General features: G+C 40.5%; 5 protein-coding genes across 7 annotated transcripts; 1 reads left to right on the top strand and 4 right to left on the bottom strand.

Moving 5' to 3' along the window:
- Positions 1 to 54,191: 54,191 nt before the first annotated feature.
- LOC121176927 (inactive ubiquitin carboxyl-terminal hydrolase 53-like) lies at positions 54,192 to 84,652 on the bottom strand. The gene is made up of 17 exons (XM_041031071.1): positions 84,301 to 84,652; positions 76,846 to 77,536; positions 75,968 to 76,060; positions 75,635 to 75,769; positions 74,171 to 74,281; positions 73,087 to 73,169; positions 72,801 to 72,885; positions 72,397 to 72,543; positions 70,664 to 70,813; positions 68,175 to 68,319; positions 67,111 to 67,257; positions 65,650 to 65,796; positions 62,810 to 63,599; positions 61,778 to 61,845; positions 56,592 to 56,658; positions 55,762 to 56,498; positions 54,192 to 55,666 (listed from the first exon to the last, which is right to left on the bottom strand). The coding sequence occupies exons 2-17, from the start codon at positions 76,987 to 76,989 to the stop codon at positions 55,590 to 55,592; spliced, it is 3,126 nt and encodes a 1,041-aa protein (XP_040887005.1). The 5' UTR covers positions 76,990 to 77,536; positions 84,301 to 84,652; the 3' UTR covers positions 54,192 to 55,589.
- A 7,963-nt stretch (positions 84,653 to 92,615) lies between these two features.
- Positions 92,616 to 100,559, bottom strand: LOC121177529 (myozenin-2-like). Its single transcript, XM_041031859.1, has 6 exons — positions 100,368 to 100,559; positions 99,333 to 99,443; positions 98,311 to 98,477; positions 96,860 to 97,004; positions 94,071 to 94,254; positions 92,616 to 93,181 (listed from the first exon to the last, which is right to left on the bottom strand). The coding sequence occupies exons 2-6, from the start codon at positions 99,412 to 99,414 to the stop codon at positions 92,956 to 92,958; spliced, it is 804 nt and encodes a 267-aa protein (XP_040887793.1). The 5' UTR covers positions 99,415 to 99,443; positions 100,368 to 100,559; the 3' UTR covers positions 92,616 to 92,955.
- A 1,451-nt stretch (positions 100,560 to 102,010) lies between these two features.
- On the bottom strand, positions 102,011 to 122,299 carry LOC121176830 (synaptopodin-2). Of its 2 annotated transcripts, XM_041030921.1 has the most exons (5): positions 122,161 to 122,299; positions 114,946 to 115,097; positions 112,918 to 113,708; positions 108,051 to 111,058; positions 102,011 to 104,234 (listed from the first exon to the last, which is right to left on the bottom strand). In XM_041030921.1, exons 1-5 carry the CDS (start codon positions 122,266 to 122,268, stop codon positions 103,641 to 103,643), a joined length of 4,653 nt encoding a protein of 1,550 aa, XP_040886855.1. In that variant the 5' UTR covers positions 122,269 to 122,299; the 3' UTR covers positions 102,011 to 103,640. The 2 variants fall into 2 exon arrangements, with proteins under 2 accessions (XP_040886855.1, XP_040886854.1); XM_041030920.1 differs by lacking the exon at positions 102,011 to 104,234 and having other exon boundaries at positions 105,927 to 111,058; positions 122,161 to 122,296.
- A 1,892-nt stretch (positions 122,300 to 124,191) lies between these two features.
- Positions 124,192 to 141,166, top strand: sec24d (SEC24 homolog D, COPII coat complex component). Its single transcript, XM_041031386.1, has 23 exons — positions 124,192 to 124,268; positions 125,324 to 125,538; positions 126,265 to 126,370; positions 126,617 to 126,753; positions 126,981 to 127,331; positions 127,497 to 127,618; positions 127,887 to 127,998; positions 128,192 to 128,319; positions 130,160 to 130,298; positions 130,486 to 130,601; positions 131,545 to 131,669; positions 133,395 to 133,586; positions 133,873 to 133,966; positions 134,705 to 134,821; positions 134,999 to 135,169; positions 135,787 to 135,883; positions 135,995 to 136,140; positions 136,255 to 136,393; positions 137,040 to 137,158; positions 137,298 to 137,477; positions 137,798 to 137,989; positions 138,543 to 138,632; positions 139,201 to 141,166. The coding sequence occupies exons 2-23, from the start codon at positions 125,388 to 125,390 to the stop codon at positions 139,339 to 139,341; spliced, it is 3,165 nt and encodes a 1,054-aa protein (XP_040887320.1). The 5' UTR covers positions 124,192 to 124,268; positions 125,324 to 125,387; the 3' UTR covers positions 139,342 to 141,166.
- A 2,667-nt stretch (positions 141,167 to 143,833) lies between these two features.
- On the bottom strand, positions 143,834 to 179,769 carry kcnip4a (potassium voltage-gated channel interacting protein 4a). Of its 2 annotated transcripts, none has more exons than XM_041031164.1 (8): positions 179,670 to 179,769; positions 151,200 to 151,324; positions 146,157 to 146,226; positions 145,545 to 145,615; positions 144,705 to 144,812; positions 144,142 to 144,246; positions 143,967 to 144,029; positions 143,834 to 143,881 (listed from the first exon to the last, which is right to left on the bottom strand). In XM_041031164.1, the coding sequence occupies exons 1-8, from the start codon at positions 179,767 to 179,769 to the stop codon at positions 143,834 to 143,836; spliced, it is 690 nt and encodes a 229-aa protein (XP_040887098.1). The 2 variants fall into 2 exon arrangements, with proteins under 2 accessions (XP_040887098.1, XP_040887097.1); XM_041031163.1 differs by lacking the exon at positions 179,670 to 179,769 and adding an exon at positions 166,689 to 166,815.
- Between the last annotated feature and the right edge of the window lie 76,788 nt (positions 179,770 to 256,557).

A 256,557-nucleotide genomic window follows, 5' to 3' on the forward strand; every position in this document is an offset into this window, starting at 1 on the left:
ATTAGAAACTTAATACTCTAATATTTCTGTGCTTAAACTGAATCATAAAATCTACTCTGTTTGCCCTTTTAAGACTGATCCATGAGCTTCAACACCTCATCAGAGGATTTAAATTAGAGTACTACAGTATGTACTTGTGGTACTTAGGTGCATAATAAAAGGTCTTTATGTAATTTGCTTTAATTTACTTCACACAATACATTTGCATAGTAACTTACTGTCGACTTGCACAAGAGAACTTTTGCCTTGCAGTAGTAATGAGTACTATAGATTTTTAAACAGCTGATAATGTGTTCTATTAGTCCTTGGTTTTTATCTTTTTCCTCTACTCCCACCTTGTTAACTTGACTTTTGTTCTCTTGACTGATCCCTCTTTTATTCCTCAGCTGCAGTTCATATGTTGCTCCTCGACCTCATTTAATTCCCTCTTTTTCCTCTGTCTTACCCTCTCCTCCTGTCCCTTTTTTCTTCGCACATTCACTATCTCGCTTCCACAGAGGGCACATAAGCACAATGTTCTCGGTGTTTGCAAAGCATCTGGCTTCCAAGCCCATACATCCAGCCGGCCAACAGTTTGCTCCTACAATGTCTGTACACAGAGTACACTTGTGACTGCTTGCTTGAGTTGTCAAATACAAATTACTGGCCAGCGGGAGTCTGAGCTTCACTGCAGTTCTAAAAACCTCATTTCCCTGGTTTTATTTCGTTTACAAGAACAGTAGGAAAGAATACAACACGTTCAATAGTTTGAGCTGACAACATTGAAAATGGTGACGATTTTTAAGGAATTGAAGGCTAAAGAAATGGTGCCTTAAACTACTAAAAAAAATACCTCCTGAAACATCATGTAAATATGTGCATCTATAAAATTGTGGGACCTGGTCTGAAGGGAAGTATTCAAATAAAAATTTTGCTAAATCTCAAGTAGTGACTATGCTGACTTTGTGTTGGTGAGAATATCCTGTGAAAAAACACAGAAAATGCTTTGCATCTTTGCCAATACAGTCACATCAGCAGTCCCTAAACAGGTAGAGAATTTATATGACAATTTAAAAACTGCATTATTGCATGTATGTATTATATATACTGGACTTGTGCCAGAGTAAAAGGTGCCCTTGAGGAAAAAAAATAGACTACTAAGTGGGAGCTCTCATGGTCAACTACCCTTCATTGAACAGGGTTTTTGAGTCATTTACAGTTGTTTAAGTACACCCTGGATAATTTGGAGCAGTATCTCATATTACGTAAGGCTTTTACTGGGCACAATTCCAGAAGTCCAAAGTTGGTTTCACCTACATTGAAAATATACAGGCCTTCTTTATCAGTGCTATACTTTGTTGTCTTAATATTTCATAGATAACCTGAATGCTTTCAAGCAGTCTCACCTCAAAGGCTATACTTCAGAGTAATATTGGGTAAAAGTTAATATCTTTAGTTGGTTTGATGTGAAAACAATTATGATAGAAATGGTTTGCTCTGTTTGCAATCTTCAATCTTCAGTGTTGTGTATGTGAAAACCGCTCACACATCATCTCATTTGGTCAAAGAGCAGGGAGACATGTGAAAGGCACCTTTCCTTTGTGCTATTCACCCTCTTACTTGTTCATTTCACAGGCTGTTAATCATCACTGTGATTATTTAATTAAATAACTTTGCTTTTGGCCCCAAGTCTACAAAGACTGTGCAGTTGCCATGAGCAACGGTGTATGTGCGAAGGAGGATGTGTGACATAATGACAGGGGAAACGCCTGTAAGAGTGGCACCAGGGACGGCTTGTGTGTCCTTCTGACGAGCCCGCAGTTGGATTCACATGACAGAGACCTGCTGATGTCGACAAAGTTTCCACTCCGTTTCATCGATTAAGCTCACCATGAGGACAACACACCACCCTGCTATATATTACAAGTCCATCTGCAAGACGATTACCGGCTTTATACAGAGCTCACAATTGGTTAGGTCAGGCAGTTCTTATCAAAACCACTTAACACGTGATCAGCTTGTTAATAACTGTTTGTGCTGGTTCTGTTTGTCTGACTGCCAGTGCTCTGTTTCACAAAATTTGGAGGGCTAATAATCTTACCAGCCTCAGACTAAAATGCTATGCATCAATGCACCTACGTTGTTATAAGGATATAAGGGATAAAGCTGAAGAGAACAGGCTATACTTACATGCATTTAGATGCTATTGCTTTTTGGCTGGACCACAACAGCGGGGCCAGCCCTATAAATGTAAATGTCTGTCACGGACTCACTGATGAAACTGCATCGCTGGTCGGCCGGCAGAGTTTTGGAGTTTCCCCAATGGCTATTTTTTTTTAAAGCATTTAGATGTCAGGGACTGTAAGGCCACAGCAGAACTTCTAAAACTCTGAGCACTAACTCATCTTCCAACCCTGTGTCCTCTCTGTGTCTTATTGAGCAGGTATTGGCAGCTGTTCAGAGGAGTTAGGCCCTTCAGGTGCATACACTCCAATAGTGTCCCATTCCTCTCCATTAATTCGTCATCAATATGGATCCATCTTTTGTTGATGGTGGCACACTTGCACTTTCCTTGCCCTGTTGCTCTGCCCTGGACAGCCCTGCTTGAATAAAAATGAAGCCAATTTCTTCCACCTTGGCAGTCATTGTGCCATTTGTTGAGTAAAACACACAGGTCCATTATTGGAGTGTCATGACGCTGTGTGTTTGGAACGCGACAAATCACTGCATGCTGTCACCCAGGCAGTTCTGTGGCATTACTCTCAGCAGAGAGGAACGCTGTTAATGCTGACAAACACTGGAGAACGAGGGTCATTTACTACACATCCATTAAGCAGGTGCCAATACTGCAGCAGAAGCAGAGATGTCTCTCATTCTCACAGGGTCACGTTTACATCCAGCTGAAATCTTACAGTTGGTTGAGTTAGTTCAACTCACATATTGACAAATATTAATAGCCATAACAGTTAATATCATTAACATTTGTTTTTTTTCTAAAGAAAACAGTATCCTGTTTTTTTTTCCTCCATGAATCCAATCATCAATCAATTTACTGTAATTAAAATGACAACTGTCCATCCCAAGGCAACTTACAAGTGGTATTTCCTCCCACATTAGACACTGATAAAACCAACAGGCCACATGTTATTTGCTTTTTGTCAAAATGCCCAGGCTGTTACATTTGCCTCACACAGTGTTTCCTATGGAGGACGCAAGAAAGATCACAGACTTCAAATCCCTTTCAAAGCTCTTGCTCAGGGCTCTAGCTGAAGCTCATTAAAAAGTCTAATCAAAAGACAGCAAAAGCATGATATGTAAAGTTAATTTGCAACTTTTTTTTTCCTTGATGAGCAAGAGACCATAACAATATGAACCCTCATGGCCCCAATAAAATATTAAAGATCTGATCACAGACAACTTCGAAGTAACAGCTCACCTCATTTGAATTCTAAGGAAAATATAATTTATGACTTAACTCAGAACTCATTTTTTCTTTCTAATTGTTGATATTGCCTGAAGGCACTTCTCTTTGTTGGATTACTAATTACATAAATGAGTGAAAATTATTTTCACTTTTGTCCCCACCCCTAGGAAGTCAGGTGTGGAGACACTTATTTCCTTAGACAATTGATGCAACTGATGCCACACTGTGTTTGACACAAATTTAACTGATACAACAGATTTCAATTTTCTGAACAAAACCGTATGTAAGATATATTTTCTCCATGACACTATATTAGAGCTGGTATGATGGATGGCTGAGACATTTCAATTCTGACATGAAATATGAATCACTGGGATTGACATTTGCTGACCTGTTCCCATGTGAAGAGTATTAAAGGTCCTCTTTGAATAGGCAGCTTGAGTCTCATAAATATGACATAGAGGCACCTATGACCAATTTTGAGGGTGGCACAGAGCACTGAAATAAAACTAACACTGCTAATCTGCACATTTCATGCATCATTAAAACATCAGTTCAGAGGACTGAGAGAAGGTCATTTCAAAGTAGCATGCTGTTACAAATAGTGTGTAATCAACCAATGAATGATCTGTTTTGAGTCTAGAAAATTCAAATTTGGGCTAAGCTGTGCTGGCTGCTTTTGTATGTGTGTGTTACTGTATACACTGCAACTGAATATGCGTCTCAGACATGTCACCAGTGACTCATTTTAACATTATGGCCAGTGGTGACAGAGCTGCTATGACTCTTACAAAACTCACCATGAATCAACTCTTATAGACTGTTGTGGTTATTGTGGTAACCACAAACTGCTACAAACCATCCACGACAGCCATTTACAGTAAATTATATATATATAAACACTAAAGTTCAAACATTTTCTCCATAGAAACAGAAATTATAGGTTATAGCTAAAAATCAGTGACTTTCATAACAATAATGAATGAAAACAGGCTGTTTATGTCAGAGAGTGGGAATGGTTTTCTGGCTGTGTGACCATTAAAGGGAAAAAACCACCAATGGAAAAATTGTGTGAACTGCATACAACTGTTTATAATACGGTTAATGTACAAGAGATTTGCAGTCACCACAAACAATGAGTATGTATTCAAAACAAGCAGGTTTAGAGTTTATTGCATGCCATCATACCAACAAGTCCTCCAACCTAAATGGCCATGCAGGTCACTTATCCCTACTCTCAGATATAACCCACAGGAGCGTACCAGCCGCACATGCACTGGACCTTCATCATCATGGTGACAATAATACAACATGTAGGAAAAAAACCAGCTCCAGGTATACCGGACCTCCAGACATTCAAAAACCCAGAACTGTTGACGCCTGGTGAACCGGCAAAATGCAGCTGAAATGAAACTCCTGTCTTCTGTATTTCTTACTCTCTGTCCCTCCATTCATTCATCCTGCAGAACAAACTACTAAAAACTTTTCTAAATTCAGCCAGCAACATGTACAGCTTGTGCATTGTTTTCTTAACTGTGTAACAGTAATCAGTAGGGACTGTTTCAGTGAAAATACACCTTTTTTTTTCGATTGATTAACTTCTAGGAAAACAGTGAAAGCCAAGTGAATGAATGTACGGAGCAAGAGCAGCTAAGGATCAACACATCCGTTCCAAACTAGTGATCAGCAGGAACCAGACTGTGGTATTTTCAGAGAGCCTGATCTATGGGGCGTCAGTGCAGCACAGGTCAGGGAACTGGTCATTTGTCACAGCCTTACAGAACAGGGACGCCAAAATGCAGCATCATTAAGGGACATTTGTATTAGTGGTAAAATGTGTTTACTTATCTATTATTTGCTGGATTGCCAGGTCTCAAATAATCAAGCAACACCCAGCAGGTTCACTTGCAGCTGGACTGAGCCACTGTGCCACCAAAGTGTGCTATAACTATGACTGTAAAGAATACTGGATTTTACCATAACTGTCTCTTACTGTAGAGTTGCAGAATGAAAGAATCATGCAGCTTTTGAAACACGATACATTTCAAAGGGGCCTATGAAGAAAATATCAAGCACGCACTGATATCAACAGCAAAAGAGGTAGCAGAGCCAAGTGCAGACAGACCACAAAAAGTAGAGAGAAAAAAAAAATAGCTATAAAAGTTCCACATCCTGTCAAGTTCTGAAGTAATCGTTTACTCATATGGAAGTAGACATGTTTATTGTACTGGATTTTGAGCTTTTTATAGTTAAGTGGAGGAGGAACATCAGGTGGGCTCTTGCAAACACTACAATTAAAAACAGCGAGGAAGATTTGCATAGCATAAGCATATCATTAACTCTCAGGGAAACAGAAACAATGTAGTCTCCAGGGTGGCTTCCAAAGATAGGTCTCAAAAATCCACCTTATGTAGGTGGTTGCCACAGCAGGTTCCTCAAACTAATAATCCACACAGTATTTACCACATTCTTAATATAGGTATCCAACTCCACATTACTTGCAATTTCAACTAGGGAGCCGACAGCTTACAGGCCTGGGCGATTACCGGTTCCGATATTCTTGATCTGATTGGTTACACGTAATAGTAACAAGTAATAGCCTATCAACTCTAAAGGCTACTGTGCCACAGATGGGCCCAGAGCAATGCATCTGCAGACTGGAGAAGCTATGGTGAGTGAGCGGAGAGTGTTTCGAAGGCAAGGTAGGAGATATTACAATAAACATCACGTTTACTGTAAACTGTGGTAATTTACAGCAGACCACTCAATCCTTCAGGAAAAAACTTAAATGTAGCTCCAGCCCTTATCCTATCATGACTGCCACCCCAAATAAATCATCTGAAATGTTACCTTCTCTTGACATGTGTGGTGGTACAGGCGTGACTGCAGAGAATTTTTACACTGCATTTGCCGAATGCACATCCACTTTTCCTAAATATTGTACTTCCTTTGCAGAACTGAAGGTTTTACTCAGAACCTATCATTTCAGATTGAGGTTGCGTTTACTGATGTAATGTGAAAGGATCACACAGTTGAGCTAGACCAAGAAGGCAGAGAATCCATCATCCTTTTATTACTCTTTTTTATTGAGGCATGTGTAATATCTCATGATGAATCATATTTCTGATTCCTCTACTTTCTCCAAACCAAAAATCCAGAGACAAAAATGTTTGAGAATCGTTTGCAGATTTAGCAAAGCCCACAGCCCAAAGAGTGTAATGAACGGGTTCAGCAAGAAACCAATGAAAGGCAGTTTTTAAAAAATCCAATGTGAACAAGACCTATTCATTAAGGCAAATACCGCCATATGGAACTCCCTGTCCCTTGGCCACTAGGTTCAGATAATATCATGTGAGGCTTGAGTTGGAGAAAAGGGAGAAAGCGAGGAATGCTCACATTATTTATGGTCTACTCCAGGGGTCACAAATTGTCAGTTTTCCTGAAGTCATTGCAAAACCTCTCTCAGCTCACTCACTGAAAGCCTGGCAACCACACAAAATAAGAGTGGAGTCCTAAGAAAGTGGTCAGAGAGTGTGGTATTGGCTATCAATCCTCTGGTAGGACTGGAAGTTTTGATGAGGAAGATTCACCCCAAGGACAGGTGGTTTGGAGGAAAGAGAGGCATAAATATCATGGCAACAAGTGGGTCTTCACATGCTGTGAACTCCACAGTTTCAGTGCGTACGCTTGTATGTTTTGCGAGTATGTGGGAAGTGTGTGTATGGTGCAAAGCTGCAACCAATTTGTGGAAGCTAATGAGGATCCAAATTAGGAATGAATAATAAAGAATTAACTGTAGTCAGCTACAACAAAGCGTTTTTAAAAAAATATTAGCCGAGCAGCAAGCAGCTTCTGATCTACATCAACTGCACTGAGACTTACACAAATCTTAACTATCACCACCATCAAGCCTAACCCCATCTCTAACCAGAACATTACAAAACATTACAACATTAACATTACAAAAAACATATGATTAATCTGATCTCTGCAGGAAATGAGGGGAAGTGAACATTTGCTGTTATCACAGATTCAAGTACACAATCAGTGCACTGAAATACTGTGTCGGTATCCTTTATTAGTCATTACACCTTCATGGGGAATCTGTTTGACAATCTGAAAAGCTCTTCTTAAGTATAATGGTGCCTTAAAGGATAGAAATACAGAATGAATTGTTGCTGTTCAATCCAGCAGAGACAGAGGGAGGAAGATAATTGTGCAAGCTACCACATCCTTAAGCTTTTATAGTGGCCCCTCAGGCCGACTCCACTGCATTTCTTATCAAGCTTCCTTGTTGTCCTCTCAATAATCTCAAGTTTTATCTGACTCTTAAAGTGACAAAAGCCTGAGCTGAAGGAACTGGAAAGAGTAAGCAGTAAAAAAAAAATCCCAGGTCTGACTGGAAAGGCAGTTAGATGCTGATGACACTCTGCCAGAGAAAGGCAAGGGTTTGCAATTAGGGAACAATGGATCACTCTGTTCCAAGGTTTTTCAACCCATCTAAGACCATCTACCCATCTCAGCCCACTATCACACTACACACAACAAGCAGCTTTTGTTGCTCTTCATCGTGGGATGTAGCTTTTTTTGTTGTTTTAAAGCCTCAAAAAAGGAAAAGGACATGGTCATGTAAGCTATGAGTTCAGATGAAGTGTACGTTTGACTAGTGAAAAATATAATTCCAGGGTTTTACTATAAAGTAATGGTGTGAAATCATACCAATTATTTTTTCCAGGATTTTCTAGTCCTTAACGCAAATAAATGTGAGTTCAAGTGTCTGTTGTGTATACTGTCTGACAATGATTGTGTTCCTGGAATCAAATTATAGCCCTGGCATAAGATTAAGAGTGGAGGTCCCAGGTTTCAGTCACCATGCAGGTCTTTTTTGTTCTCTTGTTTTTTGCTTTGCTTTTTCTATGTTCTGTCCTCATTCATGAGCTCCAGGAAGCTCAGATTTCCCTGTATAGTCCAAAGACATGGATGAATGTATTTGGAACAGATGTCATCTGATGGAGGCTGTACAATAGTTGTTGCACTGTACTGATTCTCAAAAAAAAAAAAAAAGCAAAATCAACAAATCTATCAATCTCACAACATGAAACAACATATACCAGATTTTATCCATACAGTCCACTTCCACTGAAGATCTACAATTGACATGTAGACAAGGTAAAATGCAGTATTTAAGTCCCTTCTCTGTTTTTTTTCTAACTAAATACTTGTTTAACAAAAGGACTTCATCTTACACTTCACTAAAAACACACTAATTAATACATTGCTAAAATGCATTTGCACATTCATCCTAATTTGTGAAAAATAAACAATTCCTCAGTCAGGGATTTTCAATTTTCACTGAAGTGTGTGTGGTTTCACTTGTGTGAGTGAAAGATACAGTTTGAGTGAAGTCCTTTAAAGCTACTGTTTTGTGTGTGTGTGTGTGTGTGTGTGTATTTGAAGAGAGATGAAAGGGAAACATAAAGAGGGTAAAACAAAGAGAATGATCTTATGTTTAATTTTGGAGCTCTCTTTTTGAGTGCACGACCTGACTCAGCCATCTGACCTTACTTGTCCTCACCTCAGCTGAACTGTGTGGGAGAAAGAATGAATGACTCATATGTGCATGATAGTTTTGATTGGGGTTGGCTACACTGGGTGGTTTTTCTTCTCTTCATAATGGTTACACATCAACCCAACAAAGCCTTGGAAAATACTTTTCTTGTCTGAAAACAAAGATTTTAAGTGGAACACCGCTCAGATAGTGTTTACGGCATTGACATTAGCTTCGATCTGCCTTTTCCTGACACAGACACTGCACTGGTAAAAACTGAAATAAAGGCTCTCAACTCAAGGCATGCACGAACAAAGTATAATGATATAAAAGCACTGTGATTACTTAGCAATCACATTTCTTTTAGGACAGTCTGCAGAGAGAAACAGTTAAGCTATACTGGCAAAATAAAGCCAATTCAATAGTGAGGGAGGATGTTAAAATATGGCCACCATAAGAGGTATGTATGTGTTTTTACATTGCTGCAGTTGCTGCAGTTTTTAAAAGATGGTGATAAAGTTCACGAGCAAAGGACAGTACGCAGTACACGCGTTTAAACTGTGCTTACAAACACAGGCTGTTGTAGCTTTAGGTTTTAGTCTGCTTTCACAACAAAGTACAGCTAAACTTCACTTGCGGCCCATTACTTTGTTTAGGTAGTGGGGCTGTGTTTTGCCTCTGAAATCAAAAGCGATGGGTATACACACTCACTCCTGTGAAACACAAACAGTGTTGCCTCACTGCTGAACACATTCATCTTGACGAGACAGATGCCTGTTAGCCACAAAAACAAAAAACTGTCCTTACACATTACCATATCAGTTCTTACAGTGTACTGTATTGCAGGGGGGTTATCCAGTATATTGTTTTTAACTAACATAGACCTAATATCACTGGCATACAGTATTTCAAATTTCCCATGTGGGTATCTAAAAACAGTGAATGAATTAACATACTGCCTATCCACTATTATTCATCTGATATGCTATTTACATAAGCCAGAAAAGCCAAATATCTTGAAAAATCACACATTTCAATAAGGAGAGGCACTCATCCTGTCTATCACATTATGCTGACATTTGCACACACTGTGTGCAAATTTTATCTGAGGACTAATCTGGTAGCTTTGATTTGTTTAACTATATCATCCAGTGACATTTTAGGCCTACAGTATGTACTGAGTCTTATTAGTAAGATATGCTCTATCAATTTGTTGCTTTAATAAGTTCTGTTAAAGGTAACTGGTAGCTCATTCAAAAGCAGTGCAAAGAGGGTTAAGTTAACATTCTGTGCACATTCATTTGCATGTTACCCACATTGACTAAGATCCAAAATATTTTTTTTTAGGGCTGAGAGAATCATACAGAAGTGACTATGTGCTATGCTACAAACAAAATACCACAATGCATGACAAGATAAATAAGTCTAATAATGAAAATATTTTAGAGGACTTTTACTGAGATAAAACTTAGGGTAGAGATCAAAGACAGTAAAAATCAAAAGTGCAGAGTCATGGAAAACGTGTGACAAGAGGAAAGTTTTAAAGAGCTGGAGCTGGTGGAGTGGGGTGGGGCTGTGATGTCTGTTTATGTGGGTGGCAGTGGTGGTGGAGTTTCAGCTAGTGAAGAGGCAAAATAGGGAACAACACAGACAAGGCTGTTTGACATAGATAAATTCTGCTTATTCAGAGTAACCGGAGGGTGCACAGCAAAAATAATAGGGCCATTTGTAGGATGGAAGGTTGCCAGATCTTACTCCGCTGATGCGGATGCAAAGCCAAAAATGCATCTGGGAGAGCTGACGCACATATGCCAATATGGCATTTACTTCATTTTTTATTCCTTTTTCTTTTCCCCATTCTGGCTGCCAGTGTTGACACAAAGCATATAACCAAGTTCTTTTATTGTGCATTCAAAGAGCAGTGCTGTCGCAAAGCAATCAATAAATCTTCCCCTCTGTTCGACCCCCATTTATGATTGATTTTCCTAGTGATGTTATTGATTCATGTACACCTCTATACCTACACCTTTTTTCTAATTGCATGTGAATCAAATCATGCATAGATCATTGTTAAGTCAAGCTAGACCTTCATAGATTACTTGCAAAGATATATATGAAATAATATCCTTGTAACAGACCCTGATAAAAATCCATTACACTACAGGGACCAAGAAAAGCCCCTTGAACCACTGCTACCAGACACATGTAATGTTTGAAATCATCTAGGTGTCCCAACCGCACCACAAGCATTTTCTAAAGATTTGCTTTGAAACTGAAGGTAAATGAAGAGCTGGGCTTTTGGTTGACAATTATTAATGACGGATTTTTTGTAGCCAGTAATACAATATTGCTACACTATATAGACCTGGATAACAGTCACAGCTTGAAATAGCCTGAAAAAGGTGATGTACTGCAACTCTGACAAAGATGAAGCAAATTGCAAATAAAAAATGTCAATGTCAATCAATTTTAACTACCAGCAAAGGATCATATTTGCACAGTCTAAGGTCACTGGCAATACTTGCCAGACTGTAGAACATGTCATCCATTTGTCTTTACAAACATGTTTTTTGGTTGTTTGCATGTCAGAGAACTGGAGCTTTATTTATACATCACAGATGGTTGGGGGAATATGAAATAAGCCATGTCTTGTCATGTCTTCTATGCAATATGGTCACACAGCTGTGGATCTTGGTTCCATTGTTGGAAAATCCAAATTTAGCTGTCCAGTTGGCTGCAAACAGCTAGCCTGCAGCATAATTCTTTCACTGAGAAGCCAAAATGCAAAAGAATGTTCTACATAGATTATGTCAGAGCCCTGCTGAATTTCTAACAATAAAATCCACTTTAACGTTGATAAAGGAACAATGAGACAACCCTTCGGTTTCTCAGTCTGCGTCATTACTACATGTAACATCAATTCCTGCTGGCTGTCTGTAACCTACACTCCAGTTAGAATGCAAAGACAATCTTTTTTTTTTCTGTTGTGTTCACAGCTGAAGTTGCTCTAATGCCTTTAGTCTCATCATGAAAATTATATCCTCTTTAATGCACTCTCTGTCTTTTCAGTTTCAGGATTCTTACCAAAGTGTGTCTTTTTAAATGATGCTCATTTTAGGGTTATTGGAAGACTTGTCATGTCTATTGTCAAAAGACTGCTACTGATGGATTTCAATGCTCTGAGCTATGTTTGTCCTGTTTCACTCATTTTAGGATGGTCTATTTACAGTATCATCACCTAAATGCCAAAAAGTTATGAAAACTGACAGCAAGTGAAGTGAAGTGGGCCGCCAGGTCCCAGTGGGAAACATTGGTGTGAGAATAGGAGAAATCAAGAGATACGACACAAGTGGATAAACTCCCCCAACTATAAAGTGAGATACACAAACTGCAGAGGGAAAGAGGGGAAGATCTCTGTCTAAGGCTCATTACTCCCCTCATAGCATGCCAAGTGCTGACCTAGCAGCAGCCCAGCCCCCTATCCTCTTCTTGCCCTTCAATCCCCTCCCCCGGCAGGTGAGGGAGTCACATGCCGTCAGGCGCACAAGCCGTCAGCCTATTTGGTCTGTGACACCCACAGAGAAATGCCGGATGGTAGTGCTCCAAGAGCTTTTAAAGGGGCCAATGGCTACTTTAATGGATGGATACACTATTTAACTTAATTCATGCTCTGTTCAAGCCTTACAGGGAGGATTTGACCTCTCTTAGGTTAAATAATGGTCCCGCCGTAGATGGGTTGGTCGGGGGGCAAGAAGGAGATAAATGCACTGTGACATTCAGCTCACTCCAGCATCCCCCGATGTGTGATTTGAGAGCAGTCTATTAGGCACACGCTTTGCTTAAACATGGGAAGAGTTATTAGACGGGGCAGCAATGACTAGGGGCTGCACATAAGGCATCATCTGAAGAGAGAAACGGGTAGGGGCTGAACTTGACAGCCATTTATCAAGGAAAATCTGAAAAAGGATGTGAGAATCCATTTATTACAAGAGAGCATGGCGAGTTTAAAGGGCCAGCTGGCAGTATTTATTTAGGCTTTGGACTGCTGGTGGGACAAAACCAGCTATTTGAAGACATCAGCTTGGCCTCTGGGAAATTCATTTTTCACTATTACCATTTCAAAGACTGAACAATTTGCTGACTGATTGGAAAACAGATTAATCAATACAGACAATCTATAGTTGCAGTCTTATTTTAATGAAGGTGCAGATTGCTACCCATGACTGAAGCATTACTGGCTTAAGTTTTCTGCCTTCACAACATCTTGGTACACGCACTCAACAAAAATAATATTCCTCTGATGGTTCCCACTCTAGTCTACAAACCACATAAAAAACAAAAACAATAAAAATTGTTTCGGAAAGTGCTGTAATACTAATTTAATTTCAGATATTTAGTACAGTCCTGTCTGAAGCTGGATCTGTACAGAACCACCAACCACAACACAGGATGAACGGGTCAGCAGAGGGACAGTCACTGAATGGGCACAGCATTTATAATAATCACATCAGCTTGATTTTCGTGGATGTTCCTGGTCTTCAGTGACATGAAATGTGCAATGACTTTTTGAGCACCACTGGCATGGAATGACCAGTGATAACTTGACAAATGGACTTTCATATGTCAAGCATTTTCACTTATTAAATTCAAGAGGGTGCCCTAACATACTGGCCTGTAGAGACTGCAGAAACAAGTCATACAGAAGAATAAACTAATGTTAGCTCATGAAAAGAACACCATCACATTTTTGCATGCACCTAAAATAAAATCACTCATTTCACTCATTCCTGCAGCTCATGATAAAAATTAGTATTGTGAACCATCTCCACCTAATCAACAGGTTGCCAGCAGTAATCACTGGGTTATGACTTTGCTTGGGTAAATGACAGAATGAGCCTTCTACTGACAGTACTGTGATTTCAAGGACACATCAAACAGTGTTACTGCTGACAGGACCAGCTCTTCTGTCAGCTACTAGCTGAAAGGAGCAGCTAGCGACAGAAAGCTTGTTAAAGCTGGGTGAATTTTGCTCCCTGATTTTACATAAAATGCAAAAAAGGTGTGTCAACCAGTCCCTCAGTCTAGTAACAGAACTTAGAATTTCCAGAAAATAAGCTTTAAAAAAAAAGACCAAATTGAACAATTTTAGTCTTGATATGATGACACCATTTTGAAACATGCCTCACTGTTTAATATAACTAGTTCCAACTATCAATGAAAAAAAAAAGGCTGATTAAATATTAATGTTTATACTACTTTAAGAGTGCCATCCCTGCTTTGTTTAGAACATGCCCCTGATTTTAACTGGCTTTTCATTACAATTAGTTTGTTACGAATCTGTGGTACAACAAACTGAAATTATAAAGCTCTTGGGCTCATTTTCTGCAAACAATTACCGGCATTTTATGTCACAAACTGTCAAGAACATAGAATTGTAAGATCTTTGAAATTGTGAAAGAGGAGCAATTAAATGACTGACTCATGAGTAGCAAATTATATGTTATCCTTTGCTCTGCCCTTGTTCATCTTTGCAATGTGTTCATCTTCACCCTGAGGGGATCAAGAAGACTCTGTTACTTTAGATGCAGGTTAGAATGGAGATGTGTGTAAAGGGTCAGGCCAAGTTCGGCCATGCTGTCTCTCTCCATCTTTCTCTCTGTGAACACCCTAACATCCGCCCCCATCTGCATATTCCCAGAGTGACAAAACCAGTTAGCTGGGTAATAAATCAAACCTCGGCTGCCAAATTTGGTTTCCTAATGAAATTAATAAGTGCTAAAAGCATTTAACTGGCCATAATTTGTGGATGCCACTTTGAAGTGACTATTTCAGGAAAACTTTGTGTGCATGTGAAAGACAAATATTATGTTGGCACTGATATCTTTGCAAAAAGTTGCATGCAATAGAATGCAATGCCAGCACAACACAAAAATTCTTATCTGTATAATTAAAAGCTTCCAATGGAAACGGAAAACAGTTTTAACTTTATCAAGATTTATCAGCATTTGTTGAATTAATGGGGAGAGAGAACAGATTATCTGATACAACATTTGTAATCCATTAAAGTTAAGTCAAAAAGGGCATTTAGTTTAGTACAAACACATTACCAACATTTATATTTACAACAAGCTTTAACAGCTGCAGATGATTTCCCCGTGATTATCTTGGATTAGATTCTAAGATTTAAAGACAGATACAGTATATAGATAAATAAGTATGTACAGATTTCATTTTTAACCTGATAATCCATAGTCTGTCACAGATTAAACTTGAAAACAACTTTCCTGACAGCAAGGTTTTTTTTTTTTTATAACTGCTTTATTCTTAAGTTACCTTGAATAAATCACTATCGACACATCCTTGCACTCCACCACAGCCTATCAAAAAGATTGACTCTCTCAGAAAGGATCTATCAATTAAATCTCTATTACTTGGGACCCAATCCTTGCAGTCACTTCCAGACTTGCTTAATCCCCTTCTTCACTTTCTCTCTGCAGCAAACCACAGGGAGGCTAGTGCAGACAGAAGTGAGCAGAGGGAAGGCGAGAGCGAGGAAGCAGAGAGGGGTGATTGCCGAAGAGCAGAGCTTGTCATGAGTGGATTTATGGCTAGGGAGACAGCGGCGGGAGGCGGGCGAATTGATGGGTGACACATAATCAGCCTCCTTATCGCAGCCCCGCAAAACTGGATTGCATCCAGAGGCTTGTGATCCGTCCGGATTTGGCTAATGTCTCCCACTCCACTCCTGAGCCCCGACAGCTCTCCGTTATCAGGGTCTGGCCTGGGCTTCCTTTCGTTTCCTCTGACTGCTATCCCTCCACCCCTCCGTCCCTCCATCCACTGCCTCCTCCATGCTGTCTGTATCTTGACACTGTGTCAGGTGAAGAGGCAACTAAGGGTTTGTTGACCAGGTCTGTCCGTCCACCTCTCTTCCTGCCTCATTCTCACTCTCCAGTACTATTTTAGCCTCTCTCTGTCTTCTCTCCCTATCTCAGCAATGCTCCCTTAAATGCCACACTAAAGTTTCCACCAGATAAATCTCTAAATGCCCTCCTCAAATCAGTACCAATTGTTTACAGTATTGTTGGCAGAAATAGAACCAAACCTCTGTCACTGCTGTTGAAAACAACTAAATGAGTCTCTGTAAACTGCTCTTGTTTGCATTTTGTAACCAGAGATGCCAGTTTTTGTCATGGATGTTTATCGTTTCGTGACTGGAGCTACAAAAGCAACAGCTCAGGGAAGGAGTGAATCACAGCTTCCAGAGTGGTTGGGTTCAAAGTTTCACAAAGTGGTTTTGGGGTGAAATGGAGCTATGTTATGACATAATGCTCTGGTTCACTCACACGAGTTCTGCACTGCTCTCAAAAATCTCTCATGAAGTGGATGGCAAAATGCTCTGCTTCTTGTAATACACCAGTGAAAGACCAGGTCAGGTTGGCAGGAATAAAGGGGAAAGATTCCAAGTCAAAAAAAAAAATTCCAAATAACTAGAGATTTTGACAAGACCATCTTTCATCGTTAAGTTTTTTCTTCTATTTCTGCTTAGCCTGCAACGCTAATCTTACACATAAACTATACAGTCACTCTTTTATTCCCACTGGAACCTGCATGTCCCACGTGTAACACAAACAAAGGCAGGCATTTGGTGCAATCAGAGACAGAATTAAAGCAAATTTGAAAAGGCCTACTGCTCTATCCAACAAAACTGTCCTAACTGAATCTGGACCCACTGAGCACAGGCAGCAGAACTCTACATGAGGATTTCAGCAGCATTGCTGTTATTTGTAAAGTTGTTAAATAGTCGGTGTTTAGATGCATTTTGCTGACACTGCCTCCATTTCAACCCTGGTACAAAGTGAGAAAATTACCACATGAAATGACACAGCTCTGTAGCATCTTCTGTGCTTTGTGTGTTGGCAAGCAGCATGCAGACACAGCAATGAGCTTAATTGCTCTGCTTCACAGCTAACATGAAGCTGTGTTACCAGGCTGCTGGATTATAAACATTCCCAGTGTTGCCTGAGTGCACCTCCTCTCAGAAAGACAACAGACCGAGATCAGACTAGTTAACACCAAAATTATATAAATACCTGAGGATACAGTACCTATGGTAACGTAATGTATCACAGGATTTCTGCTGATATCATCTAGTGACTGAATGAATATACAGTATAGTGCTGACACAAGGCTTCAGCACGTATTGTGGACCACGTAGGGATTGTACAATGATATTACAAGTGCGCAAACACACACACCACATAACAGTCTAATTTTAACTGTTGTCATCTACTTCGGCTGACTGTTCAATTAGCTGTATGACAATAACATTCAAAAATAATCAGACCTTTAAACTGCAACATGTAAACACAAATGACTGCATTTTACATCCACTGATGCAGATTCTTATGCAACACTAATGCTAACAAACAGATACCCTGCTTCATGCTCACATATGTTCTGTTGTTCAGCATACTATAGTGCCTGTCACAGATTTAAGACCAACACGGTGTTAATGCAGATCTCGGCCCGTGTTAAAGAAAATGAATACAAGGTAATGATACCGATTGTAGTTGCCACTCTGAATGACACAAAACAAAACCAGCCAATGCTGACACAATACAATAAGCTCATTACACAGGAAATATTACATTTACATATAAATTGAGTTAAGTCACAATTCAGTCTGCTGTTGCTTAAGATTATTCAGTCTTATCAGTAAAGAAGTTGGGTGATTAAAAAAAAACCCACACACACTGTTGACATTGAATTACAATTGGGACAAAAGTGCTATTCTTTCTTTGTAGCGCATCAACAGTAGTGCTAAGCAAGTCAGTTTGCTGAATGCCTTTTAAGTGAAGTTGTTTTGTTGAATAATATTTTCTCTCTGTCAGAGAAGCTACATGTAGATTATTCCATTTATACTTTTACCCAAATCTACTATTCTGGGTAAAGAATCTAAAATAGCTCATCCAACAATAGGTGTTAGTTATTTTAGCTTTTAGTTGGGCTGTGAAAATCTATATGTACACACCATAAAACATCATTACACACCCACCAGGCTGTGAAAGTTCCAGCAGTCTGCCAAACTCAAATGAAACAAGGCTAAGAGAGTCCCAAACCACAAAAGTCAACCTCATTGTGACAGCAGAAAGGTGATCAAATCAGGATTCACCCGCTTGACACCAAGGGCACCAAGGTACATTTTGCACTGTACTCATTTTTGCTCATTTGAACTAGCAGTAGCCAAGGTCAAGCAGCCACAGCTGGCACCAGAGACAATCATTTAAGGTTTTTATTCACACTAATCATTCTTGTGGACCAACGATCATGTCTTTTAATCAAAGAATAATGATGATAACTATATTCTGGGTTAGGTACACCTTAGCCCTCCAGATATCAATAACTTACAGAGATTCCATTGCACAAACAGTGACGATTAGGAAGACAGATGCGTGGGAAGACGTTATGAGTCCTGGACTATTGGATCCTCTTTAATGACTCTGAAAAGTGGCCATTTACAAAAGGTGGCTACGTGACTGTGTTTGCTATCTCTCAGTCATTCTCCACAACCTCCTCCCCCTGTAAGGCTGCAATTTTCCCAAGATGCAACAGCAGGATGACAAATGGTTGCTTAAAATGCAGTTTAAGAGGATTACTGTCTGTGTGAGAGAGTGTGTGTGTGTGTGTGTGTGTGTGAAAAGATGAGAGTGTGTGTGTGTGAATAGATGAGAGTATGAGTGAGAGAAAAGAGAGGGCAAATAACATCAGCCACCACTACTGATTTATTGTTTGTGGAACTACATGAGGAAAACATTTACTTTGGTGAGGTAGCTCAAGGAAGAGAGAACATGAAGATTTACTTCATCACCTAAAATTGATGAAGCTCTCTGTCGGTTTGCTACAAATTTTGTTAGCAGACAAAAGGCCCAAACGTCCACAGACACCTCTGAACTCAGTATGCCCCAGTCATCATCGAAGTACACCCTTTCAACGTTGCCCTACTCAAATATCTACAAGAGGTGCAAACTTTTTTCCCAGCCACCAGTCAATAAGTGTTTTGATACTCAAAGGTATGTCAGGTACAGAGCGCCATGTTTGCCTAGAACAAGAAACTCGGAACTTGATGTAATTCTTTCTAATGTTATTACTCTTTAAAAATAGCGTGGATGTTTGCCCAGGGCTGAAATATGATTGAACTCTGTTGTTGAGTGGGTGGATGGGTTTTCATTTTCTTGAATGAGTACCCTATGACAGTCATTTGTTATCATACAGCACCATCCCATATTGATCACTTGGACTGGTCAGGCTATCTGATACCTCCAGATCAACAGCAAAAAAAAAAGAAGAAAAAAAAATACAAGGAACACACATCATGTGTATAGGCCTGCCATGTCAAAACAGAGCTCAGTATTGATGAGACTGATGGACACATCACCACATTTAACACTTGGCAGCACGGACAAAAAACCCAACTCTTCACATGTGCCCCACACATAGTTAATGCAATTATGAATGTTTGGTCTTGATCGTGGGAACTGCTTGCATGTATGATAAATAACAAGTCCGTCCAGTCATTATAGAGCAGTTGAGCTGTTCCTGTGGTTTGCTTGGCAAGTATGCCCTGAGGTTTGGAAGCAGCCATGGTGTGTGTGGTCAGCAGGTCAGATATATCTGGCAGCTCATAGTTTGACTGTTCCACTACCCGCAGACTCAAAGTGTGTTCTTTAAACAAAAACACTTTTGCAAGACAGCCTTCATATGTCGACTAAGTTAGCAGGGGAGTAAATTTGCACTGACATGATTTCCTGCTGACCACAGATGCTAATCTCTGTGACGGTGGAAAACTACCAACCTTTACCACCTGTTTTCTTTTCTTTTGTTTCTTACTGCATTTTAAGGAAAGGTAAAAATAGGTAAAATCTGAATATATTATATGGTACATATGTTCATAACAGGAATGAACTGTGTGAAAGTCAAAAAGCACCTGCAAGTTTAGATTTAGATTAGTTTAGATTTTTTGTTCATTCTTATTCCTGCTTTACGGCGGTTTTATGACTTAAAGAGTATATTAAATGTTGCATGCATATGAGAGAGTATGAGAGCTTTTGCCCCCTTTTAATATTTTTTTGATATTCTGATATTAAACTGGACAATAAAAGAATTCTTCTGTGGTTTCACATGTGACAATAATGTGATAAATATAAAAAAACATACTATCTCTACACAAACCCAAGCACAAGCTGATTGTTAGGTAAGGAAAAACAAAAAGCTTCTTCAAAGAAATCAGAACACTTAAAAAAACAAACAAAAAAAAAGCAACTACACTGCTACGTTTCAGGACACTTGCTGATAGAAAAACCTGTCCAACAATAATAAATTGAGGTGAAAAGAGGAGGGAGCATGGAAAACGTCCTTTGTGACACTGCCGCTCACTCCGGTGAACACGCATTGAAGTGCTCCCTCCCTCTCTGATCTATGGACTGCCAAGATGGATATTTGCTGAAATACTTTATCCCATTTCTGCCGAACCAATATGAACTGCCTGTGACACTTGCTGGAGGAAAGGGGGAGTTTAGAGAAACCACACAACACCTCTTTTCTACTGTGAATAAATTAAAGCTCTGGTGAGTAAGCTTTGCTCGAAAACACAAGTATGGGGAAAAATATCAGCAGGAGACAACACAGGTGGTGTGTTTCCAATCACATTTGGTTCCCATTACTTTGTATTGGGAATGATGAATCATACTGTAAACTGACCCTTCACCATCATGGTTGAAACCTTGACATTCTGACTCCAATTTAGGCCTGGGATTATTCACAGGATAATCAGGCAGGATACAGTGAAGGCAGCGTGCCCTTTGGAAAGGACATATGTGGGTAACCTCAGAGTACAACATTCTTAAACAACATGTCTCTTGTTTTGTTTTTGTGTTTGTCTGTCTATTTATTCCACTCAGCAAAAATACAGAGATAATTCAGTGGTTAAGCTTCTGCCTCTGCCATTGCATCTGGACCTCTGCTTTCTCCAGACTAAATCACATAATGTGTCTCCCCTTGTCTGTCCCCCTACTTTCCAGAGTAAAGAAAATGAGGTAAGAGCACAATCATCTCTGCCAGAAAAAATAATAATACAGGTCCCATGTATCCCTGTAAAAACAACTGTCAGATGTGGACTTATGCTAATTTGTGTTTTTTGGCAGCCTGACATGGTCATTAAACAGTGGCCACTGTGTTTACCACACTACCCAACCATGGTGGTCGGGGGTAATAATATCTTCCTGATGTATCATGTTTATTTACAGCAAGTACTAACTATTGAGGAACCCAACACTATCTGCCTGAAACAATTTTCATAGAGTTCATTGCACTATAAACAAAAAGTAAAATTCTAAATGCTGAAATACACTGTGTGTCCTTGCAAGCTCAATTAGGAGCTGAAGACAAGGAAAGACGAGACAACTGACCACCAAGAGTAACTTAGTGAAAAAGACTGAGCGGAAGATGTTCTCTCTTCGCTCAGAAATTTCTGAGGTAATGCCCATACCTCAACTCCAGTCAGGTCCAAGCTGTGGGCAGCTGAATATGAAATGGCACTACTGAAAAGGAGCATGTGCACTCACCAAATAAATATTTGAAGTAAATAAAGTTGTTACTCTACACCTGAAGGAACTATTCTATTAGAGCAACCTGTTAAAGCACCATAGGCAAACCTGTAACCTCCAAGTGCAACTTCTGGTGATGATTAAACTTAGTTTTGTAGTTGAACCAATTAAATGTGGGTTGAAATACAGGTATTTTGCCACTAAAGCAATTCACTCTTCCTCCTATGGACTCTTTGTGGGGCGCGTAAGTAAATTGAAGAGGTCTTTGAGAATCCACGACAGCTCCACAAACATTAACATTTTCATTCTCCTCTCATCGCTAACAGCCCCAGGGAGACCCAACCATGCGTATTCTATTAACAAAAGGCACGCCCAGTGCTCCCAAGTCTCAGTCTCGATTCATACACATCCACAAATCCCTTGGCAAAAGCTGTTTGTGTTCACTAGAGCCTGCAAGAGGGACAGAAAGAAAAAAAAAACACTGACACAAAGACAGAGAAAGGAGAGAGAGATGTAAGAGAAGCTCAAGAACAAACCTTATACAAAAAATTGCAATTTTAGCAACAGCATATAGCCCACGGCTGAGCTTCTTTAGGTTCATCTGGGTACAAACTACAGTTTCACCATTAGGGTCTCAAACCTGGCTCCTTCATTAGCCTGTGGATCCATAAAAGCACCACAAAAATCTGACAGCTAAAAACACTGTGGCATCTTTCCTGGGTGTCAGCTGTTCCGACTACCTGCCTGCACAGGGGGATCAAAACCAGCAGTTGCATTAGTTTGAGGTATCTCAGTGCATTTGCAGCCCAAACTCTTAGTGTGCACATAACTATAACGAGATCTGAAAGGATAATAAAATATAGCATTAAAACTGTGTTAAAAATTAAGGCAAAGAAAGGCCAAAGCAGATTAATGCTAAGGTACCTACAGGAAGCACTTCACAGCACAGGCCACTGTGCATTAAAGCAGAAACAGCAAAACAGTGTAAGAATGTTTCAGTTTTTTTTTTTTAAATCACAAGGACAGATCTCACTTTATGTAAAAACTTAGAATGATGCTTAGAATTGGGCACTGAGGCCTCAAGAATCACCTGAGACTATTTTTCAGCCCTACAAGCAGTGAGTGTTCCATGTGCAAGACAGATTTTGGATGGACTATCACGTTAAGGAAAGCCTCCCTTTCTGTGTTGCTTGGTTCCAGTTGACATGTTTCTGACACAACCTTGGGCAAGCACACACCTACACCTGTGCACAATATCTGCAGAGAGGTGATCGTCAATACGTAAAAAGGCTCTGAACCACAAAGAGAGCAGGAGACCTAGTTCACATGGCTGCAGGCAAAGCAAGCCAGGATTAAAAAGCTTGATGCTACCCTGGGGACGTAAAACACAGAGTGGCTGCGAATATTAATTTTCATACAAAGATACGACAACACAAAAAAATCAACACCATGCCTTCAACGCTTTCCACCACTCTCAAATAGTTGACTCTGATGTATTGTGTTCCTCAACCAAAGAATGAATATTATGTTTCAAAGAAAAGCAAATATTCTTTCCAATTTAATAGTCTGCTTCTTTGCACACCTTTGCAAGGTTCTGAGCTCAGGCTGAAAAGAAGATCCTGCACACTGCTCTTGCTCAGCATCACAATTTATTGATACTCTTCATGAAGGAGGAATCAAAATGTTAGTATGATAAATAAATTAGAAAAAGCAGAGAGTGGGATGTTCTCTTTTCCCTGTGACACTTTCCAGCACACCTGCATTTGAGACAGTTGGATACGCACTCAAAAAAACATGTGGACTGCAGGGATCATTTTCTTGTCTGATAGAAATTGAATGCATAGTTAATTTCACAGTAGGTACAAGTAGAGCCACGTAGAATTGCTGATGGTGGAAGTTGTTTGCCCAGCAGGTAAGCAACACATCACTGACATTTGCCTCTATTCATTTGCACAAGGTCTTGAGCCTGCTGTGAGCTAGACCAGTCAGAATAGTAAAATGGCCTCCTTGGTGGGCAAAGCTGAAGAACCAATCACGCTCACGAGCTGGCTTCTCTCAGGGTGTAATGAAATATGCATGATCATGTGAAAGCCATATTTGGATATTACCTGAAACATTTCAGGCCAATAATCTACCGGCTTTTACATGTCGTCCCACTACATTGGCATGATTTGATCATTAGGGCCCTTCTATCAGTAAAATGCACAGCCAGTATCTAGGTTGCAAGATTAATAATTCTAAACTGTGTGATGGGCAGGAAAAGAGTGTAATATGTGTAAGTAAGTGTGATCTCAGCTATGTGTATTTTATTATTTTAAATAAATAAATAAATAAATAAATAAATACAGTCCACATTTCAGTTACAGAATGAGTCCAACAAGTTTACTGTTGCCATTTTCTGAGTCCAACTTTCTTGGACTCAGACTACTGCACTGCGCTGGGCTCTGATAGTGAAAGGTGTTTATCATGTACTGGTATCCACAGTGGAGCCACTGCAGGGTGCAGATAGCAAGCTGCTGTTTTCAGATCAGTTCTGTTCCAGCAGTCATAATGGTTGTTGCTATGATTAAAGATGGAGAGACAGTTCTTGGAACTTCATCTTGGTCTCTCTAGGGCAAGTCAGGACTGAGGCGACTCATTGCTCAAATGACTTGAACACACAAACACAAACAATTGTGTTTTTAGACTTTTCAGGAAGTTGTATAATTATGGCCAGCCCTTATTCCCCAACCTACAAGCTGCAGTTTTCCTTTAGAGGTCTAAAAATCTGTTTTCCAAAGTTTTCATGTTTTTTATGTCAAAAAACACACATTTAAAATAAAAGATGAGCTACAACTACCAGAGGATTATCTCAGCCTTTTAAGAGATTACATCATACCCATGCTTCCTGATAGCAGTACGTAGTGGGTACACATCCACAGCCTTCCTTCTACAGCTTCCAAAAGCTGTTGGGGTACGAGAAGACTCACCGTTTCCCTCACTCTAACACCCTTACTCCAACAGTGAGGGGCAAACTAGGGGCTAGTAACAGGAAAATGAAATACAGTCACAACCATGTACACCACTGCAACAGCAGTTGTGACTTGAGACAAGAAAAGACAACACTGCCCCCCAGGTGTAGAAAATGCAATAACCAGTGAGAATAGAGTGGGGGTGAGGATGAGATGCCATTTCAGCAGGCAAATATCACCTCATACCTGCAAAAGCCTATAATAAGCTACTTCTGTTGCCAAGGCTGTGCAATCAAAGTGTTTAATTAATGCTGATTCATGCTGTGGTATTAACAATAATCTAACCTAACAATAACCTAACTTTCACAGCATAGCACAAACAATGATCTCATAACCTAGATAAGTCAATTATATTATAAGTTCAGACGAAAAAGATCATTTTAGTATGTGTGCAAGAGAAACTGACTGAGGGAAATGGGAAACAAAGACATGAAGCCCAGAGTATTCGTTCATTACAAGAACTTTCTTTTTAGCTGTGTATCTTCATAGTTGCGGCACTCTGTACCTTACATTAATGTAGTCAAGCTCAACAGAATATCATCAGTGCTCGAAATGGAATCTAGTCAACCATCTCCATCAAAGCAAGCAGTGAGCCCATCAACAGCTCTTGAATCCCCTCTCTTCTTTTCACTCTGTCTCTCATATGCAGCTCAACTCGTTGCGCCTGGCTGTAGCTAATCTGCCTCTAAGCAGCGTGGGTGGCAGCGGGCAAGGGCACAAAGGGGCTGCTGGGTAAAAAACTGTGGGGAGACAGCAGTGATTGACGGCTATAATTAGCCTGCTGAAGTTGTGCCGACGGAACGAGGCCGAGGGGAGGAGCCGAGTTGTTTACAGAGCATCTAGTACACTTAGATGCACACAAACTTGCAGGTTTTTATGTATGGGGCATAGAAAAATGCCCTGCTGCAATGCATTTCAATATATAACACCTGTAAAAACGCTATACAAGTAACAGCATGTGGGTGTGTAAGCCAACATGTTTTTGGAGGAAAGAGGGTCCTAACTTTTTTCTACTGGTAAAGAATCAAAATGACTGGAAACAAAGGCAGGAGGTCTTGATATTAAGATCTTAAGATTCATAATATTAAAAAAATACATTTTTAGAGACAAAACCAGGCACACCTCAACATGCACTGAGCACTTAAACACACAATTTCAGTAACGGCATTAGCACAATTTAAAACGGGAGAAACAGACACGCAATAATGGGCAACCCTGTCAAGGCCTTGAGGCAACACAACTTCTGATCACGTTAATGTAAGTTTTGAACTCCGTCTCGCTCCTCTTGGCTTCTTTTATGTGGAATATCATGTCACTGTCAGCGTGGCCATTAAGGCAGAACGAGAGAAAGAGGGGTGCAACTCGCTGCCAAATGGTCCAGAGAAATGAGGATTCCATCAGGCTGACAGACCCCTCACCAGCTTTCTGAAAAGGTGTCATTTGCTTTAATTTGATTGGTTTTTTTTGGGGGGGGGGGGGGGGTTGGTGGACAATAATATGGCTTTGCCCACCTGCGGATCTCAGTCTGCCCTTCGGCAAATGAGCTTATGTGTGCCTGCATACAGATCCTTTAAACCATTCACTATTAGATGTTTGAGAGCTCTATTTATATGCAAGATGCGACATACATATATATTTATATATTTATATATTTATATATATATATATATATATATATATATATATATATATATATATATATATATATATATATATATATATACACACACACACACACACACACACACACACACACACACACACACACACACACACACACAGGTAGCAGGACGGCACGAGGGGGAGGATGGTCCGAAAAGGTAACAGTGAAAGCAATAAAAGCTGTTGCTGCAACAAAGCTTACCAAGTAATCTTTCATTAGGCCAATTGCTAAGATATGGTCACTGAGAAAACATTAAAGGGTAACTCCTGGTGAATTTCCAAAAACTTACTCCCAAGTGCCAAAAAACTAGATATGAGATAGATAAAATCAGGCACGTAAAATCTTTCTACATCAAATCTATTTTATATCAGTACCAGTATCTTCGAATCCAAATTCATTTTTCCGTCCTTCTACTACTGATGACTGGGGTTTATGGGTCCAACAAAGCTGAAAAACTAACGTAGTTCCTGTAAAAATATTCACATCATCCCTTTTTCTGCACCAGTGTCCACCAAACGGCTTGTAGGAGATAGTAAGTTAGCAAATTGTGCCGTGATTTAGGACAGCTTAGCTGTTACAACTGTCTGCACCCCCTTCTGACACATAGAATTCACAGCTACAACCTCTTAGTTTAATAAGGTCTGACTGCTTCTAGCCAGAACTATAATTCTTTTTTAGGGGTAGGGGGAGCAGAGGTTTCCGAGTACTGTCATAATCTAGTGCTGGCCAATTATCACTTCCTGATGTGTCATGCATTACAGGGTAGTTCTTCTAACTCACGTTCGAATTCAAAAGGCTGTGAAAGAGACAGTGGGTGTGTGTGTGCATTCACACTTGAAGACAGGACTGGCCCTTTCCAACATGAGACTGAGCCCGCTATTAGAGTAAGTTTGAAAAACCCGGTGGTGGTGGTGATGTTTCAAGATGCAAGAAAAACATCTTAAATTTAGCAATCATCATCATTAGAGAACTTTACAACACAAGTAAGTTTATATACAACTAGAAACTGCTTAACAACATATTACTCAGGGGTTATATGTTATGGTGTAAATGATCTGGAGTAGCTACTGAAGGGAAAAAAAGAAATGTGGGTTGAAAAAGAGGCTGCAACCCAACAAGAAATTATGGCCACTACAATGATCCAACTAGCAAGTACCGCTCTATATCTGTTGTGCATGGCAATGCATTACAGGATCACTGCAAGACTTTAGTGGAGTACAATATTTCCACACAGTGATTTACAAGTACCAACTCTCTGGACACCTTGTTGGTACACTCAGGAAATTAGAAAATGAAAACGGATAAAAAAAAAAAAAATGCCACAGGACAGCTTCAATCCATGGCAGATAAAATGGCCTCGCAGTGTGCCACTACAGTCACATGTCAACCCTATCTACTTCACACACCTTTCTAAAGCTGCACTGCAATCTCAAAAACACAAACTTTGATTTCCTGCTGCTCTCCAACTGTGATGGTTTAGCTTGGTCTGTCTAGCCTGAGGCTTGAACTACTGTGTTATTTGTCTTACTCTGAAAATGTTCACATAGAAGTTAAGTTATTTGCTGTCAAAAAGGCAGGAGGCATGTCATATACTAAAGATTTGTGGAGCACCTTCAGTGGCTGCACACTTTTGGAGACAGAATATATACCTTCGGGGCCTTTCGCATCTGACAGTTCAGCCTCAGTCTAGGTACAGTCCACATCAAAATCTGACATGATACTTTTTCGATACATAGGTGCAAACCAATGAACTGTGCCTAACCTCACCTGCATGAGATGGTGTGTATACAATTTCAAGCACACAGTCCAAACTGATTTAAGGATGGTTAATAGATAGTTTCTCTGCATTTTTTCTATTGTTTAACAAAACTTTGTGTGTTTTCAGGTGTGACTTTAAGTATAACACAGAGATGCTTTGAGGATAGTGTAGAAAAAGTGCAACAAGGCAACACAAAAGCGAGAATGTGTTGTGCCTTCAGAGCAAAAACACCTGTATTGTGTCACTGCAGACGTGTTTAGTGATAAATCAGGGGAAGGAGACATAAAGAGGTATCTTTTTTGGCATCTTTTGATCATAGCATTAGCTACAACATATCACTGTAGCTAAATTGATGGAAACTAGACACACTGTGGTATTCAAATGAAACAACAAACATGCACAGGTATCCACGAAACGATCAGATATCAGTGCCAGATTTACCACCATGCATTCCAAACTTCTTGACAAATAATTGATGAAACTCAGGTAATATTAATGTACTTCCTCTTTTACAGTGATAATCGGACCCCCTTTCTAAAACTTTCCTTAACTGCTGTATGTGGGAACACTTTCGCTACCTCTGTCAAAATATCTTCTCCCTCATGGATACAGTCTCCTATCTCCCCTTTTCTGCCCTAAAAACAGAAAATAAGTCTAATATTGTGCAGCTCTAAACCCACTGTTTACCAGCAGGTTTAATGCAGCAAGCCCTTAATTGCATTCATTATCTAAAGCTCCAGGTCTGGGCCAAGGTTGCAGAGAGAGATGGGGATTTCAGTTATCTCTTGTTTATTCAAAAATATATACAATAATAACTGCCAGTACTGTAGATAATAAGTAATGAGCACATATTGTGAAAATAAATAATGAAAAAGGAAAGGATTTCCTCTGCACTTTTATCATCCCCATTTTCCATACAGAAAAGAAATAAGGATGTTTAGGCCATCGTAGCTTAAGACGTATTGAAAGTCTGGAGGAAAATGGAAGTTTCTTTGTGTGAGGGGACACATAATGGAGTCCTCCCCATCTCCCGAGGTGAAGTAGAAAATGGGGATATAATTGAAAAGCAGTGCAAGAACATATAAAAAAAAAGGAATATCGGAATTTACCTATAAGGAATGTCATGTCAGTTGAGATTAAGTAAAGTCAAAGTTGGGAGGGCTTTAAATTAAACTGAATAATCAGAAATGTTAACACAGAACATTTAATACTGTGTTTAACCGTTGCCTACTCAGCATGAGAAGTTTGTAATTTGTAACACAACATGATGATGGTTTTCAAAATGTCAGCAAGTGCAGATACCACAAGATAAATGGAATGTCACTGAATTCCTGCTTTCAAAAGATTCATTACCATGTCACAGAACAGTTAAAGTCAAAATCAAGTGTTACTCAAGCCATGATTACTTTGGAATTAATGTAAGCAGCCACTGGAAATTCATCATACCAAAGCCCCTAGTTTCACAGTGATAAACTGGTTTAACGACAGTTGATGCTGCTGCAGTGCACTGGATGTGCTGATTGGATGTGGCCTGCGCATGAATATCTGGCCAAGTCTTATTCTTTATTTGGAGGCGCAGACTGACAATCCCTATAATATTATACTGGTATAAATAAGAAAAATATGATAAAGCCACTGTACAAGAGAACATATGTTACTATACTTTAGCTACTTAAGCCGGATGAAGAGGCACAAATAAAAAGTTAATGGGACAGAAATATAAATTGATGTATCTTAAAATATTCTAGTAACGTTACTACATATAAGAATGTGAAGTGTGGTAAGTTCAGTGTTTTTTTTTTCTTTTTTTAATGGTTTAGGAGAAGTTGATAGTGTTTCCCACCCGCATGCTGCCTACATTTTTCATGAAATGCTACTGAATAATATAAAACTTCCCTTGCAGCTTTTTAAACAGAGAAACATAAGCCATAATTAAGAACATATTTCACTTTAGGCTGCTGTTTCGCACATTGAAATTGACAGCGTACGACAGACATGTCCTCATTTTTTAATGATAATGGATCAAGAGTTTGGCTGGTACTGGAGACAATCCAAACAGCTCATTATTTTTATTCAGTCATGCCTTCCCCATTGCTGATTTTCCACATGCCTCCACTGGCCTTTCCACCAGCACATACCACTAAACCATACAGCCATGACTAGCCTGCAAGTCAACCACACGTCACAAGTAACCTCCAGATATTTACACACTAAGAACAATTCATGGCTACAAGCCGAAGACTAATAACACAAACGCAGACTCTTGTGAATAATCTCAGGGAAATCATTTCAGATGGGACTAGATTTATTTTAACTTAAATACCAGACAGAGCTAAAATTTGGTAAAAGCAAAGAGGGATTTCTGCTATTAAAATTATGATTCTACTATTGTCTAATTTCCCCCACCAAGAACTGGGCATCCTACATTTTTAATCCCATACTCAACTGCGGAAAGCACCATTCACAGAATAAAACTGAAAACACAGTAGCTGTGTGACAGAGGATAGAAGCTTCACGATCCAGGTGCATTTTCTATATATATACTGACATGCAATGAAGAATAAAAATGATTAAGTTTACGAAATTAAATATCTTCTAAGCACACAAAGTAAATATAAATTCAATTAAATCAACCAGGCAGGTCAGTGCATACTTTCACCATTCAACACACTGGAGCTTCGGTTATTTAAAATCTCATATTAATTGGCATTCTCTCTTAATAAAAGGATTCATACATGAGCCTCTGAATGAATGTGTTACAAGCACCTGGCAGCCAAGCATATGCTGATTCTGACTCAGTAAGGTGTAAGCTCCCATCCCAGTGAGTTACATCAGATGACATATGTAGGGGCAGATGGGATGGATAGTTCTTCCAGGTTTATTTATCAGGGATGTCGGCAGCATGTTGTACCAACTGATCAAGCCAGGTGCCAAATCAGATAACAGCCTGATTGATGAAAGCTGCTCTAACAAACACCCACCTGAATACGGAGAACACTGACAACTGCCATGTGTTTGCTTGACCTAAAACATTTCTATAAAATCTTAGTCACGAAAAACTAATTAGAGGCTTACAGCTTATAGCCTTTACAAGTTATTCAACTCATCACAGATGCTCCAAAATTATGAGACACAAAATATAGTAATTACAGACTGGTATGTGGTGGCAACGACTAAATGTGTCCTGCTGGTCAAAGCACACACTTTGAGTCCACTAGGACCCTGCTGGCTTCATGTGGACTCCATGACCATATGCTCTTCTCCACTGCTTGTAATATTCATTCACTTTCCCACCTTCGTCCTCTCAGTCTCCCTCTCTATCAACTGTGAACCTGGCAGTCATCCCAAAGTACACAGTAGCCCTAATAGAATCTATGGAGACTTCTCTCCCTAACTCCCACTGTTTTCCTTTCCATTTTTTCCCTTCGCTTACCATTCTCTGACACACACTCAGTCAAAAAATCCCACACATCTCAGCTGCTCTCAAAATAGAATGACTGTAGGAAGGACCGCAGAAATACAATATGAGTCCTGTGACATGTCACGCTGACCCCTCCACAAGACAACACAAGGGACTCAGGGTGGTTAGCCACCCACACCTCTCACCCTTTAACTCCAATTAGAACTACAATGATGAAGATTATAGAATAGCCCTTCCCACCTACATAATAACCTTCACTGTGGAGCACTTTTATAGAAAACAGTGTCAGTTCCACAAGTCAATCACTCAGGCAATTATAGTAAACTAGGGACATACAAAACCATTGAATTTTAAGGAAACCTCACTTTCACATACCAACACAGACACTGAGAATGCAAATTCAAATTCAGTACTAATTCTGACCTTTTCTACTACATGCTCAACATGCATGGGTTTCACGTGAAGCAGGACTACATGTCACAATACAGAAAAACAAATACAACAGAATTCATTCTTTTTTCAGTTCTTCAGACAGTTGTCTGTTTTTGTCTGCAGGAGCAATAAAAAAAAAAAAAAGAAAGAAACCGTCAAGTTATTTCAGTAATGGTGTCGCCACCTTGCTGAATTTATAACCCTTTTAATATGGGAGAAGATGGCAGGAAGGAAAGAGGAAAGGAGGGAGACAATTTTTATCTCAGCGAGGAAGAATGACAGTTCCATTACCTGAGAGTCGCAGATGCTGCCTGCAATCCAACAAGTAGACCCCCCCCCCCCCCCCCCCTTCCAATAAGAGCTTATCAATACTGAAGGCATGCCATTCGGAACCATCAGCAGTGAGGCCTCTAATCGATCACACCCCGAAAAGTCAATCATGGTTTTCACTAATCAAAGCACACAAAGGTTTCTGAGTCGTCTTTGGACGCTCTGCACTCGCACAGAGCATCATATCAGCCATCATACAGTATCTAATAAAGTGGATCTCCTCCAGGGCTGTGACAATCTTGATAATTACTTACTGTAGCGAGATAACAGTGTACCCCTGTGGTCCAGCAGTGTTCAAACAACCTCACAAGCTGAAATAACTAAATCTAAGAGATTTACAACAAAGTTTGCTTTGCAGTATCAGCAATTTTGAAATGTATTAATGTGACCATTATTAGAATAAAATGTCCACACTGTTAATGTGATATCTGCAATGTAGCCAATGAGTTTGAGGCACATGCTTTTCCACAGAGCACAAACAGCACATTAAAAGTTGTCACTCACCTAGGTCACGTGTTGGACGTTTGGTGTTCACCCAAGCTGTAGCCAGAGCCCGTCGTGTGCAGCTTTTCATCTAATCCGCTCACTGTGGCCATCTCTTCTTTTACCACTCCATCCCTGCAATATTTAAAATGTTTGTTAATTTAGAAAAAGCATATAAATGTCCATATCTTTACACCAGGGGTGTCCAAACTGTTCCACAAAGGGCTGTGTGGCTGCAGGTGTTTGTTCCAACCAATCAAGAGCACACAGTTTGACCAATCAACGGTCTGAAGACTGAGATCAGGTGATTAAATGAGTCAAGTCTGGTGTGCTGCTGCTGCAGCCCTTTGTGGAACAGTTTGGACACCTCTGCTTTACACAGATGTTTATGCAACAAAGAGTTAACTGAGCTGGCTGCCAGTTATATGACATGATTGTTAATGGAGTCCATTAAAGACTATTATTCACCCTACTTTGGACCTTTTTGTTTTGTCAACACTGAATTTAAGTATTTCCTTTTTTTTAAAACACTATAGGAGCTATATGTGTGAACACAAATATCCGAATCATTTCAGCCGGACATTAAATGCACATTATCCTGACCTCTCCCTAGTCTAAAGTCCATGTAACGTCAGATTGGGCCAACTTGTGAATAGAGCTGGTAATTGTCCAGAGAATTCACAGCAAGTAGGCGTGTTGATGATGTTTCTATCCTGCCTCCTGCACATTCTACCAAGGCATAACCCTTGCCCAAACCAAATGGATTATTTCCAGAAGGTGAGAGTGCGCCTGACACAGATAGTCTCGGGTTTTGTGCTGCACATGTGAAAGTTCATGTGTGAAAACAGCTTCATTCTATTTGCACTTTGAGGGATAATGAATGGAATGGAAGAGTTAGGGTGGTGGGATCGGCACTTACAGGGCCTGTTATGTGCCGGCCACTCCCTGATCTTCACACAAATCCACTCAGGCCAAAATGTTTGGACTGCATCTGATCAACAACGACCAATTATTACTGTCAAGACGGCCACTTCAGTTCCCATTGTGTTATGATGTCAAAGAGGCTAATGGTTCTCTAATGGTAATTAAACTTCAAATATGAATCAGTTGAGCACATGTAAGCAATCATCTTAGGGGCATCCGGGGCCCTAATGTAAAATGGCAGCCAAGCATGAATAATCAGTTGGCCAAAAATTCCACAGGAACAATCAGGCATCACACTGACACACATTTTAATTCTCACAACAGTGACCGCCCTTCATTTTGCAACCAGTTTGAATCTGGAGTAGTGTATTTATAATGTACTACCATGTGTGGGGGTTTGTTTTGTGTTTTGTTTTTTTTTGTTTTGTTTTTTTAGAGGATAATAGCTGCTGGTCCAATGTTGCCTGATTTTTATCATTTTCAGACATCCATATAAATAACATCCTTCTTTAATCAGAACTTAGTTTTGAATACTGAACCAACTCTTAATGTTGGATGTCAGATTCCAAACAACACAAACAGGTTTTCATTACCACAAGACAGAGATGAAAAGTATCTCTGAACAGTTAAGCTAATATCATCTAATGTTAATGACCTTTATTTCAAAGCTGTACAACTGCATACCCAAGGGCGAGTGGATTTAAACTTTAATATCTATGAATAATTAAAGCTCTGGGAAAAGACCATTTTGCTGGCCAATAAAGATGAAGGGAACAGCTGTATTAAATGTTGAAATGTTTGAATAGGCCTAGAATAGTCCTCATTTGGAACGTATTACATTACACTGGTTCACTTTTGGTCCATAAGGTTAAAAGCCATCAGACCCACTAAGTAATGGGAAAAGAAGCCCCCTTCCTCACCGCCCAGAGTAGCTAAATGCTACATACCCAACACACTATTCCCAGTGGTAAGCCACCTGCCCTAACTAATAATATTTATTTAACTCATGAGCTTGTTAGGGGTTTGTTTGAGCTTTATAGGGCTTCTGTAATACCAACAAGATTACAGGCTCCAGGATGAGACAGCCTGAAAGGCAATGCCTTTGCTGAGCAAGCTATCTCAGCGACTACAGAACCCAAGCTTGTAAGAAAGTCTGTGTGTGTATGTGTGTGTATTTGTGTGTGTGTGTGTGTGTGTGTGTACACTTCAGTCTGGCTGGAGAAGGATCATTGTGATAACTATAGCCTTGGCAGAGTAGAGCCACACATTTGAACAGACTAAATAGTGAGAGATAAATTAAATTGCCTCGTCATCGAGCATTGATGCCAAGTGCCATTACACACAGCGGGAGAAGAGAATGATAGGTCTTAAGGAAAACAAGAAGCATCCACACTTTTGGCTTAATGTGACTACTCCAAGTCATCATCTTCGCAAGCATTAATGACATTTGCCATCACTACTGGGCAAAAACTTCATTACACAGGAATAAATGCATAAAGACCCAAACTAGGGCCGCTGGGTAAACAAGGCTGGCTGTTTTTCCAATAGGATCCATAATGAGTATTTTCAAAGTCATGTACTTCTGCTTCATACATTTAAAAAAACAGAGAAAAACTTCCTCTTTTACGTTTTGGTTGAGAAAAGAGTTTCAAACTTTGACCTCCAACAGAAACTACATGGTCAGCCTGATGAGCAGAAAAATGGTAATGTTACTGGTCAACATAAATGGAGTAATGACATGTCCCCGACCTACTCCTGTCATGGCAAACACTGTTTCTCTCAGTCTCTCGCTGCCAACTTCAGCCCTGCTCTGTCCTTCAGGCTGACGGAGAGGGCAAACGGGCTAAACTTGGGCAATCAGCTGACCCGTGATGGATGGGTATGGGCATGTCGGGTGTTAGGCGGTAAGATGCCGTGCTCCAGATAAATGCCTGCGCTTAAGGTTTTAAAGCATTCTCTTCTCCTAATAAAGATGTCTATCATGTGTGAATAAGTAACCTTGTCGACCCGCCAAGCCTGCGCTGAGCAAGGGGTGGAGGGCGAGATCAGCAACCCACAAATCAATCATGCATAAACAACACGACAAGATGAGCTCGCCTACGATAACAATTCCAAGAGAATATTACAGCATAAAAATGGATAATGAAAGCCAAGAAGCCACGCCAGTAATAGCATCAAGCTAATAAAAGAGATAAGCAATCAAATGGGAAGCTGACTTGCTGTAAAGGGAACAATATCAGTTCTCATTCTTTCTGATGGCACAAGAGGGAGGGGGCCTTTTCATAGCTGGAATAACCCAGATGAAAAGAAAGTCTTTTGAAAATATCACCAAACTTGAAACTGGAAACTAATTAAAATCAATAACATTAAGACAAAGGAGCCTTGGCTGACAGGCATGACAAACTGGAGCCATCAGAGGTTGCTATGTACATTGTGTTAGTACCAATTACTAATATGTGGGAAGCCTTTTTCATTGTCATATCAATGCCTTTTCAATAATGTGGATTGCATGTGCTTTAAAAGTGGGTTACTACTACATGTGTTCCTGTATAGAGGCCACATGTTAACGCCTTAAGCTGCAAGTACATTAATGTACATGGCTTAAAAGACCAGAGGTATTTTCTGACAAGAAAATCAATTTATGTGTATACATCTAAATACCAAACTCTTACAAATGCGGTATACTTCTCACATCATTTTCACAGTTTTGTACCATTCTGAACAAACACTAAGCACAAACATGCCTCACAACTACAGAAAGGCTAATCTTATATACGAAGGGAACTGTCCAAACAGGGAGGGGTTAGACAAAGGATCAGACAAAGGGGGTATATGCTGACAGAAGAAGAGGGAATAGGCAGAAAGGTACAGGACGGGAGCTATTTGACTGGAATCCGCGTCATCGTCCTCACTCCATCAACTCCACTACACCCAGTCAGATGATGCATGAAAATCCATTTATGCTACAAGCCGGGAGGGAAGATGATGCAGAGAAAGAGGGAAGGAGCTACAAAAGATGGATAGAAAGATAGATGTATGTCTACTGGTGGTGTTATGGCCAAAACCAATGGTACCACCGAGCATGTCAAATTTCACTGTGTTGACGATTGAGTTTTGGGTTCTCACAATATTATTTGAAACGGGACTGTTAATTCTTACAGAGTATGACATATAGTTTTTGTGAATTTGACTGCTCCTGCAGGAAACGTCACTTGGGATGTTCTCGAGTTCCCATCTCAACTGCGGACCCAGGTGTTGGACATCCTCTCTAATTGCCCCCCATGGTTTGCCTGTCTGCAGCACACCTGGACTTCCACAAAGCACACCAACCGTTGCGGCTGTCACAAAACCATGTTTGCACGTCTTGTCAAGGAAAACAGATTTGTTTTTTGACAACTCTCAGAATTCCTTGAACTTTTTCAATTAATGAACTATACAACTGCTTTGAAAACATTATATTTAACACCTCTGTTGAGGTTGAGTGAAGAGAGTGAAATGTATGTTGATATATAAACCGTGCAGCTGAAGCCATACATTTATAACTGTTTTGGAAGTATAGTTTTGTCATTTCTGACCATGGCATTCATGTTTTTCTAAGCTTTACTATGACCCATTTAATAGCTGATGTCTTTAATTGGTTAAGACTCTCACTGATTACCATATGATGTCTTCAGGAGGTGGGAAAGAGCAAACAAGTGTTTGTTTATCAAAGCTTGGCCAGTGTGTGATGTGACTGTGTGTCAAAAGTCCATTTATCTTGCTGAACAAGGTGGCAGAAGCCAGCCAGGATTAAAGAACTGGGTCTCTGGCCGACTCTCACCTTCAGCGCTCTCTCAACTTGGAATGAGAGTACTCCATCATCCAACGCGCTCTGTGACACCGGCTGGGCAACCGGGTGGAAAGAGCAATGGGGTGTCGTGCTCTCCCACAAGCACCTTCCTTGTGGCGCGACCAGGTCTGCTTTGGTTTCACCTCACGCATCACCTGCACATGAACAAAGAGGAAGTACGTTGGTGGCTGCACATGATCAAGGTCATTACCACAGTCGACAAGAAATATAGCATAAAAGAAAAAGTATTTTGCCTTTTTTTTTTTTTGGCCAAGATATTGGGAGGTTTCATAGAAGTGTGAACAAGCATCATCACTATATAGACATTTCTAACATTTCCCTTATATTTCCCTTAAGTGGCATTACTACGAGTGGTTCTGTGCAGAACCTTACAAAAGGCAAGCCTGCTGTTTGACTTTGTCTCCTTCAACTTGTTTTTTAAGAAGAAGATGCTTCCTGTTGTTTGCATCACATTCATTTTAATTAGAGATTGTGGGCATCGCAAGACGACAACATGCATTTTAATTTAATCTAATTACCTGAAAAGCAGGACTCTATCCATAACTGTCACTTTTTAATCACAAGGTTCCTTTACAAGAGCAACAAAATAAGTGAAACTGGAAGAGTTTCTCATCACAGTATCACAACCTCTTGGGCAATAAACGCTGTTTTGGGGATACGTGAAAGAAAAAGTTTGCCTTTAACAGATATGAACCCCATCTTTTCCAGTCAGTAAGAACTTTACAATCCTCATTATTAATTGCCATGCATAGCATGCACGCACACACTTTAAGATAGAGAAAAATATATATCTGGAATGCATGGGGAGTTCTTTCACATTTGCCCTCAAACAGTCATGCTGAAAATCTAAGGCAAATTTTCATTTTACGGCCCGTCAGCTCCCTGATACAGAGCAAATGAATGCAGCAGCAAACAAATCTATCAAATCCTACATCAAAACAACCGTGCTCTCTCTCCCTGTGACTTAAGGACAGACACAGCAGAAGAGAGAACTGAGAGAGGAGAGGAAGAAGTGGTAGTGAAAAGAAGGGGAGGAATTGTGGACAGTACTGAATGTATGACCCAACCTGCTGACTTCAGAAAAGCCCTCAGCAAGGAAGTCCTTTGGCTCCAATACTGGATAACTGCAAACTCTATTTGACCAGAGGGGGGCAAATTATTGTTCCTAGGATCAAGTCTTACACACCAAAACATTCCTCTATAGCGAGGAGAAACAGTCAACATGCAGGGCTTGAAAATGAATGGTTATAATTACACACTGACATTACCAGAAATAAGAAAAGGAAGCACAGTGCCCCTGTCTTGCTAATGTCTCATAATTAGGCTACAAGTTCGGTCAACATTACACTGGACTTGTGTGTTGACTCTATGATCTGCATGTCTGTGCATGATCCTCCAACACAATCAAGAGGAGAAACCTTTATTTTTGATGCAGACTGGGAAAACAAAGGGTCTTTCAGAAGCACTGGAGCGTGAAGACGGCAAATGAAAGTACAGGTTGGAACAGCTACAAGTGCACTGACGTATAGGGCAGTATCAGTTCAGTTCAATGACTCCCGTGAGGCATTATGGTAGGTTGAAAATGTCAATTTCATGCCATATAGACTTTGATTAAAAAGCCTAATGGATACCTGTCTGGAACATGACAGGTTAATCAGTGTCTTTTCATCAAGCTTTTTGTCCATCTCTGCTTGAGCGTTCCTTGCCTTCAACAGGAATGGCAAGATAAGAAATGGAAAAGACATGCACAAGATGAGACATTAGACCTTTAATTAGAGGCACACTTTTGAGCCACTGTGTCTACCTCAGTGGTTCCACTAAATGCATGCTGCATATTGATGTTCTTGAGAATGCTCTGAGGCACTTAGATTGTTCTTGCCCCTGCGAGCATAATGACATAACCGGACCTTTAATTTGAGATGACACTGGTTGATTCAATAATGAGAAAAGCAGTCAGGAGACGTCACACATACTGTAACTATGTTGAGTCTATACAGAGATGAGAGCCTACACACGCTCACACCTCTGCACACTGTCCATCTATACAAAAAGTCATTTTTAAATGTTTGAATTGTGATTTAGGAACATTTTTATCGTCAGCACTGATATGAACTGCTAAAATTAGACTCTCTTCATCTCAGTTTTTATTTTTCCAGCCAGTCACTGCACTTGAAATGATGACTTTGGAGAAATTAATGTGCTGCTGGGTTACTTTCAAAAGGCTCAGAGTACAGTGAGGGAGAGAAATGCAATCAGTCATCAATGGCCATAAATTTCATTGCAGAGTGAAGAGAGACTGCCGCATTTGTGCTGACACTGTGAAATAGTTTGACAGAGCACTGGCTGGTTTTACAGTTATTTTTTTGCAATGAGCTTTTCCATTAGGGAAATATGTACTCTCAGTCTATACCTCCACAGAGGAGCTGCAGTGTATGTGTGTACTCAGTGTGTTTATGTGTACACGTATATGCCAGCATGTACATGTGTAGTCTCCCTATATCACAGCAGCAAAAGAGAGGAAGCAAGCTGATGGTGGGTGAGGTCATTTCCAGTTAGACAAGTGCCACTGAAACCATTTAATTTAATAAGCCATTACTTACTATGTCGTCAGAACCTATTACTTAGTTCCCTGAGCGATGAACTGCACTTAGATACTATCAGAAATCATCTTCTTAGTGAGCATGTGTCCTGAATTCACATTACCTGTCACCTCACAGACAATGATGGAGGTTTGATGCATATGCCAAACCCTTCAGAGTCAACAAAGAGTGGTGGGTCAACAAAACACAGGGCTTTATGTTATTGTGTCATTGTTTTTTTTTTTTTACCATCCCACAACCTTAAGTGCAAGTTAAGGTTGTAATCCTGACGACAAAGATCCTCTAACCTTATCCTAAACCACAATCTTTCCCTGAACCCAGCCAAGTTGCTTTTGTACCTAAACCTAACCACACCACAACCATTCCATAAGGTTAACCATGTGTTTAAACTGTAACCATGACAACAAATGTCTGGTACGCCTGCTGCTGTAGTGAGACACTCCTATGGGTCGCCAGTAGGGACAAACACTCACACTTGCTCACACTTACACTTACCTAATCTTAAGCAAAGCACTTTTGCTGCCTAAGTCTAACTACAGACAGCAGTCTCAGTGACAGTCGTGTGCTTTATACGCCCTCCTTCCATCTCAACCACTCCCTAGTGATTCTGCTGTTGTCCATAAATTCAAAAAATATGTTGCCTCTAAACATAATCCAGCCAGCAATATTTCGTAAAAAACGTATTTGCTGTTGCAGTTTAGTTGTATATTAGCATAGTTCCTTGGAGACAGGGCCACACTTAATAATCTTAATTTTTTTGTTTTGTCTCTACATGAGTTCAACTGTCAACATATTTTACGTTTGCCATTTCCATGTGTTAAAGCTACATTTGCAATTTAAATAGGCACAGTGCATGTTAAGCATGAACTGCCAACAATGACAGTATATAAACTCGACCCCAGAACTGATTTTGCTAGTTTTACACACTATCACACCACCCTAACCCTCCTGGAAGTCCCCACCTCCCTACCCCCACCCCTCGCAAACACACACTTTAATCATTTAGATTTCCATTATCACAGCTTCCTCTTCTCATTACTCAACCTACAGTGGTTCTACTCACTACTGAGCCATGAACCAAAATTAATTCATTACCTTGTCTTCACCACAAGATTGCTATCTTGCTGGATTTGAGTCCTCATTTCAAACTCAAACATTTGACGTTTTCCATATTTTCTCACAAAACCCACCTAGATTCATTAGAAAAACCTAGCTGAAACAGAGAAGAGACAGAGGACAATCTAAATGCTCAAGTGAATACGGCAAGGAAGAAGAAGAGTACACACTGTCTCAATATCACTGAGGCACTTTCACTGAGACAGAAAAGTGTGACTGGGAGGTTCCATCTACAGCAGGTTGTCAGTCACAGAAACCTGTGCCTGGTGGCTTTGAACACTGTGTGCGACCATGCTCAGCTTGTTCTTTTACTATCGCCTTCACTCCACCCCTCCCGTGAGCTATTTCCATCCTGCCTCAGCGCATTTCACATCTAAGGGAAAACAAACAAGCAATGTCATTCCTCTATTATTTGCCAGGAAGCCCACTACTCAAGTCTTGACACTTGCATAATGAGAAGTAGATGTACATGCAGCCCCTTCTCAGATGAGAGCTCTATTAAATGATCTGCAGCAACAGCCCAAGGAGTTTGATGAGTTTGTTGGATATGGAAAAATACACATAAGTAAAATGTATGGACATTTGCTCCAAAACAAAAGCAAATGTGTCCAGTGGCACTTTTTGTGCTTTTAAAATGCTTCTCACATGATGTGATGACAATCCATTCTTAAAAAATGTCTAAGAATTTTGTCAGTATAGCATCAGTCGTACAACATCTGGTAGTTACCTCACTGGCTCCTTGGTTAGAATGATACCCTTTTCTCAAACCTCAAAATTGTGGGAAACAACTTTTCACAAGCAAATTTAAATTCCCTTCACAGACTTTGCTCAAAAAGCAGTCATACCCTAACACTGAAATTGGATTATCTCATTTTTTTTCTTGGGTGAAAAATTCTGCTGCTTTGGCGTATAAATAAACAGTCTCAGGCAGCTCAACATAGATGCTCTCTGGATAGCAAAAAAAAAAAGGAAAATTAATTGGGAAACTCTGGACTAGAGTGTGATTGTGACTTTGATCAATGACTGGGGAAACTCATTACCAGCGTGGGCCAGCGCGTGAGGCGGACCCTAATTGCGTGCCAGTCTGTAATTCTGTTCTGTAATTGACAGCTGGATGAAGCAGGTGTGCCCAGTGACACAGTGGCGCAATGAGACAGACAAAGGAGAAAGGGACAGAGAGATCACAAGATGGCAGAAGGAAAGTGATAGTGGATTAAAAAAAGGCAGAGAGAGAGATTCTTTCCATTCCTTGGCACAGATATCTAAGGTTAGGGAGATGAAAAGAGGAGGGTCCTAACCAGAGTTTATCTGTCCACATTTAAGAAGCAAAAAAACATTGGGGACACTCTGTCCCTTATGAGCTTCACACAGCAAGGAATACAGATTTTAAATGATAGCCTGAACTGAGGCATTAGAAACGGTATCAAGACAAAAAAAATGTAGAATTACTACTTAGTGTCAACCAAACCGTATCAAACAGTTGACTTTAAAAACATATACAGATATAATAAAATGCTGCCATAACACTAATACTCATTATCTGAAGGTGTGGGCAGTATTAAAACTATAGCAACTATTACTTTCCTATTCAGTAGATCTTTAACACTGCCATTCATCTGCACTGCTCATCTGTTGCTGTTAGTCCTACACTTTCCTAAAGGTGGCAAGGGTTAGTATGTGTACAACAGGACTGACAATAACTGAACAGCTCCCACTTGTGGAAAGACCACAGCAGGCTAAACGTGAGTGAGTCAGATTGTGAGTTGCAAGCCAGTTTTCAGAAGGTGTTTCACATCTGATAAAAAGTACACTCCAAACAAAGCCTGTCTGCTTGCTTAAAGTGATGCACCAATACAGAGAGGCTTTTGTAGGGTTTTTTGCCATCTTCTGGCAAGCTCTCATAGACCAGGGGCGAAGAATGTTGAATTCAATCAAGCACACCATAATTCCTTGCAGTGTATGAGTGGGGCTGACTCACAGGCTTCTAATGGCTGCTCATAATCAAGCACCATGATTAAGCACTTGGGGAAGTGGGCACACACTGAAAATCCTTTGGAGATGTCCTCTCCCTTAGAGCTAAGTACACTCATTACCTTGCGACAGCGGGTACGTGGGTGCTTCATTAGCTTTTATGCCGAGTTGCCTGTATTTGCTCATAGTTTTTCTGATTTCCATAGAGTGAAAAGGCGCCCCAAGAGCCCTTGACTGTAACAGTTTGAAGTCTGTATTCTGGCTATGTGGTACCAGAAAGTCTCAAACTGTAGTAATTGCAAGTTTCATGGTTTCACTCCAAGCAAGAAATGGAAGAATGATTTTCTGACCAAAACCACGTACTTCAGCCCTAATAAATGTACATGTTACATTTTTATTGAAAATGACATGACAACTTCAGTAAAACATAAACAACCACCCTGCAGCTCTGACATTACAGACACTTTAATGCACTCATAAAACCATGCATTATCCCACTTTCATGATCCCACCAGAAACTATGCAATGCATTATTTCTTCAATTCCACTACAATAAGGCAGCACAAATCTGACTCATGACCACATCTTTGTTTCTCTTGTAAGTAAAGAGTAACTGCGACTCCCACTGAAATAAAAAGGCCCTTTGATAGGTCATGGTCAGCACAAAGTAAGCCAGACCTCTCAGGATGATTTGACTGTGGACTAATTATAATGTTAACTCTGCCGTAGAGACTTGACTGCAGCTAGAGGCCAGACGGTGGATGACATTCTCCACATGGCAAGCTACATTAGATGTCCAGACAGATGCTCCAGCCACACAGACTCATTAGCGAGGGAAATCAAAGTTCTGAACCAATAACTACAACTCTGACCACAGCCATCTGTATTCTAAAAACATATATCAGTTAAAAGAGCATTCTGAAGACAACATTATTGTTGAATTATAGAAACTGAGTTTTTTTTTTTTTTTTTTTTTTTTAATTTCTTCAAATGTACTACCTGACACATTCCACAAGAAACACCACTGCTGTAGTAATGTATGAGGGTTAGATCACTTACAAAAGCAAGAATTAATTTGACACAGCCATTTGTTCAAGAGTTACACTTCATAACATCTGTGGACATCGCTCAGCTCATCAATAAACACACAGTCTAAAGGAGTTTTCCAAGTATGGCTCTGTAGTTTCTACATAAACAATGGGTGAGCAAATTCAGACCTTGCAAATCTGTGCTTATGCACGCGTACACACAACACACACACACCATTGCCTTGAGGCATAGGGGAAGATGGATTGCCACTAAGTGTTTTCTGAATCATATTACAGTCCATAGATTATAACCATTATAGGTAAACCTCCTGGCAAAAAGATTAGTCTAATTAGTTTTCTCTTCAACTACGCTCATCTTAGGTTGGACACATTCATGATGCATTGCCTCTTTAAAATTTAGGGAAGCAAGTAGAATGCCACTTTAATCGAGTGTTTTACATCTTCCAATCTGTTTACCCTTGTCATCATAATGAGAGCTGAAATGCTTAAATGGCTCTCGAAACGATTTATTGATGACGATTTGCTTAATATTTGTTCGAGAAAGCCAGGCCACAAAAACACAAGACCTACACAACAAACAGTTAAGCTGCTGTGACTCTTCCACATCAAAGACATCTTCCATCAACTCTGAGCCGTTTTTCCTCCTCAAAATATGGATTTGATGATACTCATCTCTCACTCCTAAAATAAGCACAGACAGATGCCTGACAAATGTCCCGATATATATCAAAGTGCTATCTCCTTGTCTTGTTTTTTCCCTATCCATACAGCTGCTGAAAATATATCACTGCCTTTGATCCCAACTGTCTAAATGTCTGCTGAATGTCACGCAAGTTTTCAGACAGGTTGTCAAAGTATGTTGCGTAGACAAACATTGTGAGAAATGTGTGCGATGTATGTGTGGATTTCATGTGTGGCTGCATGACTGTGTACAATACACACAGATGTGCAAGGAGCACTACTGTATTTTGTGTTTGTGAGCGGGAGCATGCCTGCATGTGTGTACACGTCTGAGCACAAGCCTTATCCAGAGAGGGATAAATCCAATCCATTACCTGGCGGGGCTAAGGGCAGCTCAATCGATGGCACTCTCAGTGGCTGCTGATGAACTTCCCTCTCTGACAAGGTGTATCATTCAGACCTGTCGCAGAGCAAGACTGTCTGGCATTTCAAAGCACCAAGGAAACTGAAGGCCAAAAATTTTACTTGAGGGAAACTGAGCACCTTGCAAATCTGTGTCTACACTACTGAAAAAATGTTCACAACACATCGGTGTTTATAAATTACATCTCCCACACCACAGAAGAGCTATGTGTATCCATAATGTACAATTCCAAGACCTTTATGCAGCCCTCAGCACTGCTGAATGCATGCACTGTCAATTCATGCATGGGTTGAACATGAACTGTAATTATATTCAAACATACAAAAACACTGAATAACATTCCTGTGGCATGTCAAATCTGTACTCTTCTACAAGCATGTTTTCTTATCGTCTGGCTGCCACTTCCCTTCAACCTGAAAAAACTAGGGGGATGGAGAGATGGAGGAGCAGTCAGTGTGAAGGAGGAGGAGGAGAAGATCAAATGGCAGGGCGGTTATGAGATGTGTGTCTGATGCCTTTTCAGACTGCGCTGTTTTGGCCGCCGCACCAGTCAATCACGATTACAATGGCGAGGAGAGATGGGAGCAGTGGTGCAGAAAGAGCAGGAGTGATAATTACAATGCAAGGGACAAGATAATGAGAACACGCTGCACTCTCCCAATCATTTCATGTATCAGCTGCCGACTGACCCCCCCCCCCCACCACCACCACCACCACTGACAACCAGCAATCACAGGTCATATTTGTGAAATCCAAAATGAATTAATTTGATGACAGCAGTGGGGGTTGTGATCTGTTTCTGTATATGTACGTGTTTTTCTGTGTGCACGGTTCTGTCAAATGTCAGAATATTTACTTGTACTTTTCCCTATGAAATAAGCACATGAGCATGACATTATCACTGCAGGCTAAAGAACAGAGGGGCCATGAGCACACACCGTGAGCAGCTTGATGCATGTATGATGCAACCCATGCCAATTCCTGATCTCAAAAGGATTACAATTTGGGATTTTACATCTTAAAGCTTACAGCTTTAAATGGACGCATAGTATATTAGCCTCTGTTAGCAATGTACATGTCACTGTCAAATCACACTAATTGCTCATGGTTAACCGCATGGCAAAATACTGACAAATTAATTTTCAACATTTGCATTTAGTGTTTTGATTTAAACCATTATCTATAAGCGTCTAGTTATCTAGTTAATATCCAAACAAAAGCCTCAAAATCTAAAATCACTTTCAAAGAAAAATAGAATTTTTTTTTCCTTTACAACTAAAGTCTCTTTCATCTGTGTTTATCACAACAGCTCTATCTTCTGCATCCCCATTACATGTTATGCATTGCTGCTCAAACCTGCCTCCTAAGCTATGTTTTCCTTCACTGTGCTCAGGGCAGCGTTGTCCCACTGCTCCTCTTGAGTACAGTCAGCTGAGAACATTAATCATAGGATACTCTAAATTAAATTTACCATAAAGCGTAAAAGAGGCTTAATGAAAATGAAGTTGTTTATGCTGTGCATGATTATAAGGGTATCTTCTCTTTACTGAAGTACTTGAGATGAGCAATAGGATTTGAGCCATTTGGAAAGGGACAACTCTGATCACACAATGGATGCCCAGAAAGAACTCAAGCGAAGTATATAGGCACAATCGATCATGGCGCTGTTACTGGGGAAGCACAGTTGTATGTAACTGATTTGTATTTTGTATTTGTATCTGCTGGCTCAACATCAAGTAACAACCTACCACTGAAATCTTCTTTGTGTTTGTGTTATTAAGTCTTTGAAATACTGCACAAGCTAACTCCATTTTAGGATGAAACAATTAATGATCATATCAGATCATTTTGGCCAATATAATCACACTACATAGTACATTCTTTATATTAGCACCTGCCTAACAAGTGAAGTGTTATTCTTAAGTGTTATAAGTGACCACTTCCAGTACTGGCATAAACAATGCTTTGTACTTTGTCTGAGAACACCAGTGCATGCAAAGGAACAACAGAACACAAAACAGCTACTCTGAAAACTAAAAGTCTTTGAGAGCATTAACTGTGTTTGCTTGCACAATGTCAATCAACTGATCCTTGCCACCAAAGCTGTTCACACAAATACATGAGGAGAGGATGATGGAGATTACAAATTATATGCATCCATGGTCTGTTTAAACAAGTGTCAAAGATAAGGTTGCTTTTCCTCCTTGGCATCAAACAAATGACAAAGTCGCAAAATCATTTCATGCTTAGAAAAACTAAGCATTAGGATGGGCGACATGGCCTATAAATAATGTTAAAATTAGGCTAAATTTAACAAAACAGTATTTACTCAAACCAGGCAACTGCACATAGGCTTTTAACAACTATTAAACGAGAAGAAAAATTGGCATCGCGTAGGCCTCACCTCTCTTGCTCTCTCAGAGTCTTTTCCTTTTCCCTCTAGATCCAAAGGTACAAGTCTCACCTATATACGTCACACAAGAACACTTTAAAGGACTGAAGGGTAGATTACCTTGTTGACCTCATATTCAAGGTTCAACTCTTGCACAAGACATTTGCTGTACTGCTTCAAGGTAAACACACTAAAATCAAGCTATTAATTAATCATTCCAAAACAGAGGCCAGCTCCAAATGTTTATCATGCAAGTCCATGAATAAGCAAATCAAAACACCCAGAAAACATCTGAAACAACCTATAAAGACATCAAAACAATTATAAAACTGAATAAAGATCAAAACAAAATTCTCAAATTCTCACAGCTACATTAACCCACATGTTCTTTGTGCACACATGCAATTCTGCATAGTGTATGTACAGACAAAAAGAAGGAAGGTTGAAGAGAAAGAGACCACACAGTTAAAGCTGCTTGAGGGAGAAGGCAGAGCTAATCCATGGTTATCTACACTTTTAAGCCTGCAGACTTCAGAGCCATTTGCAAATGCCCCCCCCCCCCCCCCCCCCCCCCCCCCCAACCATTTCTACTTCGCCTTCCCTTTTCACTGGCACACGAAGATGCTTGTGTTTCCACCTGAATCCGTGACAGACCACATGCAAGTGGCAGCGCAGTAATGGTTTCCAGGGAGACAGCAAAAGCAAGGCTATACAATGTGTTACGCCCCATTTCTGCTCCCAGGCACAAGCCAATGAATCCTCTATCCAGCAAGCTTCTACTTGAACCCATGTTTACCACATCATCTTGGGCAGTAAGAACTGAGGATGATAGTACCACCCCCTGATGTGTGTGTGTGAGTAATTCCACCATATATGGCTATTCTGACCAACAATGATAAAGGCAGTTATTTAAAACTTTCACATTAACAATGCAGAAAATTACTGCGTAGGTGTTCTAAATTTACTTTCTAATATTTATATTTTCTAATATACTTGCTACCCCTGCTTCTGTAATCCCTGGCTCTTTAAAATATCAGATATTTTAAAAGGCATTTGAACTTGTTAGTCCTGCTACTGATATCCAGGAAGTGGGCCAATTTGAAATATTAGTCCACCACTAACCTTAAATGTCAAAGCTTTTATTGACATCAATTATCTGGTGGAAGGTCATGTTTCCTTTTTAAGCACTTATGGACTTTTTTTTTTTTTTTTTTTTTTTTAAGAAATGAATGTATTAAGTCCTTATTGCGTCTTTCACCCACATTTTCATAACTATACTGTATAAGGGGCAGCTCACTTTAAACAATGTAACATAACTCTCATATGCCAATAAACTGCCTTGAAAAACAAACGGAGGACAACATAAAGACAAGGATAATGGACCTATCTGTGGCTGATATTAAAGAAGCTGTTTCAACAGGGTAAGGCAAATGTTTAAATGAGGCATTCATTTCACTTTGTAACATTCAGCTGCTGACACAGATATTTATAGAAACCTAACTGAACCAATAAAAGTAGAAGTCAGTCTCACAGTGTACCTCAGCAAAACAAAATCCTGAAGACAAACACACACAGAACTTTTCCATTCAAAGGCATGACAGCTGACATCATTTTTGTATGAATATTTACAGTTTATGTTAACAACTTAGGGGGCTTAGCGATCAAAGAAAAAAACCCCGATGTGAACAGTTTTCTAAATTAGTTTTCAAACACAATCTGCTGGGGTCAAACCACTAACATGCAATCAGCATGGCCTCTGTGAAAAGCAAGAAGATTAGGAAAGGCACAAAGAAAAAAAATGTTTTCTCAGCTAAAGAAAGGATTACATTTTTTCAAATTGCAATTAAAAACACTCAAAAGTCACAGGCAGAAAAAGTTAACAGCGAGCACTTATTAAAGAAAGACACATTTCAAGTTCAGTGTTGTCTCGCTCTCGTGCTGTACATTTTTCCATCATTCTAATCCTTGTAATAGCTTTGGGCATATTAGAGTCTAAGCTTCCTTCTTGCATGATATTGATTTGTTGCAGGTGAGGAAAGCCGATAGTGGTTTGTAGCAGGTGTAGAGAAACAAACAGCATGTCTGGAGAAGGCAGCAAAAACAAACACAGACAAACAGAGCAGCATCATGTCGTCACAGGAAGCCATCTTGGGTAGAATTTAACATACAGCAGGGGAAAAAATATCAAGGAATTTATTACGTGAACAGAAGGAGAAGATAGAACAGAGAAAGATGGGAAGGCATACAGCAAAAATGTTTACATTATGCTGCAAAGCACGTGGTGCTGAAGCCTCCAAACATCTAAGCCATACCACCTCTGTCACTATAACCTCTCCAAAGCCTTTCACCTAAAACATTATCGAATTACGTCACTAATCTCAGCATGTGTCCTGCTGGTATGGGACACCACCTACACCCCACCACTGCCAGAGAAACAGAACCAAAAAATGTGCTCCTTGAAGGCAGCTCTTCCCTCTCAGTCTCATGTTGCTATTTTTCTGCACCGTGCAGTCATTACAGTGATTTTGTTTCATGCAGGCAAGTGAAAGAGTCTCAAAAGTGGAAGTGGTGGAAACTGGCAGGTAGGCTTAGCCAAACAGCCTCAGGTCAGACTGGAACAAAAACACAATGCTTTAATGCCCCCTAGTGATGAATTGTGATAATGTCACAGGAGACATCCTATGTGTGAAATGTTTAACTTCAAAAATCTTTCTTTTTTCTTTTTTAAATGTTGCAGCATAATATCTGCACTTTCATTTCTAAAACACCAGCAAAATATGTGATGGGCTGTTTCAAAAACCTACCGCTCTATTCTCAAAGTATTTTCCAACCAAAATCTCTTGATATCACAAAAACATTCCTTAGCAAGTTAGCTGTTATGAATTAAGAAAACCAAACTTTTAAAAAAACACCACCAATTACCACCTATGCACCCTGCAGCTTCTTCTCTCTGTCCTCACTTAAGCCACCCTCTCAAGTCTGAAAATTTGGCAAATCCCCGGAACAGACTACACCCTGCTGCTATACTTCTTCAGCCTGCTCATATTTAGGATTCCACCGACCTCACAGGGTCCTATTTTTTAAATCTTCCGAAGCAATCAGATTTCACACTTTCTCCTGCCCCAAGTAAGAGGGCCTCTACCCATAATCCTGTTCCTACCGCTTGTCAGGATGACAACAAGAACAGAAGCCCCGTGGGATGTGTGTGCATGCATGTCTGTTTGTGTACACACATGTACACAACTGGGCACAAGGTGGTTTGCTAAAGAAGAACTACAGACAAGATAGGAAAATCAGAAAAAAAACACTAAATATGAAACTGCCTGGGAAAAGGAAAGAATGTGGAAAAAAGAGTGGAACTACACTGTTAACTGAATTACAGCATCTGCAATGTTTTTTTTAACTTAAAAGTTTGAAAAGATGTTAATCTCATTACCCTCTTCAAGTTCAGTATAAACTTCTATAAAGAAAAAAAGCAACGACCAAATAAATATAAATACAAACTAAAATGGCTGATGTAAAAATTAATCACCTGTCCATGTTGTCAATCCTCCTTCTTATCTGGGACACAGTGAAACCACTTGAGATCCAGTCAGTAATGAAACCATAAGCTTGCAGCCTAAAGAGGAAAACTCATTATTTTCCAAATGTTGTTGCCCCCTACAGCAATAAACCAGAGAAGAAATAGTGCAGCAACAAACACATTATATCCACACATTAGGCAACAAGCTTCACACTTCTGACACAGAAGAACAAATGCTACTGAATTTACATTGCATTAGCACCATGACAGCTTAAACCCCAGTTTTAACAATTCTGTACCGATGTCAAATTTTACCTGAGCAGCAACCACCATCACCAAAAGCCAGTTCAAGTACCTGCAGATAGAGTTCCTCTGATGGCCACTAGATGTTCCCTCTGAAACGTCTACATGTGTCTGGATCTGGACTGAACAAAAAACTCATTTTAATTATCACACTGACTTTCATACAATGTCAACAGAAGGTGTGAAGTGTGTGTTCACCAGCCCAGCAAGACATACACAGATAAAATGTGGTATGTAGCTTAATTAAGGACACTTAACATGAAACAGCAAACAGCTCAGAGTGGCAGGTCTTCGGCCCTTTCTTAGGTGTATTTCTTGAATCCTGGTAATTAAAGGATTTTTTAAGGTATAGTTTGTTTTTTAAAGAAGACCCCTAAATACCTGCAGTTTATTTATTTATTTCTAGATCTAGAAAGTGGTTCAAGCCAGGAATTCTAAGGAGTAGTTATAGGTTCTTACATATATTAATAATAGTTTTCTCTCTTTTTTTTTTTAATTAAAAGTGGTTTGTCTCAGAGGCAAGACAGACAAATAAAATAAATGTTGGCTTACCAATGGAGGACAACGCAGTCTTGGGACTTTCCTTCTGGTAGTCCAAAATGGCTGAATGATTAATTTCTGTGACAAAACAGCTGGTCAAACTCGGTGAATTTTATTACTTGTGACTTATATTAACTTAAAAACACATTTCTGCGGACTCAAAACCATCGGAGATGAAGCTAATTAACCTACTTTTTCTTCTTTTTTTCAGTTTCATAAACAGCAAAGTCTAAAGCACAGTTTTTGGTCACCGCACAGTATCGCCTACCTCACACCTACCAGGTGTGTTCAATTAGCAAGATGGCGACGCCTCTCAGGTGCTCCTCCAATGCTGCGTTCAAGGAATCCTCGAAAAAAATCCTTTTAACAGAGTTGATGTAGGAAAATAAATTCTGCCACAGAAAGTAGTTTCTTAAATACTGTTAGAAACTCAGCAGCGCCCTGTATAACTTTACTTTTGCCATGTAGTCTTGATTCTGACATTTGGTGTTAATAAAGTTTCATATTTGAGGAATAGCGACAATTCAAACGCACCGCGCGGCCTGAACTTCTCAGTGGCATTTCAAAAGGATTAATGAAGCAATACAGTGATTCCAATGAGTTTAATTTCCTATGAGTCTTTTGGAAATACTACATGTACGGTGAATGTACTTTAAAAAAGCATCATTAGTATCTACTGTGCAACAACACCAACTGTGTATATTAGACACATATATTACACAAGGGTTATGCTGATTTAAAGAGGGCACAATAGATGAAAAACCTTGAAAAGAAAAAAAGGACGTCGACTAAAAGGGAGTATGAGGAGAGGAGATGGTACAGAGCAAGGGCAGGGGGACATTTAGCTAGAAGGGAAAGGCTGAGGTAAGTTGACAGTGTGAGAAAAAATATGAGGATGAAGGATGTGAGTGAGCTTGAGGGACAGTTTGCAAGGGGGAGAGAGAGAGAGAGAGAGAGAGAGAGTGCAAGGGGAGGAGAAATGAGAAAACAGAAGTTTGACTCTGACAGTAGAGCACTGAGCTCAGCTGATGGCCACTAATGAAGTACGGCAGCTGCAGAGGAGGAGCCCACACTGACAGGCCGAGTCCCACTCTGATGGATGGTGGAGAAGACATACACACACCAGAAGACAGCTAAGATTTAAGCATACCAAAACTGTGATAGACGTGGCATGCAAGGAGGAGCAAAGTACTGAATGGCAGAACATTGTCAGGATTCTCTGAATATGGTGATTGGTATACATTTATCCTTTTCATCCTCCAACAACATGTGTGACCAGAATTTTTGGGGAATCTTGGGCTGACATTTTAAAATCATTATCTCCTCTTAATTGTATTTATGAGCTGTTATTTGCAAATGAGTGAAGGTGAAAATTCAGGTTAAATTAAAGTCTTGATGATGAAATTAAATGAAATATATAGTGTGAATCCTTACAGATTTGTATATCAGATTGCACCTCTTATCTTGTTTGCAAAGTCCTCTACTTCCCTCTTCAGGATGAAGAAAGGAATGTTCATTTTGTTTTCTATTGTGATTCACCAAGACGTCATCATGTCATCATGTGCCGCTTATCTGGGTCCAGGCCCAGGTTGCGTGGGGAAACTGCCGCCCAGTCCACAATGCAACAAAAGTTCTACAGCACCTCCCACAGGTGGTGGGTCCATGGGAGGTGGTTAGATGTGTGCTGGATGCTACCTTACATTAAAGTCAGAAATATACTATAATATTGCTCTCTGATACTTACTGAGAAGTCGTGCCCTTTCACTGTAATTGAAAACCTGTATTTAGGTGGATGTTGTCCTACTGTAGAGAAGCCCTAAATATTTACATATAACAAAACAACTGCATAAATTACAGCTTGTGGACTTTGAGTTGGGTAGCCAGTGCTTAATATTGGATGATGCATTCATGATATAGGACAGCAGATGGCAGCAAAACACCACATTTCCCAGCATGTACTGAATACAATAAGCTGCATTTCTGTTTCAGTGGGAATTATTTATTTAGTAAACACATTGTTTGTCATCAGGACTCATTCAAGATAAAAATGTCCAAATTAGTATATTGATCATAGACCAAGTCTCATCTTCCTAAATAATAAAGATTCGTGGTTAACATTGCTGTACTTTGTGCTCTTAAATATAACATAGCTTGACACACAGATATGGTTAAATAAAACTGTTTATTTAACAACTGTTAATCAATAAAAATAAAATTAAATGTTACAAAAATTCTTTAAAATCAAAGAATTGTACAAATCATGGCTCCAATTTAATCTTGTCCTGACATAGAAAAATACAAAAGGCACTGTGCATTAGAGTCCGCTGCATATATAAAACATTTTAAAACAAAAACAGTCCACTACTCAGGTTTACAACATGTTATTGATAACAACCCTCAAAAAGCAAGCCCTGTCTATTTCTAAATGAAGCTTTTGAATCCTTGCATGTCCATGTCCTATTAGGAGCTACTTTAAGAAGTGAGACAGAAAACTCAGAAATTAGACAAATAAATGGAAGGATATAACTGTAAGGAGTGTGAAAAGAATAATAATTCATCAGAAATACAGTGCAAAGACATAAAACACACTAAATATGTGCGAATGATGGGACGTATGCAGGAGTGCCTCGTGCTACATAATATTCTTAACCAATATGCAATCAATTTAACATGTTTACCCATTCACCTTATAGCCCCTGGACACCCACACTGCTGGTCAGACTTGGTATATTAGACCCAGACCTGCTCTTGTAAGGAGTTTGACAGAGGGTGAGATAAAAGAAAAACCTTTGCCAGTTATTTGCAGAGGTCATTAAACACCACGTACCAACAAAACTCCAAGTTGTTCAACCTTAACAGAGGTCTTATGGGCCAAAAACCAATGTGGGTATCCTTGAGCTTCATATTCACACGGATCCTTGGGATCCATTTTTAAGTCGTGTCAAGAGAGTGTCCAATATGTAGAATTACTTTCCAAAATCTACCAAAAAACATGGAACCTTATGTTCTTCAAAACCCACTGAAAACTGAAGGGTAATGTCAAAAATAGACAGAACTGGGGCAGGCACCCCATAACACTGAAATGTGAGCCGTTAAACAAATAAAAGCATTTGATAGAGTGTGAGAAAGCAGAACTGCAAGACATTGGTTATCTCTTCATGTAAAATAAATCTTTTAATCTCTTGTGTGGTAAAGTGACGCTTTGTGACACATTCTTTACTCACCTAACCCTTTGCTTCTGAGCTCCAAAAGCTCAAAAATCATCAACGGAAAAATATTTTAGGCATGTTTCTTTATCTGTACCATTCTGGCGCTACCTACTGTGCAAATTCACTATTCATTCAAAGCTTTTATAGTTTAAACCAAAACAGCCAGACAGCTATTAAGGACACCTGTCGCTCTTTTTACAATCTCTTTGGCATCCAGTTCATGTCCAACTTTGTAACTTTTACAACAAGTTCATACGTAAATACACATCCCAGTCAGAAGGAGTCAAACTGTGCAGAAGTCTAGTGCATAACAATTCCTTTGGGCATCCAGTCCAAGTCTTTGATGCTAAAATCATAGGAAACCATGCTCATCAAGTCCTTTTGGAGTAACTGGATTCCACTTTGCAGTAGACTTAGTGGTAGAATAGCCTGCAAGACAAAAGCCACAGCATGAATTAATGCAAACATTCAGTGCCACAAACACATGTATAGTATTAAAGCTAGTGTTCTGTATTGTTGGATACCTGATTCTGATCGGCTTTTGGAAGGCTCTGGTGGCTGAACATCTGGCAGAGGGAGCCCTCTCCCTTCAGCATCACTCTCCCCTGATGACGCATGGTCCTCTGCCTTCATGTATAAGGCAGGCCTCTTATGGTATTTGGCCCGGTAAGTGTCTGTCATACAGTTATCCACAGAAAAGTAAGTGGTGGGAAGAACCATATCTGTCAGAGTAGGGGAGTCTGTACCATCATCGTGGCCAGGCTTTGGACTGGGTAACCTCTCGTCGCTCTCGCTGGCCGACAGATTGTTCCTGTCCTGGTCCGATGACCCCGACTTGGAGCTGGCGTCGGATGAAAGCCTGTGCTCGGCAGGTGTCTCAATCCACCGACGGAGGATGGTGTGCGAGAGGGGCGACGAGCCATTTTTGGGTTCACTGCGGGGGCTCGACCGTGTTGGCACCTCCGGCGGTTGGGAGTGGACGCTAGATGGGTCAGTGTGACTGCTGCCAAAGGGCTTGGGGGGTAAAGGGGGAGGATGGTTGTGCGTGAAAGTGTCTAAGTGGGCAGCGGTGCCAGTCTCTTCTTGTTCAGAGAAGGGTCCAGCAAGGTCATCTGAGCTGTTCCACTCAGAACTGCTGGTCTTTGCTAAGTAAGGAGGCACAGGGCTCACAGGGCTACTACCATCCACATTTTCTTCTTGTTCGCTGTCCAGACCATTGTTCTTTTCCAAGATTCCAGGAGTGTACCGGAAGGCTCTTCGTCTGTTACAGAGCAAAAACACAAACATCAGTATTTTATTTGCCCTTGTGACAGATCAACTGAGAATTTGTGCTTCTAGTATTGAACTGTTTTACCTTTGAACGGGGTGACCAGAGATTATGTTTGCATCTTGCAGATCTGGAGATTTTCTTCCTTGTTCATCTAGATAATAATGAAGGCTCATGAGCATTTTATATCACTAGACACTAATTTGTAAACTCATGGTCATCACTACCAGATGGTCAAAAAAAGTAGAGCTAGGTAACATCTGTCATGGGTTTTTATTTAAACACAGCTACAATATTTTTTTTTTCCTGTGCCTCCACAGCAAAGACATGTTATCTAACAGGGGTCATGGTGAGGCCCTTTGCCTGGTGCTGGGAGAGGAAGTATCAAAGCAGCTAGTCTGGCAGAGCGCCCTCAGGCCCCCTGTGTACCACTCTGACTGTCTGATCCAACCAAAGAACATGGCCCCTCAAAGGGAATTTGGGTTCATAACAGTACTAATGAAACAATAAGGACCCTGAATGAACTCTAGCTGATTTAGAAGTTGGAACATGCACAAACTAATGAAAACAGAGTAAAATTCTATTAACCTCTTAAGGTCAGTCACGTCGTGACGTGATTTCAATGAATTATGCTGCAAAAAAAAAATAGGGATAATAGCTGATTCCACCCATTAGATCAACACATGTTTAAAAACAGGTCCCCGGGTGGGGGCTGGTGTGGAGCTTAGCCAAGTTAGCAGCGTGGGTGTGATTTACAAGGCCTGAGACAGACAACAACTGACTAACAGGACAAGTAAGAGAGTGAGTGGCTGAGGACCATCTGTGATGTGTCAGCATACCCTCTTTTTTCCTGTGCTCTCTCAAAGCATTAGTGGCTAAATCCTTTGTGCTGGCATGCAATTACGCCGGGGTCAGACTCCAGACTCCAGATCCCCTCCACAACACTATTGCATTTTTAAGCCGCTAAGTCCATGTGGCAATTCACAATTTGATGCCGTTGATCTGCAATGTTGGCAAGCAACTGTAACAATATCATTCTCAAAAACAAAAAGGGATGCAGTTTACAATGCTTTCTCCTTAGAAAATCCCTTTGTCTTTATGGTCGTGTGCACAGTTGCCAAGAAAAAGCTTGAAGGAAAAGCAGCTGGATATCAAAAGGGCAAGCTGACTGTTGTGGGGCTGCAAGGCTGACTGTTACTGTTGAAATCAAAACATTCTTTCAGACAGCAGCTAACAAATCATCACTATAACTCTCTCCAATTTAAAGTGAATCAATTCCTCAGGTTCGGGGTTCGGGCTGAATTCCAGACAATACTCATTGCAGTGGATTTTTGTGATCACGGCTGCAGCTGTGAACGCCAGCAAAACAGATGTATTCAAGGTGTCCTGCTGTTTACATGGCCTTCTGCACTTGCCTGGGAAATCGTCCATGTACTGTAATTGCATGGATTAGACTGTGGTTCAGCAGCATTCAATGTATTATCTAAACTGCACCAAGTGGTGTACAATAAAACTTCCCTGTCATTCCCCAAGTGAACTGGAAAGCATCAAGTTGTTAACTAGTATTAAAGAAAGTGAAGCGGTTTCACATGCATACATGCTTTTTTTGCACTTACAAAATGTGTGAGCAATCAGTGGCTTATTTATTAAAACCTATACTGTGTTTGCTACTATATATTCAGCTTTAAAACGCTGATACTCTCCTGATATAAATCCACTAACCGATGTGTCTATGACCCCATTCCAGCATAAAGGATTACTCTGAGAAAGTTCAACAGTGACACCTGTTTGCGGGCTGTTGTTATCCACTAAAAAGTTATTTAGGACTTTTAACTGGAGGGAACAGAGAAGTGATTTGCCATCATTTCAATTATTCCAACTGTCAGAGTGAGAAACTCCCGGAGGCAACAGGAAATGCGCCTCTATACAGACCCATGAAAGCAAACCCGAACAAGGTTTTGAGAAAGTGTACATGCAAAATTTCCTGACAGCCCTTTGAAGTTTTGTTAATGGGACAAAAAAAAAAAAAAAAAACTCCACACATTTCAGTTCTAAGGCTGTCAAGTCGAGATTTGTAGTTGTCTGCGTTCTGCTGTCTGGGGTACTTAAAATTCTTGAACATCAATCAGACTCAGGTGGATATTTGCAGTTCAGCTTTTCATGCGGACCTGAACCCTGGAAAAATGTCAGGTTTTCAACAATTTTATCTGTCGGTGGCCAGAACTCCAAAAAGTCACCTCAAATTCTTAAAAATCATTTGGAGCAGCCTTTGTTTCTGTGTGTGCTGATATGGCTCAGGCATAAGCACGTTGAGCCGTATGCCACAAAATAAAGGTGCACTCATCCCGAGGCATTAACACTTTGGTTTTCACATCCGTCACTGCCGTGTTACGTGGCATCAACAGGCCGACTACACTGAATAGCATTACAGCTCTCAACACACTAACACAACAGATGATGTATGCAAACAAACACAATGAATAATAAATCCATTTGAGGAGAAAATTACCCATGACCCCTTTTATCTTTTTCTCAACTTTGTGTCACAATTGTTTCAGATGGGGAGAAGCATTTGTAAACAAATGGTTAAGTATAGTTTTATCACTATCTTAGGATAATATTTATCTCATACCAACAACACTTCGGGGATTTACACATATATGAGGGCAAAGTTAAGTACACAAGTCTTCTGTTTATGTAATAATAACTTTGTGGATGAATTTGACAAGTGCAAACAGAGCTATAATAGCTTCTGTGGTGGGTCCACAGAGTAAAAGATGCGATCTACTGTTTCAATAGAAGAGCTGAAGTGTCTGGAATTTACACCCCAGCCCCTGACAGCTGTGACCTTTCACACTATTACAGGCAGGATGTTCTGCTACCATTTTCATTTTGGTATGATGTCGCTCAATGAGATTTATTCACAACGAGATCCAACGGCTGTCGTTAAGGTGATCAAAGAGGGCCCCGACCCCGACTTCTCACATCTCTTCTTCTGCTACAAACGATCATTAGGATGAATGCCTGTGGTCAAAATGTCAACTGTGCTCCTCACAACAGCCCCCCCACACGAATGTGTTTTTAGAAAGGATTTTGGACTTTAATGGACTACTGGAATCTGCTCAGGCTTCTCTGAAACTGCAGCTCATGCCAGACTACCACAGCTGAACTCAGGCCAAATTGACTCTGGACACATTTACTGCAGCTTGTCGATACAATTTGCAGACAGCAGGGTGTAACTATGTCATGCTGATTTTAAAATAGCTTCTGAAGAATAGACCTCAAAGGCCCGATGGGACATTTTTAGCCAGGTTTAGGTTAAACTATTTACAATTCAGAATTTCAGGGCATTCATCAAATTAATGAACATTAACACAAAATAGAGCTACAGATACTTTTAAATACAAAAATAAATCTAAAGAGGGGGCAAATGAATGAACCTGGTTAAGTGTGTCACTTTTTTTTCAGAGTTCTGTAGACAGTGTCATATCTCACTAAAGGCACTAGGGGGCAAACAGCCTGAGTGAATAAATGGAAGAATTGATAAATGTTTTTCATACAAAAGCGTAACATATTCTACATACACCATAAAACATAGACTAGTAATAATAATAATTGTAAGAAGAAGAAGCAGAGTAAAAATAATAATTATATGAACTATAAGAAGATGATTTATTATTATTTTTATTAATTCTTATAATTTCAGGGAAAATCTTGAAAAACATATATATTATATAATTTATATATATAAATTATATATATGAAGAATGGATACTGCGGCAGCCACAGAAGTCTTCTTCTTCCCTTTGCCAGACATTGTTCCACATGAATCACTCTGCATGTGCAGATGCTCAGAGGCCAATAACACCACCAGCATTCAACACTATGCATTTCTGCCTCTGTTTCTCAACTCACAACACTTGTGTTAAAGCTATTTTCAACTCCAAAAAGAACTAAAGACAGATAAAATTAGAACTGCTGCTTGCATCTAATGTTTCTGTGCCTTACTTTGAAGCTCTCTGGGACCTTGAAATGACTGCAGTGCTACAAAATGGCATTTTATTTGCCTCATGTTTGAATACCACCTTGTGACAGTCCAAGACGTGGCATTTTCTGCCTGGCTGGGCACAGCTGGGTGGCCCCTACAAGCTCACTCATCTCCCCCTCTTATTCAGGATTAACTCTGTGTATATACCCGTTGAGGGAATTAGTCAGGCGTTTTCAAGACATTTGTTAATCTAAGAGATATTTTCCTTCTTTTTCTCCGTGCAGATAATGTGAATCACAAGCAAGCACGTCCTAGATGAAGAATGTGAAGGGTGTCCAGGCGACAAACCCCCTAGTGCTATTCATGTCATCTAATCTCCCTCCATCCTGTCTTGGAGATAAAAATAACCATTATTGCAACTTCACAACATGACTCATATTTGAGGCTGATTGTTTTTTGTTTTTACATATTTTTTTCTTATTTTTAAACTGATTTTGCATCCCCTTGGATTTAAAAATGATTGTACTGCCTGCTGCAAGAGGACATTATTCACTACAGTTAACACTTAACAAGGTCCTTGAGGTTGTTTTTAACTATATTCTATTTTCTCTTGCATTTAATTTGTAAGGTAGGACAGACACCCTAATACTAAGCCTTGAATGAGACAGTTTTTGAAAACAGTAAAAAATAAGCAAGCTTTACTACATTTTTTTTTTTTTTAGATACAAAGCCTGTTCTCAACTTGGGTTGGTGTTTCCTTTAAGCCCATGTACATTTCTCTGCGTGCTGCATAACATAAACTGTACTCAGGAAAAAAGGTCAAGGCCAGTCAGTAAGGAACCGGAGCACACTTATTTCCATACAGTATCCCTTCAATCAGGCTGTGACCTTAACACTACTGATGGAACAATAAATCAAGGAAATTGCCGAGTACTATCTTAATGTTTCAGATCCTTACAACACACGGAAGTCTATTTGGCAGAGGAAATGTCTTTAATGTCAGGGCCAAGCCTTTGTGAAAGAATGATACTCTAATTTGTGACCTGTTTCCACTACATAAAACAATAGATGCACATTTCTTCTGGATTTATATGTTTTTAAGTTGAAAATAATGACTAAATATTCAAAATGTTTATATTCACAAAATGTTTTAAACGCTAGCTGTATTGGTTGGGGAACACACATGCTACATCAGTTATATGTGATAACAGAATAAGCAGACATTACTACAACAAAGTTATTAGTGCACAGAAATAAGATACAGGTTAAGCTGAGTTTTACTTACCAGTGGAAAACGTAGAGTGAAGCATGTCAGCCTTCAGATCATCACTGCTTCTCGGAGGGAAGTGATCCCTAAAACACAAAATTAATGAAATCCTTCACGCTGTGTGGACATGATAATCCAGAGCATGATCTTTTCCCGACCATTTAAGAGGACTAAGGTGGACCTGTGCTATGAAGGACAAAAAAGAGCCTCAGGCTAAATATATATTTTTATGATGAATGATTTACAGTGGTGTAATCTGATACTAATTCCTGCAACATTCTTTTCTTTAATGTGAAGACAAAACATGTACAAACATCTTACTGTCAAAACAACTGGTGCTTCTTTTTAGTTTTTTTTAATTTGCTATGGATGATTACTATCTTTCACCTGCTGTTACCTTTTTTAAGTGCTAAGGTTTGTATCTCTTGTAAAATTTATAAAGATGTTGTAATAAACCTAATGAAAACAGGTGGAAAAATGCAAAAGGATATACAATACACGCCAAAATAAAATATGAAATTTTTCGCATTTTCAGTGACTTCAGGCCTAAACTCAGTCACAGAACATCGGAACCGTATTTTAAAGAATTAATAATTAAGGAGCTCTTTACCAATACACTGTCAGGAGATCGGTTTGAATAATGCACGAGCGGTTGAGGAAGTCAGCTATCTGCTGGCTCTTCCCTCTGAGTACAGGAGTTGTCAGCTAGTTAGGATCATTATCTCCAAACAAGACCTGTACTACAAAGCCAACAAATGACAGCCCAGCATAATAAGGCTGGCGTATCTGCCTTGTGTGCATTTATGTTAAACGGGTCTTGCTATTCTTAGAACAGTTTGTTTGTAATGTTTAATTATTTAGAAATGGCAGCACTTTTGAGACTCAAATCCTGAAATGAGTAGGCCAGGGGATGACAAAGCAACATTGTGATGCTGGCATCAGAGCAAAATTGTGTCATAGCTATTTTTGCATCATATTTTGCAATTCTAAGATGTTGTGTACTTGGCTTAAAAAAACAAAAAAACCCAAAAACAGATCCAGCAGCCTTACCTTGTCAGATGCAACTCAGGTATGGGCCGCAGGTCCTTGGAAGAAAGGTTCTCTACCACAGGTGAGTCAAGGTTTGCTGAGCCATTGCTCAGTCTGTCACTACTTTCATATCCAGATTCAGTTCGCTGGATCTTCCAGTTGTCATTCCGCATTTTCAGAGTTGCAGAGCCTTTTGACCTGTCCTTGTCGCTGTAGCCGCCCCGGCCATCTGAGTCCAGCGAGCTTCGGCTGCCACCAGTTTCATGCCTCTGCTCATCCTCGTAGATGGTCATCAGGCTCTTGGGTTTACGTTCTTCCCGGCCTCCCCACGTAAACTCTCTGTCTTGCTCTCGGTCACGGGAGGGAGACTGACTGCTGGGTCTTCTCCGGGGACTATGCTGCCTTCGCTGTTGACTTACTGAATTACCATCACCAATGGCACTTATAACACTGTCCACATTTAGTGCCTCCCGCATAGGCTTCCACGGGCGGCTAGACCTGCTGCGACTGTTCCCTCCACTTCCAGGACGCTCTCGGGAGTCTTGGCTGCTGTCAGTATCATATCCATTGGACAGCTCGTCTAGTCTCCGGCTATGATTGCCACTGCTAATAACAGGCACACTGGGTAGCACTTGGACTCTGGAGTGAGAGCGAGCGGGTTCATAGGAGGACCGACCACCAAAGTGGGGTGTTCGCTCAGTCCGAGTGGGACCTTTTCCTTGGCTGCTGTACAGTCGAGTCTCCAGGTGTTGCTTGAAGCCATTCTCTGGAGGGGAGACGGAGCGGGAGTACGTCCTGTCCTGACCCTGATCTGAGGTTAAGTAAAAGAAGTTTTGTGAGGGGTTGAACTATGAGAACTTGAATGGCAAAGTATATTTTGAAAAGATACTTTAAGTCACTGATGACTGAAGAATATAATACTGTAACAACATAAACATTTTTACACGTTTTTAATCTTCTAACCAACAAGACAGTAAATAAATTTGTTAACTTTTAAACCATTAATTTAGCAATACAAATCCAATTTAGGTGGCTTTGTAAACAAACAAAACTAAACCAAACTAAAGCTAATTTTTCACTGCACCTCCTGCAGCACCTGATGCCAAAAGTCAGTGTCATGGACAACATTGCCAAGACCAAAAATTGACTTTCACTGACACCTCGACACCAAGACGCAAAGCTGTGCTAAAGAACACAGCAGGCTGGGCAGAACGTGAGGGAAGGGCATGACGACAACAGGGTTTACTGACATTTTAGTCGGCAGATGACAGGAAGGTGTAAATTACGACCAACAGGAGTCGATTTTCCTCTGTGGTGTGTACTCAGGGGGCAGCCAGCTCGTGCAGAGACATCCATGCACGTACTGATGTTAAAAAGGCTGCACTTTGATATTGTATGTATATGTATATATATGAACACATGGGAGTGTTTCCCAAAAGGAAAAGTGACATGTCTGAACATGATGATCCATGTGGTACGGATGTGTGTCTGCTATTCCAAGGACACTTCGAGCCAGCTTATCTCAAAATACACGACCAGACATCCTTCCTGCAAACTGGTTCACTCTTGCAGCTATAGGTGTTCTCACAACGCCTTGTTTATTTACACACACCATCATAGAGGTTTATGAACAGCACCTAATGATCCACATAAGATAATTAACATTTATTTTGAAAAGAAGGGAAAACTGGTTGAAGATTCCAAATGAAAAAAAAATGGTATGAAAGTGGAAAAAGTGCGTGCACAATACAAGTGCTTTCAACATGGAAGCACTGTAATCATCACCTCAATCATCAGGAAAAGGAATCTGTGGTAACATGTTTTCAGGTGAAAACATAAAAAAAGTGGATTTAGTGCTACACTAAACTGTCAGCCCACAAGATGGAGTTCCTATTGCTGTGGATTTTGCTGACTGTGAGCCAGGGTTAAATCACTTCAAAGATTGCTGTCTATGTTTTTGCTTGTATATATGATACCAGCGTGTTTTAAAGAGTTTCTGCTGTCAGCTCAGTGTTGTCAACCGTATAAAAGGCTGTGGATCATTTTTGGAAGAATGGTAACACATCTGAATCAATACACTCAGAGATCATTTAGAAATTCCCGAGGGTTATTCCACAGCAGTCCAGTATGAGCAGCAAAGTTGCTAAAGCTTTTCTTGAGTGTCTGTACTAGCTTTGGCATGATCCATGTTACATTAACTGCTTACATTAACTGAAGAGTCACCTCCCGCCTCACAATTCATCACAGCAACGGCGCTAGCCTCCCTCAGTCAACTGCATTCAATCATAACCGGAGGTAAGCTCGGTGCCGAAACAGACTACTGCTGTTGACATGGTGGATTTGAGATTTGTGTTACAATTGTGTTCCATAATCCCCTCACTGATACTTAATTGAAAGTACCAATGTACTAAAGGAGTATTAAAGGAGCTGACCAATCAGCCTACTGATTAGAACTGACACACAAACTCAATTTGTGAAGACTTCAGCGAAATACTGGCACAAATATAAACTTCTGGAGTTAAATTCACCCTCTTATTTATTTAAACGGTATTTATCACTACTTGGTTTTGATCTGCTTTAGTTTATACGGTGTGTTTGTTTTACATGTTCATGCAGACCACGGAGAAGGGAACCAATGCTTCTGAATATGAGAGAGTGGGATCAAGGCAGGCTCCAACAGACGTCAGCACTTAATCCCCTTTCTGACACATTGCTCCCGAACCGAGGGTTACATAAGGGCTGGGGAAGTGGAAGGCTAGCCTTTTGTATCATAAAGCCTGGGAATTCTCATGTGTATGTGTTGCACTGCATGTGCAGTCTCCCTCCATAGATCCACATTACTATACAACACTGCAACCAACCTCTGTGACGTAACTCCGGCCTCCGCTGACCGCTCCTGTCAGGCTCTCTTCTGGATGGATGCATCCCACGCACCTCTCCTGCTCTCTGGGCAACTTCTCGAGAAATCTCCCTGAGGCGACTCTTGGGATCAGTGGTGGTAATTTTCACTACGAAACAAAAAAAGATTTCAGGTATTACAATCAGGAAGGACATGGGGGTATGGAGACCGTATACGAATAACGCAACTGCTGCTGAATCAGGTGGGGATTTCCACCACTATAGACCCCTATTAAAAGGTATTTTTATCTCAGTGTACATATAGATATCTATTGTCACTACATCCTTTTCCTTGTCACTGTTTTCCACCTCTTAGTCCCCAGCACCCCCAAGGCACTGAGCAGTTGCTGAGTGTGTAGACAGAGGCCAACTTTACAACACATCACTGTGCTGATGTATAGAGTCTGTTTTGTGCTACATGAGGGGAAAGGCAAAAAGGTGGAAACACGGTCATGCGGAGACTTCTCTCCGCTGTCTCTGGCCGATATTCACTCTGAAACGCAATGATTAGTCATGGCACTGGAAAACATGATCATTCTGCGGTTCTGTTAGCTGTCTGAGATTTCAGCACGAATCACTGTGAAGAGAACATGATGTTTAAAAAATAAATAAATAAAAATGCCAGGTGCTTTTGAGATTTTGTTTTTGGAACTCTGTGTTCTCTTCGGCACCAACAAAACAGAATGTGTAACAGTTCAGAACATGACAAAGCAGGACTTAATCATCTGACTTCAAATTTGACTTCAGTGCCTCAGTTATACTGTAGTGACCGCAACGTTCCTTTTCAGGTGAAGGGACACAATAACTCATAGATCTCAAGGACTTCCACAGCTTTCACAGTCACATAATGACAATGAAACCTGCAATGATATCAAATGAGATGCAATTTCATCAGTTTTATGTCACTTATGTCTTTTCATTAAGGCCTTTTACTTATCTTAACAAATACCTCCTTCTCAATTTAAACTCTTCTCCTACTCTTGCTCAAGTATGTTGAGAATTGGCAGCTCTTTGTGACCTCTCTCTTGATCAAGGGTCCCTAATCCCTTCTGTATAACTAACATAGCCAGATTTAGTTTTACATGGAAGACATTTAATTATCTCTTCTTCATCTAGTTGCTATGCCAGATCTGTGCTTGTCACTGCTCTCTGTGGACAAAAATATTTATAAATTAAGCTGTCTTTCAAGGCTAAAAACTACAACCACCACACAGTGTGACTCATCTCTCTGTTTGTCTGCTTTCATGTTCACTGCAAGACACTCAAGTTTCTACAAGTACAAACTGTATGTTTAAGCCATAGTTTTGTTTAGACTGATACTTGTTTATAATGTTGGCACAATCAAAAACATAGGGATGTTTTCCAGTCCCCCAACACTTAAATAAAATGACATAAAATGGAAACTTTAGCGGCCTGCTCCTTACCTGGTCCCCGGCCTCCGCTGGTCTGAGCGCTGCTCCTGCTGAAGGTTGAAGGGGTCTTCTGTTTGAAGGAGCCTTGGCTCAACAAAGCGTTAAGATTGTCTTTGGTGAGGTCCAGTTTTTTAGTTGCTGACACTGGAGACTCAAAGCCTGCAAAGGGAAAAAATTTTCAAGTTAAGTCCATTTCTTTTTTTAAGAGCAGACCTTATTATTTAAGTTCATTGATAAAACCTAAATTAGATACCAGCAAACACACATACTGCACCTGAAACTAAGAAACAGAATTTAAATTACAAAATCCACACAATGTTCTTCTTGGTTTTTGAAGGATCATCTTGTTTGGTCCGGCGCCCTGTCTGCTCTGATGGGCAGTGAGTGGCTGCCACAGCTTGGACCTGGGGCACGGCCAGGATGGAGAGTTGGAGGAGGATCTTTAAAGGGGATAAAAACCTCCCCAACCAAACAAATCCAGGGATATATAATCCAACCAGCAGAGATGTTCAGCTGTTGTCACCATCAAATTTTCATTACTGATCTGGGATTTTACACTTCCTGTAAAGAGCTGGTTTTTGTTTGGTGGTGTTTCTCTGATTTTGATTTCCATTTGTAATTACTTGTAAATGAAGGGAATTTTTATTTATGGTAAATTATGTGTGCTAAAGGAGCAAAAGCTGTGCTTAAACAAACCACCACCACTGCAAGAATTTTACTTCAAGTAAAAACATCATGTCTCCATTAAAATTTCCATCTAGACATAAGTTTATGTTTGTTCTTAGTCAGACACTTAACTCCAGCTGAGTATATAGAGGAAAACCCCACTTTAACTCATCAGCCAAACATTCAACTCAAGCGTCACACCCTAAATTTGTATTACAAGCCACTTTGAGTTTAAACACCAGAAACTTTTGGCTAAACTCAGACGCTGTGTTCAAACAGCTTCTTCACAGTTTTCCTTTTATTCCTCCACATTCTGCACCACTCTTACAACTATAAAGACTGGAAAAAAGAGGTAGCTGCACACCTCAGCTTCATTGATTCTGAAACAGCCCTGATGGGACACATCATACCTTGCACTTGGGACTGGCTGCTGTTCTGTCTTGAGGCATCATCCGCGATGATAGCACTCCCGTCAGGGTTGGAGTAAAAGAGGAGGAGAGGCTGGAAGTGACCTTTGATGCATTTGGTGACCACATCTTTCCACCTGGAGCCAATCTACAGCAAAACACAAAGACAATCTGATCAGTGCTGATGTAGAGATTTAAGTACATTAGAAAAGGAAAAAGGAATTCTGAAACATTATGTGGTAATACGCAGTGAGACAACAAAAAAGAAAATATTTACAGCATTCTTTGGTGTGAAAATCTTTTTTTGCTTTCTAGGGGATTAGTCAATATGAAGATATTAAAGAGGGTTTAAAATGCTGGATTTCTGTATTGGAAATTCCTAACATCATGGATGGATGTATGTATTGTGCAAATAAAGCGACCGTGGTCCAATTTCATTTCGAAAAGCAGACAGATTGCACACATAACAGGAGAATTTGTTTCCTTGTGACTCCATCTGTTTTCATTTTGCAAAGAGGTATCAAAAAAAGTTTTGTTGTGTAACTGGAGTTTTGATATAAAGCATTTAACTTATTGCAAACTGAACAATTTCCACTAAAATCCAGGTCTACCGACATCACCAGAGGGTGGCAACCCAGGTCAGTGCTAATCAAACGGAAACTGACATGAAAGCTTTAATTTAAAAAAATCACTGCCAACTTTAAAACAAACCTCACCTTTACTGAACATAGTATAGTTTGTGAACGAATATAACATACTGAGGCCAAATCGCACAATCACATTAGCTGAGCTGTGTAAGGTGCGTGTCTCGCCACAAAGGCACCACAAAGGCAGGCTGCAGGCTAACAGATGCTTATGTGCTCCTTAATTAAGCAAATGACGGGGGAAGAGGGGGGAGGAGGAGGTAGGAGGAGGAGAGATAGAAAGATGAAGTAAAGAAGAACCAATGCAAAGCAAAACATGGGGAAGATAAAAGCAGTGCTGCAGAGATGGATAAAAAAAAAAACAAACAGCAAATGGATTGCAGACGAGGGAATGTACGCTAGCACAGCCTCCAGTGTATGCTTAATGTTTTCTATATGCAAATCACTGTAAAAAAAAAAAAAAAAAAAAAAAAACCTCAGTGCTAAGTAGTCTCCTACTCCTGGCATGTACTGTGTGATGTAAACTTAAGGCTAAAAACCAACAGCTGTGCTAAGGGCACATAAGGATCTAATCATCTTTGCACCTGATTGTTTTATTGACAGACTAAATGTACAGCCATGACACAACCTTAAAGCTATTTAACTAAACTTCCGAAGCCTTGCCATTGATGTCTTTACTGGATTGATCTGCACTGACAAATACTGCACTTACTCCTGTGTCAGAGGTTCACAGTTATTCTGTCAGTTAGAAGGAAAACTAAACACCTGCCAGCCACTCAGAATCAGGAATTCTCTATGGCCATGATATTGGTACTAACTCACAATGATAAAATAAAAAATCTTATTATTATTTGCAAAAAAACTGTATTTTGTGAATCTTATATGCAGAGGAGAAGCAGTGATTTGGTTACACTACAGTAGTCATTTAACGGCTGGGACTTGGGTGTCACAGCAATGCTGGCAAGTTTCGATCCAGGTATGGACTTGGCAGGCGCTGAGCACTGTAGCTCCTCCATCGCAGTCGGGGGTGAGGGGGTGGGGGCTGCACACAGCACAAGCTGCTGATGGATTGACACAGAGCCAGCCAGCCGCTGCACCACAGTCTCCACGAAAATTTTCAGAACGTGAGACAAAAAGGTTTGCTCGCATGTGGACGCCGCAGAAAAGAATCCGGTATTAAGAAAAAGGGAAGAACAGATGAAAGGATTCGCAAACTGTATACTCTACATACACATACACAAAACCACTCGTCTGCAAAACGCAGACTCACAAACAAAACCTATTTCTCACACACTCGCAGCACAAACACCTGTATCTTGCAGCTCAGCATTTTCTGTGACTCTTCAACTTTAACCAGCGAAGGAATCTGTAAAAAGATCTTTACTGATTAAGCTACACTTCACTACTGCAGTACTTTGTGATGACAGAGTTGGGGCACTGCAGTAGAAATGGGGGTGGAGGTTGGGGGGGGGGGGGGGGGGGGGGTGGTTAGCTGACTGTTCAATGCCATAAAGGCTCATGAACCCAAAGGCTCATGAAGGGCAATCAATGTGGCCGTTATTGGGCGATAAAGAGACTTGGTGATGGAGATAACAGACTGAACGTCACTACTTTTCGCTGCTGCTTGTAAAACAAACTGTGTTTTATTAACTCATAAAGACACATTTACATTATATAAAAAAGGGTGGTCCATCTGTACAATAATAACCTGATGCCCAAACTGAAAAAAATTTGATGGATAGATGATTTAAACAATCAATAGATCATCATAACGGCTGCTGATTAATTTTCTGTCTATGGACTGATTTAACTGGCCAGCGATTTGAGCACCAGTGTGTATTTTCTCACCTCTTTCACTGTGGCATCATCAAAGAAGACCCACTTGGAGGACTTGGTGTGGAAGGCGAAGGCACAGTAGTGGCGGCTGGAATAGCAGATCATCCCCACGAGCTGCAGCTCTCCCTTTTTGGCATGTTCATCTGTTACCCTGTAGAAAAGCTGTGTCCATTCACATTCACACACACACACACACACACACACACACACACACACACAGAATATATAAATATATACACCAGTTACTTATTGGCATGAACGCTACAGTAAGTGGGCAGGCAAGTGAGTGATGTTGATAGCCAGGGGAATCAGTAACTCAATCTGTTAATAGATTAAGGTCTGAGGGAATGAACTGACAATCAGTATGAATAAGGGCTGGTTTAAATCAGCACTGTCATGGCAACACTTGATATCTACAGTAATACGACAGTGGTCCACAGCATTCTTACTGATGGCCTGAACAGTAACATGAAGTGGTGTTTTCTTCATGTATTTCTTTGCTCAGTAATGTCAAAAATATCAGCAAGAAAATAAAGAATGGATACAAAGATGAAAGTAAAAGGCTGCAGCATTTAGCAGACATATGGATAAAGTGTTGAAACGGTCACTTGTTTCTCCCTCCCATGTATCCTGAACAACCAGCTCTCTGTCTCTCTCCTTTCACTCTCTCGAACAATAGATTTCAAAGCAAACGGTGGGGGTAGAGGGCTCCCTTTAACACCCAATAAAGTCACATGAAACGCTCCCTAATGAATTAAGGCCTTTGTGGCACACTATAGTGGGGGGGGGGGGGGAAGAAGTTATGTAATGTGTGGAGAATATGAGCATGCCCTGATCTGAACTACACTGATTGATTTTTTTTCTGCTTGTGAAGCTCATCCACCAAACACAGTGGACTGATGTGAACAGGCTTCTCAGGAATATATGTGAACACTGCAGACATCCTAACCATGTACATGTACAGGAAGATGCGATTTTGTGAACAGGGAAGGAGTAAACATGGCCACATTTGTGCATACTTACGACCAAGAATGCTTAATATTAACAGTACAACAAAAGCGGTCTTGAACACATGTTGTTTTCTCCCGTATCTCAGTGACGTCTATTCAGCCCACATGTTCCCTCAGACAGGCATGCACACACACACTCAGGAAAACACAGAGATGAGGGGAGGGGCTTTTTGACAAGCTGACCAAGGCCAGCAGGGGCTTTTTGATCAGTGGCGTGGGCCAACTGGGCATTGGGCGTTGACTGCTTATGCAACGGCCCCGACTTACAGAGAAATAAATCCCCACTTTATTTCCCACATATGTTCAACTGTACCAAAATAAACTGACCCTAAAACGGTAAAAAAAAAAAAGAAAAAAAGAAAGAAAACGCTCAACGGCAGCTGTGTGAATGATTCAAAGAAGATACTAACAAACTGAGCCATGCCTGGAGAGAGTTATTTGATATTGTGTTAAATAATTAATTATTTAATCTGAAAAGATCTGACAGGAAATTTTGCTTGGAATTTTTTTTTTTTTAACAACCTTAATCTTTAATCTGCCCTCTTGAAAAAAAAAAAGAAAACAAAGATCCTTGACATTTTTCTTTCTGTAAAAACACCCTGTCCCTCTCAAAAATGTTCATAGTGGAATTCCACACACCACAGATACGGAAATATAAAGGGATATAAAAGTTAAAAACAAAACTACACTATAAAATGGAAAGTGCACATAAATTACTGATTAAATTATAATCACCGCAGAGAGACTGAGATGAGGTCCAAGTGAGCGGATAACATCCTCAGTGAGGTCTGATTGGTCGGAGTCCCAGACGAAGCCTATGGTAACTATTTCTGGGGAGTTCATGAGGACCCGTCTGATCTTTATCCTCTGACCACAGTTGCTCTGGAAAAGAAAAACAAAAACACAGAAAAAAATTATGGTAATACCCAAAAGCAACTTCACCCAGTTACAATGTAGACTACAAAACTGGCTGGTCAGTAACAATAAATATGGAAAATAAAATGTTTGGCATTCAGGGGAGTCCGTGCAGACTGCCCTAGAATTGCTCATCAAATGGTGCAAACATTTAATAGAGAAAATTGTGGCCAAATTTCTAATGAAAGGCTTTTGCAGCAAACTGGTGCACTGTGATAACTCACTGGACAGTTGCGAAGGTCCCCTATCGTACTCGCTGCTTGTAACAGATCCCCAAACGACTCGTCTCTGCGCTGAAGCGACTGTTGACTGCGAGAGAGAAAACAAGCAGAGCAAGAGAGAGAGAGATCAAGGTATGTGGAGAGAAAAAAATGTGTGAAAAGTCCGCTGAAAGTTAAATTACGCCCTCATGACGAATGTGCAGAAAGAAGTGAAAAAAGCAAAAACAGAGTGCAGTGGGACAGACGACGAAGGGGAAGCAAAGAAAGTTTCATATTGCCCGTGCCTTACCAGAGTGCAGTGGTAGAGATATAATGCACCAGCTCAGTGAACGGCAGTGGGTCGGATGATGCCCCACAGCTACGGCACACGGACTGCACAGGGGAGAGAGATGGAGACCAAGAGGGTAAAAAAAACACAAGAAAAAGTAAGAAAAAGGATAAACCGGTGTGATTTCAACATGCACAGCCACTGCCAAGGACTAATTATCAAAACAGCATGTCATTTTCAAAATAATGGGATCAGAAATTTTCAAAACTCTTCTTTATTTGTATAAATTATGGCAAGAGATGGAGACATGTCAGTCTTACTGCTTTCCATTTGTTATGAACTGCGGGCTCTACAGCATCCTTTTCAGTCACCAACTAAACTCTGATTGACATTATCAGGCATCCAATTTAATTTCTCAAGTTATCAATCTCCCTCTGACACAGGAAATCCTCATTTAGGCTCTGATGATATTTGCTGGATTTGGGTGCCCTGAAGTCGAGGTGGAACAAAATCCACTGACTGTGCCCCTAAGGGATTTAGTCCAAAGGCGCATTATCTGTTTGATTCAGAGATAGAACTGGTTTGGGACAGGGACACAGTCAGTGTCTGATGGGCATCAAAGCCACAGGGCAGGGTGGTGTCTGTCTTGTGTTGTGTTGGAATTTATGTGTACACCATCTGTGATTTATCTGGTACTGCTGCTGCAGCACTGTGGAATCTGACCAGAAACACCCTCCTTATTCCACTGGGGCGACCCAGTATCAAAACATGACGGATTGGATTTCTACTGTCTCAGACAGTGATTCATGTACCTGTCTGTGTGCGTGTGCGTGTGTGTGTGCGTGTGTGTCTGCTGCTTAATCCTAACACTGCTGTGTGTTCAGCTTGTCCATTACTGTAGAGGCCGTGCAAAAACAAACGCTGTATGAACTGAAATATCTACAGCAAAAAAAGGAAGTCACAATAAAATTAGAATTAATGTCCTTAGAAAAAATATCAGTCTGAATTAACAGATTTTCAACACCACCTTTTCACAGATACATGCAACAGAAAAAAATACTAAGTAAAATAATATAATATAGATCAATGCCGTCTCTTTACTGACCTGCTCGTAAACTGACATAGCAAACTTCTGATGAGTGATGCAAGACTGTGAAGTGCAGGAATCTGTCTCCTCAGGCACAATGTGCAGGTGGATCCTCTCTAGTATGTTCTCCTATGACAGAACAGGAGATTTATCAGGTGTGGGACAAATATTTCCAACTCTGTTGTTGTAAAACAACATCTTTACAAGTACCACAGGCTATTTATTGTTATTTTTTTTACTCTGATACAGGTATTTCCAAGAGCAAAACTGCAGTGCAAAGGGACACTGCAATTTAAGAGTCATGTTGTAAACCTGACATCAGAAGGAAGCTATGCTTCATTTTGGCTCCCTCCTGTTTCGGTGCAGTACTTGTGAGTTTATAAAATATTAAGGCTGCAAGGTAGGCCTGCAAAGGTTACAGGCACAACTTCACAGCCTGTTAATCTGACACTGGCTAACTCCTCACATAAATTCTACACCAGCTTGCTGCTGCCAGTGCATTACATGGTGAACGCTCAAGGGCAAAGATCTGTGTGGGATTAAGAATTAAGATTGTCTATAAAAGATAACAACTTTGGCACATAAGCTTCAGTCTTTTGAAAAAAGTAAAAAGTTACGGTTGACTTTTTGCATGGGTTTTTTTTTGCGGACAAAGAAAGAAACAAAGCCCCAAAGTTGCTTTCTCTGCATTTAGCTTCATTTTGTGGCAGGTTTGTGGATTTGAGAATCAAAGGGACTTGCTCACACTTGTTACCAAGTGTTCACATTTAGTACAGTTCTTTCTGCTTCTGTTCCAGAGACATTAGATTCTCTCTTTTGTTTATCCATTGCTGTGTAATTGGGCATCCTATGTGGATAAACAATGATTGTGGGATAACATCAGGATACATCTGTGCTGTTTGGGTATACTGTCATTAAGCAGAAGTTATCAACATTGTGAGAAGAAAATAAACTAATTAGGCCTGATGGACAAAAGAAAACGTGGTTGAAAAATAACGGATGAAAAAAATGCTGCAGGATCTGTTTTGCATTTGTTGGTTGGATCAAAATAAAACTGGAACAAAAAAACATGAAAATTACACTGCAGCTACGGAAAAACAAGTTCTGGCTAAACAATGCTTTGCTGTACCAAAAAAACAGCAGAAAAAAATGGAACCAATATGTAAAAACGGTGAAGGATGCATGAAATCGACTTTTAAAAAGCACGGAAATGATGTGACACAATATGGTAGCACAAAACGGAGAGGTTCAAACACAACTCTGGCGCTTATATAACCTGTCATGATGATGTTTAGCGGCAATGTGGCAGGGGTTGATGGGAGGGGAAGGGAGGGACAGAAGCTCTTTCAGTGACCTCGCCAAACAGTTTGTTGCAGTACATTACCCGAACTGTGCGGGAGAGTAACACACAAACATACACACATCCCTCTCCATACACTAGTCTCCCTCCCTCAGGACAGCCGGGTTGCCACAGGAACTTACAAAGCACTCCGCGGCATCATCCATGAAGCCCAGCTGGAAGCGCTGCTCGTCCTTAAAGGTCTCTGCCAAGGCGTGACGCAGGTTGTCAGAGGGCAGGGCTCGCTCCCGACTGTGCTGGAACTGGGAGAAAATGCCCTGAAGAAGACAACAAGAACTTGTTTGCACATGGACTATGGGACATTTTGTTTATTAAAAGCATTTGTGTCAAGCTCACTGCTCAATACACAATCTGAATTTGTGAACCAACGAGTCACCACATCCATAAAACAAACAGGAACTACACAGTTACTTCTCAGTGTTAGCTCCTATAAAAATATACTGACTACACCCTACCTTTAACGCACAAAAGATGCATGACTCTCCTAAACAGAAGTGTCCAGGGAGCTGCCTCAAACTGCGTCTGAAGATGTCCAGCTGCCACAGTACCTACACAAGGAAAAGAGGAAGGCTGTTTATACTAAAAAGCTTAACTCTTACCTTTGTATTTCTAACAAACTCAAAAAATAAAGCAAACAAAGGTATCAAAAGCAAATAGACAAGCGAAACACCAAAGTTCATCTTCTGAAACCAGCTGCCCTTTCAAAATAATGTTAAGAATAAGTACAGAGGTGTCTATTTTTAAGTGGGAGGTATTTCTTTATGTAAGAAACTTTAACATCCTCGGGTCTTTTGTTGTGTATGTCATTTCTGTATTAGTGCAATGTCTGCAAGGTCATGAGGATGAGGAGTGGGCGAGAAGAACAACTCCCTCACAAAAACAAAGCCGAAGGTAATGATAGTCTTCAACCAGCTCATCGGCTGTCTCACCCTCTGAGTCACTGTCTCTAAGAGTGACCTCACTGTGTGGCTGACCACAATAATGAGCCACCCAGTATCCCACTAGCCAAAAGCAACCTTTAAGTACATTAATAAATTGCTAGGAAGCTCTGACAAATTTAGACAGTGACTAAGCTTTGATCATTCTAAATAAATGATGGTCACATGTCAGAGGGTGGAACATGCACAGCTTTCCCTTCCTGAAGGAAGGAAGCAACAAGTGAATAAAATGAAGTTATACAAGCAGTAACAGAAGGTAAGGTAAAGTACTATTTTAGACAATTATCACTACTTTTTGTGCAGCTTTAAATAGTTTATTTTTGCAAAGAAATTCAAAAAAATTTGATTACATTTTTACACAAATAATCAACAAACAGCCAACAGGACAGACCTACCTGCACAGCACTGTTGAGGAAGCAGCTGTTCTGGCCTGGCTCATTCAGCAGTCCTTTGGTGGGGGCCAGAGACAGCATGCTCCCCGGCTGGTAAGATTTCCCCAGATTGCCCCCCGGCTTCCTGAAGAATTTGACCCATGCCATTGGATAGCGGGGTCTGCGTTCAGACAGGTGGGATGGTCAGACGACAGGGCAGGTTGGGGCTGGGAACAGATCCCTCGGCCCCTGAAGGAGGGAGTCCCCAACAGTCTGGGGCTACGTTATTCCACGAGCTGCAGCAGCTGTCCTGCTACACATGGGCTTCTAGTCCATTGCAGCAGCTCATGTAGAAGTCTGTTTTACTATATCTGTAATACAGAAGTCTTTCCAATTAAAAAAAATAAAATAAAAATACAACTCAACACAAAAAATTAAAATCCAACTCTTCGTTTGGGGAAGCCTTTCATTATCAGCGGTCTGATACTTCTGATAAGATGTGTTTTCACCACGGAGGAACACACCTCAGTCATTCTGCCTTGATTGTTCTGCGCAAAGCTTAACAACAGCTTGAGAAGGGATAGTGGACTCCTGTAAGCAAGTTTTTCCACATGGTCCTGATGCTATTTAAGATTTTCAGCTGCAGTCGATCGTCCCTTTCAGGGGTTCATCCATAGTAAAGTCTTATCCAGGCTGGGCAGCAAACACAGCTGGGCTGTGTTAGAGAAAGAGAGAAATGAGATTAAATGAGATTTTAGTTGGCATTATGGGGCTTATTATCAATTACTGTGTTTCCTAGTAAGAATTTACTGTTTTCTAATATGTGTAACTGCTGTTTTCAGCTGGACAACTGAGAAATGCAGTGCATCTCAGACCACAGCTACCTGTCTATGACATATTCTAGGTTAAATCTCAAACTGGACTTTTTAGGCATGTCAACAAAGCTTATACATTAACTTTTACAAACACCCTTTGCACTGGAGGCGTGTCACACTGAAGTTGTCCCTAACCGAAGTTGCACATTAACATTCAGCCAAATTTAATTAAATTTCCTTAACATTATAGTCAATAATAGCAAACAGATATTTAAAGGGAAAAAGATGTTGAATTAGAGCAGAATCTGCATTAATGTGTTGAATATTACGGAGCGTGTGTAGCTGTACATTAGGAATACAAAGAGCAGAAAGATTTATCACTGTGCAGCACCACTCAAACAACAGTTAAGGTGCAGATTGACTTCATTCAGTTCTGGTGCTCAGGAGAAATAAACATTACCTACTGTAAAGATCTGCTGTCACTACTGACAACAATCTTCCCCAGCTCTCACATTGACAACTGCAGACCACAGTCTATGCCAGTTCTAAATATAGATTACTCTACCTACAGTGCTACACTCTCCGATTATTTGTGCTATTGGTTAATTAGATTTTCCTATTCATAGTAGTTAATACATCAAACACAATAACAAACAGATGTCACAAGCCACCAGACTACCTCATTAAGCAGTTAGAAAATAAATGTATTCAGTTTGACAATAATATGAAACAGACAAAAGCAGGAAATTCTCATATATGTCTCATAAACTGTAGCAAAAAAAATATATAATTTTATGGTATTTTTACATCTGCACTTCTGTGTTTTTGTGTGTTGATTTTTTTTTGTAGATTCTAGTCTCGGGTTGAAATCCAAAACTGAAGCTGTTGGTCATCAATTCATGGCCTGAGATTTCAAGACCTCCATGTAAAAAACACTGCTTCAACTTTCCTTGTCCTTCCTGGCACTGTCATTCTTTAATAAAACGCAGCTACAAAGGAGTACCAGACTGACCTATTTCTTTTTTTACACAAGATGAGCAGTAGAGGACATTAAAACAAACAAACTGAAGATGCAGTTCAATTTATGAAACTTGCAGTTTATGCAGCTTCAACACCAGCAAAATTTGCAGTGAATGTGCACCGTGTACCTGTGAGAGCAGCAGTGAACACACTTTGAGAGGTTTGATGGATGAATATGCTTGTGCTGAGTGAGGCAGTGAAAGCTGTGCCTAGGTTATTACATTAGTGAATGCCCCAAGAGGTGCATATAGTCACAGGCTGTAAGTTCTGATATGTTTATGGTGATTTTTTAAAAGGATATTCTTTTATGTCATTCTAAGTGATAACAAAGCTTGCTCTGTAACTTCATGGAAATCTTTCCACACCAAAAAAGTACAAAGAAACAACAATGAGCAATAGTTCCTTGTGTGATACACAGTGATTCATCCTCCTACAGTCCCCTCACACCTAAAAAAAAAAATAACCTCAAAGAATAAACCTCAAACATTTTGTTATTCAGAGCGAGGACAGAAAATATTGCCCTACTTTGTGCAAACAATGAAACTTCCCTCTTGAAACAGTATCCAGAACCACACGAAGTTTCAGCCAAAACCAGCTGGACAACACTGCCATCCTGGTATTTCAAGAATCCTCAATAGAAGATGATGTTGCAACAATGTGAGTTTAAAGCAGGTTAATGGTGCAACATGAAGTTTAGTATTTAGAGTCATCTTCACATGATTTCACTGAACATCCTAACGTCTCTGCCTCTGTACTTTGCTGAGCGCCTCCATAACAACAGCATTCCAAAGCAATCGCTTAAGCTCAGAGTTGCTCAAGAGCTGCTGTTTTCGGATTAGTTTCAGGGGAGGAGGGGCAAGTGGAAACGTATGTGCTCCACCTATACAGCCCACCTTTTCCAGTGAGATCACACACCCTGACATGTTGGTACTATATGTATATATAAGAGAAACTTGTTACAAATAAAAAGCCTGAATACATGTCTTTATTCATTATTCTTATATTTACCCAAGTGGCACCCTGGTCGCTCCAGGCCAAATTAAACACTGATCCATGTTACAATTCATTGATTCTTACAATAAAAGAAGGATATTTCTGAGTATTTTTAAAGATAATAATACCAAACACATCTGGGTAGCTTCTCAGCACACACAATGACACACATCCTCATGTCCACATTATTCAACGTCAGTCTGACGGCAAGGAGAACGAAGCCAATGCATGTTTTGCATTGTGACACTGCTGACAACAGCAGGAATAAATATTTAAAAATGTATACAAATGTCTGGTCCTAGAAATTTTATTGCATTACGGTGGTCAACTTGAAAAACTGCCAATATCACTTAGGCTAAACTATCTGCTGACCACAGTTCAGTGACATGATTTTAAAAGATTATGTTTTGTTGCTTAAAGGCAAAGAGCATAATTTTTTCCACACAGGCAAAAAAAAAAAAATACCAGGTTTCCTTTAAACATGTTTGCTATAAAATTACTTTCACCATCATTTCATTTTCTTTTGTGATATGATGAGGCCAACGCTCAGCAACTATTTCAGCCACACCATGTAGTGTTTGCACTGCAGGACACTGAGCACATTTTTAGCCACGGACCTGCTGGGTTACAATCCAGAGGGGTTAAAGCAGCACATACTGCACCTGACCTGTGAGCAGGGATACAGATGAAAGAGTGATGAGTTGGAAAGAATCGTGCACATTGTCTGCACAGGTGGCTGCGCCAACATGTACATTCTTACAGTATTTCATATACTGATGTTTTATGATATTCTAATTTTAAAAAAAAAAGACTTCATCTCAAAAATTGAAAACATATCCCTCATAATCAATTTCGATTAAATGAAGCCATATGAAATATCTGCCTCTTTGTTCGTAAACCTAGGTGGAGAAAATGACTCAACTGGCTGGTCACAATATTGTCCAGAAGCCAGGTTTTAGTCATTGCATAATGTAAGCCAAGACGGCTGTTGACACCCTTCCGTTTCAAGTCTTAGTGGAGAATGACAACATTTTCTTCAGACTGATTTTACTCTCTTAGAGTTGATCCTTACAAAGTTTGTCCATATTAAAGGGTTTTTTTTCCATAAAACCCTCTGGCTTTATCTCAACAGGTAACCCCAATGAGCTACTGTTAATAAGATTCTCAGTTCTTTGTTCAGCACTGGTCTCTGAAGGCCCATCTCATAAAGCAATTAATTTAGTCTAATCAACCTAACACTGGTGATCCTGGATAACAACTGGCTCAGTTGACCCTGGGTCTTTCAATTCAGCTATGAGTTCACACAAAGAAGCTGGGTTCAATCAAAGACAACACTGACAGATCAAGAGCAGCGTACTTGATATTAGATAAGATGAAATCATAGCAACAAAAAGCAACATCCAGAGAGGTTAAAGATGCATTATCCAAGCACTCCACTTACACAGAGAAAGCACCACTAGAAAAATGGCAAAAAAAAAAATCAAATACCACTCGGAATGCTATACAAAGCATGTGAAAATATTATACATAAATATATTTGTAAAATATATAAAATAAAAACCTACCTCACTCTCACAGCATCGTGGAAGTATGTAGTATAGATTTGACTTGAAGCCAAACAAAAGAAGTCATTTCACTTTTTTTCTCAGGAGCACTAGCACAGGAAGCCCAGTCTTCCTTTGTAAACAAAAGCTTGCTCAGACTTGTCAAGGAAAGTCCAAGATTGACTTTTTCCCCCCCGTCATAGGGAAAACGCTAAGGCTAGCACCTCAAAGCAATCAGCCAAAGACTGTGTTGTGCATCAGCAGCTCTGACAAGCTTTAGGGAGTCAGTTAGATGTGGACACGTTTGGTGTGAAGGCATGGGGATTCTTGATGCTCTAATTTATCAATTAGTGATCTGTTGATGGATAGCCTCATTAGGAATGATTCAATTGATCTTCTTTATATGGTAATGCCAAGAGCAGCTGATGAATCAGTCTGTGGGAAATTGAGTCATGCTAATTCAATGTCTATAAGATGTGGAAATAGAAACACAACGTGGGAAGAGCACAAAGAGAGAAGAGACATTTGATGCATATAAGGACGCCTTTGTTGGATCAATTTAGCTTCCAGGTTTGCTTCTACATCACAGTTCTTTCAAACAGCCTAAACTCATAAAATTTCTCATGGGAGACTTTAAATTAATTTTAATCCAACTTTCCCTTGATAAAACACAATGTGTCCCACAGCACAGCACAACTTCTCGCCGCTCTACAACTTTTTCTCGATGCAGATCAACATATCTTTCCATCAAGCTGGTGCATTATCCACAGGTTACTCCTCAACTCTGACTCGCTGTTGATTAATGGCTTTCATTAAAGGGGATTAGGATCAACAGCAGCTCCAAAACTCATGAAGAGCAAAGTATTGTGAATCTCTTTTTTCTATTTTTAGTCAAATTAATTTTTTTCCCGTGTATTACACATCATCTTACGTCAACCAAGAAACTTCAGTAAATGGGAAAAAATCTATTTCTACCTCTTACACACCTACACTTATGTAGCCCACACACACACACACGCAGAGAGTTTCTTTTGTAAAACACACGTCAACTTCCTCACAACATAATTAGATGGCATTTAAAATTAACAACTGTTGCTAAAGTAACTAAGAAAAACAAATGGGTGAACTTTTATGTAAAACTGATTCTGAGCAACTGTTTCTTTATCAGAAACAATAAATAACAATAAATCTCCATTCCGGGTGGTGCAGTCATGCAAACTTCTCAGAGGTCTGACTCATATGCTAAATGTAGGAATGAAGTCATATTTTACATAAAGAAGTCTCACTGTTGACAGTCTCCCACTTAGATTTGTAATTGCACGTCATATGTGTTTTTGATTAAGTGGTGAACAAAGTGTCTGACACAAGGACAAACATTTCCTCTCCACTGTCGACACCATGTTTTAATTTTCTGTAATTTAGTGCACTGGCTTTCCCCGATTCCTCTGTCAGAATGTTTATCTTAATTAAAAGTTAGGACTGGGCAAACACACACAAGTCTGAAAATATACAAGAGCCTTAGAATATGCAACCACTGCATTTAGAAGAAGAAGCAATAAAACAAGCTGAAGCCCTAAAATAACAGTGAAACTTAACTCTAAAATTCTCTACGGACTGCAGACATGCTTTAAGCCTTCGGGCATCAATGCACCGGTCGTTTCCTGTGTGGGCTTCCTGCTCAAAGGCTTGCGGCTTTCCAGCACACGGTCGCTGCATTCAGCTCTGTGAAACTGAACAGGTCACCTACACTACTGAGTCACCCATTATTCCTCACCGTGTCCAGCAGAGGAAAAGGGAGAACAAAAGCACATGTTCCAGGATCCCATACTGAATAGAATCTGACTGAAATATAACATCCTCCTCTCCGCTCTCAAGATTGCTTCCTTAATGTTCCCCCCACCTGACAAGAACTTGCCAAAAAAATATCCAGTATGATGATTGTGTCCACAAACCTTGTTTCCTTTTATCATTTTCTAACTTAAGATAAAAGTGAATTAATTCAACTTAAAGCGAAATGTAAAGTTGCAAACCCCCGCACTGGGTCTTTTAAACACACACAATGACCATAATCTAGCAAACATGAAAACACTTCATCAGAAGCAGATCACGACACGGGACAATAAGCAAACAATACTTAATAAAAGTACTCTTCTAGACATGCTTGCAAACAAAGAGGTGGCAGAAGGCTTACTGTCAAAACTGGTTCTTCAGCATGCCTCCATATTTACTTCATCATCTTGCTCCTGGAGGAAATGTTCCACAACCGCGAACATAAAGGATGAGTGTGCAAGATGTTTACAGGGCTGGTGATCTCACTGCTTCATCATCACCCGTGCCTATGGGAGGTCTGCCGCTCGGGGGGGGGGGGGGGGGGGGGGGTCGGGGGTGTTGTCTCTTATCACTGGATTGAATTAAAGTAGGAGAAACCAGTTCACAGGGTGCAGTGGATGGGGGTCTGGCAATGAGCTTTGAATGAGCTCCTATAAACTTCAGGCTGTTTTGTTCAAATGTTCAAAGAAAAAAAAAATTACGCAATAACAAACCTCTCAGTCCACACCAAAGCATAACAGGAGACTGTGGCTTGACACAACACTATAAAGAGATGGATATCTTCACTTGATCAAACTACCTAAATAAATAAATATATATTCCAACAAATTAACGAGATACTGTGTGAAAATAAAAACCTGAATACCTGAGGAGCAATCACTTAAACCTCATTTAGGTTAAGATAGCTGCATGTTTTTAATATTTCATGATTTATCCAACACACAGCTAGACACACAGCTAGCTGTCAACAGCAATGCGACTGCGGGCGACTTTCAAAAGAAAATACCAACATTAAGTTTGAGAAATTAAACCCTCAAAACGACAAAACAAGTCCCCCGGCGTTTTTAAACATTTCCACACCACATTTTGTAACTTAACAAGTACGCCAGGTAACGCTACACGACCGACAAGAGGCAGCTAACGCTAGGCCTACCTGGTTTCCGACTTACCTGTGTTCCAGGTAAAGCTACATTTCCGCCCGCACCTACCGCTGCACAAACATAAATTAATAAAGTTTGAGGAGTTAAGTCAAACTAAACACACAAAAAGCCACTCACCTCAGAGAGGACGATAAGTCAAAGTGCGGTAATATCCTCCAGGGTGCACAGGACAAGAGTTGGAGTATTTTGGTTGAGTTTCGGGGGAAGGGGGGAGGAGGAACCGAGAAGCCGAATGAGTCTCTGCTTAAAAATCTACTTCAAGGCAGAGTCGCTGGAAACTACAACACCAACCAGAAAACAAAGTGCTATCCTCACGCCGCTGAAACTTCACTCTCTCCCCAGCTTTTTTCTTCTTCTTTCCTCTCAGAAATTCCACTTCGTACACAGCACCCGTCCCTGTCCACTTGCCATATATTCCGGTTTTTCAGAGGCGTGCGGCGCTGCTGCAGTTTGCTGATGCGCGGCGGTAGTGAGCAATGGTCGCTCGGTCGACTCCGGCACCTGAAATACCGGATTAGAGATGTTTTCGGAGCTGAGATGTCAAACCCCGCCTCTTCAACACTGTATTTACTGCAGTCTGCCATGCTACTGTACACCACTGCCACAGCTACAGCGCATACACACACACACACACACACACGCACATACACACAAAGGCGCGGGCGGACACACACTCTCCAATATTTGCAGAGCGCCAACTCTGCTGGCAGGCTCGTTAATGTTGCTTTATGGTGCAGCGGTTTGCAGTTTGCAGCCCACTACAATGCGTAGTGTTAGTTTACAGTCCCCAGTGCTGCAAACCTGCATCACGTACATACTTCAACAATTTATTTAAAAGTAACTTGTCTCTCTAAAAACAATAAAAATCACTTAAAATGCATTTATATATTAGAAAAACCCTCATTTTTGTTTTTGCTGGGATGCAAAAAAAAAAAATTAAGCCAAGAACATCAGCAGTCACCACACTACTACACTGCGTAGTAGTGTGGTGACTAAGCCTGCTCCCAGAGGCGTTAAGCGTTTACCTGCATGGTTATACCCCAACAATGTGGTGGCAATTTTAAGACTGATGATTATGAACAACAGAGCAGGGGGAAAGTGATGTAAGGCTCTTGTTACCCAAACACCATCTGCCTGATCCCGTTACATAAAGAAAGCAAGTGAAAGGGGTGTACAATTAAAGATTTTCTCCCCTTTTCTTGAAGCAAGAGACCACTGAGCGTAACAGGCCTATCATGTTTCACGCCTCAAGCTGACCACATTTTCAAATTAAATTATTATATTAATTAAAATAAGTAGTTTGGATTGCCTCCACAAGAGGGCACATAATATGGGTTATATAATTAGGGGACCATAAACTGTATCTTTGATGGTCTATTTATTTATTTTCAGAAACATCTCTAGGTAATAACATTAATTTAGCCTATGCCATGACTCTGGGTTTTCCCGATCATTAATGAGAAATTCAGCCAACTGTATATGGCAGAGGTCCAATTTTAGTCCTTAGCCAATGTGACCGATTGCATGCATGTTTTTGGACATTGTTATTTATTTGTTTCATTGCTATGGGGGAGGCATCAGTATACTAATTGTAATTATCTTTCTTGCTGACTTACAAAGGTCAGTCCACTTTCTTGGCTTTCTCTTTTTTTGTGATTCTCAAATTCAGAGGTTCCTTTGAGTCACTTTTTTTTTGCAACGTCCACACTGGCATTTTAAGAAACATTTGACCAATTAATTTGCAATGTCTGCTTAACTGGAACTAGATACTAGATAGGAAGTTCAGCTTGGTAGAGCTTTGTGCCACCTCCTATGAAACCCTTCAGTGTAGATCCTTAATTAGACAGACTAATTATCAGTTGTAAAATCCAGCGTGCCAATTATTGTAACCAGGCCATGTATCCAACAAGCTTTGTGTTTCAAAAAAAAAAAAATCCTCATTAAGGCTGAGGAAACAGTTTGCAATGATCAAGTGTGTGGTGAGGAGTCACAATGTATCAGCGGTGTGCAGCCTTTCCCCAGGAAGTACTTGAAAGGGCGCATTGAGGAGACAATGCCATTTCCCCCTTGCACACATTTCCTCAAGGGACACATAATGCTTCCTCTTAAAATATAAAAACGTTTGAGTGTTGTAATGTGTAATGGGTAATAAGTTTGAGTGATGTGAGCTTTCATGATCTTGGTGTACAAGTGTTTTGCAGCTTCATACTGAACACACTTAAACTATAGGAAGTAAAATAACCCAACAAACCTGTAAGTATTCTTGGAGATTGGAGATTGGAATCTGGAGTATTCTACCTTTGTTTTGTTTTTTTTTTTGCAGATATTTTTAGACAGGATTAATAAGATAAGTATTTTGTTATCAGTGTGGTGCTGTGAGCTCACACAGAGAAGTTACACATCATGATAGTGGAGATTCCCACATTCACCGTCGGCCTCCTTGCTTTGAAGCGCTGCGCTGAATATCTTACACTCCCCATAAATTATGGATCGGACGGCTCTAACGGATCAGGTCTTTAACAAGTTCCACAGATGTAAAGTTTTCCTGACTGACCTTGGTGGACAGTTTGTAGTACAGGCGTTGAATCTGACAATTTGTGCCCTGTCAGCATTTCTGCCCCACTCTGAGCCAAAATTCTAAAAATGGCTGTATCGTTGCACTGACACATCATTGCCTGGCTGGCATGCACTTCGAATGACTTCCTCATTTTTAACCCTTGACATGTCCACTTGTCCCAACTGCTCTCTACTTTGATTGAGATGAAATTATTCTTGCTTTTAAATCTAACAGCCCAGCAGAACCACTGATCATACAGAAGTTTGATTCTGTTGTTGTGAAGGACATTTTAATTTAAGATTAATTAGAGGGACTTTGCCGCCTCTGCAAGGAGACAGTGCACATGGTAAATGTCCCGCTGAGAGCTGGTGCCATGGCCCTGACTTCTCACCTTGAGAAAGCCCCAGTGAACAGCAAGAGATCTGCTGAACACAGTGCTTAAACACAGCTCAAATGACAAACCCCTGTCCTCTCTTTGTCCTTTTTGCAGTTTCACCAGCACCACCACCAACAACACTTCTACTTATCAGTTTTGAGGAATCAAGTGTACTTTTAACGTGACACATCAGATGTGATTTTTGCCTTTTCTCTCACTACACAGCCACCAGGTTGCCAGTGTCTCTGTTTTTTGTCTGATCGATAGATTCATCTAGATGATCTTGGTCGGGTCACCGGGCAACTAAATTCCATTTCACCCCAAATGTGCTGTGCAGTTTGAAGTGGGATATTTTTAGCAATGTTGTCTGGCTTTTCAATCCATACCTACTCTATAGCCCTGAGATAGAGAGGGAAAGTGGGACAACAATTCTGAAATCATGTAACTAAAGTTTGTGCTTTCAGAGTGGTCCCTTTTAGACCAAGACAAATGGAAAATGAAAAAGCAAAAGGTTTAAATGTATGAGAGATTCATCTGATTGATCACAAAGAATCTATTCTTTAAGCATTATTCGATTAAACAGTGGGAACATAATTTCAGTAAATTTAATTTTGAATGAATAAGGCTACATTCTCTTCAACTGCTGGTCTCTTCTGCTGTAGTAACAGCAACTGCAAAACTTAAGAGTCTAATTAAAATGTGAACTTAATCTGCTCCTGTCTGGGTAATAAAAAAATGCCCTAGTTTGTGTGTATGTTTCTGTGCGCGCATGCAAACTTGGATGCACGTGGTATCATGGGAAATGCAAATAATTCAAATGGAACAGCTTGTACTAATGAAGCAATGGTTTTAGTTCTACGAGGACACAAGTTGTCCTGACCATACAAATAAACACAAACAAATATGTGATATTTGTTAAGAATTCATGTTGCATCTAAGATTGTCAATCAAAGCTGATCCCCTTAAATGAAAATGCCCTTTTGTTGCTTTCTGAAACAAAAATGCATAAAGTGTAATGAATGCACAAAGCAAAGCTTGTAATGTTTTCTGTGACACCATTTGTTGTGTTGATATTGAATTACTACTAATGAGGAACCACACAGAAGTGAATGCCCTGTTGTTACGTAAGAGATTAGACATGCTCAAATGCCACAATGGGGGCCACGGGAGGCGACGCCTCTGAAGCAACTCGTGCTATATTTAACCGGGGATTAAACTCCGGTAATGATGAGTTTTTCTTGGAACAAAACCACTCCTCAGGTTTCTAAAGAACAATTAAGTTAATGGTTCTTGGTGAGGACTTTTGTACTTCTTAGTTGTGACATCTGGAAATGCAGTTCAGTCCAGTCAGATTTCAAAATAAGAGCCCGCAGAACACATAGTTCTTTGAATCACTGATAAGATACCAAAAAGCAGCCTTTAGTACATTTTGTCTATAGTGTATGTTATTCACTGAAATGGTATTTGTGTGCTATCATGATGAGTTAGCATTACTACAAACACAGCATGATGTACCAGCATGTGGTGTATTTCATAATACACCAAGGGAGCAGGTGAGAGGGTGTGTCCATCCAAAAAACACTTGTCTGTGTGTGTTTATTTTACTTTTTATTCACTTGTATTAACTTACATTTCCTTTCTAACCCCAGAGTAGAATTGTACCTCTTGTTTTACTGCAGAAAAGTGGATGACATAAGCATAATTTTTTGGCAGTTGACCATGTTACATTAATTCTGGAGCACAGCCAAAGGGGTGACTGTGATATATTTCACTGCTGTGTTTGCCGTATCCGCGGTAGCTGCAGCTCACAGGAAAAGCATGCTATTGCCTCAGTGCTGTCTGTTAGGGAAAGTAATACCCTTCATTGACTAAGATAAGGCACATTAATTATTCTTTCCCCAGCAACATCATCAAAAATGGGCTATTTCCTCCCTAACTCTGCATTAAGGATATTTAAAGCCATTTTCCATTCTTTCCCAGTTACATTAGATAAGAAAAGAGCATTTTACTTGTCACCTGAAGAACTCAGCGCTACAGTTTGTTTATTTAATGATTGTGTTGTTGTTATTGAAGTTAATAATTCTTCACTGACTATTAACCAAACAGAGGAGGTTAACATATATTGACTAGTCAGGAATATAGATGATTCTCTGGAGGTAAAAGTCAAAGGCTGGATTACTGTGAGAGAACAAAGCTCTAATTGGTCTCAAGGGCTTTTCCAAGTAAAGAGGAACACAATCTTGAATGTTCATTTGTCCAAACAGGCTAATTACTAGCCTAGTTGTGTGCATGCTTCCATTAAGTGGTTTCTACAGTGGGGAATTTTTGTGTACTTAACCTCTCTGCACTTGATGAAAATGAGTGCACATTGCTCAACAATCATTTTCCTGATTTATTTTTTACTATAAGAGGCCGCCTGGTTAGCTCAGTTGGTAGAGCATGAGCCTCAACCTCTCAGGGTCGTGGGTTTGAATCCCACTCCGGGTGGCACCACCTCCCATGGGCTTACCACCCGTGGAGGTGCCATAGGCCTTCGGTGCATTGTGAATTGGGTGGGCTGCCCCTGTGACCTGGGCCTGCACCCAGATAAGCAGCAGCAGATGATGACATGACTTTTGTACCAAAAGATCAGGGATTCACTCTGGCATTCGCCAGAGTGAATTGTGTGTGAATTGTGATTCCATCCAATTCAATAATACACACACACACACACACACACACACATATAGAAACAAGCATGTTCATCACTGAGTGCTCACACACCCTTGCTGACAAACTTTTCTCAGAGCGAAACATAGTTCAACCTATTGCGTCATTTCACCTCATTTCGGGAGTGGAATGTGTGCCCCGTCACCTTTCACCTCACCTCACTGGGTAACCCAAAACCACCCTACTGACCCCTGGGATGTTTTATTTTCACTCCTATTTTTAGCTATCCCATTGGACTTTGCACTTTCCTGTGAAAATGACCACCTGCTGCGGACATCCATCAAACTAAGCAAATCTATCATGTCATCAGATAAGAAAGATGTGAACTAAAACATTTACACAGCGTAGATTAGCTGAGCTTTGCAGTTGCATGTGGATTTTTATGTCACGAGGTCACTTTAACACAATTCTGCCAGGTTAATCCTGGATTTCCAACATGTCTGGTGAAGAATTTGAGCATAACTCAACGTACAGTCTGTGAACTCATCAAAAATGTGTCTGCATGCTAAAACCTCTGAGAGAACCATATGCCTCCCTGCCCTTGCAGTTTTTATTTCACAACACATTTGTTTTCTCATTCGACCCATGCATACTTAAAGAAATCCTTCTGGGATATTGGCTGGTCATGTGGCTCAACCTTTAAGCAGTTGTCTGTGTCAGCAGCATACTGCACACTCAGTGCTCGGTGCTGTGTGTGCAGATGGGAACCCGAGGGACTTTATCTTTAAAACATGACAGTGAATGCAACAGCAGCAGAGTCCATTGTTAACTGCTGATAAAGATACTGAAGACCAGCTGCTTAGTTTGAGCCCTGAGCGAGGTCACAGAGTATAAAACAAAAGATGAATGATGAAATTTAGTCGAATTTGACGTCTGTCTCGCTCCTTGCACCTGTTGAACTCAAAAAAAGTGCCATGTTCCCGTCTTATCAGGGTTCTTGTTACATAACAAGTGGCCACTCCAGACTTAGATTCCTATCAGGTGTTTGTATGCTCTTTCTTCCTCTCCAAAAGCACTTTCTAAAAGGACTGCTCTGCATTTGAGCCCTCTGAGGCTCCAATACGCTACTCCTACACTCTCCCTGGTGCATTTATCCAGAGTGATTTAGAAGAACTAAGCACAAGCAGACTCTGATTGCTGCAAATAACTTCAACCCTTCAGTTTAGGTACCGTCTCTCTACCCAACAGGCCCCCCTATTGTCCAGAGAAAGCTCTAGACCTCACAGCTGATAATTGAGTGTCCAGTGTCCTGTGTCCACTGTGCCATCTCATGCCAAGACAAACACGCCTGAGGGGAAACTGGTTGCAGTTAGAGACAAATAATCGAATCGTCTGGCTCCCCGACCCTCAGCCTACGCTGCAGTCCCTGCCAATAATATTTCCGTTGCTGCATTTTGATAATGGCTACAATCAAAGTTCAAAGAGAGGTCATGCCTGCCCTTGATAAACACTGCTCAATATTTACAATGGTTCTTGGCAGAACCACTGGCCCTGTTGGATGCTGGGTGGTGTGCTGTACACACCGTTCTCCTGAAGAGGTTGGCGAGAGGAATTCAATAGGACTCAGAAAGGGAGTGGCACCGGGGGCTGCACATTCCAAAGGGTCTCTGACAGAGGCGAGGAATGCTGATGCTGGACTTGGTCACATGGCTGTAGGAAATCTGAGAGGCATTTCCTAATTCACTTTTGGACACATAGAAGACATCAATTACTTACACAAAATTAAACATGTCGGCATCCCTTCTTCAGCCAAAGAGAAAGTGTGGCAAAGGATCTTACTTCATAAAAGTTTTGGATTAAAAAAAAAATTGTCTGCAAGATCATGTGGCATCTTTGGTGCTCAGCAATCATTGTTTCCCATGTTAGATTTAATTCTATAGCTATGTATATTATTACAAAATGTATTCAGTAGTTTTTTCCTTTGTTTTTTAAATTTGTTTTTAAAATTGCTGCAAAGTGTCCAGAATATGCAGAAAGTGGCTCAGGTACCAAACTGACACCAAAAACACACTGTATTCATCAGCTGGCCTGTAAACCAGACCCATAACTTACTGAGCTGACGTCAGCGCTCAGTCATATGTTACAAATACCATGTTATCCAATATATGACACCTTGTCACAGTGATTGACAGCTTTACCTACAGAGAGATGTGATCCCTCCTAATGGAGACCTGACTCCTCACTGAGATAACACAAGCTCACACATTATTATCTACACTATTACAAATTACTGATATTAAAGTCTGACTGTAGCTCTAGTAAAACCTGCTGGTAACTTTCAGTCAGTCAAGTCTGTTTGCTTCAGCCTGCTATATCTGAGATAGGCTCCCAAATGCTGTGGTAATAAACAGCGAGACAGATAAGGAGTGGGCATAGCTCATCAAGCAGCTCTGCCATCAATCCCACTCCTTCGACTGGGCATAGCCAAAAGGTGAGAGACACATCAGTCAAGCAGCTCATGTCAGTGAAGCAGATTTGATTTGTAAGGCAGTGTAACCTTGAGGCGTGTTACAGTGGCTCACATGTATCTTTGGCCTCTCACACGATGTGATAAGTGATGGGTTTGCATACGACTACTGCACACAGCCGCAGCATCGTTCACTCAAGTGAGCCTTCAGTGTCGCTCTGACCATCTCACTGTGAAATTATCACCGTGGGGCTTGTTGCGGAATATGCTACAGATTTGAATCCATGTCCAAAACGAGAAGCGTCTCGAATGTGTGTGTTAATTCTATCAGCAAGTCCAGAAAATAAACTTCAAGTACAAAAAATAAAAACTGAAAAGTTCTGTAGTTTTTATTGCCTTCCACACCATTTTATTGAGCAAAACTTGTGTCTGTAAGACAAAATACTCTTATGCACATTAATATACAACAAATTCTGTTTGTTGCAGTAGTGTTTCTGCCTACTGTACATTAATTCATGATTAGCTCATTTCTGAGTGCAGTGCAATAGCTAAGATCCCTGGAAAACCAAGGGATGCTGGACACATGGTAACTTTGACCAGCTACGGCCAACAGGACGCTTTCTCTCCCCCTGACTCTGTTCTGACCAAAACATTTCCCTGCCCACCATAACCTCTGGTGCAACAACTAAGTAGACAGCATCTCTGTGTGACTTCATTATGGGTTCAAAGGTCTTCTGACTCAGGGATGAGCAGAGGCTCAAGGGAAACGGTAGGAAGGGCAACTGGACAGCCCGCTGACACCCACCCCAGAGCAGATCTGTTGAAGGAGGGCCGATTTACTGTCGTGTCCCCCTGGAGCTCAGGGAAGTCTGGGAGGGGTTCCACCTGCAGTGCCTTGATGGGAGCAGGTCTAGGTGCCTTGCTAAAGCCTCCGAACGGGGTTGCCACCCTGGGGGAGACGGTACGACAGTGTTAACACTAGCTGCCATGTGCTAATGAGAGGGACTGCAGTGACATTTTAAGTGATGCAACTAATTAGAGCCAAGCAAAGACTTTGACCAGGGGACATTTAATAAGAGATAGCTGGTTAGAGTGAGCAGAATACAATACTTGTGTACATTGTGAGTCAGAGGAAGGACAATACTTGATTTGCTCACTCAGCACTTGCCTGAATTAAAAGAAGACTGTGTAAATTTTGATAGACAAAATAACTCAGTATTTCAGTGACAAAAGAAGAGTTAAATCTGTAAGCAATAAACACAGCTTTGCTCAATTAAGTCGGTTTTGCTTTGAATAACAAATATTCACATATGTTTTAGTGTGTGTACATTTTCCATAAGTTGTTTGTGCAAGCAGTTCATTATGATCCACAGCTATGTTTTATTGTTAAGTGATATCCAGCACTACCCCACAATGACATGTCTACTTTCAAGTGACAGCTCCGTCTAGTGGTTGTAGTAACTATGACAGGAGCAAAGAACGAGGTTAGGTCCTTTAGTCCATTGAGGGACGAGGCTGAGGTTGATGGATCAGTCACCGAAACACTGGATTTTAATACAGGTGACTTCTGTTCAGCTCCCATTTCAAACCAACAGTTAATGTTGTTTCATTTAACCATCACCAGAGTTATTCTATGACTTATGACTTCTATGACCAAACTATGGTCTTTGCCTAAAACCAAACTTCTACAACGTCATAAAAGGGTTAGTTAGTTATGTTTCAACTGTATAGGCACTATTTCTGGAAACGCTTCTTAGGGTAAGGACAGTTGATCTATATGTTTGTTTAGTTTGGAGGTCTTGCTGTGTTTGATGGATAACCTGCGTTGTGGTGGTTACCTGTTGAAACATTTGTACCCTGGTAGTTCTGGTCGGGGCTCTGGCTCAGGCATGCAGGTGATGAGGGTGTCAGCTAAGGCCGGGTCACTGATGATGGCCTGCTCCCAGGGTGAGTGGTAGGACTTTGGCACAGCTGTACAGTTGAACTTCTCTGGAGGGATGTCTTGCAAAGGACCTCCATAACCTGGGTGAGTTATACAACACAGACAGTGATTGAACATAACATACTTCTTTTTTTAAAAAAACGTTTTTTTCAAGTTGACCTTATTTTTCCAAAACAGTTCCGTTGTCATGTTTGGGAATTTCTCCACACATGGTAAGTAATGATGTTAAACTTAAGAGCTAAATTCAAAACTATTTAAACTATTTAAACTATTTAAACTATTTAAACTATTTAAACTTAAACCGCAACAAGAAAACAGGCTGTCCACAGAAAGCTGATCCATCCCTTTGATTTCATTTTGTATAAAAAGATCACAGACCTGTCAGCTGGCCATGAGTGAACTTGAGTGGAAGTGCATGCAGTTTGCTGATGTCTCTTCATATGATTTCTGGGTACTGAAGTTAAAAAAAAAAAAAAGTTCACCTTTTGCTGTCATTTGGAGCTGTCAAAAGGCAAAGTTGCTTTTTTAGCTTTAAAGTACTTAGTGTTAAATTTAAGCAGTCTGGTATTTTTTATAACACTGACTGCAGTTTTCTTTATTTTTGGTCTTTTTTTGCTGTTGTTTTTGCAGAATACAAAGTGTGTATGTGTGTGAGAGAGAGTGAGAGAGAAAACAAAGAGGACAAAGAATTCAATAGTCCGACTACAAATGAAAAAAAAAAGAAAAAACAAAATCTGTAAGAGTAGTATATTTAACCTACACTGTTGAAAAAAAACGAAACTATTATATATTTTTTTCATTAATTTGTAACTCTTTATAGCTCAACATTGTTGTACCCTCCACAGTTTTTTCTTTAGCTCTTTATCCCTCATCAAAGTTCACAGCAAAACAAATCAAGGGGCAAATCAAGGGGCAGCTTCCCTGTGTCTCAGTGTGTGTGTGTGCATGTGCATGCCTGCATGTATGTCTCCCTGCATAGTCAATGTGTGTTGGTGGGAGAAGCCCATCCAAAGCACTATCCTTCAAACCCAGTGCTTCTCTCAGGGGGGGCTCGCAAGCTGAGGCATTACATAACACGAGGCGTCGTGTCACGTCCTAACCTCTCACAATGAACAATCCCCCTTCCTGAGTTTATGTTTTGCCCTGAGGAGGAAGCAGGAGAGACCAAACAGACCTGCGGGGAAGTTTACAGATTTTTGGAGGGAATCTATTACAAAACATTGTGTAAAAGATTTTTCTGAGGCCCTGGATTGTTGTTCTTGTGACTGGACAATTGGCTGATTTGATATTTTTGTGGGAAAGGACTGTCACACACCCAGCTCTAAGTAGAACGAGTGGAAAGAGGGATCCCAAAAAGCCCTGAAAGGACAAGAGAAAAAGACAGCAGGCCAGCTTATTGTCCATAACTGATTTTCTGGTTTTCTATGACAGTGAAGACAGTCTAAGACAGTGGCAACATTTAGAAATATGGTCCAATAACTAAAAACACATTTAATGTTCCTCTATGCTTTGCTTTGAAAATGGCACAAAACAATTCATTACAGTACTTTTTTAGACAGTGGTAGCAGCAACAGTTCTACACATTATAGTAAATTATTATATAATGTTATTACCACTTTCAAGCTAAAATATCCTAAGCATATTTCCTGCCAATTATTGTCTCATTTAAGCTCTATTAGGCTGTAAGTTTTATCTGTATATCAATAGCCTGGTTAAATATTTTGCTAGCAGTACAGGGACATGGAACATGCTCCCCTGTGTGGATGAGTGTGCTATTTTAAGAGTTCTTACCATTTGATACCTAATGCACTTTGGCCTGATTTCGGCTACAGCTGGAGTGACTTCATTCAGACACTGAAGGGTGGTGTCTGGTCCTGACCTCCAGAAATAACACCACACCCCCGTGTAGACATACTCATCCCTAAATCAGCACGGTTTTGTGTCAACTGGCCACAGTTGAGACACAAGGGAGGATGTGAGCGCAAAGCTGATGGTATCAGTGGCACGGGAGGAAAACAGGAAACACTTCCCGTTGGTAAAACTCAACAATTTTTTTTTAAAAGATGGTCAAAGCTGATTGTAACGAGAGTGAGAGAAATAGCTTGAATGTGGAGGAGCAGACATAAAACAAAGAAGTGGGATGAAGACAGAAGGAGAGAAAGGAGACAGGCAGAGAGAGGGAGAATAAAAACATGTAATCATATTCTGCATGAGGCCAGCAGATTCCAGGCAAGAAGAAAATGTTTTCCTACACGATCAAAGCCTGTGTGAGTACAAACAATGAAAAACAGTTGAATCCTTATCAAAATATGAGTGAACGTGTGGAGAGCTCACCCACAGAGGAGCAATGCTATTTCTCCTGAGCCGTACTGTATGTTTAATATATTAGCGTGTGCCGAAAAAAAGCTGCCCACACAAAGTTCTGCATGACAAAATAATGCAATGTATTAGTGAGGCCAAGAAGTCAGTCTTGCTTAAAACACAGTGGTCAGGAAAACTCACTGTCAGTGATGTCATGATAAATGGGAAACAGATTCTCGTGCAATGTGCTGCTCAAACAGGGAGTAAGTAAGGTCAGCTGGTTTGGTCAGCTTAGCTTTAGCTACAGTTTATTACTGCTGCAGTATTCTTGGGTCCTTGAAATGTTTTGGTGTTCCAGTACACTGTGTCACTGGTGTTACCTACCCGGGGCGATACTGTCTGGATTTGCCGCCATTTTTGTTTCTGGTGTGTCGGCTGGCACTTTAGGTGGCTGGTCGACACCCGAGTTGTTCTTGCCACCGTGGCTGCCCATGGTATTACCATTCTCTGTTTGAGAAACCCCTGTGTTCTGAAAGAAAGATCGAAGAAGCGAGTTGAGCTTAAAGCAAAAGTTTCAACATCTACAATTGCATGACAACTGAGCAAACTCCAGTTGTTAATAAGGAAACTTGTGTAATAAGATTGAAAGCTCCAGGAGAGCTATTTAAGTGGACCTCATGATTTTTTGACAGACGGAAAAAAATATCTCAGAGTTTTCTGACATATTTAGATTTATGGAAACACAATGAAAAATGTGATTTGTATGTACTGTAAATCAGTGGCATAGCTGATTCATATTGAAGACAAATGTTCCAATTTTCAATTCATTTTCTCTCAACATTAGAAACATTGTTTTCTGGGCTAGGGCGAAATGTGCTGCAGCCCAAGTATCCAGCTTTCATCCCTCTGAAAGATATTTATGATGATTTACTCCAGGACTTCCTCAGGAAATGTTGACAACTTGAAACAAAATCCCTCCGTTGCCCCAAGCAATAAACAAACCAGAGATATGTGAGTCCTACTCACTTCAAAGATGAGGGGGGAAAACTTCCCTGGAGCATAATAACTATTTTATCTATGGACTTCGAGAAGTCAGTGAAAAGTACACACGGCCATCACCCAACTACATGAAAAAGGATGTAACTAGTGTTGCTAATTAATTAGATATAACAAAGAGAAACATAATTACTTTATCTTGATTCAGTTTAACTGACAGCTTCAGTACAGAAAGTGCTTTATGTGTGACCACATCAGGCTCAGTTAAGTGCTGCTGGGAAAAGAAAACGCTGACTTGGCTCACTGCCCATCCATACACAAAGGGACATTAATAAAGCTATTTATGACCAGCTGGAAGACTTTCACTACTACTATTCTGTGCCGCTCCATGTATGTAGCACGAGTCAGATAAACACTTCAAGTGCCTAATCTTTCTCACATATACTTTGTCAGGATGTAAGGTATTGTGCGACTATTTTTCCTGTGATGGAGAGAGAAGATGTGGTGGGAAGGGATGACTGTGCATGAAGAAAACACAGCGGTATGAAAGGCTTGCAATAACCCTATTCTCAAGTGTGCTGTAATAGCTGGCTACATCCACTTGAAGCTGTGATTTTACTGTGGGTTGTGTGCTGGACAACTACACAGCAAGGACAGTAGTCAAGGAAGTCACTGCTCCAGACCAAGGATTAGGCTTGTCCCTACAGCTCTCTGTAAAACTACAACTTGTCATTTATACACTTTGACTTTTTATGGGTTAAATAATGTGCTAATTAGTGAGCCTTAGAGGTGCTGACTCTGTTCTATCGCATGATTGCTGCATCACAGTTTCTGCTTACATTGAGCTGCTGGTTGTTTTCATTCTGGATGCTCTCAAATGTGTATTTTTCTGAGCGTCTCTGGCGCATTTTGAAGAGACGGGAGCCCCGGTTGGAGGCAAGAGACAGCTCCTCCAGCATGATGTCTTTAGGCACGCTCATTTTCTTCCCAAGATCCATCTCTATATCTGGACAACAAAGAAACAAACAAAAAACTGAAGAGCTTGTGTGTTTGCTACATACTTGTACATTGATCAGACTTCTGACAAGACAAATTTATTTTCCTTTTTCCTCACATTCCCACCTACCAAACCTCATCAAACACAAACTATATTCACACAGGAAAAAACACGGCTGCAAAAAAAAAAGAAGCCCTCTGCATGGATTGCTGACTTGGTGTTCCTGCCAATATGATGAATGGGGAATTATCTTCCCTCGTAATCCACTCATGTCCATTGCTTGTTTTGTGGTTAGCGCTGCGTGCTAGCTACTGCATGCTGATCATGGATATGTCACAGGCCTATATCCGAGAGTGAGGCACATAATTTGCCAGAATATCTTTCAGCTGTCAGTAGCCTTCAGACCCTCCCTATCCCAGTGAGCCACACAGTTGCCCTCACCCTGAAATAGCATGTTCAAAGGACAACGACAAAGGGATTAGTTACTTTGGCCCATAAAAGTATTCATTTGCTTATTTATAGGTCGTAGAAGGGAGGGATGGCAAATGCTGGACTGGCAAATGGTAGGCTCACGCCTTTCACACAGCTGAGTCCAATACGTGTGTGTAGGACAGGGTGTTTACAGTAAAACTAATGTGCCTGGGAATTAAATGTGTACTGTAAGATATGGTGTTAAATCAATCTCTATGTTGTGTGTGATAAAAAGAGAAGGCAGAGGGGTGAAAGGAGCATGAAGTGATGAGAAGAAGAGAAGGTGAGATGGAAGCAGAAGCAAAGAAAAAGGTGTAACAAGAGAAAGCGAGACAAACTGAGGGGGCAAAAGGATGAGAAAACAAGGAAGTGAAGAGGAAATGATATGTCTACCTTCCTGGGCTTGAACCTCCCTGCAGATTGCTGCCGCCTGCATTTTCCTCTCCCTGGTTGTCATGGTGGAGAACTGTGACATGGCTGGCCCTTGGGGGGTCGGGGGTGAGGCTGGAAGTCCCGGGAGACAGTGCACATCAGTACAACCTGTTCAAATGTACAACAAGACACAAAAGCAAGACAACGCGGCTGCATGTTGGCCATCGATTGGCCAACATCAAGCATCCACGACACGCACAAAGACCCACCGAAGCAGATACAATTTATTGGGGCAGTGAAAAGGGCAAAGTTAGCACATCCCTTTAAATAACCTTGGGCTGTTAAACGCCGAGCACATGCTCTTCAGACATGGCAACCAGCTGTGTCAGGGCTCCTGGAATCAATATGTTTGAAATTACCCAAGTGGGCTGAAAGGACACAGACAGAGAGCATGCTGCTGTCACAGCAAACACGTGAGACACAGGATGAAATAGCACAGCGGAAAGTTTACAGCACAGGTGTCAAGTGAGCACAAAACAAATGTTTCATTCCAAACCAAAATACTGTTCACAAAGTTTCTTGATGGAACAAAGGAGCATTTCATGGCAAACCCAAAGTCCATTCCCTGTTTCTGCTCAGTAGATAAAAGGCTGAGGATAAAAGTTTGCAAAGTTTACTTTTAGCTTCCACAAATCAACTTCAGGATCTTGTTGTCAGTTTTATGTTTTTTTTTATCTAAATATATTTAGCAAAAGATAAAAATAAAACATGTTTTGGGATTTACTGTTAAAAGCAGGATATTCCCCACAGAAAAAAAAAACATCAAGCAGTAAGACAAAGAGTAGATGCATTAATCATAAACATATTTATGAGAAATTATTTTAAAATTCAGAAATTACTTTTAACTTTTACTTTTAAGGCAAGTTGTGTGGCTGACAGGAAAATGTGGTGGGAACAACTGTACGTGGGAGAGAGGAATCATGCTTGATTCAAAGTGCAAGCTCCACATTAGAACTGGACAGCACACCTGTGGAGAAGCCCGTCGTGATGGCTTACCTGTCCTGAAGGACCCTCAGGGGGGAGTCTCAGTTTGTGCTTGTCTCCTCAGGGTAGGAAGTCGGTAGGAAGAAAGGTGAGAGGCGAGAGGGTCAGACTGGGTAGTGTGGGTGCTGGTGCTCCCTGTCACTGGGGTTTGTCGAGGGGAGGGTGGGCAGAGGGGGCTGCAGCCTCACCCGACTGACTGAGTGACTGAATGAGTGGGTGGGTGGACACTTTGTTGTCATTGGTATTTAGTTCACAAGCTAAGGGGTGACTAATTTTAGAGCACTGCAGCCACTGCTCTATTGCCCACCATCTATCTCTCTCTGTAGTGTTATTACTCTAGCTGTAGGCTGTGATGAACTAGGGATACTTACACACAGGAGTACGTTACTTCTACAGTTGCCAGTGTATGTGGAAAGGTTGTGAAATAACTCAGCTAATTAAAAAAAAAGTTGTATAGGATGATGGTAGCATGTATGTTATGTTCAGCTGTATAAAAAATACTGTAACACCCATAATTATGTCCACATTTATAGCACTGATAGTTCAATTCAAATGAACCCACTTGGAACATGAGAGATTGGGTCAATGAAGGGTTACTTCAGGGTTGTGTGGGTACGTCTGATGAATAAATCTCGGATCTATATGAATCCTGCTCAGCCCACTATGGTTCACCTATTCTGTATTCACTGTGCCTGCCTGAGCCTGTAGCAGAACAGAGGTTGATATGACTTTGATTTGCTCACAGTACAAAGGGCAATAATCTGTTGCAATCTTGCAACTTTGCAAATACACATGAATTGGAAAGCACTAAAGGGATGGAAACAGTCTTGGAAAACACTGACAAAGCTTTAACATCAACAATAAAGTTGTTTCAGCAACATTTGTATTTATCAGTGCTCCGGACATGCACTACACAGCCAACAATAAATATATTCAGTGACATCCGGCATGGCAACATGGCCCCCTCAGGGCCTGCAGACCAATCAGATACTATTTGTTTTAAAGGCCATCATGCGATATAGCAGAGACCACGGCCTAATAGGGTGCACTCACCTTATAATCCAGTCACTATGTTTTAATTGACCCTGATAAATTTAATTTACCTCCCATATATTCCTATACTTGGCAAAAGAGACAAATAAAGGGAGGCAGGAGGAGTGTCTGCACCCAGCCGGGCAGGAAAGCATGAGATTAGATGTTAAAGACAGCATGTTCTGGCACACTAATGCATGGCATACAGAAAACCATGCCAGGGGCTCCACACACAACATGAAACGTATGCAGCGTTTTGTGAGGTATTGTTCACAATTCAGGCTCCACCCATTTAATAGCATTTGAATTCGGAAAAAAAAGTGTTTTCCAAATCTAAATTATAGGGAAATAATTTCAGTTTATCGTTTCCCCTTGTGTCCTTATCTCTTGTTCTCTAATGGTTCAGCTACAGTAGGTAGCCACTGTTATTATGTAACTGGTGGTCACCATGGGAACAACCCCCCCGCCCCAACCCCTTCCGACCCCCTCTGCTGGATACAGAGCGAGTGACTATTAAAGAAAACACATCATACAAAAAGCTTCATGGGATGGTACAGCAAGCAACAAATGGCCCAGAGCAAAGTATTTCATGCTTGGAATAAAGAGCAAAGAGCACAAACACACAGTGCAATTTGTGAAATAGTGCTATTTAGCTGAATTTATTTTGAAAAATGCTTCATGTGAAACTATATCTGAATGAGGCTGGAACAGATATTGATTACTGGTATTGTATCATATCCATAATAAGTGCTGAATGGAAGCAATAGAGTGAAATTATCACAGATACACTATATGTCAGGATGTTCAGTGAGTCAGTTGAGACACAACACAATGCTGTGTGATAAATCTTATTTATGTTTATGAGACTGCTTGGTGAGAACCACATTTGGACATTATGTACACTCTGTGGAAACACCAACCTACTCTTAATCTTTAGAGATGATTGCAAAGTTACAGCAAAAGCCCAAACTAAACACAAACAACAAAGCCATCACATACCGTAAGCAATTCTCCCACTCTTGTAAACCTATCATAAACCCAAACAAAATCTTTTTTTTAAATTCATAATTAGAATTCATCAACATTCCTTGATTATACGTTCACTCCCAACTAAAATGCCACTGCCCTTCTACAAACTGCAACAACAACAACAAAAAAAAAACAAAAAAAACCAAACACTAACAAACTGAATTGGTAGAAAAGGTGACCCATTTGGGGTTTCTCATCTGCCCTCTCTCCCTCTCTCTGAATAGTTAGTGGCCACATGCTAATGCACTAATTAAAATGCAACTGGTAAATAAGTGAATTAATCTCACTTATTAGAGCTTACATAACAACACGTCCGCCCACAACATTCTGAGTTATAGCTCTAACCTTTGCTCAAGGTTTAAGCCTCACTTCTAATGCATCGCTGATTTCATTCAGTGACAGTGAAATGATTTCCTGATCTGAAAACACCACAAATGCACCCATCCTCAAGTTTCACGGATTGAAAATCAAACAAAACCAGCAAAAAAAAAAAAAAAGTGCACATACACTGCAAGAACCAGCATGCTAAATACATACACCCACAGCAGAAAATTAAACCAGGATGAACAGTAAATCCACAAGCTCAAAACAATTCAAGAGACAATCTTTGCTTGCAACTTACTGTAAGATGGGTGGGTCACTATTTCTTTTTCTCTCTTAGCAGCTTCTCATGTCTCTTTTCTCAGGACACCGTTATTACCTTTCTTGTATATTCTGAAAGGTAAACTGGATAGTCAGCTGGTACCGTTATCTCCAGGTGTACAGTTCTGTTTCTATATAATAACTCAAAACCTTCCACTTATTCAGCACTTAACATTTACTCTCAGTATATTCACTCTTAAAAACATACTCACTGCTTTATATGATGAAGTACAGACCCACTTCAGTGTATTCACCAAGCTAGACAGCTGTAACTTAAATGTAGCTCAAATCCTTTTTGAAGTCTCCATATATTGTTATAGTAATCATCTATTTTCACATTTGATTATGGCATGCAAATATGTCTTCTAAATCCTTTTGTACTGAAGATGTAATAGAAAAAAATTAGAAATGTAGTAGCATTTAAATGTATTAGCATCAAAACCAGGAGAACTCTTTCCAACTTTCCACCTCATTATATATTAACTCACTACTCACTCACAATATGGTTTGTTTAGATGTTGATGAAACTCCTCTAACTGTACTTGAATGAGCTATGGTCACAACAGTTGAGGCAGCTGTATCCTATCGTCTCCAACTCCAAGTGTTGCTGGTGAAAACAGACTTGTAAGTTTGCTTTCCCAAGGGCCTCGTAGATGAAGACACTGAGGGCCCCAAGTTTGCTTCTGTTACAGACCTTTGAGGCTGCCACTGCCTTGGCAGGGACCTGTAACCAGCATGAGCAGTGGGAGTGGAGACAGCACTCTTTGTTGGGGACACAAATGATGGCAGGGGAGCTCGACTCTGACTGCGACTTTGGCTCTGGCTCCAAGTCTGGCTGCCTGTTTTCTGCTGGGACTGGTAAGACACCCTGGCTTTCCACTCTGCTGGCGGCTCGGGCAGTATTTTGCGCTGTGCTGCCAAGCGGATGTTTGAGGCCAGGGTTTGGTGAAGGTTCTGGTAAGTAAAGGCTTCATCCACCAGACCCAGAGGATGCCGGGAGGCAGCCTCCCAGGGTGTAGGGGGTTTGGGGCCCTTTTCCAGCCGGGATGTCTGCCTTGCTGGGGGAGTCGTGGAAGCCCGAGTCAGAGGCTTGGGGGAAGAAGAAGCTGAAGCTGACTTCTGGCCTGTGAATGGCACTCTGGCTGGCGGGGAAAGGGAGTAGCTTCTGCCAAGTGCCTGTAAAGAAAGATCCAGACATGTTTATTTTAGTAAGAGTTCATTTTTGTTTGGCTGACTGGCCCTCCAGCCAAATCAAATCAGCTCGGAAAACGATGGAAAGTGGAACAGCTCTTTGTTAACACATTTCTTTTAAGTGCTATATTATATTATTAATATTATAATATTGAATTTCGTGGTTGAAAATGTTCTTTTTTATTCCTTCTGTATAAATAGGTAAATAAATGTTAAGCTCTGAAATAACCAGCAAAATAAACTAGCTGTTAAAGATGTTAAAAGCTCTATGACACTTATTATTATTACAACTATTGTGGACTTCATCATCTGTTCCACAGTAAGCCTCCTCAACCTAGAGCTTTAGCATTTGTCCAAACAGAGTGGACCATTTCTCAGAACAACTGGCTTATGAGAGTACAGGGGCTTAACAAAGTAAGCTACATCCAGCTTGTCTTCATTGGATCTGATTTGCTAGACAGCAACACTGAAAGTATAACACTGAGATGGTGAAATTGCTAAATGCTTAGTAGTAAAATCTCCACTGGGATGCTTAGACAGCAAAGGGTTATGTGGGGTGAAAAAGCACCTCTGTACTGTTCATCATCACTGTCACTACATTATGTTTGATGATTGTGGACATACAGAAAAGGCAGTGCTGCCATCATCTGGCGAAAGATGTGTAAGATCAGCAGGTGGCAAATGATGACAAAAAATTAAGGAACAGAAAGAAAGAAGAGATCAATCATAAAGAGCAATCATAAAAATAAATAAATACATTAAAAAACAGAGAAATGTGGTTGAATGAGTCGGGGAGGCTGTGGGGGGTAAATTCTACACTGATTTGTGTATCTTGTGACTGCACTGCCTTGTTGAGCTTAAAACAGAACAAACAAGTTAATAGATGAATTTAACTGCAAGTGAAACATATTTTGGTTGTCTCTATTTCCTTTACCATTCATTGCTTTTCTTTATTTATAAATAACACAAACATTTCATTGTAATTGTGTGAGATAAAGATGCATGGCTGTTATGTGTAACCAACCAATAAGGCAGTGGGGGTAAACTCTAGCCATGTGATTGGGAATCAGACTCCTCCAGATATAGCTGCAGAAATCTGCCAACTTAACACACCATTTGATGTGAAAAATTCCACTTAACAGATAATTGCCCTTTCTGAAAATACACGACACAACGAGGATACACATTTCAGCAGGGGCCCACTCACTTGACCTCCAGAATCATCCAGTGAGGTCTTCTGTATTCAGTGAAATCATAAGTCTAATAATATCTTTCATAAACGCATGATCGGATAGTCATTCTGCAGGAATGTGCTTCTCAAGCGTTCACCTTAATTGCTGAATAAGCAGGTAATTCCCATAATGATAATATTAGTGTTTCAGGCTGATATTAAGCTTTTTATAGAGTATAAACTTTATTTTGTTTTACTGTTGAAAACGGATTCATTTTGAAAGAAAGTGGGTGTAAGTGTTAGTCTAATGTAATGGTACTTTAGCTGAAACTGAATGGTTTGTGGCTGGAATTCAATCCATGTGTTTGTCTGAGCAAATTTAGAATGACTTTGTCAGTATTTATAGCACAGGTGGAGAAGTGGTGAAATTCAGCAACATGAAAAGAGACCAGAAATAGAAGAAATCCAAAAAGCATGCTCAAAGGAGAAAAGAAAGGAAAGCCAAACAAGGATAAAAGACATTTTAATGGCACTGCAGTGAATACAGAAAGTGCACTATGAAGAGAAACACACAAAGGGAAAAGAAAAAAAAAAGAAAAGAAAACAACACAAAGAACAAAAGCAGCCCTGTACCAAAAATATATTTGTGAACATTATTGGGCTGGTTATCCTTTCAACAATTCTTCTTTTGTAAATTGTTTATCAACTATTCATATAAAACAAAAGCAGGTGAAGATGCATGGAAGAGTGAGGCTAGGAGAGAGGGCAATACTACATCACACTACATTCTTCTGTTATCAGGAAAAAAAAAATACTACTTGTCTGAGAGATAGTAGCTTTCACTTAAGGCTTAGGTTGAAATCTAAGCCTACTATCTCTGGATCTCAGCACTCCCTCTCATGAGGCAGTTTAAATATAGTACCTAACATGATGCAACAGCTGGTAAAAAAGCTTAAAATAAAACTAACCCACTTAAGTAGGTGCTGTGGAAAAGACATGGAGGGGAAAGAAATGAAGAAAAATGTTTACTAATCAAACTTTTGCAGCTTAAGCAAGCCAGTGTTGGTAGTTACTTTTTGTAAGACGTATGTCGTATTCTCTCTGGCCTTTACCTGAAACTCCACGGAGCCGTTACATAATCTCTGTACTTGGTACTGACATCACTGATATTGCAAATTTAGCCTTCTGCTTGGTGTCATTACACCCCACAGCCCCCACCCTTCCCTCTCACTACTTTATTTTTATTTTCACTTTATTTATATATTGTATTTTAGTTGCTTTTTTTTCCTTTGTTTGTCAAATAATAGCAGACACATTTAGCATTCTATCCTTTTCAAAAATCAACTTCCTGTTGACACTGTCCAGAACCATTCGCTTCTGATTTCATTTTCTTTCAGTTCACACTGAGACTCAAACTTCCCTACATTCTCATACTGCCACCACTTCAAATTCTTTTACATAAAATTACATTCATTATAGTGATTTTCCATACAGAATTTATAGGGTTTATATCAATTTATAGTGAAATATCCATATGCATCATTTTATATAAAAATGAGAAAAATTCATTTTGGCTACTTTGTGTCTGATAAGATACTTACATCCTGTTCTCACTCTTATGTTCTTGTTTTGTTTGTTCTTGTTTACGATTGCCATTTGCATTAGCTCTCAAAACTTTGAAAACCATCAGGCTCTGTCCTATGACAATAACAAGAGCAGGTGGAGCTGAAGATAACTGTTAACAAAAGCAATTTTAGGTGCTCAACATATTCCACTTGGCAGTGGACTGCAAGAGCACCAGCTCTTTGATTCAAGCCAACACCAAGCATGTCGCGATTCTACCAGAATCATTCTTTACCAACTGCTGTAGGCTTCCACACCTGAGCTGAGCTCTTGTTAGCTGTAAATTTAGGCTTAGGGGCAGCTGCAGTGTTGCCACCTGATGTAGATTCAGGTCTTGCAGCCACAGGGAAACTAGGAGCTACATAGCTACTGGGAGGCTGTGGCTGGTAAGGTACTGAGGGAGCTGCCAAGTAAGGAGGGCTGCTAGGTGGTTGGTAAGGAACCTGTGGTGCCTGTTGGTAGAGAGCGTTTGGAGACTGAGGAGTTTGGGGATGATAAGCAGGAGGGGCAGGTTGCTGATATTGCTGGTTATATGCTTGCTGGTATGGACCAGAAGGAGGTTGCTGATAAGTATTGGGAGGAGCATAAACATTAGCTGGGGGTTGCTGGTAATGGCCATCATGCATCATAGGTTGCATGGACATCCCATAGGCCTGCTGGGGGTATGCAGCATTAAATTGTCCAGCTGGCTGGATGGGAGCCATTTGCTCATATATAATTGGCTGGTTTTCAACAGGTGGGTTAGGAGGTGAACAGTCGGGCTTAGGGGCAGGGGGCTTGGGAGCCTCCACTGCTGGGCCAAAGGTAAAGAGTGAGGAATTAAGTTGATAGGGTTGATGCTTCATCACATCTATAACATTGAGAGGTTTAGGGGCAGGCGCTGCTTTCTCTTTGTCTTTTTTCTTGGGTTTGGATGAAGGACTACTGGGAGGAGGCTGCTTTGTTGCTGCTGGGGGATAAAAAGGGGACTGAATGGGATTATATGCCCTTGGAGGTGGAGCACGTACATTGGGAGTATATTTCCACTCATTTGGTAAGGAAGCAGCTGGCGATGTTGATCGGCTTGCCTTGTTTGCTTCCACAGTCTCAGAATCCACAACAAACTTCTCCATACGGGACTGCCTCTTGGCAAACATATCAGCTCCTTTCCCTCTGACAACTGGCATCTCAAAAGCTGAACCTGGGGATACTGGGTTTAAGATGGTGGCCATTGGGTTGATGGGTGATGAAGCTCTTTGACCAATGTTAAAAGAGTGCAATCGCTGTGGTGGAGGTGGTGGGGTGCGGTTTTGTGGGGCATTTTGTGGTGGATGCCAAGGTTTTGGAGAAGGACGAGTGTTGACCATTGATGTGGAAACATTCACAGATGTTTGCTGTGACTGTGATGCCCAGGCATTTACAGGTGCCTGAGGTTGCTGTGTATGAGCAGGAGGCCAGGCTACATTCATTGGTGGCTGTGGTGGAGTCTTTGAAGTGGACGCCTGCCAGTTTGGCTGTGGTGTGGACTGGGGTGAAACTGGTTGAGCCCAAGGTGCTTGATGTTGGGCCTGATTTTGCTCTTGGGCCCAAGAATTCATGGTGTGCTGACCATGTTCTGGAGGCTCCTGTGCCCACGATGGTTGGGACTGAGCCTGGGCAGGCACTGGTGCCCATGGATTCAAATTAGCTTGAGGCTGTGCTTGAGGTTGTGATTGGGCTGCTTGCATCCAAGGTGGCTGAACTTGGGCTTGAGCTTGTGATGGAGGCCATGCATTAACTGAAGGCTGCTGTTGCTGTTGAGGCTGAGCTGAGACCCAAGGTGGTTGAGGTTGACCTGGTGCTTGGGCCTGTGGCCATGCTTGTTGCGGAGCCTGATGCTGTGGTTGCTGAACCCATGGAGGCTGTGGCTGGGATTCTGGTGGAACCTGTCGAACCCAGGGAGGTTGTGCTTGGGATTGTTGCTGGGGTTGCTGCACCCATGGTGGTTGAGGCTGAGAGTCTGTTTGTGATGGCTGTGCCCATGGGGCCTGGGCCTGCTGCTGCATTGGTTCTTGAGGTTGACCCCAAGTTGGTTGCATTTGTTGCAGGTGTGGCTGCTCTTGAGAGTGTGTCCAGGGTGGCTGAACCTGTGGCTGAGCCGATGGTTGCTCTGGAGGCAGGGCCCAGGATGGCTGAGCATGTGTTTGTGCTTGCTCTTGAGGCTGACTCCAAGATGGCTGAATTTGAGGGGTCCAAGTATTTGTGGGGGGTTGAGGTTGTGCCTGGGCCTGAGTATTTTGACGTGTCACCCAAGGTGGTTGTGGTGGGGACTGACTTGGAGGTGGTTCTTGGGGTTGTACTTGAGCTGGATGCCAGGAATTGGTAGATGGCTGTTGTGATTGTGCTGAAGCCCAGGTAGTCACAGGAGCAGGCTCAGGCTGCAGGGTAGAATTCATATGACCACTTTCCTCCTGAGCTGTCACTTGCAGAGGCTGTTGTTGAGATTCAGGCTCTGGGAGAGTCCATGTGTGCTGCTCCTCTGTGGTAGTGCTGGCAGAAGCCTCCTGGGGGGCAGGAGGGGGAGAGGGCTCAGGAGCAGGTGCAGGGTTTGGCTCTAGTTCTGGAGCAGGGGTAGTATCTGTGGTGGGGGCTGCAGCAGGTGTGGATACACTATTTTCAGCATGCTGAGCCATGTCCTGGTTGGTCACTTCTGTCTGTGGGGACCAAGGAGGAGAGTTGGGGTTGATCACAGGCTTTGGAGCCACTGGTGGAGGAATTTTATGTTTAACTCGTTGAGACTGGAGGAAATTACAAGCCTCAGCCCCAAGGCTAAGGTAGTCTTCCTCGGGTCCTGACTCAAAACCCAACTTCTTATCACTCTTGTTGAGGAGGTTCAGTAATGCTGGGTTAGGTGATACTTTTGGTGCTTCCTTAAAGGTGAACATAGGCTTGCCAGTATTTCGTCTCCTTCCATCCATCAAGAGGCCAGTTCTAATTGCAGGGGTAGAAATGCGTTCATCACGGGAAGCTATCTGCTCTCCTTGGCCCACAGAATCTTGATTGGTCCCACTCATTGCAGGAGAATAAGGGGTAGCCGCCATATTTTCTACTGAGAAAGGTTTTGCAGTGCGATTGCTGAAAGAACTCTGCATTTCATTGGTTTGATGTTGTACTGTACCATTGATGTTTGTAGAATAGTGCTGCATTTGCTGTTCCTCTTGATGATATTCTTGCTGCTGCTGATACATTTGCTGTTGTTGATAATGTTGCTGTTCATACTGTTGTTGCTGATACTGTTGCTGGTATTGTTGCTGCTGTTGGTAGTTCTGTTGTTGCTGTTGGTAGCTCTGTTGTTGCTGTTGGTAGCTCTGTTGTTGCTGTTGGTAGTTCTGTTGTTGCTCATAGTACTGTTGCTCTTGGTATTGCTGGTACTGATGTTGGTGTTGGCTTTGCTGATGTATATTTACATCCATGTAAGCATGGCCCTCTGTTGTTGACTGCATGTAGGACTGCTCCATTATCTTCTTTTCCACCTCCTGCACTCCTTCCACGGGAACCCCCTGGCGCCGAAGCTCCTCATGTTCAGCAGAAATCTCATCCATCCTCTGACGCCGTTGAGCAAACATTAGGGCACCCTTGCCCTTGGTTTCAGGCAAACATTCCATCTCTGCTTGGTTGTTCAGGTTCCTTTCGATCTCAAGGAGACCCTTGTCCCAGTTGATAGTTAGCACACCTTTGCTACTATGGGCATTAGTGAGAAAATGCTTATCTATTTCAGAATCGTTAGGAGCCACAAGTGTAAATTTAACAGTGTGAGTTTCTTGTTTGTCGTCTTCGTTGTCCTCGTCCTCTTCGTCACTGCACTCTGGTTCGTCTTCTCCTGTTCCGTAGCTCACAAGTGTGTATTTCTTGGCCCTCTGCCGATGTTTCTTGAACATCAACACCCCCTTGTTGTTGGGGTTGGGCGGAGCAGCCGTAAGAAGGAGAGCAATACGTTTACATTTGGACTTGGCCTCCTTCACCTGCTTCTCAGACAGACTCTCGCTGCGCCTGAGCCCTGTAGAGAGATGGAAAAGAGAGAATTCAGTGTTTAGAAAAAACGGTGCTAGACACAGGAATCAAAACAAATGCTTTACTTGGAAGGATTTCATCTGAAATTATAGGTATTAATAATTTATAGGGGAGCTAAGACCAAAAAACACTATTAAACATTTAATATGTCTGGAGTATGTTTTGGGAAAGAACAGTTTGAAACTGTTTGCTTTTCTGCATTTCTATTAGTAACAATATTGTTTTGTACTTTTCAGTTCTGTGATCACTGACTTAAGAGAAAATTTCAAGGCAGTCCTTGCACATTGTATCTACACCAATCACGTAACGTTGACTAAATCAAATTAAATTATTACTTTACATTATAAAAGTGAAAAGCTACTTTTATAATATAACTCATCCTGAAAATCAGTTACAAAATAAACTTATATTTTAATCATATAAATCCCATTTCCCATTTCAGCACTCATTTGAAGAGTAACAATAGGACTTGCAGGTCCTACAGGTGAAAAAGCGAAGTTTCAAAAGAAAGTTAAGCAAGAAACAAAGCAATTAATTTCAGTGCTGATATAAATCTTCTGTGAAAAATTAGTTTTAAAAATACATCCAATGTGTACAGTAAAAGCAGAAGAAGAAGTGACAGTAGACTAATAAATGATTAATGATATCTGTTCTGTAGTTGAACTGATCCGAACACACAACCAATAAAAACGTTATTGATTACAGGAGAAATAATACATTCCATATATTCTTTGTCTACACATATTATATCCATAGCTATGTACTTTTCCTCATTTGAGATTGCATTACTCCAGATTTGCTCATTCAATTAAACATAAATCATCAACCCATAAAGCAGTTATAAAATTCTCTGACCCATCTCTAATTTCCTCATTTGTACACAGACAATGCACTACATTAAATCAGTTGTTAATCCCCATAAAGTAGCCAGGAATATGATAGGAACTGATAAAGATTAAAGATAGCCTGCATGCAGTAAAGTCACTGGGACCAGAATATCTTTACCAGTCCTTATCTGTAGGTTCACAAACTGTCCACTTAAAACCTTCTGTTCTTCTTAAATCTATCACGTTTGCTGATACTTAGGTCAATTTGATAACACATCACACAATAAACACTCTCTCAAACCATCCAGCAATGTAACTCTGCAATAAAATAACAAGTAGCCTTTTTTATATTCCTGCAAGACTAACCTGAAGGTGGAGGAGACAGCGGGAGTGAGCGACAGACTCACTTTTTTAGCTCAGTTAAAGCACTCAGTTTGAAAGGATCAGGTAACGGGCTAGGGGAGCACATGCTGGTGTCTGTCAAAGGGCCACTTCTGCAGGCATCATCAGCGTGCTGGTGTTATATTTATGTCTTCTACACAGCTCAGAGGAATGCCTCCATATCCATATTCATCATCAAGGCTCTTCAATTTGATAGTTTAAGATGTTAAGAAGTGACACATCTTCTCACATATGATCAATTCAACGTCCTTATATCTCCTTCCCTTTTGAATCTTTGTATTTGCAGGCTTGTTGACTGTCACCATCCTATCTACGATCTACTACTGCTTTGATTCTGTTGTAATTCAGGTTAGACCCGGATGTATCTGCTTCCATTCAAAGGAATGAGCACAGTCTTCAAACTGCAGTGACAGCGACATCCTATTTTGAGGAGTACACACACACTGGACGGTCAGACTTTGGAATGCACACATGCTGTTGACAAATGCAACTTAGCAACCTATTAGCTTGCAGATTCTCCCTTGAAGAATGGATCCTTATTACCAACACACATGAAAAAAAATGCACACCAAGATATGGTACATGATACAAACAGAAATGTTCCAGAGGTACTTACTGGCGTGCCTTGCCCGATGCCTGTTAGGTTTGTCTTGATCCCCCTCAGAATCAGAGTCCTGCTCTTCTGCTGGTGTCGCCTCTTCTGAGGGAATTCCAAATGACACAGTAAAAGAGCCAGGAACTCCCTCGGAGTGCCCTCCTCCTTCTTCTCCTTCACTTTGGGATCCAACACTTCCACTGACCCTGGGGCCACCCACACTCAGGACGCCCCTCCCTGCTTCTGCTGATGCTGAAGGCTGCTGCAGAATGACCTCGACCTGTCCCAGCATCGAAGGGGAGCTGAGCACTACTCCATGCTGGCTGAGAGGCTCTCTGAAAGAGCTTGGTACACAGTGTGATACGGTGGTGGTGTGGATAGTCTCAACAACCTCTCGGTTTGTGAGATCCCCCTCAATTCCACGAGCACTCCCAAGAGAGGTGCAGCCCCCGTCGTCCAGCGTTTGCTCAGACAGGGACAGCTGGAGCTCGACCATCTCCCCAGGGGAGAAGCATCGTTGCACTTCTTTTTCCTTAAAAACAGGCTCCCGGCCTCTCTGATCATCAGATGAAGGAGCATGTAGCTGGGTGCAAAGCAGCTGGGGTCTCTTGGGAAACTCTGTGTCACTGTCCAACTCCCCATAGAAGGCCTCATCCTGGGACTCAGATATGTAGAGTTCCCTCAGGGCTTGGGACCTGTGCTTTGGGGAGAAGATGTGGAGGGTGGTGCTCTCTAAAACATCACTTGAAGAGACCCTCTCACCACAGTGTGTCTCTTCTGATTCATAGTCTTCAGGGGGAACGGAGCAGTATCTACCAGAGAAGAAAGGGAGAAAAGCAATGAGTGATTGGGGAAAGTTTTCTTAGTTCTGTAACTAAAATTGATCATTAAAATTAACAGGAGATAATTCCATTTCTTATTTTATTTGTTCCTTAATATTGGTCAAATTGTTTGAGCCTGTGCATTTAGAACCATATTGCTTTCTATTTTTCCTTCAGTGCAGATGTGCACACAAATCTTTGTCTTGATCATTAAATTAACAACACAATTTAAATAAGCAATACATCATCACCGAGGACTGGAGCCATTAGGTTGGTGAGAAAGTAAAGCCTGTCTTCCACTGCTGAAGCTGTCAAAGTAATGAAGTAGATTTAATTTTCAAGCAGCAAGTTTAATGAAAGGGTCAGGTCTCTGAAGTGGATAGTAATGATGTTTGAACATTGCTCTACCTAATTTCTGTTTCCAAGGTCAGTAAAGAATATCATGAATGCCAGAACGTCATTATCTGTGATTGCTATGATTGAATTTAAATCAATTAGACCTCAGAGACTAATGGGCTTTTTTCCCCAGATGGGAACGAGTGACATATCGTAATATATTTTGACTACTACAAGCTGAGGTCATCTGCTCTCCATTTCTAAAGAGACAAGGTCCAATACAATTCTAATCCGGTCCTGTTATAGCCACAAAGAATACTACTTTAAATCAGAACAGAACTAGATTCAAGAACTTGGTTCGACTTTAATCCCATGCCATCAAAACAACTGTATATCCCTCTGCAGTTATAATGTGGGCAGATTAAGGCACATGCAGCAACATCTGAGGACGTGTCACCCTGATAAACACAGTGGCAGCACCCACTGAGTAATGGCTGAGCAGCTGCATGTCAATCAGACACACAAATCTGTAACACCTTGGCCAAGACAGTTAGAAGGTCAGCATGGCTGACACACATTAAGTCACCAATACACACACACAGACGTCTAAACACATGTGTGCAGAGACAGTCAGTGGTTCAGTGAACTATGCAAAAGGGTGCAGGTCATAAAACAAAACAACATGCTATCTAAATGCTAATACAGTGGTGCTATAATGATTTTGCATCGCTGGTTTGAACACCAAGGGCCTACTGCATGGCTCAGTGGTCATGAGACACAGATATTGTACTGTTAATGCACGTACAGACGTTGTTGTGTTTTCTACAATTCATCGACTTTCTCTGGGTACCGCTTTGCTGTCATTAATTTAATGGGCGGTATGTGGTACTACCGTTTGAGAAGCAGCTGCAGGCAGTCGATCGATGTGTCGATGAGAGCAAAGGCTCGTAGAAGGGTGAGGTCAGCACATGGCTCTCCGTTGACTGACACCACCTCATCCCCTTCCCGCACTCCGGCCAGGAAGGCACGGCCACCTTCTTCTACCTGTGGAAGACACAAATCCCTCCTTTAAATAAGGATAAAGATAAAAATCTTCAGCGGTTGCACAGTGAGAGAATTAACCTCTAGCCTTTATACACAGCCCAGCTGCTTATGCTGCAATTTACAGGAAATCAAAATACATTTTCTTTGAAATGTTGTCAATTAGTACTGAGGTCATTACACAGAAACCTCTCCCTAAAGTCAGCAACACAAATTAATTTTGATCTGGGGCAATTGTGTTTTCGCTGTATTTTAGGGTTATACAATGGAGACAAGATGTTATGCATTCTCATTAGAATAATGTGGGAAAACATAAACAGCGGTTTAGCACTAAGTGCTCACTCAGTGCAGTGTTGGAAGATAAAACAAGGCTTCCTAGGAATGCTAAATGGGCAATGTCTTACGTGTATTACGTTCAAGCCAGACACAGATGATAATGTGTGTAGAGGCCAATAGTTCTCGGTCACGGCCTACGTGATGTACAAAACATCCGCATTGAATCATGTGAAAACATGTTTTTAGACTGGATTATTATTTTAGAGATATTACATGACAATGTGGGAGATGAGGTAGTGGCCTTTCATCCAAATTAATTCAAAACATTTGGAAATTATCTCTAAAATCACATGATCAACAAGTCACAGCAGAGTCAAAGCAACAATTTGTTTTCCCTGTCCCTTTGCAGCACAGTTCACACTAAAATGTACAATGAGTGTCACTGACATGGAAGATATCTGTAAGATGTACAGTAATATAAGTGGCAATTCTACCTTAACCATGCAGCTGCATATTAAAGCTGAAGACCAGTTCTGTTCAGATCCATTTAAAGGGCACCTCTTTACAGAGTTAAACCAATGACTGATGGTTTTGTTCTCTTGTAATTGGTTCCTGAGGCCTATAAAATGGTTCATTAATAAGAGGATTTAATAAGGAGAAATATCCCATAAATTTTGCACAAAGGGCCACTTATACAGGCGAGGGGATAAATGATTACTTCAGTTCCATGCAATTAGAGGGTATGCTCTCAGGAAATGTGCTGAGATATTTTGGAAATACTACAAATAAACAGCTTTAGGTGGGTTTATAAGGTCGGCAATGCTTTGCTGATTTCTTGAGTTTGGTAACCACTTTGAAATGTACCAACACATGTGGGTATCTTAACATGTGCTCTGTGACATCTCCAGGTTAATTCTTGATGTTTCTTGTCTGTCAGCTGTCAAATAAAGACAAAATGCCATAATAATATTGGAAGAGATAATCCACAACTTTACCACTCAATTCGCTCACCATAATGAAGTCATGCATCTTAATCTAGGTCCTGGTTAATTCCCCTAAAGGACTGATATGCACATTAGCAGTAATTTTGTGATACATCAGAGTCAATACAGGTTAACCTTTGATGACACAGAACATGAGTAAGTGATCATGCTGCGATCATCAATCATGCTAATGCCTCCTCTCTACCGTGGCAGCACTCTCTTTAAGCTGAATCACAAACATCACAAAACCAAAACAGTCTCCCTGGTTTCTTATATTAAAGTTACCCAGAAAAACCTCCTGGCAGGCAGCAGTCACATAAATGGTGGAACAGCTCACAGCTCAGGCATCTTAAAACTGAAAACAACCACGGTTATCCATCTTTATTTTTTAACAACACACAGAAGGATTGATATTTTTGCTCTAGACTAGTTTATTGATGGAAAAGCCCAAATCTAATAGCTGTTTTTTAAAGATTAGTGTTCCAGTTAATGAAATCGGGATAAATAACACTTTTATTTTACAACAAAATGTAGATTTTATAATAAATATACCTTACATTTTGGAATTTGACACAAATACTAGTTGCTATCCTCTTGCAAAGGCCGTGGACATGCATCAAACTCTAGAAACCTGCAGTAACACAATCTTGTCACTAGATGGCGATGTACATTCATCTTTTACTGCTGAAGCAGGGAGAGGAGGAGAATCCCTGCATGGGCACAAGCACAATGAATGGGAAAACACTACAGTTTATGTCCAGAAATATAAAATGATTTTGTATTCCAATGACTTTTGATGTTTGCCACTACTTTCACTTATTATTCCAGGAGCAGATACAAAATGAGACTGTTCCTCTTTGCATCCAGCTAAAGCAAACAGCCCAACACTAATACAGTCTACCACAAGAAACCACCAGGGCAATAAAATGAGACGATGTATACAAAAATATTTTATGAGTTACTTTATAGAGCTGGTAATGTTCAGGTAAAACCCCCTCGAACTCCATCCCTGAGTTTTTAAGAGTTAACAGTGTGCAAACAGGCCCTATAAGGCAGCCTGTGAGCCAGTCTATGGGGACTCACACCTCACTGCAGGGATGATGGTTTGTCTGGAACGCCACAGCATCCGCTCGTGCTCCAAAAAAGGAGGGGAAACATTTGTCGTCCTCTCTCCTCGCAACACAAAGATACACAGACAATCATGCAATGTTCAAAGGAGATGAATACCACCTAGTGTCTCAGTCCTGTTGGTCATAAACTGGTTGTAAAGAGAAACCCAGTTTGCAGTAACTAGGCTGGAAAGAATAATAAATGAATGCTGCTGTAGGTGTCAGACGATAAAGAGCATAGATGAAGCTCTTCCAAAAACACCATTGCCCTGATCATCAGAATTTAAATCATGCGAGGCCAAAATTAGACGTTATATGCTTGTTTTGTCCCGGGTTACCCATTTTCAAATTATCTATTTAATAGGCTTAAACACAACGGAAAATCACAGGAAATACAAGACTGCATAATGTGACCATGTAGCTCCCGGCGGTTCCTGCCCTTCACAGCTTTAAGCAATTATGTTTTTACATTTGAGGCAAATATTTTCCAGCTGCTTTACAGGTAGCACTTACTCCATGTGGGGAGGTTCGTTACATTTACTGCCTTCATTAACTCATCAATTTTTTTTTTAGAATATTTTCTACTGGTGGGGCCAGAAATCAAACCTATTGAAAACGTATTGCATTGCAGAATAGATTGTCTATTCAAGCGCACCAGTTCCACTAATTCTTTAATTTAATTTGAGTTAAAACAGCTTTACCCAAATGTTTCTTAATTTTGGTTTTCTAACGTAGATGTATTTTGGAATGTAGCCTACACAGACAATATGTTAATAGTTCTGATAATATTTTATTTAGTTATTTTGATAAAAAATGACTGACAGCGAAATAAACTACAAAACAGTTGCTGTCCAAAGAAAACCATACATCTCTAAATTTGGCAATGTTGAATTTTTAAGATAAATTGAAGGGTAAAATGTTCCTTCAAATGTTTGTGAAAACTCCTCCACAGCGTGTCTTTTAAATAAACCTTTTAAAATATACACTGTCACAAAGCTTATCTATACTTATCCCATGAAAAGTTTACATCTGGGGACATGTGATATACATGTTTAAAAGTGTAAAAAAGAGGACGTACCTCGCTGAACTACAAGTTAAATATTTATTATTTTAACAAAATTAAAAACACTGCACCACTATTATTGGAAACGGTTCATTTGTTTCATAATCTGGCAAGTCTCCCTAAATTCTAACCTGGCCTCACTTTTGCATGGGAATGGCAAAGAGCATTCACAGCCAGGAACATTGCAACTCACTACTATATCAAGCTGTTGGAGCATTGGCCTTAATTTCTTTAGACGATGTGAAATGTAAAAGAGGAAAAACTAGCACAGTAATCATCATCTGAGATCGCTGCTCCCTTCCAGGACCAGGATGGAGATGTTTTGCTGAAAAACACAATGCCAGAACTCCAGTAATGGAAGGAACTGTGGAGCACTTTGTTTACTTCGGGAAAACAGCACTGAATGAATGAGGCAATGACATTTTGCTGATTGCTTGGCAGCTTAATGAGGTTCCTATGGTGCACTATTAGGGCTGAAACATCAGCAACAAGAGCCCTCTTTGCTCTGCAAAGGGCAAGATAATCCAGGCAAAGAGGACTTCTAATTCAAGCTATGAATATAATTTAACGGAATTTAGATATCACTTGGATTAACTCATTTTAGCTGTAATTAATTTCAAAATGCAGGCTCCAGCTAGTCATTAAAGTTAGAAACTTTGCAGATTTACATTAAGATTTCATTTGCTTTGCCATTCAGTGTTCCATAACTGATCTGATGAATGCTGACATTCCACATACCAAGATGACATACCTCAGTAATTAGGAGGCCGAAGTGTCTCCTGTTCAGGTTGGGATGATTTCAGTCATTTCTGTGTCTGAATATCTGTTTGGATTAATGCTCATTACATCACAAAGTCTTTTTACTTTTGCTAAAACATCCAAAAACTGCACAACATTGTTACCATGGATCAGCTGTAAACTGTTTCATGTTTTTTTTTTAAAGATGTGTTGGTGTATTTGTAGATCAGGACTTGTTGAAAAGTTGTACTGTGCCGTTTCTGTTGCTTTAAAAATAAAGTGACCTCATCAACTTTGTACTCAGGCCATGACTCCGACTAAGAAGAAAAATACAGCTTCCCTTATATGGAAAGAACCTTTAAGAGTGGATACCCCGTGCCCTTACACTGTACTGCCTGTCAGTACACTGAACAATCACTTTCTCTCAGGAAACAAAACACAGTTTTCACTACATTCAACAGAAGCTTAAAAAAAACATGTTTTATCAGACACAGGAGAACCTCTAGCTTAAGAGGATTTGTCATCATCTTGGTATGTTTGCTTTTTCAACTTTTAACCAACAGATTTAGCTCTCTGTTCTTCCCACAAGAGGAGTTTGGAGGTATGTTTAGAGTTATGCCTTCCAGATGAGGTGGACTAAAACCCTCAGATGTCCTAGACTGTGGCATATGCATCATATGTAGCTAGTTTAACGGGCAAACACTTAAAATCCAGTGTCTTCACAAGACTCTTATGTAACACATGAGAACACTTTTGAAGCTATAACGCTCTAAACACCACATTTATGTCTAAAGTTAGACAGTAAAGTTTCCAGAGAAAATTAAAGCTTAAACAGGCATTAGAAGGAGGAGGCATTCTCCCCTGTGGGGTAAAGGACAAAGAACTTTTACAGTTGTTTTCTTTACTAGACCTCACTGATGCTGCTACTTTTTGGCAAAGCTTTTTGTACGGGTTATGTTTACTCATGTTCAAAATTGTTTCAGGCTTGTAAGATTTGAGAAAAATATTGGATTGGATCTTGAAATTGTCTGTAGCCTACATGTCCTTTGGTTTATGATTTATAACATAACTTATGGAAACAACTTCAAGAGAGACCCAGAATATAAGAATAAGATTTTTTTTACATTTTGTGCTTTTATTCTGATATAAGCCACTCATTAAATTCTAGATGTTTATGAGCCTATTTGAAGTGGCTACTTCAACCTTTCGTACTGGGGCGTGTGGAAATAATATCTACAATCATCCAAAAATCATAATAAAAGTCCCAAACAAACTTCAGAATTGCAGTTTCAGTTGTTTGCAACACGTTAAGCGTCTGTCATTAAAATGATCTATTGATGCTTTCAGAGTGCTTTCTTCTGCTGGAGCTTTGATGTCACAGGAATGCAGCTTAAGGAAAACATTTACATCTTGACTACACGGAGGACAAGTTGATGAGGGATCTGTGCAGCTTGAGTACTCGTGAACATGTGTATATACCATATATAGAGACTCCACTGCTCTTCAAAATAAAAGCACCTGGCTTTACCTCTCACAGTGCACATATACATTAGTGAAACACCCTGAAACTCTGGTTAACAGTCTGTCTGCATCACATTGTGAGAAAAGTAAAAGAAGGATCATTTTATTTGAGCCTTTTACACATTTAAAGATGACTGGACATGACTGAAATACAATCTACAATCAAGACTGAAATATGAGCATAACAAAAACTCTTTGTTAAATAGAATTAACCATAGCCATAGCTTTTGCAGTACTGGTGATATTATGACATATAAAAATGCAATACTACTGTTGTACAGAGGATGATGTGTTGTATAGTATATGAAATTAATTAATACTGTACATACACTTTTGTCACACACTTTTCTTCTAACAGTTTGTGTGTCAAAAGGTGGATCTGGTCATGATGGCTGATAATGTCATCAAAAGACAACTTGTTACAACCAAAAAGACGTTACACAGCTATAAATAACTGTTATATGTTAATGCTTTTATGGCAAGATGGTCAAAAGTAATAAGAGTTAACATGGTTATTATGTGTAAAAAATAACAGACTAATAGCCTCAACAATATGATCAATGTACAGAACATGTTCCTCTGATATCATGCATGTAAATGCATCATAACAAAGGTGGCTTCATCACCAGAGGGCAGATGAAATCCTCTGCTGTTACCTATAAGTTTTATTACCACACTATCAGATTAAACAAATGCCATGTAGCTGAAGTGTTAAGAGCCTAAATTTGCCTCACCTCTCCCTCCTGTAACTTATCTGCCTGTTCTTTTAAAGTGATATCTGGTTATTTTCTTAGTTTTTGCAGAACCTCCAAGACATTTTACATTTGTTTACATACATAACGCACATACTTTTCACTCCTCAGGTCGGTTACTTGTCTGAAAAATACTTTGCTTTCTTGCTATAATATTTGTGAGTGATAACAGATCACGCTGCCTTCAGCTTCACACTCTCTCTTGGCCTTGACCATATAAGGGTCCTAAGGAATCTCGCACCAAAACACAGCCAACGCACAAAAAAATGCAGTGACTGCTCTGAATAAATTTTCTCCCACCAGGGACTGTTCAACTTAAGAAAAAACTTGTGTTTCTTCAGTGAGTGACTCAACAAAACTGCTAAAATCATAACTGATACCATACAGACATGGCTCTTATAATCCAAACAGGGGAATATATGAGATTCCCAATATCCAACAATAACATTAACAAAACATTCATTAGGCAATCACCTTTGCAAGGAGAGCACAAGATTATTAGATGATTCATCATTAACAAAAGTCCGAGAAAACCCTGCTTTATCTCATTTTAATAACTTGGTTTTAATAAACTGAACACCTAACACAAAGAGAGATAGACTATACAGAGAGGTAGATAAATACCTGGGAAATTAGGAAAGGTCTGTAGGTGTCCCCCTCTCCTTCTCGGAGGGTGAATCCCCACGGTGCACCACCACGCAGCGTTACGCAGATGTAATCCCCGGTGCCCATGCTGCGCACAGCTCTTCAGCCAAACCTCCACAGCGCGATCATCGAGCTGACAGCCAGACCGGCAGCACTTTGCAAAAACCACCTCCACCGCACCGCTGTATAATCCCCATCATCTGAGTTCTCCCTGAGTCCAGCCCGCTGTAGAAACGTCACGGCGCACAGACCCGCCTGCAGGCGTTGCATGCAACTGGTGGCTTGTCCTGGACAGCTCTTGGACCAGTGAGCTGCACTTCTCCAAACTTCCCCGAGGCTATAGCATCCTAATAAATAAAGCATACCACTAAAAGCCACAAAAGCCTGGTTACTAGACATAAAGAAAATATCACAAGTCATGAGAGCAATTGTCTAATTCAGGGGTTTTCAAAGTGTGGGATAGTGAGCCTCCCCTGAGAGAACTCAAAAGCATGGCACCCCCCCTTTTAACATCTGTATGTTTTAAACACATTTTAATACCTTTGTTTTCAACACATTTTTTCAACACATTTTAACACCTATATGTTTTCATATCTTCATATCTTTAGCAGCAGGGAGGAGCAATGTCTCAAACGCCTCGATGACTTTCTTCTGTGACCGCATTTCATTAAGTTTCCGATCAAAAAACTCCCGCGGCTTGGTCGTTAAACTTTGGTGCTTGGTTTCAATATGACGCCGGAGTTTACATGGTCGCATACTGTCGTTAGCTAGCACCTCTTTGCAGATAACACACTGTGACAGCGGAGCATCATCAGGACCAATACACGAAAAGCCAAACTTTAAATAATCAGGGTCATACTTCCTCCGTTTTCTGCTCGCCCCAGACTCTATGCCCTCTCTCACTTTCATTTGACATACTAAAAATCGATCCATTTTGCTCCTCGATGTTTACACTCTTTTTCTGTCTTTTCAGGTTTATTTTTTCTCTCGCCGCGCCTCCCCTGAATCCCTCTGGCGCCCCCCAGGGGAGGCGTGCCTCGCACTTTGAAAACCGCTGGTCTAATTTACTATTATAAACTATCTCAGCAACACGAGAATAGCTTGTTACTGCGTATTAAATGCACAGGTAAATGTGTGATAACGCCCTGCTTTAACGCTAGACTTCTCTACCAAATATATCTCATAAACACACACACACACACACATATATATCACATCCCATTTATTTATTTAACTGTTAAACTATATATCCTGTAAGCTACTACAAAAAAGCTAATGCATTTAAACGTTTAAACAAATATTGAGTGTAACCTATCACAGCTAAAGATTGGAAAAATGTAAATTTAGTATGACCCCCAAAGGTCATACTAAAAAGGGGGAAAAGGGGATATATCTCAGTGTTATCCACATCCCTATTCATTAAATATATGCATTATAGTTTTTGTGGCCCTGTAATTTCAACTATTCATTTCCCAATCAATGCATCTGTGGAAGTCTGTTTGAATTTATTCTGACGTCCTCATCCATAGGTTAAAATTCTGTCTGTATTTCTATGTTAACAGAGAGTGAAGGCTGTTCTCCGTTCAGGTATTGATGAAACGCGTGCTGTAACAGGGAACGCTCAGGTCCACATCCCCTGTGCTGACGTGTATGGGTCCCCTCTATTTCACGCATGCGTACAGCGTCAGACACGACTCAAAGCCCTGTCAAGTCGACTAATAACACGTAGACCAAACCCCGGAACTCAGCTCTTTACTCTTCAAAATATAAGTATAACGTGCCGTTTTGAGAAAAAATACTTTCGCGTACAAAACGTCAACATTTGTCGCCTGAAGCTCCGAAAATATACACTATAGAAACTGACATTGTGTTTGCGTCTCTGAATATCGTTTAAGAAGGTGTATTCATCAATAAGGGGTTTATTTTGAAATATACAACCGGAAACTCTTTGTATATGTCTTCTTCTCGACATGGGTGATTTTCGTCGCGTAACTAACCTAGCGACCGGTGCTTTGGTGGAGTTTGACGTGGCACTCTGCTTTGACTGAGCGCAACAGACAGAGGAGAGGACTCTGCCCAATATCCAGGTAAATACCACTGCGACAGTGTTTACACATGTAGTAAATACAAATATGTAACACAGTCTCCGGGAAATTCTTTATTTTATAGCATTTATGTTTGAAATGAATGTGCTTCTGGTGCGAAGGGAAACTTTGTAGTAATTTCCGCGTAGCTAGCAAGATGTTTTCAGTCAATATGTGAGCTAATCAGCGTTGAACCCTGTGCTGACATGTCAGTGCATTCTTGCGATACGGTATTAAGCTACAAGTCATATGCAAAATATTTTACTACTAAGAGGACAAACGTGTGTGTCCGTTCATATGGATGTGAACTGAAGAGAGGTAGGGATGCTCAGACTTTTAGCCTTCATAACGGTCTTTGACGTGGCAATTCTCGGAAGTGGCAGATCAGGTTAAGTATAGAACTTAACAATTAGCCACGATTATTTATTTTCCTGTATGACTTTTCCTCGGGGTAAAATGTGTTAAATTGCGTTATTATGTAGTACTAAAGGGGTTTCATTGAGCATATTAAGCAGCTGTTGTTTTTGTTGACCCAGCTGGGCCGAAGTTCATCAGCTTGGTATAAAGCATTTCACAAATTGAGAAAGTTTACAGGCTGATAACTTTATTTTTTGTTTTTAATGTAATGTGTCCTAGATGACAGTAAAACCCACAGTCCATTGCGAGTTTGTGGGAAAAACTTAGACAAGTGAAAAGCCACAAGTGGTTTTTTTTTTTTTTTTTTTTTTTTTAATGGCTGACAGCAAAACAGAAACTCGTATTGAAGATAATACTAAAGATAGGCCTGCTTTATCTCTCCATAAGCAACGTCAAAGGTCAGTGTTACACGTGATGATTGTATGAGGGGAAATATCAGTTGTTTTTTGTGTGGTCTGTAAACATACAAACTACATTTATTAAAGAAATACATTTATTAGTAACATAAATAGGGGTTTGTGATACTAACATCAGAAAGACAAGATCCTTATTTAATTTTTCTATTTGTCAAAATTAAGATGACGCACTTAAGTTCCTGTTTTTTTTTTTAATCATGCAAGTTTTAAATTGCATCTTTTCAGCTTCACAGGTTGTCAAAACTCCTTCATCTTGGCATGAGAAGACAGTAACAGTCATCCCATCAAAATGAGTCAACAGGGTTATGTGGCTGCACCCCCCTACTCCCAGGCCCAGCCAGGGATGGGGGGCTACCAAGGTGGATTTGGGAGTGGTCCTACACAGCCCCTCTATGGGCATTATGGGGGACCACCTCAGGCATTCTCCGCTCCACCAACAGGTAAAGTACTTTTGCTCTTGTATTTGGATTGTTTCAGAAACATGGTTGTTAGGCTTTCATTTAACAGGTCTAATCTTGCCACTGGAAACAGAGTGTTTCAGCTCATTCAGTCCTGTGATGCTCTTGCTCCATAACAGCAATAGAAGCTCAAAATTACCAAGCTCTCAGAGGTAAAATCTGATGTTTTGGGTGGACATGAATGTGTTAAAATAACGGCCCTGAAGTGCATGTTTAGCAGAAAAATGGCTCATAACATGTCTTAGTTTGCAGCTGAAGGTTTTTTTGTATGTGCCATTGAGTTAATTTGTGTCTGGCCTTTAAATGATTCATCTACCATGCCACAGTGATAGCACGCATGTTAAGTACCAGTGGCATGAGCAAAGACACAGTAAATTTATTGGCTTTATTTTAAATGTCACTGCACACTGAAGCAAGCTCTATATGCAGTGCACATTTTTGAAGGCTCTAAAAATCCTAGGACAGCACTGCAACCAGGTTTCTTTTTGGATCAACCATTTCAGGCAAAGAGATCTGCTCATGTCCATATCAATGAGCAAAAAGACTCTCTAAGAACCCTGAGCTCACAGACAAAGTCCAGGAACAAAAAAAAGTCATGTTCAGGCCCTTTGGCAAACTTTACTTCATTGGAATATACTGAGGTTTGGAACTAGAATAGATTTACTCCTGGTATAGTGAAGCACACATGGTGTCATTTACTCACTGCAGGTATGATGAAATCACCAGTTTCCTCCTCTGCTGCTGGTATGCCTCCACCTCCAGTGTCCAGTCAGTACAATCCAAGCATCCAGCAGAATGGCGCTCATCCACAAAGGTAACGATTTTGACCAAAAATCAACTGCTTGGAAAGGCTAATCTCTGACACAGATAGGTTATGAATGTGTAAAAGGAGTATTGGGGCTGATTAATGATGATTGGTTAATTTGCTCAGCTGCATAAAGAAAACAATACAGACATTCAGTGATGATATACTACAAAAGGGAAATGAGCGGCAGCTTTAAGCATAAGGCACTTTGTCAAAAATAGACCACACTTTACCTTCTGATCTTGTACTCCTCAGGTACCCTGCTCCACCAGCTGTGTCTGCTGCTTATGGACAACTTCCACAGTCCCCATATAACAGCATGCCCTCACCAGGCCCGCCTGCAGCACAGCAGCTCACCAATCAAATGAATGCTATGAACTTGGGCAGTTATGGTAAGTTTGCTTATAACAAATTTATGCCTACTGCTGATCCTACAGCAGGGTGTGTCATTCATAAAAACAGACATGTGTTCACTGTGTAGTGAAGTATCGCTGGCTTTCAATATTATCTGTCAACAGCCACAGAATCGGTGCCCTAAGGTCTAAATGATAGTGTTGCCTGTGATAGGAAAAACCAGACCTATGATTAATGTACTGTGGCCATGTTCTTCCTCGTGTAGCTCCAGGACCCATGCAGAGCCCTCCTCCACCAACAAGCTCTGTAGCCCAGCAGCCTTTCCAGACACCTCCTCCACCAGCAATGGGCCAGCCACAGATGCCTCCGGCCCCGCAGTCACCCCACATGTCCCAACAAATGAACCCCCAGATGTCTCCGCCACAGTCACCCCCAGCAAGCATGTCAATGGCAGGTCCTCCAATGGCAGGTTCACCAATGGCAGGTCCTCCGATGGCAGGCCCACCAATGGCAGGCATGGGTAGACCTTTCCCTGGGCCACCTCCTCCAGGCCCTGGAGGTTTCCAACAGCCTGGTCCTGGAGCTGCTGGTTCAGTGGGATACCCACAACAAGCAGGTAACTCTAATTCTGTAAACAAAGCATTGAGAGCAGAAAGAAGCATCTTTAAGGGCATATCACTGCTTGTTTTTTTGCAATCAGTTTGTATTAGTAACTTACTCGTAGAGTTGTTGATACATGGTCATTAGTTCAGGGTAAAATATGTCCTGTTTTAATGTATAGGTCAGTTTGGGGGGCACATGACTGGGCCCCAGCCAGGTATGCCAGGGGCCTTCCCCGGAGCGCCAGCTGCACTGGCTGGCCCACCACAGAAGAAACTGGACCCTGACTCTATCCCAAGCATAGTGAGTTGACAACTAATCCTCCTGGGAATGCATACCTTCACATACCAACATACCACATATGTCGCAGAACATTTTCTGTCCTGAACCAGCAGCTTATCAAATCTTCAAAAGGTGTCAGACAAAGGCATGATGAACATTGCATATTTATCTGTCATGTAGTTAGGCTGTCTGTATTAATGAAGTATTCCTTTTAAAACATGGTATTCACCTAACCTAAGTTCTAAGGGATTGTCAGATTGTACTGTAATGCAAAACTTGTCTACTTTAGATCCAAGTCATTGAGGATGACCAAGTGAAACGAGGAGGAAAGGTCTTTAGCACAAACATCAGAGGACAGGTTCCACCTCTGGTCACCTCTGACTTCACAGTGCAGGACCAAGGTAACCCAAAACAACACTTCAAAGTTGAGCACATCAAGTTCAGCAGTTTTTATGTTATTTGTTGTGTATACTTTGTAAGTTAAATGCTTGCAAAAGGTAGATATTTCCTTAAGGACTATTAACACTGATTCACTGGGTCCACACATCTTTCTCTCTATGAAGGTCACTGACCCTTCTTTTTGCTAAATCACAGGCAATGCAAGTCCCAGGTTCATACGCTGCACCACCTACTCCCTACCCTGCACTGCTGATCTGGCCAAACAGTGCCATGTGCCTCTGGCTTCCATCATTAAACCCTTTGCCAGTTTGCCAAAGAATGAGGTAAGTCATGATTTTACATTTAACTAAAAGCCAGTTTCCCCATGTAAAATCACATTTTCTGTTAAATCAACAATACCTAATCACCCGCTTAGATCAGCCAAAAAGAGAGAGATAGACTGGTCAGATTTCTAGCAGCTGAGGAAAAAAAAGGAGTGCTAAAAGTGTAACTCTTGCAGTGGCAAATGCTAATATATGCCAGTGTCACACCCACAGATGGAGGATTCTTTTTGTGTTGGGAAGCATCCATCACTTGAGTGGGCAGGGATGCAGCATTGTGTCCAGAGTTTTGATCATTTTTTTCTCCACTCTATATGTTTATACATCAGTTCATCTTACATCTTGTCAATCAATTTGCACTTTTTGCATCTGATTGCAGACTTTTTTAAGGAAAACAAATCCTACAGAACAGTCATCTTGGCTGTGCCTAATTTCTATAAATGGGAAACAGTGAATGCAAAACCAGGAAGCATTTCTGTCCCCAGAGTGCAATGTGTTCTGGAAATTCTGCACACTGTTATCTCAATAATGACTTAGGAAACTTACTAGAACACTGGTGGTGTGGTGTTTTTCTGCAGTCTAAATTTTGGAGGATTGGTGCATTGTATAGCTTAGCTGTTACGGCAGTTCTTAGGAAGCTCAGGCCTTAATTGAGATGAATTGTTTTGTCTAAAATTTCCTCTTATCTGTATTTTGTTTGCGTTTTAGACTAAAAAAAAATACAATTCACTTTAGTCCATTAGATTTTCCAAAACAGACAAACACCAGATTTATTTCCTCTTTGACAGATGTATTATAGCACTAGAAGTTAATTTGTCCTGTGAATGACCTCCTTTTGGATCATGTGTGGTCCAAGAATCCTGCCTTAGATATTTTCCCCCTGCACTCGCCTTGTCCCAGGCACCAATTGGCCTTTTTAGGCAATGTTAACTTTCTCTCATCTGGCTTTAGGCTAATTAGCTAATGTCAGATCTGCAGGGACCACTGAAGAAGAAAGGACGTTTATACAATAGCAATCAACCCAAAGTGTATTGCACTCTTAGATTTGATTCCACACAGTGCAGCACGGAGCATATTCCCACCAGAAATATATCAGAATGGTACAACTAAATCATTGCTCTAGGTTTATACATAACTCAAAGGAGTATGCTGTTGTGCTTGGATGTTGGATTCATTGTTTTATCATCCAACAGGTTTTGGTCGCTGCACTGGGTAAACAGCCCTAAGTTACTGTAAACACTTTAACTCTCCACCCTTTAAATCCTCAGTCTAATAATAAACCTACTTGCTGCCTTGTCTGGATGTGTTTTGTGGCAGTTGAGGTCATTTGAAGCAAACATTTTCAATTTATGTTGTGTCAAAGCATGCAGAGAGCTTTAAATAAACAGTACTGCATAGAGCTGGGCTATGGTACTCAGTAACAGTGCTGTGGTATATATTAAACAGCTTCACCCTAAGCATCCTTATTCCACAAGAGACAAATGTTCTGTATATGCAGTGTGTATTGTTTGGGTGCCATGGAATAACTGTTGCTTCTGACAAAGCAGAATTTACATAGTTATAAAGCATGTGCAAGAGCATGGTGAATGTTGTATTGCTGAAAGCATGGGAAACATTACAGTGAGTATAGACACCCGAAGCATTCTACAAAAAAGAAATAACCCATGATCCAGACATTGTAAAATAGAAGTGCTTTTCTGTATTCACTGAAGAATTTAGTTTAGTCATCTATTTATTTTTAAGGAACAGTAATTCTTTTTATAAAAATACAAGGGCCTGAATTAATTTGGGAACAGTTGTTAAAAACCTGACCGCAATGTCTTTTGTGTCTGTCTGTGTGTAGACTCCTCTGTATGTTGTGAACCATGGTGAGACAGGCCCCATCCGCTGCAATCGATGCAAGGCCTACATATGTCCCTACATGCAGTTTATCGATGGTGGTCGTCGCTTCCAGTGTGGTTTCTGCAACTGTGTCAATGAAGGTACAGTACTATGCAAAAAAAAAAAAAAAAAAAAAAGTTCTGTCTTCCTAAACATTTTAAGCAGCCAGAAAAAGAAACCTCAACTTTTGAAATCAAAAAGGAAAGTTAAATTTAAATAAGACAATGGGTAAAACAACTCTGAATATATTGTGCACAGTTCTAAATTCAGTTTTATTTCTTACCCCAGTCCCAGTCTTCTATTTCCAACATCTTGACCACATGGGGCGGAGGGTGGACTTCTATGAGAGGCCTGAGCTGTCCTTGGGATCCTATGAGTTTGTAGCCACCCTGGACTACTGCAAGGTACAGGAGGACAACTCAAGATCTGTTGACTGCTATTCAATACACATTGTGCAGATTGCATTAAGCTGAACAGTAGAGATAAGCACTTACATTCAGGAATTGTTTGCTAGGGTAAAGCAGGGTTTATGCAGATTATGTCACCAAAAGTGTCATAAAAGATTTGTCACTTGAAATGGATGGTTCTCACAGTCTGCCTGAAATGATACAAGAGATTAGCATCTACAGGACTGCATTACTCATTTTTCTGAAGGAACTTTTGGCAGTCGCGCTGCATTATTCAGCACGTTGATTATATCAAAGCTGATTGCAGGACAGAAAATGTTCAGCTCAGTTATTTTGAAAACAAAAAAAAAAGACAATTCCAGTCAACGCTGTTTCCCCGTGGAGGCTGTGGCCTGTTGAGAACAGCATTAGAGGGTCAGAGTACGTTGGCAAAGCTGAGTCACTCCACTGGCCTACTTTTCTTCTGTTTATTAAGACTGATAAACACCCTCTGTGGGCCAGCTATTAAACAAAAGCCTGCAAGGTGAGTGTCTTGTCATGGGTTGTAACTGTGGAAACATAACAGTGTCTTCCTGACACCTCTCCTCACAAACAGCATTGCCATTGCCCTCCATTCAGGAATTCATACCTGCCAGTCTCCTCACAGCTACCCCAAGTTATAAGCAAGCCATAGTGGAAACATCTCTGGTATCTGAGAACTAATAACAGAAACTTAAGGTGGAAGACATAACAGTAGATTCCAGGTTCGACTCTCTGTTGATATGCTATGATTAAAACTTAAGTTAAAGTATACAGGACTGAAAAGAAGAATAATTGATAAATGTCATTTTGAAATAAAGCATTTTATGCTGCACGCCCATCAAGCCATGATAGCTTGGAAATATATTTATAATTCATTAATTCATCGAATTCATTACACCTGCTGCTTCTTCTCCCACAGAACAACAAGCCTCCGAATCCTCCTGCCTACATCTTCATGATTGACGTGTCCTATAACAACATTAAAAGTGGCCTGGTCAAACTGATATGTGATGAGCTGAAGACTCTGCTGGAGAAGCTGCCCAGGTACACACACCGTAACTCAGAAAACCACATGCACTCACTCACACTGCACAGAGAGGAATATAATATGTATTATTTGCTACACTAAGTGCATTATATACTTGTAGAGGCCAGGGGGATCACAGCACTTCCGCTATCACCACTTTCCTCATCACATATCCTCAATAAAACTGCATCAGATTCTGTTTAGAACACAAAACTAAATGCTGTTAATTCGGTTCACATCCAACATATGTCTTGCCAAAAAAGGACTTCCCTCAAGTCCTAAACATCAAGCCAACTGGTTGTTCTCATCAGCTGAATATTCTTGCGTGACGTTTTGCAGATGGTGGGTGTGGGTTAAGGCGGGCACCAAGGCTTCCAAAAAGCAGAAATATTATAGTGCATGGATCCAAAACAAACACAAAACAAAACCAAAAAAACAACTTTGTACAGACATCTCTGATATTTGTGGTAACCACTGTTCTGAAAGTGAGCTTTTTGATTTATCGTGAAGGAGAAGATGATTAACTTCACCTGGTTACTCCTAAAATAACTTGGAATCTTTCTTCTCTCTGCTTCATTAGTGCCAGTAACAATATCTCCATATTTGTCTGCTGCCATTACATCATCCTTTAAACACTTAGGAGAAGTGTACTTAAGATAAGCCCCCTCTTCAGCTGCGTTTGAATCTCGGCTTTTGTTTTTACAGGCACTAAATTAAAGACACTGGACATGTGTATTTTTCATGTAACTCTGCAGCATTTGCCAAATTCACTGGAGATACAGCTCGAGTCTGGTTTAAATAAATGCAGATGCAGAACAAGTCTTGCAGTGACATCTTTTAATCACTGTCTGGTGTGAGAAAGAACAAAATAAAATCCATTCTGAATCTGTAATATCCAACAGCACCTGTGGCTAATGTTCATAGAGGAGCCGTGGGATCCCAGTTAACCAGCGGCATATTTTCTGTTCTAAGCCACAGTACACGCTCCATAGTGTGTCTGCGTGATTTAAGAAGAGAGACCTACAAACTGCAGTTGGCAGTGTCAGTAAAGAATGCTTTTAAATTACCATGATGGTGAAGGCTTTTGATGCATGGTTTTGGTTCAGCTTAGCTACTGGTTCCACACCCGAATCCAGAGTCTTCTGGTAAATGTCAGGGAGTTTTTGTGTCTTTATTTCATTAAGTAACACTTAGCTACTAAAGCCAAAAGGTGTTTTTTTTTTTTTTTTTTTAATTTTGTAGTGAGAGAAACAGGAAAAGATAAAAAATGAAAATAGCAGGCATGACTTTTTGTAAACTTATAGCAGTTATTTTCTTCCTTTTTAGTGAATCCACACTTAAGGCACACATCTTTCCATCTTGGAAGGATGTTTATACTTGACTATTTGACATGGATGGGAAATGGACCTTTTAATAGGTGAAAATGGTGCTTGAAAGTCCTGTGCATCTCAAAGATAAACCAGATTCTTGTCCTGTGTTTTCTTTTGCATTAGCGAAGTGCAAGATTCGTTATATTGTTTAAATAACAGCGTCTGTGCTTTACTGTTGTAGAAGAGGGACGTTATTGTGGAGTAGAAATATACATTCTTGTAAACATGACAGGCAGCCACAAACACGGCTCTGACATGTTGGACAAACAGGATTTTATACACAGCACACATCCAGCCATTGTAAATAACATTTGTCCTGACTTACTAGAAACATCCAGTGTTCACAAATGCTTGTTGTCTTGCCCTTACCAGAGAGGAAGGTGTGGAGAGCTCAGCGATTAAGGTCGGATTCGTCACCTACAACAAAGTCCTCCACTTCTACAACGTGAAGAGCGCTTTGGCCCAGCCCCAGATGATGGTGGTTTCAGACACGGCTGAGATGTTCGTCCCGCTGCTTGATGGCTTCCTCGTCAACTACCAGGACTCGAGGGCTGTTATCTACAAGTAAGATCCAGCTCATCATTAGTTTGAGGGAGAACTGTTTATCTTGGAAGCCCCATCGTGTAGGGAAAGAATGAATTAGGCATGTCCTCAAGAGTTCTCTGGAATTTAATCCAGTTTATTTTTATATCACTTGACAGGATACTGTTTCATTTAGCATTGAGGTTAACGTGGCTTCAATTTAACATTTAAAGAACTTAAAGAAGTTAAAAATAATGCATGAGAAAGACAAAATGAATCAATATTGAGGTTTTTACTTGACGTGATAATCCTGTCCCTTTGTCTGCAGCCTCCTGGACCAGATCCCTGACATGTTTGCAGACACCAACGAGAGCGAAACGGTCTTTGCCCCTGTCATCCAGGCCGGCGTGGAGGCATTTAAGGTTAGCCACAGGGTGACATCTGTCAACATGAAGTGGAAGTGTAGGGGCCTACAGCAACCTCCTTGAACCATGCGATTTTTTTTATCTTTATACTCATAAATTCCAATAATGCTGTGTTTGAAAAAGGTCAACTTATTTAAATCTAAACAAAAGACAAATGGCACTGCACCCACCCCCACAAGATTGTTTCAGTTTGTCAAAATATTTCAGATTTATTGCTCACGCCAACTCTGGCATTTACATCTGAACTCATTCAACCTATCAACTCAGTGAAGCAACAAGTTTCTTTTTCCCCCGATATGTTTGTGTTTACTTTGAAGTCCAATAAACTTTCCCAGTGATATGAGGTCAGCGCTTTGGCGCACACTAAAGGAAAAGTTCACACACAGCTTTTAATTGGATGCAGTTGTAATATTACACAATAGCAAATAGCCAGTGACTCCTTGTTTATTTTTTCATGCCTGTTGATGTTCACATTGTTATTATGAATATTTCTTACATCTTTATCTCTTCTGTATCAGTTTATTTGGCAACACAGAGGAGGGCTCTGCAAACAAGTATTATTAAAATAATTTGATCCTATGCAAGATTTGAAGGTTGCACCTCCTGACCTAAGTACTTTTTACTTTAAACAATGCATCAGGATCCTTCCTGATGCAAACACGCTACACACCTTAGTCTGACCTTCTTTTTGAGATGCTTAATCACTTCTGTCTCTCACCGTTTTTTCACCTCCAGGCAGCAGAGTGTAGCGGGAAGCTCTTCATCTTCCACTCCTCCATGCCCACTGCTGAGGCTCCCGGCAAACTGAAAAACAGGGATGACAAAAAGCTGGTCAACACCGAGAAAGAGAAAGTGAGTAGCTTTTTATGTTGAGTGGACTTGAGTGCTGGCAGATGTAGATTGAGTAAACACAGGGGGTAGACCTGGACTCAGTCTGCTTGATGTTATGTTTAAGCTTTGTTTAAAATGTGAGAATGCTACGACAGGGGACTGCTGACTCACCCCTCTGAACTGTCTGTTTTTCCACAGACCCTGTTCCAGCCTCAGAAAGGCGTGTACGAGCAACTGTCGAAGGACTGTGTGGCACAGGGCTGCTGTGTGGATCTCTTCCTCTTTCCCAGCCAGTACGTGGACTTGGCAACCATGGCTGATGTGCCCTCGCACACAGGAGGCTCCGTCTACAAGTACAACAACTTCCAGGTACGCATTCGGCTGTTTGGTTTAGGCCATTCAAAAACACACACTGCACGTTGCAAACCAATGCATACAAGATACAGTAGAAGCCATAATTTAACACAAAGGCAAATGAATTTGCAGCTTAATAAAACCTAGTTGTGTTCACATAATAGCTTTTGCACAGTACCCACAGTCTAATATAGAGCTGTCCCAAAGGAATGGTGCAACAAGCATGGGAAATGGCTCTAAACTGTACAAACACATTACATACTAAGGCAGAGCAGTTCAGTTAAACACACACAGACTAAATCTATACTGAAATACTTCATAAATAACACTGCAATGTGGGTGTTAAACACAAAACACTGTCACTACTACCTATAGTATTTTAACTCTCCACAAAAAAAGAAAACATCTCATTTAATATTCATTTATTTCTTGCTGTTGCTCAAACTGACATTTCAGTAAAACATCTCTCTTGGTTTTAGATGAAATGAATTGCGTTCAGGTGCATTTATAAGCCCCAGTCCTCATGCTTGTCATTGGCATTAGACCAAATAGTGACAATACTGCCATCTGCTGGTTATAGCTTATGCACATACAATACTTGCTTCTCACCCAAATGTACTTTTCCTTGTCAGGTGGAGACAGATGGGGAGCATTTCCTCAGAGACCTAAGGAAAGATGTGCAGAAGAGCATTGGATTTGATGCCATCATGCGCGTTCGTACCAGTACAGGTAAGGAACAATAGCACATTTTAAATTTGCTGTGTAATCACTCAAGATTACCCTTGTACTGTAAGGAGTGGCCTCTCTGTACTTTACACGTTTGTGTCTGTCTGTCTTCAGGCTTCAGAGCCACAGACTTCTTTGGTGCCATCCATATGAACAACACCACAGATATAGAGATGGCAGCTGTGGATTGTGACAAGGCTGTGACTGTTGAGTTCAAGCATGATGACACACTTGGCGAGGAGGCTGGGGCACTCATGCAGGTACGCGTCTTTTAAAAAAGTAAAATGTAAAAATATCTAAATTGCTATCACTGTCCGTCAGGAGTTAAACTCCTGAGGTCTGGCTCTAGCTCACGTTTGCACCTCTTTTCCCAGTGTGCCTTGCTGTACACCACCATCAGCGGCCAGCGACGCCTGCGTATCCACAACCTCAGTCTGAACTGCAGCTCACAGTTGTCAGAGCTGTACATGAGCTGTGAGACCGACTCACTCATCAACTTCTTTGCCAAATCAGGTGACTGCGCTTTTCCATCGAACTGTACTAAAATTCACAGAGATAGTCTCTCCCACACTTGTGGCCTCATTTTGACTTTCACTTAAAGTTTGTACATAAAGCAGAGATTGGTACTCTATAGCCAAACACAGAAATAATGCATTTTTCCTCTCATGGTCGTCAGTGAACAGTCCATTATTTAAGGAGGGAGTCATCCTATGCAGTCAGCTGTCTTAATTTGGAGGTGTAATGCAGTGTCTACATAGCTGCTGCTGATGTGCTGCCGCATCATTTTGACCTTTGGTGAATTCACCCCATGCATCACTTGATGATCTACAAATGCTCACTGACTTATGAGTAAAAGAAGAATGAGTTGTGGAAATAAGGACCACATGTTTCACATAAAGCACAGACGACACTGAGGCGTTCTCTAATCTGCACATAGCAAACCTTAATCACAGTCGTATTACTGACCTTAAGTTGCCTTCTCTCACTGGTCCTGCCACTCTTCAGCTCCTTTGTGTGCTCCTTTCTTCCACTGCCTGATGTCTTCTTTTTTTTTTTTTTTTTAAATCATCCACTCCATCCTTAACTGCCAGTTAGGCCCCTGTGTTCCACTCCTCCCCCTCTCTCGTCTCTTAACTAACCTTTTCTCATGCCCACTCAGCTTACCGTGCCATATTGAATCAGCCTCTAAAGAATGTGAGGGAGATCCTGGTCAACCAGACAGCCCACATGTTGGCCTGCTACAGGAAGAACTGCGCCAGCCCCTCCGCTGCCAGCCAGGTCAGTGCAGGACAGCACCTGCAAAGCACTTTGTTGAATTCAGGATTGTGGATTGATGTGTCTCTAACTAAAGATTTAATAATACTCCAGTCATCTCTTAGAAAGTAAGTAACATTTTTATGCATGTGTCCATATGAAGCTGATCCTGCCTGATGCCATGAAGGTGTTCCCAGTCTACATGAACAGCCTGATGAAAAGTGCTCCCTTGGTGGGCAGCACAGAGCTCTCCACAGACGACAGAGCCCATCAGAGGTTGTCGGTCTTGGCCATGGGGGTGGAGGACACGCAGCTGCTTCTCTACCCGCGCCTCATCCCACTGGTGAGGGTCACTATCACACATACTGCGCTGTAACCTTCTGAGGCGCTCACTTTTCTCTATTCTAGGCATTTTATACATACTTTTTGCAGCTATATTGTTGAGATAAGTTCACTCACACACATTTGCCCCCTGCCGAAGAGTCTCTTAAAATCCAGAGCAGAGATGTTTGGACCTAAAGACGAATCAGAGACATTTTAAGTCAGAATCAGGATCAATTTTGAGTAATATTTTATACATTTGGTGAATAGAGGGTAGTGTGTATTTATATTTTCACAGGTGCTTTGTGAACTCTACCATTTCATTTCATTTTTTTTTTTTAGCACAACATGGATGTTAACAGCGAGGCTCTGCCTTCTCCAGTGCGCTGTTCAGAGGAGCGCCTTGCAGACTCTGGCATGTTCCTGCTGGAGAACGGCCACTCTATGTTTCTGTGGCTGGGCCAAGCAAGCTCACCTGACCTCATCCAAAGCATCTTCAACCTGCCCTCCCTCGCACACCTGCAAGGACAAATGGTCAGAATTCATTAAATAGCACTTCGATCCAAACACATTTATAAACCAAATAAAACAGTATCTGTATTTAGAGATATCAGATGAGAGATTTTCGTACCTCTGTGGTGCCTGGAGGCATTACAGTACGGTGAGAGAATGTCTGGATATTTAGTTGGGCAATATGCCCTGGAGCTAAAAGTCCAGTTTTGAGAAATAGACACTGAATTCATAATAAAATGTCACAATCAGACTATGACTTGATCCATTATGAATCATTTGATCCAAAAAGTAGAACAGCCCCACATGTGTAACCTGTAAAGTGTTCTGCACTGATTGAATCAACAGTAATTTAACATATGTGAAGCTTAAACCAAGTTCAAGGAAAGACATTTATTTTCAAGGCAAAACTCAAACAACACTTCAACATGTGGTTCTGTTACACGCAGGAAGGAGGCAGACAATCAGTACCAGCATTGAAAGGAAAAGTAGAACATTAACAAAAAACTGTTTTTAAGTTGTCGCAGGTTTAGCCTTATACCTGTAGACTAATCAAACTTCTAATTGTGTTTTTCAGGGTGCGCTGCCAGAGCTGGACAACCCATTATCAAAGAAGGTCCGATCCCTCATCAGCGGCCTGCTTGAAAAGAGGCCGAACTCCATGAAGGTAAGAGTGTAAAGCTAGTAACAATCCCCAAATCTATCATGGTTAACAGGTTAAATGCTTGTTGTTTTTTGTGCTGAAAACACAATCAACAAGCAAGACTTAATCAGTCAGTACAAGACAGAACACTTTGGCTGAGGAACAAATTGAAGCCAACTGCCAGCCAGCTTTTAATGACGTCTGCCTCCCCCTAGTGGAGTGAGTATGTAAATACAACAATAGCCCCACAACTGCAACATGAACCTTTTTATTGCCATTTTCCACATAAGGCAGTTGACCAAACCAAAGCACAATTTAAGGATACAGTTTGTGGTACTCAAAATGGATGGATAGGCTACCAAATGTTAGTGAGCTCTGCTGGTACATGTCCTTGCTGCTTGGTGGCCTCAGGCATCATGGCTGGTCAAATATGGAGAAAAATGATTGACCATGCAGTTCAAATCTTTCAATTAAAAAGAAGACATACATACAAAAAATATAATTAGTTAGTTTAGGTAGTTTGTCACCTTAACAATGCATCAAATATTGTGACTGCATTTTAACTGGAACTTTCTTTCCCTGCTCTGCTCAGCTCCTAATCGTGAGGCAGAGGGACAAACCAGAGATTCTGTTCCGTCAGTTCCTAGTGGAGGATAAAGGTCTGCACGGCGGTGCCTCCTACATGGACTTCCTTTGCTACGTTCACCAAGAGATCAGGCAGCTGCTCACTTAACCCCAAACGCTCGTCCTCAGTGTTCCCAACGAGACTGACCTGGGAGAAACATGGCATCTAGTGGACCACACGCAGATCTCACGGGGTCAGTCTCAGTAGGTTCCGTTCGAATCTTAAGGAGGGTCCATAGAAACTTTTTAAGTGTTTTACAGAGACAGAACAGGGAACCAGGGAAAGCCTTTTGAGATTCAACCTCCAGAGTCCACAGCTGCCTTTCCTACATGCCTTTGTCATCTTTTAGTATACACACAGTATGATCTTCAAATAACCACTTGTCACTTGAGGAACTTCCAAGTAAATCTGGAGGAATGAAATGGACAACATATCCAGCCTTTCCCGCACAGATGCTCTGTGTGATGGACTGTGGAGACTGAAATGACATCAGTGCCTGAGGTTGAAATGCATTTTGGCATCAAGCCCTCAGGCTTAAACAATACAACATAGATCTCCACTGCGTGTTCAGTTGATTAAAATGTTTTTTTTTTCCTTTTCACTTTGTAGATTTACAGGGTCTGGATAAGACAAGGGGTTATTTGTGGGCCATACTCTGAAACTCAAATGCCAGTGTTTGTTACTCTCCCAAGAACTATAAGAAATATGTAAAGGAGACTCAGTAACTCAATTTAAAGTCTTAATTTCTTTTTTTAAACAATAAACACAAAGAAATTTCACAGTTTTTAAAATGACTTACAGAGGTTTCTACATTTTAATCACACTTTTGCTGTCCTAGTGGAAAATGAATATTCAAGCTGTGTATCCACAGTACCCGATAATCATCATCATTCATAATTTAGAAGCAGCAGTGCCAAATCAAAAGCCACTGGTTTGCCAGGACTGAAAATTGTTCCTGTCATTCAGTGATTCAGAGCATTTGATTCACAGGTGCCCCCACCAAAAATCAGATTCTTTGACCATTTATGGCTGAGAGTTTATCTTCACAATGTGCAGTGACGCAGAAATGTTCTGTTTTGGTGTTCTGAGAATACAACGAAATGAACACAGCTGCTCTACATAGAGAAAGAGGACCAACGACACGTTTCTCCAGCAGATGAGTCAGATTTGGTGCTAAAGACGGTTGTTTTAGGGATACTTATTTAAATTTACAATGAGGAAGAGGAACGGACTGCTAACGATGCCAAGAGGAATTAAAAAGGGAAGGAGTTACAGGGACCAAATACAAAGCTTTTCTCTCTCACACCAAACAAGTGATTCATTCTGACAAATACTAGCAAACAACCTCCAACAATGTCATATTTTTATGAAAAAGAGTGCCAGCAGATTTTCAGAGAAAAGAGAAAACCTCTGTCAGGACCAACACATCAAACATTGGCTCACTGTTCAACCACCCAAATTCAGTAAAATCTTGTTATGCTAATAATTATAATCTTCATGATAACATGTAACATTTCAGTCATGAGTTCCAGCACAGTTATAGCATCATACTGTATCGCCTTGTGTGTTTTTATAAAGCTTCTGCGTAATTCATGTTCCTCGTTTGATAAATATTGTTCCATCTTGTGTACGTGTGGCCGTCAAAGCTTTTTTGTACATGAAATACACAACTTGTTTTCAACAATCGTACAATCTGCCTTAAGTTGATATAATAGTTGTGAAAAGATATGTTAAAATGTACATGTCCTAGAGGTCTATGGCTGATTTCAATCTATGTGGTTTGTATGCAAACTTATCTCAGGTAATTTGAGTACCTTACTATTTGAAGTTGGAAGCAGTGATTTGAATTGAACTGGAAAGATGGGCTTGGTGTGCCATGTACATTTATTCCAACCCTAAACAAACTTTTGTCTAATTAAATCCTTGACTCTGACTTTTTTTTATTTTTTTGACGCCTATACTTAATTAGCAATTAAGTTAAGCTAGAGGCCGTCAGCCGTCAGACATACACAACACTTATATCATGACCTCTGTGGATGTGGAGTTTAATTTGATCCAGACCAGGTGGCAAAAAGGATTTCGGTCTCAGTGTGTGTTTTATCCTCTTGTCGCCATGAGGGGGCATCAGATGACTGAAAAGAACAATATACTATTGGATTCACTACATGCGCTTTCTTTTCTAGATAATAAACTTGGAGGAACATACAAAAACATCTCTGAATAAATAATCTGGTCTGTCTGAGCAACTGTCCAGACGAATCTCATCATGAAGGATTTCATTTCAATCAAACGGACTAATTTAACGTGCACTATTAGAAGAACTGTACAGCAAAAGAAGAAGAGCTGCCGGATTAGAGTAGTATTGTGATATCTGAAGTAACATTTGGTTAAAACATTTACTTCATTGTATTAAGTTTTTTCAGTGTGAATTGCAGAATTTGCCAGCTTGAAATCGATACTGTGTATGGACCATCACAGCACTATAAGACATCCTCTCTCTAAGATAACACAAATTTAAAAGTTTGCGGTGCATATTTTATTTTCTCATCTGACTCTGAAGCTCTGGATGGTATTTACAGAGGAAATGTAAAAATGCCTTATCATTTTCAGAAAGTAGGAAGTCTCTGCATCCACTGGGATGTTTTCAAAGCGAGTAATGTCATAGGGGTTTTCCCTATTTAATGCAGTTACTTTTTCACAAACATACTGAGAATAATAAAAACGGAATTGCCAACCAAACATACAGTTTTACAAAGTGTAAGGCACACAAACACAAACCAAGGGGGGAAAAATGGCAGGTTTGATGCTTTTCTTGATGGAAATATTATACACATCATCTCCAGTAACATGAATAAAAAGAATACAATTGAGAGAAATGTGCCGTTTTCTTCGCGACATTAACGGATGACCAACATGCGTCACTGGGGAGATTTTTTATGTTTGTGACTGCAGTAGTGACATGCTGTACCAACGCTTTGAATGAAAAACAACATGATAAACTGCCAAATGCTTCAAAATATTCACCACATATCAACCAACTGTCAAGTATAAGTCAGATTTCCAGCTGGTGTGATGGATACTTCCTATATCCAACATCCAAAAAAATAAAAAATAAAAAAAAGAGACTGAAGCACTCTTACTTACATAATGTCCAGACATTGCTCTCAGTGATCCAGTAGTTTCCAATGAGCTAGAGGCCGTCAGTAAGTGAGACTTTTACCCAGCATGCCTTGTGTTTGCTCACATTTGGGGCCAATCAATGCTTTAATCAGAGACAGCAGGAACCAATCAAGGCTGGATCGGTGTGGGCAGCTGGACTTCAGCCCACAGCACGAGGAGGAGGGAAACAGCAGGAAGAGTATTAGCCGACAAATCAAAAATAATGAGTATAATACAAAGTTTGTATCAACAAACAAACCCCACTGCCCTCTCTTAATAAAAACAGTGAATTATATGAACAAATCTAAAGACCTGAAATTCACCCGAGAGCGAATTTTCATTTTAATACTGTACAACTGACAATCTTTTGTACAATGACCATAATATCATATAAATAACCTCAAACACTGTTCTTAGTGTAAACTCCTAAACAGTGCTTCAAAAACTAAATAAAAACATACTGATTGATGGTTTCCTTTACAGGGAATATACATACATAGGGTTAAATGAAATACACTGAAAGCAGCATTTATTTTATGACAAGGATATCGTCTAATGTTATACTCATGGTAAATATAGCTACCTGTGTGCTTCTGTAGACAAACCATCGATATTATGGTCCGATTTTGACATCAATACAATCCTTGTGTTGTCTCATTCTAGTTGGCAAGTAAACATGAACAAAGTTGAAAAGTTTCTCATAGAGTTCTTATCTATCACTTTATCTATAGTATATACAATTTAAAATGGTACATATGTTTTTTTTTCCTCTAAATGCTTCCTTCAAAGAGCAAAAAGACAGACCACAACGGTTAACTAAGCCAGGGGTAAGAACACTCTGGAATCACAAGCCAGTCTGGAACGTAAAAACAGAGATGAATATGAAGTTAACTCAGATATTTTGTTGTTGTTTTTTTTTTTTTGATGCTGTAAAAAGTCACAGTGATTTCACTTCGCAGTAAATAAAACAAGTCGAGGCTGAAACAGAGGCAGGAGAAAGCTGTCTGAACCCTTTCATCAGACATCTTCTATTCCCAGCGTGTTTATAATGTTGGAGGCTAACAAAGTTTGCAGAACCCGGCGTTGAGCAAATAGAAAGCGACTCCACAGACGGATGGTGGAAATAAACCTTGAAATTAATGTTTTCAATTTTAAATTCAACCATAGCTGCAAAAAAAAAAACATTTTTCTCTCCTTTTTATTCATTTTTGTCATAAATTTTTCAAACCTATTCAATACAATGTTCAAACGGCAACTAATTCCAGAGTGTTCGCACCATATTGCCTACTCCTACCTGTGGCCCACAGTAATGAACAATATTTTCTTTTATCTATGGTCAAAAGGCTGCATAGCACACTGTACACAGTATGAGTCCAAGTCAGTTATTGGGCCAAGCTAAAGATGATGTTCTTTTCCAAAAACCTCCACACTCAGCCAAAAGTTAAAGAACATTTTCGAAGAGGTGCATTGATCGCATGATGTTTTCATCCTGCAGACAGAAAGAAACAATGTGATGAGAAAATGCACGAGTGCCAACAGCAGTGGGAGCAGATGTGTCGGGCTATCCGGCTTACATTTTGGCAGCAGTCAATGAACTCGTCTATGGTTACCACTCCGTCTTTATTCTTATCCATCTTCTGTTAGACACAGAGGAAAGAAAGATGAAAGACAAATAAAGCATGTCTGCTAAAGCCTCTTTACTGTGACTGACACACACAGAGCTGTGGATGCTGCCAACCCCACACTTGCCTGAAAGAATACTTCTACATGCTGACGAGGCGTCTCCTCTTTGAGGACGGGGTATGTGCATTTTCCCATCATGTCGTAGATGGCCTTCATGATGTCCAGCATTTCCTGTGATACACAGGAAAGGGTCAGTTCACCCAAATTACAGCAAAAACACCCCTCACTTACCCCATATGTAGATGGCTTTGGCTTTACTATATGTGCTGAGGTTTGAAAAAAAGATTTCTGCTGTAGCCACAATACAAGTGAAGTGAATGGAGTTTTACGTGTGGTGTTCAAAGATCTGAAAAATTACATTTGAAAAACGAAGAGAAACAACAGCTCCGTTACTGTCGGTGATTCACACAGCTCACTGTCAACGGTTTTCACTGAAGCTACTTTCTACTGAAAGAAATAGTCCTTATTAAAACTACTCACGTTGAGGTCTGTGGAACATCTAGATGAACAGGGACATAGCTTCTCTTCATTTTTCAATTTTAAGTTAGTTAAATTAGGAATATAAAAGGTGAACATTTGTGTGCTTGTCTCATGGCCTTCCATTATGGACAGTATTTGAGGGGACATACCTCTTTAGTGATATATCCGTCTTTGTTGATATCATAAAGGTTGAAAGCCCAGTTGAGTTTTTCCTGGACAGTGCCTCGCAAAAGGATCGAAAGGCCCATAACAAAATCCTGTAGGGGAGACAAGAGGCACTAATATTCATCTATATATATATATATAGGTATATATATATAACCTAGCATTTTGTAAACAAACACTTTGAATAATCTCTGGGATAAACAAAAACAATAAGTAACCGTATCCACCATGGATGCTTAATGCATGACGCATTTCAGCTGATTTCATACATCAACATTTTTGCAGGAATATTAAGTCAGGTATTAATTAGAGCCAAATGATGAAACAGCAAGTGCACAGACACTATAAATCAAAAAATACCTCATTATTCAAATTATTAGCCGTCTCATAATCTGCGTCGGCCCTCGGGGAATGCCCGTTCTTTTTAACAGAACGGACTACACATTAGCCTGTGAAGCTTTGGTTTGGAGTAATGACAGCTTTTCTGTCCTAATAAGCAAATATGTGCCCTTCATAAATATTAATCACATGTTGATCGCATCTCAAGTAGACTTGCTCAGGCTAAATTAAAATTATTGGGGTTGCAGGTTACATAATGCTCCAGTGCAATTCCTTTGAGGCTTGTAGTGCTGAAACTTTAAAAATGTTAAGTTTTCTTTTTTAAAGCTGGACAGAGTTTACTTCTTCAGAAACTGTTGAAATTTTCAACAAACACAATAGGGTATCCTAATACTTAATGATATGAGGGGCAGTTTTGTAATTTTGTTGACAGTTTATCAAATCTGACCCTTTTGACAGAAGGAATCTGAAAATACTCAGCTTACCTCAAAACTCACAGAGCCGTTGTGATCTGTGTCAAATGCATTGAACAGGAAATGTGCATATGTTGAAGCATCTATGACGAGAACAAACATAGACATGACATTAAAAAAAAAAAATCTGCCACGATTACAGCTCAATTATTACCTGCAGTTATACCTGCTGCAAACAAGTGAACTGTTCAAAGTTAAGTTGTGTAGCTTTTCTGAACAACCTCGAAGACAAAATAATCCTCGAATTGTTTTTTTTTTTTCCATGAGAGAAGAGAACAATATGCTTAGAGCTAAGGGTTTTATCATTGTTTCGTGCCTTTTTTCTCTCTGATCAGATATATCAAAGCCTCCTAATGTTTTCTCTCTGCTTTCTCGCGTTGAATCTCTGCATAATGATGAGTGAGCAACCCGTGGCTGTGTAAATACAAGCTACTTTCTTTCTCTGTCTCTCACTGTCCCCGCATTTTCTTTGATGGAACTTTTAACTTAAATGACTTTAGACTTTAAGAGAACAGTTTTTCTAAACATGTGAAAGACAATCTGTGTCAGTCCAGCATGCAGGGGAGATAAGAAGCAGCTGTAGGAGGCGACACAAGCTGGGAAAAAAAAACAATGAGGACAAACCTCCTTGTGGGAAGAACTGTGAGTAGATGTCTTTAAAAGTTTCTTCGTTGACGACTCCACTGGGGCATTCCTGCAAGACAAAATGGAATTGCACAGGCAATTCAGCAACTATATTAAAGCCTGTCTCCATATTAAAGTCTTTTATTTAAATTGGAGTTTAAGACGTGCCAATCATGGTCCAATAAAAATGTGCACAAGAGTGACTGAAACTTGAAACCGACAGTGGATGTATTTCACTGAAAAGCAGTTAAACTTTTGAAATGGCCAATATTTTCATATTCATATATTCTGAACTTTTAAATGAGGGGAAAGAAGCAGCCAGTTGAACTTTCCACTTTGCGTGGGTCAAGGACATCACGGATCATGGATTATCCAACTAGTCTCAATCCTATTTTATTCAGTCCATCACTGCTGCTGAGCTCATGCTAACCCGCTGTCTGCAGATATCAGGCTGATGTCTTGTCAACATAAACACTTTTTTTTTTCTAACTCGCACTTGAATTAATTAGTTCCTACTTCATCTCTGGATCCTTTTATTCAAATCTCTGTTGAGGAAAGATGCATTTACAAAGGCCACATTTTATTCTATCATTGATACAACTTCACTGTTTCTAAGACAGTATGGAATAGATAAAGATTCATGCTTAGTTTGTTAGTACTGAAACTGCAAACCATCCCAGCCTTCATAGACGCTGTCTACAGCCATTCAAAGTCACCCACTTGTGGTTGTCTCGTAGCATTCAGTGGAAAAGACTGAACACTCTTAAATACTGTAACACTTCCAAGAAGGCTGCTTTGTGTCCAACGACATGGTGGATGACCTTGCTCAGACAGGCATAAAGGCAGGCAGTTTTGCAGGTCCAATTTCTGGTTGGAGTGAGGCTGTGCACTGCACAGTCGGGCAGAATACTGAATTTAGAGACAGAGGAAATGCTCCACCCACAATTCCCAAAGCAGAAGGCACACGTGTCCCTGAAAATAAATCACTGGTGGAGGTTGCTGCAGGAAATCTGAAAATGAAATGTTTAAAACTTAAAAGAAAAAAAAAAAGACAGTTTGCTGCAGCCAGTTATTTGCCCCATTTCATTTTCTCAATACATTTGTCTTGAATCACAGAGAACACTGGGTTTCCTGTTTCTTATGACCATGTCTGATCTCCCACTTTGGAAAACAGAGCTGAAGGGGTGAGAAAATAAACATAAAACCTTGTTGTCTTGCTTCAAATGGGCGCCTTGTGTTTCAAGCTAAGAGGATGCTGCAAGGTTGTCTGCATGAGTCCCTTGATGCTCTTCTTCTGTTGTCTCACAGACCTAGTTGCATATCTTGTAGGGTGAGATGAGGTCAACAGTTTTGGGGAAGGTAGGGAGACAGAATGAGAACAAGTTTGTCTCAACATAATACTTGTGACCTGATTATGTGAAGTCTGCAGATCTGTGCAGTTTGTGGTGCTGTTCACAATGGACCAGTGTATGGAGCCAAACAATGTAAGTTTAGTGTGTTTGCATGATATCATACAAGCTGAAATTCTGACCTGATGACGGTGATAGAGGAAAGTGAAGGGAATGCTGGGAAGAGATTCACCTCACCACACCTCTTGAGCTCACTAATAAAACAGTATAACTCATTTGTTTCGTCAGTACACTGCACATTTTATGGGGGTTTATGTGCTGGACTGCTTCTTGGCTGGGTGCAGAGACTCCTTTGAATCTCCTCTGCATGCTAAGCTAAGCTAAGCACATCCTGGCTGAAGTTTTATATTTAACAAACAGATGTGAGAATGGTATTCCCCATAAGCTCCAACTCTCAGCTTAGCAAACAAATTCAAATACTATATCAGACTGCAGATATGTTCAGCACTGGGAGAATATCAAATATATCCACTCCAGCAGCACACAGACAGAATTTCTTTGTTGTTTATTAGAGCCTCTGATAATTAGAGCACTGTTTATGTTCTACAACATTGCAGTGAATGTGCTGTCAACAGTCAACCATTTGCTTAAGCAGTGCAAGGAAATGTCATGCAGTTAAGCACTTAAATTGAGGAGAGTTGGATTTTTAAAAGACGTCATTTCACTTTGCTTGTAGAGTCTGTGCACGCCTGTGTGTGTTTGTCTGTACACAGATGGGCAATTACAGCTGTCAACCCTAATAACATACTGATTAAGTGGGACAGTAATATACGAATGGCTGTGTTCTAAGTCAGCTTCTTCTTCTAACCTTGCTTACTCATCCTCACAAATCTGAGGGAAAATTAAAGGTCAGTATAATTTCGTGATTGTTGAACCGGATTGTATTTTATCGTCTCTTTACAGCCTCGCAATGACATTGACGACGGAGGCCGTTTCGCAATTGAGAATGAAGTCACGTACAACGCAGTGCCCCTGCAGTTCAATTTAAAGTTCAGTGAAATAGTTACACTCATTTGATAACTGCCTCAAGGTCCCATCAGGATAAACTAAAAGGTAAAAGTCAGGACCTCAGTCAGACACTGTTCTTTACACAGGTCATTAATATCGAGCTCTTGGGAAAGATTTTTTCTCTGATAGACAAACTGATTGATGAACATATAAAATCATTTACATTTGGATATTTCACATTTGAAACTGAAAGACTTGAGCTGGGCATATTGAGAAAAATGGGGGCTACTGGAATTTGTGCTGATCCAACTTGTTTTCTTTTAATAATAAGTCTCTCATTCCCAACCCCCACCCCCTACAATTTTTTTTGACACACAAGGCTGTGGTCAAGGTGCATATATAGTTATTTACTTTCTATATCTTATCGCCCATTTTGGATTTTTTTTTTCATATGTATATATTGGTTTATCATCCTCTAAATCCAAACTAAAATAATGGAGCAAAGAGCAATTGGAATAATATAAGTGGTATATTGTGTGAAATGACAACAAAGGGATGTTATTCCATTCTGCACATTCAATGCCAATCTCATTAGACAGAGTTAGAGGTCAGGAAATGTATTTGTATTCATTTGATATGCTTGTAAAATTAGCTCATCCATGAAAATAAAATCACAAATACAATCTGTGAAATGCAAAACCGGCCAGGCATGAAATTCCTTTCTGCGATGCAGCAATAAGCAGTGCAGGGAATGAAATAAACTTGTGAAAAGAGGCATCATCGCTGATGGAATAGAAATTGTGAGATCTTAATCTAATGCCTGAGGCAATGCCCCGGACTGCGAACTGTGAAAGCCCAACAGATTTAGCCAGACATGAGGATAATACTGTTATTTCCTGTAGTCTGGGGTCAAGAAATTTATGAAACAATGGATTCTCTCTTACCTTTAGATTGACCTTTGATCAAATTTCACCTTAAGATCAAGACCCAGAGCCAGGAGGTTTTGTTGGACATATTGCTGGATCTACGACAAAACTCCACTTTGTGCACCTGCACTACAAGTGAATGACTCGTGAAGTTTGTTGTCAAGACAAACGAGGGTCATCCTGCCACCTGCACTAGAGGCATTTGATTTGATTCGAAACCCTGGACACCAAGGACGACGGACCAGATTTCTCATCATGGGAACCATGCCAGCTTCAATTAGTCTGGCTGGCCTTAAAAGCTTGCCTTTATTCTGCCAATGTCACCTGGTTGGGGCAAAGCAGAGATGAGCCGTTTGACCCTGGCAGCTAAAAAAAATGAGCTTCAGTATGGACTTAGTGATGGACATAAGCTATTGAGTAGCTGTAATTTAAGTGCCATAACTCTTTCCCTTTGTCCAATTTGGACTTCTGCCTCAACATCTAATTATACAGAAGAGGTGAGTAACTTTGAACAAAAATATAAGGTAAATTTATTCCTATTATTAAATAACAGGAAACTACAGCCATGTTCGACTCTCTGTGAGGAACTACTTGAGATAAATAAAAAAAATCAGACAGATAACCAAAGTTACTATAGTTCATCCTGGGGGCAACTCAAATGCCTGCACAAAATGTCATTGAAATCCATCAAATACTTGTTGAGGCATTTTCAAAATTTTGTGCCAAATATCTTTTAGACATTGAGATATTTCACTGGACAAGTGAAAAATCTGACCAACTGGTGGCACAACAGAAAAAGTCAGAGCATCACCTCAGTCATTAGCCTTCATCCTCCAGACCATAAAGGACTGTAGGGAATTTCATTTCAAGTGGTGGACTGGCTAGCTCATTTAGATTATGATCCCTGGAGCCATGCTGTTAATGTGGCTTAAAAAAAAAATCTATACTGTAAATAAAAAAAAAAAAAAAAAAAAGGAAATGTGTCAATAAACATATGAAATGTCCACTCCCTCTGCGTTACAGGAAGTCAAGTAAAGTGTGTGGCAAAAAATTAAAGGCCTCATTAGTCGACTTCTTACCTCTTACTCTGTCTCAAGTGGAAGCAGACTAATGGGCAGGCTTTGCAGGGACTTGGCTGGAGCATAGTGCAGGCTCAACAGGAAACTGAAGCCTCATGGGAATTTCACTAACACAGGACTCTCGCTATGTTCCTCTCTTTCATCGCCAGACAATTTGGGTTGAGTTAATTCTGGGTCATCTCATTACGCCTCACACTAGAGGTGACAATGAAGTGAGGCGGTTTTATATGGGCTCCTCTCGAGGAGCGTGAACTGCTCATCAGTAATCTTCCTGAATCGGTTCGAGGTATGACCTAATTATCCCTGGCACAGTGAACAGTGTACAGAAATTCCAATTTCCTTGGTAAGCACAATTTGACTTGGTTACATTTATCATGAGATGCAGATGATTCAGCAAAATAACATTTCTTAAATGCTTGATTATCATTTTATTGCTACACAAGCAGAATGGAAGCTAAGCAAAGAGAACTACAAGGTAGTGGAGTTGTTTGAGAAGACTCGAGTAGTAACACCCCTGCCAACTACAGAAGGTTGTAAAAGAATAAATCAAAAAAAAAATCAAAGAAAAACAAGGTTTTTGATGTCCGAGAGAGAGAGAAAGAGGTGTCCAGGGGAGAACAAAGCCCACTGAGCTGTGCATTATATATGGTGCTGAGGCTGCATGGTGGCCTTGTCACTCACATTCTTGAAGCCACGATAGAGGATCTGTAGCTCCTTTCGGGAGAAACGTGTCTGGGCTTCTAGCTGTTCCAGGCCCTCGGGGCGATGGCGGACTGCAGATAGCTCAAGCTCATCTTCAACACTGTCTGGAGAGGGGGAGGAAGAAGGTCAGATGTGAACAGATGCTAAGGCGTCTTTGCAAATTAGCATTTTTGAGGCAAGAATTTGAGACATCCCATTAGACTCCCAAATATCACCAAGAACTAAGCAAACAAACCTGTACATTTGCAACTTCTCTATCCTAAATGCCACATTTAGGCATGACATGGCCACAGATTCTAGGTAACCTTCTCCATAACAAAGAAAATCCATTAAGTGAATCAATTTTGAAGCCCCTTTTCTCCTCATTATGTCGGGTCCTTTTATTTGCAAATGTTACAACACTAAACAAAACAAAAATCTGAATGGCGTCTTCTTTTCTACACCAAATACGACAGCAGAGGTAATTAGTGTTATTGAGACCCCAGAACAAAGTCCTTGTGACAAGAACCTATTCATGAAGGAGGGCAGCTGAACCCTGAGAAACTTTTTAATGGGCCTGTAATGATGGCAGATGCTGTCTAGGCCCTGTCACAGACTGCACTGTCCTCGCAGCACAGCGTTTGACTTGTCTTGTTGGCGCTGGGCCTCTCATATACCTTAAGTGTGACACAGTGTCTAAATGCCTCATTAGCTCCAAGGGTCTTATTGTGGTCCACAGCCAAAAGACCACACTTTCTAACAGACCACAATTAACCTGCTGCTATGGAGCTAATGACTTGCATTCATAGGTGATGTTAGAAGATTTATTATAATAAAATAAAATAGCTGTTTGATCTCATTTATTAGGCTTCATCGTCAAATTAGTCTAGAAGTCGCACACTTACAAATAGGCAAATAGTAAGTTCATGTTTATCTGCCTTGTTTGACATCAAAAATACAATGTGTGTGTTCACCAAATGAATGTGATGAAAATGTTCTGTAACATACAAATGTAGTTGTTTTTATTTAACAGATTCAACAGGCTAGTCTCAAAAATCATCTCTGCACTTCTACAAGAGCAAAATGTTCTAAGTGAAATGTAAAAAAATAAGTAAAAAGGATTTCTAAAAATGAATGTTGTAGTTGAACTTCAGCTCATGCAATCATGTGTGACAAAATCCTGCAGAGCGTATGCCCCCATACCAAGAAAAGCCACAGAAAGGAAAAACATCTTAGACAGCAACCAAAGAAAAATCATCACAGACAGAGACAGAGAGAGTAAAAGAGCCTCGGAAGAGACACTTGCTTTGATTACTGGAGGATGGCTTTTTGGCTGTGGAGCACGGCAAGAGCCTCATGAGTCGAGCTCTCACCCCGCGCTTGTGGATAATCTGAGGGTAACCTGGGAAATACAGCATTAGGTCTTACCCAAGGCAACTAACAGCCTCAGTGCATTCTGGGAAAATTGGACATGCAAGAGGTGAAAGTGTTTTAAGGTTCACTGAGATACATAAAGCTATAGCTTTATACCTGGTTCTTCAGGACAACAACACAGTATTTTGCACTGTAAACTTAAACCAGCACCAGGCAGCAGCTCAAAAAGCCAACAAGAGGAGGACTTCTTCAAATTATCAGACTTAAAAATAACAGAAACTATACTTAACAAGTACAGTAACATGAACACAAACATCTGTTACCTTGCTGTTATTTCTGCATGTATGCTAAGTTACAAAAAGCATTAACATTAGCCTTCTAAAGCAAAAAGCTCACCGTGACAATGTTGTTGTTTAGCAGGTAAAGTTTACAGTGTCCATCATCTTAGTTCTGGATGTTAGCATGCTGCCTGAATATGGGATCACAAGTCAGGAAAAAGTAGTGCACTGGGTTACATGACTTATTAATAAGTCTCCTAGCACACAGTAGGTCATCAGAGCAAAAGACAGGCTCTGAATATGATATGGCACCTGTGACCTCACATCAGGGTGTAATATAATATACCATCAGGTGTCAGATCTTCTTCCCACATAACCCAATGTGCTGCTTGACAAGACTATTGTCTCCTGTCACTGTAACAAAGGTTTGAACTGATGACCACAATGCACAAATAACTCTCTTCTGTTAAATGTAGCACAACTCTTTAGTATGAAAGTCATTAAATAATAAGTTCACAGCCTTGCCTAAAAGCACACAAGTCCATTTCCCCTCCTGCTCCCGGCTTTTCTGAAAAATTTAGTGTGAGGTTTGATGGCAGCAGTGGGCGTTCAGACGAGCCCTCGAGTGCTGAAAACCATTTGTCAATCACACCAGCACTTAATTATTTTCAAGGCTGCGATTGCAGGTGAAAATAATAGCAGAGCTAGAGCTCCCGGCATGTTTATAACTAGTCAACCTAACGTCAAGATGGCCGATGGGAGTTGTAAGAGGCCTCTATAAACACGGGCTATAAAGGGACGAAGTGGTTACAATTACATCATTGAATAGAGGCTGTGAAAAGTGCGTCATAAATCTGCAACCTGGTCTGGCAACATCATGGAGGTCTGGCACAAAATTGGCTGTGAGTAGAAGGATGGCTCAGTGTAAAACCACTGAGCAGAAGAAACATGATACTGGAAAAATGCTCCTATTGTGTGAGTGTGAATCACTTCAATAAGGTGATGAGTGGGAAAGTCTTCAGCCTTCAGTACCACAACTTACTTCATATTGGCTATAGGAATCACAATCAAATTCAGATTCTTTGTTTATATATGTATATACATATAGGACAGACCCCAAAAAAGAGAATCACTTTTCATGTTATTCTTTGGTGTGTTTTAATTATATTTTGATCAGCTGTGTTAAATGTGAAACACTGCTCAGTTTGTAGCAGAAGGCAGCTTGACCATACTTGGCCTAAAGCACGACTTCTTATTTCAAAGTCTTGCCAAATATTTTTTGAGCAAGCTGGCGAAGACCCCTGACAGACAAAGTTTCAAAGTCAAAGTGTATTGCGGCCTCAGCCTTTTTCACCCTCGCAGTGTTTAGAGTTAAATACTGCACAGACAAAGAGCAGATGGTTAAAAGCTCTTGGCTCTGAACTGGCACAGTGTACACAACGACCAACATTATGGTGCACAACAAATTTCCGAGCTATAAAAGACACTGTTGACTCCGTTAGTCTTGCTGTCAGCTTGGGGCCAGTTCTTATCACCCTCTATAATGACACGATAACTTTGAGATTTAGAGGATGAAGAAACTCAGAGAAGCACTCATCTGTTCTTGTTACCTCTCTGACACACACCTTCCTTCCTGAGTGGAGAGGAGACGTCTGAGCGCCCTCACTGAGCTTGAACTAGACAGATGTTGCTTTTGTTACCAAGATATATTAGTCTTGACAGCAAGCTGGCTTTATTTGGAAGCATTACTGTACTACACAGAGACATCCTTTCTAGCCCAAGGACAGTGCGGTGGGCTTCAGTGTATTCTTTAGCACCTGAACAATGAGTTCGGAGATGCAGTGCAAACACTGTGTTTGAAAGAGCGAAACCTGTGCTATCTCTGTCACTAAGAGAACTGAAATGGGTGTTGGTAAAAGTTGAACCAACATGTAGGCAATAATAAATGATCTCCAGAGTGGAATAAAACAGCATGAGTGACACAGCACTTAATCAGGCAGGAAAAGAGCATGCAGTCATGGCTGTCTGATTAATGTTTGCCCTTTTAGTTTATTGACAAAATGGATCTGACGCTTGAGTATGTGTGTGATAATGTGGGGAGCAGCTTGTGCTGTGCCCCTGCACCCTTATCCACAAAGATCAAAGATCACAGTTTTTCTGGTGTTGCAGCACTTGCATCTAGTTTATTAAAAAAAAACAACATACAACAACATACAACAACAAAATGGGTGTTGTTGTCCTGAGGAATCAAGTATATGCAGCAAGAGGAAGTCTAAACATTTTACACATTACTAATTCAGTCATTACGTGCACACGCATACATACTGTCATGCCATACTTTTGCCTTCCTCGAAAGAAAAAAAAAACCTTGTTGAGTGACTGCTTCTATAATGGCAGGTTGTAGCAGATGGAACAGCTCATCAGAAATGTAATTCATTGCCACCTCTGAGTAACAAAGCTCCCTTAGCCATTTTGCCCTGCAGCAATACAAGAGAATGAAACTGAATGCCCTGCGAGGGTTATAAACAAAGAAAAATGTCTCAGCAAAATTTAATTACCACGGGACATAGTGCGACTAGCTTTGTAGACCATAACAATAAAATGGTCTACTTCACAATATCTTCTTTATCAATGAGCTGTCAAAGCCACAAAATACTTAAACCCTGAAAAATGAATGTGAGAATACCCCCTCCCAAAAAAAAAAAAAAAAAGTCTGGCCTGATCAATCATAGTTCAACTGTTACATTCTACCAAGGTCTGTGATTCAGGAGTCATTCATCTCAAAGGTAAAGTCAAGCTAGAGGGTAAAACCTCTCTAGTCCTAAGTCAATTGGATCCATGAACTGAAAATGAGCGGCTAATAAATATTTGATAAATCTATATCATGTACAAACTAAAATGGCTTGAGGTAACCACGGATGGCTGCTTAAAATCAATAAATCTCGGTCAATTCTTGTGCTGAAGTACACAGTTTGATGAACAGCGCTGCTGAGCTTGCTGCTTCTTTGTTGTGTTATGAAGGTGCATGTACAGTGAGTGCTACACAGAGGAAAATGACGGCCTGGGGGACCACATGGGATGGATGAATTTAATAGAGTTAGTGCAAAATGCCTTGTACTTGGTTTAAGATTCAACTGAGAATTATTAAACCGATCTATTATGAGGAAAGTCTAGGTTTAATCCGTGTGGCTGATACAGTTTTTTGGAAAATATATATTTCAGGCATCGATAAATTAATCAAACCCTGTATTATACTTCTTCTCTGTCTTTTACTTTGTTGTTAAAAAACATTTTCCCAGTATTATAAGACTAAAATAGTAGCTACATCTGTGTGCATGACACTAATACCATATGCTTTTTCTCAAGAGCTACTGTTTATATGTGTATGTGTGTGTGTCTGAGATGAGGTCTTATACAGTTTAGCTCCTCTCTGTCCCTTTAGGACCGTGGCGCCAAGGAGGCGGGGCTTACAAAAGTAGGCCATGGCTCCAATGGAGCACAACTTATCTTACAGTTTGCGTGATAGTGTTACAGGCTGCAGCGCCCAGCATGTGAGCCTATACAGCTTCAGTAGTAGTCTGAAGATCTTTGACCACACTGTGTTACACTCAATGGCCAAATTAGCCTAATTGAATGTGGTCTCAGTGGCCTCTCCAGGGTGTTTAGAATAGAAAAGCCTTTTTTCCATACAGGTAATGTGAAAACCCCTTTAAATAATGGAATAGCTAAAGCATTGTCTTTTTGGTTTTGAAAACATTACCCAACCACCCTCCCATCATTCTCCATGTTTTTTTTTAGTGGCAGGTACCAAATAAAAAAAAGCTTCTCATCGAGGCAGTAAATCACTGATGACCTGATAAGAGTGTGTCCCGTCTTTGACAAGGATTTGTAGCTGATTAATAAGAACACTGCTTCCTGCCAAATGACACTGACATGAATCAGATTTCTTCACTTAACCTGATGCAACCACTGCGAGGTTTCCCGTCGATAAGCTCCCACTGTTGACGACACGCCATCCTGACAAACTTAACACCTGAACCAAACTCAACACTGATCTTATCTCAGTCCGAGCTCACTCCTAATATAGGCTGTTCTAAGTCCTGGCAATACAACAGAGAACAATCAAACACCAATCTGAGGGTATCAAGTTCATCACCAGGCTGTACTGTGTCTACTGCTGTCCATGTAAGGGCAAAATATGTAAACACTAGTCAGGTATGGGTGATGGGTGTCATGGCAAGTGAAGGCAGCATTAGTTAGAAATGATCAGTGAGTTACATTCAGGCTTCTAGATAATGTTAGCATTTATTACCTCAGGAAAATTCAAATTGGAATTTAAATTCTCGGGCTCCAGCGTGATGTGCTTTAGGCAAATTATAATCGCTACTCATTTTCTGACACATTTCACATCCCATATGTGAGTGATTTTATCTGGCAGTGGACACCAGCGCTGCCCTCCCATCTTTCTGCATCTTCATGTGTCTCTCTGGTTGTGGCTCAAAGTGGTTCCTACTTCAGAAGTAGTTCATCACTGCAGAGGACTGGAACTCTGGCATTTTGCTGAGTTAGAGATCTGACATCTTCTGTATTTGCATTACTGTAGTCTTAAAATGAATGTGTAGTGGGATGGAATAGCAGGACCATGAACAGCTTATGTTTATGGGTCATTTTGGGAGCTTCTTTGGAGCCTCAAATGGGACATTAGAAAATGTCTTACTCCATGTGGAGTTCCCATCCCACTATACCCACAGGTATTTGCCAGACAAATACAGAAAAAAATGGTTGTTTCAACAAAGATTTAAAAAGCAGTTTTTTATGTAAAGCCTCTGACAGAATTGATTTGTTTAACAGTGAATGCAACAGAGGGGATATTTTGACATGTTTCCTGTCCTCACACTCGGTATCAAAGACAGTGGTTCACAGGTGTTAGTCTCTTAACACCTTAATCTGCCTCCTGTGGATTTTGAGACAGATGGTATCAAAGTCAAAATCAGGGAATTACTGTCTCTTTGACAAGCAAAAGAGTTACACCAAAATGAAAGACAATTTCACTGCACCTGAATGAATACTGAACAACTGAAGATATGGTTTAACCTGAACTTTAATCAAGTCATCTTTTACAATACCTTCACCTGAAACACAGCTATTTGCCCTTGCACATGCAGAAATAATATTCCATCAAAATAAGAACAACACATGTTCATACACAGTACTTTAACTGCCTGATCTTTAAGTCACAGCCAATGATTTACCACATGCTATGCTGACTGGTCAATACCTCTTTCTGATTTGAATTTAAACTCTCCCATCTTTCGAAAGGTCAACTCACTATTAGAAACAGCGTACACATAGAACATTTACAGAAGGTCACACTGTCATATGGTCGGTTATACAAATGCAGAGGCAAAGCCTTTTGGCCAAATGAAATCTAATCCAATCAGCAAAAGAGCCTGGGGGATCGGAGGCTACGCTTAAACCCAATATTTATTGTGTCAGTGTGAGAACAGCAGGTTCACTTTAACGCCTCATTCCAGTGTTTAAGTCCCAAGGCTGTGTTGTTTTTGAGGAAAACAGGGACAAATGTGACAGACACTTGGCAGCTAGCAATTAACTGAAATTACACCCAGCGAGACAGGGGACAAGGACGGCAGATGAGCACTGTCTGGTAGCCTGGCCAGCGGTGGGCTTTATCCATGCAGCCATGATAAAGTAAACTGATGTAATGCATACAATGCACATGTTAAGACTTGGCAGACTTGATGGAAATACCGCAGCTGACTGAAAAGGCAATTCATATATACTCTAGTGCAAAACACCTCGATCAGCTGCAGTTTAATACTGTACAAAAAGCTCAGGAGATTGCTCAATTTGTGCTTCACTGGAAAGGGAAAGTTTGGATATACACAAACTGCTACTCTATCTAAATTGGAAGCCAATGCGTAATACTGTGAGTTCAGCTTCTTTTGCAGTTTAGACATCCTCACTCTACATGGAGAATGAGTCGGATCTGGGCGGTTTCCGTAAACATACATGCATGCGGTGCCACCATGTGCACTGGAGAAGGCACATGGTTGTCTACAGCCTCCTCTGGAACCAAAATCCCTATAGAAATATGCCAACTGATATCAAGTAAGTGAACTGTGAAAAGGTGAGAGGAAGTTCAAACATAATGCCTGCATATCCAGATTCGCCTGAAGACAGGAGATAAAACATCTAGCTCCTTTGCAAAGGCTGACTTTGCCTTTCCTAAGGTGTAATAAATACCCCTTTGTTGCACCAAATATTTTCTAGTGCTCCAAAACAAATTATAGTCGACATCCAGAATACCAGAGCTGCCAACAGTGGACATCTGCTGATTACTATTCTGCTTTTGCAAGTGTTAGATCTGCAGATCCAAGTCAATAAAAGAAAAGTAATTCAAACACAGTCCCCACAGTGTAATGAGAAAGGCTCATTTTATATCAGATAAATCACATGGACGACGAGGGAGGTGGATTCAGATCTGCCATTTCTTCTCATTTGGTGGGCCCAAATACAAATAAGCCCTAAGATTGGAGCTGGGGAGAGCAATATGTCATTCCTGTTATTTAATAAAACAGCCTCCAGTGCCTTATGGCAGGCAGAAAAATGGCAGTGAAATCGACTTAGGAACAGGAAGATAGGAACACCGGGTCAATGCATGGCCTGTCTTAAAACCAAAACCAACTGGGCACATTGTTGAGCCGACAAAGACCAACTATCTGTGCTACAGGCCTGAATAAAAGCACTGATTTGCATCTTAAATCTTTCTGGTGACATATCAATTTATTTATCCCGAGACATGACACCAAGTTTTGTGCTTTAATGCCAATGAGGAAAAGCAGATCCAAATAAAACTGAAGAAGACGGAGCACAGACCTGTGTAAACAGCCAAACAAAAACTGAAGCCTTTAGGATTCCCTTTAGGTTAGCCAGGGCTCCAGACTGAAACCATTAAGTTGGATTTTGCAATCATTTTTTGAGACATATATTGTATGCACTGCTAAATATGTGGCCAAGCATTTACAGGGAAAACTAAGTTTGCGGACTTGACCACAAACATGAAACACTTGATGGAACTGCAGTGCCTCTGTGCACAGCAATTTGAAAGCAGGAATCTACTGGTCTATCTATTGGCCTGAAAGGACAAGATTCAATACAGTCTATCACACTGTGAGAGAAGAGCTGCCAAGTAAGTCCAAGTCTCACAATTCAAGTGCATCTGTCTGACAGCAACAACACAGCATGTGCACAGTTCACTGCAGATTCATTGAAAGTGAGGACCAGTGGAAAGACAAAGGATCCTACCTATCTGTCCTTGGTGCGTTTAATTACAGTATCAGGCCATGAAACATTATGTTTCTACGTTATTATTATACAAAAAAAGAAGAATGTTTTGTGTTGCATGTTGTTGTAAGTGGTGCTCCTAAAATTTTCAGCAGGGAGCACCAGTACTGCTAGTGGAAAACGTTAGTGTGGAGCCCTGGGTTAGCTATCACAAGACAGCAAAGCAGCACAAACTACCACAGCACTTTACTGGCAAACAGAATGCATTAACCATTGCTTTCTGCCATTAGTGTAATTAGCTACAGTTTGTGTGTTGCCTTGTGCACTTTCAGTGGTTCTAATCAGTTTAAATAACCCACTTTAAGTATAACAAATATTAGTGTCTCCACGTCCAGAAACTAATTTTTCAGCCTTAAGATGGACATCAAATAAAAAGCTGTCCTCTGCTGTTCTGAGCTGAGTGTGAATGACTGAACTGACTGGTGCGACAGGGACTGGATGCCAAAGTTCTTTATGAGATGGAGCATGCTCGTACACCGGCCATAATGACACACCATCAGAGGGCTGAGGCATTTATTGGAATCTGGGGAGGAAAAAAGCAGCCTATGCTTTTAATTGCAATCATTTGTCACCGTGAAGTGTTTCAATAATAGTCTGTCTCTAAGAAAACCTTGCTCTGCATTGGAGGGAAAGGTTCTCTGCCCTTTCTACTCCAATCATTTAAAGATTATAAGGTGGAACAAGACGAGAAGGTTTAGCACACTTCAGCCTCAAAATTTAGAGCTTTCAGGGCAAAAAAAAAAAAAAAGATATTTGAAGGAGAGCGAGTCTTTATGACTCACTTCCAAGTGAGTCATCCATATTCCAGTCACTGACAGGAAAGTCACACTAATGCTACCAGTCACTCAGAAAAGTGCATTAGTGTATTTACAGATTTTATTATGACAAGATATTCACTGTTTGTATTTCACATAAACAGTTTGAGATCCCAAAACAACCCTTTTGGATCCAAAGATATCCAAACTGAGGAAATGTGGCATCTGTGTGGAAAAAAATGAATTAGAATTACCAAAAATGAAACACAACTGGCTCAGAGGGCTGCTTACCTTTTTACCTACTTCATTAATTATGAGACAATTAGGCTTTTACTTGCTATTGTAATAAAGAGGACAATTTCACTAAAACAAGCCAAGCGATGTTTATGAAGTTTTTTTTTTTTTTGTGCATCCACTACTTGTTAGTTGATCATCTCTCTTTATATAGAAGGATTATTATTTCATGTGCTGGGACTTTTGTCATTCTTCCTGGCTTCACAGCTGATGATGTATGATTTTATCAGACTCAGTGCAAATTAAAACCTATCCCTGAGCAGCAAATGGTTTCAATATACTAGAGAAGTCAGTGGTAATGAGATTGGTTCACTATAGGAACAAATCAGCACTTTCTGTCCCAGTTCTCCTTACATTTGTGCACCCAGCTGAAGTTCACTGGCTATTCCCACCACTTTCCTTCCAACAGAAATGTTATCTTCAAACAGTAGAAAAAATGAATGCACTCAGAGTTTGGGTAGAGTTAGAGACAAAGGGACCAAAAAAGAAAAAAACAAAAAAACAAAAAGACGGTATGCAGACTTCACAAAAGAAACATTCAAACATTTTTTTTCAGCTGTGGAAATTAGAGGCAACGATAAAGCCTAATCCATTCAGTCCATCTGGAAAAAAAAGGCAATGAATTCATAAATAGCTATACTGTTAGTAAGGAACTAATGCATTATGCATGAGAACCTATGTCCTTGCCTTAATTATGGAAAATATTGTTAGTGGATTCATACAGCAACATGATTATTCATTTTGTTGGCTAATTAAAGTCATGAACATGCTGAATGAGCATACTTGGTGTGTAGCCTTGATTGAAAATAAATACCACATGTGCAGCTTCAAAGCTCTAGAGATAGTTGAAGGTTTATGAAAGACTTTATTTTTTTTCCTTTTATAACAACACTTAAGCTTAACTATGCATTGTTTTATTTCAATAAGACTAACAATGTGCACACTGCTGTGTGACATTTGAATGAATGCATACCACAAAACTCAAAAAGCACATTCACATTTAATACCATATGAGAATATCACAAGCTGGTGCTTCAGAGATACTGTATATTATAATGCATCCCTGCACTGCTATAGAGGAGAGCTCATAATAAAATACATCTTTAAGACCCTCTTCCACAGAGACCCTTTAAGCACTGCAATCATCCGCATCACATCCTTGGCTCAGAAGCATTTGTCATCCTCCTTCTATCAGAATTTATTATCTGTGATGTTTTCATCAAAATTGATTACTTGAGTGATACTTGTCCTTGCTTTCCTGACTCAAATTGACAGACCGAGTCCTCTCACTTTCAATAAGCTCCTCCACTGTGCACTTTTCCCTTAAAAGACGCCAGAGGGACCAATAACTTAGGATGCTCAGGCAAAGGTTAAGTCAATCATGTCACTGCTCTAAATAGACATCATGGAAACTAGCCAAAGGGTAATTGGGCCAGTTGATTGTTGTCCTTTAAAAGGACTGGTAAGTGGATGAACAATTATAGCTTGCAGGGGAGCTCCTTGCAAAAATGTCTCACACTTAACTACCTGTAACCAAGTCATTGTTTCCATGTTTTCATTTTTTAAATCCTACTGCTTGCTAGATTAATAATGAGATTTATTTCCACAGTGGATGTTGACAATTAAATTAAATGGACAGGATCTTAAATGGCATCCTCTCAAATAATGAAAAACTGCGGAACGCTTCCACCGATTCAACTTCGATGATGGATGTATGACCCAACAAAGAAAACAATCCCATAAAGATGCAGTGTAGTTTATACCAAGCCCATAAAACAGTGTGCGTGTGTGTGTTTGTGTGTAACTGGGAAATGTACGCGCTTCTTCTGCTCTGAACAAAATGACTAATACACAGTGTTTTACAGTGTTTCAAACTACTCACTAGTAGCCTGCCTCAAACAATGTGCAGTGAAGACATACAGTAAAGACTGAAACCGCCAACTCTGGACTCCAAAACATAACAGTGATTCTCATACTGTAGGCCAGCTCTGTACACAGTTGATGTGATTTTCAATGACAGGCACGTCAGAACTGATAGATCACAACTAAATGCCACACTACACCAGGAGAAAGGTCATTCATAATTTTGTCTCGGAAAAATTCGACAGCCTCACCTGAAGTTCAAAAGTCTCAGTCTACAAACTCAAAGTTTTGCCACCTGTTTCATTCCATCAAATAGTTATTGGGAAATTTCAGCTTGAACCCAAGTGTTGGTTTGAGCAACTGTGGAACTGTTTCCTACCTAAACCTACTCATCACAAACCTAAAGTCTACACACTGCAGTTCAGCTCAGGCCTTTATGCACCAACTAGCTGGCCCACCACAGCTGTGACCTGTTCATTACTGTAGATGCCACAACACTTTCCAGTAAGTGAAAACAGACAATCGGCAGCAAAACCGGCGCAGGTCAGTGCTGACACTAACTCTCTCCGCTGCCAGGCCATAAATCCCCATCAAGGACACAGAGAACACGAGAACCTTGTTAGATGAATATCAGCACTAAGACACTCTCTGTGCTCCCACACGATAATAGCAAATGGCGGGTCCAAATTGACACAGCGTTCCATCCTGGTTGGGGTAATGGTGTACTTGTGCATGTGTGTGTGTGTGTGTGTGTGATTGAGGGGGTGTGGAGTTGTAGCTGTGTATGGCTGAGGAGAATTATTTATCATTGTGTGATAGATGATTAGTCTGAACCCTATGAGGCTTTGCTCAGCACTTTGCACTAATGACTGCGTTGTATGAGTGTAGAAAGTAGAAAAGTACATATGTGTGGAAAGGATAAGTGTGAGTGTGTGTGTTCCTTGTTATGCTGTAATGCAAGCATATCAGACCAAGCAAATCAGACAAGGAAATGAGGAGATAAATTACTACAGAGTCCAAATTTTTACAAAAGTAATTAAACCGCTAACATGGGGTCTCATTATATCATTTTCCCAGCCAGGTTTAGCCCGCACTTAGCCAGCTACACTGAAATTCTAATTCTAGCTTTGGCATAGTTAGCAGGAATATGTGTAGACATCAGTCCAACTACATTCATAATTAAACTGAAAGTGGCTACTATTACACTGCTTGCCAGGCTTTGCTTATATTCACAGCACAATGCTCTGGTGACTGTGCACGGTCTGATGCAATGATCTTGTTATATTTCTCAAACGTGGAAGCATGCCAGTGGAAGAGAATGGCTGCTAAAAAAACTATCTTTGTGGGTCTGAAGTTCCTACAATCTGTGGGGTAGAATTGATCAGAGAGCATAGCCCCCGCAGGCCAGACAGGAACCTCTCCGCTCGCAATGTGGGGTCTTCTACAACATGATCTTTACAAAGCTCACAGTTTCTTTTTGCTGCCAGCTGACACTACAGTAAAGTGTGGAGCAGTGTACAATACATCCAGAGCACGCTCTCAGCTTGCATTCGCTGCAGCAATTGGAAAGTTGCCAGTTCAAATCTGCAGCCCAGCTGAGAAGCTCCCTCAGCTTTTACCACACAGAGGCTTTTAAAGTAAGACCTTTTTCCCCCCAGATGCCCCAGTGGAGCTGCTCAGGTGGCCAGCAGAGGAGGGATGTGATCGTACTGGGCAGCTCCCAGCTGTGAACATGTCTGACTGTATGAATGTTAAGCAGAGCATGCACGCTCACTGAAACACTCTCCCGAGAGGTTTCATAAAAATAAAAAGGTAAAAAAAAAAACAAAAAAAACATTTTTCGTTATTGCAGAAGGTGACAGCTGCAAAAAGAGATTTGTGCTCCAAAAGTGTAAACAGAGGTAATTCTATATGACTGCTGGGTTTGTATAAAAAAGAAGCAGTGGCTCAGCGGTCAAGATGCAAGAAGGTTCTGGATTCTGTTCTCAGCTTTGGCCCTTTGCCTTTTCTGTATGGAGATGAAATCATTTTAGTTTGGCTGACTTTTAAGATTCCAAATTACAGTACCCACAGCTGGCTGTTATCTTTAATCAGATGTGTGATCTCTTATTTTCAAGACAATTTCCATGATCATAAAAAAGATTTCCTGACATATTTTCAACCCCCACCCATCTCTATTGATTTCCATGCCTCTCTTCTTCTCCAGAACATGACTTCAAAGACATGCACCACATCGATACATGTATTGACTGCTTGTCAGGTACCACAAGCTCAAATAGCAGATATTCCGTGAGTAATTACCCTTTGAGACACCTGTGTGGAATACAGATCGCATTAACAGGCAAACACGCTGGCTTTGACGTCTGTATAATCTCACCATGGAAAATAATCAATATCATGTCGACTGCTTTTAGAAACGCAGTGCCAGGGGAAGGCAAGTTTCAACTTGCCGCTGTTTAGTGAAGCATGTAAACTGTTACGCTGAGCATGAGGTTCACTGTTCCCACAAATGAAAACACTGCTCCCATGTGCCTCTGAAATAACACAGCCGCAGCCAATACACAGACGCTAACACCTCCACACTCCATCCAAACACTTCTCTCAGGTCAGGTCAGCTTTTTCCAGCTCCTTGCTATTACACATTATCAGTTTTTCTCTTTACTTATTGTCTCTCTGAATGTGCGTAGACTTTTGACTGATTATCCTAATTAGAAGATAAGGCGTGTTTACTAAACAGTAGTGTGATGAATGGACTAGTTTTGAGCTCAAACTGCTTACTATGCTGCTCTACTTTATTTAATGAGACTACTGCAGTATATCCAAACTAAACAGTTTATTTAGGCCTGACACATTCTGTGCTTTGTGAGCCTGACTCTGCCCTTACTTAGTAGAGTATGATGGGCTTTCCCTTGAGCGCACAATGAGATGCAAGAAAAAGTTGTCATTTGATTGTATTTTGAGCTGGTAAACATGCCTGTACACACATTCATAAAATACGAACACAAAAACAGAGGAACCTCCCCCATAAAGCATAAAGAAAAAACTGAACTCCGAGGCTTGAAAATGACATTTCTCAGTTCCCAACTCCAGAAATTCAATCAGAACTTTCCTCTCAAGCTTTTCAATCTTTCTGAACTGACACATTTTTCTTACTTAAAGTCTTCCTGCCTCCAGTCACATTTCAAACTCGCTCAAATTTCTGTCGTATATTTTCAGTTTTCATAACTTCAGCTTAAATTAAGACGGGCCATTTTATTTTCCGTGATTCGTTGGGCTTCTCTCTTTTTGTATGGTGACCTCAATTAACTTGTCAAGTTTTCAAATGGTTGTTTTAGAAACCTCATGTATGTTTCAAAGGAGTTCTAACAACCAAAGAGTAACTCTGATGAGCCAAGGAAACAGAAGCTGTAAACTGAGGGGAAGTGACTGATTGAAAATGCCTTCAGCAAGTTTCACAACACATTACAGATCTATTAGTAAGCAATTTTCATTGCAAATGTGAGGTCTCTATTTCTCTCATTCATTCCCTTGATTTTCCTGTTTCTCCATCAGTGTCTTACCCTCTGAGAAGCTGATGAGCCCCAGAAGGTGCAGCAGCTTGATCGAAGCAAACACCAGCACCACAATGCCCACCGTCTGCAGCCCCTCTGTCTCCCAGATTGCACTTAGCATTGCTCCACCCTCAGTCCACTCCGTACCACCATACCCCGACCCAAACCCGGAGCCCGAGCCGGCCTCCTCGCCCTCGGGACCGCCGCCAGGACCAGCGCTGCCACCTGGCCCCGCACTCCAATTCCCCCGCACCCACTCCAGCGCTACGCCGGCCCACGCGCACGGGCCGGGCGCCTCCGGGCACCCGCCTACTGCCTGCTCGCTCCCTAAATCCAGTCTGGGTAAGGGTTAAAATGGGATGAGGTTAAGAATCACACAGGCGAGAGCTGGTCCCGGGTTTGTGAGGAGCCTGAAGTCATTAAGGGTCTCTCTGATCTTGAGGGGTCAACGAGAATTCAGAAAAGCTGACTCAAAGAAGAGTAAAGTCCAGGCATGCTGATCTCATCGCTTCCTTCTTTTTCATTCCTCTCCTCGCAAATGAGGAGACATGTGAAAGCAGTGGAAAAGCAGGGAAAGCAAACTCTGCTCTTGTCTGATAGTTTGTAGCTCTCTCGCTCTTTCAGGCGCTCTGACTGCCTCACTGCAAAGTAAAGGGAGGGAAGATGAGAGGGAGTGGATATGAGTGAGGGAGTGGGGAGGGTGGGGGGTGTTGAGACAGAGGCGGAGGGGAGGTGTGGTGCTAGAAGATGCACTGCCTCACATGAGCTATGCATGTTCACATTAATTGCAAACACGGAAACACAAATCCTAAAATGCAAATACAGCACCGAAAGACAGGACAGAATGTGTCACTGAATGTTAATAATATTTCATTTTTGAGTTATCGTGTGTGTATGTTTGTGTTTAGACACTGCTACGGTATTATCACATGATTAAATCAGGAAAATGACACTATATCAGGCTACAGGAAGAGCCCAAGTTGCAGATGAGGAGAAAATAAGAGGGAAAAAAATAATTCCACCCAGAAAAGCAGGATGAATAGGCCAAACAATAGCTTTCTTATAAGACACTGACTGAAATCTTCTTTAATCACACAGACAAAATAAATCTGTAATGCTTCAAACTACTGTTGAAAAGAGGCTTTTGGAAATATTCCTCATATGGTGATTTTTCAAAAAAGGGTTAGAGCGATGAGAAAACCCCTCTGCTTTCACGCATAAAACCAAGATAGGAAGAAATAAAAAAATAAAAATAAAATTTCCTAAAAATGTTCACCCATGTGACTTATAATTCTCCCTTCTCCAAGCTTTTAAGGCATAATTTAGGAGGGTTTGATGGGTAAGAGGACCAGGGGAGTGTGGGGAGTCAGTGTGTCTCTGTGGTCTTTACTAACACCAGTAGGAAGTGAGGAGAAAAAGGGTATTGATCACACTGCCTCATTAAATGTTACCACTTCTATTCAAAGGGAGTTTCATGCCTCTGAGATGTATTGGAGTGATGAAGAGAACCAACAAAGTGCGAGTGAGCATGTGTGTGTTTGTTTGTGTGTGTGTGTGTGTGTGTGAGAGAGCGAGGTTGATTCATATAGTCAGTGTTTGTGGCAAATGAGTGAAGACACCACCATCTACTGGCCCTGTGCAGAGTGCAGACTGTCGTAATCACTGTCATCCACCATGAGATTTATCGTTTATTTACACATCTATAAAAAACAGCATGTGAAATAACTGAATTTCATTTAGAAAAATTAGCATTTGATCCACTACTGCACTCAACATTACACACGATTAACCTCAGTAAGTACAAGCTCCAAACGCACAAAAACACAATTTAAAGCTCATGATTATTTTTTTTTTTCACTCATTTGCAACTCCAAACTGAGTTTTTCAGGACTCAAATGGACTATTCTGAGCCACAGAAAGGTTTCTGCTTTTATTCCATCTACATTAAAGTCAACCGTATATCACTGATGTAAATGCACAGTCACCGTCCATTACAATCATCACAGCAGTGTATTACTTTAGCGCCGTGAAATAAACAGTGACTCTTCATTTACTCTACTGCTCAGTGATGAATGTTCAGTAAAAAGCACTCACATGCTTTCATTTGCATTCAGTCAATCTGCCGCTACTCTTTTCTGAAGATCACAAAACGGAAAATGAGAGACACAATTCTACTTAAAAAAAAAAAAAAAAAAAACCCTTTGTGAATAATTTAGCATAATGCCATTTGAAAAAATAAAATACTATTGAGCAGATACAGCCTACTTAATCTGACCAGCCCCTGGATCTATGAGGAGTCTTTGGTATGTGAGTCTCAGCCACAGAAAGTGAGAAATACCCACTGACAATATGGCTATATGTATCAGTGGGAAACAGGATCATGAACTAGGGACAGTTTGTGCTTGTATAGTATAAATTCAAGTTTGTGTGCTGTTCTTAAAATTAAATTTAAAAGTGGACTTTTAAACCGTGACGTGTGCTTCCTGCTTGGGAAATTAGCAATTTGTTCCAGTAAAGAGTCTAATTTCTTTTTCCAAGTCACTACTATGAATGGAGCTTCCACTGTTATTGATGCACATTAGACCACAGATTCACTTTGTCCAAGTAATATCAGCCAGGAAAATATCATTCTGAAATTACAAAAGAGCACAAACATGTCCAAGCTGCAGGTGAAGGGATAGAAAGGAAAATGTCATTAAATGTTAAAGCTGCTCTCAACATTATTTTTACATCTACAATAGATCAACTCAATGTGTATATTTAGGATGTAAAGAAAGATATTTCTCTATAGATTTGGTGGAGAAAGAATACTACATTCTATTCATGCAAACGTTTGGAGTAATTTATTTGATGTCTATTTAAATATCTGGATGTGTAAATAAGCAACAGTTTGCTAGAATGTTCACCACGTAAATCGCTATGTCAGCCTTTGTGTTTATGGATTGTTTCTGTTGTCCCAGTGCTGTTGAATAATAATTAATAATTAATAATTATTACAGGCTTAACTCCTTGTGATAGCTACTAGAAAACAAATAATCATTGCTGTTACACTTGCTGAGGATCTCTTTAAATCTGCACTTTTCTTAGTATATTTCAAGAAGAACTGAAAATGCTAAATAGAATAAATCCTTCTTTTCAATGTTACTGCAGAACAATAGCGAGGTGATCAAAGCCACTGACAAACTCCCATGAGGGAGAGTTGCTGGTTTGGTTCAAAGCTTTACCCAGCTGTCACATACAGTGTAAGTGTACTGAATATCAGCGGACCTAACTGTTGGATGCTTGGCTACAACATCCAGCTCTCAGCAGCACTGCCAACATGTGGGCACTGGCACCACATCAGTGAAGCCACAGTCACATCACATGTACGGTGGCCAGCAGAGGCTTCATATTCCTGAACGCAGCCAAGTCTCCCAAAACCCATGGGGATGCATTGCCTCAGGCCTTACCCTGCCAGGCCTTGGCTGTCCAAACAGTCCCTGGTAGACTTATGGTTAATAAAACATGTAGGAATGATTGACCTATCATAGCCTTTCTCCAGCCTAGTGATACTATATCCAACCAATAAATTATTGAAGAAATGCAGGTGGAAGTGAGTGGGTGAGATATAGGAGGGGGGAAAAAATAAAAAAGGAGTGGGGGTAGGGTTCTTGTTCCACCGAGAAGCCGTCCAGCTATTAGAAGAGCCATGATTCTATCAGCGCTGCTGGCAGGTAAATATTACACCACACATCTTGCTCCATTAATGTCACACAAATCCTGGACAATCACTGTTCTAAAACTGTTAACAGCATGGCAGATCTGACAGATGGAAAAGCTAAAAGTTCAGCATTTATGGACCTGACAGGGCCATTTGGTTTTTGGAGGCTTACAAAACGATTCAGTGGTGAAATCAATGGTATAAAACAGAAGCTGTATTTTGCTATGAAATGACACAAAGATGTGAGTAAAAAGGGGGCCCTTAAATGATGTTGCATGAAGGAGTACTTACAACACTGATGACTCACTGATGTTTTCCACTGAGAGCACTACAGCGTTGCTCTTTGCTGAATATTTGATTAAAGGTGCTATAAAGCACTTCATCTACATCACATGAAACCTTTTTCTTCAGGAGAACCTGCCTGTTTCCATAGCTAACGGTAATGTACCTGAATCTAACGGTGCAAGAAGATCTTTGACTTGTCGTTAAATTGTGCTTCTCATTAGACTCTACACTGTAGCTGTTTTTAATGAGACAATACTTTTTTTACATAGAGAAAAATTGCCAGAAAATGCTCATCTTGAAGACTTAACCCTAAAAAAGATCTGTAACATGACAGTGGATTGTGTTTTACTTGGACTTTAATATTATAGCCAGCATAATGGTCCATCACTTACTGTAAAGACAAAAGCCAGTATGAAATTAGAACCTAAATACATTTTTGTACATTGTCACACCTTCTGCTTCTGAAAGTGGGATCAGGTGCGCAGGTGTTGGGCGGCAAACCGCTAATCATCTCCAACCTTCTCTGTCTTAAACGCCGGGCTTCAACAGTGCCAGATTGTAGACTCAGGCATGCTGTTAGTCTCGTTCCAGCCTTTTCAAATCTCTTTGCTGTTTGAGCTTTAGCTAATTTTTGTCTCCCTCTGCCTGCAGCATTCCCCTGTCCCGGAAACCACACTGGATCAGCTCAGCTCTCCCCAGCTCTCTGTCTGGCTTCCCTGGGCCAATTCCCCTGCCTTTCCCTGCTCAGCTCCCCGGCTCCTGTCTCAGCCTCGGACTGAGTTGATACAACTGCTGTGATCCGCTGGAACATTGTGGCCTCATCTAGACAAGATAAATATCTTTAATAACATTTGTGTTACAGCTAAAATCTGAAAAATGACAGTATGGACAAAATTACTGCTATTAGCTATCATTAGATTTGAAAGACGCATCAATGCAGTTTTGAAACAAATTTAATTTTATATAAACACTTTCATGCCTTTTAAAAACACTCTGGTGAAACTGGTCTTCCAAAGTGTTTGCATTTTCTACATGGCTACACAATTTCAGACGTTAATAATTAGAAAAATGATCCATTTAATGGGTAAGAATTCCTTTCGAGAACTTTTGATAGTTAAACAAAACACATCCAATCACTTGATGACAGCTCGCACCACCCAAATCACCACATGCCATCATGTCTTCACTGAAGGGTTTCACAAAGACCTCGCCCGTGCTCCGTAACCTCTGTTGGATGGCATCTCTAAACTAATCCAAGTCTGAAATGTCAAGCTGCGCTGAGGTCTGCCGTGTCACCATCTCTGTGGTCCAAATCCCTTATCTGTGTAAGGAACAGGATAAGTCTGAGAGACAAACCTGCAGCCTTTTCGTTCATCTGCCTCCATGGACCGATAGACACTGATCCTGGGAAAGATTACATATTTGTCTCACTCATCACAGCCACCTGTCTCGCCACTTTCCACGATCAGTATTCACATAGGGAGGATCTTATCGCTTCTTGTCTGAGGAGAGCGGACACAGAGGACGTGACCAACTCTAAAGGTCAATGAATCTGTCTCACTAGCAGTGGGTATGTTAAATATGATGCACACAGGGAAGGAGACTGAACAAACTGAAAAACCATCTATTATATCCAAACAAGCCTAAAATGTTGCCTCTCTACACTGTAGTTACTGTTGAGGATGTCTTAATAATTTCCTTCCAAACCCTTTAGACAATTAGGTAAACAGTGTAGAACAGCAAATTGTGATAAAACAAAATAGAACACCACAGGTGCAGGGGTAATTTAAATGAGTCTTTTCCTGTGAATGAAACAACCTCTAGATTGTGCTCACCAAACAACCTGCGAGAACACAATTTTCATTAAGTATTGGACACATGTTATCTTTCTTGAGTCTCTGTGAAAGTACAGGACCAGGAGAAGGGGAGCCGGCTTTGATGTAACCGTCATCAATCAAAGCGAGGCGAAGATGAGATCGTCCTGCTGTTTACAGATCAGCTTAGGGTACAAGTGGGTGATATAATTAGGCGACACCTGCAGCAATTTGCTCAGGCATGCAAAGCGGCATTAGTGTTTGGGTTGTGTTTTCCAAGGCACATTAAAATGAGGCTGTCATATTTACTGAAGCGGCGCCTGTGAAGGGGAAGGCAATTATGAGCTGTGAACCGGGGCAACCCTCAGTGAAGCAGGATGAGCAATCAACCATGGAGAGCCATGGGGTGACTCTGATGCTGAGGACTTACTTTGTGGACTCTGGAGAACCTGACTGATACTGGGTTTTTAGGGCCGACGATTTTAGGGACTACAATATTCCAAAATCTTCTATTCCTCTTCTATTTTCTTCTGTTCTATTTTCTTCTGCTCTGAATAACTTAGTCTTTAGATGTCCTCTCTGCTGATGTTTGTATCATGTTAATGTATCATTGAAAAACAAAAGGAAAGGCAAGGTATCAACAAGAATGACTCAACTGTTTCAACTTTTTATGGGAACGGATGATTCCCTGTCATTCAGTCCACTGAATGTTAGATTATGACAAATGTATATTTGCAGAGCTTGTGGTGATGGCTCATCATTCAAGGTTGGCTGGGCGGTAAATACCAGGAGCGCGCCCTGTGTGTGCTCATCATTTTTGCACCTGAATCAGTTTTCTCCAGTCGAGTTCACCCATTTGTAAAGTTTCGAGTTTGTCCTGTGAAAGACCCAACTTTTAAAAGCAATGAGCCAACTCAGGATATACACTTAAAACTCAATCTTTTCTCAGCTATACAACACACTGTGATCATAACAGGATGTACTGTAAGTGGTAAACACTTCTTTATTCAAATAAAATTTAACAGCCTGGAGGTAAATAATTAAGCTTCTTTGTATGTTATTAAAATCTTTGTTTAATATGCTTTGTCTCTGTGCTGTATCTTGTCTAAATATGGCTTCTCTTCATCATCAAGCCATTCATTTTTACAAGACATGCCACGCCTCTCTCTCCAGCACGACCACTAGATTATTATCAACACCCCAATTCATGCCAGACCATTAGTTGAGTAAAAGGGAAAAGTCAATGGCATTGTCTGCAAATGGACAGTACCACAAAGCTCAGGGCAGTGTGCTAGAGCTGATAACATTGACCTGCTTTCCTGCACGTCGTAGCCATATTAGCTCCAGTGTGGCAATGTGACAGCTCGCAGTGGACAACATGTAGAGGCAAAGAGCAGGACATGAGTTTCCTTTGCACAGTCCACCTGTCATCTGATTTATGGCGTGCTATTCTTCAGCAGCAAAGTGTCAGTCAAACTGAACTTCAAGCGCAAAGGTCAATGGACAATATGAATTAGCAGGAGCAGTAAAAAGAGAGAAGGCAAAGGGGACATAAAATAGCAGACAGAATACAAGACGGCTGGAGCCACTGTCCAGAGGATGAGATATAACGAACACAGTTCATCAGCAAAGAGAGGGGGCTGAGATGAAATCAATACAGGTGGTTATTTTTTAAAGCAATCATGAATGCGGGTATGAAATTAATGAAACAATGTGAGAGCAAAAGGGCCTCTGCTGGGTTAACATGAGAGCAATGGAAAAATGATGAATAGTGTGTTTATTTTTAAAAAGAATTCTTTCAGGTCCAGTTTCCAGGCTTATTAAAAACACACATCATGTTAAAACTCCCTTAAGGGCTAAATGCAGCTTCAAATTAGCTTGAAGCCCCCCTGTGGAAGTGTCTGTTTACTATTAATGTTACTCACTGAACACACTGTGTATCTTTGAAATCTTGCAAACAAACAACAACTTTTTCAAAGTCTTGAAACCTGCACAACCTGTATGTCAATAGAATAATGTAACCATTAACAGGAAGCTGTAACTCCATAGCCACATGATAATGGATCATGCATATGCATCTTTGTGTGGGCACGACAACAAAATAAATGGGGCAACCAGACAGACTTTTGCCTTGACATAACTTGATCTTCAATGATGAAAATCTAATCTCAAATCTAAAATTGACACCACTCCATGCTATGGGGCAAACAATCTTCCATTTTATTGTATCCTGATTCACATTTTGGAGAAAATAAAAAATAATTTACTTTCATCCTTCAAGCCAGGATAAACGGGAAACTCATAAAGTACATAATGAAAGAAATTTGCATTAAGTAGACTCATCCACTTAATATTCAAAGGGAGGGGTATTCCTGAGGCAACATGTGGTGTAGGCGTTAATAATCTCCAGCTACTAAATATTCTGCTATTAAGCACCACCTCATTCCTAGTTAATTGTGTGGAGACATCCCTTGCCATAACATTGTTAAATGAGGGAAAATCATTTATTGGAGTTGTTTGGTTCACAGATCTGTGAAGCGGATCAGATATCACTTAGCAGCAGAGCGGGCACTAGAATAAAATATGTTTTAATGACCCTAAAGAGAAAAGCAGAGAAGTGAAAGTAAATCACAGACCATGACTTAATATCAGTAAAGTAAGTTCAGTAAAATGAATTAAGTCCTATGGTAGAGGTGGCTAAAGTTACTGTCTTCAACAGTCTATAGTTCAATAACAGAGGGGATAGCTATGGCAAACCCAAACCTTGCAACAATAAATAGCACCATATTTTTTGTGTGGCACACAAGCAGGCAGAGTGTTACATTAGGAGGTGGCAAAATTATGTGTGAGAATTTTGCACAAATACAGGAACTGAGAGAACACTAACAGCAACAATAACAACAATGGCAACAAAAGTTCAGTTAATCTATATTTTCCATGAGCTTGTTCTTAGTCATACACATCTGTGGACAAAAAGTCACAACAAATTACCCTTAGTCCTTGCAAGTGCTTTTTGCAATTAAAAGAGCTCTTGGTGAAAGAAATTAGACTTTTGGAGAAAATTTCAAGGCAGCAGAAACATGAAGATATATCCAAATATTCAACAGAGCAGGAAAACAGAGGCTTAATACTAACTCTCCTAATATTCAGTATGTAAACAGTTTTGGGTCAGGGTTGTTTAAATACTGAAGCAGGAGGTTAAAACCTACTTGTTCATGGTTTAAAGTGTTCACTTCAAAGACAGACAACATTATGCTTTGTTTCTTTAAAGGCTTTTAGCTTATTCATTGGCTTATCTATTCAAATTAGCTTTACTAAGTGCAAAGAAAGGTATCTTAAACACTACTTATTGTACAGGTTCTGTAATCAACAATGAGGCTTTACTATATAAAGCTTGATGGTTAAAACTCAAGTGACTCTCAATCAAGCTGGAAAACAATCTGCCCTTTTACAAGTGTGCCTGCAAACAGAGCCTAAAGCAAATTACAGCTCCGTAGACATGGATCCTGAAAATCACTCACTAGTAGCTCCCTTATCATTGCTGTGATTGATGATAGAGTACAGCTAATGCCTGAGGAAACACCACTAACAGTGTTTAATTCAGTGTAAGGATATGAGGCACAACAATATGCCTGTCTGAGGCTTTTGGCTATTATCAAAAACATAAAATAAATTGTAGAGTTTTTAATACTCCTTCACTGAATAATATCCAACTAATTTGTTTAGAATGTAAAAAGAAGGCAATAAGGAGCACATTAGCAATGCTAACATGAAGGGGAATTATAATACAAATATAAAAAACAAATGGACATACTAATCCAAAAAGAACAGGGCCAAGATTTGCCACGTTTATTTTACCTATTAAAATACTGACTTCCCTGCTGTTGATCCATCTCCACATTCGTAGCCACTAACGAAGTGTGTACTGTAACTGTCACATCATTCCTGAAATGTTGGACTTTTACCAAATTAGCTGTAACTGTTTGCACTGAGGAAGGCTATGTCATCCCTAACCCTCGTAAAAATAGAAAGAAAGACCACCTGGATGGACCAGGCTCAGTTTACAAATATCTATAAAAAAGTAAGCAATTAGGAGGCCGCATGCAAATTTTAACTGTGCTGACTGCTGTTTAAGCTTTTGCCCTCAGCTGCTTTAATGTGCCTGCTCAGACCATAACTAAACGAAGGCCTCATTTGCATCTATAATCACTAAACTTAGTCCTTGACTTGTATTTAAGTGGCCTGCTGTTGTCTGATTTTCTTTTGAGTTTTACAGTGGATTTCGCCCCGTGTATAGAATGGTGCTGCCTGAATTTAGGTTGTAAATGTAAATTGTTGAGCACTAAAAAGTTAATACTTTCCTTAACAACTACTGCCCAATAGATTACCACACTGGAACCATTTGCTCCTAGTAGTTGTCAGAGAGTGAAAAAAAGCCCTGGAGGTCTGTGCTTATATTACCTCTCCTTTACTGCATCAGACTGGCAGCTGGTGTAGCTGGTTGAGGCTGACAGTGAGCTTTGGTTCCCTCTGCTGGCATATCTGCTAATTCTCACGTTCAAGTTCTGCAGTGAAGCAGAATCTTTGCAAAGTTCAAGGTTCAATTTTGACAAATGAACTATTTAGCACAAAGAACAGCGATGGGCATTTAATGTACTTTGCTTATGCTGGTATAGTTTGCGCAAATAATAAAACATATGCCAGTTTTTAGTGTTATGATATGGAAAAAGCTTGGTGTTCTGCAAACACAATAACATACATTAAGTGGCCCAGGTGGTTCGACTTAACCTGCACTGTGTTTGACAAAGCTGGATGTTCGATGGAAACATTGCTCTGTTCCAAGTTTATATGTTGGAGCACATCTAAGATATACTGTCCTTCTGAAGAATAAGAGTTATCAACAAGTTATCAAACACCATTAGAAAAATTATAATGCCACATAATTGAGCAAATTACTGTCTTTTAGAGGGTATTTAAAAGGTTAACTAAAATAACCACTGAAATTAGCTGATGTAACAAGCAACAATGTGCTGTACTGTGGTTTTGACCATTTGTAATTGGAATCATTTGTTATAAAATCCTGGCTGATGAACGCTACACCTTCTGGAGGGGAATAATTTGAAAAAAAAAAAAAAAAACCCAAAAACTGCCATATCAAAAGCTGCTCTTGTCAGCTGTCACGTCCCCCATGTGCTGGTGGCACGCCACTGTCACTCACTGTCACGCCACTAAAGAGAGGCACAGAGACTGAAAAGAGCCATTTGCGTCCGGCTGTGTTGCAAGTCTATTTTTAACCAAAGTGGGAGAGCACCACAGAGTAATGAGCAGCTCGACACATTTCTGTTTTAATTATTGCCTCGTTAGATTAGTTTTTGGAAAGATCTATTTTCATTAATCTATAATCTGAAGTCTAAACAATGGATCATAAACAATTTTAGTTGGACCCCTAAAAGCCTCTACATACAACCAGACGACAATATTAAACCCACAAAACTTCACTTCAAAGAAGCAGGTCTGTGGATGCCATACACCATCACCTTCCTCACAACTTTTGAGAAAACACTATCAAGTTGATTACATTAATAACGCCCTCTCTTATTAAAAAAAAAAAATATTCCAATAGTTTTGGTTAAAATTAATTGGTAATTCAAATAAGCACACGACATATTCATTTATCAAACAGTCTACATATTTAATCAAAATGGTGATTTTAATGAACTTGCATGGGGCTGATTTAAAAATTAGCGAGCAAAATTCCTAAATGCCAGCCATCAATCATCATGTTTTTAATGTAAGAGCAATTAAGGTTTAATCAAGTTTTTTTCTCATGACTCATTGGATTTTTACATTTTTGGCACTGTAAATTATTTGCCACTTGAACAAAATTTTACTTTTGAAAGCTGAAATCTGGAATATTTTTATATCTTTCATTTTTTTATGTATTGTAATATCAAAGATATGAGGGAAATTACAGCCTGTACTGTACAGTAAGTAGAGCATATAAATAACAGGTGGGCTCCAGTGCCAGAGACCCAACTCCTGAATATTGGATTCACACTTTCGCAGGAAAGAATCAGTATGGCACCTTGACAAATCTCCAGTGGGCACAGGTTCAACCTTTGTTCTCTGCTAAGCTACATGGAACAACTCAGAAAAGAAAGTGAAAATCAAAACAAAATTTAATCACGAAGAAGCAGCACAGTACACAGATCACCACATACAGTAACTCTGTGCCAACATTTTATCATTAAGACCAGATAAACATTAGCTTCACTCTTCCATTACAACCAACTCATTAACACTCTTTTACAAAGGGATTTGATTTCACCCTTTTCATACTAAGCTATCAATAGAAAAGCAAATGCCATCATGGCACTCTCTAGTTTCTGCAGGTTTCCACCTGCTGCAGAATGGTATTCAGTCCTCAACCATCTCACTCTCATTTGGCCAAACTAGTTAGCCAACCCACTGACGAAGCAAGCTATTACATGCAATCTAATTTAATACAAATTAAGTAAACTAACCATCGAAGTAGAGGCAAAGTGTCACGATGCAACAAAGACTATCGCATGTAAAAGACAGCAATGATATTGAGATAGAGTGAAAAGTTGAAAACAAAAGGATTAAAACCATAATGTGTTTATAATTTGGCTGTTATGTGCAGTGCATGACTCATGGTAACATTTGAGCCAATTAGCAGCAAAGACAGGTGAATCATGCAGAGCAGCAACATATTAGATTAAACTAGACTCAAGGACAGATGCAGAGGCTGCCAAAGACTTTGGTTTGATGACAGTTCACCTTGCAATGTGCAGAACAGACAAAGAGGAAACTGTCAAACCTATCCCTTTTTAATGGTGATATAGTTTATAACATGATGCATCTTTTCAGGGTGTTTGCAAAAGGAGTCAGTCTTGTAGTTACAATTGCTCAGTCAGGAGACTACAAGGCTGAGAGCAACAGATGGAAGCCCTGAATCATGACACACACCTTAAGAAACACTTTTTCTTAACGCATTTGAACACAAAAACTGACAGACGATAACCACCACTGTAGATGCTTCAGACAAACTCAGTTTGTATACACTCCCTACAAACGGCATGCTTTTAAACTTGGGCAACAACAAGTGGTTGGAAAAAAAAAAAAAAAAGCATCCTTTCCAAACACGAATGGAGTTTGCCTTTTCCTTACCGTCATAGCCGGCTTCTAACAAACCAAACTGCTCCAGCACCTTAACAAAAAGGACCACGACCACCAGCACAGCAATCATTTCCAGTCCCTCCAAGTTCATAGTCAACATGTCGGACGGGTCACTGGCTGCCCATGGCTAAAGATGCAGAGCTCAGCGTGCGGCACTGTCTGCAGGCCATTTAACTCCAGTTAAGAGCCCTGCATCTCTGGCTCTGATGAGAGACCGGCACAAGTCAGAGAGAGAGGGAGGGGGAGAAGAAGTGTGTGGAAGAGAAAGGAAAGAGGAGGGGTGGTGGGGTGGTAGTGGCAAAGATAAAGAGGGGGGGGCTGTGAGGAGAGAATGAAAAAAAAAACAGGCGAGGAGGAAAGAGGGGAGAGGAGGGATGAACCCAAACACAGTGACAAAGAGGAAGAGAAATGATGGACAGAATGCTAAAAAAAGGTGAAGGAGAGATAGTGGTGATGCACCAGTTGCTGTGGGATACCGAGCACCATTTGGGTTTGGATGTGTGCAAAGGTCATACTCATTGAAGTGGAGATTTTTTTTTTTTTTTGCTCACCACTGCAAAGTTCAAGACAAAAAATCTCCACTCACCAACATTCTACATGCTCTCACAGTCATTTAGTGGCTAGTGGCATGGCTCAGATCTGCTCTGAGATATCTCAACAACTACTTGATGGATTGGCACGAAATTTTGCACAGACATTCATGATCCCCTGGAGTTGAATCCTAGTGACACTGATGGTCCTTCCTCTAGTGCCAAAAGCACAATTTTTTGTTTTGTTAGCAAAAGGAAGGTTGAATATGTCTGAAAACACAGCTTATCACGAACACTGATTTTTGTCTGAATCATAGCAGAAAATTACAGCAGAACTGCTGTGGTAATTTCACTGACAGAGAAAAAATCTAGCAATTCCTACCTAAACCAATGATGTGAAAAGATTTCCAATATCTCCCACCTTTTCAATATTTACTCTGTTAAAGGACTAATAACGAGTGTGATTGAGTCGAGACTCAACAAGGAGGCTGTGGGCGGACTGATCAGTGTGAAATCTCAGCTTGAGACATAACCCGCGTTTGTGACCTCACTGTCACCCAGACTTAAAATAAAGCATGAAACCTTAAGGGAGAGATGACAAGCGAGAGGTCAGAAAGAAAGACAACACGGCAGAGAAGAAAGGACTCAGAGGTTGCGAGTGGAAGTGTACCTGGGGTCAGCAGCAGGTGGCTGCTGGAGACAAAGGAAAAGAATTCATCCAGTGTTGAATCCAGAAAATGTGTTCAGAATTCCTCCATTGCCTCCAGTGCTATAGATACTGAAGCAGGTATTTCAAAGATTCATACTGTGACCTGAAGGCATCTTTAAAATGGGCTGTATAAACTTATGACATCTGGCTGCCAAAAAACAGATGAAAGGAGCTTGTGTCTTTTATCAGATTTTCAAAATGAGCCAAAAATGCAAAACATTTCTTTCACGCTGAGCAATATCCACAACAGCCGAGTACAAAAACACAGGAAGGCCATCCTTCCAAGACACTCACTGCACGCTTATCAAGAAAAAGTGGCATTGTAATTTATAATTAAAAGCTGCCCCAGGGATAAGGTCCCTTGCAGACCCTCTCAGGGATGGAACTGATCCTACATTCATCTTCACAGCCCGTCAGCTCAAAGAAAATTGTTAGGACAGCGATTTACCATGGAAACAACCTCTGCGCTGTGTATGCTTCTGGGCAGCTCATTTAGCCCACTATCAGTTACTTTTCTTTATTTGTGGCAGCTGAGCAAGAGCCAAATATAGCTCCTGAGCCTCAAGAGAGTGTGTGTGTGTGTGTGTGTGTGTGTTTTGCCTTTGGACAAGACAGGACAGGCAACCGTGTAGGAAGCTTCCTCAAGAACAGGGGTGTAAAGGTGAAAAGAAGGTGTGATAGAAGTCTCCCTGGCAAAAGATTTAGCTAGACAGAGAGGAAAAAAAAAACTCCAGGTGTGTTTTAATTTCAAATGATGTAAAATTTAACTTTTTTCTTTTTTTTTCACCCTGAAATGCATTTCTATTTAACACTAATATCAGAACATGACCTAATCTGACAGAAACTTCCAACAAATGCTCTCCAATCACATCAGAACTTTGCATAGGGTGTAATCAAGGCTCTTGGCTAATGGTAATGAAAATAATCAAGGTCTGTGCATGTCATCAGCACACAGTATGCTGTATCAATCAGAGGGTGATTGGTGATGAAGGTAATTGCCAGAGTAGAGCATTGTGGTGTGTTGGTTAAAGCTGGGAGCACGCGCTGTAGTGTAGGTGGCAGAGAACGTCTGCAGCACCTGCGAGCTCACAAATGGATCAGTCCAAAATTGAAATAAGTTCCAATTACAACTGTGGTAATGATTCTTTCCTGTTTGAAGGATAAGCCTGGTGTTATTTTTGATTTTTCTTATTGGTTAGCACATGCCATTAAATGACCAAAACCAACAATTAATGTATCCTAACAAGTGTTGCCCGTGTAGCTAAAGCTTATTACTTTGTTATTCTGTTTATTTTATTATGTGCCATATAGCTCCATTATTGTCTAAAAACTATAAATCACCTACTTCATTGCACTGGGTGACACGTTCCTTCAGTATCATGGCAACTGACTCAAACCTATAAACACACACTGCTGTAAATGTGAATTAATAAGTATCTGAAAATTATTCTCAAAAACATCAACCAAAAATCACAGCGCCCAGCTGTGTCAGGCAGCTATTTGGCTTTTAAAAAATTGCACATTTCTTGGTTTTTCAAATAGAGACTTGCCTGACTAACCATCTACTGCATTCACACTATTCTGCACTACATGAGAAATAAAAGTAATTGAAATGTTCTGGTTGTTTACAATTTCTCAACAAGGGATTAGACAGTTCAATAGCTCTCCTTCTCCTCCTTATATTTATGCCTATTTAAATGAAAGTGATTACAAATGTGATTAGTGGACTGGCAGGTACAGTAAAACCTCCTCTTACCATAAACAAATAAACACAGCAGAAGGAGGAAACCGTTTCCTTACGTTAAATTAAGTTACAATTGAATTCCCATCTCAAGACAAAGTACAGAGCTGAAATGTGGCGTTAAAACAAATTAATGTCTTCCATTTGTTTAGAGAAATTACACAAGAAGGCCCCAGTGGCCTGTAACCTTCAAACAATATGGTTAATTACAAATTAATTTGATTTGGGTCTTGTTAAATTCCCAGTAATAGATCGCAGTACAATGAGTTTGCTGTCGAATTTGTTGTGTAAGACATTTTCTTGGAAAGAGAACATAACCCAATATAAGGTGCTCACATTCAATCACATCAAACGGTCAATACTAAAGGGCATTCAGGGTCCTGCTGTGCAAGAGCAGCTCCTGAATGAAGAGTGGAATCTTCAACAAATATGAGGCATAAATAACCAAACAGAACTGCTGGGCTTAAACACTTTTGAAATTATCTGAATCCTGATCTGAGCTGTCTTCTGTTTGTTCATGTTCAAAAGGTTTTCATCACTGTTTGATGACAAAACACAGCTCAATGAATCAGGAGGACTGGCTTTAGACATTCTGACCACGTTGAAAAGGTTTTCAGTGACAAGACCCTGACCCTGATACCTACAGTAAATGATAATGTTTTAGACTGAGACATGCAGGGCTGTACATATTACAATTTGCAATAAACAGCTGCAACAAAAACTACAGTTCCATCAAAACAACTTCTGGTTTATTCTCTTCTCTGTGTAAAAAGCTTGTTTGTTTGATTTTGCTGCCATCAAGTGGAAATAGCTGGAATTAACAAGCCAAAGCTCTGAAGGAGGTAGAAGACAGGAACTGATAAATGGGTCAGAAATGCTTGAGAGCAAATGGAGGGCAGATTAAATACAACTGGACGTTTTACAACTTCACAACTGCAGAACAATAGGTTTTTCATTTGTCTAAGTATTTGATGTATTCGTTTTTCTTTAGGGTTATTCCCAGTTTGGATATGAGACTTGGACTGGTTATTCTCTGATCTGCTGATGCCCAACACAGGTCTTTGTCCAAGCACTTGAGGTGAAATTCAAGCTTTTTTTTTATTTTTCAAATGATTCACATGAATATTCTCACTTGGTCTACAAAAATTACACTGCCATTCAACCCACAATATTACAGGGTACCCTAAGGTGTCAGTAAGCATCGTCAGTAGCTCGGGAGACAACAGTGTGGGCTGCCATGATCAACTGTGAGCAAGATCACTGACTGTATACAGCTAAGCCCACTTTTCTGCACCTGCAGAGCTTCCCTGTGCAGGAGCCCTCTTAATACTGGTTACCTTGCCCCGTGGGAATGGAGTGATTAATTTCACAGAGCAAACCGCTGCACTGAGTGCTATGCCACAATGGGAAACCCAAAACAAGCTCACAGCCCAAAAGTCAACTGATGTGGCTTCGCTTTTCAATTTAAATGCTAATTTAGAGAACTGAAAAACCAATATAGTATAATGACACAGTGACATTGAACAAAGCTGAGATTACATATTGCTGATAACAAAAGAAAAAAAAAAGAAACCAAGAGGGAAGTGAAAGCTGTATAGGTAACCCTTCCTCATTTCCTCATGTAAAGGTAGCCATTATACATTTGCTTATCAAAGAATAGGGATATCTGATGTCTTTTATATGCCATGTTACTTAATAAAAATCAGTGACGTTTTCCAGCTATTAGAAGAAGAAATCCATTTCATTTTGAGATAATTTTCCAGTGGGAGACTATAGATTCATCCATATACCTTTTTAAAATGCAGGGTAAGCCTTATATCAGGAACAAGTTGGAAAGTGTGAGACTGGTCTTCGACTAAGTGCTGCTCTGCTGCCTGAGGCTGCAGCACTTTGTCAAAAGACAATTAAGTTCTGAGCATTATCTACCCTATATTAATGACCACTGGACATTTACCAGAGTCCTTAGAGGACTTGTCATTGGCTGGTAGTTAATACTGGGATATGGATCAATAGGCTTGTACCTGTGGTGTGATGAACAGAATGCTAAAGAAGCATGTGCAGACTAAATGTTCTCTCAAATCTCTGCCACATTGTGACGTCTGCCCGACATGTCTCAACAAGATGAGTAGTTCTGTGAGAAATGCTGCATGTGACAGATGGGATGGAAAACTTTAATGAGATCAATTCCGAGTGCTGACTTTAGACTTTCTCGGAACACGGTTCACACAGTACCCAGAAACAGTTTTTCTTGGTCTTTTTTGGACTAAAAAAGACAAGCAATAATCAAGAGTTCTGACTGAAACATGTTATATGCACAGTTAAGTTTAATTTAGCCTGTTTTCAGCATGATGCTGGAGCCTACAGAGAAAGATTACTTTAGTTCCAATGAATTTTATGTTTCTATTATGCCAGTGAACATGGAGGTCAGAGCTCACTTATTTTATACCACGTACGAATATGGTCAGCAGCTCCAAACATTTGCATTTTCAAAAGAAAATATCTTGTTTTTCATGTGATAAGATTTGGCTAAAATCAAGCATGGTGATTGGTGGCATGGCTACCCCCAAAAATGACAGCTGCTGTCCCTGTGGTCGGCCAAAGTCTCCACTCAGTTCTGTAAACACCAGAAGGCCTGGAGGGAGACAGGGCCAGCAGCAAGAACCATACTTGTGTTAATGTCACAAGGATAGGAAACAAACCTCAGCTCAGACCTCGACTTAGTTTACATTTATTATTAGTTCAGCTTGGTGACAATTAAACAACAACACTTTTACTTCAGATCAGGCATGTAATTCAGACTCTGCTGAATAAATTTCAATGCGGTTTTGTGCTCATTTCAGTGACTGAAAGGCAACAAACACAGCACCAACATTAATTTACCAGTTGGCAGTCTGAGTCATAGTTAATGTTTTGCTGTTTCCATTTGAGCGGCTCTACTTCTGAGTGTACCTTCCTCACTCCTATACAAGCTGCATGCATAACAGGCAACACAAACAGGCAAGACATTTAAAATAATAATGGCAGAAAGCACAAGGCCAAACACATCAGCAAGTACCACTATAATGACGCTGGCACATCTACTATCCTTGGGACATTTGAAACACCACGGGAACACTCAGAGCCGGACTGTGTGAGTTTGGAGTGCAAAGTTCCCATGAGTGCTTATTGGACCATCACCTCTTCTCATGTAGATGAGTGCAGCTATGAAAATTAATGGAAAGCATTAGAGTGGGTAGTGGAGTAGCACTAAGGTCTCTTAGACAGTGCATGTTTTATTATTTTGTCCTCATCTAAAGAACCCTTCATGATGTGAATCAGTATGTTACATGATTATCTGTCTATGTGGAAGAAATCTGAATACAGAATCTGCACTGAGCAACAAAATCATTGCATTTTATCTGATACAAAGATGTATGTGATGTTACAGCGTTTGCTGCAGGTCTATACATGCATAGCAAAGAATGTAAGAAAATGGTGAAAATGTTCAAATGTTATTTCCAAGAGCCCAAGATGACAACTTCAAAGTGTATGTTTTTGCCTGACCAACACTTGAAAACTTAAATATATTCATCTAACATTTAATAAAATCAGAAAATCAGCAACAGTTCATGTGTGAGAAACTGGAACGTTTGGCTTTATTTGTAGATAAAAGATTTAAACCACAAATTGACAAAATTGTTCAGTCATAGCTTAGCAAACTAATTAGGCACAACAGTTTGGTCGAGCCTTTTTTGTGGGGCTACAGATTACAGTACAAGAAAAAAGAGCCCTTTTCACAAAGGCACATCCAGTGTGTAGTATCTGCACACTGTGTGGAAGATGATCCCAGACTCCAGCCAAACTCAGTATCTGACTTAAAATTACATTCACCACGCTAACCAGTAAAAGTAAAAAATACAGTTTAAAAAACATTAACGATAAAGTGTAAACCTAACCTGTTTTGCTTTTCAGGTATTTAAGCTGAGAAGCAAAACTGGGTTAGAATGAAAAAAGGGTCTCAACAGCTACATCTTTCCTTATTCAGGTTTTCACTCAACATTAAAAGGTCTCAGGTCAGTTGTTTTCAAACAACTCGGGAAGCTAATATTAGCTGGAAATGAGAAATCTGCTTTTGCCTTCCTCTATCTGAAATCAAGAACAAATTAGGAATTAGGAATTTCACGTAGTAAATCTATTGATATTTGATATGAGGGAATGGAAAGTGAGACAGGCACAGCAACAGTAACTGACAGGATGAGGTTTAGCAATATTTTTGGACAAATAAACGTTCTTCAGCAATTATCAACTATCAAATTGCTGTGATGTTCCATAAATCTATTTAAAAATTTCCCTTTATTCACTTGATATTACCTAACAATCACATGTTAAGACTACAATTAAACAGAGCAATTGGTACAGTACATGTATACAATCTACTGTAAGACTGCATGTGTATCTGGATCCCATGTTCTCCTTTCTAGGTCCTTGTGAAATATGCTTACAGTGCACACCAGTGCCTGCTCTGTGATCTATGACTTGAGAGAGTTACAAAGAGTCCCTCATTCATTTTGCTTTCAAGCCCTCTCAAAATACCTGTGTGAAATATGATTTACTGTACTTTAAGTGTCATCCATTCTGCTTCTCTCCCACTACACCACTAAATATAACCTCTGACAGTTATTGTCTGCTGGCCACCCACTAAATATTTCATTGTTCTTTAATAAAGACTGGACTTCCTCGTCTTTTGTTACAGTGACAAGCTGTGATGGTGATGCTGATCAGTACATTATTGCAGGGAGACAGAGACGTAACATAAGCTTGTGCGACTGCGTTGGCAGAGACTCGATGTGGCATGCTGTGTGTGTGTGTGTGTGCTGTCACTGTAAAATCAATATTGGGAAAAGCAAATGGAAAAAGTCAAGCAAGGGTGTGGAGATCAGGCTAAAATGTTCTCCAAAAGGAGGCTGATTTCAAGTCAATTTCATGGACTGCTGGTGTGGCAACATGAATTCAGATGGGATTATGGAGGAAACAGCAGATTAATGGGGAACCTTCTGGAGGTCCAAAACACACACAGAAAATGATGCAGGAGATTCACAAACACAGAATTAACAATTTATCTGTGGAAGTATTTTAACAGTAATTCCACAGGCTGAACCACAACATAAAAAAAACTCTTTTCAAACAGACAGTTACCTTTCTTCTGAGGTAATTCGTTTAGAAGCTGAAATTTAACAAATTAAACCTCCTCTCCTCCCTGTCATGCCTACCTGTCGTCTTGCGCCTTGGTTTCGGCTGAAGAGAGAAGATGACCATTAAAGCCCCCATGGTCCAGACTTTCTCGCTTAGTGATCTGGAAGTCCTGTTAGATTTCACACACTTTCACTCCCACACTGGGATGGCTTGTGAGTGAAAATGGAAAAACAGCAAAGAGATTCTGGGAGCCTTGCATGAAGAATCCAGTCTCCAGTCTAAACTTCTCCTTTATATTCACCCTGGATAGGTGGGCAGCACGACGAGCAAGAAGAGTGGGAGTAAAACATGCGCGCCTCTGCTGAGTTTTGAATTTTGACGCGCACCCTCCACAGCCCCGTCCCTTCCCCTATTTTCCCGGTGTGAAGTGAAAGCTTGATAGCTGATCTCTGCTCTGCAAAAGCTACTTTGTACCAGTTGAGCACCTCAATTAATTGAGCGCGTGGAGAGTGAGCCAGTGGCATGCTGGGGAGAGTGGTACTGCCGCTCTTTACAACAGATCTCTCCTCACACAGGGAGGGTGAGACTGGAGGAAGGCGAGAGAGCTCATGCTGTACATAACCATTATTCTTTACAAGCTGCTTTTTAACTGCATATCCTGCTGCGGATGGGAGGAGAAAAGCATGCTGTGTCCAGGACACTGAATAAGAAATAAGAAGTCGGGCTGGCAGTAACTGGTAAATATTTAAATTATATACAAACAATCACCAGCTGATATAATGGCTGAGAAGCCACTATATCAACAGATTAATGAGAGAAAGAGAATGTTACTGTGCTTTATGTGATCCATCCTCTATAACAGAAACATGCCTTCAAATCACCAGATGATAACTGAAATTACATCACTATTATTTTACTTTCTCTCAATAAAGCAAAAGACATTTCAGTTTAGCACAATCACAACTTAATCCTTCTGATTTACATTTTAAATACATAGAAAAGTGTGACAGTTCGACCCCTCAGCCTTTCACAAAAATTAAAAAATTTCAAGCAAAGGATGAATGGATAGTGATGCAATACTGCTTCAGCATTCGTAACCACTCACAAAATCTCTTGCTTCCACGAGAAGGTTGTTTCCCATCCAATCATACGCCCCATGAAAAAAAGTGATTGCCTCTTCAGAGCTGATCCCACGGTTGCTTATTTGGCAGATTCTGACCGACTTTAGGAAGATCCTCAGGATTACGGAGAAGGTCTAGAGGTCAGAATCATGTTAAGACCCACATCCTTTCCCTCTCTATCCTTTGCTCGGAACGGGTGAAAAATACAACAGAGATGCTAGCCTGACGTGACGCATCAAAAGAGAAAAACAGATTGAAAAATACTTCCGCTCCCCGTGCCACCCACGGGTAATTCATTCATTTCAGAAACTGTGTGACGGCAGTTCAATTCAGAAACGGAACGGCCAACCACTGCAATCAAATACCAATTTGCGCCCACTCCATTAACTTGCTTCCTGTTGGCCCCATGTTCTTTGTTGCTCTGAGGCCTCCTACAGATTGTCAGACAGAAGATAGGGTAACACTGAAATCACAAAGTTTACCAGCGTCAATGCTCCAACTCACTGTGGGACAGGCTCTGCAAACTCTACACCTACATACAGTGTATAAACAAAAAAACACACATTCACCCACACACAAGAAGTGATCACAGCCATTCTGAAGGCCAATCACCAATGCTCATGCTATTTCTTTTCTAATTGGGTTCTCCAAAAAGAGTCTGACCAGCAAGGGGTGCAATTACTTCAGCATGACACCTGCATTATAATACTAACAACCTCCTTGGAACAAGTTCTTACTGACGCAAAACAATGTTAGTGAGCAACACTGTTGCATCTGTTCCTTTGGCTACACATTTGTGCTGTCTCGTTGTGTCAGTAACTATATGATTTTTGATCTCAGCAAACACAAACTGTTTACTTTATGCAAATTGCCACTCACTGGACGGCCATTAGATGGAAAGTCATGGATCGCCAGTGTCTGTACCACATTTCAGGGTAATTCATCCATAGATAAAACGGCAATGGACCACAAAAATATAAATGAATTATGTCACGAGGATGGATGGGCTAAAAGCAACATTGAGACTAAAAGGACTGTCAAAAATGTAAATTTTCAATATGCTATAACCACAAAGATTCTACACACTGAGCTGTTAATTATCAGTATCATGCAGCTGCAGATGCTTCTTTTTAGATTTTTAACACCAAGTTTACCGGCAGAATAACAGATGATATGCGATAGGTGTATTAACATAAGTATATGGAAGGGAATTCCAGTTAGAGATCAGAGTTAAATGGAGTTACAGTAAACCTAAGTGACACTGTGAGAAAGTGTTAGAAGAAGAGCCACTTAGCATGAACCCTTAAGCTGAAGCCCCAGTTTGGAGAACTGGTCCAAATCAGCTGAGCATGGATTTTCAAAGGGTAGCCTAATTATGTTGGAGCAGTAATGACTTTTCATTAAATTAGACACTCCAGAGAATAGGATGGAATAATCAAATGTCTCTGGGGTAACACATAACACATATTGAGGCCTATTCCACCCCACTTGAGGAAAACAATCTAAAAACAATCTGATTAACTATATGGGATTTGAGAAAGAAACTGCAATGTCAGCACAAGTGTTTTATAATTGAAATGAAGTTGAGTTTAAGAGCACAGAGAACATTTGTCACAGAGAGGTTGCCAAAAACAATCAGGCGTCGTCATTTCAACATCTGCTTGTACAATTCAAATACGTAGGAGCTCTGCTGCCCACAGATCACCTACACACTTGAGATGGCGGTCCATAATCCTAGGTGGTGGGCTTCATGCCTTTTTTTCTTCCACCCTACATAACCTTTCTTCCTCCTGTTTTTTTCCATTAATCAATTTGATTGCCATACACAGCACTTCATTAAAAAGAATGCTGTTCGTGTGTAGGTGTATGTGACTCAGACAGAGACCGGCAAGCCATAGGTGGGTAGTTGCCCCCACTGTCTTTTGAACTAACTGTGCAAAGCCGAATGGAAATGTACTTGAGCCATCGCCACAGGAAGCCTGTAAACAGCAGCTGATGCATGATGAGAGCGATGAATCAGACAAGTTCAGTTGCGCAGAGGTGGCTCTAGGTGAAGACCAAAACGAGAGGTTTGTGTAAGACACTGCTGACGGTTATATTCTCAAACTTGATTGAACTCCAGCTACAAAAGCTTTTAAAAGGTTAGAGCTATTCTGCTTTCATAAGGCCTTTGCTGATGCTCTTAGAGGCAGCGTAACATACAGAAAGGGGTGCAATGTGCTGACTAGCATTTCTATGCTTGGTTTTTTTTTTTTTTTTTAATCCAAACCAAAACTGCAACTGACGACAAACTGTAAACTGCATCAACAGCATTACATATTCACTTGAGGTTTCTGTTAGATCTCTGGTCTAAACAGCAACATATGTCAGCTGTGAACACTGGACTTATATCAGAAGATACCTGTTGGTGCACCTGCAGTTTCTTGGCTTCCTTAATACTGATCTGTGCCACACAGTGTTTCCACTGGAATCTAACTGTCAACATTTATGATAATCAAATAATTGTTAGTTATTCATGATTCAAAAACACCAAGTGTTTGCTGTTTCGTTGTTACAATAGTTGAAATTACACATAAATATTTCTACTCTGTTGTATTCTATTATACTGTTGGTTATATGGTTATATATGAATTTGTAGCCAAAGTGGGGCATCCTCTGCTGACAGTACATTTTTTAAAAAATATTGTTTTTTTTTTATATCCATATATTTTTTTTTTATATCCATGAGTTTCTGTTCTCCCCTTTCCATCATAAGATTTACATTTGATGTAGTGAATGCTGGAAATTGTACAAGACTCACTACATTTATCTTGCATATATTTAAATCTGGTATGGTCTGTAGGTTGGGTATGTTAATGTAAACCTCTGAATACATATTTGTTTCAGCACTGGCCCAGATTCCCTACAGGGATCATTAATTTTATTATTTAAGAGCAGTATTGATATTGTCCACTAAGTGGCAGCAAAACAGTATAAGTATACGCACAGTATCTTTATCAGCTTTGGTTTTTAAAAAGACTGACTACAAGGTCACCTTTCTCTACACACAGCTGACGTATATATTTATGTCACAGATAGGACAAACGGTTGTGAGTTAATCTTAGTCTTACTAGAGCTCAAGCGCTTCAAGCAGGGGAGCGTCAAGCTTATTTTCTTGCCCTACAACGTATAGCAATTTCCAGAGCTCCATCAGTGCCTTTTAGAGTGACACATACAAGCAAGAGAGCCGACATCTGATCAATAAAACTCATGTAGGAGTCTGTTCTTTTAATGCAGAGAGGAGCTCCTGTCAATTGATAAATTAAGTGCCAGGACCTAAACTGACACAGGAGGTTTGATTAATTTGTGTCACATTATCGTCCTGCAGCAAGCAGACAGTGATGACCACATTCAGGCTGCCTAAAGGTCAGTGCTGTCATGCCTTTAGAAACACAGACAGTGAGCTAGATAAACATAATGTATGCAGCAAGTGAGTGAAATGCCTTTCTCCAGTTGAAATTAGTTTTACATCTGGCTAGAATATACAGCTGTTCAGTGTAACAATCCAAACAAGGTATAACACACAGTTGCAGATGAGCTGTCATCAGCGCCACATGCACAAATATAGTGCAGCAAGATGAATATCAGAAATGCTATTGTTACTCATGCGTCAGCACTGCACACCTCTCAGTACATCAGTGCTACAGTCTGCAATACTTCATTCAGCTGAATACAGATGGGCGTGCTTATTAAATCTATAATCTACAACAAACAGAAAACAAAAGAGGATCTACTTGCTAGCAAATTAATCCATATTTATAATGTTCTTGGATCCAACCTGTGAGTGACAGCCATGTATTTCATTATTTACCATAAGATTATGATCTATTATTTTTTCTATTTCTATATTTGTTTGACAAAATACATATTTTCCATAATGGCACAAGTGGACAAGGAATGGAAAGTGCACTGTCATGTTTTAGGCAGTAGAGGGAGCAATTGATTTATTCTGAAAAACCAGTCAGCATAGACACACACACCCCCCCACACACACACATAGCCTTCCCCATCTCTAAATACATGAGGGAGGTATCAACTTCAATATTGTGCTGTTTAGTTTACAACAGTCTCATGTTATCTCGCTAAAAGCAAGCATGCAACGATTCCACCCCCACTATATAAACAGTATTTAGATCAAAACCACTCTGCCTTTTAACATCTACACACTTCATGCAGCATAGATTTTACAACAAAGATTAGGGGCTCTTGACAAAAAAGAAAAATGTAAATAACAGAGAGCAGACATCCTTTTCTTTCCATGACGTAATACAAGGCCTGCCAAAAGTACACTGTTAGGTGTCAGAGCTCTTTCTAAAACAAACTGTAAATCTTTCATTTTCCAATGTACATTATTATTTTTCTGTGAGCTTTGTGTTTGAATCCAAACGCACGCACACACACACAACACCAGGCAGTGATGATGCAGTCTTTTTGATGGCTGCTGAGAGTAGAGGAAACCTCTGGCCAGCAGTCCAAGTGATTTCTTGGAACATTTTCTTGAAGCTATCTAAGGAACTGCAAGCAAAGCAGTACGGCTAAAGAGGAAATGGAATGGAAAGAGTGTAGGAAAATGGTTCACATTAAGCTTTGTCAGTGGCAACTCATCAACACCAGACAATATGTGAAACTGTTAATGAATAGTTCTTTTTTTTTCCTGCATAGCGCAGAAGAAACTGAGAGCAGTAATACAGGAAATGGAACTGTCTGCTACACTATGTTGGAAAAACAGACACATGGCTTTGTGAATATCCTCTTACGCTATAAGCATTTTTCTGAATACCAACAATGGACCTGTGGAAAAGCAGTCACTGATCCTAGTACAACCACTCAGCTTGTGCAAATGAAAACATGACATAAAAGCAGTTTTTAAAGACTTTCAAGGCTGTCAAAAACAATAGTATTTAAGCAGCTGTTGGCAAAGGTAAACTCAACATCCAGATGTTTGTTTTGGAAGGAATCTACAACCTGCTGTTTCTAATTAGGGATCAATTAAGAATGGTCTTAAGAGGGCATAAGAAACACAGCAGGCACAGAGAATGTCATGGGGTATGTTTTCAAAGCCGCACTGCAGCACAGGAGGATGATGTGTGAGAGCTTGCACATCCAAGCTGTACAGCAACATTTATGAAAGATGGTTGGGACGCAAAGCAACAACAATCGCAGCAATAATGATGCAACAATAAAAATGTCAACACACTCATACACATTTTCTTTCCTGCTCAGTCACCAAAGCCTCCGCTGTCATCCAATATCTAGTGCACCACCATCCTGAGACTGGGCTCACCGTAGTACGTTGCTGCAGTGACAACGGGCTACACTACCTGCCCAGATGGTCTGAATCAGTGGGCAGCGGGCCTCGTGGTGTGCACTGCATCTCGCTGCCATCAATCACAGACAAATATGGTCCAGTGAAAAGGTTATTTCCCTTCAAATGGTGGCACAAAAACAAAAGCCTAATTTCCGCAACAAGGCCAAGCAGGGCAGCTCAGCCACTTTTATATTTATTGAACCCCAGTGAATCCAATATTTGTTTGGCACTATATCTTAGCTAATAAAATATCTCTTGTCTACGCTGTAGAATGAGGTAGCCCAGTCGTTTGGGGACATCTTGAATATATTATGAGGAAGCCTTGGCAAGCTCTATGTATTTATGTTTGTGTGCCCACATAAACACACAATATCTTTCTTGTCCTTCTCACCTTATAATTTCCTTCTCTCTTCTTCCTCATTTCTTTGAACAGTTGCTGACTGTAAACAGAGAAGAGGTGTATGACTCAGCACTACCTTTCGTGATGCATCCAAGTACAGAACTTTCCTCAAGCCATCATAAAAAGCTGAGGAGCTGGCAGGAGTCATCATTTTTACCAAGCTGTCCAATAACACATCCAGAAAAAAGAGCATCAGTTGAAGAAAAAAAAAAAACCTTCACTTTACTGCAGTCTGACAGCAGACAAGAGACAACACACAGATTGTGAACACCTCATAACCAGTGGTTATATCAGGCTGTCCAACATGGACAGGGGCCAAGCAGTTACAGTTGGGCACAAGTCTCAATGGCACTCACTTGAGTCAATCTGTCATTAGCACAGCCCCACCTGCTGCCACTGTGCACCCTGTAGGCCCAGTCTGTGTCACATTCTTTTATTACACCCTGACATGTAGCTGCTGTCAGTGTGACACTAAGCCCACTGTTACAGATCAGTGTTCACTGAGCCGTACATCGAAACGCGTCCACACCAACGGCCCAAAATTACAATAAAGCTCCATTATCTGTGGCTTCCTCCTCAGTCAGGTGTGAAATGTATTAGGTCAAGCCAAAACATACCAGGATCAAATTTCTCACTGAGCAGCAACAAAATGAAAAATCAGCACAGATGGCTGCAAGGGCATCAAAATTCTGGTTTTGTTTTCCCTAACCAAACCTTCATCTCTTCTTGGAACAGTGGATATTGCGTTACAGCAGTGCACTGAGCAGTGTTCACTCTGAATTATAACTCCTCATATCCGATTCATCTGCAAATAAAAAAAACTATGACGCTCGTGCTGAGGATGAGTGTCATAAAACCGTCTGTGGCACATGAAATGGTATGATTGCCGCAGTTATTCGGGAGCACAGATATCGCTAAATAAGCAATCCAGATGCTAGATGAAAACATAATTTAATGCCCCTTTGAATCAGAGCCGCCCTAAGCCCCAACAGAAATAAACACAACTCCTGACTCCACTTCATTTTAGCAATATTGTATACTGTACATTATCATTCAACACACTACCTTAGCCAATTGTGCTCCGCTTGAAATAGCAGGGGATCAGTTAAATTCTCTACATGAGAAATTATACCAAGGTCTAAAACACATTATTAAATATGCACACTTTAATCAGCTTGCTCTGTTTCAGTCACATATCTTGTCCAGTTGGGAGAGTAGGTCATGTAGGGGAATGAGCAGCAGCGGTCTCTGCTCATAAAGAATTTTTAATTAGGTCTTTATGTTTCCTCTGCTCCACCAGACAAGCAAAAATGAGTAAGAGTAGTGAGTCCTTATGATGTATTTGGTCTGATCGATAGAAAACATAAGTCAGGAATTATAGAAAAATGCAAGTTGCAACTGATGGAAGATTTTTACATGATATATGTACATTACTACTATCACATACAGCGTGGTACAGAGTAAATTCCCTGCACCACCTTTATGGTGTCTTCAAATTTAAAGTGATCTGCATTCTACTCATGGCCAACTAAGTTTTATATGTGACAGTCTGGCATGAAGAATACAAGTCAGCGAGGTGACAGGCGATACTTTCAATATGTCAAGTAGTAATTGCTTTATGAGCCGAGCATGTGTGAGCATGCGTCCCTGTGTGTACACTGGTGGTTTTACTGCACCATTTAAAGGCAAATTCAAACACCATATGAGAAATACAACTGCATATCGTTGAACTCTGAAGAGCCCGGGGTCATAAACTGTACCATGAACGACACATTCATCAACTGCCTCAGGCCATGATTTCATCTAAAATCTATTAGGATGGCTCTGATGACAGCTCATCAGCAACACTGACAGGTGAAACACTAACCGTGTCAGTGATACTAACACTGCAACAATGCACGAGCCCCACCCGACATACATCAGCTCTCTGTTAATAAACCAGAGAGTGTAGGGGAAAGCCTTTTCTCCAGGTAAATGGTGAGACATGTTGCAGGCCATCTTCCATCCCGTAACCAAAAGCTATCTGTGCCAGCGGCTACGGTAACACTCAAGTATCATCCCCTCTCCTATGTTTCCCACAGGGCCAGATTACATGTCAGAGCTGGGAAGTTGCAGCACGGGTTTCATCATGTTATGCCAGCATTCAGTTCACTTTCTGGGGGCTGAGAAAAAGTGATGATGATGTTTGGTGGAAACAGTCGATTTACTTTGTTATTAACAGTCTCATCTGATATACTGTAGGAGGGCAGGCAAATGATTAAAATGTAAATAGCATCACCGCAAAACGGGATTAGAGGAGGATTCCTTGAAAAGATGTATTTACTATCTAATTTAAAAGCTGAACCAAAGCCAAAAGCTTTTGGTCATTAATCCTAGTAGATTGAGAGGGGATACTAGATAGTGTCTGTTTCATGCCTCTCCAAATCACTAAAGTCTGCCTGCATTAAAATACTTTAATCCTGATTGTGGATTGTCTGTGGTTCCCTGCGTCTTTGATCTGAAAGGAGGCAATCAATATGTACACTCTACAAGGCTATCTTAAGTATCAACCAACCTCACACAAAATACTCAGCTCACGCGGGCATGCACTTTCATGTAAGGCCCTAAGCTATTATGGTTGCTGGAAGACTGCACCACTAAAATAAGCTCTTATTAGTTTATAATTTATGTTCCTTTATGTTCCGTTGTCGTCACACTAATGCGCTCACTCTGCAATGACAGGAACAAAGGTTGAACAATGTCGGCCACAGATTGTCTTCTGAGTGGATGCTGCAGTACATATCCTGTCAGGCTAAATCAGGTGCACACACTTCGCACTGGCAGCGGGGAGCAAACACAGCGATTAATGCTGTTGGTGTCTCTTCACATGCTGAGCCAAGGGAAAGACAATTGCTTCTCTATCAAATACACTGTAAATATCTCAGCAACGGTGGAGGTGGATGTGGAGAGGGCAATAAAAAAGCAAAACAGCAGCTTCCTCCATAAACTGGTAGCACTATACAGTCACATTTCAGTCAGAAAAAAAGTGTTAAGGTTTGATTTTCAAATTAATTTTTAGACACCATAAGAGGCAAAACTACCCAGTATTTCCTAATAATGAAGCAAAGATAAAATCTTGTGCAGCAGAAATCTTTCTATCACCTTGTATCTTTCATCAACCTCTAATTTCCAACGAAATCTTGCAAACCTTTGAGGGTTTTAAACCCCGGGTTGAGAAAACCACCAGCTTGGATGAAAGAATATTTCACAAACTCAAGCTGTGTAGCCAAACACTGCTCGAACCCACAGATGTTATTTCATTTTCTGGTGGAGATCCTAAAGTTTCCAAAGATGCCAAATATGTTTGGCTGAGCTCTGGAAAAATGTGCATAAAATAATGTACGAGACATCCTGAATATTTCTGTTTGATAGAATGGTACAACTGTAAAAACACGGAGCCTTTGAACACTTCACTGTATTGCAATTTCAATGAAGAGTTGGAATAAGATGATAAAGAAAAGGATCCTCTCAGACACAGGGGAGTAAGTAATAATTTTTTCAACTCTAAAGCTGCTTAAAGGAAAATAAAAGGAAGCAACTGGAGGTGGATGGGACAGACAGTGTAGAAGAAGACGTATTAAAGAAAACATTTTAGGCAATTACACAACTACAACAACTACAAAACAAAAAAACGAAAATCCAGTTACTCTTCTTTATGCTTGATTTAGTTACACCACATATCAATATGGTGTGTAATATGATACAACAGGTAAACCACCTATGTGAGCATCCCATACAATGTAAGCCATGCATAACTGACGACACTAATCTATGAATTAATCACACTGCAATCCTCTGCTGTGTAACTGCTAATGTACACACTGCGTTTCTCATCTGATCTCAACATTTCTTCCCAAGCTCAGAGTCACGATGACACTGTTACCTTTAAATCCACCTCCACATGATACTATGGTGACTGACCTTTCACCCTTTCAAAGCTACATTTCCAGGACCACTCTATCTATGGTGTACCTCACAGAACTAGGTTGAGTTCCCGCTCATAAAAATTACATGGAGTTAACTTGACTGGCAGAAATGTCTGTCTGAATTATGCATTGCATGGTAAATACAGAGCACTGACAGTGTACTCCTTCCTGAGACATCCCAGTTCAATATAGGGTGAACATGAAACATTGAGCGTTCCCTCGGGCATGGAAGTTAATGTTACAGAAATCATTTGGAGATGCAAGATGGACAACAGCGTCTCCATATTGATGCTGACAGCTGTGGTTGTTACTGTGATATTATGAGCTGGATCTGTCTTTAAGTTATGCAGTCATGGCTCATTGATAATCCATATGTGGATGTGAGGGAGCATGTGGTGATAGCGATTGCAAAAATGAAAAGCGCTGCCAATTTGTGTGAGTCAAACATGGATGGATTACTTAACAGGCCTACTGGGCACAGACCCAGGTGCCCAAGGGGTCAGGGGCCCTCTCTTGGCCAAAGTCTCCATGTGAAGTGTATTTTTTTTGGACAGTCGGAGAGCTTAAAAGCAGGAATATCTTTATTGTGTGTGTATTTATTATTTTTTTTTAATCACTGTCTCTTAAGACTGAGGAGCTGCCAATCAAATCCCATCCAATGTTTGGTTTTTGTTTATTTTTTTCCTTCACACAACGGCGACACCACACACCAAGGGTACAGTTATATTTTCAGGCAGACAGACAGCTTCTCATCATCTCCAGTGTGAACGTAATACTGAATTTCAGCTGCAACTTTTTTTTTTTAAGCCAACAGCAGCATACTATCACGATACATTATTTATAATATCAGCAAAAGTGACACATAATGACAACAAAAGGACACAAAACAACTACAAACACACACATACCTAATATAAAGAGACATTTTGTTCTTTCTTGTTTCTTTCCCGACATTTTGTTTTCCTGTGTATGAGAGCGTGGGGGTCTTTTACATGTATGCTCCTGAGGGCCAGTTCAATAATAAGTCTAATAATTCATCGACAGAGTTAACAGTTTTCTTCATGGCTTGCCTGTTTCTCCCCCTGCCCAATTCCCATTCCCCGATACTTGTCAGGCTGGTGCAGTTTCTGAATCGCACGATCTGCTTATGTGGTGCCATCCAATTAATGCAACAAACATACACAGACACACACACAAACACACACACACACACATAAGTAGGGCTGTCTTCAGTGTACTCTCCTTTGGATTCACTGTACTCCTTCTCTACTTCCCCCCACCAACTGTATATGACAAATACAGCAGGTGAATACATTCCAGTATGTCTCCACTCTCCTGAGGGAGGGATTCATTTTTCCAGCCAGGCACCAGAACACTGTGGGCCATGACAGCACTTGCTCACTAGCAGGCTTTTCATGGTTTCAGTTTTAAATCAGAGCACAATGTTGTTAACTATCCCGTTTCCATGCAATTATGCAACTAATTTCCATTACGCTGTTTGCAGAAGTCAATTATAGTAACCTACTCTGCAGGTTTACAAGACTCAGTGCAGTTTTAATGTGCGGCCCCCAAATTACAGTGAGTGCTATTTTAGCATGGATTCATCTCCACAGTACAAGCCACCACTGCACAAGTATTAATATGTACATTTCCTGCAAACAGGAAAATTAAGTTTAGGAACATTTTCCAGTGTGGTGTGCAACAATGTAAATCCACATACACTGGTGTCAAGGGACACCTTTACACACAAACTAATACACACCGAACCAAGGTGAGTTTTCCACCCAGACATCAGATCTGTATGTGCTCTGGGGAGGGGAGGAGGGCAGGCTCGTAATGCAGTTAGGGACTGCTGCACGGTTTCATCCAGCTCTGGTGGAGGACACACACACCAGTGTGTAAGCCTCTGCTATGACCTCAGCTCATAGCCCATCATTTACTCTGCTCTCTAGGAACGATCAGAGGGAGAGGGACTAACCAGGGTTTGGACACAGGAAGAAACTGCATGTCTGAGTTCAGAAGGGGAGGAATGAACAGGACTGAGGGGACAGCTCTGTCAATGATCTTGATATTGATCATATTACTTTTTTTTCTCCAGGTAACCCCTTAATCATTTTGGGCAGCGTGTTAAATTGCATACCATATACATCCTTCTTTCCTGTGCTTGTTACCAGGATGAGTTATTTTGAAATTGCCTTCTCGAGTTTACATGAGCACGCAGGCTTACAACCAACCAAGATGAGCGTCTCCTCATATTTCATACTCAAAATCACAATCTCCAAGCTTCCCCCATCTGGTGTGAGGTGTCAGGAAAAAAAAAGAAACACAGACCTCGAGTCACAGTAAATACAGAGACATTTGCTCATGGCACAGTTTGACAACAGTTCAGCAGCAATTTGAATCACAAGTTCAATAATGTTCTTCTCATATATTGCTGCCGTAAGCAGACAGCCTTTCTACTAGAGGAGTCCCTGTTATGGCAGGTGTCTGCCTTGCTGAAATATCCCTGAGGAAAGCACTGAATCCCTACCAGCTGCAATAATGTTGTACAATAGCCCTCCTGACATCCATGAAGCATCACAGTAACTCCTGTTCTTAACTGCAATGAACATTTCATAATCTCTCAATCGCCTGGCTTTGCTGAAACGGTACAGAAAGAGTTAAAGTCTGCAACAAACAGCGCAGGCTCAGCAAGCATCATAAAATCTCATTTCATGGTCAAGCTGTGGCGTCACGGCACTGTTCTTTATCTGGGCTTGGGGTCAATAGGCAATCGATGAATTTCATTTCCCATCTTCATAGCTCAGCAACAGAAATTGACCAAATTCACTTGAGAACATACAATGACAAAACAGCTATAGTCCCTGTCTGGGTTCTGTGTGGCAGGCAGTTTAGTCTGATGGCAAGGATTTCAAGCCTATGGAACAATGAGCATCAATTATTTGACATTACATCTTTGCAATGAGTGCATTTGAATGTGTTAAAAAAAAGAATACTGCTAACAAGCAGAAAGAAATATGCACGGAGATTTCTATCTCAGTAGATAAAGTATAGCACAATAAACATCTCTGGGTGCAGCTTTGTTTGTCGCTGAGCAACTGCTCTCGTGAGAAGAAGATGAATGAAGCATACACAAACACTTAGGACAGGATTGCACGAGATTCAATCAACCAATAAAAATAAACTGGGAGTGATATATTCCTTTAAAGCATTTGGAAATGTCCTCTGTCTCCAGCAAGTTAATTTACATATTCAAAATGAATAATTCAAGGCCCATTTGTTGCCTTTTTCTTCTCATTTTAAATGCTTTACACCTGAAATTGACCCCATGGTTTTGGGCTTCTCGAGAAGAAAATCAAATTTAACAGCTGAGTTTCAACAGAGACGGCCTCTTTTGCAATGAGCAAGGGTTTACATCAAATTTCCCCCTCCGAAAGGATCTTACACAGCAAGATGTCCTTTATTGTCCGCAGGATTGTAAACCTTTAAGCTCAGTCAAGAACACACTCCCTTTTATTCTGGCCCTCAGACATGGCTTACACATCAATTATTCACATTCTACTGTTTGCCAGAAGTGGGGAATTGAATTTAAACCCAATAAAATCCTGGCGTGAACACAAATCAACAGTGATTCATAGCTGAAGTTACACAGTGTGTCAACAAGAGGTGCAAACAGGCTTCGACCAAGTGTTTGTACAAAACAGCAAAGATGGAGAAAATATGAAATAATAATGAGAACACAACTGTCCTGATGGTGAACGTGGAGGTTGTGCGTTTTGTATGCGTAACCCAACGTGTTGGGTGCTGCGTTAGATGAGAGGAGTCATGCTGAGGTCATGAATAAGAAATCAGCAAAGGCACTTTCAATGATCTCATACATAAATCTCATACCTAAACAGATAAATATGGTTTGGGCTCAACTTTACTGCAGAGTGAGAAAACTAACCAGCCTAACCGAGGTTTTGTCAGGTATTGATACGATGCATTGACTGATTGTGTGATTGTGTGAATTACGTACTCATGAAGTTATTTTTCTCAGGATCTGAATCCAGCACAAGCCCTTTGCTGCATGTCACCCCCCCCCCCCCCCCCCCCCACCCTGCCTTTCCTAAACCAAATGCAACAGACTGTATCTGTATATAAAAACACATCATCTTCTGTGCTGATGATGGCAGGCAGGCAGATGCATTGTGACAGCCCACACATGCACAAGTCCCCTTGAAATGTACAAGTATCTTTGCATTGTTCTGTCAAAGCAGATGCACTAGCAACGGCAACAGCAACTCTGACATGGTGACACGAACCCACTCACAATCCCAGAGAAAGGCACTCTAAAGCCTCTGCAGTGACCACCTGCTATGGAAAAAAAACCCTGCCCGTGGTGGGAAATAGCCCCCTGCATGGAGGGATGTATAAAACAACATAATAAAAATTCAATTCAGTCAACAAACATGCATAAGCTATAGGTTTACATAAATCAACTTTCAGTGCCCTTCTCATCACTTATTTTGATAGCCCATTATATCACTATGGCTGACTGATCAGACTTGCAAAGTGGGGGCAATCAGTATTAGCATAGGTTATACCCATGCATGGGTTATAAAGCAGGTAGGCAATCAGAGCAGCAGCATGTGAGGTGACTACACATTGAGGCTGCAGGAAAGTAATGTTCTTCTACTCCTGTCTGGGTCATTATGAGACCAAAACTACATTTATAGTGCGCTTTAATTTTCCAAATTAGGCTAATCCACTTATCGTAATGTATGTGCGAGTTTCCTTTTCTTCTTCTCTTTTCTTTTTTTTTTCAAAAACTGAAAAAAATTCTGCTATGTCCATAAATTCAATAGTTTTCGGGAATTAACAAAAAGGGGGGAATAACACCTTACCTGCAGCTTTTATGCAACTAAATTTAAAGAAAAATTTTAAATTCCAAACTTAGCCTGAGGACATTTTGAACAGATGGCCCCTGACTGCCTCTTCATATCAAAAACTTAACTTTCCAACCTTTCTGTTTCTCATTATTCCACAGCTTTACCCGCCCAAACAGAGAGTCTATTTCAGCATGTCCCAGCTTGCAACGGTCAAATTCGCTGAGTGCATTGATCGTTTTGTTAAAGGACAAGTAATTGTGGGCGAGTGGTGTGCTCTGATTGCCTCTGGGCTTCCTCAAGTCCAATTTGTCTGCTTGTCATTCGAGGGCAGGGGCACGGAACTCGGTGTGGGGCAGGGAAGGAGCCTGGCAGGAAATGTGATCTCCTTGTGACGTGTTGAGTGCTTCCTTCTTGTCTGTTTGTGTGAATTTGCTTACTGATGAGTGAGTGTGTTTCCCCGTCGCACCACAACACTGACGATCGATAACGAGGCCCCTTTGGTTTGAGTTGTAGCCGTCGTAGCCATTGCTGCTTTGGAGCATAGAATTTAAGATGTGACTCATCCAGTGTAGTTTCTGTAAAGATTATTGCAGTGATCTCAAATAAAAGGGTAGATTTGCCAGGTTAAACAGAAAGAAAAATCAATAGTCTCTTTCCTATAGCTTTATTTATTCCCCATGAATCACAGAGAAATAACACTGACTTGCCCAAGCAAATCACTTCAGCATAACCTCCTGAAAGCATCATTCAACATGCCAATACCATCCTTTCATATAACATGCCGACACCATGAACAATCTATAACAAGCCCATGTGTTTCAACCTGAATGGAATTTCACACATCCCATCAATGTCTCTCCCCAAGAAAACGGCATGCTGTGAATGTGTTTGTCAGTGCGACAGCACCAGCAAAAGCATTCTCTGAAAACCTCATCAGAAAACATCCCGTAGCATCTTTAGCAGAAAAATCATCACCTCTGCCGCATCTTCGCTCTTTAGAGCATTTTCTGTGTGGTCGCTCCAGGCTCTGGATTTAGCCAGCCACTACAAAACAATGCCCATTTTTCATGTGTAATGGCATCTCCCATTAAACATGCACCTGGAGGTACTATCATTTAGCTTGGCGCCATCACTTCCACAAACCAGCAACATATACTGCAAGAGATACGGTCTATGAGACACGGTGAAAACAAGTAAAACAAGCTTAGAGGGAAAGAGAACAACTAATAGCAACAGAACAAAGGGACAGATTTGAAGCTGTTCACATTCAGCCTCTGGTATCCTGCAGCTACAAGGTTGAATTTACCACAAGGGAAGCTAATCATTCTCACCCATGGCTTTCTCAAGGTGAGATGTTAGGACACTCGTCCTCAAGGCTCCAAATACTCTGTATCATTTGAATCATGACGATTAATTTTTAATAGTCTCCTTTTTTTTTTTTTTAACACTCTACCATTTGCCCGTCCTCAAAGCACACATTGCATCTACCCATTTTTCATGCACAATATACTTCTGCACACAGGTTAGTACAATCACAATGGCACCAGAATATCTTGAAGTTGGATATGTGAAAATACTTTGGTATAGATTTTTGCATTTTTCTGGAAATATTTATCCAACCTATTGCTGAGAAATGATGATGAACCGTGTAATTCAGTAATGTGTTGTTCAGTAATGTCCAAAGTGTATTATAGTGATGCCGTGTTCATTTCTCTTGACTTTCAAGCTTCACTAATCAACATTTTTATATAAACCACAGAAAAAAAATCCTTCCAACCGCAGAGGGAAACTGTTTTCAGTTGAAAAGCTCTGATAAACAGACTGCATGATACCTGCCCAGAACCAACAGACAGTTAATTACAAGCATAGCACAGCATTTAGAAGCTGAAGAGGTACACTTTTCCCTCAGGAGTTAGTAAAGATCAAAACAGACCTAAAAAGAGAGTGAATATTGGAATTAATGGAGGCTTAACTGTTTAATAAACTCCGAAAATAGGACCTCTGGAGGATAATGTAGCTTTCACAAGCAGGAAATTTAAGCAAAATCATGATACTGCTATAAGCAAAGTTCACAGATATCCTATCTCTTATCCCAGTAGATCAGATTTAATACATTGCTGAGCACTAAATCTATGTAAATGGGGAATATGTGCTGAGGTGTAAAATCAGGTGATAACAGAGATTTAAGAACAACGGCTTCCTAGCGACTAACCCTTTTCATAAAAGCCATGAGTGTCTGATTACACAGACAATACCAGTGTGAAACATGGCAGAGAAATCTAGCCTCCTACTGCACCGCACTGAAATCCCACACCACCTCTCCAGCATGACAGACAATATCAGTCTCCCCAAGAGGGCCTTGTCTTTTGATGGCACTTTCCATCAGCACATTGTGGAGTGGAAGTTAAAAGTGGGCAAGGATGATAACTTGACTGAACTGTGATTCTGCCTTACTCAATTAAGGGTTTCAGAGTAAGGCTTGGGTGTGATATATTATCCCAAAGCTGAAATTACCACAGCTGTGCTAATACACAGCAGGCACATGCATAAATGCATGCAATACTCTACAATGTAGACATTTGTTATAAAGTTGCCTCAGGCAGGAGGTTCTATATTCAAAAAAGGAAAATTATAATATATTGCATAGTAAGTGAAATGTAATCTCAAAGACAGATGTAATGAGGAATGGAACTGGTTTGATAAAAGCCTTTACTTGCTACTTGCTCGGGTACCCTACTGCTCAAGCTTAATCACATATCTTTTAAATGTCTCTTTAATGGCAGCATGCAAACAACACAGTGGACCACATGTTGGCCTCTCTCTGAGATTTAACAAGGGTTGTACTTAATTTCTGTGAGGCCAATCAGGAAATGTACACTTGGTGCTCTGGGTACATGCATGCACGCAGTGATGAGCTTTCATTAAAATCATGCAATTAATCATAAAGAGGTTCTGTATGACATTCATTATCTATCATACAATATATCAACATTAGGCTCATTCATCTATTCTATCATTTCAGTACAGTAGATGCATATATGCAGCCACTAAAGCAGCTTAAACACTGTGTGATGGAGTTGTTCGATAACTATTCCTGCTTTCCAAGGCCCTAATGTTATTACACGTCTCAGTAAATGAAATCAGTCAACTGCTCATTTTCTTTGTTTTTTTCAAATCACGGTGGAACAACTTAATTAGATGAATGTATGAACCTGGCTGATGTAGAGTAGCACTTTGCAATTAAGTTTGTTTTTAGATTTAACATAATTATAAAAGCAAGTTGTAACAGGGTTTGCACCAAAATAATCTTGTATTATTTAGACAACAGGAATTTTTCAAATTTCAAGTGCAGGGTAAAAATTTTCATGGTACTATTTTCTCACTAAAGCCAAAGAAGATACCATTACGAGGTGACACTATTTAACTATCACACTTTGATTCCTTTGCTGATCACTGCATAAACAAGGTGGCACCTGGGAATATGTGGGACTTGTGAAAAAGGGCTGAATCTTACTGTATGTGGAAATACGTGGATCAGTGTTCTGAGTGCTTCCACTTCAAATTTTACCACATGTTGTCACTGGCTTGCAGCAGCCTATTCCCAAAAGTGTACATGTATCCAGGTGAGTATAACATTTGCAGACAGGTCAGTAATCTCTTTCATATTCATAGTTTGCACTCAAATTCAAACATGTTTCTATGTTTGTATAATTTTGAGTTGTGGGCAGTCACAGTCATATAATGCGATTATTAAGCAAACCTCTCAAACTGGCCCTGAAGGAATGTTTATGCCAAAGCTCTGAAATTTTGCAGCAGCAGAAATCTGACTTAAAACTTATCTTCTGCCTCAGTAGATAAACAGTTCATTCTGAGATGGTGAGAGTCAGGGACAGTTTTCAGCTGAATGATGCAAATGGTGCATCACAGCCTCTACCGCAAAGACGCAGGAACGTAACACGACTTTGCTTATTTAATTAATTTCATTTGGCTGCAGAAGTTGAATCCACATCTCTGCCAAAGCTTCACATTGTTATATTTACGAGTTTGATCTGATGCTGTTCAGATGAGTGTGCATGAGTCTGCATGTACACAATCAGGAGTGCAGTTGTATTAAGGTATAATTCTCATTTAATATGGATATTTTCTGTTCTCTACTGGATATTTTCTTTCTTGTCTGTTAACACTGGCATGGACGAATGGTTGGCTCCTCCTGTGAAACACCAGAGCCACCTCAGATAATTGTTTTTATTTTTCTGGCTCATTCGCTGGCATCAAGTGGCACATTTCACAAAGGACAACAGTGGGAATATAGAAAGCAAATATTGCTTTGTCTGCATCTCTATTTACTCCTTCAGCTTTACCATTACCACTTCACTGACTCCACTCGATTGACTCTGGCAAAGCTCAGATTACACTTTTTCTTTCATCACAAACAGGAAGCTGTTTTTATTGTCTGTAAGAGATTAAAACTGTACACAACACGACAGGAATCCTCAGGCTGAACAAGAGCAGCAGTCATGCAAAAAGAACCACACAACTTTTGCTGTGTATACTCTGTGGCTATGGTGATAACTTTCCAGAGGTATAAAGCCTTCCAGTATCATAAACTGGTATTAGTCTAGGCCTGAATGCCTGGTAAAACTACAGCAAGGCAGCGATGCAGTTATTGTTCACACACTGAACCACAAATCTACCTGTTTGCACTGTCCTCAGGCTGCCTGACCTGACAGACCTGCGTCTGACCTGGTGTGACTCGGTTAAGGTGGGCTGTCAGCCTTCTCAACAACAATATTGCAACTGTCCGTGAGAGATACAAAATACATCACACGCACAAGCCTTTGCCCTTCTGTTGCCGAGCTGAAAACCTGTGGCTTTGCATACAAATGAGTGTTTATTTTCAGGGGGGGTGTTTCTTCGTCAAAATATAAAGAAATCACTGTGGTAGTAGGCTGTGCCCAATGAAATCAATGCTTATCTATCAATCAAACCTATACCATCCATCAGTCAATCCAACCACCATATTATTGAGATGATAAATAGCAACTAATTATCCTCAATAGTATAATTTAATTATTAAAAAATGTAGCTGTAGACCTGGTCCTAAAATTTACACTCGAATCAGTTTAAAGAGAATAACAGATCAGAGGATAAGACATTGATTTCCTTTAGGGGCACGGTTTAATCAGGGGAAGAGGAGGAAAAGGACAGCAGGAGGAAAAAAATAGGGCGAAGAACCTGAAAGGCGGGACAAGAGCGAAAGGGTGATCCATCCTTATTACGTACAAATCTAATGTATCGAGCAGCCAGTCAGAGGCAATAGAATGGTCAGTGTGATCTGTGGAGCAGTGTGCATGAGGAGATAGGCCTTATAACCGTGTTGGAGCCCTGTGATTGCTGAGGCAGAAGTACTGTAAATGGCAAACACAAATACCATTTCCTCTGTTACTTTGCATTTAAATTGAATTTGCGATGCTTTCAGTGGCATGTGGAAAATGCAGGAGACAGAGGAGAAATTCTAAATGACACCTTGCTTCCACAGAGGATGCTCTGTTGCTCTGTGCGTCATACATCACCCCCTCTACTCTTTGCTCCACTCACACGATGAGCTGCAACCATTTAATGTGTTTCTGAGGTATTTTGCAGTGTCACATCTGAGGGAAACAGCTCGACAACCTGTCTTACCTGTTCCACAGTGTGATGAAAGACTGTGAAAGTTTAGCTCAACTGTAGCAAAAACTCTAGCTTCACATCATTAAACACTTAAGATGCTCTGATTGATCTGGCACTGATTTGAACTGGCCGCTATTCATGACAAATGACACTACAAAACACTCTAACTAATTTATCTTGGTGTCTCAACTCCACCACACAGGTGACTGAGGTTTAAGTTTCTGTCCAACCACACACAGATACGTGATAACTTTACAGACAAATTCATGATTCAATATGCAACATGTGTGGGACTGCATTACTGTCCAATAAGTACACCAGATGTCTGACAAGAGATGAAAAAAAAATGGCTGTTGGGAGTGTAATTTAATTATTTAAGCTTGTGATCATTCATAGAGGCATGCAGGGGAGGGAGCTTTGTCCAGTATTTTGATGATAAGAAGCATGCAAATGCTATTTTTGAGGGGTGTGACTGAATACAAAAGGATGTAATGAATCACTGTTCTCAAGGAAATTGATTGCATGGGTTTTATAAATGAGTCACAGAGTCACTAAACTAATAAAATAGGTACATAACAGCAAATTAGAACATGCTAAAACACTAACACTGAACCCACCAGACAACAAGAGCCAGTACAGCAAACAAAACCTACACAACAACACCTGAACTCCTTCATTATGCTTTAACAGTGATGTTACACACTGTTTACACCTGCCTAATGTTGACACAGAGTTAGCCAGGTAAGTAATGGGGCCAAGAGCGGATCTGTCTGCAGAATGATGGAGAAGGAGCTCCATTTTCTGCATGGCCGTCCATGACTAGCTCTGCCTCAGAGAGTGAGTGATTACGCCGCTTTACAACAAAGGTGTGGGGGGAAATGTATCTGGGCTCAATCTTGCCATGAAAACAGCCAACCTCCTACACTCCCACAAACCAGGCTGTAATGTGTGGCTATGTTGTCCTTGACTTAGAGCTTATATAGTCAAGACTGTGTGATTGAGTGCTGAGGATGGGCAGCAATATTTTTGGTCACACAGCAGAACTTCATCCTCTGCACCCTGGAAACACCAACAAACTGGAGCTGGGCCACTGTCTTTTTCACCAACACCAGAAAACCATTATGAAGCAAGTTAATTTTCTTTGCTTGACCTCGGGAGCAGCTGACACCAATGAGGCTTTTCAAATTAAATTGGAATGATGCAAAAATCTCATTACAGTGTGCACAACTCATCCCGATGTGGAAAAATAAGCAACACAACAAGAATATGTATGCGAGTAATGTACCAGGGGACTATACGATTTGACTGAAATCGACCTTTTTGATATTAAACATTCAATCCTGATGCCACGCTGCAGCTGTACTACACTGCAGTGCCTCAGATGTCAATAGCACTGTGGTATATCTAACAGCAAGGGCAACAAGGTGCATAAACTCAATCTATGGGGCTGTATATAGCGTAAGCGAGTGCATGTGTGTGTGTCTGCTCTCTTTTTTAGCTCTTTCATGGGCGGCTAAGGGCACGAGGGGCTGACTTTTACTCAATGACACAGCAGTGTGAGAAACAAACCTTCTCCACAGTGACAGAAGCCAACAGGGTGTAATTAAGAAGTGAAACACTGTTTACTCTACCTGCCTCTACAGAGAATGCTCTCACACACTGTTTTCCTAACACAGTACACTTCATTAACTTGGTCGCTGAAACAAAATCTCCCCAGAAATAATAGGTTTTGTACAACATTATTAATATCTGTCCAAAACGATAGAAAATGTGCTCAACAGCAAAAAAATGAGAGATGGTGAACATGTCACAAACTACAGTTTGGGGGAATGATAGCCTGTCATTTACATCCTGCCCCTTGTCCATCTTTTCTTTGCCTCTGTGTATCCAACCATTTGACATTTCACACAAACCTCTGCTTTCCGTGAGGGAGATCTTTGAAATTTCAATTTGTCACCAATCAAATAAGACATGGAAAGCATTTCTGAGCAGCAGTTTTCATCAGCATCAGGATCCCTGCAGCACCTGAGGAAAATGAATTATGAGAAAGAAAAGGACAAAAGCCCAGATTCCTGTGGGACTGCAACTAGAAAAGTCTCTTAATAAAACATGATGTGTTCAATACCAGAGTCTCTACTTTTACTTTCAGCTTTTGGACATTATCAATATGGTTTGGTCATGAGTCTTGTATGATGAAATGGTTTATATCTAAGAGTGTGTTAATGATACTTAGTTTCTCTTGTTTCCCTTGAGCCTCCACCCTGACCCTCGAAGGTGTATTGATTCTCCCTTTGTTGGCAGAGACCTGGAGCAGGGCTGCAGTCCGAGTAATTGCCAGCTAACAGTGCGTGGAGAGGACAGTGTCTCTCGTATCGCACGGCGTCTGGGGCAGAGGGTTCACTTTTTGTGAGAACGCAGCCAAGGCAACTGACAGCAGAAAACAAAGAGCCTCGATGGGACCTTAAAATTAAGAGATTACAAGTGTGAGAAAGGGGCTGAAGCTGGGCAAGGGAGGAGAACTGGGGGCGCAAGGATGGGATGAGCAAGCAGAGGAAAGAGATGTGATAGCAGAGGGAGGAAAACTTTTTAATTTAAGTTAACAATAGTAATGATCACTTGAGGGAGAGCCAGAGCGGACAGAAAAAGCGCTGGGGTAATAGCACAATTCTCTGAGGTGATAACAACAATGAGCAAAGAAAACAAATTCACACCAAACAAATTAAGACTCCTCTTAATAGTCTGCAATCTTATAGGGCACAGTCTTGTTTTGGCAGTTCTTTAGTGTTGTTTAGCTTTGGTCCACTGAGGTTGCCTCTTTCCCCATATTAATATCTAACTTATAAAAACAATGTAATAATTATTCTGTAGTTCTTTTGTTTCTTTTGTTTTTTTTTTCACTGATAAAAACCCAGAGTTGGATTTCCTGCTAGGTTCAGTGATACCTCACACACTGCAGCTCAACCATGCCCACCTAACTAAAAATAACCCAGCATTTCGTTCCACTCACAAGGACTCTCACATACAAACATTAGTGCAAATGGGAAAACTGATTACATGGGCTAACAAGGGTGAATTTGAGTGGACGGTGTCACAGGATAACCACAGGCCAATGTAGAACACTCATGGAGAAAAATGAGGGAAAATGCTGGGGGATTGCTGGATGCTGTGGTGGTAGACAAAGAACTGATCGATACCAGAACAAAACCACAAACAAGATCAGATCGTCCGGCAAAAAAAAAGAAAACAAAAAAAACAAAAACAAACCCTGAACCTGGTCCAGCCTTTGCCAGACAAAAATGCAGTGCCAAACAGCAAGGTGGTGTGGCGGCCAAATAAATACATGCAAGTGTACATTCCTGGTAGATTACTTTGTAACATGATCAATGTATGCTACTGTTTGCTTCGCAATTGTCATGACAACAGATAAAATACATGCCACTGCGATAAGGTGTAAAATCCGGTCTTAGAGTTCTATAAACAATTGTGCAGTCTTTTGGTATCTGATAAGGCTTTATGGATCTACAAAGCGAAGTGGACTTCCTGGGCCGTATTTTATATTTCTCAAGGAACACAACACACACTACCATCCACACAGTCTGCTTTGACTTAAATCAATGTTTTTTTTTGTTATCGTCCCTAACCTTATGGAAGTACAACAACAAGTTGCTCGAGGGTCCCCTTAATCAGGTTCGTAGTGTCTCTGCCAAATCATATTCCTTTGACAGCGAATGCAAAGAAAAAGCACACAACCATTTCAGTAAACGAGTCTGTTGCAGTGAAGATTTGAGACTGTGCAGTGCACAAAAATTCTGACCAGGAGTCCCTTGGCACGCAAAGCTTTAATCACTCTTTTCAACTAAGAGGGTGACATTCCTATGACAAGCTCATCCTTAGCTAATTATTCATTTTATATCTAGTAATTAATAACAAGTTACCAATTGCAGCGGTGGTGAGGGACAGAGGGATTTCTCTGCAACAACAGTAAGAAGTGTTTGAATGACCAGGAACACAGGGATGATTTAACATTGTAATATTTCATGTGCAACCACTTCCCAATCCTGACCTCAATGATAGAAGGGTCAAAGAATATTTTCACTATGATTTTTACAAAGAGGCGAACGCTGAACTAGATGGTGACATTCATTTTCCACTACAGTGAGCACACTCTCCCTCTCCTCTTTTACATAACACTGGGCCAGATTGTCTTGCAGCACTTAAACAGGCCTCGACAGGCTGTCACTCATTTTTAGTCAGGCAAAAGAGGATCTGAGTGGACCAGGCTGGGATTTAGCTGCTGTAGGACACCAACACTAAGTTTCGATAATGCTCACAACATAGCCAAGCACTGTGTGTACCGCCCCAATGAGCCAAGGAATCTGTGCTGCTCTGGTTTTGGATGGCAACACAGCTGCAGAAACCAGAAACCAGAAGAAGGCTGGGGCATTGTGAAACAAAGAGACAGTGAACTGGGCCTGCCGGGAAGCTGATATGGATACAGCCATCACAGTCAAGCGTCTTCTGTCTGCTCTTGGCGAAGGCAGTGAACCTTGAGAAAGGGGTCATGGTGAAAGGTCACAGAGTGCAGGGGTAAAAGAAAGCTGTTACCAAATGACAACGATATTTGCTCTTCTTTTTTCATTATGCAAGAGGCTTGGCAGAGATGCTTTGACGTTCTGGATCACTACAACATCCTAATCTGTTGCTCCTAGTCAGCCTGTGTTAGATCTGCAGAACAATGTGGATCCTCATTAGTTTTCTCTCAAAAAATTTATGAAACTCCAGAAAAAGAAAAATCCAGGATTAAAGATCCAGGTACAAAGAATACTTTCCTCAAAGAAAGTTTTGAGTACAGAGCCCACACAGTTAAACAGATACCTCCCTTAGGATGATGGTAATTTAATTTTACTGTTATCCAGGTTTTTCCTCTGCATCTGAAAATCATCTGAGTTCTACTTTCATACAATGTGCGCTTTTGCTTACAGTCATTTTAGTTTCTCAAAGATTTCTCTAAGAATCTTACTTGCCAGGTGGACAGTTGGGATATAATGGGAGCATATTAACAATACAGATGATTTTTCTATATAGGGAGGTAAATACACTATGGGACTATGAGCAAACTGTAAGTAAGCAATAATGTCTTGCACAGCGCGAACATCCAAATTCAGACTGTGATACTCACAGATGCCTGTCAGGTGAATAAAGCAGATGCCATGTTAGTTCACTGGGTGTGAAAGGAAACATTATGCAACGTGGTTGACCATCTGTTATTGTTGTGCCTGTCCAAACATGACAGGAGAAATGCTCAGCCACAGATAGATCCACTACTTTATTGCAAGGCATAAAAAAATAAGTGCCTTTTGACATCTCGCTCGATCTAAGAGAACAAAAATTAAAATAAAATCTTGGATGCTCCCCTGATGATTCTGCTCCACTTTAATGTTTCTATGAGCTCTACAGAGGTTGCCAAGGTTCATAAACTTAATATAAAATGTGTGTACATTTGTCAGGACTATTGTCTACGCTGAACCACAGCTGATCTCTTGCCATTTAGACTGGGGACACCGCTGCACAGACATGATGCCAATGCAACCTGCCTGTGGGTATCAAATATTCAGTGTTTGGTCAGGGATTATGGGCTTCAACGTGCTGTCCTCATGGGACAGGTGGAACATGACCTGCTAATAGCCATCAGGAAACCAAAGAGAGCGAAACAAAGACGGGCCCTCACGTCACCGGGCAGGTCCCCACACATGTGCACATGAGTACATACTGAAAAGTCATAGAGTGCATTGTTCACCACTGAATGTGTATTTCCCATAAACAAATACCACTGGCAAACCAGCATCATTTTCAACAGTCAAGAAACAAACAAAATAAAATCCCATTTAGATGATTTAGCAATAAAAATGAAACAACTTGAGAGGGGAGGGAAAAAAAAAGTTGTTTGGCTTTTACTGCAGGCTCACACGCTCAGTATACAATCATCTGAAAACTCAGAGACACTGCAATCGTTCAGCATTGTTCCATTATAAAGAACACAGCCGAGGATATATTCATCTCCACTGAAATCCAAATAACTGCACTGACAAGCTGAATCAAAAATACTTGAAATCAATACAAGCTGGTTAAAATGCTCGGAGGCTCATCAAAGCCTTGATAGTGCAGAGAAAAGTCAAACAAGCACGACTTTTATCAGAAGTTGAGAGGAGAGGTTCAGAGGGCACACGCTGCGATGTCAAACGATATGCTTGGAATCAGTTACGAGCATGTGAGCCTGTCCTGATGAGAAAAAAAGGATGATGCATTGCAGAAGCTGAGATGCCTGACAGCCAAACACTCAGGGAAGAAACCAACTGTGAAGATGCGGAGAAAGATTCCAAAAAGTGTCCAGAGCAAACAGCAGATTTTGAGTGTACTGCAGTGCAATTCAGATGAACAGAGGGGGAAAAGACATGGTTAAAACCTTCGCACTGCACAGTTATTAACTACATTATGAACAGACGCTGAAAATGTGCCACTTAAAAGGAAGCAGTATAAATCACCCAGCTTTAGGGCGTCTAAATGATCCTGATGGATGCTCTTTTGGACTGGGGGGGCTCACGGCTCGTCTGTCACAGAGGCTGTGTTGGAAATGTTGGAGGAGATGAAGATTTCCCCTGGTGTGAGCAACAAATAAGTTTCTGCTTTTCAGTGTTTTTGATATGTGCTGACACTGCTGTTTGGATTTATAACCTGAGAGCCTGTGCATCAGTGATTTATCCCCCACCCCCGTTTTTTTTTCCCCCTACAGCTGAAAAATTCAAGGCCTACTGGGCAGCAGCGGCAGCATGAATACAAACGGCGGCCTAGTGTTTTGGATATATCTCTGAAACAGTTGTGTAAGAGCTGTAGGTCTGTTTTGATCAATAAATGATTTCCTGTGCTCACTGAAGATATCCCACAAACTTTCTTTGTTATAGTAACTCCCTATCACAGCCAGCGCTAATGCTGTACAAGCATAACGATGTTAAACTGGACCTTTAACATGCATCTTGTTGATGAGTCTACACTGAAAATAAGCCTGCGTGGACAAAAATCAGCCATGACATTACAGATGTGATATACAACCATACCTGTCCGGGCCTGGTCTGTTACATCACGCACATTAACCTCGACCTACACTATGTGCTTGTGCTGGTATCGGCAACTAAGTGATCAATGAAGCAATGACTGTGAGGCTGTTCTAGGACAATGAACATCTCAATTAAAATCCCCTGGTCTGCTAACTGACTCCATCTATCATTCTCTTCCCCTGGTCACCTAAATATGGCCGAGCCAGCTTCGCTCTGGTCAAACTCAATTTATATTAATCTGCAGCACAGGCTGTGTAAGATAAGTTAATACACTGTGTTTATTGAGAAATGGATCCGCTCATGTGGAAATTGCCAAATGAATGACTTGTAATGGGTTTTATAATTATGCCTCCTCACCAGTGACAGCCGTGGCCGGAGGAATTATGTTTTCACGTTGTCTGTTATGATATCTCAAACACGCGATATCTCAGGATGTCTGAAGAGAAAAGGATGTGAACTGAAGCTTGATTGGTCGGCAGAGGAGCAAAACAATGGCTCTTCAGAGCATCTTATGAATGCTGAAGATGGAAAATAGGCTACAGTATCTCTGGATTCAAAGTAAGACTCTCAAAAATGCAACTGAACCAAATACAAACATTCCACAAATTATAAATCCACCTGTTCTCACTGGGCTAACTTTATATGCTCTATATATTCAACATACTGGTACAGAAACTATGTTTATGTCCATATTTCATTATTACAGAGCTTCAACTTTTTATCCTGAGGTTCAGAAAATACAAGTCAAACTAATATTCTTCAGACACTGTTGTCAATAATAAAGACTATGTTTCTCTAACTCAGCACATGAGCAGTAATTGAGCTGAGTCCAAAGGGAAATATGTTCAGCCTTGTATTTAACATGATCAATAATTAATAGGGACTAACTCTGACATTAATGGCCACAATACAGCACCCCAACGAACACTGTAGCCAGTCATGCAATATAAAGCAATGCCACATTTTTAAAACCACAGCTTTGAGGGCATTGAAGGGTATTTACTCCTGAATATACACATATACACATTAAACCAGTTACCGGTTTTTATGTTGTGGCTGATCAGTGTACACTAATAATGTTATCACCATGTGGGAACCGCAATGTGACGTAAACGAAGTGCCAGTGGCTATGGAAACCAATATGTTGGTCAGATACAGTAGATGTAGTTCTTCAAGCTTGGTATCTCCCACGAGAATATATTTATGAGAATGATTGGAAAACTGAAGCCATCTCCACCTTTAATAGGCCAGCCCATTGATGGAGTGACTCCTATAGCTGCCTCCCATCCTCCCCACTTGTACTCTGTCTCTAAGGTCAAGGAGACAGTGGAAAGTAGGCCACGGCTGTGTGGAGACATTCTCCGTGTGAAAAGCTTAATTTTGAAATCCCTTCCTTTAACTGATAAGTCTTTTCACAAAATATAAAAAAGGGTTTGAAAAGAGCTACTGTTGCTGAATACTGTTAAGTTTCACATGTTGAGAAGCACGTTGGAATTCATTAGCATGTTCATGCAGCACGTCTCCAGGGGCTTAGCACCATCACACTTATGTAGCGTGATAATCAACAACCCTCTCAAAAACAAAGCTCAGTTAACACAAGAACAAGAAAGGAGACACACAAGGCAAGGGTGTCAATGTATGATACTAGTGTAGTCACATCGTTTTTACAGTTCACCTGTGTAAAAAAGCTACACAGTGCAAAGTAAGAACCAAGAATAACCAAACACACCACAGTCTGCATGATATATGTAAATAATACTGAACACTTATTTGATGCATACCAGCAATATTTGCCAGTGATAAGCGCGTGCTACTGCTGGTAACCTTTATCCCTTACTGAACCCTTCATGGAGTAATCTGCTAGTAATCCACTATGATCCTAGATTTAATCTCATTAAGCCCATTTATTCACTATCTGTCTTATTAGAAAAGCTCTTGGTGTGTGTTCACGGAACAAGAGGGAATCCAAAATCTATTACACTTTGCAGCATGATACAGGTGCAGCAATAGTGATGAATAATGCTGTGCGCGTACACAGTTTGCAACAACCGGCTTTGGGGGGGGGATTTCAGGAGGACTCAGCATCAGCATACTGCTCCACGTTATTTCTAACTGCTGTGCTGTTGACTGTCTGACAATAAATGCAAGGAAAAGTTGCTGATCAAAGCTGATGTAAACAAGAAAATGAAAGAATCTGAATTTGAAAATGTGGCTATATACTTTTAATAAAATCTGTACACTACATTGGTTAAAATGATTGAACTGCTCAAAGCGGAGCAACATCTGTGCCTTCAAACAGAAGCTGTTTGATCACATTATTATTATTATTTTCTTTACTTTAATGATTTCACCTTTGCCTCCAGTCATGTCTGTCCTTGTGTCCCTTCACACTTACACATGCACGAACACTCACACAAATTTATGGTGCAGAACAGGTAATAAATTCAAGCCTCGCTGGGAATCTTCACAATTCTCAAGCTGGGTCTGGAGGCATAAATGTATACAAAACCTAAAGACTGTGAGGCATTGATGTGTGTTGTATGCAAGTGTGCTAACAGAGCCTCATGTGTCAAATGAGCACATGAATAAAGTGGAGAATTTTGAGCCAAACTCCCAAGAAGATAACACAAAAAAAAAAAATCTCTGCAGATTTTAAAGAAATGGAAACACGCTGGAAGGTGAAATCCACATCTCAAAGTCCACCAGGAGCCTTACCGGTGTTGAGGGTGCCCGTGATGAGTCTGAACAGGTACTGTGCGAACTTGAAGATCTCCCGCTTGCACCTTTTCCTGCAGCTCATCTTTGCTCCTTGGGGAGGGGGGCTTGAAAAGGTCAGCACAAAAGTCGGACTCTGATTTCAGCGCGAAAAAAAAAAGGTAAAAATTAAATTTAAAAAATCCAGTGATGCCTTTTACTCTGACAAAGTCTCAAGGCAGGGCAAGTGTCCTCTTCCTCTCTCCTTCACTCCTCTGGCTGTGGCAGCGTGGCCCTTGTGTCTGCGCGTGGCAGGAGTGATGATCATGAGTGAGTGGAAAGCAGCAAGGTCATTAATATTTGCTTACCGGCGGTTTACCTCCTGCTCTCTGGGGAAGGTGGGGGGCTTCTCTCAGTCTCTTTTTTCTTCCTCCAACACCTTCTCCTGAGACTTTTCTGCAACTCCTCTGAGCAAACACTCCCCTGTTCTTCCTCTGTGTTACTACAGACCACTCTGTTGGCTTCACAATACAGTGGTTATCCAATGAGTCTCTCCCTCTCTGTCTCTCTCAGACACACAAACAAACACACACTCCCACACTTGATCTCGTAGTGCGCCTGCTGCTCGCTCTACTCAGCACCATCTGTGGATGTTTTACCCTCACTGACGGTTGCCATGGAGGTGTGGCCTGATTGGCCCGAGAGGAGGAGGAGGAGGAGAAGAAGAAGAAGAAGAGAGATAGAAAGCACACAAGGAGGAGGAGAGACATAAAGGAGAATTAAGGGGAAAGTGTCTACCTCAATGAATCAGCAATGACAGTACATTATGAGCCTGGCGCATGATGTGTAATTGAACGTTAAAACAATGAGTGACAGTAATGGACTGTGTTAATGGTACACCCTAGGCTCTTGAGACGCAGATAAGGGAAGTAGTTGAGGGAGTGACAAACACACTGTTTAAAAAAAAAAAAAAAAAAAAAAAAAAGTCACAAAACAGAAAGAGGGTAGAGAGAAAAGCAGTGGAGCCCAGGTGGGTGAGATTTCCTCCAACAAAATGTCAAGGTCAGTATTAATAATGACTGACAGGCTACGCCCAGCGCCTGTGATGACATTAGGACTAGCCAAGTGCATCATCTTCTCCACTAATTAGCCCACACTGTACCTCGATTGCACTCATCTATCAATGCCAAGTCCTCCCATCTGAAAAGCCTGTCATTAACTCAAACCTAACTGTTTCCAGTCGTATTACCATGGTGAATTACGCAGGAAAACACTGATGGGCAATTTTTTCCCCTCATTATTATATGTCCATCAGTCCATCAGGCTGACAGGTGCAGGTATGAAAGATTGGGCTTAAATCGGCTCTGAAACAGGGTTGAGATTCTACAGGTCGCTTGACAGAGAGGCAGGTCTATTTTGGTGAATCCTGCTCCGTGTAGAGTATCTGCAGACTCTGACCTTGGAGTTCTTGTCGGAGTGTTACGCGAGTGCACACACACACGCACCCACACACAGACAGAGACACACACATACACATTCAGGACAGGAAAGAGCAGTGAGGGGATTGTTCAACAGGCAGGAATAAAATGTATGCTAAGAGAAAAATGAAGATTTCAAGGACTTAAAGTATTGTGTGAAACTTCTCACTGGGTCAGAGCAGAACAGAGAACTAGTACAGTGTCTCAATTAGGTGAATAATTTACAAGGTACCTGTGGGGCGCAGCAGTGCCTTTGTGACATGACTTGCTTTCAAAGACTTTGGCAGGGGACGTGACACAAATTTAAATGAACAAGCGCTTTCAAAATAGTTTGTCAGTCATTGTTTGCTAAAGAAGAGATGCTTTCTACCTGACCGTTCAGTAAGCAGGAAGGCCCTACTTACTGTTTGTTAAGCCTTCTGTTCTGCGTCAATATAATCGAAAGTCAAAATTCTTTGTATGTTCTTGAAAACAATTGGAGCTAGCTAATTATCATTAGTTCCTCGAGCTGGATGAGAACTCTGTGTCCAGTTTACTCATTTTGAAACAAGAAACCCGTTCAAAGATCTTAAATATTTACTTGATGGCTACAGACATGATACCATGATAGGCTAAAGCTGAAAAATTAGCAGCCTCACCAGTTCATGATGCATGCAGTGCATGTGCCTGTGCCTGTGTCTGTGCATACATGCGTGCAGAGTTGCATTAAGTCCCCCTGAGAATACTTAATTTTAACATTTGTGCAACTCCATCACCTGTCACCTAGCCCCTGGTTTCCATTTCTATCCATGTTTCCAATAAACAAATGCTCCCTCCCTTAAGTCTCTGCAATTCCCATATAGGCGCCTGGGAGCAGCTACACTGGAATATTCTCAGGTCACACAAAGCAAACTCATCTTAGTGTCCATGACTAAATGAGTTCAGTGAGGTTTGTCATCCCACTATTTCTGAGGTGAACAGATGGCCTGGCACTTGAGCGACTAGCAAATGAACACTGACCAAAACAACATCATTTAGGTACACTGCGTTGCTCGTAAACACTGCACTCAAACTAGAAGTCCTATTTTTACCTCCAAGCCTACAAGTAACTCACAGATCACCCTCAAGTGTGATGTACGGAACAAATGACCACATTCCAAGTCCATATAGAGTCAGGAAATCTCTGCAGATGAGTCATGTGTACCTTAATGATTACAGTCAAGGAAAAAAGTGATACAGAAGCTGACGTCAGTACAGGGTGAAAACTGTGGATGGGTTTAGACAAAACGTGCAAGTGAGAACAGAGAGGGGTCATATATTTAAAATGCTTATATGAAGGCACAGATGTTGCTCCATAAACATTTAGAATTTAGAGTTTAGAATACTAAGAAATAACCTTATGCCAGTCTAAATGCCTTTTAAGTCTCATGTAAAAGAATTATCCGCAGCCTTTAGTGTCCTATTCAAACACTATCTTCTTCAACTGAAAATAATCATGTTCATTTCGACTGCACAGACAGATATAGCCACTGAGCATCAGAGCATTGCGCAAGTAATTGTAGCCTTGACGCAGAATGATTTGGCTAGACACTGTGTTCTTAAGCACCCTTGAGTCTACCAGAAGAGTTTACTTGATGAAGCGTGGACTGATTTCACCTCTGTTCCTGCAGAGAGGAAGTTGAAATCAAAGCTCTGCGCCATATAATATTAACAATGCTGATGTGGTCTTATAACCTCGCACGTTGGGCTCAGTTGAGGGGAACAGTTGAGAAGTTTCAGGTGGTTTTGTCTTTTCACATTTTACTAGTGAAAAATAACAGCAAGCAAATTATCTACCATGTTTTGCCTGAGCACAAAAGTTTCAAATCAGAGCTCAAGCTGTACGTGTTTCCCCAAAATCCCACCCTTGAGTGTTTCCCCTGTCACATAGAGCATAAAGTCCCAAAGAACCTTTATTTTCTTTCCAGGCTTTGAAGGAACATGGGCTTTTAATGTAGCACCCTGCAGCAATGACAAGAGTAACATGAAATAGGCTCCACTCAGGGAGAAGTTGACAGATATATTGATCCATCTAGAAAACACGACTGCAGGTGCCCGGGGGTGAGAGCAACCATTACCACCCAGAGCATTTTTCCCCCTTACTGTTAAAGCAGCTTGGTCGGATGGAACAGTATCAGTCAGTAGCTTGTCATCAAACATGGAGGAACAATTTACAACCATACCACCGAGATGTATGCATGTTAAACAGCAGTAAACCCTCTGCCATTAAACACACAAGCCACAAGATAGAAGCAATAAATTTACATGGACACAAGCTCTACTGTGACACAAAGCACATCTGAGACAAATGGAAAACAACCTTTGAATCTTTAAAGTGAAAGTGCATGATACATCCTCTTCAGAGCAGGTCAGAAAGTGGGAGCTTTGGGGAAAGTGGCCACTAAATTGAACATCAAGAGCTGAGCCGCAATTTATAAAGTACCTGTCTGCAGTGGAGTGTGCTTCAATGCGCTGGATAAGTGCTCCACCTACTCACCTTGGGCTGCTAGACAGCATCCAGAAAAAGGTCCTGAACGTTGTTGTAGATCAGGACACACACTGTTGCCATCCACGGACTTACTCACACATGTCAAGGTTGGTAGAATATATACCAAAGGATTCATTTAAATTATTCTTTGTATTCGGATTTATTTGTACAGGTTGTTCATATGAATTATTCCTTATTACGTTTTATTTCAGGGAGACCGATTTTACTTTCTAATTAATATCAGTTTTCTATTTAAAAAAAAAAAAAAATATATATATATATATATATATATATATTTCTGCTGTTTGCATCATGACGGAAGCAGACATGAAAAATGAACGGAGACACACAAAACAAGAAACCTCATTAACAGCAGAGCTACAAAACTCAGACCCTCCAGGTGCAGTATCTGCAGGCTGTCATTAGACAAGCAGTGAGTGTAATGTCTTCCAGTACCTGAACATATCGCTGAACACCAGCATGCACAGAGATGAGTGATATCTGCAGTATTCAGAACCAACAGCCAGCTTGGCTTGAGTTTTGGTAAACAAAGCGCACAACAACATGCCATCAGCACAGAATGAGAGCCTCTAAGGGAGCAGAAGTCAAAGTCAAAAACCATTGGATGCACATGAATGCACACCACAGAATCGATGTCACACACTGTATGAGGTTTTCTTTAAAATCTCTACAAACTAGCTCTACAGTCTCTTACAAGTGATGTGGTGAATTAAGTTAAAGTGAATGTAAAGTCGTACACTGTTTTTATTTAGATGTGAATGGAGATGTGGGTAGCTGTAGTTACTTTACTGCACTTTTCTCCTTTAACTGACAGGAACTTAAGCTTAGCTTCATTTTCCATTGACAGACTAATCGACTACTACTATCACTATACTTAAATATATGAAACGAGAAACAGATCATCATAGTATTCACAGACAAATTTCCACCTTTGGTTCATGGGTGAGTGTAAAGATTGTATTTAGTAGTTCAGACCAAAAGCAACGCTGCCATGATCACAGAGGAAAACATGCAAATGAGCATTTGTTAAACAACAAAGTTGTGTTTACTGGTTTATATAGGAATAAGTCCTCAGGGACATCATGCAGAAACATTTCTACTGCAGTTTATTTCAGCAGTAAGAGGAGAAATAACTGGAAACAGTAGATATACTGTAGACTCCGGGTGATGCATTCAGTTTCAAATTGAACAGTTAGGTCTGGGCTCTCTGCCCAGAATTGCTTACTGAATACACAATTTTATGAGCCTCAAAAATAAGGTGGTAATATGATGCATCACTGCCAAACATGCACAATGACAGTAAAATGGGACATTCTCACAGCAGAGGCAGACAGTCATAGGACAATAATCTGTAGCTAAATAAAAATCTTGAAAAAATGTAGAGAATGATCTCGGAATCCCTGTCCACTTCAACTCAAACCTGGATCAAATGCTGCAAGATAGAATAAAATACATTTTTCAGCACTTGGCCTTAAATGACTGTACTATGCTTACTTTATCAAAATTTAAGTACAGCTTAAAAAAAAAAAAATCAACTTAAGAAACCCTAACCCAAAGAAAAAGATTAGTCAGCTGTTGGGCTTCTCATTTATCTCTGGCTCATACTTCCTGTCAGGGTGAACCCAATAAAGGCATGGCTGCAGTGCACCTCTCTCCTCTACACATGAAGCCAATAGTTTTGCTCAAAGGCATGATATGGCTGCCAAGGTCTAAAAACGCTGAATTGTTGTAAAATTCCACCTTCACAAACCTCACAAGCCATTATTTTTTAAATTTTTTTATGTCAGTGGTCCCAAATGTGAAACTCCAGTCTTCTAGACTACATGGCTTACATTTGCACCGAGTCTGGATTGCGCAACCAATAGAGAACAAAGAGAAGAGCCCTGCCTCAGGAGATGCAGGACACTCTAAAGCTATCAAGCCAAACGGCTGCTATAGTAACCTTTATGGAGAGATAAAGTGCACAGATGCTGCCATTAGGGAAAAAAGGTTGGCCGATTTGTTAAGAGCATATTTGGAAGAAAAAACAGCAACAACGTCTGAGGAGGTCTTTGACCCTAGTGATGATAAACAGCCCTGTGAAGCGCATGATTAATGCTGCATCTTCCTCAGCAGATAAAGTTAACATTGTGGGAATTAATGTGAAGGCCGAACTCACATCAAAGCAAAGTGGGTTTCCTGTTTGAGCCTGTCTGGCCTTCAAACAATATGAGTAGCAACAACCAATCAATGAACAGTGATAGATAATCGTTCCTCCTTGCTGACCTAGACTAACTGAGCAGAAGGCAACAGCTTGTCCACTGGTGGACAGGTATTAACATGTTCACATATTATTAATGAATCTTCATTTTACCAGGCTTCTTTAGATACAAAAAAATAAATGAATGAATTAGACCTACAATTAAAAAGTATCTTCATTTCCAGTTAATAGATTATTAGGCACTTATTTTCTTGATTAATCTTTGTTTTCCCCAAAAATATTCAGATAAACATTAAACACAACAAAATGTAACCATTAAATTTAAATCATTAAAGGATTAATCGAGTTGAAGTGCACTAGAAGCAAGTAATCTCAGCTTAAGCCATTCCATTAATTTGCTAAAAAATACAGGAAATTAATACTGAACTGCTCCGCATGTTAAAGTAATTCAAGCATATATGAAAGTTCAGCTCTACTTCTATGTTACACACGTTACAAAACACCTTCAAACACTAATAACACAGTAAAATATGTCTTAAACAAGGTGACAAAAGAGCCCATCAGCATCTTTGAGGGAAAGGCTGAGGGTGAGAACAGTCCTGAGTCAGGAAACACAATTCAGTGCTTTTCTGAAACAAAGTTAAGAGTAGCTGCGACAATGCAGGGTGTCACTGCAGATAAGAGCCGGGTCGATATCTGAAGACAGTAATGAATTGCTTATGACATCAGTGTACTAATGTTAGCACAACTGCTCCCTTAGGATGCTGCAGAAAAAGCATATGGGATGCCTCCTCACATTAAAATCCATTTTCCTGCTTTGTATGCACTTTACAGACCACTCCGATACAGTGTGTAAATTCTGCATTACAACAGAGTGATTGGCATACTGAACATATCGAGCTCTGCCTAAATGCTTATCAAGACGTCCGCTGCAGCCAGCCTTCACTGACATTCATTACCATTCTTTAGAATTACACAGAGCTTGTTTCGAAAAGGTCATTATGGAAAACTGATTTAATCTCCTTCGTCATGAATCTGCTGATGGGATACTTATACCAGTACAGCGAACCTGAAATGCTATGTCTCTTTCTTCTTCTGGTGAGCACAACACAGCACTGCGTGTATCTCTATCATCACTCCTCCTCCTCCACGGGTAACGTTTTATCTACACTCAGGTACCTGACTGGGGTTATTTGTGGAGATGAAGGTTCTTGCACAAGACACTGATAAGGGTGGCTTGTTTTGTATGTCCATTCACACAGAGCTGAGAAGGCGCCTCTAATGGGAAACTCTTATTTTCAGAGAAACTTTAGCCTCAGAGAGGAAGAGGCTGCGCTTCAGAGACGAACGGTTGATTTCTTCCCACTTGCATTTTAATTGCAGGGTCTGAAATGGTAAAAATTGATTTCTAGCTCTTTTTCAAGGGGCATTAGGTGTTGTATTAATGCCTGCTGACAAAAGCTCCTTTCACACTGCAAGCCTTAATGCTCAATTCTGAACTATTGTTGAGATTTATTTATTTTTTTTTTTTAAACACACTGTGATTTCAGTGTGGCCAGTATCTAATATCTAATACCACACTGAAAATGTTACATGCACAAAACCAGCTACAAAAGCTTCTTTAGGTGAAATCTTTTGATGTTTGAAGCAATCCTAATCCCAAAGGATCTTAAAGTTACAGTGACATTGCAGCAGCATTCACCTGTGCTCCTGTTCAGCCATTTCTTTTGATATGCTTTCAAACACAGGCAGGTTATGATGGCCGCTTTGAATTGTGCTTGAAGCATTTTTCTAAATCCTTACGAGGTCTATCACCTCATTATCTCTCCACTGAACAATGTCCTTCATCCTTAACTCTCTAGTGCTGCCAACAGAGTGTATGTGAAACCGCCACTAAGGGATCATGGCAAATAAAGTGCTGGAGGGACATAAAAGTTTTTGAATTCTAATATGACTTCTTAAAGTGCATACCAGATTGCCAGTGTATCAGATTTGGCACCAAAGAGTTGAAAACCTAAGACTCATGAGATGTTTTTTCCGCCCATACTGTCATTAAAAATACAATCCAGTACAACACTATGATGCTAGCTGGTGTGGACCAAGCACCTTTACTTGCATTTTGCATTTTAAGCACTGTCTCATGCAGTTCTCCACCTCTGGCTCTGAACCAAAGACAGTTATGCTTTCATCTGTTAGCAGGGCAGCTGACCTTCACAGTAATTGGCGGGCTTATCAAAGAGCTAAGGATGCTGTATATCTTATAATGTGAGGGCAAATAAGTTGATGCATGGGGCTCATGCAGATTGATAATGCATGCAGGTGCCCTGACGGAGAACATCGCTGAATGGTGACTCTATCGCTCTAAGGTTTCATCCTGTGTTCAGCAGTGCTTAGTAGTGGTGAACACTGTTTAACAGATGAGGTGTCTTGTTAGCACACATGCTAAAGTACAATGAAGTTCTGCAGAACAGTGAATACAGTTGTGTTCTGAAAGGCACTAAGCACTTGTGCAATCACTCAGTTTAAGCCACCAGGAAGCATATTATACAACTAGTAGGAGGCAAAACAGAGAGAGACGTCTTATTCATGAAATGCAAATGTATAGGACTGAAACTAAGTTTGTGAGTAAATCCAGTTAATTACTAGATTAGCTGATCAAGAGAAACAGCAACTATTTTCATAATAATTTCACTGAATCCCATTATAGGGCCCATAATTCAATCACAGCAGTCGGCTAAAAAATCCATTATTTTATTTTGTGCATGTAAATGCACAATGATGGGAGAGGAATTATTATTTAAGCTAATCAAACCCAACAAGCAAGCATAATATAGATTCAGTTTTCTTTTCTGTTTGAAATTTAATTTTCTCTGTTATAAACCAGAAACACAGAACAAAATACTGAAAGGAATCTAGCAACGTATCATTAAAGACATACAGCAAAGCACCAGGTTTCACAGTGAAGCAGCTTCAATAGTGTTAAAAAAAATTAACTGTACATTATCATTGCAAGGAAAGGGACTTTGTAAGAGCAGCATAGCGAAAGGAGACTGGATCAGAAAACCACAAGGCTTCCATCTGTTAGATGAACAGTAAGGAGAAAAAAAAAAAATTAAAAACTCCAGATGACTACGACTCCTACATCACACAGCCAGGAACATCAGTTGGCAAGATCCACAGCGCTAAGAGGACTAATGGCAGCTTCCAATGTTTGGTCCTTTCTCATCTTTATCAGTCCAAAAAATCTTGAATACAGATTTTGCCTCTCTCCGTTAGATTTTATGGGCATTGTGGGATATCTTCTGGCATTTAAAATCTGCCTGAGCATATTTCTGACACTGAAGGGTAGTGAGAACAGGAAAGAGAGAATGAAATCGTAATATATCTGAGTAATGAACACATCAAGCCCAGGGACAATAATGAACTTCATCCTCTCTGCATCAGCCTCATCACTCAGTTTGACTGAGTGAGGGGTCAGCATTTGTCTGTACAGAGAGCAAAAACAGTAACGATCCGGAAAGCGTCAGTCCTGCATATTTACTGTTCCTCAGGCCGGCTGGGTCTATAAATATGATGGCACACCAAAGACAGAGACATCATGAATCTCAAACCACTTTCTGTAGGTGACTGAATGGGGAAAAGGGGGCAGAGTATGTCACCAGGGAAATGTAGATGGAATTTAAATTATGGGTTCATAGTGGAGAGTGTTGCTCCTGTTTGAAATGGAGTTGGTCCAGTTTTGAATGTTAAGGTGATATCTCAGAACATTTTTCCCCATTTACTCACTTTTATTGGTCAAAATTAGGACATATCACTAGGAAGTGTAACATACTGAACTGCAGCATCTCTGGGCTCAATCTGGATTGAGAGTTACATGATACTGACACCAAAACAGTGTATTTCTCTTTCTCACGACTGGCGATGTGCTGATTTGTGATACATAAGGACACAGCTTTATCTCCAGCCTGGGAAATGCTCAAAATGTTGTTGATAGTGTGGAATTAGATGCAAATCTCGGGTTTGAATAGAAATCACAGATTTTCTAGGGCATCGATCTTGATATGTTGGCCAGGCACTCGGCATACAGATCAGTCTGTTTAGGAAGCTGCATTTAAACACATCTTCCTCAGAGAAACACAAACATCTCATTCTCTCAAGATTTGAATATGCTTGTTTTAAATACTGTTACTTTGATACATTTTCAAATAACAACTCTAGGTTGTATATGGTAATCATATGGGAGTCAGCTATGTAAATCTCTCTGAGTAGAAGCCAATCGGCCTTCTTTCAACCTCTCAGGAGCACTGAATGTGAGGCTAAGCAGAGCCAATAAGGGGGTAGTCCTTGTTACAATGCTGATGAAAGCCAGGAAAGACCACTGTACATGCACAGGATTTATATTATCTCGAGCACAGCCAGGAAAATGTTGCGCCTGTTTTATTTGACTTCTTTCCCCTTGTAAAGTCCTTGAAAATAGATTTTTCCACAAAACCCAAAATCACCGAACCAAAGGATAGACTGAGAATCTGGACAGTGTGAGAGCATTAATCTTGGCACACTAAATCATTGATAAGAGCTACGGTGTGCTGGAGCAAATTCACCAAGACCACCTTTAGTTGGCTCTCTAATAATGTGGCAGAAGCAGCCCTGAGCTTTGATGGAGGGGAGAAAAAATACGAGGCAGGAGATTGGGTTTACTGCTGTGGGGCTGCTTTTTATTTCATGATTCAGAGCTAAACCACAAAGGTCCACTAACTGCCATTGTTATGGACCATGCAGAGACTGTAGCAAGCGAGGGAGCACTTACAAAGGAGTGAAGGCGGAGTCACACAGCAGAGCATAGATCTAAAACTCAACCAGACTAAACCCTGTCTGACAGGACAAGTCAGGGTCAACAACAGCTGCAGCAAAGCTAATTACAATGGCATGTCAATTCTCTATTTTAACAAGACCAAGAGTCCTCAGCAAGTTCAGCAAGGTGCTTTGTGCCAAATGTGAATATAAACAAAGATAACATGCTTCAAATGGCAATGCTAACATGCTGGTTTCAGCAGGTATATAGTTTACTTTGTCCACCATCTTACACACTAAATTTCAGTGGGTCAAAAACTGATCTAGCTTGGGTTAGAGGAACTGCTGAGATACTGGATCAAAGCAGCTTTGTGTCTTGTGTAGATTTCTGTAAATGGACAGAGGCCTGGGTAAAATTAACCCAAAAACAGTTATGTTTATGTTAATGAATCAGTAAAGTAGGTACCCAGCCAGTTTAAAAATGCTCATATGCTGATATTTTCATTTAGTATGTTACAATTAAAGAACACAAAATATTTGACAAATACATCCAAGCTGTATTTATGTAAACTTTGCATAAAATATAAATGTATTCAGAAAAAAAGCCTTCAGGTGCTTGAACAATTGCTTAGGATCAAAGGGAGATGTTAATTGTTTTGTATGTTCTTCAGTTGCCTCATGGGACCTTTTTAATTGAGGATCCTTCTAATAGGGCTGAAAGTACCATAAGGGGATTATTAGTTGTTTTTTTTTTCATGATTTCAAAACTTTTTAAATCATCATTACTGAGCACAAGATGTTAATTAGTCTTACAGATTAAATATCATCAACATTAGTGTTCAGCTGATGTAACTGTAAATACTCAAACTTAATTTACTTTAACCCACAGCTGAACTCCAGTAAGAACTACAGTAAGAAAATATTTTACACTCTGTGTAACAATTTCTCAATATTCAAATCACGGTTGCCATTGTACCATTACTAAAGTCATGCAGAGTCCCCAAGGAACAATTAGGATTTGGTGTATGGTCGTCTGTATTATTAACTAGCCCAGAGCAAAGACACACTAAGCCAAAGTGCCACCTTCCACTACTCTGGGAGAATTACCTTATTCTGCAACATAAACTGGGATATATATATATATTTTTTTTCCCCGTAACAAATCCCTCACAGGTAGCAGCGCCGGTATCTTTGTTTGGAAGATAGTGAAACACATTCCACGGCAGTGTCATCTTTTCATAGAAATGTCATTATACAAGTGTATAAACTATAACGTGTTCCTAGAAATTAAACTATTCCAGAGCTAAAATGACATTCAAATGACTGTGCAGTCGTAAGGCTGTGTGGTGGAATAAAGACTTGGGATGTGGCAGGAAAGAAATATACTGCAGTTATAATACGACATGCTCGTCCTACCAGCAATTTTTTCTAATTCACTTATTCTGCAGCTAGACATAAAGGCTGCCTTTGAACTTTTTAACACTGGGGGCTGTGGGGGCACAACACTATTCTCTCTTGCAAAAAGCTATTTACTGAATGACTGCCTTGAAGATGAGAAAAATAAAACAACTTAGTCGCTACCACGGGAATGGGAAAATTACACCCACCACCATGCAGTACAAATGATCATTAGTGCTGTAATTACGGGGAAGCCATCATGTTTGAAATTCATCAGTAGAAGTGGATTTCCAGTAAGCACTCCTAGAAGTTCGAGGAAATGCATCACAAGGGGATTATGTGGTGGGCTAATGTCCTGTGTTTTACCAAAAGGTGCCATGCTCTCAACTAGCGGTTCTTTGAAAACAGTCCATGTTTCTTTGTAAACAACCGTGGATCGCTGAGCACTGTTTGGAGTTTCGATGTACAGATGATGTTCTGAATATTATTAATATAAATCAACTACTTGATTGCTCTAACAGTCTCTTTTAATAATATAAAGATACTGAACATTGTGCACCAATCCAGCCCTGTACATCACAGCCTGAGTGTGCAATGAAGTAGCACCATTACTCCAAAATAGGAGTTACTTAAGCAGGTTCCGTAATGTCAAACAAACACACAGCAAGCGCTCATGCTGACAATTTATTCTGGCGAGTGACTCTGTTAGTGTTAAGATGGAGTTAACTGTCATAACAAAGCGTATATTGTGCCATGCTAAAAAGCTCTGCAGGCCAGCTCAGGGCCGTCTCTTTTCCATGACCTCATTTTGTTTGGTTTCTTGCAGGAGGCCTGGTGTGGTTTGTTGACCTAATTTCTGCAGGGGTGCACGTCTGCCGACGGACTGACACGCACAAACTACAGCAGTTACTTAAGAAGGATAGGCCTCGTCCTCCGAGAGCACTAATACTCCTGGTTTCCCTCCCCAAGTGAGAACAAATGGGACTGGTGCCATTAGCGGGAGCAGCAAATATAGAGGTTGCCCTTAATGTGTTACTGCATGGGTGAGACATTCACTGTCTTGTTATCTATGAAAGTGAGAAAAACCTAGAAGTGCCATTTAAAAAGAATGTTCTGGATTGCGTCAGTGCTACCAAGGGGCTAATAAGACACCAATTTTCCTGCTGTACAGCAAGAAGGGGACCTTCACAATGACATAAAGATAACAAAGTGAGCTTTCCTCCACACTAAGTTCAATGACAGCATTAGAAATGTAATTCTCCAAGGTCAAAGGAAAGTGATGAATTGTGTTTCAGTCACACAGTCTGACTGCGGGACAGTGTAGCTTTAGTATATGTCCAATTAAGGACTTAGTATTGTAGAATATTCTTTTAAATATTCTCATTAATAATTACAATAGTGACATCAAAGCGATACATCTTTCAGCAGCATACTTACTGGAATATAAGCTGCACTTTGTGTTTAGTGCTAATTATCAAATGTTGGCAAGGTGCTAATCTATGGTGAACAATGTTACCTGCTAAAGCATTTTAACATTGTCCTTGTGGGACATTGTCCCCACTGTAATATATAACTGGTGTAATATATTACGGTACACAACTGAAACTTTCTTTTTCTTATTATAGTTAAAGATGCTGTTGTAGTTCAGTCACTGTTGAACGTGTCCAGATTCCAGTCTGTTCAACAGATTTCTGCTTGTATCTCAGAGAAGGTGGTTTTTCCATTCGGTGGCTGCCTGCCAGCTTCAAGCTGTAAAACGTAACTTTCCTCTGCCATTTCGGACGGAGCTTCCACCTTCAGCCATCTGTCTCTGTTCCTGTACATGCACTGTCCTTATCTATTCCTTCCACCGTTTCTCTTGCTAATTACTCTACCCTTTCTCTCTCGTCCTCTCCATTGTCTCAAACGTCTTTCTCACAGTCTTCTCTTCTTCACCTTCCACCATGTATCTGCTCACAGATGTCCCTCTTGGCTGCAGTGGTCTGCACGGCTGGACTTGAAAGGTTGCTTCCACTTCCACAGTACCCAATCTTTCTCACTAGTCTTACAGGCTCAACTGCAGGATATTGGCATCACCGGCACAAAAACAGGCAAAACTTGGAGAGTATTCAGATGGCATCAGCACTAAAATCCCCCAGAAGCCAGGAATTACTCTCTCAAAGCCTCCCAAAGTGAGATTTTTATTTTAATGGCATTTCTGACTCAAAAAGGCTGCCATCTCACAATATGACAACTTGTTATTTGTGAGTTTCTCCTGCTCAGTTTGTAGGCTCTTGTTAAACTTAAAGTCCAGCAACAGGAAAGAACTTTCCATTTTTATGAGTGCATAGATCAGAGTACTGGAAAGATAAGTGTGAGACACACAGGCCAGCCTATCTCCTCTATTACTGGGGTGCTGATTTACCTCTCTAATGATGTTGTAAAGTTACCATCATTTAATTATTCATTTTGTTCTGACTCAGGAGTGCACAGCATTTATGTATTCTTACAGAGGAAGAGCTACAATAAAAGTTTATGCAAAGGTTAAAAGAAAACAGGCAATCAAGCAAGAGGCAGTCACAGTAAAACAACCTTATATATGTACTACTCCATGACATGCTTTTGTACAATGTCTACATCCTGTTGGAATACTGAATCAATATTACAGCAACCACAACTTTTACATCCTAATGGATTCCTTTTACTACAGTACAGTTGCTGCTCATTTAATATCATGATCTCATTCAGCAGTAGATGTCAAATATATCCCTGCCATAGAACCTCTTTCAGCTGCTATCTTAACACAAGCAAATATGAAGCAAATTAAAACTGACAGCCAGACTGTTAACCTTTTGTTTTTTTTTTTTTTTAAGTGGTCTCAGCTAGTGCACTTTCAAATTTGCCAAATTAGTTCATTAAATCTAGAAAAACTGCACTGGCATGGATTTGAATCCTGCTGCTTGTTAACCAAGGTCACTGATAAGAACAATATAATGAACCTACTGTTCTTCACAGCTTTGATAAGATGTGATTAAAACTTTATCAATAACTATATTTTGAAGTGTGTCACTGTAGGACTGAATAAGGTTAAAATCCGAGAGAGAAAAAAGTTCAGAACTTTACTAAAGTAGAAGCGGTAAACAAATATGAAAACATTCCTTTGAAGATCTACTGTTATAGTAAAATGCCAATTCAACAGTCTGCATAACACATTTAATGCAGTAAAACTATCCAAGCTAATCCAAAATTATCTGCTTGCAAATTTATACCACAAAACGGCATGCCCACAGGTGAATGATTTCTATTGTGAAATCCTGCATCCAATAACAGACAGTTAAGTAAGAAGAATTGCAGTTCTGTCACCTGTAGACAGGTGCACTGTTGGACAATTGCTTCACTGGGATGCTCCCAGAGGGACCACAATCTTATATCTGTTTCTTCCCTCAGTGACAGGTTTTTTCAGCTGCCTAGGACAGTACCCACACCTTGTGATAGACTTGTCACTAATGTGCCATCTGACGCGTCCGTCATGGCAAAATGGTGCATTAGAGTCAAGGTAAAGTTTTATAATAGCTTGTGACAGGGATGTCCTGAGTTGATCTTTAGCACTGCCAGTCAAAGCAGGTTTTTAATGATCAAATCAGCAATAAAAAGCTTGGACACGGGCATTTCCAATCTTATCTTATTGGGGTCTCCCTACACCAGCTGTCAAAAATCACGGCATAGTGACACTGTTGTGTTGGAAAGTGTGAATTCATTGCTTTAAAATGACCTCACTCATATAAATATCCAAGAAATGCCTAATTACAGTCGGCCTGAGATGCTTATCCTTCATGATGAACATTAAATACATCACACCTTATTCGATACCATCTCAGGGGGAAATATGAATGAACTTGTATGGTCTTTCAGGCTTGGCAGCGAACCTCTGCCTGCTGTTCGGATGCTGCCTGACAAACAGGAGGTGGAGATAAATTAGACCGTGACAGGGACAGGTGCGTTAAAGCCGAGTGACACAGACACAAGAAAGTCATTTCTGCCCTGCAGCAGCCAAAAGGCTTACGAGGTTTCACTGTACCGAGTATCAATCAGGGAGGGCCTATTTATAGAGGGCCCAGGCCGCCGCTAGAATACAAACACTTGACTGAAGTAGGTTACAGGAAAACGACTGTACCACCAGCAGACATGAAGAGAAAGGAGGACGTGAGGAACAGAAGGTAGCCAGGTTAAGGGTAAGCAGTTGATGATTAATTACATTCAAAACTTCACAACTTTTCCGAATTAATTGTAGTCTGTAACTACTTTAAGAGCCTTTACATCTCATGCTGTGTTTCCTGCTAAACAGGAGCAAAGTCACATATTTGAAGACCCTTTGCTGCTGATCTCCAGACTTTTTCAGCTGCATCTAACTGCTATTTTCCATCAAGGCTCTGATATTACATTAATTGCCGTAACTTATGAGAATAATTATTCGTTGCATCCCCGTTTTCATTTGATAAATGACTTAAATGATCAAGTGATTATTAAAACTGTCTTCTGATTTACTGTCGATTGCCTAATCAATTACTCAGCTAATTGTTTAACGACCAGAGCACCGCATCGGCTCACATGTGGCTTCCTCTCAGAAACAGACAGTTACCAACGTCTGTGGAAAAACACCTGCATGTGGCAACAAATGCATCTTTAATGATGTGTAGAATGAGTTCCTGGTATAGCTTAGACAAAAGAACCCGGTTTGGTTACAGCAACGACCAGTGAGCAGTCACGTGTTGAACCACCCAGCGTCTAAGTTAGCTGTATCCAACTGACAGGATGGAGTGAGAGCGTTATTGTCTGTCAACAGGCTACTTTAAGGTGTTTTTCAAACAACATGGTTTGCTGGGGTTGCCTATTCTCCGACTAATCCCTGGCTGTTAGCTGCTAATCCCTGTTTATCAACAGAGGGGTGCAGGTCGTGGCCAAGTCTGGGAAAGAGAACACCAGGCTCACTGTTGTGTGACATAATGGAAAGTGCTTCTCTAACCACGTGTGCTTCAGCTGGGTGATATCTGAGCCATTTATAGAATTGTTAGGGAGAGTTTTAACTGCATTGCACAATGATCGGCGGAAACCTTTTGTTGCTGTGAACAACAAAGTAGTGACGACAATGAAAATATTCTCTGCAATGACAAATATTTATTTTAACACTGATAAAAATACACCAAAAGGCTGTATTGCTATGAAACACATTGTGTCCAAAGGAATACAACTAACCTTCTATCACATCCTGTGCTCTGCAAGTGACATACATGCAAGATTACCAGTATGCAGAGATGCAATATGTGAAACATGCTTGCCACTGCAAATTCACTATCATAATCTTCGAGCCCATTAGTTGTAAACAGCGTGTAGTATTTTCTCTCTGGCTGTCACCAGTACTAGAAAGCACTGAGAATGAGATTAATGTCAGGGAAAGGTATCACTGTTGGATCCTTCCCTCCCCTCATTCTCCAGCAGCCGTTATAACAACATATGAATCAAATGAATGACAACAGCAGGACATGTCTGCATCTCAGCCAGCCAGCAGTCCCTGGGCAATCGCTCTTCTTCCCCTCTACTCCCGAACTGAGAGGCTGCATGCTGTCTCAACTTCCTCTCTAATCCATCATTGCCTTTTCCCATTTCCACCTCAGATCTGCAGAGGCCTGCACTCTTGACCAAGCGGGAAAATAGATTAAAATAGAAAGCAAGTCGGTTTACTGAAGACAGGCATTTGGCCTAAAACTATAGGCCTATTTCTCATTCAAAAACTACATCAGTGCGTAGAGTTATACTCACGAAGGTCATACACCCCAGGACTCTCTTAATGATATTTAACATGTTCCTCAAAATAGAGCATCATGACGACTGGCATTATTTCTCAAGTTTTTAAGGGGTCTTTTGGCTGTGCTTCTCAACATGACGTCAAACTGTTGGAGGTGGTATCATGCTGGGAGCAAACTCTCAGCAATTAAATTTAAATCGGTGAGGAGAGGCTTTGAGAAACAGAAGTGACAATGAGAAAGAAAGGTGGCAAGTTATCACAAATCCATTCTAACGTGTGTAGAATTTAAAAAGCTTGTGTTTTGAGTCTGACCACAAAAGTGGATTTCTGAACACATATTGAATTTACAACTTCCTCATGAGGATTCATTACTGTTGACTTGGCCAAAGCACAAGTAAATCAGTTTTCTAGCCGTTTCTGTGCTCTTTGAAGGACATGACCCTGAAATGCAGTCTCAAGGTGGATTCTGCTGCATTTCTTTGAATAGGTAAAGCCATGGAAAGCAGTGGGCCATGTAAGTGGATATATATAAGGGAGAAACTGGGAAACAGAATGTCCAGATTGCATGTCTAAAGCTATGTCGATCTGGCAGATCTGGGTAAAGTATTAGCTAGAGAGTGTAAAGATGCACTGTCTAAGATTGGAATTAAATGGTACTGCACTGTGGATTTTCCCCTGAGAAATATGCTCTGTCCGGGTGAAATATCTACGTGTTCAACACTATCGTAAAACACACAATAATTACGTGTACAATCCACTGAGAAAGAAAACAAGTAGGACACTAAACAACTCTCCATCATGTCTCAGCTGAAAATGCATCGGTAGAGAAAAAAGGATAAAACTGTGGAAGAATTGGCCAAAAAAAATCCCACAAGAGATATTTGCTTTTGATGAACACTGATGTGATCTACTCTATGTGTTGGATGTCCAGCCACAAAGCACAATGCCAGTGGAGCTTCCATATTCACATTTCCCTGTCATCATATTCTTATACTGTGCTGTGCCACTATCAGCAAAGACCCACATCCAAGCTATAGCGAGTGCATGTGGGGCCACTGAGTTACTACTGCAGTGCAGGCATTCACAGAATTTATGACAGTATCACTACAGGAGTCTTAAAAGACGTGATGTGTTCGGGGGAGTGTTATCTCGCAGGGTTTTTCTATTGGATTATTTTGGACTGCACTCATATTGATATTGTGCCTACGCTTGTACTGTAAATAACTGTCAAAATTAAATATGATAAAGCCAGGTAAACAACTGCAGTATGCCGCATTAGTAAGAATCCACATTTGTCATCTTTATACAGCCTACAGGCTTAATGTTGTTCTTTTGATGTTTTTCAGGCACTACTGGAGCAAATTATATACAATAATTCATATTATGTGATATTCTCTTAACTAAATAAAATGACTCTTTTAAGTTACTCCACATTTAAATTGGCTAAATTAAACTTTATTTTCAAAAAGCTGCTAAACTGCTCTGAATGCAGCAAACAGTACATGAGCTTTGTCAGAAATTTGTTCTGTAGCTTGCTGCCCTCTTGTGGAGGTAAAGATGAGGTACAATGATGGATTTTTACAATGAAATGTCAATAATAAAAGTATCAGAGATTCTAAAAGCAGCATTACAAATGCAAATTATGGCATCGAGTTGCAAAAAAATTCTTAAGAAATTAAAAATAAAACTATATTTAGTTCATCAGATGGATGTAACATGTATCTGAGTATGATAAATGAAATGCACAAACAGGCCAAAAGATTTAGGGACACACAGTACTTTATGTCACCATTCTGCTCTGTGGAAAACACAAATGACCCATTTGAGTGCGTCATAGAGACAGCAGGTATTCGCAAAACGCCCTCTCAGAGACGTCTGTCCCGGGGACACAACATGGGGCTTGTGTATTTCTAGACACACCTGCATGCTCGTGAGCATGCTCATTTTCTGGAGGCTGTTCGAACATCCGGAGGCCACTACTGCCACCTGGCAGGCTTATAGTGTGATCATCTGCATGCTGGGAGGTTATTCTGGGCAACACCAGGGGATAAAATTATTAGTTTGAGACGCTACCTAAGACAAGACAAGAACACCTACGACTAAAACATATGCTTGCAGAAGAGGCCTCAAATCCAAATTATGTTAAATTATTATTACCGTGTTACATTGTGCAATCTAATTCACAGTTGATGACCATTTTAAATACAGATATTACACAAAGAAAACCTTGGTAAAAGGCTGGAAATCCCATTGCTGCAATGCCATTGTGAAAAGTTATTGCTTTTCCCAGTGCTGTGTATCACTGTGTTCCTGTTTCAGCTACCTTGAGCTAAAGAGGTATGAAAATGCAGCCTGCCCTGGGATGAAGGCAGCATGTTTCCAATGAAAAAGGAGCAGTGAAAAGAATGAAAGTCTAAACAAACACTCTGTCTAATTCAAATGTGGCTGACAGAAACACCTGGGTCCCGGTGTGGCTCCAGCTGTGGCCGCCAGCTTGCATGTTATTAGAGGGATAGATTCAAATGACAACTGTGAAGGTGCACACACACATACACAAGGAGAGAGAGGCCAACCAAAGGCTAAGTACAAGAAGAAACTACACTGATTATGTGATCTAGAAGCTGCACCTGCCCCATTGACACCAATCTAATCAATACAAAATGAGAAAAGCTTTCTCTTTTTCCACAGGAGGTGAATATGCATAATTTCGTTTCTCTTATTCATGGCAAGAACAGTTGTTTTGGAGTCCTTCTGTTGCTGTTTTTTTCCCCTGCAGAAAAACTCTTCTCTGCAGACGTCATTTAGGAATCCCTACAGTGACATTCATGACTGTTTAATAGCATCCTAAATCATACCCCAACACAACCCATTTGTCTTAACGACTGACAAGCCATTTAAATGTGGGACAGCACCTGCCAATTACTAAAAGCTCCAGGTTTTATAGTTATGCATGACATGTTGCTGTGATATGGCACAATCATGGGAACTGAGGAAGTGTAACTAATAACCGGCAAGAAATAAAACTGTTCCGGTTCTCAATCTGCATGCATTTTATAGTGGCCCAATAAACACTCTGCCACAACATCAAGATATAACAACAACTGGAAAAACTTCATCACCACTGCCCCTAAAAAACTGAAATGCACATAAGACCAAACGAGAGAGAGAGAAGTCGTCCAAATAAAGGTCTTATTTATTTATATTTTGAAAAAATCAGAATCAGAATTCTGTCATAAAACTACAACAAAAACAGGAAAAACGTGGACTGAAATAACATTCTAAAATGAGACAGGGGGCTTAATTCACGGTTGAATGTATTGAAAGGTGATATAATGGCATTTGCCAATGACAGACCAGTGTTTTCTCTCTGTACAGTATTTTAGTGCCTGTTTCAGTGGCAAAGAAATTCAGCTATAAATCTTTCTATAAGCCTATGTGGCCATTGTGAATATATAACCTGAGAAGTAATCAATAGTGATCTCGGTTCAAAGTGAATTAATTTCCTAGAGCTGTCGACTGTGAATGCACTGCGGTGCATTCTGATCATTTTTCATTCCAGTAAAATCCTAAATCCTGGTGTTCCCATAAAAGGTGAAAGCATGACTGATCAATACCACATTAATATGTTTCAAATGGTGTTGACAGCCAGAGCGGCTTGTGGATTGTACACTCGATGGCTTCTGTGTCCGACGTTGTGTGGTCTAAAGTCAGGCAAAAAAAAAGGTACAGCTAACGAGAGGATACTGTTACTTCAAAATTCAATCTCAAATATGTGTAATTAGTTTACACACATTTCTCTGCAGTGCTCTTTAAGTGCAGGCTGTACTTCTAATGTACCCTGAACACATTTGGAGCTGACATTTCTTAAGCTTACTAGTTTGATATCAGCTTTACATTCTACAGTCATGGTTTGTCCTCAGCAATCCACCCTAGCAGCCAAACCCACCACGTACAGGTCTGTTGGTAATCTATATATCCATAAAAATTCAGTACTTAGCCAAACATTTTCTCTTCCTCAAGGAAATGATGGTATCTAATTAGCGTTAAATACAAAACACAGACCTGCAAAAAACAACGCAGACAAGACTAAGTAGTTGCCCAATTATAAATCAGTGAGAACCAATTAATCATAAATCTGACTCGTGGAATAAATCATCCAGGTTCTGTGTATTCTGTGTTTGTTTTTTGTACCTTTGGGGTTTGGGGAGGCCCAGGTGATGATGCGCCGCACAAGACAGCAGTTGAGCAGGACTTTCTTGGAGAAGCCATGGTCTTTACGGAAGTGCTGCAGGTCCTCCCTCCACTGGGTTCTCTTGCTCGGTGTACACATGGCTGGAAGCTCACTATTGTGAAATACAGTGTGCCATTATTTCCAGTGACTTTAAAATAAATCCTGTGCAAAAATAGGCCTAATTATTTGGGAAATAAATTCTGAAAGGGCTCTAACATTGCAGTAAATATAATTCTGTATTCTCACACAGATGTGATTATTATTAGCCTCATAATTCAAACAATGACCTCTTAACAGCCTCTGGTAAACATTCAAACATAAATAACTACAGGCACTGCAGCATGCACAACAAACTGTCATAAGTTGAGGTAATACACTCGAGAAAATATGCTAATCTGGAATGTTTTTTGCCCCCAGTTATGCATGACCATAATGAAATGCAAGACATTTCAACTTGCCCTTTTGGAAATGGAAAATGCTTGCCTTATGTGTCCCAAGATGTTGTTTCAAGAGGGGACTAGGGACGGTAGACGAAACACACCAAGCAGATTGTCTTAATGCAAACCAGCCTGCAATGATCCTTTACTTACAATCAGACTCACACTTATAGATTTTCAAACTGAAACAACAAACATCCTGATTGTCTCCAGAAAATCATCCCACAGTAAAACAAACAAGATTTTATGACACTAGTAAATAAAATATGACTTGAGCGATACCCTACCTCACTCAGTACTATGATTACAATCCCCTTGAAGGTCTCATTTCAAGAGCAAAAGTTTCGAACATCAACAGATCACAGATCGTTCAGCCACTCTGACTTAAGGGCTCTAAGAATCCCAATTTCATATCCTTCAGTGCACAGAAACTGAGGTCCAGTGCAAAAGGCTAACTGCTATCAACTGTCCCTCTGACCATCATCTTACCTTGAAGGCTACAACACGATGTGCACGCTGTCTCTGCTTCCTCAGTCTGCAAGTGATCCTCAGGTTTCACACAAGCACTTTCCCTTTCCTGAGCTGATCAACAGAGTGTGAAAGGGGGTGGGAGGAGGAGGAGGATGAAGAGGAGAGCAAGGATCGCTCTGTGAAGCAGACAGAGTGAAAGAGTGAGAGAGAGAGAGAGAGAGAGAGAGAGAGAGAGAGAGAGAGAGAGAGAGAGAGAGAGAGAGAGAATTGCTGGAAGACACGGTGGCTTTTGTTTCAAGTTAAAGGACCATACGTATTTTATTCAAGTATCAGAGGAAGAGGAGAGACAATTCACAGAGGAGCCCTTTGATCATACTCCTCGAGCCTCTCAAAACACATGAAAACCTTCAAGACACACACATCCTGTACATGCTCACTCGCTCCAACAGATTACTGTCACAATGTCACAAGAAGAATCTGTAGCTTCAATTTATCAGCATCTTCAAAAAGTCTTAAACCACCTCTGTAAGAATAGGACTGGCATTGAATGTCGAGTCAGATTTAACAGTACAGGAAGAAAAATGTTAACATGCTGATGTTTACCAGGTCACCACTTCCACCATCTCAGCTTAGTGTGTTGGATGTTCACCATCACATCATGGGGGTTTTAAGATGGCAGCAAGGAACCCAACAGATTTATCAAAATTTCGAGCACTGCGCCAGCAAGCGGACACTCTGCGGGGAGTCAGACATAGTGTGAGCCAGAAATATCAGTGAAACTCTCAGCTCCGCAGGCATTGTCCTCTAGCAGGCCCTGCCCTCTGATCTCTGTGTGCACTAAATTGGTCTTTATCATTTTAATCAACAAGACAGTTATTAATGTCAGATAAAATTGATATGGCACATGAGTCTAAGTGTAGGGCAGTTGCTGGCATAGCCCACCCCCCCTTCAAAAATCCAGTGCTTAAGTGTTTGGTTGAAATGCACACCACAGCACAGTCATTACATACACTTTACTACCCTGAATCTATTACTGCAGTGTTAATGTTTTCCAGAATATGTTTCTGTCAGCACTACTCACAGCAATCCTTTTATTTATGTTACGACCCATAGTAAAGTGTCAAAAATTTATGAACATTATATGCAAATGATTTGTCTTAAGCTTACATTTAAATGCACATAACATTAATTACTGCGCGGTGATAGATGGTTATGCTTGAGGGGAGACAGCAATGCTAAATCTAATAGCTTCCCCTGAGATGGGCAAGGCATATTCTGTACCTGAGAAGACAAAGGGGGGGCTTGGACAGAGCGCTGGGAACAGAGCCATCCTTTCCCAGCAGGCCGAGACACGCGCCTGATTGAAACGAACGAACAGATTGGCCACAGTGTTACGGTATGATATGCATTCTGTGACTAGTCAGGTTTGCACATCCCGAGGTACAGTCACATCCAGGCCTGAAAGCCTCGTCCCCAATATACTGAATAATTTATATACAAGAAGCTGTTGCAGCTCACTGATATTCAAGACCACCGTAGGTGAGTACTAGTCAACTCCAAAACCAGGTACAGTTGACTTTTGAGTCAAGACCAGGGTTGAAGGCGATGAAGGCAAAATCAGTACTGAGGGGGGCGGGCCGGCTGAGAGGAGGTGGAGATCGTCTCCCTCGTTCCTTCTCTCAGTCTCTCTAATTACAAAGGTGAAAAACTTGTTTTGCTATGTAGGTGTTCAATCACTTAAAATTACATGCTAAGTTTAACTTCTTATCACACCTCATTGTTATACAGTTATTCAAGCATGTTACAGCACACAACTCATGCACACAGCAAAGAGAGAACAAATCTGAATGTAGTTTGGGAGGATGGGTGGATTACACTTCCCATATAATCATTCTCAGTTATGATTATCTGCCCCGCTCAAGTCAATCCATGAGAAATGACTGAAATACAATCCACATACATTAGCTGCTGAACGTAGACTTTGAGGTGCTGTGTGGTTTGTGTATGAGATATACGACTGAGCTTGAGGATTCCTTACACACTTAAATCTTCATCGTTCCTCTAAAAGAGACACCTATCGATTATGTCAGAAGCAATTTGCTTTAATGTATTCTGAAATCAATTCACACAGCTGGCTTACGTGGGATGGATTTAGAGCTACAATATATTACATTACATTATATTATATTATATTATATTATAAGTGCGGACATATTTAGTATTTGGTATCTAGGATCAGACCTTGTGTGCCTGAAAATACACACCAAGATCAGCATGACGGAGACTGAGCAACACTAAATTTCCCTTCCAAAAGCTGCACTGGATACAGACTGTGCTGTGTGGGACAGGCAACAGCTGCCATGTGGTCGTCCAAGAACAAAACAACACGACAAGATTAATTAATGACGCAAGCTCTCACATCAACACAGAGTTAATTTTTTTTAATGATTTGCTGAAATGTGAATGCGAAAATGTGAATACACCAAATCCTTTGAATGCATTCTCATCAAACCAAATTACAGAATACGACAGAAAAAATTATTTTGTGAATGGGTTGGGTGCAACACAGAGGTCATGTTTACATCTAAGAACCCAACATACAAGATTACCCTTCATTCGAGACCTGAATGTGCACTGAGCCAAGAACAAATCCCCCCAAACAGGAAACATAGTAGAGAGAAACGTGCAAAACCAGCACATATTCCTGATGCTCAAACATGAGTCATATTTCACCACGATAGGTGAATCAACAGCATGAAAACATCCTGAAGCACAAACAACAACCAAAAGAAAAATATGCACAGCAACTAAGAAAGTAATTTAACACCAGTGGAAACCCTCTGTACACATGCAAATGACAGCAGCATATATGTGCAGCCTATGCACACAGGCAGCCTCACAGGTAACTGATACCACCAGGCATCCATTCACCAGCTAATGAAAACCAAGACATCTATGCACACTAGGCTTTTGAGCACAAGCAGCAAAGACTTTGCTTAGCAAAGCAAAGAAGTGATCTCAAAGCAGCAACTCAGCCAGCTTTGGAGAAGTTGGCTAGAGTTGTTGTGATCCCAGGCTGTCAGTGCGCACAGGAAAGTTTGCGACAAACTGTTGGCAGGCAACATTGCTTAGAAAGTTTTACATGAACAGCAGCAGCAATACAATTAAGTACTAAATGCAAAAAAATGGGCATAGTATTAACAGGGGAACACAAACTCATTGTTTCTCTATTTAAAAAAACAAGTATGAATAAAGTCAGAAGACATTTTTGACTTAAACTGGGTATAAGCTATGTTTAGTAAACAAACTCGGCACACCTTCATGTCCTCTGACCCATTAAGGCCAACTGTGACTCTCGCCTTTTTGTCTCGGTGTTGCGGGTGGTTTTGGAAAAGCTAAAGGAATATTAACAACCCTGCTGTCTCAGTATAAAATGATGGAAGACGCACATTCAAGACAACGAGCTCATTTGAAACAAGCTCCGCATTTCCATAAAAAACCTTGCAAGGATAATGCAATAGCCCATTAAAGAAGCCCATTACCCATAGCAAAGGAGGTTGCTGCACAGCAACATCAGCAGCATAACATGAAATCAGCTCTTTTATTTCTTGAATGTTCTCCACTACATTAGTAAGTAGAGTTCACTAACTGCCTTTATTACTCAAGTGTAATGTTAATGCTTAGAGATGCAGCAGTTGAGGAGAGCTTCCTGTATGTTAAATCTTTTGGAAACTAAAATATTACTCTTACACCTCCATGTAATCATTGTTACAGGTGGTAATGAAATCCACATGGGAATCTGCCTGTTTTAATTCCTCTTTGTATAATATAAACACTAAGATAAGATGGGAGAGGTGGACAGCAGCCAGAAAACTTATTAGATTTTCATTATCTAGATAAGAAGCAACCCGTTATCCCCCGTTATGTATTAGTTATTATTTTTTTTGCCTTGATGCTCAAATTTCCATTGCAGTATACTAGGCCTGTTCACTTGTAGCATAAATGGCCTTGTGCTTATATGATGGCTCCAATTACACTCTAAGCCTGGGGATTCACAGGCTTAGAGTCGTTCATTTGAAATAAAAAAAATTTCCTGTATTGTCGGTGTTCTTTTTTGTCTGTTTTGTTTTGTTAATACTGCCTTGTCAAGATGGTATAAATGCATAAATAATGTGTTCTGAAACAAAGAAGGGAAACAGTACATTTTTAGATTTCTAAACTTTTTCAGATTATTGCCTCATCCTAGCCCACCCATGAAACTTTAACCACACACACAATAGCTACAGCCACTGCAGAACCCTGTAAAATCTGCTGTCACAGGTTGGAGCCATACAGTGCCAAGAGTGCTTATTATTCTCTGTTGCAATAGCTTGAAATGAGTTGCTGCTTTCGATGCCATCTTTCCTTCCCGGCCTTCAAAGTCCTGGTGGTCAGAAACCCACCCTGTCTCTATGCCTCCCTCCAGCACACATGCTTCCTCTTCCCAATTTCTCACACACCCACCATCCACCATGACCTTGTCCTCCAAAGTGGCAGCTAAAATTAGCAGAATGCATGAGGGGAAAGAGCCCTGTGGAATAAACTGCAATGCAGTATTTACAGATGGAGGATGTAGGCTCATCTTGGAGAAGTATGTATCACTAAATCCCAGATCTAATTTCATTCTCGTTTTGAAACACGAGAGCTCCATAATGGCATTCTTGCGGAAATAGTGGTTGTTCATTTATTTATTTAAGCTGACCTGAAATCGATACAATCACCTCTCGACCCATGGCCGAGTAATCAGATAGGAGGGAGACCATACCGGCCATGTGAAAGCTAAGATCAGTGTCCGATTTTCAGAAAAGAAAGGTGTCTATAACTTCTTTATATAAGCCTGCACTAAGAGAAGCTTCTTTCCTTGTCTGGTCAAGGAGTCCTACACCTGCAGCATGCAACTGGCTTATTCAAATTGCAAGTATCAACAGCTTCAGTTGCAAAGGCTAATCGAAAGGTCACACAAGATAATGAAAAACAGGTCTAACACCCACCTAACAATCTTGCTGATACAATTATGTGTCAATCACAGCGTTTGTTCATTCTCGTGCTTCAATTACACACCAGTATTAATTATTGCATTAATAAGGGTTCAGCACTTTTTAAATGGGTAATTGACAAAGCTCTTGGGAAAAGGCAACTCAGCATAATGAAAACGAATAGTGCAGACAGTCTATCAGTTCACATTTGCCTGGTCTCTCTCACACTTGCTCCCTCTTCCACTTGTTAAATGGACTGTGGCATTAAGGCCAATGTAGCATCCAGTTTTAGAGAAGAAATTAAAAAAAAATCTAACTTGGGGAAAAAAAAATATGAGAAATTCAAAATACAATGCATACTGGTAGGAGAAAGCTGCAGGTATAGACACCAGTACACAGCTCAGAAAATACACACTTCTAAACAAGCAAAACCTGGCACAAAGCCACACACACCCCTCCAGAGACACGTGTCGAACCCTTTACCACTTCCCTGCCCTCTGTGGGTGTGTGTCGTTTTCTGAGTCAATGTGTTGGAATGGCTCCATAAATTATTCAGCTGCAGCGCCTGCTATCTGAAGATAACAGTGGCTCTTTATCGGTCAGCGTGTACAGAGACACAGCACTGGTGACTATACAAGCACCTCGAGGGATTTGGGGCACCTTCTGTGTAAGGATGCGTGTCATGGTGGCAGTGAAGCATACCGAAGTGTATAGCCTATCAGCAGGTTTATGTTGTGAGGTCACTTTCATTTTCCCTGGGGATACTCTCATTTTTAGCTCATCAAACAAAGGGCAGTTGTTGTTTTTTTTACTTGTGCATAGTTAATGTTGATTAAATATAAGGAAAATTACCTGCCATCCAATCGATAGAGAAGAATCTATATACAAGCAATTTCTCAGGAAACAAAAAATTCACTACTGACAAGAAATAGAATAGAATATAAGCCATGCATTCTGTTATTTTATGTTAACTATCCAACTATCAAACCACCATTTACTTGTTCTCCATGCTGATCCAATGTCATTTTTTTAATTTAAACTATGTGGAAAATATCTTTTAATCTAACGGAAAGCAGATCTGCTAAAAATTCAGAATGTTTCCACCTTCTCAAGTTTTTAGTCTTCTATAATAATAATAAACTGAATAGTTTTGGGTGTTGGACTGCTGGTTGGACTAAACAAGCAATTTAAATAAACACTGGAAAAGTGTGATCAGCCTTTTTCATTATATTCAGAGAATTTATAGATCAAATTATTAATAAAGATTCATCAATAATAATATTGTTAGTTGCTTTACCACCAATTGTATCATTCTAAGCTGGTCTGTGTGTATTCCCAGGTACAACACAGTATATTAATCAGTAACATTCTCTTACATGTATGGCCATATTAGACTGGAGTACAGTGGATATGCACACACTGATGTCTGACTTGATCTTGACTTATGAGAAATGTTAGATTGTAACAGGTAAAGGCGTGTACTGAGACTCATTCTCATGGAAGTTAAAATAAAACAATTACACAATACAATAAACTGTGCATCTGTCCACTATATCCAAGCCCACAGCCTGAATGTGTGAAAACACCATTTTCTCTGTACAACCACTTGGTGTCAGCCTTGCACACTGCATAGATGCCACAACGACCATCCAGTTGACATTTTCTTTCCATGATTTTCCAAGGTTGAATGTTAGCTGACATAACCGATACTGATAATAACTTAAGCCACTGCAGATAAGCCAATGTTACTCTATGCAAACCACTATTGTTCCTGTCTATTTTCAGGTCTAGCCTAATTAATAAGATGGACTAATAACATGGCTGGCATTTGGCTCACGTCTGTATGCTTTGCAAGTCATAATCTCCCGTTGGAATAACAGATATGTTTAGTATTGTGTTGTTGTGGAGTCTATATTAAGTGCAGGCAGTACCCCGCAGGACATGGACTTTTGGAGGGACTGAAGCCCAGAATAGGCTTTTGAGCCCACCAATTGGGACTCGAAGAAAGACAGACGGACCCTCCAGTTGGCCACTCGTGCCAAGCCTGCCTGCACATATGGCCTGTATGATGTTCAGCTCTGACACCATTTCATCTTGGAGTGCTTGGAAAGACTCATCCTACCAGACATACGGCTGATTCTTTAATGCCGTTTTATCATTTGTTTTTCTTTAGCTTTGAAAGGCATCTCACAGTGGAGAGTAATGTTGGGGGAGTGAGATGAGACAAATTTCACAAGCTGGAAATAAAGTTAAAAGCATATTGTAATACATTGTGCTTTGTAAAAATATAAGAATTCAAGCAGGTACAGTGAAAAATACCAATGATTACTAATTAGCGCAGGTAAGATTTAAAGCCCCAGGATGTCTTACCTCAAAGAAACAAAGCAAAAAAAGATAACATGTAAAATTAGAGCTAAACCAAATTACAGGATCTGAATGCCAAGTCGCCAAACTGAACACAACAAAGTAGAAAATGGGATCCTAATAACGATAAGGGAATTCAACTAATTAAATTGTCTTAATACTAAAGATTATGTCCTAGAGAAAGAGACAACCTTCAGGACAATATCCATCCATTCAGTTTCTGCTGATGATTATGCTATGCAGAGTAGTGAAGGGATGATGTATATCCCAGCGTGCACTGGAAAAGAGGCTGGTCACACCCCAGTCAGGTTGCCAGCCCATCACAGGGAGCCAGTTAGCCATTGTTTTCACAAATCTACAGATGCATAAGCTCTGTTCATTTGCAGGTTATAATGGCACAGAGGATCTGCAATAAGAAAAGTTAGCAGTTCATTACAGCTTTAAACAGTTGTTTTAGACACTCTACTAGGTTTAAAAAGAGGAAAAAAGAGAAAAAAAAAGAAATACGATATATTAGCATGCTTAGAAAATAAACACCAGTGCTGAAACTCCTGTGTTGTTGGAATGACAACAAAGAACCTCATTAAATATCCATAAGGATGTTAAGATAAAACAAATGAAAAGTTAATGAGTAATATTACAAAGTTATGAGGAACATCAGCCTTTAAATAGGTTCCAATCTGAAGTGTGCTTAAAAAAGTCTCTGATTTCTGAAGTGATTTGTGTACCAAACTCTTTATAAAAGCGTAACATTTTGAAGTAGCCCTTTAAATTCGGCACAGAAAGGTAAGAAATGTCAGGTGACCGAAGTTTCTGTTCTGCAGTTTATCCTCAATATGACCTCGGAACAAAGAAAGAAAGACATTTTCGCGAGCTGTGGCCAAGCATTGCCACCCAGCTGGCATCGGCTGTTTGGCACTCTATCCAAGGAAGTCAAATGGAGTGAATCTGTGGCATAAACAAGCCTGCGGGTGGAAATATAAACATGAAAGACGGTCCACTTCTCTCAGCCTTCAGCAATCATAAACAAGCACCTTATGTTCCGCTGTCCCTTCACTTACAGCCACAGCACCGGTGCTGTGACCCTCCTCCCACGAGTGTCCCTTCTACATCCCAATCAGTTACCCTCTGTTTATCCATCACTGTCTTACTCCACCTTCCTCTCTCTGTCCCCTGTATCCTCACCTTACCCTCTTTTCTTTCCACGTGTCCTTCCCTCATTCTTCTCTGGCCTGACTCCCAAGGCAGATGGTCCATGCAAGCAGATGCTCCCCACCCAGTCTCTGAGAGGAAAAACAAAGGCTCAATCCAATGCAAACAAAATCTGTTGGAGACGAGCAGGCAAGTTCATGGTGCAAGTAATCCAGGTTTGACCAAAGACTGGCTTTTTATCCACAGGTAGAGAGGAAGCACACAGGTGCCGTATACCTTCCATTTATATATAAATACACACAGACACGTGATGCTTGCTGATTTCTTGACTGCAAACCCTTTAGAGATTTCTCTTCATCAAGAGGTACAAACAATACAAAGTCACAGAATTACTTCTGTAACTGTGTGACAATAAGTGGTCCAACTCTTAGTCTCCATCATTTGCCTTTAAGTAAGTTTATTAGTATAAGCTTTCCTTCATCAGGCACTCTGTAATTTGGTCTAATAACAAATCAAAACACACACATCTTTTGCAGATCCTGAGCTGCACGCTGTCAAAAGTTTCCTCTGAAAAGCTAAAACACACTGCTCTGCTGTCTGACAGATTTGGAGCAGTTTCTTCAATCCGTACCTTTGCTGCGCTGTGATCTCAGAACCCCTGGTTGACAGATGCTGAGAAAACACACACAAACACACACACCGCATGTGGTCAGTTCATGCCGCCATAAAAGCTCAAAGCCCATTTCTGATAAGAGACAAAGTGCTCTATGGCTCCTTCCTTGCCTGAACAAAAAAAACTAAACAAAAAACAGTTTATGGCTTTTTGCACTTGTTTAGCTGTAACATATCACAAGCAAATAACCAGCTGTGCTTTTCCAGACAACTTATATAACTTATATAACTGGCAGACTCCCAAAACTAGTTTAGTCTGCAACAACATGCTGCCGTTATCAGTATTCTGAAAAAAACTGCAGACATTATCAAATTCTGTATACTCCATGCTGAGATATTAATGACTCAGTGGTAACATTAATAAATGCTGCAAATGGGCTGTTGCACTTGGTTGCATCATAGCCAAAGTACATAACTCACTTGCTCAGACGTTAAAATCCTGACTCAGTAGAGATGTCCTAAATATTGATTATTCCAGGAAGGTCTGTTTGTTCTCTGTAATTTGTTAAGTCATGCATATGTAAATCTGAATTGAGACTGACCTCCTAGATCTTTAAGTGTCCACCTTTTGCTTGTAGTTGTCCGTTGCTGAAGTGCTTACATTACATACACTCACCAAGCACTTTATTAGAAACACCATACTAATACTGGGTGGGGCCTCGCTCTGCTCTCAAAATAGCCTCAATTCTTCATTCTGGTGACTGGAGAGGCCACTGGAGTTCACTGAACTCACTGTCATGTTCATGAAACCAGTTTGAGACGACTTTTGTAGGTAGACATGGAGTCAGGAAGTGGCCATTAGAAGATGGAGAACTGTGGCCATAAAGGGAAGCACATGGTCAGAAACAACACTATGATAGACTGTGGCCTTCAAACCATGATTGATTGGTATTAAGAAAACACTGCCACCAGCCTGGACTGTTACGGCAAGGCAGGTTGGGTCCATGGATTCATGCCGCTGACGCCAAATTCTGACCCTACCATCTGCGTGCCTCAGCAGAAACCATACATTTATTCCAAATGCCCAGTATCGGTGAGCCTGTGCCCACTGCAGTCTCAGATTTCTGTTCTTGACTGTTAGGAACGGGACCCCACATAGTTTTCTGCTGTTGTACCTCGTCTGCCTCGAGGTTCAACGTGTTGTGCATTATGAGATGCTTTTCTCCTCACTGCAGCTGTAAAGAGTGGTTATCACAGACCCTGTTCATACCTGGCATTAACATGCATCTTGGGTGACTCAATCACAAGTGGTCAGCTCTAAGTGCATCATTTCACACCTGGAATTAGAATGTGTCTGCACATGCATCTTGAGTGACCACTTGTGATCAGATGTCACTCCCCCCACTTTATATGCAAATACGCACATACACCATTTCCAAAGGCAAAACATCACATGCGTTGTTGGTCTGAACCAGCGGCAGACAGCAATGCACTTCTCCTGCTGAGCCTGCCAGAAATTAAAAGAGGAAGAAGAAGTAGTCAAAACAACACGTACTGGATCTATTCCTCAGTCTGTTCCTGCTAAACCAAACTGTCCAAGACGTTTGACACACTCGCATAATATATCTCTATCTCAAAAATTTCAGAGGTAGACATGTCCAGCTTAAACTATTTGATAATATGAACGAGTATGTACCGCTGAGGTGCTCCTTCAGTGTGGCGCAGGACACATTCGTGCACACACTACTAAAAAAAACCCAATATGGCCACATGCAGTCCAGAATGTGGAGCAATCAGATGTCTTGGGTGCATTCACACCTGTCCTCAGAGCTGCCCACTTGAGATCGGATCACCTAAGATGAATGCTCACTGGATGTTTTTTTTTTTGTTTTTGGCACCATTCTGAGTAAACATGCATGAAAATCCCAGGAGATCAGCAGTTTCAGAAATACTAAAACCAGCCTGTCTAGCACCAACAATCATGCCACAGTCAAAGTGGCTGAGATCACTTTTTTTTTTTACCCCATTCTGATGTTTGATGTGAACATTAACTGAAGCTCCTGACCTGCATCTGCACAGGTTATACATTGCACTGCTCCCACATGATTGGCTAACTAGATAATTGCATGAATAAGCAGGTGCTCGGTGAGAGTATATCTTGGACTCTTGATTGATCTATTCCTGCAAATTGTTTTGGTTTGTAAACTAGTTCTGTTGGAAAAAAAAATATTCATGTAACAAGCTAAATATAAGCCTAGGTAATTAAATGCAAATCAGACTAAATGAAGCACTGAATCAACAACTATGCGGTTGTGTCTCATGGTAACATTTTTATTGTTTATGTTTTATTACTGAATGTTGTTTAGTACTGTTCAAGGCCCTGGATATACAATATGAAACATAATTAGTTATGATAATTCACACCGACACAAAGCAGAAGAAAACATTCATCAGCCACAAAAGCCCATGATGAACACGCTTGTTCTCAACTACTGAAGTGCAAAAGACGGAGCTAGCCGTGGTGCTGAAAGTAGTTCAATCGGAACAATAACCCTTATGGGGCTGTGTTTTATATATACATTGTCTATTTGAAAGTCAGGGATACAGTAGTAGAGAAAAATGTCTAGGGGAGCCGTTGGCAGGCACCGACAGAAGTTGCAATGGTGAGCTGAGAGAGCTTCAAGGTACTGATGCAAAGAATCACTGCACCACGGAAGCAGCTCTTGGGAGGATCAGCTCATGGCTGGGTGGCTGTAGCATTTTTGTGGGCGATCATTATATTCTTAGACTTCCCTGGGGAGGGACCGTGATGTGGTGGCCCACCATGATGCCACAGCCCCTGCGGTGGGGTTTTCAGTAAGTGAGGGGAGAAAAAATGATGGCGTGTTGAGGAAAAGAAGCAACTAAAGAAAAACAATAATAATACAGTGCAACTGAAAATTTGTTTCTCTTTACAAAATAACTGAGTGACTACTGAGCAATGCAAGCTAGAGACAAATGCTGTACACATCTCAAGTCCCCTAGACTGATCATCTATAGGCCAAGTGAAATTTATGCCACCTGAATAATGAGACACACAGTCGAGTAAGTAAGAGCGCCAATTACAGCAGGCAAGGGAGACAGTGAGCAGCTCACTGCTGAGGGCAAAGAAGTGAAATCCCAAGCTTTTCAGGTACAAATCCAAGTTAGCACACATCCATGTTTTTTAAGGGAAGATCTACTTTTGGGAAGTGAACAGTAATCAGCATCCTTCAATTACATAACACCTAAGAGTTTACACTGCAATAACTGCCCTATCCTATAACTGAGAAATGAAAGATAACTCAGACTGTAACAGTCAAATGTCTTCACCACAATTAATGACTTACTCTGGTCAAAAGCATTTTGCCCTCTGAGCCCATATCCACAATGTGGATTCTTTCAGCCCCTTCTGAGGCATTTGTCAAAGACTACATGTCCTGAGTAGCTGGTATGAGTTTTACTGTTCAATAACACTTATTATAGCAGTTGATTACAATATTGTCTCCCATTGTTCATGCCATGGGTGAGGGCTATTAACGGAAAATCTAAGTTCCTGAGACACAATTTTTTTACCCTCAATTTAAAATCTTGAGGGTATGACTCGTTTCCTTAATAAAAAATAATTAGAAATCAATTAGGTGTGCAAACAAACATTAACCTGAGCCAGGAAGGATGAGCGGCTAACTTCTCCTCTGGCTCTGAGAGAGGCAGTGAGGAGCCTGAGGGGGAAGCCTATGGACTATGACTGAGTGATCATTATTCTGGATGCGGGCCAAGCACTGTGGAGGGGAGAACCCAGAGGAGGATTAGTACCACTGAATCCATTATATTCTATTTTTATTTTTTTATTTTTACTGATGCCAATTCAAGGGGGTTCAAAGGTCTGTGCACACAAAGTGTAGGTTACAGTGGCAGATAAACATGAGAAGGACTATCTGCATGGAGGACTGCTACACCCTAACCTACCACAACAAAAATGTAATGCCCTGTAAAATCAATCAGCAGAGACAACAACAATGAAGAACATTGAACTGCTGCTGATCAGCTGAATTTCTGACAAACTGACCAAAGCCGTCCACAGGAAAAAAAAATTAATTAATTAATCAATCAATCAAAAAAAAAAAAAAATCAACCAACCAACCACATTTTCCTTTCAAGAGAAGGCAAAAGTCAAGACATGGCTCTACAGTCACAGTTTACAATGCAAAAAGCATGCAAGCTAAACTCTGGCATGAAAACAAAATCCCGCAAACCCCCATGTAAAATACAAATGAATCAATTTAATGTTGCCTATCAACAAATAGCCTACTCGTTGTAGAGGCTACACGCCAACTTTAAGGTGCAGTGATTGGACTGAATACAGTTTTAACTTTTTCAGCTGAATTAATTTGCAAAAAAAAAAAAAAAAACATCGACAGTCTATGTTGAATGATAAGAAACTGTGAAAAAAGGTAATGTTTGGGTCAACACTTCAAAAGTTGAAATGTATAAAAAATAGCATGTTAATTGTTGCATCAATTAATGCCGAATTAAGGAGTGGCCCAATAAAAACACGCATTTTAAGTTATATTACATACCAGGTGTATATTTTTTGACAGATAAGCAAGGCAACATTAAATTGTAATCCTTATGCTCGGAGTTTGCCTGTGGTTTTCTCGGCGCAACAAACAACAGACATTAATCACCAAATTAGCGGTGAACGCGCAAAAAAACATGCGACCACTGTCCTACCAGGTGAAGAAACAGCTGCGTCCACCCGGGCAGAAATGGTCTCCACTCTCTTTGCATCCATTCTTGTCTCCGAATGTGGACTTTTTCTTGGTCGAAAGAGCCTCGTTGCAGTCACAGGAGCTCGGACACGGCTGGTACTAGTTGCTGCTCATTTAACTCCCAAGTTTCGCTGCTGAGAGTCAGCGCTGGAACGCTGCTCGTGCACGAGGCTCTGGGCGGGCGGGAGCGTGCATTAGTGGGTGAGTGTAGGTGGTGGTGGTGGTGGTGGTGTGTCTGTGTCGTTAAATGCCATTGGGCGTTAATGTTTCATATGGAATTTCAGCCAGAAGTGAACTGA

This window comes from Toxotes jaculatrix, chromosome 23, assembly GCF_017976425.1.
Source record: "Toxotes jaculatrix isolate fToxJac2 chromosome 23, fToxJac2.pri, whole genome shotgun sequence".
In the NCBI taxonomy this organism is placed as follows: Eukaryota; Metazoa; Chordata; class Actinopteri; family Toxotidae; genus Toxotes; species Toxotes jaculatrix.

Bases quoted from the DNA above. Each gene is read 5' to 3' on its own strand.
- LOC121176830 (XM_041030920.1), bottom strand. From the start codon at position 122,268: ATGGGCACCGGGGATTACATCTGCGTAACGCTGCGTGGTGGTGCACCG. The intron at 115,098-122,160 runs GTATTTATCTAC...TGTCTTCCACAG, and splicing joins GACCTTTCCTAATTTCCCAG to GTAGAAGAAGGTGGCCGTGC. The intron at 113,709-114,945 runs GTAGTACCACAT...CTTCTCTGGTAG, and splicing joins CTGCAGCTGCTTCTCAAACG to ATACTGCTCCGTTCCCCCTG.
- LOC121176927 (XM_041031071.1), bottom strand. From the start codon at position 76,989: ATGGCATGGGTCAAATTCTTCAGGAAGCCGGGGGGCAATCTGGGGAAA. The intron at 75,770-75,967 runs GTAGGGTGTAGT...TGTCTTCTTCAG, and splicing joins GCATCTTTTGTGCGTTAAAG to GGCATTTTCTCCCAGTTCCA. The intron at 73,170-74,170 runs GTCAGTAAAGAG...TCCCCTGTGCAG, and splicing joins CTATGTCAGTTTACGAGCAG to TCCGTGTGCCGTAGCTGTGG.
- sec24d (XM_041031386.1), top strand. From the start codon at position 125,388: ATGAGTCAACAGGGTTATGTGGCTGCACCCCCCTACTCCCAGGCCCAG. The intron at 126,371-126,616 runs GTAACGATTTTG...TGTACTCCTCAG, and splicing joins AATGGCGCTCATCCACAAAG to GTACCCTGCTCCACCAGCTG. The intron at 127,332-127,496 runs GTAACTCTAATT...TTTAATGTATAG, and splicing joins GGGATACCCACAACAAGCAG to GTCAGTTTGGGGGGCACATG.
- LOC121177529 (XM_041031859.1), bottom strand. From the start codon at position 99,414: ATGTCACAGTTCTCCACCATGACAACCAGGGAGAGGAAAATGCAGGCG. The intron at 94,255-96,859 runs GTAGGTAACACC...TAACTCACCCAG, and splicing joins TCCAGACAGTATCGCCCCGG to GTTATGGAGGTCCTTTGCAA. The intron at 93,182-94,070 runs GTAACCACCACA...CGTCTCCCCCAG, and splicing joins GGGTACAAATGTTTCAACAG to GGTGGCAACCCCGTTCGGAG.
- kcnip4a (XM_041031163.1), bottom strand. From the start codon at position 166,800: ATGCTAAGTGCAATCTGGGAGACAGAGGGGCTGCAGACGGTGGGCATT. The intron at 146,227-151,199 runs GTGAGTGACAAG...TTTGTCTTGCAG, and splicing joins TCTATCGTGGCTTCAAGAAT to GAATGCCCCAGTGGAGTCGT. The intron at 144,813-145,544 runs GTAAGCTGAGTA...TCTCCCCTACAG, and splicing joins ACGGCTCTGTGAGTTTTGAG to GATTTTGTTATGGGCCTTTC.